Raw genomic sequence first — 288,358 nt, forward strand, 5'->3', positions numbered from 1 at the left:
GATGTCATGATTTATAATTGAATGACTCTTCCTCTCTGCTTCACCTTCTCACCTGTCCTCGCTCTCTCCCTCCCTCCCTTCATCTCTCTGACAGTGGGAGACATAATCAGGTTTTGTGAGATTTTGTGAGTAGATTAGCAGCCACCTTGTGTCAGATAAGAAGCTGCACTGATAAAGCCCTGTCCTCTGGGGCGCATGGCTGTGATGAAACACCATATCTGACGTGAGCAGATCTGTTAAGAACACAATTAAGACAGTGTCTGGCCATATCTACTCGTACTGCTCTTATTCCTGATAATCCCTCCGTTCTGTGTTGGGGGTGAGGTTGGAAGAAAAGACTTAAAAATCTATCCTCCATGTAAACCGTGTAACAAGACAAATGTTTTTTTTTGCCAAAGATAGCAGTAGTTTGTTCTACTTTTCCTGTGGATTAGTTTATGATCAACTGGCACACATTAGTTGAGAAATCACCTTTTCAACTGAAGGCACTTTAGGCAAGTGGCCTGACTTGGCCGTGTGATTCTATGATCCAGAAGCAAACACAATAGCCAGTAAATGAGTAAATATATCACTGAAGCTTTTATCAATGATCCAATTTATACAGGCTTAACCAAAAAGCAGTTTTTGTCTTGCTTTCACAATATGAATCTAAGTTTAACTTCAATATACAGAGGAACTCATATGTACTATGCTGTTTCCAAAAAGCTGCAACTGGTCTGTATAAATCCAGGAGCAGAGCAGCTTAAGGTGCCTGGATAAACTTGCCAGCCACAAAAATCCAAACCTCAAATTCCCCTTCACAGTGGATGAAGTGATAAAAGCTGCATGTACGTCCACGCTGCATCTGCATCACTGGCATTTATTTATGTTTTAAGCGAACGCTCTCCGTGTTGATGGATGCACGCTCCGATTACTTTCACGTCCTGCCTAGCTGGAGTGAGTCTGTACCAACCCCTATCTATCCAGGGAGGCCCGTAACTTCAGGTGCATCTTTCTGTGAATCTCAAACTTTTCTAAAAGTCATCATCGGGATGCTTTTGTTACGACACACACAAGACCGGGGATTGTTTTTCTGCACAATATGCATTTTGCACTTTGGCAATGTGCATATTACATCTTCCCCCTGCTGCAAACTAGGGAGGCACAGGGCTGCTGATAAGATCCACCACTTAGGGAACGATGGAGCAGGCGTCTGTGCAAAGAAGAGGGGGGGGGGGGAAGTAGCACCACTCACTCATTAGGTTTGATTTCCAGAACAGCAAGCTTCTTTTATCAGCAAGTTGAAATACCTCCCAGTCTGAGTAATGACATCAATGCCCAATAATATCTGTATCAAATCAATCATTCAAGCATTGAACTCAAAGTCTTTTTTCTGGCCTGTGTTGTAGCACACGTTCCCCAGCGATGCCCTTCAGAGAATCATTATCTCAGTAAAACGCCACGAGGGGCTCGAGTGCTTCCACACACAACCTCTTTAACCCGCATTCATTATTCAGGGGGAATCTAGTGGAGGCTGATCTACAGGGAGAGCGGGAGAAGCCACTGATGTCTTGCTCTTACAACTAAAGATGAACAGGGGATGTCTAAATGCTAAGAATTCCACTAGTATTAACATTTCATTTATTGTTTTGGAGTTTGCCTGCACGTATACAGTACAATACAAGTACAATAGACAATGATGTGATCTGCTCTGCTGTTTAAACGTTTTACTTGAAATGAAACTGAACTCTTTTAGCTTCTGTTATTCATCTGTATTTATAGTATTCTCTCCTCTTTGTATTTCATTTCTGTTGATATAGAATAGGGATGTTTTTGCAATATTTGAGTGTGGGTTTAAGCCATTATGGTTAACACCTCAAAACTTAACTTAACTTAACTTGTTTAAATCTATTAATACAGTTGTATATTGGATGCTTAGACTGAACAAAACGTTGTGTATTGCCATGTACAGTGAATATAAGAATGGCTGAGACACTATGTATTATTGTATAAACGGCTAACAATGGTTCAGTTATGTGTTTCCCTTGGTGATTGCCCCCGTGCTTGTCACATTATGCCCGAGTTGTTGTAATAACGGTAAGACAATCTGCCACATGCAACCGGATCCCAATTGAATGGCGAGAAATGAATGAAACATGTGACAAGGTGTGATTAGTTATCTTCCAATCATTGTTTGTTGACAGATGGGTCCTTTGTCGAGGTAATTTGTTCAACAGAATAACCAGGTAGATAATTACCTGTTTGCTTCTGTGGCTGTTAGGGGCCCATTGTTTTGTTAAAAACATCCTAACAGGGAATATTCATTGTTCAGTACAGGGGAAAACCAGAGGGGGTCATTGTATGTAGCTGTCCTGAGGCCACATGATTTTCTTTACTTGACGTTCCTTCCCTGCATTTGCATATGCATATTAAATCTCTGTCAATCCTGCAGCAATGATATTCCAGCAGCCACCAGATTCCACTTTTTTAAGTGGAATTAAATATCATCCAGTTTTAGCAGGCCTCACTTCCCCCCCCCCCCTCCAAACCGCAGCTGCGTCTATAGGTTCCACTGCATCAGATTAGACCACTATTCACCCGGGATGCAAATAAACAGGATAGGGTTTTAAGAGGCTGCAGCGGAAAGGGGTGTGACGAGGGTGTTGTATTTCACGTCAAACCACCTGGAGAGGAGACACTTAAGGCTCGCTGTTGCACGGTGCCAGCGGCAGTAGAGACTCCACTCACACACAGAGGGGCCACATCACTTGAATGACTTCACCTGAATAACTGTATTGGAAGGAAGACTGTGCTCCCTCAGGCAATGGAGAGCAGACTCAGACCGCTCGGCCTCGGTGGCATGCAGGTGCCTCCTTCCCTCCTGCGCCCTCCGCCTCTCTTCCTCCGGGCCTGCAACCCCATGATGGAGAGGGGATACCCGCGCACCCCGAAGTGTGCCAGATGCAGGAACCACGGCGTGGTGTCCGCGCTCAAGGGCCACAAGCGATTCTGCAGATGGAGAGACTGCGTGTGCGCAAAGTGCACGCTGATAGCGGAGAGGCAGCGGGTGATGGCTGCTCAGGTGGCTCTGAGGAGACAGCAGGCCCAGGAGGAGAGCGAGGCCCGGGAGATGAGGATCATGTACTCCGGGCCAGGGCTCGGAGGAGGGGAACCGGGGATCCCTCAGGGGTCACATGTGGGCCCCGGGGTGCCGGCAACCACCAGCCACACTCCAACAGCTCCCAGTTTTGATGCTTTTGGAAGAGAGAACCATAAGGATGGTGAGTTGAAATAAAAGTGTCTATTGTGAGTTCCGTCATGTTGTATTATCACAATTTGGATGCATATTCCCAATTATGTGTTACTACATTTGGTTTATTTGCACAACACCAATTAGGCGATTTTGATTATGGAAGGTTTCGCTTTGTGCGCATTTTACGCATTTACGCATTTTACGAGAGAACCATAAGGATGGTAAGTCGAAATAAAAAGTGTTTATTGTGAGTTCCATCATGTTGTTGTATCACAATTTGGATGTATATTCCCAATTATGTGTTACTACATTTGGTGTATATGCACAAGCGATTTTGATTATGGAAGGTTTCGCTTTGTGCGCATTTTACGCACGGTTTGGATGCAACCATAAACATGCAAACATGACTTTAAACTAAATGTTTCTCTCTCATGTGCATTTCAGATGACAAACTGAGCAAGTACCACTTTTACAACGGATTCATGGGTCGACACCTCTTTGCATCCCCCCACTCCACACAGCTGCACTCCCCAAGTGCCAAGAAGGAGTTGTCTCCCGGCAAAGACACCGAGGACAGTGCGAGTCCATCCCCGGTGTTCGATCAGGGCTCAGACCACACGGAGAGCCCCCCGAGGTCGATCTCCTCCTCGGACCCCGAGTCAGGGAGCGAGACGGACAAACCCCGGGACACATACCCGAGCCTGGAGCGCGACCCCACCGACATCATGGCTAAGATTTTCCCGCATCAGAAGCGGGACACGCTGGAGTCTATGGTGAGAACGTGCAAAGGTGACATTGTCAAATCCATCGAGCTGGTGTTGAGCTCCAAAGAGAACAAGATCGACTCAGACAGCTCGTCTGTGTCTAACCACCCAAACGGGCTCAGGCCTCCTGTGGCACTGCCCGGAGCTCTCGGTGCGCTGGGGAACAAATCCGCCTTCTCCCCGCTCCACATGGCACCGCCGGCCGCCGGGGGAGAGAGCCTGTACGGCCTCAGTCCTCGCCTCGGCCTCAGCCCTTTACGGCTGGCCTACTCCTCTGCAGGCTTCATGTCCCCGTACATGTCATCCGGACTGATGCCAATGTTCCCAATGCGTCCGCCCCTGGACTCGTATTCTTTCCCAGGCATGATCCGTGACCTTTCCTACCTGCAGAGCAAAGAGGCTCTGTGCAACACAGGCCTGTACGCACGACTGAACAGCGACAAATGACAGTAATAACTAAAGAGGAACACATGAAAATGGTCATATTTTTTTAGTTTATGATATTGTAAAGTGTCTTTCTGATTCTCTTCTTTTTACAAGAGCTTCGAACTACAGAAAACTATGCATCCTGACAATTCTGTTTTTATATTGTAAATGTTGTAAAAATGGTTTATTGTTAATAAATTGTTACAAAAATAAAAGGTGCACTTGTTTTATTCTATCTATCTATCTATCTATCTATCTATCTATCTATCTATCTATCTATCTATCTATCTATCTATCTATCTATCTATCTATCTATCTATCTATCTATCTATCTATCTATCTATCTATCTATCTATCTATCTATCTATCTATCTATCTATCTATCTATCTATCTATCTATCTATCTATCTATCTATCTATCTATCTATCTATCTATCTATCTATCTATCTATCTATCTTTCGATCTATCTATCTATCTTTTGAAAATGCATTCATAGCCATAAACAAGTGTAAGTATGGTGGGATCTTACTGCTTTGTCACTGTACTTATAAAGTCCATAAAATACTTTTACTTTCAATACTCTAACTTTATTAAAAAATCAAGTATTTACTTAATTTAACTCAAGTGGAAAAGTTAACGTGGTACTTTTACTTGAGTTTAATTAAGTTAAATGAATGAGTAACTCCTCCATGGTATAAGTACATGTTTTTCTCCTTCAAGCATATATTTACACAAGGGAGAAAGTCACAATACTCTTTGTAAACACAAAATAACCTTAATGTGCACAATCAAAGCTGAGATACAGTGGGAGCGATTGGCCCTTTAAGTTTTGGGAAGAAGCGTAAAGATTGATGCCCACGAATCAGGCATCAAACCTTTGAGTCACCCATTTACAGCCTGTATAACACAGAGTGGCATGTTCCGATGAGGTAAATGAGGATTTAACCTTGCTTCACAGTATTTGTTTCAGTTAGTGAAGGAATATGAGGTCGAATGTCAGAATTGAAGTGTCGCAATGAAGCAAATGAGCAGAATGTTACATAGTGAGTAAAGGTCAAAGAGCTGAAATGTTGCTTTATTGCGAAATAAACAGAACGTTGGAACGACATGTCACTGGTGATGACTGGTTGTAAGGGAAACTTTCTATCAAAATAAATCCTGTTGAGGTTGTCATGGGACAAGTCTGCTTTCTGTCCCCGGATTGACAACCAAACACGGAGGAGCAGCGCTTGCTTGTCATGCTCCACAAAATAGTTTCACATTTCTAAACATGGCACTGTTAATTTCATTATTTTATTTGTTATCTTTCTTTACTCTCTTTGTAACTCTTTCTTAGTTTCCTTTATTAGTCCCACAATGGGTAAATTTGCAATATTACAGCAGCTAGAGTCAACACATGGGCATCAGTTAGTAATGAGTAACATGCAATACTTAAGTGTAAGGATAATAATACTTAAGGAACTGTAAGGAATATAAAAAATATAGGGAAATACGAATGGAATAAAAACTAATATATACAGTGTATAAACAAGAAACATGTGCAGTGTGAGGATGTTGCACAGTTGAGAGAGTCAAAACAAGATTTGGTGACAGTGTGACTTAATAAACGCATTTCATACACTAGTAAATAAATAAATATATTTATTCTGCGACACAAATCATTAAAAAATAGTTTTAAAATCTTTATATATACTGTACTATTTTTATATAATGTCTAACAATAACATTACCATCATATTATCAGTACTATTACCATCATCTTGCCACTGCACCTTATCTACCTATTTATCTTGTGTTTCTGTTTTTATTCTTTCTACCTCAATATTTTGTATTTTATTCTATTGTATTGTATTTTATTGTATTCAAATATACCGGCTGCTATGGCGACTTAATTTCCCTTCGGGGATGAATAAAGTACTCTATCTATCTATCTATCTATCTATCTATCTATCTATCTATCTATCTATCTATCTATCTATCTATCTATCTATCTATCTATCTATCTATCTATCTATCTATCTATCTATCTATCTATCTATCTATCTATCTATCTATCTATCTATCTATCTATCTATCTATCTATCTATCTATCTATCTATCTATCTATCTATTTTTGATTCTTTTCTTTTGACAAGAGCTTCGAACTACAGAAAACTATGCATTCTGACAATTCGGTTTTTATATTGTAAATGTTGTAAAAATGGTTTAATTCTTAATAAATTGTTACAAAAATAAAAAGTGCACTTGTTTTATTCTATCTATCTATCTATCTATCTATCTATCTATCTATCTATCTATCTATCTATCTATCTATCTATCTATCTATCTATCTATCTATCTATCTATCTATCTATCTATCTATCTATCTATCTATCTATCTATCTATCTATCTATCTATCTATCTATCTATCTATCTATCTATCTATCTATCTATCTATCTATCTATCTATCTATCTATCTATCTATCTATCTATCTATCTTATTTGCCTCAGAAGCCTTTCTCACTCGTGATTGGTCGAGGGGGGACCTCGCCAGCAGCCAACCGAACGTCCCCCTGACGCCATGTGACCGCATGTTTCAGGAAGTCGTGGACTCGACCAGATTTAAATGTCTTAGCCGTCGCGCCTTGAGTTTTAAACCCGTTTCCAGCGGGTTGTGAGTCGAGGACGGAGGGAAGCCGTTCGCAGCTCTTGTCCCCGGACATGCGGGTCCACGTCGTGGTCGCTGCCATGCTGTGGTGTGTCCTCGCCGAGTCGCGGAAGATAAGAGGGATTTCCTCGTCCTGTGAGTCCCTCGTCCTCTGTGTGTGTGTTAGCTTCAAGCTAACGAGCTCCTCTCCTCTAATGTGTGGACAAGATGCTGCAGGGTCCTCCCACACGAGTGACAGCACAGACACCAAGATGCACAAGCCCACGAAGTCACTGTCAAGGCTTAATGAATACGAATTAGTAATAAAAGTTGTGCACAGGATAGAAAGTTTGTTCAGCACTTTCATCAAGCTAGCTCCAGGTGTCCCCCCAGACCCTCCTCCTGTACCTCTGAGCTTTTATATAAATGATAAAAAAACATCACATTTGTTTGGTTATTGTGTTGCCGCAGTGTGTAATGTTTTTCTCATTGTGTGGCAGATAAACGCTTCTACAGGGAGAGGAAGTCGTTTCTGTGCATCGACGGATCCAACGTCATCCCCTTCGAGCAGGTGAACGATGATTACTGCGACTGTGAAGATGGCTCCGATGAACCAGGTAATAACACAGACCTGTGGGGCCAGTCAGTGTCTGTTTACCACTGTTTAAAACTGTGTTAATAAAAAACTAAAGTGTTGTGTGTTGTGTTTGATTCCCGACTACATTTTGAAGCCTTTTAATACTTGTTACGCTAACCTACCTAAGAAATAAAGCCATAAACAAAACCTCTCTTTCATTTTCTGACCAAGAAAAGCTTAATCATGCCTCTTTATTCTCACACCAATAGGCTACAGCCATGTGACTGTTTCGGCTACTTGCACAGTACAGTGTTTTAGTTTGAAAATGGCATTCTCCAAAGTCTCCACAGTGAAGTGTGGATGCCACGTGTATCCACAGCAGAGTGGATGTGCTTTCAAATGAAAACATCATAGTGTGGATGGAGCCTTAGACCAGGGGTTTTCAACCGGGGGTCCGCGAAATTCGCTTTGATATTTCGACACATTTCCAGATTACTCTTTTATATCGTGAAAAATATATATAATAAGAAAAATATGTCTAAAATAATATAAAGGTGCTGGTGATCATGAGGTTAAACTTAAGTAGGCCTCAATTGTTTGTGTTATATTGTATGATTATCATTTGTGACATATTACTGCATTACTTTGTCATCTTCCCTCTTCAGTTGTAGCCCCAGTTTATGTTGATTGTTATTGATCACTGTTACTTTAACATTCTCTCAACATGTCAGCTACATGTCTGTACATTTAAGTCATGCACATTATATATTGATGTTCATATGGTTCTGAGATGCAGTACAATTACAAACTGCATTTTAATTTTGTTTCCGATTCTTAAGCTCTGAAAATCAACCGTTTTTGTTGTTTTTACACAGATTTTTCTAGATTTGTTTGAGGTTTTTAGGTAGATATAGATTTGTTTGAGGTTTTTAAATAAAACCAACATGGAAAACCAAATGTTAAAACTTCCTTCTATCCACATGCACAGACGCACACACACGTAGGCACGCGCGCTCCAAGGCACATCAGTGGGCTGCGGATTACTTTCTAGTCAGAATGGTGGTCCCTGGGACAAAACCAGTTGAAAACCCCTGCCTTAGACCACTGCAATGCACTGTTTATATGTACCTCAGTGTCTATGCTGCTGCTTACATTGTATCCAACACCAAGCATTGGGGCCCATATCTGTCCAAATCTTGTCTCCATTCATCGGTATGATTTTGAGATTCACTTAACTTTTAAAGCTCAGCACGGTCTGGCCCCCAGCTGCATAACACACCCATTAACTCCAAGCAGAAATCAAAGATCTTCCAACCAGCACTTGTTGGTATAGTTTCAGTCAAGGCTGGTAAGTGTGACTGAGCTCTTGCCATCCGGACCCCGAGGCTCTGGAACTCCTTCCCTGTAGAGAGTGGACTTGTCAGCAATTTTTTCCACAATTTCCAAGAATTTTGTAATGCACTTTGTTACCTTGTTTAGATAAGTGCGATAATAATACATTTTTATTATTGTTATTATCCTTATTTGACTTGATTTGATATTTCGCGATTACTTTTTAAATATATGCTGTATTTTTGAACTGATTTTCAATGTATTTAAAAATCTAACATAATAGACATGCAAGTTTCCTTATTACTGTACCGTGTACTTTATTTATAATTGTTTTTCAACACATGTTCAAGCTGAAATTCTATCGAGATGAATGTGCTTTATTGCCTGTTTCATAATCAAACACCTGTTTTAAAAGATCTGATTTGTCCATTAAACCTGACTTTTGAGCTCCATATTTAGCATAAGATGGTTTGCAAGCAAGTTGAGTTTATTAATAAAGCACTTTTCACATACAAGAGTCACAAAGTGCAGAACAGGGAAATAAAAATCATAGTTGTTCAAAACCAAAAACACACAGGAAAACAAAGTCCAGTAAAGAGCATTTTGTTTGTCAAATGGACAGTGCAAAAGAAGATAAACAATCCCTTGATCTCACCTTGATATAATTTGAAGTCTGATTTCCACAGAAAAAAATCACAAAATTCACTAAACATAACAAGAAAATCACAAAACAGTGGCCTTTTTAAAGAATCACTTGCTACACGTTGAAGAGAAGATTAGAATTAGGTCATAGTTGCAGTTAAGGGTAGCTCACTTGCAGTTCGACTCTTGCTGTGTTGGAAAAACTGTAGCTCCTATACCATGTATGATAAAAAGGTTTTTTATTTATACCATGCAATGCTGACCTCAGCTTCTGGTCCCATGTAGGAACGTCAGCTTGTCCTCGTGGCCGATTCTACTGCACCAATCTGGGTTTCCGCCCACACTACATCCCATCGTCAAGAGTCAATGATGGCATCTGTGGTAAGAACGTTTATATTGGTTTGTAGCAGATTAAATAATTATATGACGCACATGGTGGAGGCAATGACGGCTCATCGCCTCTTTCACTAACTGGCAACACCTGTTGCCATCTCAGCCACAATTTCCCCTTGTCTCCATTTAAGCAGCATTAAACATTGATTGGAGTTGAGTTCGAAGAGACTGAAGTAAGAGATGTAAACTTATAGAAAAGTAACGGCTGTAACATGATCACTGTTGCATTTTGTAGTATTTTTATTCTTCTTTTAAACCAAAATTATATGTAGGTTTTTTAAGTGAATCTGCTAAAAAGGTGATTGCCTCCTATTCCCATTACCAGTTGAGGAGTTTCAGTTTTTGACTCAACGCCACAAACAAACCTAAATGACTGTTGCCTTGCAACTTTGCGTGTTCACATCATGTCACGTTTCCATCTCTGCTGATAAAACCTTGTGTCTACTGCGGCGTCATTTAACCCAGCAGTGAATGCCGATTCTGTCTATTCCATTCAAGATGTTGCTGGGTTTTAATGTTTTGTTTTGACCAGTTGAAAAAGGGGCTTTACTAACCCTGTTGCCCAGCTTTTAAAGTTGTCTACTTGCAAAGGGAAAGGAGTAACCTGCAGATACACGATAATTGTAACACAAACGGGCATGTACACACTCATTTCCATCCCTTTCCTTTCCTTGAAAAACATCCTGTTCTATTCCTCAAGGCTTTTTGCTCTTGTAAAATCTGCCACATTCTGAGCCTAATCAGGTAGTTATTCAGCCCCTCTTCTCCTCCACTTTTGTTCTCCAGTCGCTTTCCACTTCGAATAAAATCAATACATCCCTTTGTCGACACGGCCTCTCTCTGTCACCAGCTTTCTCAGCAGCATTGAAGAGTGAAAGAACATGAAGGGGAATGTTCCACAAAGCCCTCTTCTTGCCTTCCCTCCCTCTTTTATTCAACTCCCACTTGTCTTCTCATACCTTGCCTGCCCTGAATGGAGCCACTTAATAGCTAACGTGTCGTTGCGTTTCCTCGTCAACTGGTCTGTTGAGAGGTTTTTCGCCGACCTCCTTTTCTGGGCTGTAAATGCTCTCGTTTCCCGCGGTCACCGACGGGGTTCTGGATAATTGAGAAGTTTCACACTGTGCCCACTCTCTTGGGTTAAAACATTTGAGATGAAGCCAGATCTGAGCACTTACAAAATACCATGCAGCTGATCTTATAAATGACTGATCTCAAGAGACCCTCTCTGAAGCGCAGAGAGAGATATCATGCAGAAACCAAGATCAAATCTCTGGCTTTGAGGATGAAAAGTGACTGGATAGATCATCATTATCTCACTGAAGAGAAAACAGATGTGTCAGTTTTATTAGTGGAAGGCAATTAATGCGATTCAGGAACATAGGCACTTTAATGACTCTGGAAGGCTCTTGCTGCCGATACAAACATTTAACTCAAATTCCACCACACGTTATTGTTTTATGCAATCATGTGATCTTTTTAGGGCTGTAACTATAATTTTCATATCAATTAAAGGAATTGTTTCATGTTTAAAGGGATAGTTAATTTCTATATTGCTGAGAGTTGAATGAGAAACACGTGTCCCATGTGTAGCTTAGCACAAATACTGGAAACAAGGGGAAACTGCTAGCCTGGCTCTTGCTGTTTTTTGTATGGATTAACAACATATAACATGTTGATTTGTGGAGGATTTCAAAGGGCAGACATGTTTCCAGACTTTGTGCTAGACTAACTTGCGCTCGGCTTCAGTAGCTTCATATTTACTGTACAAAGATGAGAGTGGAATAAAGAAAAACTTAAAAACCAAATTATCAGTGATATGCCTAAAAAATACCTGAAAATAATGATGAGCAACAAAAGACTATTCAACAAATCATTATTTATTCTTAGTTGTGTTTTATAGTGTATTGCTAAGCTATTAAATAAAGTGTTGTTTTCAACTTTATTTGCCAAATCATGCACAGATCGAATGTAGAATCATCTCCCAATGGGATCGCTCCATCTGCAACACCCGTCACCATGTTGACGTTCAGGCTCATGCGGATAGTATCGCGCCCATCCTCCAACAAGCCCTTTACTACACATCTGTCATATTTTGTGAAAGTCAACAGGTGTGTAGTTTTATAGTTGGTATCTTGCACAGTTATGATGCTAATGCAGGGATACAAATCTGTGCCCACACACACAAACACCTGCCAAGGTACTCAAAACCCGAAAGTCCTGTGGTAGCTCCTGCCACTAGGTGTCGCCAGGGCCACATTTTGCCATGATGACACACCCACATCTATACACGGACACACACAAGGTGAAAACACCAGCCATGCTGTCGCTGCTGCTAATAAAGACACATTGCTAAGTTCTCCTTGTCGATATGTTGAATTCTCTTCTATCGTCTTGTATGTGCGTTGAATTTGTTTCTCCCGTGTCTCTCACCAGATTGCTGCGACGCCTCAGATGAATACAACAGCCACGCTCGCTGCCAGAACACTTGCTGGTCAGTTGAAAACTAAGAATCAATACTTGATACATTTTCACAATAGAGGTCCATGCATGGCTGAAAGAATAAACCCTCATCCAATCCATTCACTGTAGGGATATGTAAAAGATGCCTCTAAGAGCAATTTCATATTTCCCTTTTTCCAATTTGACTTTAAACATAAGGCCGTTTATCACAGCATCAGCGTGACAGACTCTTCACTTGCTGTAGCCCATGTTTTATTCAGTGTGCCACCAGGGGGCATAGTGTCACTGTGATTTAAAAACTTCATGTGGTTCTGACAGTCTCTTGTAATGTCGAGTAAATGCATCACAGTATTGTTTTGAAGAGTTCATCCGTGATAAAGACTTTTTCCCCCGCCGTAAATCGTTCTCTCAACAACCCAGTCCAGAGGATCCGGGGGTGTTTTTCATGCAGAAAATTTAGTTTGAGGATTTAAATCATATACTACACAGATCGTTGGCTGTGAATAAAAGTACTTACAAGAACTCAAGACTCCTGCCAGCTCGTATTCATCATCTTCTCCGAGCGTCACAGCGAACATTGACCATACTGGGATACCGAAATGTAGCCCGCTGTGTAAATGTAACTTCTAATACAGTAACCCACATCTTTTGTTGACAGTCCTCCCATTATTTTATTTGCTGCCGTTTGCCTCACAACCACATATATAAGCAGGGTATATCTCATTATGTTTTCACGAGGTCCATACTCTTATTGTGTTTGCCAGACTTAAAAAACAATTTGGTTCAGCCACAGAGCATCAGCCCCCGTCTTATTTACTTTTCTATTTTCCCATTTGGATTCCTGCCGTATTGCAGGCCCTTAAAAATTGGATCGCGCCATCTCAATGGTCATAGCAGGGGTGGCCGACGTTTTTCTCAGTAATGATGGGTCTGTGCCTCCTCTCTCGCTCGCTCTCCTCCAGGAATCTGGGACAGAGAGAGAGAGCGTACGTGGAGGGCCAGATGAGGACCTTGGACGAGGGTCTGCTACTCAAGCAGCAGCTGATTGAGGAGGGAGTGCTGCTCTGGAGGGAGAAGCAGGTACACTGTATTCTACTGAAGTAACTACTACCATCCAGCATGCAGTAGAAGTAGTAGTAGTAGTAGTCGTAGTAGTAGTAGTAGAAGTAGAAGTAGTAGTAATAATAATAGTATTAGTAACAGGAAATTCATCAGGGCTTTCCATCAAAACCTTTAATCATGTTCCTACCAGTAACAATGTAGTTTAAGCACCATATACATATATTTTTATATATATGGATGTCTATATCAACTTATCTTTCATCAGGATAAAATTGGTAAACTTAAATTAATGGGAAAGTGGGAGTTGCCCGAAGTGGAGAGGTTTATTAGTAAAATACTCAAAATTACTATAAAAGTACTAATATGCAATTTCAAAAAATAATGATGGTAAACTTTACATAGCCTGAAAGTCATCGACAGGTGCTTTACATAAAAAAACTACTGAATGGATTTCCACGATTTGTTTCACTTCCTTTAACATTGCGAGATAGGACGTTTTCAAGATTTTCACAATTTACCCAAGTATTGTCATCCCCATGGTGGTGCTGGGTAAGAGTCAGAGTATCAAAAAAGTAATTTTGACACTTCTGTAAAAACGTTCTCAGAGAACTAGAAAGACTAAAAATGCTGTAATCTTTTGGTTACACGCACCTGTGGCCTGTGTGAAAGTGCTGAGCTGTAGTTGGAGCCCATTGGAGTGAAGTTGTTGAACCCTTGTGCTGTTAACTGTGACACAAAGTTCCACACAGTGTGTTGCCCTGAAATATAATTGTAAGTCTAGTATTTGCTTTTCAGCGTCTGTCCTTACCAGTGTCCTGGCTGTGAGTCTATTATTGTGGTTTGCAAACAAATTATGGAAGTCTGGCTCTAATGTTTTCATAAAAATGCTTCTGCCTCGTGGCTGTTTTGTGTAGATATTGTTTCAATAGATCCAATTAACTTTTCACCTTGGCTACGTGCGCTGCCAGTCAGTATCTGCTGCGTTATTACCTGGCCTGCAAGCTAACACACTTGATTGATAGGGACGTTGAGGTTAATTTGCTTTTATATGCGCCGCGCTCTGAGTATTCCTGGTCTAAATGAGCAGCTTGTGCTCTATGATATTGTTGTGACCAAACATGTTTATGGCACCTGCTGCTACAGGCATCTGCTCCCCAGTTTTTCAGCACCAACCTTAGCCTGCTGTGCCGTTAGTGTTTTGCCCTGTCGACGTGATAAGTTTAGTGGTTTTTCTCGCTCTTAACAACTGTAGAAAACATTTTCCTGCCATTATCGCTTTGTTTTAGTTGATCAATTTATGCCATTTAGAACCGGGCTTCCTCCCATCTTAGCATGAGACGTATGTATCTTATGAATGATTTAAGCTCCTATCCAATCTAGTTTGTACTGTCGTCTATAATCTAGAAAGGTCATCATATCCTTCTCTCAACATCAACTTTGCTTTTTGATTTGATTTTATATTCTTAAGGATGCAGGGGACTTCACTTTATTTACATACACTTGCAAGAAGTAAATGTTTGCAAAGTGAGCGATTTTGGATCGATGTGTTCCTTTAAGAAAAGTAGAAACGACTTCTCAGTTTTTTCCTCCGCTCTCCATTTGCACATTCGCTCCAACAAGCACGAGGCCAAATGAGAAACCGGAGCCCTGGAGTTCGGAGCAAATTAAATTGGTAAATTTGGCAGCCAAGGGTCTCTTAAGATGTTTGTAAGTTGTATTTACTGGTTCACTGGTCTCATTACTTAATGCATTATTGTGCTTTAGGAAATACAAGTTGCCTTCCCGGCCGCTGATGGATGGTCAGAGCTGGCTCACAAACTGCAATTTGCAAGCTAATTTACCTTTTTGTCGAACATTTAGTAATTGAAATCGGTAATTGATCAGACCAGACTATAATCCAATTAAAAATATTTGGCTGGGATTGTAAAGGACTCATTTATAGCTGGAAAATATTACAGACTCCTCTCAATCCTTGTTATTTTTGTGTTGCATGTTTGTGCACTTTAGAAATGATTTTATTTCAATACTGTGAAGCAATTCACAGAAATGTTACTGTCAAAAAGAAAGCGTCAAAAGTGTTTAAAACATGGATGATACAGTTAAAAAGATCCATACTTATTTGACAACAGAGATTTTGACTGAAGGCCATTTTTTTCAGCACACACACATCCACAATCTCTCACTCACTCGCGTCTGATTTACCAGCTGATGGTCTCTGAGTGTGTACCCTGCACTCTTCTCTTTTTTTCCTCCTCCATGTTCTTTTCTTTGGCGGCTGATTGACAGATCGAGGCTGAAGTGTCACCCGGCCCTCCGAGCCCCGCTGCACATTGTGATCCTCTTCCTCTCGCTGTGCCTCTGTTGATATGGCAGGGTTACCTCAGGGGCCTCGTCTCGAAAAACCTTACACAATGACTGGAAGGTGAACTCTTCCCACGGTTCAGGGGTTAAAGAAGGAATCTGCTGTTAAAGGAGCCGCACACTAGAAAACTTTTTAATCAAATTGGAAGTCAAAATGAGCGTAGCATGTCAGCACTGCATGCTCTGGAACCGGCAGAAATGGGAATGTTGCTGTTAATTATAAACAAATTGGTATTCAATACAATCCTCTTTGTGGAGGTTTGTGATTATCTTTCTCTTGATTGGCTCACTCAAAGGTGGATGAAAGGATCTTGTGATGCAATTGGTCTTCAAATGCAGAGTGTGAAGGATGCAGCCCCTGAATGGAGACACATCTAATGTGGAACAGTTGTTCATTAAAACGTCTAGCAACGACTGGATTGATGTTTTATATTTATAAACCAACATTATGCAAAATGTTTCAAACAATGTTCAAGGTAAAACCCAGAGAAATTTATTCAGTCTCAAAAATAAGTACATACAAATCTTTTAAAACAATTCCACACATTCCCTTTAAAATACTGATTATTCTTGAGAATAATTTGTGTTTAAATGCGGTTTTGTCTTTATGAACTTCAGATATTTCAACGCATTTTTCTGAAAATGTGTCCACACACACGTGCATATACTGCTTGTGCATTATTATCTGGTGCCGTGTACATGACTTTAACACACTTTTATATGTTAAGGTTTCTATTCACAGGTAAATATGTTATTGTGCTCTTAAAATGGAGCCCATAAATCACTGCAGCAAACTGAAGGTGGCAAAGCAAAGCAGCGTGCCCTAGAAAGGTAGTCATCCCTGTCCGAACCCGGCAGAATCCATCACTGCATTATGAGAGTCTCTGAGGAGAGATTGGGAGGCACAAACAAGGAGCCACGGCTCTTTCATATTAATTGGTCCATTACAGAGAGTGATGATAGGTTATGCTTGGCTGTCAAAAGCTGTCATTTCTGGTGTGACAACAACAGCTCCTGGCGCAAGTGATTTAAAAAGTGCATTGTGCAGGCCCCGGGTGCTGTCGTTCAGGTTTTTGTGAAAACATGTGCGTGTTCTGGTCTGCAGATAGATTTACATAAAGGTAGATATGCAAAGAAAACATTTTTAGAATATTTATTCGATATCTGAGTCAACAATTGCTTAGTTTCTTCGGGAAACGTCATAATTCTACCAATTATTTGTCTCATAACAGTAAATATCTCTTGTATTAGGAGGTATGTTAATGTGGCTGGAACCGAATATTGTGCCAACAAACTTGCATTGTCATTGTTTAGTTTGTGTGTGCTGTTATGTATATTATATTTTTTCACATTTTATTCCTCTGTTTTATCTCTCTATCTTTAATCAATCTTATTAAATGGATGTTTTCATAGAAGCCCTTCTCGGGACGGGACCTTCTCCATTCTTTCGAAAACAATAACACTCGTGCCATGACTTCAAGTGACCAAGACTGTTGTCTGCTTCCTCCAATTAGGCTTCATACTGAGATGATTCTGTTGTACTTTAAGCTATTTAGTTTGACCAAGAATCGTCTCTGAATACTGATCCTTGTTGTTATAAAGTCATGTTGCTTCTTGAGTAAATCATTTTATTTCCCATTGTGATCAAGAATTAGAAATTCTTCCATATTTCATCAAAGACCTCTGCAGTACGCTGATATGAATTTTTTGTTGTCTTGATCACTTTTTTTGGTCGTATCGTCCAGGCCTAAACAGGAATATTCCAGATTTTATCATGTGATATGGCTAATAAAATCACGATCAAAGTAAAATGAATGAATTTTACCCTCATCTATTACAAGATAATCATTTACTCACTTCTAGGTTAAAAACATGTGTAAATAATATGTGGTAATAGCAAAATAATGTTAAGGATGGGAATGTTTCATTTTTCAACAAGCTCAATTTGAACTTGGACGTTATCCCCTTCTTTGTCACAGTGGGACTCGATGACATGATGTTCAAGCTCTTTTTCACATTTATATAGGTATAGAATTATACAGATGGCGACTCTGTTCAGAACATTTGTAACTACACGGAGATTGAAGAACATGAGTCATAATGCATCAGAGCAGTGTTGGCATGGTTGTGGAGAGGGGGGCTCACTTATACATCTTCTGTGGCATTGGCCCACAAGTAAGAACATTATGTTGTTATTCAAGACAAGTTGTTCACTAGATTAAGTATAATGATTACACCATTTTAGCTGTACGTTTATGAAGTAATACAATTACCTTTATAGACTTCTAAGCTTTGACTCTGCTGTAGCTGTAATGCTGATTGTAGATGTTGTTTGTCTTTCCTCAGGCTCAGCTCAGGGAGCTCCAGCAGGTAGCAGAGGACTTACAGATCAAACTAGAGGAACATCGGAGGAGGAAAAACGAGGCCGACCGATTCAAAGAGCAAACGTTAAAGGCGCTGGGAGCAGGCGACAGCGGTAAGTGTCATGCCGCCTTTAACCTGCCATGATTTGTTTTGAGTCAATTCCAGGCACTTCGCCCAATCCGCAGAATTGCTTCGGTTTGCAGACATTAGGTCGTTGCCACGGAGCTGCCACGGGGCTGCTTCCATTTCATTTCAGCGAAGCCATACGTTTGAACAAAAGTAAATTGACCGCGGAACCTCAGGCCAGATGCACTGGATGGCAAATGTTAGACCTTGAGAAACAGCTGGAAGGTTAAACCCAGATGCCTGCGCCATTGAAATAAATGGGCGAGGAGAGGAGTGCTGAGCAGCAGCATATTACAGTCCCACAGCTCTGCTTTTTACGTTCCTCCAACCATCAGAGAGAAGTTGCTTATGACTCACAGGAAAATTCCCTTATCGCTCCGAGCACAAGCTGGCTCTGCATTTAAGTGGCGCTCAGACTCGCGCGTGTGAATGTGCGGGAAGTTGTGGGGCTGGATGGGGAAATGGACTCAATCATTTTCTGCACTGAGGTCTTTAAGGATTTAGAATCATTACATGTGTGTTGTGTGAGGAGGGGGGCTGGAAACCGGTGGAGTTAAATGAGCTCAAAGTTTTTAGAGTTTTGATTGCTATTGCTGTTCGTAATAAATCTATTAAGCACAAAATGGGAAAGTGAAGAATCAGTAAAGTGTAGTTCCTTTAGTTTCCTAAACTGACAGTTTTGCGTTTCAATATATCAGCTGCACATTTATTCAGAGTGACGGCAGTCGTCTGCTTTTTAATATGTTTGCTATTGGGTTTCACGCGTCCATCTCTGTTGTCATGAAATGTCGGCAATTATCTCGTGTCAAACTGTCCCTCAAGTAAAAGTTTTGATTGCAATAAAGGTCATTTAACTTTGGTGCTTCCTCTGAGCGTGCATCCATCACACCTCCCGCTGTGCGAGCTGACCTTTGTAAGACGTCAGTGGCCCCCCCACGCCTGTCAACCCTTTTCCTTCCATTACTGCTCATCTTCAGGGCTCCACAACCATCAATTTTCAATTCCGTGGTCACGTTGGCGTGTCTTTGTCCATGTTGGCGATCCATCCGGGCTTTTAGTCCGCACTTCTAATGACAGTTTGTATGTGTGTGTGTGGCTGCTCCAGTTGGACATACGGTTCAGAGGCTACTTATCCAACCTTTTTGTTCCCTGCCTGCAGCCTATGACATTACATTTGAATTAATATTAGAATTTTAGTAAATGATCACCATGAATCTGCCAGGTCCGTAACTCCAAAGCTCCTCGATGGGACTTGCTGTTTTTATTTGAGGGAGTAAGCTGACAATACTTTAATGAACATTTTGATTTCATTCCTCGAGTTAAAAAAAAGAGCAGAGATTATTGAGGTGAAATAATCAAGAAAGCATTTTCCCTACTTTTATATTAGAGCCTGAGCTTATTGACCTATAAGCAGTTGAGAATGAATACCTTTTTAATTGCTATTTTCTGGTAAAGTGAAAGGCAGCAGTTTGGGATTGCTTTCAGCACTTCATGAAATTATGGAGTTTCTTATGCTGCTTCTAGACATGCACTGAACTCCCTATATTTTCCTTACATGTTGTGGAGGCACCATATGTGAGAACGCAAATGTCCGAGTCAGTTGCTCCGGACATTTTTCCTTCCATCCCCCCCAAGTAGAATGTCTTGGACAATACACTGCTGTGATCTTCTTTTGTGAAAGGCAAAATTCTGGAAAATGTCTGGCACCACATTTTTTCAGACGTTTTGGCAAGTTAATGTGTGAAAAGTCTATATTCAAACCAACCTGTATTCCTTGCATTATAAGTTAAAAGGATTCCATGTTGTCATAACTCTTCAGAATCATGTGACCTGTTAACTCAGCGTCAGACTCGAGGATCAACAATAAAGAAACCCTTGCTTCCCTGAGACCATTTTTACCCCTGACTAATAGAGGTGCAAGTTGTATACAGTACACATCTCCCACACTATAAACCCTATGAGGCTATGAAGTGATGAGGCTCTAAAGGTTTCTTTAAAGGGGATTCAAACTACACAAGGCCCATGAGGACGAATGTAGAGTTGCTTCAATTAAATACAGGAACATCACAATAAAGAAACATGTTTTTTTTTTCACGGCCGTCATGTCTGTCGCTTTATGACCTGTCAATAGTCTGTGTCATAATAGGAATGAAAGGCCAGAAGACCAAGCAGCTGAGCCGGCAAAGTAGAACTCGACCGTCTTTGCCTTTACTGCGGCTGTCGCTCAAACGTGTCTCCAGGGCTTCACGCACACTTATTGAGAAGTCTTAAAGGACCAGGTTACTTGTGCACTAAAAAAAAATTTGTTTATATTGCAGTGTGTGTTCCACAGTAAAGAATATTGTAGGCAAATTGAGCTGTACCCTGTCCTTCTGTTAGCCATGTGGTGGACTTCATTCATTTACATCCCCTCCTTATGCCATCCTTGATAAGCTTTGGGTTCACCTAAAGGTTTCTTCCTTTTCTAACGATGTTTACTCGATATGATCCCTTCATCTGCACCGTATGTTACGTCTGGCACCCACTTTAATGGTACGTCCCAATATGCAAACCTGCATCGTCTCCGAGTTCATCCACAGTTTGAGGGGATTTCCGCAAGTTCACCGCTAATCCGGGGGTTGACCTGATTTCTCCAGCGGACCGCCTTTGCAAACCACTACTCGTGTTTTTCCAAAGGTGCATGAGTGCAGTTATAGGCAGCCCGCTGCACGAGTTAATGCTGCAGCTGTCAGACCAGCTTAGTTTGTCGTCAAGGATAAGGCTGCATAAATAGTATTTCATGTTTCCTAGTGCTTGTAAATATACATTTTTGTCAGCGTGGCATTTGCCAAATCTTTTCACAATACAGTTTTGTCAAATATGGAAATAATTCATGGTTCTGCAATTCAAGAGTTAAGTTAGTATATTTCAGCTTTAATTCCATCCAGTTTTGACATGACTCTATCACACGAGATAATTCACATTTCTTTTTCTTGATTAAATTGTTTGCTGACTTTATGTATTATAACTTCTGATGACTAAAATCCCAGGTTTTGTGGATAGTACTGATTTGACAAAAGCAGTACTGCAGTACTGCCGCTAGTGACTATTAAAGTACAGATGTGAATATTTATGTTAATATATACATTTATATCTATAAATATATTAATAGCACATATGTTTGCTGGAAAAAAAACAAACTATTTATCAGTTATTAAATGTATGATTGAACAACTGATAAATGAACAATCACTGGTGCTGTTGATTTTGCCTTCATGTTTTTTGATGACATTTTCCAAGGATACAACAAAACATTTTTCTTTGATTTATTGTGTTATTAACGATCCATAAAAACACTAAAACACCCACCTTGTCCTCGTCAAATAGTTTTATCACTATATATAGTTAATTCATAAATAAGAAAACCTTAACAATTTAGTGTGGGGGCGTGTGTAATCCTCAGAGAATAACAGAGGCTTCTGTTTCCCTCTAATAGTTAAACCCCAGTGAGATGATTTTAGTTTTTATAACGTTCTACAGAGTTATTTATTTGTCTGTCAGAAGATCTGCAGAAGTATGTCACAATAAAAGCACGAGTTACAAAAACACAACACATGTTGATGCCGACATCTGCCGCCTGTCTTTATTACTTTGGTAATAAAATATAAACACAATTCTTCACATTTACATTCTTTTGTATCACTAAAGAGTTTTGTGACTTAATTCTTCCAGCAATGTGGTCAGATCTCAATGTGCACGTTCTGTAGCTGGATGTGGTGAACTTACTGTGTCTTTGCTAAGTGTCTTCAGATGTCTTGGGCAGTTATAAAGTTGTGTCTTTATTTTAATATTTTCATCTGGGTCAATGGCACAATACATTATAAAGACAATAGAATGAAATGTTAAAGTCCCGCAGTCCCACAAGGGGTCTATAGGGCCAGCTACTGTAAATAGGGCAAAACTACAATTTAAAGCAGAACAGTAATTTTAGCATCTGTGTTAATTGTATTTCATCATTGAGGACATTTTTTGCACAAGGCTGTATAGATATCAAATACACATATAAAATGCAGTGGAGAAACACAATATTTTAGGATTGCACTCGAAATTACCCTGCAGGATTATCTGGATCCATGAAATTCATGTTGCTGCAGCCATAAGATATTTCTCTCACTAAAGCGTGATGTTGATGGTCATTGACTCTCAATCCTTGGTTTTGTCACTGCACATTAATTCTGTCATAACAGCTGTAGGTTGTTAAAAAAAAAATCACAAGTAGGGACCTTGAGACGAGAGCTGAGAATAAGGCGCTTTTGGCTCATTCCCCTTTAATCAAAACCCTGATGAATATATTCAAATTAATAAGTCATTGATCAAATGCACCAATTTAGGTTAAAATAAACCTTATTTGCACGATCCATCTTCTTTGTTCTTCACAGTGTCTCCTCGTCTCAGTGAAGTAAAAGTTGAATGCAACACCTGCAGCTCATGATCCATTTCCATCTCCAGGCATTTATTTCATTCCCACCCTCACAGAAGTAATTTCCTGCCTGGAAATATTGCTCGTAGTGTATGAAAGCAAGCAGAATGTGTGTTTTGTTAGCCTTGGAGTGCAGAGCCCACAATAACAAAGAAAGTTTCTTTTTTTTATGTGGATAACATGGTCTGCAGCCCAAGCAAAGATCTGCAATCTCCTGCTGATATGTTCCATTTTCTCTGTTCTCTTTGTGCCTGTCTTTATTTTATGAGTGTGCTGCGCTATCGCCAGGGCAACATGGGCGGATGAGCGATGGTGTCCATTAGTAAACATAGCCCCCTATATGTGCCATCGGCCTAAAGAGCCAATGTCTTGAACCTCCTTTCTCTCTCTCCTCTTTTCCTCCACACTCCCACTCTCTCCTCACTTATTTTCTTCCCCACTCCTCTTACCTCTCCCTCCCCCTCCACCACCACTCCATCTTTTCGTCCTCTGCCCTCCTCTCCTCCCTTCTCCATCCATCCTCCTTATGGTTGTTTTTCATAGCTACAGCTCTGCAGCGGAGGGAGGGATGAGACCATTTCTCTTCCTCCGCCATGTGCTGTTTTTTTTTTTGCGAGACGGCGACTAGAGGATGGGTTGAGAATGTCAAGCATTCGGTTGGGAATAGACCGCGGTTCAAACAAAAGAATAGGCCACTAATATGACAGATGTTGTGTGTATTGCAGGAGGATATTAGCAAACCTTTTTTTTCTTCTCTCGGTTGAGTCGCCAGCAACCGAGAGGAGTCTGACTTCTCTGTAGATCTTTGCTGCTTTCAGAAATGTCAAGGATGAATCTTTTTAAACCTAAATAAACAAAATTAATATTGATTTAAAGTTCATTTGGACTGATTTATACGAACTGGGGGTTATGTATTTTTTTTTTGTTTCTTCTTTACACCAGCGCAGCTCACACTCTACTGTACACTGGGGGGGAAAAAATGCTAAATTCACAATTAGCTTTTTCTGTAATTAGTACGGTAAGGTAATTGCGGCGGATGTGCAATTAGCATTATGTAAAGTGCTTTTCCCCAGACTTCGAGGCCAATCAGTTTGCCCCTTTACATTCAGCGTTCTCCTGATGATGTGGGAGACGCCTAGTGTCGAACATAAGAGAACTTCCTCTTCCCTCCCACTCAAATGAATGCAATTCACAAAAAGAATCAGCTGGGGTCACATGTGCGCTGTAAAAATAAGGGGAGGGGGGGGGGGTTGAGGAAGTTTGTGCGTCTCCCTTTTTTCATTTGCCTGCGAATATGAATGGAGAAGAGGGAAATCGCTGTCATAGCAGCCGTTACAGCACAAAGCCTCCTGATTGCATTCTGGACCCTGACATGCTTTTTTTTTTTCCTACAGGGAAACCAAATGTTCTTGCACAGCGTGACTGACTCATTGCCTGATTGCCCAAGAACCTCCACCCCCCCCCTCCCCCTCCCCCTCCCTGCTCCCCCATGTTTAAAATCCAACTCCAGCTCTGTTCTCCTCTCATACCCCAGCCTCTGAGTTTGCATTCATACGGATTGTTGTTTTTTTTTAAGGAAACATATTCCCTCTTTGTCATCAGGGTTCATGCTCTTATGGTCAATGTTGTTATTAATTATTAAGTTATTTTGTATTAACCCACATGTTTTTTTTGCCTTTAGGTCTTACAAATCAGAACGGCACAGTAACCAGCATGTTCCAGTTACTGGACACCAATAAAGACGGCAGGTAGATAACATGCTGATCATTTCATTTACCAGTTTTCAGATCAACATTTTGCTCTGTGCTTATGACTTTTTTTGTATAAATTTGTTCTCAAAATGTTCATGAAGAAATTTAAAATTCTGTTAATGACAGTAGTTAATTTTAAATAGAAACGTCACTGGCAACTTTTTTAGATGATAAGGATCTGCTGCTTTGTTTTGGGGCCACCACTGTTATTTTTATCCTGAAACATTTCTTCCCTCAGGATCTCACTCTTGCCAGGCTGTAAACGCTTCTGTCACAGGATTTAGATCACGATGAAATCCAATACGAAAGAAATTCTTAAAGCGCCCTTTGGGTGTTCACCTCCTTATGTGCAGTTTTAAACAGTGGGCATAACGACTGAGAAAAGAGTATCAAGGTCATAAGTTTCAAGTCTAACTTCACATTTCAGCGGTATCTCTTTTCCTCGACAAATGATCTTCCCAACATTGGTATTCAATTCATTCGACAACTGAGCAGCCTCCATTAACTGCTGAACGCTGAAGTCAGGCACATTTTGTGTTCAAATGTCACCACTATGGCTGAAATTGTTATCTTGAATCCTATCTGAGGATCAAATAAAATGTGATGAAATACAAGCTAACACAAAAACTAATCTTGTAGGATCTGAGACTCTAAACCAAGGCCACATCCTCAGTTTCTAATACTGAGATATTTGGTAGAACTGTTGGCCTTGTTTTATTTTGAAAACTTGTTGTGATTTAGTATGAATGGGCAAAAACAATTACTGTCAGTAACAGTTCCTCTTCATCATCGGTCCAAGAAAATCAATCCCCCCTCTAACTTTTTACCTTTGCTGTTCCACGGTTGTAGTATTTTCTGTAACCAAGCAACTAACTGCAGAGTCGTCAATTTGCTTCCTGTTCACACCAGCACGCACATGATATACGATTTTCCGGTGTGTTAGTATGGACGGGGATTATAAATGATGTGGAGCTAAAACACTTGAGGACAGAGATTATTTTTTCCAGCGCTGATGAAGCTTTAAATGGATGTAAAGGTTTTGAATAATTTTTCATTTACAAACTCCACTTATTATTTAAAAGATGCAAATCCTTAAAATCACACTTCCTATAGGAGAGGTATCTAGTTTTACAGACAACACTGTACACGAAAGCTCCGTGTAACACCCTAAGGAATCACTGTGCTGTCTGTCAGTGTGGATAAGTCGAGTTTCAGGGAATATTACTGTGTCAGGTGGGGCCACAGAGTCACAGACGTCATGTTCACTGACTCTCAAAGTCAAAAAAATACAGCTAATGCAGCAAAGTGGAACAAAAACACAACAGAGGGAGGACAGTAAGATAAAGAAGATCCTCACTGCTGGGTTAAAATCACCTTTTTGCTTTCACATTTCTTCTCTCTGTTCCTGCTATGTTATAAAGCGAGTACCTGATTCACATCAGTGTGTTTATGTACTACATCCGTTAGTTCCACCTTCTGAGTTCAGTGCACACGTTTCATTCCCTGAAACTCCTTCACCCTTTTTGTTCTTCAGCGAAATTCAAAAAGCCACTGCCATATTTGCTTTGTTTAATCTTCACATCCCAGCGGACCCACTTGTTGGAATTTTGGCCCCCCTGCCCGAACTCCCAGCTTCACCTCTGCCCCCCCCCGAGCTGACTATCTTGCTGTCGCGAGCATTGTTTAACCACTGCTACCTTTAAAAAAAATAAGAGATCGGCATCTGTTCTGCTTCTCCAGCAAAGGTGTGTCCATTTTCTGGTGACTTGCAGAAAAAAACGTTGCACATGATATTCAATGACTTTATGCCCCTTCATGCTTTTTCTCCTCCACCATCGCCACCCTCACATTCCTCAACTTCCTCACACCACGCCTGGAAAAAAAAAGAAAATCAATCCTGCTTAAGCTAACTGGGCGTATTCTCCTGGAAAGGAAGCAGGGCCGGGCATAGCAAACTGAAAGCGCTATAAAACATATGGCTGCATCGAGGACGAAGTGCTTGGGCAGCGATTTTTTTTCTTCCCAGAGAGCGCTATGTGCCCACTTATGCATTCCTGCGCCTGGATGTCTACCATTATTCAGCCCTTCTGCCCCCCCTCATCCAACCCCCCTTCCCCTACCCTGCCCAGCTCTGCCTCCATCCATCCTCTCGATCCCCCTCCATCCCATACGGTGTGTCTGCGCTTAAACAAACACATTACTAAGCTGAAATATCTGCAAGTGCCGCTTATTTCTGCCCGGCCATTGTTTCAGTCCCGTCAGTCAATAGGATGCGGTGAGCTGGCTATCTTGAGGCAGGACATGAATTGATGGCCTGTTGAATAAAGCAGGAGTCGGAGACTTTGTATATGTATGCTACATCACCATTTTTTCCTGTAAGGCTCTGCGGCTCACACGCCCAGGTGTCAAGCTTGATTTAGTCGCCGTTATGATAAATGCAAAGTCGAAAGTCGCCGGTATACCTGCTCGCTCGCACCATGCCCGGCGAATAGCTGACTTTGAAGTGGATTAGCATGCACAGTGCCGACTCTTTATCTTGTAAAAAAAAGACTCAAGGCTTTGTCCCTAATGACACTTAGCAAAACACTACCCCCCGTTCTTAATCCACTCGATTGGAATTGCTAATTATCTTTTATGCAGATTCACAGATAATTGTTCTCTCGTTTACAGTACACTGTGAGCCACACGCACTTTAGTGTCCACTTAGCCACCAATAATTTAGTTTTTTAATAATTTAATCGTATTTTTTTTTTTTTTAAGGAAGTTTAAATCAACACTACCACATTATTTTTATTTTAATAAAAACTTTTGTGGCGTGTCCGTTATAATCCTCCCTGTTTGGAATGGGCTGTTGTCTTGTCCTTTGGTAACGCTCCGGAGCTACTTCAGAATTATTCCTTGGCGTTAGTGAGTCTCCTTCAAACAGTTCCACAATATACTGTCACTTTTTTATTGTTTACAAGCTGAATGTTGTGTGCAGAGGTTTTTATAAACAGTCTATGGGGCAGAGTGAAGTTTGTGTTCATCCTACCTGGTTTATCTGCAATGAGGATTTCATTGTCAATGTTTTTCTTAATATAAAACTGAATTGCCCTGAATATCTGTGTCATCCGATATGGTGGAAAGAACTAAATCGAATTATCAAATCATCTGGCAGCGAATTTGACCTGCGGTTTGACCCAGTTTCCGACTGCTGTAGTTTATCTGAAGACGTAGAGGTGGACATGTTTTACTCGGCCAACAGACTGAAGTCACCCTGAGCTGGTTGCCTATATATTCAAATTGTATTATAATCAACATATCGCATGTATAAGGCAAACCAAAGTCAGCCCTTCACTTCCCTGGGCCGTTAACAATACACGTGCCAAGTGTGAAGTTGATAAGATCGACAGTTCGCAAACGGTTTTCATTCCACACACACAGACAGACGTTTGTGGAATTAGGTCGCACATCAACGCTGCTGTTGCCGTGATTTACGTGTTACACATGGGAAGTGAAGATGAAAGTTTCTTCCTGTATGAAAAACATCTCTCCCACACCTCGGTCATTAAGGTAGCTTGCGGACTTCCTCACCGTTATTTCATCCCGAGCCACACACAAGTGCGGCCCACTCTGCCAGCTGGCAGGCAGTTGGCAGCCCAGTGCAGGATTAACTGGTACCAGTGTGCTGGCCTATAAATAGAGTCTACCAACTGCTTCAGGAAATGAACCATGATGGAGCCTCCCAAAGGCCCATGAACAGGTTGTGCTTTTTATCCCCTCCCCTCTGTCCAGATTTATCAGTGCAGTGAGAATGAGCAATGTTCATATCTCTCTCTCTCCCTCTCCCTCTACCTCTCCCTCTACCCCCCCTCTCTCTGTGAAACCTACTGTAGGTGTTTATGCTAAGCACCTGCTCTCACGATTTATCCGTGTATAAATGCCCATTGTATTTGGGGCCCAAAGCCACTTTTCTTCGTACGAGTTTCTCAGCGCTGCTTCTCTCTGCCGACTCACAATGGAGAGAGGCATTGTTTTTTTCCCCCCCAGCACTTACCCTGCAGCATTGATCCTCTGTAGTGGAACAAGCTATTCGCTTTGTATGTTTGCCTGCACTTCCGCTTTTGATGGACTCCCGGGATTGATCTGGGCTATGCAGTCATTACCTCAGCTCAGTAGTGTGAGTTTAGGTGGAACCTCTGGAAGAAAGACACCAGCAGGGAAGAGTGGTGGAAGAAAAGATCTAAGTGTTATGGGATAAGAGGTGGAATGTGTGATTTAGATTGTGTAGCGTTGTGTTCGGTAGCACTCAATGAGATCGGCTAAAAGGACAGAGGACCAGAGTCAATGCTGAATAAACCCAATCTGGAGAATACGATGATACAAAAAGTGTTAAACTTACCATCAGGTGAAAAAAAACAAGTCCGATATCTCCAAACAGGATTTGCACCAAAATGTTATGTTTCATGAAACCAAAACATAATTAACTCACTGAATCAAAATTATTTAAGTGCCCCTGCAGAGAGACAGATTAAAATGTCTTGTGAGCCTTCAGGTGCCCTGGCACACACACACAGTACCTCGTGAATCCCTGTGAAGGCCTCAGTGTGAAACCCGTGACAGAAAATTATTTTAATGAAGGAGCAACAAAAAAAACACAACCTGACATTTTGTAGCATTGCACCAAATTACCTAAACACCTTTTAAGTAGAGATCCAGCTCTATTACTGTTAAGAGCCTCCATTGTGATGCACTAAACAGAACAAAGGCCAGCAGAATGCAGCTCCTGTCGTTTTGATAGCTGTGCGATGTGGAATCTGAGGCGTGACACAATAGCGTCAGCATCCTTTTACACAGACATTGATCCGGATATGTGACGACCTCAGCTACTGGCTTAAAGGCGGTTGTATTGTTTATCGAATAGCAGTGCTAATTTCGTGTTCATAGCTTTTGTGCAAAGAGGCAATAAAAGCACATTATTGCTGTCCTTGTTTGAACCAACTCACACTATTGTCATCTGCATCTGTGTTTTCTTTCTCTTTCACAACAGTATAACAGTGGATGAAGTCCAGGCTGGAGTGGCACTCATCCGTGACGAGGAGCGGATTCTCTCGGAGGATGAAGCAGAGGTAAGTTGTTTTAAACGGATGTTACTCAAACAGGAGTGAGCGGTTAATTTATTTGGGATTATTTTCAGCACCATTGCATTTGGTGCACTACAGAGTATATATGCTATCAGGACAAGGGGCTGCCTATTGCATGCCACCATTGCGATTCATCCACACCATACAGCACATCATATAAGTAGAATATCATAGGACTTCTACAGCTAATAAAATACACACTATTGCTGATATAAAACATGTATAAACACCCACTTCCCCTGCTTTGTGATTTCTGTATGGAGTATCTGTCTTTCTGGTTTTGCTGTTTTCGCCTCTCACACAACAGGGTCCCTTCCATATTCATTTGAATTCCAAGCAGTACGAGCACAACAGTTTCCCCAACAGTGATTTTTTTCCCTTCCCCTCAAGCGGCATTGTGGGAGAACGGCGCTGTCTGTTTCACTTTAAACTTGTTGAGCCTCGCTCTTACCAGGCAGTAGATATCAAGATCTCCGGCTGTAAACAAAATGGCTAGTGCTCAATTTTTGCGTCTCACTCTTCCTCCTCTTCTCCTCATTCCTTTATCTAGCGATTGGTATGAGCATTCATACCCTCACACAGCAAAGAATGAAAATAACAGCGGCTAGGTTAGAGCAGGAAATTTCAAAGATGTTTTAAATCAACTGAATCTATGGAGCAGGGACGAGTAGTAGAAACCACCTCCACTCTTGTATGTGTGTATTTTGCAAAGTCTTACAAATTTTTACCTGTGAAAAATGTCCGGTTAGAAATAGTTTTGGATGCTGTGGTTTTAGTAAAAAACTAGAAAACTTGAGCCGCACCAAAGCTGTAACCAACATGAAAGGGATGTGGGGGGGAAAGAAAATCAGCGCTCATTTGTTATTTCAAACGGGGAGGCATTCCTAATGAATTCAACTGCATCTGAGGAGGATGAATCGGCATTATGAATATTCATGAATATGAAAATATGCACTTAACTGCAACCACAACAAACGGTGATCAAGCTGGGCAAATTAAACAGGGTGCCAATGACAGTGGTTAACAGGCAACTTGCATTAGAACTGACAAGCGGCTGCGTGTGCAGCACTTTAATCAGGGTCCAGGGGCAGCCACAGTTGTACCACAGAAGAAGAAGTTAATTCCATGTGTTGGGAAGGATTAGTGGATTTTGTTTTGTAACAGTCGATTACCTTTTGTCATCGGCTCCTTAGCGTTTCTATCATGCAAGTACAGTGTCTGGCAACTTCAACATTGCAATGCTGTGGCTGTATAATGCCAGAGTATAAGGGCCACTTAAAGGGGAGAACAAAGGCTTCACGTTGCAAGAAGAGAGTCGTAGTATTGCGAGAATAAAGTTATATTGTAACATTACGACTTAATGCATTTAATATTATTACTACTCGATTAGTATTTTAGTCTCACTGAATTTCCTTTATGTCAATATGTCCATAATACTCCGTCACACTCTGTACAGACCCTAAATATGTGTAAATCCTTTCAATTCGAAAAGATTTAATAACAAAGCTGTTGAACATTACGGACACACTGGGTCTCGATGCTGTTTCCTTTGGTGGGCAGGAAAGAAAATAGTTCTTTCCTCATATGTGCTTATTTTTAATATCAAAAGATCTTGATTACTTTACTTCTGTCCCACTCGCGAGTAAATGTATTTTTTTGCACGCTTATTCAATTTGTGTCATTTTCGCACCTTTTTTATTAGTTTCCCTTCGTCTTTTTCCTTTCTCTTAAGAAGCTTTGGCCTCCACAGAAAATTCAGTTTCCACTTCAGCGGCCCAGATAATTCAAGAACAGAGAGGATTTTTTAGGAGAACAATTTGATGATCAAAGGAGGCACTCTACTCGGGAGGGAAAATGGATATTCTGAAGTGGCGCTCCCTCAGTATTCTATCATTATGTTATAGTCCTCCATTCCTGTAGAAACCACTGTAAATGTAGAGTCAAGTTCACTCACATTTAAAAGATAATAATCGGCATCCACGAAGAATGTCTCGTCACTGTCAACTAATACAAATAAATACTGCCATTCTTGTCAGGCTGTCTCGACCTTTTTCAGTATGTTAAACACAGACCTGAATACATATCATTTCAGTGCCCAAACCACAACAGTTGCACTAAATCAGCATCCTGCAAAGAGTAGCCTGTCCTCTCTCTTGATATTAACCATAGAACAAAACATCCCCAGAATCAGTGACGTGTGACCGAGCTCGGACTGCAGCGACGAACAGAGCTGCAGGAAATTGCCTTTTCTCAAGAAATAGGCATTTGTGCAGAGGTGAATTTCACTTATCCATCTACTACCCACCCGCCTCCCTTCCTTCAAAGCCCCTTACTCAGTCTACCAGAAAGGAAAAGAGAATATGTTTTTCTCTTCAACGAGAGAATGCAAGAAATCCCCTGATTAAAAAAAAAAAAAAGGCTACCTTATCAACACCGAGAGGTGCGAGAACATTGGTTGTTCCCGCAACTCTCGGCAAGAGAAGTTTGGGGGGAATTTCACTTTTATAAAAGTGTGCAGATGAACAACATTGCTGTAGGTGCATGAACGGTTGGGAATTCCCAATAACAGCTTGCTGGTGGGTATGAAATTATTGCTTGTTTCACAGTTTAATAATATTGTCTATACCCGAGGGGTTCCTATACACAGTAGAGGAGCTGACATTGGTTGGTAACAAGGCAGAAATGAAGACAGTGGAGCTGCTGTAGTGCAGTTGGGAGGTAGTGGTGCATGGACAAAGGGAAAAACAGAACCATGAAGATCTCATTATAATGAATTATTTTATCTTACAACTACCGTCATGAAATCCTGTTAATGTTATATCACCGGTATGACTCTTATATCAACCTAAATACTATTTTTCCATAATTTGATAGAAAAGGAAACTGTGTTGAAGTCACACTTCTTATTTGAATCTAGTTGTTGGATAACCCCGTGCTGTGAAACACATCCTGTTGTTTAGCTGTGTGGCCATTATTATTATTTTCAAATAATCCCCTGGGTTTGTAGATGCTTTTATTTTGAAAAGTGTGCCAGAATTTTTTTAACAGATCCCCTTCCATCATGATAATGCCCCAAAAGCAAACAGACCAGTTTTGACTTCACCTCTATAATTTGCGACTATAATTTCTGTCGTGATATATTCATTACATCCGTACACAGAATTCAAACATGCGGCTGCCTGTTGCTGCCCCCCCCACCCTGAGTCACTGCCAGGCAAGGTCAGCGACTCTGCCCGGCTCTTCACACCATCTGTTTGAGCTGGTTGACATTTGGCCCTTGCCAACGGTGAAATCTCACTTTCGAGGGTGGGGGGGCGGAGGTATCTGCGTTTTCTTTTTTGGATCACAAGAGGGTGGCTTTTTTTTTTTTTTATTTCAAAGGCAAAAAATAAGATGTTGACTTAAGGTGCAGGATATTAGTGAAGAGAGAGTTGGAGTGATTTAGATTTGAAAATTGTGTTGTGGCTTGTTTTTTTTTTTTTTTTACTCGCCAGCCTCCAGAAGGGGGCAGCAGTCCTCTAAGTTGAATGCGAGCTAATGGGGGGGAAAAAATGGAAAGTCACATTCACAGGTCATTTAATCTCTTTGTTTTGTCATGGGCAGGGCCTCTGGAGCTGAGAAAGAGAGAGACACAGAGAGAGAGAGAGAGAGAGAGAGCGAGAGAGATCCCTCCTCAGAAATGAACAATCCTCATGTGCTGCCAAGAATTTCCTTTTTCATGCATTTGTAGAGCGGCTTCGAAAGCTCGCAGTGACTCTAGGATTTAATGTGTGTGTTCCCAGGAGACTTCCGGGGTCTGCATGTGACTACCAGAACAGGTTCTTTCTTATTATTTAACTATCTGAAATTACTTCTTTTTTTTTTTTTTTTTTTTTTTGGAAGCACTCTTGCGTCACCAAGAGTAACCTAGAAGTTTCAAATCTGCAGACCTAAGCTTTACTTAGGATTCCAGTCTTATTAAACTGACTGTATGAAATGCATGTAGGCCATGATGTTTCTTTATAGCTTCTGCATAGGCTTGCACATTGCACGCTGTGTTTGTTTGCGGAGTTATGCTATGGTTAATGTAAACTGTACACAAGCTTACACTTCACTAACCAATGTTGGAGTGAGGCATGTGTGCAGGCGAGCAGAAACGTGGTATTGAACACTAGCAGTTATATATTCAAACAAGATTATAGTCTTGTGTTAAAAGCCTGCTGGGTATATAAGGGGTAGATGTTAAAAGAGGCGTTGTCTGTGCACCCCCCCCCAGCACCTCAACACCCATCACACGCGTCATGTTTTTGCTTCCCAGTGCTTTCAAGTTATATAATGTGAAATGACAGGCTGAAACCAGAGGTGGAGTGATATGCGGTTTTGTCGAGGCGGCGTACAGAAAAACTGACCTGCTAAAAAACGCTGTAATGTGTCATGTTCTTTTGAGACGGGAGGACAGTGAAGGGAGGCGGCGGAGGAGGATGGTGTGGGGGTGCAGCGAATGATATGGGTGGCAACTGTGAAAGACTTTTTTCTTCTTATTTGTTTCATGCTGCACACCTGACGCTCCTCAATCTCTTGCCTTGCTCTTCCTCCTTTCCTCCGCGCCTCTAATCTTCCCCGCACTCATCTCTTGTTACGTAACCGCCGAGATTGGATGCGCTCGAGGTCGTGCGGGTGGCACAGGTAATGGAACCAGTGGGAGGTCAAAGGCAAGTGGAGGGAAGGAGCCGAGCGAAGAGGCATTGTTTTCTGCTCCTCCAACAAGTCCTGACAGAGGTGTCTTCTTGATCTCTCTGTATGACTGTTGTTTATTTTATTTTCACACATAATTTAACTCGAAACAATGAAAAATACCAAAACAGAATATGTTTTACATCAACACACAGCGTCAGACCTTTTGTGAAGTTGAATCACATCGCTGTGTTTGCATCGCTTTGACTCAATCGCTGAAAAAAATTCTGTCTTACAAGCTGTACTAACAAAAAAGCCTTAAAGCAAGCTTAAGGCAATCGTTTGCCTTCTTATCAGTTTCAACCACTTGACAAATACTATTGATGTTGCACCCGTGTAAGTGCAGCTCCTGAGAACAGGGTACACACTGTGCAACGGGACAATCCATGCTTCTGCTTCCCAAGTGAACGCATTGATCAGCGATCTTACACCGCATCACCAGAACAGAAAGCATGTTTGAGCAGTGGGAGTCGTCGCTGAAAATCTCCGGAACATTTTAGACAGATTATTCTTTTCTTATGCTAATGACAGAGACAGATACGTTGCTTATTTTATCTACATGCATTTTCCACAGCTTTGTTGGGGTGGGTGATGATACAGTTACAGTCAGTACCACAATAGTAAATTCAAAATTCTTAAGATTTTGGTCCTTGCTTCTTTTGGCGACAGCTGTGGTTGCTTATGGTCACAACCAATGTGCTTTGATTCTGCAGCAAATGCTTGTCGACCAGTATCTGCTGTGTTTCCTGACAAGCCAACAGCAGCAGCCAAACAAACTCACTTTTTAAAATGTAAAGTCAGTCACATATAATTGCTATTTGCAATTTGATATAATCCTGCAGTCAGTGAAGCAAGTTTCCCACTCACAGAAAAGGTCAGCACCACGAGCAGGGGGTGAGTTTGTTTGCAAAGAAGTTGTAGGCTGTCGTCTTGTTTTGGTGACAAATGCATTTTTTCATTTCCTGTGACTGCTTCACAATAAGAGACCTCTGTTTCTTTAGGAGAGTGATGTGGATGTGACAGTAACTTGGATTATATGCAGACCTTTCGTTTGAATCCCTCATGGATAGGAAGGTCCTGTCAGTACAAGGCAGCAATGGCTGAGTCAAATAGTAAATATATTATATAAAATATGTAATTACAGTTTATAAATACATCTAATGTTGATTCATTTATTTTAGACAACATTTTTCTTTACAACAACAGCAAGCAATTGCTTTATTTTTGTAATAGCTTTTTGTCCAGACCTTCAGTATAGTTACATCTTAGTCATTTCTTTTTTTCCTTCAACATCACACTTCCATTATATCATAACTTTAATGGCATTTGTCTGCAGATAAACTGCAGAATTCAGGATTTTCTTTGAATATCAAGTCACATCGAATATCCTCTGACCCACTGTGGCTCCTGAAAGAACATCTTGTTGAAGACCCTGATGTCCTTTGTGGGGGAAACGCTTGATGTGTTTTGTGTTTCCATGGTGACCCCGCCGCACAGCACATAAGACAATAATGAAAGCTCTTAAAGGCCGCAGGGGCACCACAATAGTGCACGTCCTCGACGTTTCAGCTATTGTGGCACTTGGAGGAGTTACACAACGTGACGTTCACCCTGAGATTGTTTCTTCCCCCCATCATCTCTGGGCTTTTGAGACCGGCAAAGATTGGGCTTGCTAGCAAAGGGATGACACACGGAATGACAAAACTCCTGTGTCTGTCTGTCAGGCTTGGTCTTTATCCGACTGACATTTGCTGGCTCAGGCTCATCCAGGCTCTGGAGAAGCCAGGGATAAGAGTCAGACACAGATGGCTTTTGCCTTGCAATTCAGTCTAGCACAAAATTCAGAAGAGAGGGGGAAAACAGTTTTTTCCCAAGTCTTCATCCTGTTTTTACAGACTCTGAAATATAATTGCCTCTACAATACTCATACTGCGCCAGTGTGTTATTGTGTTTTGTTATATGCTGTCGTGCAGCGCTTTATATATTTTTTGTCTGTGCTGACCCAACCTATTGGCGTTTCAGGCTTGATAGGGCTGTTACTTCAGCAGAGAAATAGCTTGTCCTCTGAGTAAGTCAAAAGAACAATGCGACAAAATCTTGTGCCATTTAAAACTGATGAGCCAAAGCCAGCATGAAGGAGGAGAGGGAGGTGTAGGTGTTAAATTGATTGGCGAGAGAAAAAAGCATCTGCTTTCCAATAGCTTAACAGTTGCCTCAGAAGCCCGCCTGCTATTGTTTCCAAACAAGAATACCCACTTCTGTATGCCGAGGAGTGTCGCCTTCAGAAGAAATGTGAGAGAGGGATAGAAATTGTTGCATAAGAAACATTTAGAGACATCTTATTCAGTATTTTTTTTGCAGTTTTCCAGGACCTTGATCTAGTTTTTTTCTCATAGCCGCCTCAACTCCTCTTTCTCTTCTCCAGGCAGTTCAGAGTTAACACGTGGGCAGAGAACAAAAGACAAGAGATATAGGGCTGGAGTCAGCAGCTGATCCAATGACAGAAATGGCACCGAGGCGAGAGGGTCCCAGGTGTAGTCATGACTCAAGTAGCACTCGAAGATGTGGGGGGGAGGGGAGAAGAAGCATGGGGGCATCATGGGAGCTTGCGTCCTGTGTGACAAGCTGCCTGTCGTGTGCATACTCCCTGACAGCAGGAAAAGCAGAGAGACAGGACACCTGACCCCTCTGACCTCCACCAAAGAGACTCAGGCTTGTGCTATTCAACACAACAGTGGCATGAGTGTGCACCTCTCCAGTGCCTCCATTCATGTTAGTGAAGTCAGGTTGAACTGGGTACTTTTGTGTATGCAACATTTTTTAAACATACTGTTGAATCTTTTTAGATCGGCAATGGCCTCTCAAATCGTATTTTAGGTTTAGTCCAATCTTTGCGTAGAACGTTTGTAAATCTGAAGGCAAAGCTTCACGATTGCCCCCTAAATAAAGGTCATAAACCATGCCTCCTCCATGTTAGTGGATGGGACATTGGCCAAACCAAAGTCATAGTAGACGTCAGATATATTTCTCTCAAAGATGGTTTTGGTCATTGTCGTAATTCTTATAGTTTGTCGAACTGTTCATTTCCCACAGTTTTTATTTGTTATTCAATGCTATGAAAACAGTGTGAGACAGTATGATTGACAGCTTTGACGGACTCATGATTGGTTGGACACGTGTATCAGCAAGACGTAGCTGCCCCCCCGATGGCTACCGGGCAGACTCTGACTCCTTTTTGTTCAAATAAATTATCACTGTATACTTTTTTGTTTACCAAACCCAATTGGTTTTGACGCCACGCTGAACTGTGCGCTGGATGCAATTATTCATTTTTCATTATCAGCTGGAATTAGTTGCTTTCAATGATTTAAAAAAAGAGTTAAACGGCCAGGGTTCCACTATAATGTTCCGTCGCTATTACTACGCCATTCTTTCAAGTCTAACTCATTCTGTAATGAAGCTGTCAATCACACATCAAAGGCAACACTCAGGAGAGAGTAGAATTCCATAATTGGAAACTTTCCACAATTTTCTCCCATGAATTAATATGAAAGTATTAATGATAATAAAAGTATTTCAACCTGCTCCCCCTGAAATTACATTTATACAAGACTAATTTGTTTTCCCAATTATGCTCCGATGAGAAACTGTCGCCTGAATTATCCCGGCTGGGGATGTTTTCTTCCACAGTCGGAACTACATTCACCACACGCTAACTGTTAAGAGGTGGACAGGGAGAACTGAGCATCGTGAACACCAGGATACGAATCCTGACTTTCACTGCGGTTAGGTTTCGCCAACAAAAGCACAGGAAAAGGTTACAGTCAGTGATATTTATTAATAGATTAAACCCGTAAACCCGTCGTGTGTCTCTGTTCTCGACACTGTGGCCTTTTTAGACATTACACGTTCACCACAACCTTTTCCTTAACAGAACAAGGGCGGTGAGTTGCCTTAATGTCAGCCAGTATTACTTTGTGACTTTCCAGATGTTAACATCTCCTCATTATGTTGATTTAAAAATTTGATGCATGCAGCGTTACGTTTCACACATATATTCCAATTTAGCTACATATTGCCCTGTCAATATGTCTGTAGTCAAACAAATGTACAAGCCAAGAGGGTAGTCCACTAACCAGGAGGTTGTTGGTTCGATCCCCAGCTCCTCAATCTGCATTCCAAAGTCTCCTTGGTAAAGGTAGTGAATGGGTGACTGTGATGAAATCTAGAACTCATGAAGCACTGTATAAATCCAGTAAATTTATTTAAAAACACAAAAACAATTCAACCAAATATTCCCTGTTAACAGTTTTCAGTTTCTATCCTTGCAACTTCCATCATTGAGGTAAAGCTTTCAAGGAAGTGAAAGGACTTATTTCGGGTTATGATTGTGGTCATCAATACATATTAGAAGCCACTATTTCGTTAAAGTCTAACTAGGGCTGGGCAAGTTAACTCGTTTTAATCGAGTTAACTCAAGTGATGAGTTAACTCGATTGTTTATCCGCCAATTATTTTCTTTTTTCCTGTTCTGCAGCAGTCAGCAACAGACTTTCACAAAATAAAAGCCTGACTTTCACAATAAAACAATAAATAATCAAACCTGAGTTAATGCGAGATAAAATAATTAATCGAGTTAACGCATCACTTGAGTTAACTCGATTGAAACGACTTAACTTGCCCAGCCCTAAGTCTAACACAACATTTCCAGCCCAATGACACAGCGTCCTCACCCTTCATTTACTCTGTGTTATAAGAGCATCAGACACCGTTTGCTTGGAGCTAAATTGTTGTATTGTAATTTGAGACAGGATCATGTAATTGCTGTCATCCCTGTATCCCTAATGTTGAATGTTTTATGGAAAGAAGCAGTTAAACCAAGAACCTGATTGTACTCGTCTTCAGCTACTTGTGCAAGGTCGACCTCATGTGCTTGTGTGTATTTCTGCTTGTTCCGGATGTGGTTGTGTGCTATGTGTACTTAAGTCAGGATCAGTATTGTTGTCACTCTGACTCTCCCTCCTTCCCTCCCTGCTTCTTTCTCTTTTCTCACGCACTCTCCCTCACTCCCTCTACAGAGTGACATTTATTAATTAAATATGGTGTACTGCCGCAGGATGTGCTTCCCTTTCCACTATCTTCAGACACTAATAATTACATTGGCATTTAGCTCCGTGATAAGCCGACCCTATGGCCTTTATGAAATGTTCCCTGGGCCCGGATACTGAGCAAAATATAGACTGATGCGATGCTATATATCGATCCATGTGCCTGTTTTCTCTTTCTTTTATCTTAAGAGCCACTGTTCATTAACTCGGTTAAGAAATCTCACAATGACACCTGATGTTTACATCATTGAAGGCTGACACTGAGCTTTGCTTTAAACTTGCCTGCTGTATTTCTGCTCATAGGTGGATTGTACAACTGAACGTTCAGGTGATGATGAAGCTATTTCAGTTAAATGAATATCATAACCCACTGGGAAAATTTTGAGTTATGAAACATTCTACTTTTCACCACATAATTGTGATGATTCATTTTATGATAGACTTTTTGGAAGGTTATTTTTTATTAGAACCTAACAACATAAGTTCAGAGTCAAAAAGTTGTATTATAAAACTGTTGTGAGACAAAGATAGTATATATATATATATTGTCCTAATGTTGGTGCAGGGTATGTGTTGCTCCTCCAATGCATCTCATGGATTTTACTATTACAGAAGGATAAAACCAAACAATATTTATGTAAATCAACTATGTGTATACGTCCACATTATATTGATATATATTGGTCTTTTGTTATATTGCTATTGATAATGATTAATTATTGAAATATTGATTTGTTTCCCGGCCCAAAGGGAAACCTAAAATCTCTGAATCTACCAGGGAATATATGAATTTTAGCTTGACAGTTACATTAAGTAACTAATTGTTTTAGTACTGTTTGTTGGAAGCATAAACACTTGTACCCAAAAGAAACATAAAGATGTTTTGAAATATTTCCAAAAATGACAGCAATTTACTTTGAATCGATTAAATCCTTATTAGTTTGGTTCAGGGGACATTCACAGGAATTGCACAAGTCTAATTTCAGTGAATCACAGTGTGACTTCCACTGAGTTCACAGTGTTCATAACATTAAGACACAAGCAGCAGTTTAACTTGGTATTACGTTTGAGTTTGCTTTACTTAATTACTTTGCTTCAGGTGGTCTAATCAGCTCAGGACATTACAAGATTATTTTGTGGCTTATCAGCTTCAGGGATGCATCAGTTGATGCTTAAGTCACAATTACTCTAAACATACATTTAGTTTGTGAAACGCTCCCTCGTGCCAGTTACAGTTTAATAATAAGTTGTTGTACAAAAAGCCTGTCATCTCCTCCCTCAGTTATCTGGTATCATTCTCCCTTGGTTCCACTTCTACATTCACGGACATTCAGGGAACACAAAGAAGTGTCTCTATTTTCTTCTTTTAATGACAGAAATATACCTGCTGCACATTTTTCTTTTGTCTTTCACTTGACTACTACTCGTAAAAGACGGTTCAATCCCTGTCCTGGCAGAAGAATACAGTAATTTCACAGAGCTGTGTGAGGCAATCGTTTTAAATTTGCATGAATAATCTCTCATCACCAAATTAAACTTGTTCTCAGATGAAATTACCCGGCGAAGGTTTCAGTGAAAGCCATCTGTGCCTCGGATCGGACCTTTGGACCCGAGGGTGTATCGTACAGTGTGTACCATTCAGTAGCGGCTTAGATGACCAGTGTTCTTGCCATCATGGGAAATCTCCCCCTGACTTCTATTATTTTGGTCGATGTTCCCGTCCTTGTCTTTCAAAGGGCCTGAAAGAGGAGGATCACTCGCGAGCACTTTCCTCTCTGTACAACACGCTGTGCTGCTGTGTTTGTCTCTGGGTACTTGACTGAGCAAAGGATAAAGGAAAAACTGAATGCCATAGATGCTTAGATGAGGCAAACCGACATAAACGGCTGAACGCTTTATTACATATGTGACTCTCTGCTTATGTATATGTGCATTCAGTATGAGCACACATGCTCTGTGTGCTTAAATACTGCGTGGGAGTTGTAATATTTTCATTTGTGTGGGTTCGTGGTAATAGCTGTCTCATCTTTTTGTTTGTGCTGTTTCCATATATTTGCAAGGTGATACATTTCATAACTGTGACTAGAAACCTAATATTCTCTTGCCAGGTGCATATAAGTGGTATTTGTAGAACTGTGCTTCTGGAACAAGCCGGATCTATCAAATAACATAGCACAGTATGTAACCATGTTATTTGATCGCTCCCGCTCTCCCTCTGTAAGGCAATATCTTTGCATACTGTTCCATCAGCCCCTCGCGTAAGTTCGACTAAATCAAATGTAGAGCTTATTTGTCAGAACCGCTGGTGGATTTTTTTACATGGCAGGAGTCGGATCTCATAAATTGCAGTTCAGGCACAGTGTACAGACTTAGAGTTCTTCCACAGCGGAGTGTATAGAAATGCTTATACTTCTGTGACATTATTCTTTGGGGTTTAGGGTTTGAATCTTAAAACATGAATATATAAATGGCCAATGTAATCACTGGTCTCCTCTTAAAGTTGCATTTATTTTTTCTTTGTGATCTATATCGGATAAATACAGCAAACCCATATGAGAAGATTGATCCAGTAAATTATATATTTGCTCGTTAAATAACTTCAATCAATTGATAATTGAGTGATGATACAAATTGTGCAGATGAACCAACTAAATAATGGTAATAATTGTTTCAGCTCTACCACAGTATCTGTCTGACCAAACTTCTCCAACAAAGGTCAAAGCAACTTCGTCCTCAAACAAAACTCCCATTCAGCTCATTTCCCCCCGGTGCTCTTGGCATCTTTCTGAAAGATGTTTCAAACAAACACATTTCAGTTTGAAAAGACCAACTAAGCACAAAAGAGCTCGCTCACATCCAAGGTGATTCACGGCACCTGCCTTCCAGTCCAAGTGTCCAGGTCCGCAGTCGTGTTTATTAGCTTAGTTTAATTGTGCATGGTATCTAAAGGTCATCGCCTGCTGCGATACATTGCTGCCAAAATGGCTTCCAGGGGACACTGTTTCAGATGAATAAACACTGAAAGCTGCACCATCTTCCACCCCTCTGTCCTCATTCTGTACCTCCCAATGTGCAGCGGCATCACATTCGGCTTTTTCAGGCCTTGCACAAGGTCCTGTGACTGATGGGCATCCACTGGTGCACACCGCCTCACTGACTTCAATTTCAGCTGGCAAAGGGCTGCAGATTAATTTGGCCGTCCGTCCCTCCCTTCCTTTTTCCTCCAAGCAGGGGTCTATGTTTATTCAGATAGTAGGAATGATGTGTTTGTCCCTCAGTGAATTAAAACATGCAGTATATCTGTATAAGTACAGCCTTCTCCGTGATGAATGGCATTTGACTTCTATAAGCAGTAAACTTCTTCGCTTTGGCTGTAAAAGCTGATTTAATGAGCGAGTGACTGGAATAGATAAGGAGATATGGCGGCGAGGATTATTGCGAGGTGAGCTGAATGGGAGATGGATGTTCATTATCAGTTATGTAATGCACTTTTTCTAAGTCCATACCTGTGGGGCCAGCAGGCACTCAGCAATAGATGTGAGATTGTGAGCCTGTGTGCATCCTGTGATATCATGTGCTTCTGACCAGACTTGCACATTTGTGGTGCGGGTCATGTATAAGGCTGTAGGAAGTATGTTGAATGCCTGTGAAGATACAAAGCCTCTGGGCGGTAATTGGGCTCACGTTTAATTTATTCTCCATTTGCACATTGCTCATAATGGAGCATTAAAGCCACTTAAATGTAGAAGAAAACCCACAAGCTTTTCTTCTTCTTCTTTGTGCAGTTTATTGGGGGGTGGCAAGCAGCATCAAGGTGCATTATGGCCACCTAATGCGTCTTCCTCCTCTTCTTTGTAATATTACAAGAATAAAGTCATTATATCACAGGGCTAATATTGTAAAAAGTTAAGGGATAAGAAAGTAAAGGCGTAGTATGGCGAGAGTAAAGACCCTAATATTGTGTGAATTCATATTTATAATACTTATGTTTAGTTATGAACATTATAATATTTTGAGAATAAAGAAATATAGTTTTTAGACCTTTTTTTTTACATATCTTTATTTTTTACATAAGTTATAATATTGCAAAAATATAGTTCTAATATTAGGCTACGCATCATTATAGAAGGGAAATATCAGAAGATCAGCCTTATGCTGACTCTCAAGAGTCAATGGGACTGGTAATTAAGATTTAGGATCCATAAGGACTGGGAGTCTGTTGCACAACGTTCTCCTTGCTCATTATGTGTAAATTTTCTCAAAATATGACATTATTTCACATTAAATGACATCTTTCTTCTCATAAACCCAGATTTTTTTCCCTGCAATATGGCCCCTGATACTCTACTACATATGCTATTTGAAAAAGCGATTAATTAGTTTTCTGCTGCTCATTAACAATGTTAATTTTACTGTGATTTGAAAAAGTATTTTACTTTATTTCCTCAGGGTTTGTTGGGAGGAGACTTTCACATGGATCTCGCTGAGTTTCAACACACACTCTGGGACATCCTGACAAAAGGCGACAGTGTCAAGGTGAGATACATTATTCTTCATTTCCACCACCTGCTTCTTCTTTCTCTGCCTTCCCCCCATTTTTCTAGCCAGCTGTATTCTTCATTCACATACTTCATTCCCTTTATATCTCCCGGAGTTTGTCCCAGTTACCCCAGAAACTGGCAAAGTAAAATTCATTGCCTCCACGTTAAATATTCACTCGGTGCTGGAACCTTGGTGACACAGAGAAGTGACTATTTGTGGATCTTACGCATGTTGGAACTTGCTTCTCCAGCAATGAGCTCAGGTGTCATTTCTCACAGATTCTTTTATACTTGTACTGATGCGAACATATTCGTCGCTACACAATTCTAGTCCTTACTTATACTTTGGTTTATGACCATAAATCTACTAACTTCAGCTTTACTTTCTATTGGGCCATTCAGTCCCAATGTAACTATGACTTAGAGAGTGGTTAGCATGGCTGTAGGCTCTTTGCACCATTTGCCCCCTTTTCAGATGCTGGGACAGACTTAACCAATGCTGTATTCTCCTGTGTGTAATATCCTGCAGGAACAATGTAGGGACAACAAACAACGGAGATAAGAGCAAAATGCGGAACATTAGTTTTTCTTTAACTGAAATGTGCAAAGTTTGTTTACTCTGACGTTGTAAATGCAGCTGCAGTTGATTTTATACACTGATGTTCCTCTAGTCATCAGAATGTGGTTAGATTTATCTCATAGTTGCATCTCAGCATGACAGCCTCACCACAAATTACAGCATAATACCTTTCTTGAGCCCGAGTTAATTTAGAGTCCCTACAGTGTCGGCGTATTTCATTCGGAGAACAGATTTACAAACCCAATGTTTTTCATCAGACGGCTAAGGCCTAAAAGAAAATGTCCACGTCTCTCTCCATCTCCTGAACCGGGGACGTAGAGAGCGCGAGATAGCATCCTTTCATTTCCGCTCCTCCAGATAAAAAGATGAGAGAGGGAGAAGGACGAAAGTGAGGCCTATCGGCAGGCAGCAGTGATTGAGTCCCTTCGCTAAGCCACAGCAAGAATCTGCTCAAATAACCCACTCTGCCGATAAGACGCCAGCCATTTCCATAGACAAAAAACATTGGGGTTCAGATTAGATTTCACCGTTCGCCTGGCTTATCTCGGTGTTGCTCCATCATAGAATGTGAATTATAAGGAAAACTTGTGTCCCCTCGTCTTTTTATGAAAACACCATTGAAATTCACATGGATTTGAAATGGACTCATTTTATTTGTACCATTATTGCACCAGAGTTAATCACCAGACCTGTTTCAACAAAGCTACCTGGGTAATAACATTGGAAGAACCTCAAACAATACTGTTTTTACACATTATTTTGTAACTCCTAACATATTTGAACCTTTTTTCCCCCGTTTCAATACATAAGTGTCGCACGTTGCGCTTGTTTTAAAGATTTTGGGACTGAATAGGTGGAGGCTCCGAAAGATTATGTATAACCCCTCATACTACTGGATCTTCGATCAAATAATCTGATCAGATATGCCTCAGATTTGTAGCCCCCCTGCAATCATCGGGAGAGCCGTATTGGACCTGAAATTAGGCCAATAATCCTTCAGTGTATCAGTCATTATTCAGTGAACATTTGAATATAATGCTTTTTGACACTATGCTAATGACGTGCTACAATCTGATTTAATACTCAGCCATAGACTCCTCGTTCTCCAGGTCAATGCCTGCAATGTGGATTATGGTAGAGCAGGGTTTAATGTATACAGTAGGAATATTTCTTCATGATTTAGATCCCAATTAGTATCTACAAAGAAGTGGCTAGTATTCCTGAGGCACGCACAATATACGAATTCAAAACCACACTGTTTCAAAAACACAACTAAAAGCAAACCAACTTAACAAAGATAGGAAAATAAGTGAAATAACATATGAAAGATTGTCTTGCCCCTTTTTGAAGTTTCCAAAATAACCCTTGAGAGTACACAGATTTTCTGAGAACCTTCTATCTCTTTTTAGATGACAAGTATTTGATCTGTGTGACTGAACTCAAAGGGCTGTAAAGACACAGAGCTTTAGCCCTATACAGGGAATCATGTTGTTTATTCATGGCGTTCGCTATGGAGCTGAAATGCTTGTTTGACCATCTGTAACACACAAAACCTGTCTTATGTGTGACCACAGGCTTGTTGTTGTTGAGTGCACTCAAAGTTGTTATAGAATGTAAAGGTCTGAACGCAGCATGTCGTTAAATAACACTTTGCTTTAATACGGCTGAGTTGACATTTAATTATTTCCATCTGAAAAGCTTAGTTCGACTGGATTTGATGCCTTTTTGTTCCCGTTTTGAATAGTTTGTCAATGTATTCATCATTATATGCATTAGTACGAACCAGACTGTGAAACGTGTTCAGGGAGCCGTGAGTGCCTGTATGAAACCTAAACATCAGAATGACACTCAGTCACAAGGAGTCAATAGCCACTCATGTAAGCTTTTGAGTTTCCACACCTCTTGGTGTCTTGCTCTTCACGGCGTGATCAAGCATCTCTTTTAAATCTGTTACGCTCCGGCCGAATGTGCACTTCATTCAGCGTGACGCCCTTCTTTAATATGTTTTTCTTCAAAGCTGATCAGGGAAAGCAGTGTATTTTATGATGTATCACATTAAGACTCACAGATGCAAAAGCTCTCCATCTAATTTTGTCGTGTCAAGGCCTCGCACGGTAGCTACGGCGGCTAATGGCAGCTTTTGCATTCCCCACTCTGCACCATGGTTGCATCCCTTACATGTCACGCATCCTGGCAACACAGGCCATCACAAATACAATGACTGCTAATGAATCACCACATCTCTCATTAGCCTAATTAGGAGCAAATTATTCCGTCTTTTCTCTCCTTTTAATATGACTTTAACCTGTCCTCCCTCGCCTTGTCAGAGGGTTTACCGATCAATGCTGGCCTTGGTTTAAGTGAATAGTGTTTGGAGAGATGGGAATTTGCGTTGTCCACCTCAGCTGCACTTAAAAATATTCTGCATCAACACCTAAGATAGAAAACATGGTCTCAGTGTTCAAAATTGGTGTAGAGACCGTAGATAAAGATGGATGATACATCCATCTCCATCTTCTCCCTTTGTAAAATGAATCTTTTTATTTTCAAATTGCTTGGAGATAGAATTACTCAACTTGTCAACAGGACCCTAATCAAGCCTTAGGTATTTTAGAGAGTACAGCAGAATTAGTGGAGGGTTTTTGGGGTCTGGGGCTTTTGCTGTGGAGACTGACGCACTGTTCTGGGAACATTTAATGGACCCCCTGCTGGTCCCCCTGTCATGTACAGAAGCCTAAGCAAACCTGACATCAAGAGCATTTGGGGGACTCTCCCGCCCTCCCTCCATCGCAGCGTTTCTTCTCTCCCACCTCTGTCCAATCCTTTTTTTAAGCAAAGACAACTTTGGTGAATATTTCATTGAGCTACATTGCCTCTGTTTCGATGTGTGGCCCAACCCCCCCACTCGTCCTTGTTCCTACCCCACAGCAGGTGCAGAGGCCTAAGCAAACCAGACATGAGGAGCATTTGGGGGGGCTCACCGTCTGTCCATCTCAGCACTTTCCCCCTCCCACCTCTCTACAATCCGTCTTAAGCAAAGACAACTTTGGTGAATATTTCATGGGGTACATTACCTAAGTTTCACTGTATCAAGCAATGAGAGTGGTACCGGACGACAACTGACAGGACTATACGCCATCGGCCGCTAGGAGACAGACTTTTTTTTTTTTTTTTGTGGCTCTGTTGTCCTGACGCTCCCACTCCTTTTTCCCTCCTGTTTTCCTTCTGTCACAGACAACAGTCCCTTTCAGCCGAGTGTCTGGCCACCGCCGATTTAGCTGCTTCTTTTTAAATTTGAGCATAACTACAGAACTTCTGCCTATCCATCTGATCCTCTTAGTTAAAACGCCAACATATGGATACAAATGTGCTTCAGCACAGACTGCAACATTTACAGCACTTAGTGAAACGATTACAAGCTTTTAAGATCATACAGAAAACTTTAACCGCAGCTTCTGTTGCCAACTTTGATATTTACATAAATGAGATAAAAAATGATTTAATTCCCAAAAGGGAAGTGTTCTCTGTGTTTTTTCATTCCATTAATTTTCATTAGAGTGATTTTACCTTTTTAAGCCTACCTCAGCCTTCCCTTTCATTTAGCTGCACATTTACAGAAATGTGCTGCATCAACCATTAAATAGAAACACCACGTAATCACTTTTGTTGTTTCTTTTAGCGCTACCCAAACGCCAGCGCCAACCTTTCACTATCATATTTCTCAAATGCAAGCCCCAATGATTGCCTTTGCTGTTATTGAAGGGCACACTTCATTTCCTTCCCCAACATTCAATTTCATGGAGCGATGAGAAAAAAGCTGCATTCCCGTGCTACTTACAAAGATTTGACACCACTACTGGATGCTCGCTTTGCCGCCGCCGCCGCTCCCTCCCTTCTCTCTGCTCCCTTATTCAATAAACAAACGTGCTTGCTTGACTTACAGTAGGTTTCCGCCTTGCTTTGCTCAGTGTGACGAGCAGCTGCATGATGTCACAGTTAACAGGGGCGGCTCTGTTGCTCTGTTGTGACAACATTCGTTTGATGTGGAAGTGGTAGTCCTCGGCTGCCATGTTCTCCCCTTCTGCTCTTTCACTTTCTTGTTCCTGCTCTGTCTGGATCGCTCGGCTGTCACACGTTGGGGGAGCCAACTGGCACGACCTGAAAGTGTGACGGCAACACGCAAGCTGCCATTTTTCCCCCCCCTCCATCCAATACGGAGAGTTGCAAGATTAAACAACTTTAATTGGCTCTCACTCTTGTCTGAACCGGCGTCCCAGGTTGCAGTAGGGGGTGCCAGTGATGAGTGAAGGATGCTTTGTGTTTGTGCATGTGTTTCCTTCATTTCCATAAAGCTGTGGGTTTTCATCAAGCTAAGTCACATATAAATATGCCATATGTTCATGGCTTTACTGACTGTAGGTTTTAAGTGATGCCTGACAAACACCTAATTGAAGATACACAGCATTCATCTGCATATATGTTGTCTTAACATGGTTTTCTCGTACAGTCAAAGGTGCCATATGGGCAGCTGCATTAAATTTGTTACACCATCAATCATAATCTCAGCTCTTGCATGAAAGTTAACCGTCATAACATATAATAATAGACATGAGCATCTCAGAGAGTGGAAGCTTTTGGAAGGAAGTGCCATTAAAATTAATCAAAAGATTCGCTCGTTAAAAAAAACGCCATGACTCACGCCGTCACTCTTCTTCTCGCTGCGAGCTGGAGATACAGAAGAGGAAAGCGCCGGCAGCCATGTACGAGATCGGAAAGAGGAAAATCACTCAGGGCGTTTCTGTCCTCTGTTTGAACAGTGCCGCAGAGCGGGGTGGGGGTGGGGGGATGTGTGGAGAGGGGTGGCGGGATGAGAGAAGAAGTTTCTCACAGCTGCCCAGCCTGAGGCCCCGAAAATATGTGGCGCCTTTCCTCGTCCCCGCGTCACCAGCCATCCGTTCTTGTCTGTCATTATTTTACCTCTCGCAGATCACACACACGCGCCGTAGCTCGTGTGCACACCTGCACCCCCGCACACCGTCCTTGTGCTGCCTTCATCCGAACGCTTCCAGCATCACCTTCTCAAATACGGCTATATTTAAATAGGGGAAAATGCAGACTGTTACTACTACAGTTTGTTTTTTGTAAAGGAATACACCTGTAATGAACCTACTGCATATGATTAGTTCATTATGGAAGTGTTCTAGTTCTAGAAATCCAAAAATCAGTTCATTTCGATAATTGGTGTTTTTTTTCATCTTTAAGAATTTACCTGATAACCTTGGTTGAGTTGGCAAATTCAAAAATGCTTGTGAGTCCTTGGAATAGTCACAAGTCGTTGCTTTTAGAACAACCTGTTTTACCATTTTTCTATGAGGTCTCCGTGTGCTGAATGCTGAGCTCTTCTTAAAGTCTACTCAGGGATCGCATCGACCCTCCACTCTCGTCCCAAAGTTTTAAACTCTGCAAAGGTTCCCACAAATGTCACAGTCAAGTTCAGTTCGTATTAGCAGCAGTGTCACGAGGCAGACGAGATTCTGGAGTCTCGGCAAACAGTGTGCTCCTGCCACCTCTACCATTAAACTCCTGAGCCTGTGCAGAGGCAGCGGTCCTGCCGTGAACACTGAAGTCTCCACGTGAACCCTAAATGTGTCTTGAGTGCAGCTGTGGGTTCAGTTGCTGAACAAGCCTCTCTGAATTGACGGAGACCTGTTAGACTTCAATATACAAGGAGATGTGGGGCTCCACAGCCTGAGCCATCTGTTGTATAGAGCTTTGTGGCTCTCATCAAAACGTGGAATAAATTGAAACGTCTGACAATCACCAATCAATCTACAACAGCACCTGTTAGCCGCTGGCTGACATTTTCACATCTATTTATTTGTTATTGATCCGTCTGTTTATATTGGGCTCACATATCTTGAGAACTGTTTATCTTTTTCGGTTTCACACTTGAAATGTGTATTGTTAAGTTAAATGTGTGAATATGGGCTATAGAAATACAATTTGATTGATTGATTGAGGCTAAAGGCCAATTTATGCCTCTCCGTTTTTTCTTTTACGGACAGATAAGACCGCCCTATCCGTCCTGAAACGCCCTCTCCGAATGCTTCGGACAGCTTTTCGTACATGTCTGATTTTTCTAACTATCCGTCTTCATGTTGGAGACCCGACGGACCGCTCTTGGCTGTGATTGGTCCGCGAACGACATAATTTCCGTATGACGTCATTTCCGTACGACGTCATTTCTGTTCGACGTCATTTCCGGCCTCAAACGTCCTGCTTGACAGCTAACCCAAACACAACTATGATTCTATGATTAATGTGACGTGTGTGTTAATCCAGCGGAGTTGTCCGGCTGACGGTGGCTCGTTCGAGCACTGACGGCATGTGTGCACGGTCACAGACGGTTATAACGAGCTTTCAAAACGGCGCTAGCAGGCTAGGCTAGCCACCATGCTAACTGCGGTGGTAACAGTGCAAGAACCCGCCGTCACGACTTTACCGTTGTACCTATAATACCGTCAGGTTAGAAGCAAACACTGGATAGTAGTAGTTAGTGTCGGGAGTCCCTGCTGACTGTGTGTGGAAGCTGGGGGGGAGCTAGGTCCGTGTAGCTTCTAGCTACATGTAGCCTCAAGCAGATTCAAGCTGTGGAATCAGCAACACAGTTCGGAAACAAGACCGGGGAACCGCTGCGCTAAGAAACGATTACATCAGCATCTTGACACGCTGGGTGTCACTTTATTTAGTTCTGTTAGTTGCCATGGTTCAGTGTGTGGGACGCAAGCTAACATGTAAACAGAGACACGTGGACTTCTTCTTCCCAAATGGGGTAGGCTTCTCTGAGCTCGTCTTCTGTTGCGCCACCTATGGGTTTGGCGATGAATTTTTTTCCGACGAACTGTGTCGGAGAAGTAAAAATCAAAAAGACTCTTTGCCCCCCGCTGAGACCTCCGAGAAACGGACACGTGGTAGTATATAAGAGCCTTAAGTAAATAGCCCATTCCAAACAGGCGTGTTTAGAATGCGCACTGCACTGGTACATATTAAATCAAGCAAAAACTATATTCCAATATAATTGTATGGCAGCAGTCAGAAGTTTTGTTTAACACTATAGAAATATATAGGATATTAATTATAACAACTTTATGTTAGAGAGAAGCACACAGAAAACCCACTTTCACACAGGGAGACTAAAGTATAAGGCGGAGAATATGGAGCAGTTAACATATGTAGAATGATGTGCACAAATGCCGAGGACACACATGCATTCAAACAGACTTAAAGCATGTGACACATTAAATATTAAAAAAATATTCTGTTAAATATGACACGCTCACCAACCGAGCACTTAGCTGAGGGAATTCAACATAGCACACATAGAAGGAGGCCGTGTCTCTCCTACTTGGCTGTCATGAATATAGGTCTGCCAACCAAAGCAGCCGAAACCCCCCCCCCCCACCACCACTGAAAGTATTACATAAGTTAGGATTCTCTGTGGTTTGAACCTGAAGTCGGCTATTTAAATTGCATCAGTTCCTCTGATGTAAATGTGTATAGCCTTCAACTCCCTTGGAGCTTTTAGTCATTTATTTTGATTAGGGCTGTATTTATAAGATAAGTCTCTTAAGTTAGTCGCCTGGGAAGATGAGCTGGCGCGAATGGTGTTGGAGGAACAACATGAAGTCTGTTTGATGATTATAAATTCAGAAATATGTGCTTGTCAATTAATTAGGCGCTTCCTGGGCTGGTGTGTCCCGCTTTTCATTTGCTAGGCTCCGGCTCTCGGTGGACAAATACCTGATGCACCCATTGTATGCCTAAGTAGTTACACACATCCTCGGCAGCTGGGGGACGGAGAATAAAGATCCTTCAAAGGCAGACACTTTTTGAAGAGCGAGCCTCTGTTTCTTTTTTTTGCGCCGGCTGATTCCTGGGAGCAGCGTACAAGTCTGCTTGAAGGCTTTCCTCTGCCGGTGTCTCGTTCTCCGACACAAACAAGAACTGGAGAACGATGAGGATAGGTAGACTGTGAGGACTGAGCTTCAAGTGATTCCTCCATTATTTCTCCCTCTCGCAGTGCATCAATGCAGGAGACTTATCTTCTTGAGGCTAATGTGGCTGGGTGAGCATCGACTATTATCACAAGGATACTTCAGTTATTTGTACCTCCGCTGTTACGGTATTACCTAAATTTGTATGGGCCACGAAGACCAGAGTTAAACAAGAAAACAACTGTATATTTCACATATTCTGTGAGACTAGTCACGGTGTTAGGAGTACTTTTTCTAGGATCAGTGAAATAATCCATATAAACGTTTGCCTGCCGGAGTTTTCGACCCTCTCCCGTAGAAGCAATGTTTTACAGACAATTATGTGACAGGAGTCAATGGTACAAATATGCTTTTTGAATAAACTCTGTCGCATTAGCATCCAAACAAGTTAGCTTTCCACCAGTTGACAGCTTGTGAGCTTTATTCATCCACTTTATTTGATCGTGCAATGATATATCATGGTAAAGTTAACAGAACAGTATATCTATCTTCATCCTCGTCCTGCTCATCTGTCCCAGATTTAGTTTGAGAGGAGTAGTCGACCAGAAGAGTTTTTCATATATTGATAAACAGCTGTGAGCTCCCTCTCCAGACTTTGACCTTCTCTGATTGGTTAGAAGGACCAGATCTCTTCATATTTGGAGCTAATTTCATCTTGAAAAAGGAAAAAATAAAGTTACACACTAGAGCTTTAAGGTTTTCTTCATTTCTAAACGACATTCTTCACAGTTGTATTCAGTCCAGTCTCTCCAAATACTCCGAGTTGCGAACACTGCATGCGATGTCACACTGATCTTAAGCCGTTTTTTGTTTTCCTCTGAGGTGGTGAGTCACAACGCATTCGGCAACACCTCTTACTTGCACAGTGGAGTTTACAGTCTGGTTTCCATTGTTGGAAGAAAAGGACAGCATGTGACAAGTCATCAAATCAGACCCTTATTTCCTCTGCCCCATATGTGGCAATCTTGTCACATTTATTTCTCCTCAGTGTCATGAATGACACAGGAAGAAAGGATGTTCCTGCGCAATGTTTTCACTGTTCGCTATAAAAAAAAAGAAGAAAGCCTATAAGCATCAACAACAGGATATAGCACAAGTGTAATAACACACATTTGTCTAACCTCAGGTAGATTCCCAGCTACAGATAAATGTCAATATTATGATATTTCATATATCAATATTTTTTCACTGCAGCATAGCAATCAGCAATATTTACTCTTGGAGGGATTTAGTGATTTTTTTATTACTTCCACAAGGTGAGGATCCACGGTGTGATTTGGAGCTTTCTAAATGAACGTGGCACATTTTTTAAACAGAAAAATTAAAGACCTAAAATTGTTTTGGCAATTGCCGGTTTTTCCCTTGCGACCTAAAACAGAACACTAGCATCCAGGCATGTTGTCTTTCATCATTAAACTGTCTTTCAAAGGCTCCTGGGAGCCTCCTCCAGCACAGAAAAAAGGAGCCTTGTATTTTGCAACATCAAGCGCACAGCGTCTTCTGGGAGGTGCATATTAGAGTCATGGATTGAGCTGAAATGATCTTTTTAAAATCACTTTCTTGGTCTCACACACACACACATACACACACACACACACACACACACCTCTGTTGTCGCCGTGTACATTAATGCAGGCGATACCCAAGGTCTTATGAGTGTATAGATCTTTGACCTTGTTTTTCTCTCCCTCTCTGCTTTCATTATGTGCTTGTAGATCAAAAACACACACAGTGCACCAGATAGTATTGCGGGTGAGGATCCTCACGTAAAGGCTGCTGAAAGTGGTAAGTTATCAATCCCTGCAACCGTCATCTCTACCTACACTGAGTCTACCTAAACCCCCTCCTCTATTCTGCTTGTTTCTACTATGGATGTAAAGTCAAGTTACATTATTTGTAAAGCATGTGTGAAACTGCTCTGAGATTTTGAGAATAATTTCATAATATTGCCAGAATAAAGGAGTACTATTACCAGATATGACGTTATAATGGAAAAAGTAGTTATATTACGAGAAATATAAGAAAAATAATGTCTTGATATCATGATAATAAAGCCATAAAGGGAAATTGTAATAATATTACAAGGACTATTACGAGAATAAAGTTGTAATATACGTGAATACGGTCATACTCTAATGAGAAACAAGTTATATTAAAACTTATTTTAACACAGACAACATGCTAATCTTCTGAAATGACACCTCGCCTAAAATTATGGCTTTATTTTTGCAATAGTGTGACTTTATTCCCGTAATCTCCGATTTTCACGTGGCCCTAATACTCAGTAATAATTCCTACTCTGAAAACAGGAGCTTAGAATATCTCACCTAAGGATGATTGTAGGATTATAACTAATTAAATCAAATTACTTCTTCATTAATACGTCTGGACTCTGTGTAAACCGCTGGACAATAAAATGTAAGAATAAATTAATTCAAATTCTTCCAAAAATTGGCTTTGGGAATGATTTTAAGGAAGGAAGCGCATTCCTCACATTTATTAGACCTCAAGGACACACACATTGTGTTTTGCTGCAGGAGCACGGGTCTAAAAATAGCTCTGTTTACAAGTAAAATAGAGAAATCCGGACCTTACAGCGATATTTGATATACCCGGGATTGTTTTCTAAAATGTAATTTGTACCTCGGAAATGTTCATCTACGGGAGTTGAAAGGGAATTCTTCGGCAAATTTTGCCTTCCGAAAACATTCTATTGAATCCAGGTATCCCTGCGCACCTAGAAGCTCGGCTGTTGTGAGGAAAATAACAAACAGATTATCCAGGCAAATGCGAGAGCTTTGTTTACCATACTGCACCTCTTCCTTTGGCCGTAGCTCCGCACAAACACAAACAAGTGAGAATGCACTTAAGTGTAGATGTGTGGCTGATGCAGGAGGCTGTTTGTTTGTCTCACGTTTGGTTTTTCAAGGTGAAGCTTCTAGTTTATTCCCCTTTCACACCACCAGCATATTATCGTGCTCCAGCTGCTGCATAGAGACAGGCCCAGGTATTTATGGCTAGCATAAAAAAAAGTGTGTGCATTCCCTGTCACCTTACAGCTTGAGATTTACAGCACATTTGACAAACACACTAAATAATAAAAAAAAAAAGAAAAAAAAGAGGGAGTGTTCAATTTGTATAGGAGTTTAGAGCCTGTCTGTTGTGCATGCTCCCAGCGGATTCTGCTGTTGGTACATGTGTGTGCGCATGTGTCTGGCTGTGTACGTTCGCCTCCCGCTGTGCGTGAACGCGCCGACCTGTCTGCCTGCGCCTGTGTGCATGTGTGCGTCTCTCTGTGCCTGTGTGTATTTTCGCAGTGTTCGAGCGAGCGTGCGTGTGTGTGTGTGTGCGCACCGAGCCCGCCTGCTCTGAAACACCAGCAACAGATAACAGATGGTCCCCCTGCATTAGAAGTGTTTTATTTCCCTGCGGAAGCCAGATATGTCAAAAATAAGCATGTGCAACATTAGTCATTTGGAATATTCATGCCCCTGCCGTCCGATGGTTTCCTTTTCACAGCCAAAATATTACCAGCCCAATTCTCCGAAGGAAGTGAGGGGAATAAGAGGGGGGGGGGGAGTGGGAAAAAAAGCAGTCATCAGCTGATCTGACGGGGAAAAGGCTGAGGCCTACATGCGGCCTTAATGGAGGAGTTTTTTCTTCTCCTGGTGGCTTCTTTAGCACGCCAGGGCTGTAATTAAAACGGGGGCTAAAGTCTGTAGCTGTCGATGTGTTCATATTAAGAACCACATCCCCCAACTCCATTAGAGACACTGATGTGAATATGCACACTTGTCCATATGCCTGCCTGGCTGCACACATGTACACACTACACACATACACAAAATTGTAATTTGCACCCACGTTGAATAGCCTCATCCATGGGATCAAACAGCGTTTGCATTCCTACACGGACTCATTTTGTTGGTACTCTCTTCTCATTTCCTTTCCTCTCCTTTCCTTTCCTCTCCTCTCCTCCCCCACTTATCTACCCATTTCGCCTCTCCACCTCCATCTCTTTAGCCATCTTCTTGATTCTCTGTAGCTTCAGTCTCTTTAATCTCCACCTCCTCTCCTCCCAGGCTCTCTGCCCCACCCCCCCTCTCTCGCTGAGCGTGGCTGCCATCCTTGTCCTTGGTGGCGGACATACGCATGCATCATTATCAGGCCTGATTAACCATCCACGTAGTTGGCAGTCCGGGCCCCACCAGGGGCCAATGGCATGTTTTTTTTTTTTTATCTACCGCTGAAAATATGAATTTTGAGCAGCACTTTCTCTCTCGCCGTGGTCCCTCATGATCAGGGTTAATTCGTGGCAGCGTGTGTGAATGTTGTAGAAAAAGAAAGAGCGGAGGCAGAGAAGGATGGAGGAAAAGCTACCAAACAGTAGTCTACTGCTTATCGCAGAAATGCAATATAATTTATTCAGGAATATGCAAATCCAACAATCACTCTGCCTTGTTTACCGAAGGGACCTGCTGATTCAGAGTCTGAAAGAGAGAGGGAGGGAGAGAGAGAGAGAGACATCCCCAACCATAGACACCAACATACAGTGTATGCACAAAGGCACCAGCAACCAAATCAGGAAATGAAGGGTGTCGGGCAATTTCTTGGTTGTTTCACAGCTTCACATACCGTTAAATTTATTCTGGTGAGGGTAGATTGTTTACACAAAGTGGGACCGCTTATGCAGTACATGCCATATATGTACTTACTGTACAATACCTACAAATCATTACATTGAGTGTTAGGATAAAATCCATAGAGCTGTTGTACTTCTACTCGTCTAACAGTTTTAGATTAGAGAATGTAAGAATGTTAGTTTCTCCGAACATTTAGCGAAAATTAAACATCCAGAAAGCGTCAGCTTGAGGTCATGTGAGAATACAGAGGCAGATGTCTGGAAAATTCATAGGAAGTGATTGGGGGGGATTGATGTTGACGTTACTAACACGTGAAGCAAAACAAAAAACAATGCAAATATCACGTGATGAAAAATCTGTGTCAAACGTGTATCCAGTCCCCAATTTTCTGGATATAAGACACCCTAAGGTTTAAACGACACAAATACCTTAGTATTGTAATATGATATTGATAAATCTTAATTGTCTCTACCGATAGTTTTATATATGATTGATGTCTTTGATTTCATTGTTTTTCAAGGCAGTAAAATTACCTGAACCTGTGGATACCTGTATAACAAAGCACTCTAGGGCATGAAATGTAAATCCAATGTGTTGTAAGCTGATAAGAGTTTTTACTATATTATACAGGACGCAGGGATATATGCTGATTGTGTGACTGACATGTATGAATCAGTTGTTTTGATGTGGTTTTCTGCTCCAGAAGATAATCTCCGGAAAAAGAAAAGAGAGTAAATACTTTCCGTGACAACACGAGGCCTGAGATCCTGAGATCCTAAGACGCCTAGGTGGTTAAAAAATGTAAAAGGATGGTTATTAACTGTGAATGTGCTTCACTACACCTCATGCAACCATCCAGTGTTGTGAATTATTTGCTCAGGCCTGAAGTTGAGATGAGAAGCTGTGTTGTATCTGTAGAGCTGCCCTTTTCCTTCTGCTGGTTACTAAAAGATGCACACTCTTGCATGTCACATTCAATTTTTGCTTCTTGTTGTCTTTGGGTTGTAGACGTTGGTATGAGTTGCGAGCCCCATTAGCCCTGTAGTGTTGATTTCTCTGTACCGCATAGATTATGCTTTTCCAGGTGAGTCCCGGTGAATAGCACGAAAGAGGTGGTGCTGACTGATATATTGTTGTAAATCGTTGACACGGCGATATGAGCATGTGCAGTAAACGCAGAGCAAAAGACAGCCTGAAATAAAATTTTTGTCTTAAATCATGTTATATCTTTGAATTTGTAGTTTTTTATAAACGTGAAGTTAAAAGTTTAAACAGTGGAGACCTGAAGAGGTTAGAGGAGGTGAGGTGATCTTCACCTTCAAATGTGTTTATTTATATTATTTATATGTTTTCTTCCATTGTGATATTTTCAAGTTTTTACACTGTTGTGACTTTGCAGCTGTAAAGATTATTGTTGATGCTCTGTAAACATTTTATTTTTGAATCCACTTATAAATGGGATTCTTTAAAAAAAAAAAAAAAAAAAAAAAATAGAATCAAAAGGTGTTATGTGTGTTGTGGAGGCAGAATGGTCTGTGTGCATTCAGACCGTTCGGCCAATCAGAAGAAGCGCCAGCAAGCTGTCAGCTATCTTCTGGATAAGTGGTCTTTATTTGAAGGTGACTTTGAGGTCAGCTACTCTGTGGCTGAGGAAGAGAACAATCGACTATGCAGGCTCTATTTTTTATTTATCGCATTTCATAACGTCTTTACAATATGGAACAATGTTATTGCACATTGCAGATTTTCTCCAAACAGTGCCGGTTTTATTCGGAGCCCAGAAAAATTGGTCGGAAAGTGAACGCCAAGACACCAAAAGCTAAAGCGGCAAAATGTTTTTCAGGTTATTTTAACTGAAGAACACATTAAAGGGGCTTATTTTGTACCACATCAAACTGGGTCTTTGTAACCATGTGCGTATTAGTAGCAAATTGCCTGAAATTGGCTTTCTGGTTATATCTGGTGCTTTTCTAAGCAGGTACCATTTGCAGTGGTTGTGGTCCTGAACCAGCTTTCAAGGATAAAAGGTCACAGCGACACCAATAGCTGTAGAAAGAGAGCAGCAAAAATGGGGGAAAACATCCTGTAGTTAAGTCCAACTTCTCTTAAAGCTGTAGAGCAGAATGTGCAGAGATTTAGTTTCATGCACGTTTTAATACTCGTTAGGAAAATATTTGCAGGTTTTATTTTGTATCTGTTTCTTTAAAGCAGGAAATGCTGTTAAGATTTTTTAATATTCTTTACATATCTACGATTAAAGTTGTATCATATCCCCAAAGTATGCTTATTTACACTCTTTTCAAAAATGTACATTTGAGATGAGTGCTTATCTCATAACGAACATCAGAAAAAGGTTTAAATATTCTAAATGTTGTATTCAATTTGTCATGGCTGAAGCTTTATTACTTATTTTGTAGCTACACTTGTACATATTTACATGTGCAACAGATTCCCTCACTTTCAGATTTTATTAGTGTTTGTGTTGAGGGTCGGAAAACCATTGAAAAACAGTGGTCCGCTAATGACTGCACATCAGTCTGTGGTTTTAGCTGGATTTCCACTGAGGTTTGACAGAGAAACTGGTTGGGAGAAATCTAATCGGACAGGCTGCCCAATTTAATTCTGTATATGCGAATCACTGTAACATAATTCCCTGTGTGGAATGGTAAGCAGACAGGAATCATTATTGCTTCTAAAATGAATCACATTTACTGATTTTAGCCCCATGGCTTTTCAATACAAGCAATCTTTGGAGTTCTTGCCCTCGTTTGTCATTTGAAAAATCCACCTTTTTTTAAAAATTGTTTCCTCTTCTTCTTCTTATCCTGCCAGATAAATGGCTGAAAGATTCTCTCATTTCCTGGGAATGTATGTCATATCAACAATGTGATGCTGATCTGCTGGAGTCGCACACCCTCTATTAATGCTATTTTTGCCACACGCGTTGCCTGAGAGGTCAGCGGCACAGCAGGGTTCTTACTGGGTCAAACTGCTCGGAGGCAGGAGTTAATTTCCAACTCAGCAGAGATAAATAACTTTGCTTTGACCTCTGGTTCTCACTGACACAACAAAGACACTGTGCTATTTCTAGGAGACAGCCACCGTAAATATCTTTGATTTAAAACTGGTTGTTCATTTGTGGCACTGAGATGGATGGATGGATAGATGCATGAAGATACAGTAATCCTGGGAGAATGTTAGCAATCATCTGGGCTAATTGCAGCGTGTTTCTGTATATGGTTCTATTTGTAAACACTATAATTTCATTGTGTAATTAGTAATTTTAGCACCTTTATTTATTTTGTTGTCTGTATTTGCATATCCTTTATGTATTTGATTCTGTTGTTGATTTGTATCTGCACGTGTTGCATATTTTTTATTTTTCTGAACTGCAGTGAAGTTAGATCTCAGATCAGTTTTATAACTTGCTTAAATTTGTGCAAAAAAACAACCTCAATGACAAACCTGTGTACACCCAATTTGCTCCCTTCTCTTAAGATTGTTTATTCAAGAGTTCCTCCCTCCCTGCTTAGCTCAGCTCCTGGTGTGCAAGATGTCACTTATTAATAAGCCTGTTATATTGTTACATTGATTATTCAATCGAGATGAGTTTCCGTGGCCTTTGTATGAGTCTATATGACATTTTATCATCATTTGGTATTCACAAGTGTTTTCTCTCAGGGCAGCTGTCATCATTTCCACCGATACATGTTTAGATGCCTTGTGTAATGTTAATGTTTAAATATTAATTGACAGCAGGATTATTTATTTACCCTATTTCTTCCCTTCTCTGCTTGTGTATGCTCCCTGGCTGACCTTCCATTATAGTAAACACAGAGGACACATGGTGGCTTCATTATATTTTGTCAAGATCCCTGGAAACCAACCAATTTTCATAGAGTGTGATTTCACATTGTCCCAGTTTTGTGTCAGTTTTAACAATGTGATTGAAGACTATCTTTGTTAATAATGTGTATGATACAGAAACATATACATTATAAATGTAAGTTCTACAGCAGCAGATGTGGACACAAGGCAACTCTCAACATTAATGATATAGCACCTGCCTCCAGGCTCTTATTATTTGCTCTAGTGGTGCACATTCCTAAATATATATGACTAGTACGACACACTACAGCTTTTTTGAGCCATACATACAAATGCTTGAAAAAATTGGGATTGCACATTTTTCCGAGTTTTGCTGTTTACATTTAAAGAACGTAGCAGGATAGACATGTCAGACATGTTCAAAACAACAGCTTGTCTGAAAGCAGCTCTAGTTAACCAGAGGCTTTAGGCACCACTTGAAGTTCTGGTTGCAAGGACACTGAGTATGGGAACGATTGGAAAAAACTCTGGCAGGCACAGTTACCATACTTTTTCTGGTTAGTAATCCAGCCATTGAATGTAAGATTGTAATCCTACAAGATTTTTCCATCTTTCCCATCCTCAGTGGAACTTTCCCCCATTCAAACACAGCCCTGGCGGAGTGTTTTGCACTGTGGACTCCCAGGATGTGCCCGCCTATATTTAACACAAAGGGTGTAAGGGACCATTATGCTCTCAATTATCACTGAGTATTCTCCCCCAGTGCCCACCACGCTGCTTTAGCACTTATTAGGGAGACATACTCGAGGCTCACCCACACAGTTCCCCTTTAGCCCACTTCTGGCAGGTAATGAGCTTGATGGAGGAGACAGCAACACACACAGAGACACACACACATTTCCTGTCTGAGATTACTTGTGTCGATATATATCGATATGTGGCTCCAAAATGGAAGTAATGGTCAAAAAGTCTAATTTAATAGATAATTGCCAATAATTGTCAGTGCAAGGCCGCCTTCTTTCTCTTAGATCTGTGGAGCTGTGTTATCGTAAGTATTACAGCTTGAAAGCTGACAGACATCAAAGTGTCTATAATCGCTCAAATTCATTGCATGGTGCACCTTGTCAGATGGATGCTCCATGCTCCATGTTGTGTTCCGATTGGTAGTGTTGTTTGTTCCTACGCTCTCAAAGTGAACGCAGTCCCTCGTTGGTTTTCAAATCCCTTAATTGAATTTGCTCGACATGTTCCAATCAAATCTAAGAGCTACTGCTTTGGTTGATGACCAAAGATTTCATCATGTTTTTCTGTAATCGCAGTGTGAAGGACCTTTTGCACACATGTACAAACTGACTTCTGGGAAAAGCAGAAACGCATTAAGAATGTATTATAATCTAAAATAACAGCACAACGGTGCCATCTTTGTAAAACTTTAATCACAAATTTGTAACCGAGATTTTGAAGTGACACTTTTAGAGGAATGTATTTTCTGAGGCTTCTTAGTGGTAATTTTGTATTTGACTGAAGGAGTTTACTAATTTATTTCCCAAAGTAGCCATACCACTTTAATGCAGTCAATTAAAACACCTCTAACTATAGCCTTAACGGTATTTGAGTTGAATTCACACCTATCACCTATTCACAAGTCTTTTCTTGTTACCCCCATACTCAGCTCAGACATGTTGTTTATAATTGAAATGCCTTTATCAAGCTAAAACAGGTTCACCCATGATAAGTTTATTAATTACTGAATTACTATACAAATTATTTCCTTGTTTAATGAATCAGTTGTTAGTTAAATAAAATGCAAGCAACAACTTTTCATTAGATTGCTTCTTTTGTCTGACCTGTTTTTTCCCCTTGGAAACTGGAACCAGAGGGAAATTTGTCATAATTATTCTGTCAATCAATTTATAATCCCAATGCTAGTGCTATTGTTGCTACTGCACATTAATTCATTGGGATAACAGTGTTACTGATAGAACTAGTTCATTTTTTGCATGAAAATATACCAGAACTGATGATTTAAACAGGCTTCTTTACAGACCTTGATGAAATTGAAAGCCTCTGCTTGATAAAGCTTCTGTTTGCTCCGTGCATGAGCTTCTCTCTCTTGGCTTCCTTATTATATCTGCCACCGTGATATTCGGCTCCATCATCCGGCTCCATCATCCGAGGCAGGCGAGTTCTGTTAAAATCCATCCTGGCAGCAGACGACTGAAAGGTAGTTCAAGGAAACCTTTGGATGAAATTCTGCTTAAGTCCTGCATTGCTTTGAAAAACTGGGCTATTGGCAGATCCATTACTCATTAAATGTGCCCGTCACATTTTATTGGAAGAAGAACTCCTTGTAAAGATGCATTAAAAACATAAGTTCCCTCCCACATTTGATTAGTGTTAACTGCAGAGTAAATACAGAGAATGATGCTTTTCTAAGGGCCTGGCTGTGGATACATTGAGGGGACGCTCTCTATTTTGTCTTTGCCCAACCTTTGTTTGCCAAGATTGCATCCTCGGTTGTTTAAGTTGGATTCTATATTCTGCAAGAGCTGCAGTCTCCTGGTCTCCGGGGATGTGGTGGTCGCTCATACACAGAAAGACTTTCACAAGGAAGCGGGAGAGCAGCGGAAATACTCAGCCATGGGATTTACCTGTCAACTGCACTTAAGCATGTGGGATAACATACACTAGACACTGTGATGGTAAAATAAAGGCTGGCATGCTCTTCCCGTGATCTTCGGTCACTGACGGCTTCATGTATGTCAGCGCCTCAGAGCTAAGCAGAAAATAAACTTGCATTAAACCATGGTTCGCTGGGTGTCTGGCCCCAGAGTGTCTTTGGCTTTGGCTTATACCTCAGACAAATATTTGACATGTAGGCCAACGTTTTATGAAATGCTCCTCTGTTATTTGATTCGTTTCTTTGTTTAATTTGCTTTACAGAATGGTAGGAGAGCAGATTCAATTACTACGTGATATACCAAGGGCACGGCCATAATTGACATTGTCTTCACATTTCAGTCAAGGTCTGAGAGTCTCATTTATTTCAGGACAATTGAAAACTTGTCAAAATTTAATATAAAGATATTTGCTCAAATTAAAGCAAATGAGACAACGTGAGCGAGCCCCTGTAAAGTCTCTCCCAAGTGTTGAAAGATAAGTGAAAAATGAGCAATGCCATCCAAGCCAACAGGAAGCACATCGCAGCTCTACATTACCATTTGAAAACTGCAGGTCCTTGCTCAGTTTCACACTGCTGTGTCTGAAAGTACAGAGCCGTGTTTGGGGATTTAACTGCGCGCAAGAACTCGGCTCAATTCCCAAAGCATCCGCCAACCACCCAACTGCACAGCACTTTTGGAAAAATAGACTCACAGGTAACTGATTTCTCCACTGACAATGCAACAGAAGAAAAGCTTGCTATATCATTCCAACCATCTGGAAGTCTGGCTCAGACTTGAGGCTGATGTGTAACTTTTAATTGGGGAGACAGTGGTGGGAGGCAGAAGAGTAGGAAGGAATGATCCCAGTGGATAGACAGCTAGTGCCTGCTGCCAGATGGACAACCTGAGTTTGCTGGAGTGCACATCACTTCATTCTCAGGCCAATCTGATGTGTGTGTTCTATTTAACAGCCGCAGTTTGGCTCAAGACGTCTGAAGTACTGCAAAAATGGTGCAGTTTTCACAACACAGATTTAGACCGGGGCAGTGCTGAGACTTTCGATCGGATAGTTCAGGAAAAGACATTTTCTATTTGTGGAAAACCTTGTCAGTCATGCAACTCGTCATGAAGTGGGTCTCAGTATTGACAGTTAAATTACAGTTGAGTGTAATCATTATTGGCACTGGTTGACTTGGAAACCCAGCATAAACTGAAGTACTAAATCTACTGCGGCTAAGACGTCTCACCCAAGTTCTTTAAGGAAAAAGCAAAAGCCAAAACTACAGAAACACAACAGAAGCGACTTTATTTCCTCTCACAGACAGACTGATCAATCAATGTAGATGTGGCGATGTCTAGATAACGACTTGCTATAAATCAAAGTAAATGGGACAAATCACAGCAAAATTGCATGTTTCATCGTCGACACAAGTTGTCACTCTCTTCCGTTGTGGTTTTGTTTCTGTCGTCTGGCTTTTGGAGTTGTGTTGTGGCGTTTACAGTTGTGTTGTGGATTTTGCAGTGATGATTGCAATTGCCTTAATTATATTTTTATTATTTTAATTGCATTAATTATATAATTATTCATGTGATTTACAGATATTACATTCAACTGAAGTCAAATTTGACCCTGTTATATTAGCAAGCTAACTGTATATCAATACGCACTTAGGGGCTGCTGCACTAATTAATCACAGTGAGATTCCACAGACCGGTACCATCTTTCCTGTGCAGAGACCAATACCTGTTTCCTGGCAGCAGATGGAAACAAGAGCCATAGCCGGAGGCGCTGCCACAGACTACAAGATAAATTGATGTTTGTTGAGCAATTGCTCCAAAAGATACTATAACATGTAATATTGAATCTCAAATTGTGGCCCATATATTCATGTTCAGTTGCAGGTCAAACAAACAACCTGCATTGTTTAAACAAGACGGCTTTAGATATTTTGACAGACGTATTTCTAAGATATCTCCAAACAAGCAGTTTCCCTCCGCCCCTGTGTTTACGTTCAGCTCGGCTAAATATGTCACGGCTTTACTGCCACAGACCTGTTATTGATCATCTAATCTCACTCTCAGAAACAAAGTATATGAGCAGATTTTCTGAAACGCTGTACTTTGGTTTGGCTTTGTTGTCGTATAGATATTTTTCTGTAACCATACATTACTTTCCCATCCTGCAGTTCTCCTAATACTATGTAATACCATGTTGGGCCTGTTTCCTGTTTGCAGTCTCCATTGTGATGCACTGTAAGAGCTTACATGGGATATTTTTATGCACTGGCTGCATCAGCATTTGTCATTGTAAGACAATCTGGAAAACTAGAAAAGATGCCCATGGCTACATTAGCTCTATGCAGAGATGTTTGTATGTCTGCAGCTTGTAGCAGCAGTTGCTCTGCAATTTATGTTTGCGAGACAAACAGGGAGAGGAAGAGAATCGGGGACAGGTTTACCGTTGGTCTGTTGATACATTCCGTCGTAGATTTCTTCCACGAAGCTCCTCATTGTGAAACTGAATATAAACAAGCAGTTGTGTTCCTTTCTTCGGTTTTATTCACTTGCAACGTAAAAAAAATAAAATAAAAAAGAAGTGCTGTGTGTGAGCTCCCACAAAACTTGAAATGTTGAAATGACAAATTCTGTGTGGGGCCACTGCCGAGTTGTATTGTATCAACTTCCCCAGCAGTTTTTTCCCCTGGTATTTCAAAAACAATGTGTTTATAGCAGAGCAGAATTGGATCTTCTCAGACGGTGTGTAGTTTCCGTGCAGGCCAATCTGAACCAAGGACATCAAGGGATCCCTTCAGGGCTTTGTCACGAAGGGTCACTTGTTGTTTCAACACAGCTGACTTGTCTCTGTAGCTTATTTCACCTTTCACTCTGCTCTTCGTTGTGTGATGTGGTGATAGTTTTTGTGAAAACCTCTAATTTAACCAATCTCGATATTTGTTGAATGACCTTGTTGTTGTTGTTCAGATTTTGGGCTACTTGGGGAGCAGCATTTATGACCTGCACCATAGCCAGGCACCAGGGGGCGATCCATATGTTTTTACTTCAGGTTCGGAGGCTGTCATATCGTCTATCTTAATATACAGTTGTTGTTTGGGAACAATACACAACGTGGCTGATAGGAGGAATTCAAGCCAAAGAGGAATGTTTATCCAGCCGGCTACGTGCTTGTGTACAGACAAGAATACTCAGGCACAGCCATATACCTCACTTTATGTCCAGACGTATATTATTCCATGAATGAAAATAGCTAAGAAAAAGAATGTGTCGCTCTAACTCACTACCGGTATTGTGCTAATTTATAGTTTTTCACACATTATAACCAATACATTTTAATATCTTATCTTATTTGTGTGCTAAATTGACCAGATTCATGAAAGCTAGAGCTCCAAAGCTAAAAGAAAATGTAAAGGCTGTGTAGGTGAAACAATCGTAATGTAGATTGTGGTTAAGGCAGAATTAGGTCCAAGTTGAAATTGGACACGATTAAACCGATGCTTCCCTCGGGTGCACCTGCCTCCTTACACTCCTCCCTCTCTCCCTCTCTCCCTCTCTCCATTCACCAGCCTCTGTGTATGTTTTTCTTCATTTCACACCCCTGTCACTCTGCATATTCATTTCTCACTACTATTGCCTCTCCGCCAGCCCCCCCCTCCACCTTATCCGCCCAACCTCAAACCCCTTGACGTGGGAATTCAATTTGTACTGTATGTTTCATTTCTGCTCAGATTTAGATTTATTTCATGTTGGCTGCTTTTAATTAACTCTCTGGAAATGCGACGAGAGGAGGGTTGGGGGAGAAAGAGTGCGAGAGACAGCGAGATAGATAAAAACTCCTCACATCCGCCAATGAGTTACACCGGCAATCATTTACCACTTAGACAGTAGTGCAGAAGCCCCCTGTTCGTTGCCTTGGCAACCGGCGCCTTGGTGATTGATTCCTTGCCAGTGTGGCATCGCTGCGGGGAATAGAGCGCGTGAGCTTAGCGTGCTCACTACATCTTTCTAATTAAAATGGGATTACAGAGTCATCGGCGTTGTATGTTCAAACAAATGCAAGGCTGTGAAGGAAATCAATTTTGGTAAATGTCAGGGCTGTTAAATACAACTATGGATAAACAAATGTAAGTGAGCCCAATGTACCGATATGCACACACACTATACACAGAGATGTGCCCCGGTGCAATTTGCATGTCGAGGTTGTAGCGATTGACAGCGGCGGTGCATCCCAGCGTCCAGGAGTCAAGTTTGATTGACAGCGCATGAATCGTGTTATGCAGCACAAATCACCAGACACAACAATTAGTCAGTTTGCTGCTGTGTGCTAATCAAAAAATAGTCTTCAAATTGGAGCTTAATGTACATCTTAAATGAACAATGGTTTCTTAATGTAATTGGATTAGGCAAGTCAATCATATCTGTAGAGGGGCTAAATATTCTCCCATGAACAGAGCTGAAACTTGGTTACCTAACATTTTACACTGGCTGCCTGCACTTATGGGGAAACTGTAGCACACTGATATCTGATATGATATTTCAAAACATGTTCGTACATACATATGAATGAGAAATTAATGCAGGAGGCTGTAGATATAGGGAAGGTGGGGGAATAACAAATAATTGAACACAATGTAATAGCATTTTACAAATGGTGCTGCTGAACTGATGTGTTTAATTATGTATAATAAGTCTAGTATTTCTATACTTCCGGTGCTCCAGTAAATTTTTGCCTTTATTTGCTGCAACGTTTTTTTCTGCGGCGCTCTTACCACATCCTTGAAGGCCAGATATACAACTTTTTTTTTTTTTAACTGCCATTCTTAAAAAATAAAAAAAGTGTACTTGAGGGTCATATAATTCATCATATTTATCGGGCTCTCGAAGCCAACGACGAGTGTAAAAGAGCAAGAGATAGAGAGAGCGTGTGAAGGAGCAGAACCAGGAGGAGGTGAGCGTGGTGTAGAGAGCAAAAAGAAAAACGAGGTCTTACACTCGGTTTTCAGATTTCAATCACTACAATGCAGTTAGCGAAGTGTAACATAGTGCCTTGGGCCTGTTCCCAAGCGGAGCTGTTTGGCACTGGCTGTGTGGGATGTGTCATTACAAAGGTAATAATAGACCTGGGAATTTATAATGTGACGCTTTTTTACGTGCCTACGAAACACTGCCTGAAAGCCTGCTAGTGTTGGCAGGACCAAAAAAAAGGAAAACCGCGTGCAGTTGTAAACAACAGGAAGCCTATTATTGGCCGATATGTCATGCAGCTGAAACATATATTAAACCTCTTGCAAAGGACCTCTGGAATAGAACACACTTCAATTTCACCCGTATAGAAATAAGAAACTACCTGCGGACCGGGGGCGCATCACGAGTCCCACGTACCCTTACTATATCACTGCACGGAGTCGGGCAGGAGATCTTTTACAGGGCTCTCCGTGAGTAACAAACTACCCTGTGAAATGAAAGTGCAGCAGCAGCGTTATGAAACTGAGTGCTCAGATTAGACATAAATCACATTCCTTCATGTTGTGCCCTTTCAATCTTTCCTCAGATTAGCTGCCTGGTCAGCAAGCATGCTAACACGCTTTATTTTATTTTTCTGTGTGTCGAGGGAGAAATATGAGAACATGAAGCGTTGTGGCGTTTTTCATTGGCCCTATAAATTGTGTAAATTGGAAACATGTTTATTGTGTGAATATTATTCAGCGCGTCATCTGCTTGATTTACCGGAGTTCATGCATACACATGGCTGCATAAACAAACAACTTTCATTTGAATGAAAATCAGAAGGGATAAGGTAGGATTTAACTCTTCAGCTTCAAAGTTCCAGTTTGTAAGATTAAGTGTTGGTGAAAGGGTTCAATTGGCTGAAATTGAATAGAAAATGATGTTAGTGATGTTTTCACTAGTGTGTTTCATCTAAACTGTCAGAATTGTTGTTTTTCTATATATCGTAGAATGGGCCCTTTATATTTAAAAACGTTATATGTACATCCAGCAGCCCAGACTGGACAACTAGACACCTTTTGAGTTTCAGGTTATCTCTCCTGTTTGGAAGGGGAGGGTGCGGTGAGGGGTTGTCAGCTGGAACATGAACCTCACCACTAGATGTAGCTAAATCCTTCAAACTGAACATTTAAAGCTTAAGTTATTTTTGATTAGTGTCGTTCAAGAGACTAAGAGGCAAAACTTATTATTATTATTATTATTATTTATTCCACACAGGTTAAAAGACTGTTTCCACGTTCGTTGTGGCCTTGTCTGCTGTCTACACAACTCTTTGACAGGATCACTGTAATGGGAGGCTGAATTCTCCAAGTGGCTTAACTGGCTGAAGGAGGCATGACAGAGTACTGTTTTTTTTATTTATCCCTTTTGGGGTGTGTGTTAAAAATCACACATACGTGAGCTAGAACTGCGTTGGGTTCGCGCTCCACTTGAGCGGGGAAGAAAACCATCTGGGATTGTGTTTGTGTTAAGCAAAGTGCAACGGGTTTCCTCTCTCTCTTTCACACAGGCGCCTGGCATCATGTAGGGACTAATGTGGGATCTAAATCTGGGCCTTGTTAATAGAAAATGGCAGGTCAGACTGTTTGGCATGTGATTCTCACAAACCCCAGTGCAGGCGATGGTGCTAATAGATAATTGCCAGCTTAATAGGAGGTGACATGTTGTATGATGTTGCTCTCGTGACTCTGTTTTCAAATAGAGAATTTTATTGCAAATACAACCTCTGAGCCTTTTCTGTTTTACTCTGAAGCCCTGATTAATAATAATATATTTTATGTTGTGTTTCTACCCCTGTTTGTTTGTTGGCAAGATTACACAATCAATTAGAAAACAGATTTCCACAAAACTTGGTGGAGGGATGCGGGAAGAACCCTTTTCATTTTGTTGTAGATCCAGATCAGAGGGCAGATCGAGAACCTTTTTTCGCTGTCTTTAACGTTGCACAATTTTTCAACATTTTCACTATTCTCCTTGAGAATTATTCATGGATCTTGACGAAAAGAAGAACTGCTATCTATGTGTATTTGAAAATTGGTACAGCTTGGGCCTTGGCGGACATTGGTAAACTCTTCTCTGTGCCATTCTAGTTCATAGTTATTTCTTTACAATCGGCTGAAATTATACAGAGGTGCAATTTTATAAACATTAGTCTTAATACAAACACAGATTTTTAATAATATTTCAAAAAACTCGACCTGTTACTACAGCAACGACATTATGTCTTCATTAACACTGGACAGTTCTTGAACTTTTGTTCATGGATTGTAACAATTTGCGTGCAGCACTCTCTTGTCTCTCACTCTCTCTCACACACAGTCGCAAGACCTCTGACGAACACACACACACACACAAACACACACACATACCCTCATCATAACCGTTCACTGTGGACTCACACCCCCGCCCGTCGCCTCCCACTCATCCTGCTGATTGGAGTTGTCAGGAGTCAGAGGGTCACAGTGGAGGATGTCAATAGGCCTCATTCACAGACACAGAGAAGCGCACACACACTCACACACACACATTCACAGTACAGCAGTGAAGAAGCAGACAATATGACAGACAGACAGTAATACAGTCCTGTCTTAAGTGTGTATAAACACACCCCACAATCACCCCATCACATCAACAGCTTTGCATCAGCTCGCTCTCACCGCAGCCCCGCTCAGCAAACGCCAGCGAAGAGCATTCAATTTATATTCATTATTCACCAGTCAGCTGCCTTGATTTCCGTGATTGGATATACCCTCGACCACCTACTGGCTCCTCCCCCCACTTCCCTCAGTCCCATGGGAGGGCTCAATGTCTCCCCTCAGCTCCTAGTGGATAGCTGTAAGTGTGTGTGTGGTTTATGGATGGTAAATGCTGCTGCTTGTCGGGATATGAGTAGATGGCACACGTGATTGGATGGATTTGCTCAGGCTGTTGAAAAAAAGACAGCATTTGAGACGTTTGTGTACAATGTAGAGGTTAAAGTAGTTTTAGATTTTGCACATGGGAAATAAGTAAAACTGTATAATGTCTTTTATTGGTCCAAAAAGAAGCTGAGGACTACAGGTTTGAAAATTAAGCAAATTGTGGATGTGCATATTAGAAAGAAGTGAACTCTGTAGATTTCTGTAGTCCTGTATTCGGTCTGCGTAGTCCTCATCACACATTACAATTTTAAGATATAATATCAAATGAGGTAATAAAAATCAACATTCCTTCCAAAGTATTAATAAATCAATGTTTTAACTAAATTAAATACTTCCAGTTGACCCCATCCCTCCAACTCTGATTAAACATGATTTGTTGAAAGTAAATAAACACCAAACTCATCAGAATCCTCAAAACAGGGAAATTGAGCGCTCATTTAATCGTCTTTGTGGGGCGTGTGAATCTCCTTTTTATAATCTGCTTCTTACCTCTCGGGTCTGTTACAATTAGCTTCAGGTAACTGTTGAAACCACCAACTCGCAGCATCTCAGTAACAAGTCCCTCATCAGAAAGCATCAGGAGCAGCGGAGCCCAGCTGAGGAGTAAGAGAGACGTTTGTTTGATGAGACATTGGCTCGGCTATCTTTATCTCCAACCGTAAGCAGAGACAACCACACGCGGAAGCTCACAGGCAGTTTGCGCTCAAATTGTTTTGGGCACCTGTCATCCTCGATTATAATTAGCAAGTGGACGTCTAAATAATTGCCATCAGGCTGCGTCTGCTGTATCAGTGTTGGTAGCCAGAGCCCCTTCCCTCGCCTTTAGTTCCAGTATTATATAAAGGGGCCGGTGCGCCTTCGCAAAGCAGTGCCCTCAGCAAAGTCTTAAGCTGTGGCTTCAGTCCGCGACAGCATCTGGAGCGCAGGAAATAATTAACTGACACATGAGGGTTTTGGCGTTGGCTTCGCCCATTTGTTTTGTCCACACTTGTTTTCTCACGCCGACAAACATACACACACACGTGCGCACGTACAGGCGTACAGCTTTTGATCATAATTGTGACACCGCGAGGAGAGAAGGAGGTAACGTGCTCATCCCAGTGGGGATTAAGGACGGTTGTAAAAGTAAATGAGGCAGATGGGTCTGTCTAGAAATGTGGTGTGAAAAAAATAAAAGGCGCTCCTTTGAGGAATGAGGATGGAATAGTTAATTTGAAGCACTTGTGTAATTTGAAAACGACTGTACCGACACTTCTGCATTATGAATAACGTGAAGCTAAAGTACAGTAGGTATACAGCGCTACTTGATTGTACAAACCTGCAGTTTGGGATTTTCACTCAAAGGTACATGAATCAGTAAAGTATAGCCGAAAGTTATGCATCATTGATGTAGAAAGTAATAAGTAATGCAGAACAGAGCAGCATGTGCATCACACAAAAAAATATATATATGCAGTTTTGCATGGAATGTTTGGAGACTTGTCTTCTTGGTAACATGCAGGTGTAGAGCCATCATCCTCTCATTCTGTGTGTGTGTGTGTCAGAACCAAGCTTGCTGCTATAAAGAGCCACGCTCCAGGGCCAGTGAGATCTATCCCGGAGTGTATCTCCAGCCGTAGCGTGACTACTTGACTCACACTTGTCGTACTCCATTCTCCCCCTTTCCCCCCGATTAGACTGATGTAGGGTGGAGATGTATGTCAGGACCACACGCACAGGCATGCATATACTGTATGTAATATATATATTTATCTCTCTGACAAAGAGCTGCTGCCGTTAGGAAGACTGAAGGTCAACAGGCTCGTCTCCACCAACCCCCTCCTTCAGGGGCTGTGAAGCTGGTGGAGGTCAGTGCTGCTCAGCAGTGCCCTCACTCAACTGATGGTGGCGCTGCTGAGATTAGCCAGTCAGTGACATCCAATTTAGCCCAACAACAGCTGCTGCCTCACTACCCACTTTCCAGAAAAAACATCTCCCAGGCTCCTTATTGCCCCTCGGAACACACAAAAACACACACACCCATATCACCCTTCCCCCATACTTGGGGTTGTTCTACAGGCTACACCTCTGTCACACATGGGCTCGCTTTGTTGTTACCTCACTGCACAGTGGTGGGTATTTGTGTGTGTGTCAGCATGTCTGTATGTGTGAGAGCGCATGTTTGTCTTCCCCTCACGCCTTTTAGTTCTTTAATTTGTCTGACATGCCCTGAAAAGCCCCCATTTGGAGAAGCATTAGCATAGAGGCACTCAGAGTGCTGCGGTGTCAACAGAAGTCACTTCCTGTACGCAAACGGATATGTTTTTCTGTGGGGCTCTTGTTCTCGCAGTGTCCCCTGAAAGCGTTAAACGAACACTGTCACTTCCACTCACCACGGATTATAATCCTGGCACAAGTTTCGTCATCTCATGCAGCCTTAAAAATTGTAGGCCCTCTGGTCAGATGTGGTGCAAATCAAGACAGGCACAAGTGAAAAAACAAAAAAACAGCATGAAGGGAACTGCTTTGACTCTGTGTCTGTACTGGCATTATTGTGTTAGTGTAGCTCACGCAGCCTTTTTCCGTGTGGTCTAGTTTCTCTGGTGCGTGCTCAGCAAGCGCTCTCCATGGTGCTGACTTAGACGGGGCAAACTGGTGCTGTCCATGGTGCTATCATCACCGCTCCTATTTCAGTTGGTCCTTGCTGAGCTGCAGCCGGCTGCATTTGCCTGTGTCGGCTCCGTCCTTTGTGCTACCTCATCTGTTTTTCTCGCACAGCGCGTGCCATCCATAGTGCTAACGCTGCTGGTCCGGGCCACGATGCAGACTGAGCTGCCCAGTAACCACTTAGTGCGAGCAGAGCCAGTGTGTGCCACGGATTATAAACCGCTAACTGCCACTCCGGATCCATTCCCCCAAATCGTGCCTCATATCCTGCCAGTTAAATGTGTATCAGGAAGCAGATTTGTCATCACTCGAGATTAAGGGATCGAGCTTCGTGCAGTCGCTGTGGCATTTCCTGAGGTGCAGTGAGGATTTTCCCTGCTCAGTAATTTAGTGACTCAGTGTGGTTGCAAAAGGGGCGGTGTGTGTCACCGGCAGTCCAGCAGCGCAATGCAATTTTGGTTGACCACATTTTGCGCCATCTGCTGCCTGTCTGCTCTCAGCTGGATGGCACTGTGAACCCAACTGCTGTGCTTTTTATTCTCTGGAAGTGGTTGAGGTGCAGCCTTAAGTTGAACTTCTCTAAGTTTTGGCTGCCTCTACCCTGGAAATAAAAATTGCCTTTACACTGCAGTTCTTGGAGGTGGGGCTAGGACACTCCGACTCTCTCCTTCCTGCAGTGTCTGTGTCGACTGCTCATCATGGGGCTCTGAACTGGGAAACTCAGTCACACGACGAGAAACTCAATTTCTCGTAAAAGCCTCTCCACAGCTCTCACAATATGTGCCTGGAGATGCCCTGAATCACAGAGGAAGCTTTTATTTATTTTAGCAATTAATTTGCCACATTTCTATTGCAGTCTCTGATTCTGCTTTCAGACACGCACTGAACTTATTTGCACTTTGTCCGAAGGAGGTGCATGTGTGGACGCAAATATCAGAGTGAGAGCCTCTAGCTCATCTTCGGACTTTCTCTGCCTGGCCCCCTGGTGTAAAGTCAACATAAAGTCTGGAGAATCCGATGTGAGAACACAGCAGGGGATCCCCTGCTGCATTCACCATGAGCGAGTGGGGGGTTGATGATGCTTCTCACACGCGACAGACACAAATATGAAAAACACAAAAAGAAAAACATATCTTTGGCTGTGAAGGAAGCAGAGCCACAAAACACTATGTTAAGTTATCTGGCCCTGAATCAATCAACACCTGTGCATTGGTTTTCAGCTGAAGAAATGTTTTAAAAAACATATATAATGTATATGTCCACTCTCACTATCAATCTCATTTCTGATTTCTTATCTCACAGAAAAAAATATTTATTCCAGTAGCGGCAAAATGCCAGAAAGAGTATTAAGTCTTGCTCATAAATACCTCATGAAAGGTTGGGATGTATAAACCGGTAAACGTAGGTGGTACGCCCCCAAGGTCCTCCCACATCTCATGATGATCCTAATCAGTAGATGACAGAGAGAGAGTAAACGACATTTACTAAACAAACAAAGCACATCTGCTCTCCCTGAATATATATTGTATTTATTCATATCAATAGTTTATGTCAGTGGTTGTGGTACACCTCTGTTTCATATCACTGCAGGAAACACTAAGTGTGACCAAAACCAAAAGCTATTAGCTTAGCGCAGACTTTGCACAAGATGTGGTAAGGCCCTACCTTTGTGTAGAGCAGTGCTAGACCCTGTCAGCATTTGCCCACAACTGCATGATTCAAGCTCTAGCCTTCAGGTCATTTGTGTCATCCATGGGGCGAGCGTTGTTCCGGTTGTGCAGTCCCGGGTGTTATTTTTGTCATGCGACTTGTTTAGATGTTATAGACACTGTAAGTAGTATTTATAAACAAATTAGCTCTGTGCATAAGGGCACAGTGGAGCTGGGTTCACTTTGATCTGCTTGAGAGAGGTTTCAACTAAGGATGCGGGGGCAGCTCTAAAAATAGTAAACTTGCATGGACTTGATAGTCATGTAACCCCAGACAGGAAGCATTTTAAGCTGCAGACTTTTATTGTATTTATGCGCACATACACTTTTCTTAAACAGGAATAATTAATCTATGATAAAATAACTCTGGTATAATGCTTCATCTCAACATCCTGCTGCTAAAGTTAGATCAGCTGCTCATTTAACGAGCATCTTGTTTTAGCAAATGCTGGTGTGATGGCTCTCTACATAAATTTCACTCCTACACCTCTGACTCCCACATACAAATACTTCAGCGTGTCCCTCAGTTCACATTGGGATGACCAGGGAGCTTTTCAAAGCCAATGCATCTCAGCACTCAACAAATGAATTGGCTTGTGAGGCAGCGGGGCCTTGGCGTTTAAGAGAGCACGGGGATCGGTGCTCTGGCAGGTTGCAAACCTTGGCAAGGGCCGATGTTAATTAAAGGCTCTGTTCAGCACTTTCCAAATTAGATGTGAAATGTTAAGCAGGAGGGGTTTGCCATTAACGTGGTGCTTGGCGAGACCCCCTGACCCCGGCTGAGGGTAACGCATCCTTGAGACATAATTGTGCTCACCTTGAGTGCTGGTCTGACGGAGCCAGCAAAGGCAGAGTCAAGAGAGCGTGAAAAAGTGCACAGAGCTTCCTTTCGCTATAGAATGAGCTACTAGTGCATTTTCCCTTCTTCTTCCATTACGCTGTTGAGAGGTTGAAACGATTTGCTTCTCACCCTCTCTCAACCTTGTTTGTGTGTTTTGATAGCCACAGGAGGGATGTATTGGATTGCAACCATTGGAGGGATACACCAAATCAGCCCATTTTCACTTCATCAAATGTTGGAAGTCTGATGTGAGCAGCTGCCAGCTTTCTGTCTCTTACGCTGTCTGAAATAGATTTTTTTCTTTCCCAGCTCCTGAAGCTAACAGCGTTTGGCAACGCACCAAGATGATCCCAGATAAAGATATTTTATGAGATGGTGCAGACGAGTACTCTCCAGTGTGCAGCCCCAGTTATGTCGAGAGCTCACTTTTGTCTGTGCGTACTTGTCCATCATACATTTACTCTATTTCTTTTATTTCCTTGTATTCATGTCACATGACTGCCTGAGTACACATTCAAACGCTAGTTGTTTATTTTTTTAACACGACTCCCACTGAAAATCGACATGCTCGATTCTAACATCTACAGCAAAAACGATCCACTTGTCAAAACTCTTGCGTCGGTATTCATGCGGTGAATGAATAACCCGTCATTACTAGACCTGGACTGCTCCTGCAGCTGCACGGCTACCTACTGAGCGCCCTTCCTTGGCACACAGAGATCATCGGTAGCCAAACCGTCAAAAGGGAGCACGTTGATTTGTACATGAGAGTCGCATGCTTCCTGCTATTACAGCTTGTTGCAAAATGACAGAGTTACCCCGGAAGGGGACCAAGTCATGAGCAGAGGAGACGCAGAAGTAGGTCAGCTCCTAGGCATTTGTTACATCATCCATATTCATAAACAGCACCCAGTTGTTGCAGAGTGAACTCACACCACCACACAGACTGTTTATTCTGCTCATTGGGCCCCCCTTCTCCGTTTAAATGTTAAATCGTGATTAAGCATCGTCATGGTAATATGAGCAGTTGACTCTGAGTGCCACATTTACATGCATTTTACTCTGTTGCATGAACGGAATACAATTATCACATTAACACCTCGCCATCTCAGTTAGGCATGTATTTATTTGCATTTAAAACATTGAAAATACCACATTTAGTTGAAAGTTCGTTTAGTTCTTGATGCAAGGAAATATGAGATATTTTGAGAATTATGCTTATTTTCTTTCTTGTTTAGAAATAAACAAGTAGACTTCTGTATATAACATAAAGACGTGGAACAAAGGTCAGTGGGACAATGTGCAAGGTGAACTTAGTCGAGACCAGTGACATTAGAGAGTCAACAACCCAAACATTTACTGGTAGATCTAGTTTCAAATCACTTTAGATGTTACATTTATTTATTTCCTGGCAATTTATTAATTGGATAAGTGTTTTATTACTAATTCTAGCCCTCATGGATGATGATCAATAACATTTACCTGTGTCGTTCCTAATTTTCAGTTTCAATGTCCTCGCCCGACTGCCGCACTTGTCCTTCAACCACGGTGGATAAAAAAGAGAGTTGCAGGAGAGTGTGGGAGAATGAATACAAACTGAGTCAGTCACACAGCTATGAATTGCACTGATAGTTCAAAACATGATGCTATTTCTGCCAGCTACTGTTATTCACTCACCTCTAATACAATCAGACACTCCAACACAGCGATTATGCAGGGGGCGAGATTGACCTCTTCTCAACTCCCAGCAGCCTGTGCTGCAGACTCAGAGTCATTTGTGAGATCTGGATGGATCAAAAGAGAAACGGAAGGAGAAAGACATGTAGCCCTGTATTCCCGTTAAATTTTCCTGGTATAAAATGTCCTATTTAAGATTTAAATGCAAACACTCCCCCCTCATTGGCTCATGTTACATCTGTTTTATAACCTTTTATCAGTCTATTTTTGTTAATGGCTTCTTTTAAGGAAAAACAGCGTAATTTGCACCTCTGGGCGTTCGAGTTTGATGACAGCAGGTGGCTGTTAATGCTATCACCAACCCTGTTGACACTATCTGACAGTCCCCTTGTTCGTTGTTATAGGCTGCCATAAACATTTCATTACAGGAATCCTCAACCTATATTTTAGCCCTCCCCACTCCTCCCTCTGCAGTCGGAGCAAGTTCGTCATGTTGAGGAGAGAGAAACTGAGGGAAACGGAGGAAAAGGAGCCGGAGAGAGTGAGGTGAGGGTGACAGCAAGACTCGGAGGAACTCAGGCTGAAAAATGTTGAAGGCGAGGAGAATGTTAAAGTCAAAATAAAAAGGGAGAAGCGGTGTGATGTGTGGCGTGAATAAAAGAAGTTATGAAGGAGAGTGAATAGGAAGCATCATGGAAGCTCGAGCTCTCTGCCAGTCTTTATTTTAAAGAGCAGCCTTATGCAGGCAACCAAGGAAACTCCTACATGTGCCTGGTAGTTGACATAATCATGCTGAAGGTGTCTGCGCCTTGTCTGAGGTTCAAGGGTGGCCTCACTGCATTTCTGCCTTTGTTTTGTTGAGCATTGGCCGTGGCGCGTTGCATCAAAAAGCCAGGCTTCTTTTCTTAGAGCTGCAGAGAAATTACCTTTCCTATTGATCCACTCGCACGCAAACACAGCATCTCTGGTCTCCGACTCAATGCATCTATGCACAGGAGACTTCGGGCAGAAGATGACATACAGTATACATTGTATTCCTCCTCTTCTATTTTTGTACACGGCCTCTGTGATTTAACAACCCTCTTGGTAGCGCCTACTGCTAAAAGCGAAGTACAGTACACTTCCTGAGGAGGAATATGTCTTCCGCTGGTCAATTTTTCGCTCAATGTGAAATTATTTGTCCTACATTTCAATGGGAATACCCCAAAAATGTAGATAATAGCCATTTTTTCCTCTATGCATGACATTACAGAATTAAGATGTGCTTGGTAGCATTTAGAAAACAGGCTCACGCAGTCAATTTATGCTCGTTCTTATCGTGAAGCCATGACATCCATTGACCGTACGACCAATTATCGAATCCCTGCGTTCATTAGACCATAAGCACAAGGTCTTTTTTGTACACTTTACATCAGCCTCAGGTTATGTCGGCCTGACTGGTGCAGAGAGCATTCGGGAGGCTTTACTCGCCCTGTGTTCCCTGCTCTGGGTACTTCTGCACGCCTGGCTGCTCTCCCCGAGTCTATCTCCTCCCTCCTCAGCTCCCCACTCGCCAACACCACTCTCTCCATATATACGACTGGGCTGCTGCAAGGGGTCAAATGTCACCCACTTGGGATTCTGAGTCTCCTTTTGTCATTGCTGAGCCTGATGATTGCTCTGTGTGTGTGTGTGTGGGTCGGTGAGAGAGAGAGAAATAGGGCAAGAGAAGGAACCTGATTGTATGCAAGAGCTGTGCAGAACATTTTTGTGTGCACGACTGTGATTTTCTGAAAGAGTTTGAGGGGATCAGAGGTGAGTTGGGGACAGATCTTCCCTTCTTGGCACTATAAGAATAGCCATTACAGCATGGAAAATCACAGCTTGCCTCTTGGACACACTACATCTGTACTGGGTTCGGCAAGAAATAGGTGCTGGGGGAATTGTGCATGTGTGTGTGTGGGGAGGGTATCTTTATGGGCAACCAGCTGAGACCACATGCAAGGAACAGGCTAATTGGTATTCAGGCCAGGGCTGTGACAGCTTCCCACACAGTCCTCACCGCATACACATTCCTTTTCTGTTGCCACGGCGGCGGGCCCCGGCGAGAATTTCCTCGACGACAGAGACGAACCTGTTTCGCTTCCAGAGAACCCAGCGAATCCCCAGGTCCATCAGAGTCTCTTCAGCCTCGCCTCACTTTCTGTTCGCTGCCATCTTTTCCATCTTCAGGTTTTCTGACCCCTTTGTTCGCGTTTAATTCTGCAGCGAGAGACAGTGTTCACTTACAAAATCGCACTTTTATTGTGACATTTGAGAAATAGCAGATTATGTCGCTCTAAATGGGAATGGGCATCTACTCTGCATATTTGCATCTGTGTGTTTTATGATGTTCTATGTAAGGGCTATTTCAAACCATTTTGATGTGACATATTTCCTCACAGGATTGCATCATCATGCATTTAGATCAATTTGTGGCTTCTGATCAGTGTGCAGTCATCTTCTACTTCATTATGAATTCACTTTAGGGTAAATGCAGTGCAATGTGAAACGGGATCATATCACAAAAACTAAAGCTAGTAATGCCTTTTCCGGTTTTACAAAAATATATATATATATCTTTTCTATGTCATTTGATTATTTTTTATGATTGATTATTTTTCTAATGACCAAAATCACCCCTAAAAAATCCAATTCGGTTTACATTCATAGATCCATGTCTCATTCAGACTGCAAATCCTTAACCAGCAGAGTAGCATCTCAAGATTTAGTTTACAAAGACATATAACAGGAAAAAATGTCAAATCCTTTGTTTGGAAAAGTTTTGTTTAGGTCTAGTTTTGCTTCTATGGTTACAAAAGGCTTAAAGCTACTCAAATCAATCTTTCTTTTTAAATCAACAAGGATAAAATGACAAGAGTGGAATATTTCCCCCTCAGAGGTTGTTCAGAACCAAAGTAGAGCTAGAAGGAGAGTGAATATTAGGATGACATTCATCAAGTGGCTCAAAGCAGAACGTTGCTTGAGCAAAATGAAAGCTAATATTACTTTTTATCTGCTGTAAGCAAACACTCTACAAGGTAATGGTACGCCAATATTATATTTACGGCTACTCCAGCTGCCAAAGAAACATAATTACTGATGATGCGGCTGCAAACAACCCTAATCAAACATGGGAATTATTTTTAGATCATGTTCTTCAATATTATTATTATTTGAAGGTAACATTGTTTACAGTTTCTGTCAGAGCCTCAATGCAGTTTATGTGATGTTTGATTACTCAAGTACAATAACTTGTGTTTTTATGTAAAACACTAAATTACATTATTGTGAAGGAACTGTTTTGTTGACAGTATGTGTTGGTATAGTTCATATTTATAGTAAGCAGTGAAATAATTGTTTTGCTTCCTTCTGCTTTAAATATTTTCCTAAATAGGTTTAATTTTCGAGAATTTCGTAAAAAAAACGAAAACTCTTTAATTTGTATTGTTGCAGTACATTACTGTGATTGTGATAACTGAGGTGCTTTCATTGCTCGAAAATAAAAGGCCCTCGGGGGTTGTGGCAGTTTTTCGACCTCTCTAATACTTTCTCTAACTCGCTACCTCTTCTTCTTCTTTGATATATTTATCTACCAGATGTTTTTTAATGTGAAGTTAACACTCAAGCTTTGTCGAATGGTCCTGTGGATTTTTCAATGTAGATTATGAAGAAGGGTGCCTCCTGCTGAGGCTTCATTCATTGGAAACCCACAGTTTCTTTATAGTCACCTGTCACAGATACATGAAAGATGTCTGACTCTCTCTTGCTTTCCATTTGAGTCTGACAGCTTGTGACACTATGAACACACATACATGGAGCTGTGGTCACCCTCTGACTTCTTTTCTCTCAGCCTCTGTTAACACAGTGGTCAGTGTGAAGTCTAATAAGCCTGCGGCCCTTTTGATTGTTACCGCACCTGGAAATAGCACTTTTTCTGTTTCTGTGCATATTATGTGCTCCTCTCCCAGCTGTAGATCTAACTGCCTATATTTAGAGCCCACTGTTTGGCAACACGCAGCTGCCGAGAGGCAACGACTCCGCATTGTTAATTTTTCTGACCTTTTGTTTTGTCTAGCTGCAAAGTGGGAGGCTACCAATCTGAAGCAGGTAGAAGAAGCCTATGATACAGTCAACATGGAAATAAGGTATGTGAGAGATTACAGAGAAATAGCAGCAGAGGTTATAGCTTTCATTGTCATGTGTCTGCAGCTAAATCCTCACTTTCTGCGGAGGGCGTTTGCTTTGTACATTGCTATTGTGAGCAGGATGGCATGGTATGTAACCGGGCCTTAAAATAGACTCTATCCGTCTGTGCTAATGTAGAGAGGAAAGCTGCACAGTAATGAATTTGCACTGTGTGATACACAAGGCTAATTTTAACAGAGAAAAACAAATGCAATTGAGTGCCTACTGTGCTCTGGTGGGTAGGCCCCCTAATTCATAGTCTGCCTGCAAACCATTAAAGCTTCTCGGGCAAATTTAAAGACAGTTTTGGCAAAAAAATAACACTTATTATTTTACCTTCATCGCAAAAAAATGTGACCGGGTTTGGGTGAGAATTCCTGTGACATGCCTTAGCTCCCTCACGGATGTTTCCACAGAGGTGATAAGTAGCTACAGTGGCCCTTAGGCCTGCAAACTGTTCATTACAGTAGGGAGTAAGGAGAGCCGACCACAGAGATGGCAGTTACCGAAAGGTCAAGAATTTCCCCCCTGAACAAATGCCAGCATGGGGGGGAGGAGGAGAAAAAGATCTGGCATGACTTCAGATGCTCTATTTCTTCGTTGTCCACCTTGCTCAGATCGCTCCTGGTCAAATTACTCACTATCATTTATGCGTGTTGGAGCACTAGATATGTTTTTGTCTTCCCTCATGCTCTCCTCAGGCCAAGTCCTTTATCAGTGTGTAGATATAAGTGGGTTAGCATTTCTGTTTAAATACCTTGAGGATCTTATTCCTTCCGTTTTCCAGAAAAACTGACTCTCTGCACGAGTGTTACGACCCCTGCCCCGCTGAGGGTCACATGCACACAGTTATGCAACTTGCATTTCTTTTCTGACCCCAAATCCTCCCCTTGCGCTGCCCTACCTTATCAACCTCAAGCGAAACAATCACCCTCCCTAAACATTTGTTAACCCCATTAGCAGTTCGACGTTATGAATATGGAAATTAGGGCCTGCGCGCCGTTAAGAGATGGGGCTCGGTATCCTTATTTGCGATTAGCGAAGAAAAGCAGCCCTCGCCATCTCAGATAATTGGAGACGCTGAATAGCGATGAGCTTTAAAGGGCCACCTCATCAACACACTATCCAAGAAGTCAGTCGCTGAAAGTATTAAGGAAAATGAAGCTCCATCATCAGCACAGTTAGGAGTCATCCCGGGGTTATTAAAGCCGCTTGTCTGAGATTTACACTCACTGGCCCACATCCAGTTCATTTAAAAACAATTGTCTTTTTCACGTGAAAAAGAGCATTTGTGTTGTTGTGCTGCAGATTTTTTACCAAAAACCATTACATATGTTCAATTTAGGCTAATTTGTAAACGTTTGCATTATGGTAAATAATATAATTAGCTCAAAACTATTCTGTATACCACTGTCATGTGTTCTGCTGCAGCTGTTTATATCAAAATCAGAAAAAAACCTTCTTCCATAATTCAAAAAACTGTGATCTAATACATTTATTTTTGTTTCCACAGTGATCTCCGGAAGAAGCTGGCCATAGACTATGGAACAGATTGGGAGTTTCTGTTTTTGAACAGCCAGTGTTACAAGCTGAGAGTATATGAGTAAGTACTTACATCATTACCATTGTATATAGACGTATTTGCTGATTTATTTATTTGGAAAATACTTCTAACATTGCGTTTAAAAACACACTGTCGTGGTAATAATAAAAACCACTCACTGACAGAAAGATTCCTTTTCATGGTTTTGACGATTAATCATTGCAGCTATTGTATAGTTCTATGTACTAATGGAATTATGGAAATCGTGGGAAACAATTACTTGCACAATACCCTTGCTCATCAGGTGGCCCTAAAACTCACTGGATAGAAGAGGTAAAACCGTTTTAAAGATCAGAAACTCTTTTCTGTTAACTAGAGGCTGGAATCCATCTTATTTTGCGCATCTGTACTCAAACAAATTCTATCTGCAGCGACTGTGAACCATCTCAGTTAAGATCCGCCATTTAAAGTTGATAATTTGTGAGCTCCAAGTCGCCCTGGAGAAGCCAAGCAGCTAAATCAACTAAATTTAATCAACAGAATGAGCTTCTTTTACTCTCTCCCGTTGCATCCCTATGGCCCCTGCTGGGGAAGAATCTGTTCTCCTCAGGATTGCTTGCCAGCTGGAGCTTTAGAAGCCTGTGGGTGGTTGCAGTTTTGAAAGAAATTATCTGAGATCTGCTGTGAGATCTGCACTGCAAATACATTTTTCAGACATCGCTGTAATCAGTGGTTTTCCCATGCCCTTATTCACCAGCGTGATTTGTTTGCTTACTTTGCCATTTTGAAATCTGAAAAGGAGAGTTGCAGTGCTTGTACTTAAACCGGATTTTTTTTTTATCTGGACAGTATTAGATAAGAACACTGCACATTGGTTGCAAGACGCTTTAATGTGGTGATGTAGGCCTTTTATGATACTGGTACTGTTGCAGAGACAAGTCTTTTCGATTGTCACATTAAAAGAGAAACAATGTTGGAAAATGATGACACTAAAGCACAAAGCTTGATGTAGCCTTCAAATGTACATCTTTACCCCTATTTACAAAAATCACCCAGAGATCAACTCAAGTAACTTCAGCTTCATTAGTATTTCAGCCATAAATGGCTGTAGCAGAGGCTGAAATGTGAAACTAATATAGGTTTAATCTCGTTCTTATTCGCTGTATCAAGTTGGTTTATTTCTATCAATCTCACACTCTCAGCCTTTTGCACAGAAACCCATACTGCGCTCTGCTACCTTTCTTCCCCTGGCCTATTGGCATCATACACTCCTTGTTATTTTTCATCCTTCAAATCACTGAAGAGTACAATATCCAATAGTGTCAACTCAGTTGAAGGTCCTTTGACCTACCAGCACCCTCTCAGCTATGTACCAGTCCCCCTCCCTTCCCCCTTTATTCGTGCTGTTCGCCTTGAACCATGATCCTGAAAAGACTTGACATTGACAGACACATAAACCAGTGGCTTTCTATAGCACTCCCTCCCATGGCCTCGAGGAGCAAACTAGCAGAGCTACAGTTCCTCTCCAGTAACGGAACAGAAGCACACGCCGTTCTCTCCTGCTTCTTCATCCTCGTTTGAAACCATCGTACATCCGCCCTCCCCTGTTGAGATCTCTCACGTTTGATTAAATTGCCCCCTCTCTTTTTTTCCTCCGAGAGTGTCGGCCAATATTGGAAAAAATGCCGGGAGCGATAAAAGTTTCCTGGGCTGCCTATCTTTAATATAACTAATAGCTGTGCATTATTTAGATGACTGGAATTCAACTGGTGCTGGTGTGGGGCCTGGCAGCGAGAAGATTTCAAATTAAACCAGTTGAGGATCATTTGGTGAGACTGACACGTGTATAGCAGCTTGGTTTATTAGACAGCCTTAATGGAGCGAGGAAATAGAAGTAGCTGATTGCTTTTCAGGAGATGCACAGGAAGTCCTGTCCTGTTTAGTCTTATATACTTCGGGCCAAACTTGTTAATCTTGAAAATGCGTTTCATTCCTATCCAAGGGTGTCAGCTGAGATTTCCTCCCTTTGCGAAGGAGAATTCTCTTCTCTGCAGCCCTTTGTTGAGTTGTTTCCTTGCATGTGTCTTGCCTCATGATGGCGTGGATCCCTTCTGAGAGCTGGGGCTTGAAGCTGTCTCTTGTTTGTCCAAGGAAAAATATAATTACTTTGATTTCAAACAGGGGGGGGGAACAGCCTTTTGCTGCTGAACAGTTTCAAGTGGAAAGATTGACTTGAAGATTAGAACGTTAACGTACCGCCGTAGTAGCTCTCTCCACACTGCCCTCTCTAAAGACTATAAACAACATGAATAAAAGCTAAGAGTGCAGGGTTGTTTTCGGTGCACTATTATTTATTGACGTGCCTTTTTTGCTTTACATCTCACTGACGCTCACCTCAAAAATGCTCCCATCAAATATCCATGTATTTCCCCTGAAATGGTCTTTAGGGTGCTGGTGCATGCATGGGCTCTTATCACAAGTCGGGAATTTAAAAACGCAGGCTCCTGCCAGTGAATCAGAAATAAGCTTGGCAATTCAGTCAACACAGCCTGGCACAGCATGAAGGAAGACACCCTATAATGAGTTCTCAGAGGCGGAGTCCCTACCTACAGCAGAGGCTAATATTCCTCCTGTGGATTTGTTGACACTCCTCAAAGCAACTTAAATCGAAGGGCCGTGATTTATGCAAGACTGTCAGGTCAGATTGACTCAGCCTCCGCTCTCGTGTCATTAGAAAGTACAGCACTTCAGTGAGTCATGCCCGCCACTGTGGTTCAGCTCTGACAGAGAGGGGAGAAGGATAACGCAGCACAAGTGACACTTCCAACTGTCTGCGGAACATCACATGGCCTCAACAGTGCACTGGGTCTTCTAGGGAAGAAAGAGACTCCATCAGGATAGCCTAGAGGGAGCTGTTTCAAATTGGATACAAACCAAGGCGGGTGGTGTGGAGTCCTCGATGTGTCTGTTGACTGCCGTGAGAGCAACATGGAAATGAAGAGCCCTATAAGTGGTAGATCTCATAACAGCTGCGCCATAAATAATATCTTGTTGCAAATAAGGGGTGACAGTAGCTATTGGAATCTTAACATTAAGTCAGTTGCTGTGTGTGGATGGCAAGTGTTTGTCAGAAATGGAAACACTTCAGTGAACCTCTAAGAGCAAATGAAAAAACGTATTGAAAGAAGGAATGATAATATAGTTTAACAGTAATTTACTATACCCACCCTCAACATATAAAGAGGCCTTTTGCTATTGGAAAATTATGTAATGCCAAAGGGCAAAGGACACAAACGGCTAACAACGTACAAATGCACCCAAATGAAATAAAAACCTTGTTTGTCTTGGTTTATCAAAGGCACAGAAAGGCTGAAGGTCCGGTTGACCGTAATTGGACTGTTGCTAAAATAAGTGGTGGTGCTTTGGTAGCTGCTTATGCAGGTCCGTGCCTCAGAGCATGAGCACTTTGTCACAGCCAGTGGCTTTCAAATTATGATAGATGTGGCGCAGACACTGTTGTTAAATTAAAGCATGAAATTTAACATTGCTCTTAATGAGCTGCTCATGCAGTTAATTAACTTCAAAAGGTCACATTTGGTCATTCGTCAATAACAGAGGGGGCAGAGAGATGACACGAATCTGCTTTAAAACATTGTGCGTTGTGTCGTGTCAAGGAAAATCTGATCTTGTTCCTAAAGCAAAGCCAGCAATATTCTGTAATATAGTTATTAACATCCAATTCAATGTAAAGAACAAAACCAACATGTTCGTCCACCTCATTGTTCTCTGACAAGGAAATTCCCGTATTTCTTACAGCTGCTGGTCACGGAATTTTACATTTACATTTATAAATAAAGCATTTGTTGGAACAATTTTTTACTGAGGGATTTGGATCTGCGAGCAAATATTTACATTGGTAGGACTCAAAATAAACATGACAAGAATATCTATGGCACAGAGAAGGAAGCTATATCAGGCATTGAGTCCCCAGATAATACTTGCTAATAGAATCACTCATATATAAACAGTCCCCTTTAACATCCTTTTAAAGCTCACATTATGTTATCGTGAATACTTATTTAAGTTATTTATAGAAATTTCATGAATGTCACAAGACAGAAAAAGTATTTAACCATATGCCAATAACATTTTTCCCCTTATTGTCACGCTCCAAAAAAAGGCCTTCTCCTACAATTTCAATGATGCATCTTGTAACATTTCTGCCTTTAATATTGTCTACCTGATATACTCCAGAACCCAGTTTTGCTTTTCATAAAAAATGTATAAAAACTAGTGCAGCTCTTATTAGTCAAGCTTATTCTATTATGCATTTGGCCTGGAAAGGATTGGGTCCTCCTTATGTTTTTTTTTTAATCGCTGCCTCCCTCGTCTAATTGTGATTCAACAAAGCCATTGGCTGTCAAGATGTGGTTGCTTCCTGTAAGCAACTGAACTCTTGGGGACCGTGCCCAGATATCAGCAGGGGTGACCATCTGAAGTAGCAGGAGTTTTTCCGTTGGCCCGGTAGACCAGTGGGCTGGCAGTGAGCGCACGTTCTGCCTGGTGGGGTCATAAAATCATCATCTCTCATCCGTCTCTGTTATCCTGCCAACTTCACGGCAAGAGACATGGGCAGAGTATCTGTGTGTTGGTTGTGCTGAAACACAACTTTTCATATCTTGTTTAGAGCAGCTTGTCACAGCGCACCAGGACTTCCTGTGTCTTAGTCACAATGAGGTGATTTAGAGCCAAGTTCATCATCTTTATTTTTGTCGTTGGTGTCCTACTTTGTGAGTATTATGGCAGCTTAAGATAACATTTCAATTGCACGCTGTTGCACAGTCATTGGGCTTTAGTGGAAAAGTACATCACTTTCCAAAACACCGAACCAAGCCACCAAAGCATGTGCTGCAATCTTAATTTCCTCTGCGTGGAAGAAACCACGAACCAACAGTGGAAGTCTGCATGTGTCCAGCTGACAGGTACCTACAACAGTGACGACAAAAGTAGTTTTTATCTAGGCTTTTTGTTTGTGTGCAGTAAACTGTAAGGACTTGTCTTCCTGTCAGTTTACATAATCAAATACATAATATTCAATGAGCTCTCAGACTTGTAAATATCCTGCTGTCGCCATGTGTGGGGCTGCTGCGGCTGGCAAGCTGTCAGTGTGCAAAACACTCTGAAGACAGCAATATCTTTACCTGCAGAACCTAACTGCTCTTTCTCTAAATTTGAAGCGCTGCAGCCCTTCAAAATGATGAGTGTGATTTACATTAGATATATCATGAGAATATTTTATGATGCGTTGAAAAAAACAACGCAAAAAGGTTTGAATGTCAACATAAATTGTCCTGCGATGTTGGGTATTCTGACGGAAGACAAGTATATTGTCTGTCTCTTACTGGTTTGTTTAGGATTTTTGTATCTGTGACTAACTAAATGCACAAATCAGAAACAGCTGAATGCAACTGAGGGAAACATGTCGTTTTTATAATAATACACGCTGCTTAAAATACAGTACAATAGAGTTTACTCTCCACTCTGTCCATTTCCTATTTGTATTAACTGAAGGGTTTGTGGTTACATAAGCAAAGCTGTGGAAATGGGACCAAGACTTTTAGTGTGTTTGGCCCACTTTGTACTTCGAGGAGTGGCGATGTTAGGGTCTAAATTGGATCAAATTATTAAAATGATTCCCTCCCATTCATTTTTTTTTTTTAAGTACAACACTAAATGAGAGGGATATTTAACAGCCAGAGGATACGCATCTCAGCTCCTCGCACTGAGATAGAGAGGTATGTCTGTGGGTCTGTTTTCCATAACTTCAACTGATCATCTGACATTTGAAAGTGAGTGATTTTTGAATGGTTCATTGACATCCTGCTACTAAGTCACACTTAGGAATAAAAATAGACATTCTAATGGTTTTATCTCACCACCTTGAGACCAGAGGGAATGATGCACATATGAATTGATGAAATCCTGTATAAACACAGTCTTTTGCATCCTGACAGTGGTCTTATTAATTACATGAACGGTGATAGCTGCACCTGCGCCCTGTTGTTACTTTTAGCACATCTCTTGCCCTCGTTGTGCAAAGAGACTTTCTTTTTTAGAAACTGAGCTGTGGTCTCTTGTGAGCAGAGGTTTCACAGTGATTCTCAAATGTCTCTGAGCCTCTGATTGTTGGTTCAGCTTTCTCGTCTCACTTTGAATGTGGGAACTCTCATTATCACCTCAAGTTATGTTGTTGATTTCCTGACACTTTTCAGTGTTATGAGGTGTTTTCTTCCCCATCTTTGAGTAGGAAAAGAATAAAATATTATTTTCATGCAGCTTATCCACACCTACACTGCCTCCTTTACATTTTGTTATAAATTGTTGTTCATCACGTTGTAGGAAATGTCCCTTTAGAATAGAGTAAAGGGACCGATAATATCTGTTCCATCAAAGTGTAGATTGTCTGAAAAGTTTCTTTAGAGTCATGTAGCAGTGACTCAGAAAACTAATGTATAAGGTATTAACATAACAATATGATCTAATTTCACTCTATTGTTAATCTTTTTAGATATGGGGAATTAGTCTAACCCTACATAACAAATATAAAATACTTTAAATGATTCCACAATTCCCTTCAGTGCATTTCAGGAGATTTTAAAGACCCAATACCGAGCAGCTGCCGCCTTAGCTCCTATCAAATCTTCCTCATGCCTCAGCCTTCACCTATTTTGAGGAGAGAATAGCGGCAATAATAATGTAATATCTTGAGAGATGGCAGGGAGAATGTAGCTTTCAATGATCTGCCAGAGGCTCATTGCCCTTAGTGATGGCTCTAAAAGCTAAATTGGCTTCAAGTTTGCCTTGTTTTGTTTCCCGTCTTTTGCATATAAATGGAGGCATCTATTGAGGGAGAGAAGCTCTTTCTGTCTGCTTCTTTGTTGTTGTTGTTTTTTTCTATCCCTGGGTACTTTACGTGGGGAAGAAGTCTCTGCTCCACGAACCCCATCTCTCTTTCTGTTGTTTCACAGAAGCAAAGAATGATGAGATAAGAAATGAAAAAACAAAAAATATATATATATATATATATTTGTATCAACCCTGTGCATAGACTCTTAGCTTTGCATTAAGAATTTCAAGGGCAGAAATAAGATGAGCTGTCAAGAAAGCAAACTTGAATCAGACTCGTAGTAAAAACACTGTGCAGCATTCGGATCAGATTCTTGGGTTACCATGTGGAAAATGAGGGTAAACTGAGAATTTCTACTCTGAAACCGCCTCTGTGAGTGTGAACTGATACTGGATCTTTGGGCTGGAATTGCAGTGACCCAACCTCACAGGGATCGTGATGGAAATTTAAATAGCCCACTTAATATTAGTTCTAACACTGGAATCTGATTCCATAATTGCACTAGTGGCCTGATGAGCTGACTCAGATTTTACGACCACTAAAAAGTTAAGGTTTAATCACGGCTGAACTTTAATACTTTTACTGTTCGGAGGAAAGATCCCGACGCTGCAGAACTTTTTCACCATGAAGACATAAATACAAGTACCAGGCAGGCACCCACCTTCATCTCCTATAGTTTATCTTATATTGATGCACTCCTCTAAACGCACATTTATTCTTAGCACACATAGATGCTCCTCTAATTTTCTGCATTTATATTGATTCCCTGTACAAGAAGAAAATATTGTTGCAGCTTAACAATAAACTGGTGAGACAGTAGTGAACTCAGGAAGAGAAACAGCACCAAGCACAATGAAATACTGTGTTGTAACATTACCAGCTCTGCATTTTTGTAAGTGTGAAAAGTCACATCATCAGCACTTATCCAAGTTTAGTCCAGGGAATGTCCCTTCTTCCAGGTGCCACTTTCATTCTTATCCACCGTCTTAAAAGGAGGTACACACAGTGCAGGGCAGGTTTTACTGCAAGGGCTATAATCCAGAGTATAGGTGTTTGTTTTCTGTTTGGTGGTTCTGAATGCACTTTATTTAACACTATAGCAGTTTGCAGCCTTGAGAAAAAAGCCACAAAATTGTGTAAGGACATTGTATCGGAGTTTGCCCCTCACATACAGTATATGGACAAAAGTATTGGGACACATCTCGTCTGTACGTTGATGTGTAGGTGTCCAAATATATTGTTCATATGAGCACAGCAGGAGATTGTCAGGGTCAAACACATTCACAACAACAGAAATCGCTGTATTCTCACATGGTCTCACTCCGATATTGATGTGGATGTTTCTATTCTCACATACAGATGCTCTATACAATTTCAGGTGCTATTGGCTATAACAAGCATCTTTATTGAGATACACAGAAGAGATAGAGCTGTATGACGACCTGCTCTAACCCGTCTGCAGGGTGCAGTCGCAGCTGTAAACCACACTTAAGCAAGGTGTCGAGTTAAAGCTTAAATCTAGATCTGCTGATTACAGAGGCGCTAGACAACCCCGCTGCTTTTAACAAATCCGATGTTATAAAACACACACACAAACACACAGACAGTAGTTGTCTCCACTTATCAAGATGTGTGATTCTGTAATAACAGTCAATAATGATTATAAAAAAATATTTTTCACAACAACTCTTGATAGTCTTCTAGTTACTTTCGGGCTACTGGATGTTCACAGTGAATAAATATACCAGTGGCATGCTGTGACTTTTACAAACACACACACTCACACACTATCAAGTGCCTGCCCGAACGAATCACAATCTCAATGTGTGATTCAGCTGTTTAGTACACCAACTTCACTAAAACATCCTGTTTTGTGTTGTTGTTCTGCATCTTGCCTCCTGAACATCTTCACTTTTCTCCGATCCCTCCCCACTGAAGCATTAAAATTACTGCTTTAAACTGACAGTAGACATATCTAATTTGCAGCGTGGAGGAAAACATTGAAAGACTCGCTTCTATGGTAATCTTCAAAATGTTTACCAGTCACTGACAATGACGCACTGGAGTGACGATGCAAAACCCTTTAACTTCCTGCCACAACAGCCTCAAACTTTTGAAGCTTACTGCGGAGAGAAGCCTGCACCTTGATTATCAGACAGGAAAAGATCAATACGATAACAACAGAGCAGAACAGAATGAAAATACTGCAAATTCAAGAAGTATGAAACTTGCAGGTGGCGAAATTAGGTCCAGACTTGCCAAGATATCTTGTCAAGACCCCGACTTGTCTGTAAATGTTCAAAAATGAGAACTTCTCCTGACTTTCTGTGGACTGAATATAGATGGGGATTTAAAGGTGATATCACTGTCTAGCTAATAGTTGACAATATCATCGTAATGACAATACACCTGCGCTACCTTTTTCCTGTTGGTTGCCAGTAAGTTAAAAACAAAAGAGTCACATTTTCCTCCCCAAATGATCAACAGTTGAATTTAATTTTAAAGTCCATTTAATTAGGATCATATTTGTACATTTTTCTGCCTCTACTAAAACATCCTTTGTTTCTCTGTTTATGTGACTGTTATGAGCGTTTGGTTGTCAACACCTTGCGCGTTGCATGAGAAAGGTACTAATGCAATTACATTTTCTATTATTTTTATCTCACACAATTACTCGGCTCAAATGAACGAGAAGTTTTGTTTTCGTGACACTTTGTTTCTACGGTGTATTTCAGCCAGACCTTGTCTGCCCTGTGTATTTTCCAACCTAAATACAATATTATCTTGCTTCACATGATGATTAAATTCGGTAAAAATGTAGGTAAGGATTTTCCTTTCTTATTTAAAGACAGTCAAATAATGTAAATCTTGAAATATTGTGACCAACATGGAGACGATTATGAAACCTGTTATGCATTGTTGACTATCTTGTTGAATTGCTTCTGCTAGATGTTTGACTCAAGGTTGCGCCGCTACGCCGTCAACATAAAGTGTTGCTTTTCTATAAAGTTGTGAAAGTTATTATTAAAGTGCTACTTACAGTTAACCGCGTCACTGTATATTTCCGAGGCACCTTTGACCTCTGACATGCCAGCCGAGTGTACCCAGTATTACATGTAAACCAATTAGCTAGTGTTGACGTTGCTGGAGTTTGCAGTGTCACCCTCAGTGAACTCCACCCACGCCGTCACATAACAGTCTAGTGGGAGAAGAGCTTAATTGCTCTCTCTCTCTCCGTCTCCCTCTCTTGACTCGATCTCAGTGGACTTACGAATAAATATGCTTATCCTGCGTGAACACTAGTCTGGCGATTGTGTCAGAGCCGTAATTAACAACGAATCGTTAAAGGTTAGCTCTGCTCTACAACAATGTGGGTCTTATTTTCATATCGCAACCACCGAACCTAAATATGTCGCTAAAAATAAGTTATCCGTAATTATCATTTATAACTCTATAGTTTTTATAAGCAGGAGGTTTAAACTTAAATGTGTTTTGATAATAAGGGACAATGTGATTGTCCCTCTTTCTGGGAAACATCTGTGAGAGACTATATGAATAGTTCATGACAATTTAACAATGTATCGCATTTATAAATATATGTATGTAAGTGTTTATTATGGTCACTCATTATATTTACCGTAGGTACTTGTAAACGCCTCCTCTTCGTGCTCTATGACAAGGCAGCATGATTGAAAGGTTATTATGTTCTGACTAAGAAACGCTTCATTCGCATTTAAGAATAACTCTGATTAGAACTTTGCTGTGTTATTAGATATACAGTAACTTTGATGCACTTCTGATGTCACAAAATTAATATATGTTCTTACTTAGTTCAAGAAGTCCTTACATCGACTTTCAGTTCCATAGTGGGGGTCAACTGGAGTTGGTCTTTGATCTGGTCTTTGATCTAAGTGCTAAATTTGTATTTTTGTGTATCAAATTAAATTCCCTAAAGGTGTACTACCCTTAAATTCCGATTTGATATTAGTTTTGTTCCAGATACATCAGCAGTGAACTAAGCCTGCAGTCCGATCCAGTGAAGCAAGAAACCCTGCCTGAGGGGCTAAGTGGTTGCATCTAAGATATTTATTCTCTAACTGTGTACCTTCTGGCTCCAGAACACCTGCCAAAGATTGACACAGTGCTACCAACTTATTATGGGTGGTGTCAGAGCTGCATTGTCAGATGGGGGGGAGGGGAAGAGATGCAGTTTGGAGTTCACGAGACAAAATTTGAGAATCAGTCCTCGGTTTTTGAATTTCTGCTCCCCACAGTTTTCTAGTTATTCTCAAAGGCTTAATCAGTGACCCAGCAGGTTTTATCTCTTTATTTTCGTTCTTATCCGTTGTATCTGCCGTCCTCCGTCATATTTGCGGCCTGTTCACTCGGTGATTCATGTGCACAGCGTCACTATCAGTGCAATCTCATTCACTCCCACTCATTTGCGCACTTCTATTCTTTCTGTCGTCGCCTTTCTTCTGACTTCTTCTTTGTTTTCTTACCTTTATATTTACGCCCCTGTCAGTCCTTTCTCCTCTAAATCTTTGTCCTTGTCCTTCAGTGGATATTTCCCCCTTCTTGTCACACCGTGCTCATCTGCTAAGGATAGCCGAGGAGGATAACTTGTGTAAATGTACGTGTTTGCTCTTGCTGCCGTGTCCTAATTATGTAACCAAGGTGGCCGAATTGTAAGGGTCTGTATCAGAGAAAGAAAAGCGAATCATCCTGCAACTCGGCATTTCCAGTCACTCCTAACTTTTTTTTTTAACCCCTAGCGACATTTTCGGTTTGGCCTTGCCTGCTTTTGTTTCCTCACAAGCTGCCACATTGAGGCGAGCACCCAAGGTCAGATCGCAGTGCCCGAGCACACAAATAGCCCAGCTTTGTGTGTGTGTGTGTGTGTGTGTGTGCAGAGGGCTGGAGTGTCAGCAAAAGTGGGCAGGGATGGATTGTTGTGCCTTGAGGGTAAGAGGGTGATAGAGAGGGGGAGAGCGGTGCAGACATACAGGGGTACTCCCTTATGGGAGCCAGTTGATTGCTTTTTTACTGTGTTACCCCCTTTTACTTCCCCCCCTTCCTCTGCTCAGTATACCTCCGTCCTTCTGGTTCCATCTGTTTCTAGGCTCAGATGAGGATGATTGTTGTTGCTGCACCACCTTCAATCTTAATGAATCGAGTGTCTTATATAACTAACAATAACGGAAGTGTCCAAAGGGAATTTTGGCTCATATCACATTGTGTTGTCCATTGTGCTTTTAATGTTCAGACATTGTTATACATGTTTAAATTGAGGAACTAAAAACACCAGAGTTTCAGTTGCTGTTCCAAACACCATGCAGCAGTGGTAGGTTGTTTCAGGTCCTTCGTGTGTGGGTGTCCTGCTAACTTGTCATATAACTCTGTAGCTGAACGAGGGTGTCAAGGCCAGCTGTGAATAAACCTTTAACTAACTCTAAGCGCTTCTTCTTCAGAGGCGAAATGGACTCCACAGCCAAGCTAGCGGCCTTGTCAGGCTGTACTTAGGCACAGCGTTGGTTTGTTGATGGAGATGGATGAAAGGTCATGGGATCTCTAACATATTTTCAAATCATCCTGAGGGGAGCATGAGGGCCTGCATCTAAAATTCAAGGCGATCCATTTAATAGTTGGTGAGGTATTTGAGTCTTGATTAAGTGGTGGACTAACCCAATTGACAGAAATATTGCAGCCTGTTAGGAACCTTGCTGCACTGAGTCTTATTCCCTCTAGGGGGCAAAGGATTCTCATAGCAGACATATCACATTAGATAAAGCAGTTTTGAATAATAAAATGAATGATGGCTGAATTCCATTTAGCTGCTTTAGTTTCAGGGTCCTGTATAAACCAGTATTCCGATATTAACCCGATTAAGACTATAGTCTGAATAATACACTGCCATGTGAACAGCATTTTCTGAAGAGGACACGCGTATGTCTAAAGTTTTGACATACAGCAAAAAGACAACTGCTTGACATAGGGTTAAAAATGTAGTTGGGCATAATGTTGAGTCATCCAACTGTTCTCTGCACAATGTAAATATGAGTGGACTTTTCTATTAGCCACTTGTTTAAACATCACAATCAAAATGTCTTGTCCAGAATAATGTGAACAGTCGGGATATTGCTGTCTATGTAAACGCAGCCTCTGTCAAACTGTCATGTCTTATTTTGACCCTTGAATGGAACGGAGGCATCGCTATTGTTATCAGTAATACCAGTGCTTTTCCTACTATGACAAGTCAAACTGTCTGCTGAGAAGAAGGCCTGTAGGCTTAGTCATGGTTAGACACATTAAATTCAACTCCTGCTCCTCTACTGCTTACTCTGCAGTCAAAAGAGATTCTTCTGTTGTCCCTCCCGACCTCATATCTGGCAAATGGGGGAAGGGGCATCCTCGTTGAAAACATGCAGAGGGATGAATGGCTAAATGAAAGTCTTTGAGACGAGAGGCATTTTCATACAAACAAGGGCATGAGCAAACAAAGTCAGTCAGCCAGATCCTTAGTTCTCTCACCACTATCTTACCCGTTCTCAGATTTTCTTCATTTTTCTTTCATCTTGCTTTTCTCTGATACAGCTTTTGATCCCCCCCTCCAAATTCCCCAACCCACATTGATTCACACTACAGCCATTTCTTTCGCCCCACCCTGCACTTTCTCGCCCGTTCTCTTTCTCTCCCTCGTTGTGCTTGTCTGGGCATCGTCCGCTCTTTTATAGAAGTCAGTGTAATGTTGCGAATGTCAAGGCAAAAGCCCGGCTGCCTTTTCCACCTGTCGCCTCCACCACAAGAGGCCTTTGATCAGTTTGTTACCAGAGCTATTGATCCTGCCTCTACGCTCCAGCGCTATATCCCCAGCAAGTACATTAGTGACGGTCTCTGCTAATTGCTAACTCCTCTGTGCAACTCTTTGCCTGGGCTGAGGAGCTGTGGCTGGCAGTGGTGGTAACTGGTAGATCTTTGTCAATCTTCTGTCCCGATGAGCAGCTGCTGAGTCTGAAGTCTCACTGTTCGGTATTTCTGTAAAACACCGCTGTGGTACTTATGTATCCTCTCTACTCTGCTTGTCTGCAATGTAAGTTTTGTTTTTCAGGTAGTGCAACAGACAGTTGACCTTTAACTCAGATATTGATATTTTATAGTTCAATAAAGGCAAAATAAACATTTTTATAAATCTGTATTTAAGATTTTTGGCAGTTTTGAGGAGCAAACAAAACACACAGATTGTGAAGTTCCTCCAATATTTGTTCCTTAATACATTCACACTCATTTAATCTCTGATTGCGTCCCCACCAACTCCCGAGGGAAATATGTATATTTCCTTAATGCTAACTTTGTCTGTAGGTTGTTTGATGTTGGAACAGAAATCATATTTCAAGCTTAAATTGATCTTCAAAAGAGCAGTGAGAATTAACTTTAAAAAAATCAATAGCAGGCTGTAAAACCAAAACAAGAAGCTGCAAAACGCTGAAGTGTTTATTCTGTGACACAGTTCACATTGCAGCTGATCTATGTTTAATCGAAAAATATTGCTTAGAACAGCTTAAGCATTTCATTTTTGATAAGGATCCACTTAATGATGACATTAAAGAATTAAGGGTCAGATACTGAGTTTGACATTTCACAATTGAAAACTGACAGGTTCCCTAGTGGAATCGAAACTGTTTCTTAATTAGTTAAACGTCTTTGTCATTTAAAACTGTACGTATAATTTCCAGCACCCCCCAATTATGATAACTTAAACTTAAACTAAAAACAATCATTTTGGGCAGTTTGATGAAGTCCAGCTTTGTTTTGGGGGGTTGAAAGAGCAAGAAAACAATCCTGAGAAGTAAAAGCGTACAATCCAACACGTAAAATCTTTTTTTCATTGTTGGCATTTCTTCTGTTCTCCTCTGCAGGTACACTTACACTCTGTGCCCATTCAATCAAGTCACACAAGAGGACACTGCGGGAACAGAGGTCTCATTAGGGTAAGTACCTCAATCACCCTCTCCTTTGACTGCACAGATACAATCTCCAACAATGACCAGTCACTGCAGGTCAGGGACAGTGGAGATATACGAAAAGCATTAACCGGGACTGGATAACTGTTTGTCCCTCAAACAGTACAACGTTTGAGAGACATTTCTACCAAAGAGCTGAATGCAGTGTGTTCTGTGTTGCAGAATAATTTCCACTATTAATATAAAGCCAGAAAAACTATTTTCCTAAGGCAGCTTTATGGAACACAAAAAAACACTGTTCCTGTCCTTGGTCTCTCATCACCTAATAAAGCCAGAAAACCTTTTTCATTTCTTATTTACTCCACAAATAAATTTACAAAGAAACATTCTTCATTTAGTGAATGGCCATGAAACAATTCCCACCGCTGCCCTCCCGTGAAAGCTCTTTAATCATTGTTACAGTGCTCATGCGAAGTTACCCTAAAACCAATATTTGCGCTATTGATTTTTTTTATTGTTATTCAATCTGTGATAGGCTTCATATGACCTTTGATCAATTGCTAACAGATGTCTATTACAGTTTTATTACCTTTTGATCAATGACAAACAGGGGGCGAGTTTCATATACTTCTGGGGTTATATTTCCTCAGCCCCAGAGGGTTTCAATTTCATCTCACGGATTATGCCCTGGCCTTTTACCATCCCCGTGGGATTGACTGTGTCGGCTGACGGACAGCGGTGTGTATCAGAATGCCTGTGTGATAAGAGAAATGCCATTCAGTACCCAAAGCACCCTTAGATGTCTGAAGACGTGTTCATATTTTCCTCATCCCTCCCTTCCCAGGAGTGTCAGTATACTGATTGGATGTGATGTTGCTCGAAGGGAAACACAACCTTCATTGAAACAGTAACTTTCCTGTTCAAGCATGTCATCTTGATTCCTTTTTTTTCAGACTCGATTGAGTTTGAAACAGGGGTTGTCATTTAGTGGCTGAGCTTTACGTCTATACTCACGCCACAACACCTTTCCCCGCCCCCCCCGTCTCTTTGTAACATCTCTGTCAAACAGACGCAAGAAAGAAACGTATACATCACACTCGTTTTCCTTGTTTTTCACTTCTTTGAATTTTTGATTTGAGGTGATAATTACGGGATGTCGCCTCACTGTCCTGTTCCTCTCTCTCATTAGCCTTAACCGACACTTTTATAGGGTGCAATTATGGAAAACGTGATTCCATCGACATTGACACCCTCCAGGAAAAAGAAAAGCTTTTATCATCCGCCGCAGCTCCACCCAAAAGAGGACGACTCAATTGCGGAGCTGCTTCAGTTGTGGCGGGCAAATATAAGCTAATGACTTGTTTTGTGAACAGACAATATAAAAGCCCAGATGACCACAGAAAATGTCAAAACATTTTGAGTCCTTTAAGATGCCATAAGGCTTCCCTTTTCTATTGGCGGCTGTTGTGAGACGTTAAATGTGATTCATTTGCCGTTGTCCCTCCAAGCATTAATGTTTTTGTCCTTTCAGATGGCAAATTAATTGGAAATCTAAAGCAGGCCTGTGTTGTCTTATTTTGCACCGCCACCTCCCACACTACCCACTCGCTTTCGGAGCGGAAAGTGCGATGCTTCACCATGTTTTTAGCGCAGGAAAGGAGGCAGAACAGAATGCTAACTGTGAGTAATGTGACCCCGGAGCTTCTGTCTGCCTGTCACTCATGATGGTATGGAAGGGCAGAGGGACCAAACGCAACCAGTGGTCAAACACGTCTCTAACTCATGTGAGTCGCTTGCTCTGTTTGCAACAAAATCGCTGCCAAATGAGACTCGAGGGAAAAGATAATTTCAAATATGAATTTATATTTACAGCATTTAATGATGAACGTCAAGGAATATAAGAGACAGGCATCATCTCCCTCCCTCCCTCAGAAAGAATAGTTTGGTCAGAGTAATGCCAGTTCGATTCTTTACTTGTTTTATCACTCGCAAACACAAACACCTGATTGGTATTTTCTGGATGTAGTCAGGCAGTGCGGCACTATATGATGTACTATACTGTTTCCAGAGAGTATACGTGGAATGGTTTTGGGGAAGGAGGGGGAGGGGAGGTACATGAATCATAGCTCGCACGCTGGGAATAAAGTTCATTTTTTATCCAGACAGACCATCAGTCAGCCCTCGCAGGATATGGCTGGGCCTCCTGATATCAATCTGCATGGAGGCATCCTCCTTCTCCCCAGAGGGGGTGAGGGGGGAGTGCTTTGATTTAAACGGCAGCATTTATCACACCTGCTCCAGCTTCCTAAAGGACAACCATGTGAGAAAGAGGGGAAAAAAGGACGGGGTGGGGGAGGAGAGAAGGAGAAACAGCATTAACATGTGTGTCCCGTCAATGGAAGTGTGAAGCTGGAACTGTGACTATCAGGGCAATGACATCGCTAATGCTCCCTTGTACCATTTGCTTTAATTTGTATTAGTTATGTTACATTTCTGCTGTGTTAAATGGATGGTGTTGCTGCTGAATTCTGATTATGGCTCATGGCCACCACTCAGTTTGTGAAGTGCGTCAAGGCTCATAAAAGTTGAAATTGTTCCCTGAGCCCTAACCTTCCTTCATGCTTGGTTTTGCAGCATAGTTGGCACTAGACCATTAACTATACAAATGTTCTTAAGGAACAATAAATCAGCCTGGGAACATTCTTTAGTAGCCGCTTGCTCTTATAGTGTGGCCACACACAGAGCCATAAAGATTTCATAAGGCACGGCAGTCATGCTGTATGCTCCCAATTATCTGTAAATGTAGATATTATACAACTCATATTCACCCCTTGAATTCCAATGTCTCCGTTTTCCATTTCGCTTTTTCTGCCTTTCGGTCTCAGCAGCTCAACCGCTTCCTGAAATGGCCGTTGTAACAATAACATCAGCAACGATAATGATAACAGAGTAGGAGAAAATGCTTGCATTGCGACAAACACCATCCCGCTCTGACAGCGTCGTCCATCTTCATAATGTCCACACCCGCGCCAGACACGCTGGGTACAATGACAGGACAGCAAACACGAGCTTTTTAAAATGCGGACAATCTGAAAAGACAAACAAATACACACATGCATGAATCCGTAATGTGCAGTCGCAGTACAGGGCGGGTGCTGCTGTATCAGCTAGTGCTTATGTGAGCTTAAGAAGAACGAAACTATTGACTTTACGCCCTGATGGAGGAGGAAACAACACACACACACACACACACACACACTGCATACTGTACATACAAACATTGATCACCTTTTGTCACCAGTGTGCCACATTCATTTCCCCCAGCCTCCTGTGTTATTGACGTGTCGCTCGACAAATATCACGACTGAAGTGTGAGTTGCTATCAGTGACAGTAAATAATGACGTATCGAAGGATGTTCTGCGCTGGGTGTCACAGGTTTCGATTTCGACCTGATAGTCATTTCTGAGGCTGCAGTTTGTTGTGGCGTTGAGCGTGTGATCGTATTGATGACCGCCCCCCATTCCTAATTACACAATAATGTAATTTACAAGTAATGCATCAGCAGCTCAGGCAGCAGATTTCTAGTGTCTCTGTACGTTGCCTTAAACAACTCAGAAAGATAAGATAGACAATTTGGAAAACAATCTTGTTCTGAAACTAGATCCTTGAAGTTTTTTCTAAAAGTGTGATAAGAACTACCTTAAAATGAAAAACATCTTTAAGAAAAAACATTTGGACGTATCCTTTTTAGTTTAAACAAGGTCTCGTTCACCAATATGGAGGTGGCAGAATTTATGATCTATACTGCAGCCAGCCACCAGGGTGAGATTGAGACCTTTTGGTCTACAGTCTACAGTGCTCATTGATCAGAAGTCTAGGCAAAAGGAAATAAAGGCCTTAATCTAACGCAACATTGCATTTGGTCGTCCTGTGTGGGATCTGGAGGGGGACAGGGATTTAAAAAATGTAAATGAAACACACCGTAATGGAAAATCATAGAGTACTTATTGAATGCAGTGTCATTATACCGCTGTTGCAGAAGAGATAAGCACAGACTCCAAGTGTGGATCTGTCTTTTAACAAGAAAGTGTGATACAATCAAATGTATAACACCAAACACCAGCTCCTTCCAGTAAGCGGCGAGCCCCCAGTCTATAACCTCATTTTAATTTCTGTTATATGACTGTAAACGCATTCAACGGCACCGCTCACTATCAGTAACTATTTAAAACACGAGTCTCAGAAAGAACATCGTCAACATCCAGTAATTAGCTTAGTTTTCAAAACATTCCCTGCTAACGACTACAACTATAAAAAAAGAAAAACACTCCTCTTTAAAGTGAGCCCTCACAACAGCGCTTGGCCATAATAACCTTTCACCGTGAGCAGAAGTGCATTTGCAATATTTATGTTGCCGCTTTTAGAGTAAGCTCAGGATAAATACATGGAAATAGCTCCAGGCCGTAGGGATAAAGGACAGACAGAGAGGTTTGAACTTGGAAACCTTCATTCTGTATCCTGATGAAATAAGTATTTTCATTTGTAAAGACCGAACATGCAGAAATTGTCTGGATAAAGAGGGAAATCTTGATATGTTTCATCAAAAAAAAAAAAAAAAAATGATGTATTGTAGACATATTACTTTCTTAGGTGCATTTTCTTCCAGACAAAGGAGGGCGGGGTGATTCAAATGTAGCCGTGGAGGAGGAAGGGATCAGTTGAGGGGTCATCCAATGAGGTTTGTGTTTAGGGACTCCAGGGAAATCAGGTGGCCACGCAGTCAGGGTCGCAGGGTCGGCGTGTGTCGCCCGGCAAAGTTCAAGGAGCCCGGCCCTTCTTTTGTGCGGGGGTCAGACCGCTCTGCACTCGTCATCATCGAGGGCGCACAGGCGGAGAGGAGAAAAGGCGGTGCTGGAATAGTGCGGGGCCCGGCGAGCAGCTTGCTTGTTCACCCTTCAACCTTGGAAACACACTGTGTTTGATGGTCCAAGCTTGGAATACGTCCAAAGCTGAAAGCAGGACAGACAAAGCCGGAATAATAATAATATCTCCTAGACACTGCTGGACAGATCTGAATATACAAACCGTTAAAGACCTACAAAGGGAACAGTTTTCTCCACTCTGCTTATGACTCATATTGTACAAACAAAGGAAAACATAGCTGTGGAAGGTTAAAAATGTTCTGACGTATGGATATTATGAGTGAAAGAGATGCAGGGGCTGTAGAGGTAGGCACAAGTGGTGCTGATATTCTACTTATTCGAGGAGGGGAAAAAAAAGAAATGGGGGCATTGTGACACTTAAAAGAGAGACAAAAAAAAAGGCTATTAGTGTTGTCAGTCACTCCTGCAGGTTCATATCGCTCAGTATTCAAACCCACAGGTCTCGCTAGAACTGCTTTATTGAACAGTAGATTTTCAAACAGCAAACAGTGGAGCAGCGAGGTAGCCTAGCAACATTGAAACCACAGTGAATGACTGCGTGTGCCCACTGCGATGGAGCCAGGCAGTTGAAAAATGACAGCACAGAGCAACCCCAGAGAGAGTGGGATGTTCTGGCCACCGTGGAAAATACAAATAGGTTGGCTGTTTGTAGCGTTTTACTGGAGACATACGCAGGCTTTTTACAGTTCTGCCTTTTTTTTTTGACCCACGTACAGATTCAGCATAACAACACTTTCTCCCACCGACTGCCAGGCTGGTGACCCTATATTGTTTTTTTTTTTCTCCCACCGTGCTGTTCCTGTAGCGCTCTAAATAAAAGATCCCCCAGAATGTAAGAGAGAAAATCTCCAGGTGCTGAGAGAAAGAGGTGCAGCGATGTGGATGCCTCCAGGCTGCCAGGCTCCTTTTAAGGGCCTTAGCTGAGCAAATTTATTGGCTCTACTCTGTGGACACGGTAAAAGGGAAAGATGCTCATTTGATCAATAAGAGTCAATTTGGCATGAGGCAGCCTAAAAAAAGCCCAACGTCTCTTTTTTTTGAAGATCTAAAAAGGAATCAAATTGTGATGGAAATCATGTCCCTTCTCTGTCGAAGATTAATTACTGCTCACTCGTCGTTCTCGGGCATGTATAAACAGGAGAAAATTACTGCGGCTAATTATCTCGATTGGTGGCCATTTTATTGCACAGCAATCGCGAGGGAGCTGTACGATTATTACTGTGAAAACGGTCGACCACAAGCAGGTTACAAATGAGGACAAAGAAACTGAAAAGCTACCTGGGATCGAATCAGGGAAATGAGACAGTTCCACACCTCTCGACCAAAATAGTCGGACTCAGGGGCGGAAAATACAAAAAGGGTCATTTTGGTAATTTTGATATTTGAAGATATGAGTCAGCAAACAATGTTAGATATAAGAGCGAGGACAGGAACGTAGGAGCAACATAACCTGAAGGGGAGATGGTGAACCAGGGCAATGAGTATTAACTGCATACAATGTTATCAGGCTGAAATAACCGAAAGTCATTACAGTCACAGAATGACAGAACCATTGGGTATTTTTACTGCCTGAATCATCATAGTGGGCATTATCTTAATATTGCATTTTACATCTTTATTTCCTTTTAAATTAACCTGCACAGCATAACTTGAACTTGAGGCATCACAATTTGGTTTCTTGAATATCCTCCTGACGTGTTTATGTAGGCCTGAAAACCTCAAGGATTATACACGAATGAAAACATAACTATGAATCGTGTGATGAGTTATGAAGATTCCATTCCTGCCAATAGATCCTCAAATACTTCACCAGACCATTTACTGATAAACAGTTAAGTAAAGCTTTGATTTGCAATGTGTTGAATGAGATTTTCTTACTTCTGGAGCTGAATCCAGTTTATGTCCATACGCTATAAATCTGTATAAAGTATAAATGTGTAAAATCCAGATCGTTTCGTCAACAACCAACAGTCTTTTTCAGTTGATTCCCCTCATTGAAAGCGAATGGACATTTTTCTGGCTATTATGCCTTTGCAAAAACATTTAATTCCCTCAAAGTTACATTTTAAGGTTCATGGTGTAAAAACTACCCTGTATTATAGCTGGAATATATTTACGACTATCTTTCTCTAATCTACAGACACATATCCTAGATTTGAATATTTGTGCAAGTTTTCATTGTAAAAGCAGCCAGTAAGATTTAAACAAAGTGCTACTGTCCTTAATACATAGTGCAGATTAAAATGTACATCAAACTGTCACATTAAACACAAGCACAATCACATCACAGCCAAGTGAGGACTGGCTGTTTGTTGCTTCACTCTCCACCGCGTTGCTTTTATGAACGTGTTCACTTAATGAGTAAAGCGATGCTCCCTTTCATGTGTTCATATCAAAGCTCGTCCCATCCCTTCATTGTTTTGATAGGCTTCTTTTTTGTGTCAGTGCTGATGCATTGTATAATTAATTATTTTTCTCATCTTATCTAAGCCGTAATGATTTAACCTACAAAGTAGCGACGGTTCCACTGGAACAAGTGCATAATTATACATTTAAGTGTTCTACTTAATGCGCTCATTTTCAAGCTGTCAAGGTCATTCGCTGGAGTGCCATTAGCAAAGAGAGGGCCCCTCTCTACCTGGGAACATTGCAGCCGCTTAGTGCCCAGCACTCAAGAGGAGCAGGCCGGGTTGCACGAGTGCAGCCACAGAAACTCATACGACACACACACACTGATGTAGACCACGTTACGCCTGTGTGTGTATATTTGTGCGACTCGATGTGCCCACCCTTCATCAGACAATCAAGGTGAAGGGGTAATGACTCTCCTGTGTCTGAGGAGAGGGTTAAAATAGTAGGCAGTGGAGGATGGGGGGGGTTGACACTGTGAACCCCCGATGGCCTTTCCGCCGGGTCGCCATGGCAACATCTCGCCCGGTCATTAATGAGGCACAAGTGAGCTGTTAACAGAATACTGATTCGGGTTTGACATCATATCTGTCAGGAGCTGTTGATGAAATATGCACCCTGGGTTTGTTTTGTAACCGCACAAGAAGTGGCCGCGGTGTTTATGCAGCGAAAGCAACACCAAATGTGCCATGGATGTTACTCACTAATTTTATAGTTGGTGCAAAACACATAAATATAACAAAAATATATATAATTATAAATATTAAACAGAAACATCTAGCATGCTGCCTGCAGTTTCAACATTTGACCTGTTGAAGGTGTATTTATATCCCTGAATTCATTAGTATGTATAAAGTAATAATATATTAAAATACGTCTCTGCACTCCATTATTCGCAAGCAGAGAAATACACAGTATAAATGCAGTTTTTTTTTTCTTTTTGTGAAAGCAAAGCCCCGACTGAGCCTGTGCCCTTCACATGTTCCAATGCGTATGAATTATTTATGAAGGTGCCGGGCACAATGGGTGGTAGAAGCATCAGTGACTGGCACGGTAATGACGGTCGCCGGGCTCATCTCAGAACGCCGCTCGCTGATTGGTGACCTTACGCGAGTGGCAGAGGTCAGCGATGCTTGGCACTGCCTGGCTATGAGAATGGCGTTCCCTTCTTTTTTTTTTCCTAGTGAAGCGCCGAATCCAAATTAACCAGCAGCTCCCAAATTGCTCCGTCTACCTGCCAGTGCAGCGCCGCGTCTCATGCTGTAAATGATTAGCGCATTAACGGCATAGTGAGGGGACTAACTTGCTGCTCCAGACCCCTTGTTAAAGCAGTGGAAAGCATCGCCGTGAGGTATAATTCATTGCAGAGGCAGCTAATGAGTGGATGCTACAGTGGGGAGGTGACAGTAATAAGTAGAGACGTTACAGCGTCTTAACACAGGTACTGTTTGTCATTAGTAATGCACGAGGTGAGGATTCGGAATGAGGAGCCCCTGGTTAGAGAAGTATTTACATGGAATCTGTTGGAGTTGGAACCTCCCACCTCTGACAGTCAGTGAGACCTTGCTTGATGCGGATGCTCGGTGATAACACAAAGTAATGGGAGCTGCCTGTAGGGCTGCTGGGTATCATTCGAAATATTTCAATACTGGTGCCAGAAAAAGTATGTGAGCCCTGGCACCTCATGGTCTTTTTTTTGATAAGTCACATTGGAAATATTAAAATGTCTTTTATTTATTGTTTTCTTTCTCCACTTGCTTTTGAGTTGTTTCAAAGTAGCACTTCATGGTTAATACTAGTGGTATTCAGTAAACGCTTATTCATCTGCCCAGGCCCAAGAGTCACCTTATTATAAATGATAGATCCATGCATAACTTATTGAAAAAACATTAGAAATGTCAAAAAAGTGTAATGTTTTTGAGGATTTAATTGGTTGTTAATTTATATACCGTTTTTGTTTAGCAAATCTGGTTTAATGCCGACATTGCTTGTTTGAGAATTTGAAGTCGGTTCTGTAGTGATATATTTTGGAAAACGAAGACAGTGTGGATGGAGATTTCTTTCAAATTAAAAAAATATCAGCAGCCTTCACGTACTTTTAACTGTATGATTTCCTTTTTCTTTCCAAATTTCAAAAACTCATAGATACCAGCCCCTTTTTATCAAGATCCCTGAATTATTCCCTGGGATAAGAAATATGAAGGGATCGTTCTTGGCCCATCTTCCATCATTCCAAGTTTCATTGAAATCTGTTTTGTAGTTTTTATGTAATCCTGCTTACACAGAGACAGGGGTGAAAACAGAACATCCTGGGTGGAGTTAATTACTGAAGTTTAAACCTTGTGCCTAAGTGTACTAGGGGTGCAACGATTAGTCGACGTCGTCGACAAAAATGATGACCAAAATAGTCGCCGACGAATTTACCCGTCGATGATTCGTTGGTGACGTCATAGCGCGTGTTTCTCGTGCCGCGCAGCGGAACTAAACGGCGTTTTACCGGAGGTGCTGATGGAAGTACCTGAGGAGTGAGACATCTCGCTTCCTTCCTATCTCTGAAAGTCGCGCATGTGCAATAGCGACGAAACATGGACCAATGTCGGCGTCCGCTGCCGCGCGCAGTCGCGCACCAGGAAGTAAAAAGTTCGGGAGAACTTCACTCTTAACATGGCCCGAGAAAATCTACCTGCAGTATTTGTGCGGCGGACCTGCTCTCCATGGAAGCAGGACACGTGCATGTGAGGAGGAGGCACGTGTGACTTCGTAACGGAGACGATGCGGACTCGCCTCTGTCAGATGTTATATATACACGTATATATCTGCGCGCAGGATTCTAGCATCCATTACAAAAATATGGTTTAAACTTTTTATTAACGAGTTTAAAAGCGTTATGTTATCCTATTGCCTGACAAACGTCTTGTTTTAATCACAATTATTTAGTCAGAAGAAGACTGTAGTTTCGTTTGTTGATGTTTTTATTGCTGTTACTTTCCCTGTCATTTTTGTTAACAGGAAAAATGAATACTTGATTTTTAATTTATTTGTTTTATTAGCACTTTGCCTGTCCTTGCTTTTAAATGGACAAAAACTTGATTTGTCTTTGCTTTTGTGTCAACAGTACCCTTATATGAAACAAAGTTTATTAAAAGACATTTTTTTTTAATGAAGTATCAATATTTATTGCCTTTATTTTCAGTCATCACATGCCTCGAACAACCTCAAGCTAAATTTAAAAGCTGCTTGCTAAATAAGAGCAATTGAGAATTTGTGTCATTCATAATCCGATTAGTCGATTAATCGTTTCAATAATCGGTGACTAATCGACTATCAGAATAGTCGTTAGTTGCAGCCCTAAAGTGTACTCGTCTGTTTGTGTCTTTATCATCACAGTTTGTGATCATAAAATTCCTTTGCACGCAGTCAAGGTACGTAAACAAGTGTCGTACATATGCAGGCTGCTTTCTAATGTCACAAACACACAGAGAAAACACTGAAGGCAAATGAGCATATTTATATTCAGTTTACTTGAGGAAACCACAGACGTACCAAACAGGGCCACCATGATGTTCTTTTCTCCCTGTTGTTTTGTTCATCTAGTTTCTCTCCAGTGAAGGCCCAGGGTCTCAACACACAAACACACACAGACACACATTCCACGTGCACAAACACACCCTTTTGGCCCAGATCTCTCCCCGTCCTCAGTATCTGCGGGGTGTTTAAACACCAGAGTAGAGTTGTCTAAATGATAATTGCTTCTGAAAGGTTGCCTTGTGACTATATCAGAGGGGGTAACTCTCCACTCAGTGTTGAGCGAGATTAGCCGTGGATCTTCGGGATTTATCACTCGAGGCACGAGGATTAGCGCCGCGGTGAAGTTTAAAACAGAATCAGTGGCGACTGCATCATTTTAAAGAAATAAGAGGAGCTTATATCAGCTCAAGCCATTATCAGAAGAAGAAAAGGACGCTAATCAGCTTTTTTAATGCTAATTATTCCTAATGAGGATTGGATTATGGGGGAAAAAACTGTAAAACAATATTCACGGTCCAATTTTGTCAAAACAGTACTTTACATGTTCTTCCAAAGCTGTAAGTTTGGACGTTGGAATGATATTATATTGTTTTTATATTATTTATCTGCACTTTCTTCAGGAAACTGAAGGTATCAAGGAGCTCAAACTGCACTTGAATGCTTTTTTTGTGGGTCCTGGATGTAATGAAATCACACTTCCATCCGCATCACACCTTAGTGATTCAGAGAGGAAATTAAATGAAATTTACTTCTTAAGGTTCGCAGGTAGAGGCTGAGTTCTCCCAGGCCCACTATCTCAGAATAGAAGGTAAATGCAGGGATAATGGGTTTAGCCAGTGAGACATGCTGCTGTCACAGGTTTTTCTGTGATGGGAGGTGCATTAGATGGCATTAGAAGAGTGGGGGGGGCAAAGAATGAGACATAACCCAGATATCTGTAAATAAGATTCTTGACGTTTTAAGTCTTTAAAAGTAGCACATGTTCAATATGTTCCCTCATTAATCATTCAAAGGGAATCCACATTTGAAAGCCCCCCACGTCTCGTCTTTAAAACCCTGTCTCCATGTGGTCTGAAATGTATTTCCACAAAAACTGGTGGGAAAAAGTGATTTACTCTCCACTGCCAACGTTAATCTATTTCAATTTTTTAAATTATCTTCACTTCTGTGTATTTTGTTGGACTGGAAACAGAAAAGCGTCTGGAAACCCGCATTCAGAATAATAATGTTGAGCTGTTTTGTTGGGCGGACAAACAGGCTTTTACAGCCTGGCTGCAGTAAAACAGGTGCAGCGGAATCAGCCGACATGAAGAGAATACATACAGTAACCCAGATAATTTAAGGAGACTGGCCCCTGCTGCATCGTGTGCATCACCGCGGCTGCAGCTTAAAGCCAAACTGTGATAAATTGAATGAGAAAATGAAGTTGTCATTGAGCCAGGGGGGTCTATTTTTGCACATTTGGGTTGTGCTATATTGTCTGACACAGAGTCAGAGTAACATAGACTAATGTTAATGCCATGAAATTTAGCAATAAGGTGCAAGGTGCTGTGTTTTTCAGAGGTGTAAATAACTAGCCGGGCACTTTTCTGGTGATAAGCGTGGAATGACTGTAGAAAATGGACCGTCAATACCGAGTGCAAGTAATAATACTGGGAATCATCTGTCAATAAGATTCCTCCTTTGTGTCCAAATGACTGGAGTGTGTCGGCCACATCTCCGTGATAACTCAAGCCTAATTGACAGGGCCCCACGCTGCCTCCTGGGGCCACGGGAGGGCTGACAGAGCGAGAATGGAGATGAAGGGAGGAAGTGAGCGAAGGTGAGGTGTGGGAGTGAGGTGCGTTAGGGGACTGGGGGGTGGAGGGGGTGGAGCTTGCGACGGACGAGGAAGGCTCGGAGGTGATGCTCAAGGGGATCGCCGGTCAACTAGTGGCGAGAGCCGGAGCACTGTCGCACACTCTCCGCTCGCCGTGTCTGCCGGCCCTGACAGCAATCCATTTGAGGGCCTCCTGGTGCTAACAGAGTGCTAAAACCCAATCAAACGGGCTGGAAGGAGAAAGGCGAGACGCTCGGGCCCAGCCGGCTTCCACTTGTGTGAGCAATTCACCTCTGACTGACCTGTTCAGGCATCTTAAATAAGCCATGCACATCGCGGTCTGCAGACAAGCCACACTCAGGGACCCGGAGACAGCCACGTGTCTATAGGAGCTGTGTCTATAAAAGTGCTTTTGGAAATCAAAGAGACCTCCAAGTTTCCCCCAGTCAAGGTCAAATGAGAGTAAAATGGTGGATAAATTTAGTTTTTTGGACAACCAGACTAAAAAGTAATGTTTTTACAGCCCTTCAAATTTTGTAACCTCTCACGATTTGAGTCATTTTTGGAGATTTGCGATTACCTTTGCTTTATGTGGATAAATGTGTTTATTAACTTGAGCTGAGCTTGACACAAGGATTCAATGTCAGGCCACGAACATCAATTATCAGGACTGTTAAAGATATAATAATAGGTCGTGAAATGCAGCTCCTAAAATAAGAAAAGCAGGCGCAGATGAGATCCTGCTACTTTAATCTCCTGCGGAAAGGTCAGTGTGGGCACATTGATCAAGAGTTGTGCGCTTGTGACAGGGTTGGCACTGCAGAGGAAAGCACTTTGGCATATTAAAAGTAAAGTTGAATTTATAGCCTCTAGTCGCTCTTTATCCAGAATGATTAACAGATAATTGACAAGCCATTGATTAAATGAAGACTCCTGCAGGCCGTCAGGTTTTTCTTCCATTGACTGTTTTATGTTTCCCCCCGAAAATGAAAAGATTGATTTCATAGTTTATCCTCTGTCCTGAGTATTTTCGCATTGCAGGCAGGAAACAGTTGCTACCCGATGTGGGGCAGAGATCAGAGCGAGACGCGTTTCAGTCAAATCTTCAGCCCGTGCACCAAACGCAGAACCGATTTTCTTCCCCTCTAACAGGATTACAATGTTTTACAAAAAACCAACACTCACACCAGCAGCACGACTGCAGGCGCCGCCACCTCAAAGAGGCTCAAGGTCAACAAGAGATCAGAGGAAACGAGCCGCTGGAAGTTAATAAAATGGCATCTGTCGGTGCTGTGTTGGCCTCAGTCCACTGGCGTCCTGGTTTGCTTTGGTTTCCTAATTCCCTTTGAAATATTTGGTGAGAACGTAATTAGCTAGCACCGGGCAGCGGTTGCCCATTCGAGATGGGCTCCTCTTCACCGTCCCTGGTGTGTTATTGCATATTAACTCTGACAAAATTGTAATTAATACCCCCCCCACCCCCTCCCCACTCCATTGTTGAAGAGGAGAAGGGATACTGGAGCACTGGTGCCAGGAACCAAAGGAGGGAAGTGCCAGACTCGCCGTCTTGCCAGCTTTTTATTTTCACTGGGAGAGAGTGTCCTCCAGTAATAAGCCAGTGGTGTTTATAAAAATAACATGTTTCTCTGCTCGAATTGTCCCAACTGTTTGTAAAAGAAATTACAGATTTTTGTTCAGCTTGACTAATAGATTCCAACTCTGATTACGACAGACACTTTGTCAAAGTTTCAAAAGAAAGATAAAACGATAAAAAAGATTTTTTTTTCTTCTGTTTTTTGGATTTCAGGAAGTGGGGGATGTGGGCAGGAACACAGAAGAACCAGTACAGTCAGATGGTGTATGAAAACGGAGAGCCCTGTTGGCAAGGAGGTTCACGCAGCGCCACAGTGAGTACGACAAGTGTCTCACACAAAAACATACACGCCGACGGAGCATATGAATGACGGAGGCAGCGCAGAACAAACTGATAAATAGACAGATGAACAAATTGTAAGTGCACACTGGCTGTCAAATAAACAGATGATGCGGCGAAGAAAGAGGGAACAAAAAGAAGACAGAAGCCTAATGAGAGCTCTGTTTTTAGTGAATGAGGACATTTTTACACTTTAATAAAGTTGGTACGAAATTACCAAGTATGCTTTTAATCATGTGTAATTTACATAAACTATGATGTCGGGATTATAAGATATCTTCATGTATACCCAACCCACACATCCCTTTATGTACTGAGTGTTGAAGCTGCTATTTTTTCCTTTTTTCTTCTTTACCATGTACATATTCTATCAGTATACCATGGTCGTCTCATCTGTTGCCGAGGACGGATTGGGCGTCATTTCTTGTAGCATAGCATTATTATTATTATCACCTGAAATAGCGCTGTTGTTGCTCTGTTGGTGTAATGATGGAATTATAGCCACGGAAATGGATTTATCAAGAAACCAGGTTAACATGAAGTTAGAGCTGAAAGTCTCTGATATAATCCTGATCCAAAATGAAGGCTTTGTGTTCTCTGAGCTGAACAAAACTTGGCCCCCTCTGAGATTTTTCCGCCGCCACCTCAGAATAATAGAGAAGAGTGCAGCTTCATATGCGGTGCTCAGCCAGTATTAGATTCGATTTTTGTTTAGAGCTGATTTTAGAAGAAAAACCATTGAAAAATGACAAACAATGAAATACAGGAAACTTGCTGGACTTATTTTGAAGTCTCTACCTTAATGTTTAACAAAATTTGACATTGCAACGTTGACATGCAGAGAGTAATATGACTGCTGATGAGAAAACGCACATAGAAAATAACATGTACTACCAATACCGACACAAAATGAAACAATGTGGTCTACACTTTACTTTTGGACTCTCAGGTGATTTATACAGACTCGTACCCTTTTTCCACGTAAGACAGAGAAATCTCTTTTGTAACCCACTTTATAAAAACACTCTTCCCCCGACAACAACAAGCCAAAGATGCTGCAGAGCCACGACTTGAACTATCCACTTGACAAACTTGAGTAAACTGCAGAGAGACACACGGACTGAGAGAAAACAGCCAAACAAAGCTCTCCCCACACACTCTCTGACAATTTGAAGCATTCTCACGCTCCTCACACACACACACACACACACACGTCCTGTGCGTGTGCATCTCAGCTGTGGAGAGTCAGTCAATCAGTGGGAGATGTTCATGGCGCGTTCAGCAGCCTGGCAAAAACATGTTTTGTCCAAAGCGGAGTGATGGAAGCTGACTTGCTTCTCTCTCTGTCAGTCCACATTGATCTTTACGGCTAATGCTGCTTTCTCTTTTTTCTCTCCGCTTCCCCCTCGTCTGTTCTCCATCTTCCCAGGGTTCCCTCCCCCTTCAGTCACCCCTGTGACTTCCATTTATATATTTTCTTTTTCTGCGCGAGAATTACCTCAATTAAAAATGTAGCACATTTAATCATCTCATTTTCTTTGCCTGGCCCCCCTCTTCAAGTCGGAGTCCAATAAATGTCGTTTGCGAATGCATGTACTCGTACCATCCAGGGGCCCCCTTTGAAAAGACTAAACTGAATTCCTTTGATACGACCTCCTAGCCGTGTGCAGTCGGCATAAATGAAGTCTCGTCAGAAGTCGACGCTCATTATATTTGAAATGCTGAACCTCGTCTTTGGGTAGTGCTCTCCCTTTCTGCTCTGAAATACACTTCTCCCTTTATACTTGACTAGTGGGACCAGTGATGTATTGTTTCACTGGTGGATATAGAGGTAATCCAAATTCAAGCAGTGTGCAGTGTATCTGGAGTCTGTGGGGAAGGGTGAACTCAACTGTTTCAGTTATTAATTAAATTCAAAGTGCTGGTCTGTGGCTGCTACATGGGAGCAGCGGGTTGAGGTCGAGCTAGCACAACCGTAGCTGTGGCAGAGGAGGACATCTGAATGAAAGATGGTTGATTTTGTATCTATGCTCACTAAGGTCATTGCTAACAGGAAGGAGACTTGAAACAGAGGAATTCAAGTCCCAGAGTCAAAGCTCAGATTATTGACCAAGCTCACACAAAAGCAATAGAAAACAATATCAAATGTATTTGCTTGTAAAACTTAAAGAGTCTCCTTATTATTCTTATTCCCCCTGACACTTATCTATGGCTCTGGCCCCTGCAAGTCAAAACTGGACAACCAATAGTAGCCCACCTTGTCTCAGTGAGTGGCGCACGCCCCCTTGATATCTGCATGCAACAAGATACTAAGCGTCACAACAAAAGCCTCTATTTTTAATGCAAGTACGGGACATGACCAAATCACCAGTTGTGACGACTCAGCACAATAACACCTGTCAAGTTCCCGTCGCTCTCCCTCACTAGGTGCTTTTGTTCACCAGAGGGATTGTCTGATCAGGGTGCAGCGTGATGTGAGGGGTTGCTATGGAAACCCCCTAGAAGTAAAATAAGTTGTTTTTCCCTTTTCCTTTTTTTTTTTTCAATCTCTCGCAGAGGGTGTCAAAAGTTACCGATTAAATGACACGGCAGCGGTAATCACTTCCTCCCCTGTCCTCGTTCACACGTGGGGACGACAGACCGAGACGTCCCTTAATGCCACAGTGTCCCGCAGTCACAGCAACGCTTTGGTTCCCGTCTGCCGCAACGGCAGGGGAGGCAGCTGGGAAAGTCTCCGTGAACAGCACCATCACTTTGTCTTTGATGAGAGACCTGAATATGTGTGAAATGCCGGCTCCACCATCGAGCGTCTTTGCATAATCCCGTCATTTGCAGTGATTCCTACTTATTCACAAAAGTTTAGATAGGACGGAGAATAAGACAAGGTAGCAGAGCATCTTCCATCACCCACCCCCACCCCCTTTGTGAGATGAAGCCGGCGTGGCTCTTGACTCAGTCGAACAACAGCTCTTCTCCCCGCACCACCTCAACTTTCCTCTCTTTGTGCTTTTCTAGGTCACACTGACATGCGGAACAGAGACAGCCTTGCGATCGGTGAAGGAGCCCAGCAAATGCCAGTACATCATGGACTTTCAGACTCCTGTGGCCTGTCAGCCGGTGCTGAAGCAGCGGGGCATACACAGTGAACTGTGACCCCTTCCTCCACTGGCCTAGCCTAGATTCACCCGACTGGCCACCCCCCCCCCGCCCCTATCTCTCCCTCACATCCAAATGCCTAGCCTGCAGTGGCAGGCCGGGGTCCTGGGGGTCCCCCCTGACATCTGTTACCAGAACATAGACTTCCAAGAAAGTCTTGCTCAGGTCAGAGTGTTATTTTTCCTAACACTGATCCTAGACCACTTTAATCTCCATTGTTACAGTGCTACTTTCACTCTGCTATGTGTACCTATTGGAAGCAGCATTTATTAAATGAGTTAGTGAAACTGAGTATTCATTATGTTCCAGTAAATTTTACATAAGTGTTTTATATGTAAGGCTCAACCAGATTACTATGTAAATATTGGATGAATTAAATGCTACTGCAGTAGATCAGTGTATAATGACATAGATGCTAATGTTAATGCTGTGTCAAATTGCTGCTTATGAATATAAGCACAAATGAAAGGACTACGACCTTCTACTTTATTATAGTGGCTTCTTTAAAATACAGTCCGGTGATATTCACTTTTTTACAAATTGCCAATAAATCCATTAAACTGAAACCAACAATGTATCCTCCTCACTTTTATTTTATCAAATCTGCAAACGTTTTGCTGATGTGATGTTGCTGATGTGATATTTCAAATGATGTCCTTTCATTATGATGTATGATGACCAGCTTTACCAAATGTGTATGAATCTGCAGCTGAAAATAGTCCCCAGCAAAGCACCACTTACTCCTCTTTAAGTAACACAGCAGCTGTTTATTTGGCCCAGTTTAAAAATGTAACCCGTGTAATTTGTGGCCCGTTTTTTTAAGGTGTAGGTCTTCAGCTGGAACTAATAGGGCCCTGGACTCCAGGCAGTGCTACAGACAGAGTAAGTTGTAAATGATTGAGAGACAAACAGACACTTTGTTCATTGTCTGCGTTTTTATCAAATGTGTTGACAATAGAAACAACATAAAATGAGTTCAGCCTTTTCCTTAAGTATAATATTCCCCTTTGAGGGACTTATAAAGAATTAGCACAATTAGCCATTATGTATATAGTAATTGTGTTTCTGCACAGCTACATCAATTTATGTCGCACATTGTGTATTTACTCTTATTTATCTACCTTCAGCTATTATTAGTGACAGGTTGTTTACTGAGTATAACGTCTCATGATTTCACACAATTCTCCCAGCATAAGCAGTCGGCCCCGTACCGTGCTGTTGTTATGTAATAGACTGTGGGGTTTCTGCAGCTCAGTCCTCTGCTCATTAAGCAGCAGCTAAATCAGTTGTCAGGTATCCAATAGGCTGCCTGATATATTCCTACCCTGCTGGGGCAGCCGAGTGGCTGTTTGCCTGCTAGCAATGCGATAGCCTCGGGCCGTGTAGCCCAGGGACTTCTGCTTTTTATTTACCCGGCTTCAGCTCCCATACACACTCTATTTGATGGCAAATCTATTTGGTTTCACCTTCAGTTTTTTAAATAAAAGTGAGGTTTGCTGAAGGTGTCAGTCAAGTCAGACAAAAGGCATTTCGACTGAAACTTGTTGAAAACTAAACTCAAAATGCACAGTTTTTGCTAGTTATTCTTTTAGCTAAAATGTTGATTTTTGTCGAGATGTGTTTTTGCAGCTAAATTTGACAACTCACGGTTTAATTATCATGTTTATGTTGCTTCTGTGAAGAAAAACACTCGGATCGATCAGCTAAACAAGCAAAACAAAAACCGTTTTTCTAGGCATATAATCCATTCTGATGCACCGCCGTCTCAAGGAATCAACACAATATAACTCTACATTTTTAATCTCTTCTTCATTCCACGTTTTAAATACGCAACAGATGCCAAAGCTGATGTCAGCATAAAAAACACTAAGAATGCACAGCAGCAGCAGGAAAAGCTGCCAATCCCACAGACTCTCTGTCTAATATTGCAGAAGGCAACATTGGTATCTGGAAAAAAAAACGTAGAATTGCATCACTGCCATATGGACGGCATGTGATGGTGTCTCTTAAAGAACTTCTCCTCAGATAAAACCTGCGCCCACGATGAAAGAGTCTGCAGCTCCTCTGTCTACTCAACGATCATAATGTGTTAGATTACTGTGGGCTGCTCCACACACAGGGTGCTAACTACATCGGAAGACTGCAATTTGAATGGACAGTTATTTAAGGAGCAAACACCTACTTAGAGTTTTTATCCAGTGCTTTTGAACCGACTGACCACGTATGTGCTGCTACAGATCGGTAAAGGGAAGGAGGGAGTTGTGGGAGGGATTCAGGAGGGAAGCTGAGCACATGCTGAGCACACACAGACACACACACACTAGCACATACTTACACACCTCCATTCAGCACATTTGCACATGAAGGGGCAGGGATGGAAAGTCTTTCCAGTTGAGCGTGGGCGTATTTGTGTGTTGACTCCAAATTGCTTAAAGGGCCCAGAGGCTTTATATTGCGTTAAATCTCCGACTCAGCTTTGTAGAAACTAGTTCAGGCCACCTGTTCTATGGAGTGGGAGACAGCAGGGCCCTCGACAACTGACTGACTGACTGGTTGACTGACGCCCACCACATCCCAGTGCCGCTTTCACTCTTTTAGAGATTGTTTTTAAGCTTCCTCCTTTGAAGGGAGGCCAGTTATACCCTCAGGGCTGAGAGGGAAAAAGGGGGCGCTCGCGTTGAGTCGGCGTGCGACAGTCCCATCCGTCTCCCTCACGTCCTGCAATCTATTCAGTCACGATGCTGACGCTCCACTGTCAGCCGCCAGCATACAATCTTATTTTATTCACTGATTTATTTATTTATTCATTTATTTGGAGACAACACAATTAAAAAGCGCTTGGTTCCTGGGACTAAAGTACATCAAGCACTGCATTTATGTACAGTTTCAAAGTTATGATGATCACTTTCTCAAGAGTATGTTGTTATTTAATCCATTGTTGAGAATCTAAAGCTTTAATTGGGGTCACATTTTAATATTACATAATATAATGGTACACACCTAAAAAAAAAACTGTGATATGATGTACTACCATTCCCCAGTGTCTAAAAATAACTAGCAGATGTACTGTAGAGTAGCATTAACACAGTTTTCTCAGTAGGAGAGTTCCTTATTTCCTATATAGGAATAAAGAGGAGAGAGAGGATTAGAGTTGCAGATGAACAAAGACTAATATTGACAGGATGGGATAGAGAAGAGGGAGCGAGAGAATGATACACAGATAGAGAAATAAACAGCAACAGAAGTGACAGAGACCAGGACGATGCTGGAGGGAGAACTGAGCTTCGAGAGGAGGAGAGACACAAACCAACCGAGTAGAAAACAGCAGAGGGAGGAGCAGGGAGAGAGAGAGAGAGATGTGAAACTGGGAGAGGGAGGGTGGGAGGGTTTGTATAAGCAGCACTGCCTATGGTAGCGGAGGGTGAATGTTTCTGTGTTTGTGCTCTCACGTCGGCGAGCGAGGCTCAACACTTCCCCTGTGGAGTGGATGAGCGTCAGCGTGTCGCGGTTGGAGGCTTGAAGGCCGAGCTGTGATAGCATGTGCTTACCAGGGGCCTCCCGCAGTCGGCTGCTTCCACTTACAGTGCAGGAGGCTGAGCGAGAGGAGGGTCGGGGCCTGGGAAGCCAGTGCATACAATGGCATTTTTATATTCCCCGTAAATGACACAGAAAATCTAACATAATACACAGGATTATTCAATTTTAGGACAATTACCAACACTGTCACAGGAGTCATATCAGTTTTAATGTCAGCTTCTGGCTCGAAAGAGGCCAAATTAGCTCTGCTCAAAGTGCATGTGGATTGCTTTAAAAGTGTGAAATGGTTTCAAATGTCAGGGGGAACAAGCTGCGTTGTGACAGCGTACATCAAACAAAGACAAAGTGCACTGACAAAAGGGAACAGTGGTTGCAAATTGAAATTAACCAGCAGGGATATGACGCAGATCAACAGTGTAAGGAGCTGCTGCTAATTTGCATAAAACCTGATAATGTCATATCTTTGGAGAAGTGTTCGCAAGAGGGATTTAGTTTGTTCAGAGAGTAAAAATAATCAAAGTTGTTGACGTTCCTGCTCCAATTTAAAACTTTAGCAACGTAAACGGGTCACAAAATGACAAATGAGCTGCTAATTATGTCCATATAAATGTTTTACAAGGTCAGAAACCTTGTTTATGCAGGAAATGTTCTAATTATTGAATATTTCATCCGATGTTTAATCTTTTCCTTTTGCATGAACCCCATATATGAAAAAATAAATACAATTTTAATTTAAAAAAAACTAAAATAACGAGCCTAGTCTATATTGTGCAACAGATGGTGATATCAAGTGGTGACAGCAGACAGTGGCTGTATTTGTCTCTTTTCTTGACCTGTTCAGCAGCAACAAATATTATTATTTCATCCTCATGTCTCTATTTTTATCTACTTGCAGATTATTTACCATTTCGCAGACCCGTAGACTGTAAATAAAGATGGACGACGCGTCTCCACCAACTCCCTCTGTCCAGAAATGAAGCCGAAATATCCCGGATACAAACTGAGTCTGCGCAGTAGCGACCGGAGATGAAGCCACGATAGCGAGGTACCGCTGATACATACGCTCCACAAATTGCATCAAGTAACTAAGCCAACCACCAGGTGGCAATCAAGACACTTTGACTTTACTTTTTGGGTCATGTCGTCTATCTTTGTATGCAGTCTATGGTCAGACCACACTGAGAGAATGAGGCCTATGCAGCCAGGTATTGTGAAGGTGTTTCTAAGTCTACAGCTCGTGTGTGTGTTGTCGTTTACCTTTGCAGATGACAATTTCATCCGTTAATATAAGCTCTGGTCCTGGCGCACCGGCGCCGCGCAAATGCAGCCCGTGACAGACTGGAACTTGATCGACAGTGGCAATCCAAACACTTTCCATGCCCTTCTGTGACTGTTACTCCCTCTGCAAATTGTTGTTTTTTCCCTCATGTAGCCCCCATTAGGATGATAGATGAGAAGAGATGTAGAGGGGATGGTTAATCTTTCACGGAGAGAAAGACCCAGAGAGAGGAGGGGAGGCGGAGAGCAGCATGCCCTGTACATAAATAAACAGGATGTTTGGATTTAGCAGGAAAATGTGTGGAGGGGAGAAAGATTACGGTGATCACCGCTCACAGATAAGAGGACGGACGGCCGAGAAAAGGGAAAGAGAAGGGGACAAAGAAGAGTGAGTCTGAGTGAGGAGATAGAACGTGATTGAAACAGAACAACATGGATAACAGATGGAATGAAAAGCCGAGTCTGGATGAAGGGAGAGCAGAGAAAGTGGGATATAACGAGGGGGAGACAGAGAGCAGCGGGATCCTGGTGGGCGAGGGGAGGGGATTCTGGAGGGCTATATTGGGCTCAGTTTCTCCACAGGAGCAGCTTAATGAGCACAGAGTTTGTAAGTAATTATTGGTTATCAACCTGATAATAGTCATTGCTCCATTTTGTGTTGCAGTTTCCACATACTTATACAATTATGGCAATTATTAATGAAGCTGCGTGTTTGCATCGCTGCTTTGCATTTCAGAGATATTGCGTGGCCAGACTCGGCCATTCTTTTTGTATTACATAATACAGGTGGCTGGGGAGGAAAAATAAATAGTCCAAACAGTAGAGTCAACAACCAGGAGATGATTCAGTTTTCAAAACAAATACCAGGATATTTGCAATTCCCAAAATTTTGATCAAACAATTGGATCCTTGGGGAATTGAAACCTAAAAAGAGTGTTGGCATGCTGCAGGAAGTGTTAGGAAGGAAAATAAAAGACAGAGAGAGACGAGGGGGCAAAGGGGCAGAGGCTCCTCCGCTGTGTAGGGAAGTCATCCATTTTAAGGGCTGCAGCTCACTACCTGCTAGCTTTTCATTAGCAGGTGAGACACAATGATAGGATTTGAGGAAGCGGACGGACGGCCCAGCAGACAGACAGATGGCTCTCTGCTCCATTATCCAGGGACACAGCGCTGCAGTGGACGTATCATACTCTCCACTCCTCACACACACTCGCTGGATTGCAGGCATACAAAAGAAGAGAGCACTTGACGCTTTTAAGAGAATAAAAGAGGCAGAAAATCACGTAGCGATGCATCGGGGTGATCTACAAATCTGCGGAGAGCCGAACAAGAGATGTGAACACACTGACAGAGTAGTCTCAGGATTTGTAGCTTGAACAGTGCCCTGAGATTTTGTGAATGAAATCTGTCTCTTTAAATAATGGAGCACTCGCTTTTCTGGAAGAATCTGATTTAAATTTCAGATCAGCGCTGAGCTGGGGGGGGGGGGGGGAAGAGACACGATTGCTGCTCAGCTCACAAAAGCAAAGCAGTCAGCGGTTACTTTTTCCAAACTGTGTTGATTCGGTCGTCAATTGCAGCAGCGGCAGTCGCGATAAATAAAAGTCAACAACTGACTAACTGCGGCGCCCCGTCACTGGCTCTCATCCAGCAGCCGCCGCAACATATTGAGTTATAGACCTGGAGTGTACGCCTGCCTGTATACACACATCATTGATCTCTATAAGTTCTTCTTGAAAAGTCTACACGTTTGATCAAAGCTAGTTGAGGGTGGATGGCATTTTTTCGAAAGCGAGACGACCAGAGATGCACCTGAGGTAGAAAATGGGAGGGGGGGGGGGGGGGGGGGGGGCGGCGTCTCTTCTGCCGCGACAGATCTGGATCAAAAGTACCTATTGCAGAATCAAAGTCAGCGGCATCAATATTTCATCATAGGAGAAGCTGCTGGTCGTCACTCACCCACTCCTCCAACCTTTCGTTTCCACTTGCTTTTTTGTCCTTTCTTCGGCTATTTTCTGTGGACGAGATGCCTCCTGAAGATTAGTTGTGTTTCCCCACATTCTTGTGTTTACAGTGATTATAGACACCCTTTGTCTACATAATGACATCATGATTGCTGGCTGTCATGCCAACGTCATGTTGATATTTTTCTCTTTTTTTCATACCCTGTTTTCATTTTTAAGCATGAATAGGACATTTACGGGGAACTGTTCAATCACTGTCAACCTTCAATGGAAACTCCAGCATTTAGTTACTATTACTTAATTAGCACTTAACACTAATGACACCTGAGGCTTATGTGACTGTCATCGGTGAATTTACATCGTCAGATCACCCCCATTTAGGTTGACTTTCAAGATATTTCATAGAAGAACTAGAAACAATTCCTATGCAAGAGAAAAAGGCTTTGATTATCGAAGGTCAATGACAAATGTGTACAACTATTTCAGTCGAGACCAGCACTGATATGCTCTGCTAGTATGGCTAAAGAAAAGAAAATGGTCAAAGCAGCAGGATGAGTTTTCTAGTCCCCCGTGCAAATCCTTTATTTCCCATAGTGCAACTTGATAACATCTTTCACAGACCCCCTCCCCTTGCTCCACATCCCCATCTGTAACTCAGCCTTTCTCTTATAAATCTGTCATCTCCTGATGAAATCAATATGACCTCTCTAGAGTTATTTTCTGCATTGGATGCACATTATACAATGTGCAACATTTCATCCTGTTTGAGTGGTTCTCTCTGTGGCAAATACAATGATTTGTATGTGGAAAATAAGTGTAGTTCCCATTTAAAACATCGAGGAAATAACCCCCAAAAAACGAAATCGTAGGGAGGGTGGGATTGCCATTCTTTGACTTCTCTGTGTTGGCTCAGTTTAATTTCGTTCTGTTCCAGTCGACATTGACGTTTGCTAAAAATAGAGAAAGACCCACCTTTACTTGAACTACTTTAGAGAAATTGTACAGCTCTCCCTTGGCCTCAAACTTCAAAAATCTCCTAAACTCGAATACCCAAACCTCCATCATACAGCCAAGGAAACTGTCAGCAGTCACCAGGTTTAGTCTAATTAAGGCCAAGCGATGCCTACTGTTCAATATGGGAAACGGTGAGTGCCTAAATTGTGTCAGCACACAAAAGATTAAAACTTATGAGAAATCCATGCAAATAAAACTCCAACAAGTTAAAAGAACTTTAGCGAGACAGTGTGTCATATTCATGAACACAACCCCAATGTGTCAGAGTTTGGATTCTTCTCCCAAAACTGGGAGGCAGCAGAATTCACGCTGTGCAGAAACTAGGCTACACTGTGCTTAACATGGCACCACAGCGACTAATCCAGGAAGAGGTTAAGTTATGCATTCGGGAGAAAGAGAGGAAGTAGAGGAGAGTTTCCCCCCCACACAACAGTATTAAAGCAGGGGAGGGAAATGAAACTTTGCATTATTTTTAGTCGGAAATTATGTCTGTGCATCTCAGTAATTATAAAGCAATTCAGAACTGACTGATAGGCCTCCGGTGGACTTTTTTTCTCCCCTCCCTGCTCTCGCAGCCTTATCTTTTCCCACCACAACTGCACAGACTCCAACATGCATTTTAATATGGTAATTATCAAGTGAATTCCAAACACTAACCAAAAGAAAAAGCTGGCGAAAGCATTTAAAATGGGATTCAGCCACCAGCTTCCTATATCAACACAACTCGTGCTTCTCTCACTTCCTGATTAGGGGGATTTATTCAGGGTATTTATAGCCCCTATCTCCTTTGTGTCTACTGGCAGGCGTGCTATTTACTGTATTTTGCTGCCGTCATTTGGCTGATGTGCCGACGCGATAAACTTTGTCAATGAATGAGGGAGCTTATTATTGAAAAAAGAAAGATACAATTGTCAAGCGTGGAGGAGCAGTGGTCAGGCCGAGCTATTCTTTAGTACGTTCTTCCCTCTACATGCATTGAGTTATGTATAACAATGTCTTGGAAAGCTGAGTTTGCAGATTGTTTATCGCTTTTTTTCCCTCCACCTCAGCTGGGGAACAAAAAAAAAAAAGTGTTGTTTGACAACCTTGGTCCCAAAGTTGCTTTTTGCCAGCTAGAATAAATGGATACGGTAGGAGAGAGAAAGAGTGAGGAGGAGGAGGAGGCGAGGACCTCCCCACGGACTCCTCTTTCTCCAGGCAAGTTTTTCTCTTGTTTGATGAAGCTCAACAGAGTTTTCTCACCGAGGCAAAGTTAAGGGAGAAGCAGCAACTGCGGTGCTACGGGTGAAAACATCTTAAGTTAGTTTACCAAAAATCCGTTGCAGGGGATAGGAAACTTCAGTCGCTCCCGTTCTGCTTTGTTTAAGAGGTCGCAGAGGCCAATGGATCAATTTGTCTTGGGATTATGCCGGGGTGGGTCGAACATGATACTTTTTACAAAAGGTCTCTCTTACTGGAGCAATCATCTGCTTTGAATCTTCTCACTCCACCTTCAGTGTTTGTATCCAGCTGGCTTAAACTGGAGGATTGTAGTAAGGTGCAAATTTAATTGACTAAACCTAAAGTATTCTTCAAACTATCTTGTAGTTCAGATGAGTGAATGTCCTGTACCGGCTGAATTTAAGATTCTAGATGTGACTTTGCATAAAACATAGTTTGTTGCAACAGCAGTTTCGATGCCTCACGACATCCTGATAAAACCATCTCACCCTGACATTTTTCTTTGGACGAGCTTGGACCAGACAAAGGAATCGTAAAAATTCATCTGTGTTGGTTGTTAGCTCGAGTCGATCCTTGTCTCCAAGATGGACACCACGTCATATACGAATGCGGCCTTCTTGCGAATTTGAGTCGTGGTAGTGAGATGTAGTGTGCGGCGTCTTTTGGTCAGTTGTGGTGTCAGCGCGACCGAATGAATCATGTTATCCATCTGATTATTGGATTTGATCAAGATGGCTTCCATTATGTTTTTTTAGCAGGTGCTACAGCCTTATTATTCAGTTTTATCCTCACTGTGGATATAGCCTTAATTCCTTCTGTCCCTTTTCTCCGTGTTCCTCTCTCCATCTCTTCCTCCCTCCTGGGTTAGCTTTGCAGCCTAGCCTGTGGGCCCAGGGATGTTGTATTAATTAACTCGCCTCACTGCACTCTCATCAAGCTGCCAGTAAATGGCCCCGCTCCAAGTTTCCCTCCCGGAGCGCACCAAGATGGCAGCATCCGTAAACAACTTCAAATTTACGGTACTGCAGTCACAGCGGCGAGGCCCCTGCTACTCCTTCCACTGAGGGAAGTCAGGCTGGAGCATGCAATTCAAACACTGCCTCGCTCCACATGCTGCCGCGTGGTTTAATATGTAAATGCGTTTTTGTTAGACTCAAACTGCCATCGCAGCCATCTATTTTCCCTCTACCGCTCTGATGTCTGTGATTTGCAATCGCTGCTCGGAACAAAGTGCAATCTTTTTTAATGTGCACCGCAGTACGCTATGTGCCTATTGCTTCAGTGGTGGTGCAGTCATAAACAACTTTGTATACCTTTTGCGTGGCATGATTAAAACGGGTGCAAATCTTTGTCAATATTAACATGGCTTGACAAGCAGCCATGCAAATGACTCTGCTCCTCAGAGGGAGTACAGATTGTAATGAGGTAAATACTAGAGTGTGTTTCTGGAGCTGGGATGTCAGCAGCATTTGAGTGGATGGATACAGCCCACAATCCCTGAGGATTTCCGAAGCCTGACTATAGGTTTGAATAGATGAAACAACTTCCAATCAGAATGAATAGTTTTATTTGTGTTGTGTCAGAAAAGCTAGTTTTTAATACTTGTGTTTTTTGCCTTGTTTTTCATCTAAAAGCAATATTTGCCCCCGTATACATTATCACGAGTGATGTCTAATAATCACAATAACAATATTTTAAAAATACCAGTACACCCAAAACAGCTATAGAGAGATGCATTTTAAATGTCTGTGTCCATTGTTTTTTGCCATTTTTCAGAAACTCCTCCTTGGAGGTTTATCATCTTAAATGCAGGATCTCCCACACTGAATACAACCATAGCTAGTCAGGAGCATTAAAGTAAAGTGCAGCCCATCAGGTCTACATTGTGAAGGCCAAGCACAGAAGTACTCCCAGCGTAGCATCATCCATAAACAATGATCTAAGGCAAGTTTTTCCCTCTGTGGACGTCGCTTCTGTCTGTTTTCTCTCTCATTGGCAGCAGTGGGCGAAAATAGCCCTCACAGAGACACACCCAGAAGAGAGTCAAATCAAACATCATTATTCCCTGGGTAAATATTGTGAAGAGATCTCATCTCCACTGGCTGGAGGAAATGAGGGTTGTGGCTCTATTCTTGGTCTGCTCGGGTCAACTTTAAATCAGCCCATATTACACCAGAACAGACACGAGCAACGCAGCCAGCAGCTACTTTGTCTTCCGCCTAGCACACATGTAAACATGGCACATGCATAACTCACATCATGTAAATATGTGGATGATAAACACAACCACACATGGAAACTGGCTCTTTAGACTAGTAGGCACACTCAGCAGTCATACTGTAGTGTAGTGTTATAATCTCAAAAGAATGTTCCAAAGTCTTCTCTGGGATGATGCAGTCAGGCTAACGTGAGCTTATCTCTGATGAGAAATTGTTTGATTTAAATGTTGTGAAGTGCCTGTGTAGACGTGTGTGGCGGTTTGGTGTTTGGCCTGATATTGATTGTCTGCTTGTTGTGTTAGCCACATGTCTGGTGCACAGGCCGGAAGCCCTACCCAGCTCACGTGGAACTGTGATGAAGCAAATAGGCTAACCTAATTGTTTTAGATTATAATTGTTACCGGTAGTTTGTTTTGTGTTTTTGCATTAGCAAAATTACTGAAAATGTTGTTGTGAAATGCGGCATTGTTTGTGTTGTTTGTACGATCCTGCTCGTGAGAGTAGAGCTCAGTGGAGAGGGGAAGCGGGGTCTGGAAGCTGTATTTGTTCACATTCTCCATCTCCTCTAGTTTCGAAATCCTACCAACTGCAGCTCTAAAGATAAATAAATATTAACTCCCCCTGCTGTGAATATTTTTGACCAGCAGGGGGCCCTAGTGAAGATGGAGAGCTTTGACAAATTAACCAATTATCAAAATGTATTGGAAGGACAGCCTTGCTGACCTAAAAAAGCCTTATTTACCCATCTCCATAAGGCCTATAACCATCACTTAAAAGCAAAATGTGTCAATAGCAATCACTGACAGAACAGCGCCTGTCCCTGAGATGAGGTTGGAATCCTCTGTAGTTTCCTCCAAGCTCAAACTCATCTTTGACTTCCAAAGGCAACAGTCAGAGACATGGATTTCCTGTCTGTTCTCCTCAGACTATTGGCGGGAGCCGAGAAAAAGGAGAGAGAGAGAGACAGGGGAAGAAGCAATGTTTGTTGATTGCCATCCTTGTGCCGGCGGCTTGCCACAGCAGCTATTCTTGGGGCTTGATTTTGCGTGGGGGATTGCGAGAGAGGAGAGATTTTGCCATGGCACTGCAAAATGAGAAATGACACGGTTTCCCCGAACATGGCACCTCATCGGTCTGTTATGGATTAGTTAAGGCTGTTATTCTAATCTGCACCCCTTTTCTTCACTGCCTCATTATGGAAAGGAGGTGCCAAGGCCTCATAGGGAGAATAACATGGAGCCGTCGTTAGGGAAGATAGATGGTGTCTTGTTGACGGAAGCCAGTGCTGATCTGACGGGGCTGGAGGAAGCCAAGCTCCAACAATTTGTGATGTAAGAACTTAAATCCAATAACTGAGCATGTTTGACCGTGGACAGCGAGAAATAGAAAGACAGCAGAACAAGGTCCTTTGCTGAGCAGGATTCATTGATGTCTGACAAATAGATATGATGCAAAAGAGAAGCATTCAATACTGTATTTTACACTGTGTAAGCTACATCAGTCAGAGGAGGGCATTAAAAACGTGTCTTATTTCCCTTGATCTTCAATATTTAACAAATTTCAGGGCAGTTCAAAAAGCTACTTTGACTTCATGTCACTGTTTTTAGATTTGTAATTGTATTTGTGCACAATGGACTGCCTGTCACCACTTGCCCTCTTAAATAGGCTGATCCTCTCCAACCCTTCGCAACCGCTTATTAAAATTAATATTTCCAGGGGATGCTTAATGGAAGAGCCTCGCACAGAGAGAAGGCACTTGTGATTTACCTGTGAATTAACCATGACACGGACCATTAAAGGGACCTTATAAAACTCAAGTAGAAGGCCACTAATCATCCACTCCATCCCGATCAGTTTAAAGTCCTTTTCATCTGAAACGTATCATCGGCAGACCAACACTCAATTAACAAAGGTGAATAGAACAACATATTTTGACCTGCTTTACTATGGCACTTGTTTATGACAGAATATACTACTTTACATAATCTTTCCTTCTTTATGTACTTTATTCAGTAATATTAGGTCCCCAGGTCATAATTATATGTTATTTACTTTGAGTAATACTGTCTGTTATTTTGGACAGTCTGTTATGCTGGCATTTGTAGCACACAGATTTATACATGTAGGTATAAGTGGGATAAATTCCTCCAAACTACACCACAGATGTTTAAAGACATGTGACCATTTAGAAACGCCACCAAGTCTTTAGGTAAGTTTACATATAGATATAACACATTTTTGTTTGTTTGCATGGTTTATAGATACTTGTTACTTATGTGTTCTCTAGATCTTTAGATCCCTAGAAGACCGCATGAGATAAAAGTCATGGGTTTGTATGCCGTTGTGAAAAAGATAAAAAAGAGACTTTTCTTCCGTTATAAAGCGGCAGAAAAGTCATACATTTTTTATGCCGCTTTTTAACGGCAGAAAAGTCATAGGTTTGTTGCCGTTATCAAAAAGTCCATGCCATTATAAATCTGTTAAAAAAGTCATAGGTTTGTTTGTATGTCGTTCTAAATCACCTAAAGAAGTCATAGGTTTGTTTGTCGTTCTGAATCTGTTAAAAAAGTCATAGGTTTGTATGTCGTTCTAAATCTGTTAAAAAAGTCATAGGTTTGTATGTCGTTCTGAATCTGTTAAAAAGTCATAAGTTTGTATGTCGTTCTAAATCACCTAAAAAAGTCATAGGTTTGTATGTCGTTCTGAATCTGTTAAAAAAGTCATAGGTTTGTATGTCGTTCTAAATCTGTTAAAAAAGTCGTATGTCGTTCTGAATCTGTTAAAAAAGTCATAGGTTTGTATGTCGTTCTAAATCTGTTAAAAAAGTCATAGGTTTGTATGTCGTTCTGAATCTGTTAAAAAAGTCATAGGTTTTTGTTTGTATGTCATTCTAAATCTGTTAAAAAAGTCATAGGTTAGTATGTCGTTCTAAATCACCTAAAAAAGTCATAGGTTTGTATGTTGTCTGAATCTGTTAAAAAAGTCATAGGTTTGTATGTCGTTCTGAATCACCTAAAAAAGTCATAGGTTTGTATGTCGCTCTAAATCACCTAAAAAAGTCATAGGTTTGTATGTCGTTCTAAATCACCTAAAAAAGTCATAGGTTTGTATGTCGTTCTAAATCTGTTAAAAAAGTCATAGGTTTGTATAACGTTCTAAATCTGTTAAAAAAGTCATAGGTTTGTATGTCGTTATCAAAAAGTCCATGCCATTATAAATCTGTTAAAAAAGTCATAGGTTTGTTTGTATGTCGTTCTAAATCACCTAAAGAAGTCATAGGTTTGTTTGTCGTTCTGAATCTGTTAAAAAAGTCATAGGTTTGTATGTCGTTCTAAATCTGTTAAAAAAGTCATAGGTTTGTATGTCGTTCTGAATCTGTTAAAAAGTCATAAGTTTGTATGTCGTTCTAAATCACCTAAAAAAGTCATAGGTTTGTATGTCGTTCTGAATCTGTTAAAAAAGTCATAGGTTTGTATGTCGTTCTAAATCTGTTAAAAAAGTCGTATGTCGTTCTGAATCTGTTAAAAAAGTCATAGGTTTGTATGTCGTTCTAAATCTGTTAAAAAAGTCATAGGTTTGTATGTCGTTCTGAATCTGTTAAAAAAGTCATAGGTTTTTGTTTGTATGTCATTCTAAATCTGTTAAAAAAGTCATAGGTTAGTATGTCGTTCTAAATCACCTAAAAAAGTCATAGGTTTGTATGTTGTCTGAATCTGTTAAAAAAGTCATAGGTTTGTATGTCGCTCTAAATCACCTAAAAAAGTCATAGGTTTGTATGTCGTTCTAAATCACCTAAAAAAGTCATAGGTTTGTATGTCGTTCTAAATCACCTAAAAAAGTCATAGGTTTGTATGTCGTTCTAAATCTGTTAAAAAAGTCATAGGTTTGTATGTCGCTCTAAATCACCTAAAAAAATCATAGTTTTGTATGTCGTTCTAAATCACCTAAAAAAGTCATAGGTTTGTATGTCGTTCTAAATCTGTTAAAAAAGTCATAGGTTTGTATGTCGCTCTAAATCACCTAAAAAAAATCATAGTTTTGTATGTCGTTCTGAATCTGTTAAAAAAGTCATAGGTTTGTATGTCGTTCTAAATCACCTAAAAAAGTCATAGGTTTGTATGTCGTTCTAAATCTGTTAAAAAAGTCATAGGTTTGTATAACGTTCTGAATCTGTTAAAAAAGTCATAGGTTTGTATGTCGCTCTAAATCACCTAAAAAAATCATAGGTTTGTATGTCGTTATATATCTGTTGAAAAAGTCATAGTTTGTATGTCGTTCTAAATCACCTAAAAAAGTCATAGGTTAGTATGTCGTTCTAAATCTGTTAAAAAAGTCATAGGTTTGTACGTCGTTCTAAATCTGTTAAAAAAGTCATAGGTTTGTATGTAGTTCTAAATCTGTTGAAAAAGTCATAGTTTGTACGTCGTTCTAAATCTGTTAAAAAAGTCATAGGTTTGTATGTCGTTTTGAATCTGTTAAAAAAGTCATAGGTTTGTATGTCGTTCTAAATCACCTAAAAAAGTCATAGGTTTGTATGTTGTTCTAAATCACCTAAAAAAGTCATAGGTTAGTATGTCGTTCTAAATCACCTAAAAAAGTCATAGGTTTGTATGTTGTCTGAATCTGTTAAAAAAGTCATAGGTTTGTATGTCGTTCTGAATCACCTAAAAAAGTCATAGGTTTGAATGTAGTTCTAAATCTGTTGAAAAAGTCATAGTTTGTATGTCGTTCTAAATCTGTTAAAAAAGTCATAGTTTGTATGTCGTTCTAAATCACCTAAAAAAGTCATAGGTCTGTATGTTGTCTGAATCTGTTAAAAAAGTCATAGGTTTGTATGTCGTTCTGAATCACCTAAAAAAGTCATAGGTCTGTATGTCGCTCTAAATCACCTAAAAAAATCATAGGTTTGTGTGTTGTTCTAAATCACCTAAAAAAGTCATAGGTCTGTATGTCGCTCTAAATCACCTAAAAAAATCATAGGTTTGTCTGTCGTTCTAAATCTGTTAAAAAAGTCATAGGTTTTTGTATGTCGTTCTGAATCTGTTAAAAAAGTCATAGGTTTGTACGTCGTTCAATCAATTTTATTTATTTTATTTTATTTTATTTTTTATTTTTTTTTTTATTTATTTTATTTAATTAATTAATTAAATTTTATCTCATTTAATTTAATTTTATTCTTTTTTTTTTTTTTTTACTTTCGTGCCGCTTTTTTAGGTGGACCTGTTGAAGTTGGCTGCAGAGGCTTTAATGGAAAATCCACCTCCGTTATTCCTGAAGGCCCTCAGAATCACCAGGTGGAAGCAGACGATGCCTGTTGAGGAGGCGGAGCTAGAGCTACTTTTCAACATTTTTATGCTTTATTTTAATATTTTGGAGATGGACAGCAAATTTCATATCATTTCAAAAATTTCTATGCCATTTAGGACTTACCTAATATCTAATGTAAACTAAATCTTGTATTTGGTAATATAGTAAATAATGGATTTACAAGTAATATGAAAAATCTCTTGCACTGTTGCTACTATGTCGTTTGATATCTGTGACTGAAAATAAAGAGAAATGATAAATGTTTCATTGTTTCAAAGTGACTCCTTAGGAACATCACCAAAATTATCTGTGCACATTCTTGTTCTCCATGATGCATACAAACCTATGACTTTTCTGCTGTTAAAAAGCGGCATACAAATCAATGAGTTTTTTCATTCATAACAGCATATTAACCTATGACGTTTTTATCGGATTTATAACGATATTCAAACCTATGACTTTTTTAACAGATTTATAACGACATACAAACCTATGACTTTTTTAACAGATTTAGACCAACATACAAACCTATGACTTTTTTAGGTGATTCAGAACGACATACTAACCTATGACTTTTTTAGGTGATTTAGAACAACATACAAACCTATGACTTTTTTAACTGATTTAGAACGACATACTAACCTATGACTTTTTTAACAGATTCAGAACGACATACAAACCTATGACTTTTTTAACTGATATAGAACGACATACAAACCTATGACTTTTTTAACAGATTCAGAACGACATACAAACCTATGACTTTTTTAACAGATTTATAACGACATACTTACCTATGACTTTTTTAACAGATTTATAACGACATACAAACCTATGACTTTTTTAACAGATTCAGAACGACATACAAACCTATGACTTCCTCAGGTGATTTAGAACAACATACAAACCTATGACTTTTTTAACAGATTTAGAACGACATACAAACCTATGACTTTTTAACATATTCAGAACGACATACTAACCTATGACTTTTTTAACAGATTCAGAACGACATACAAACCTATGATTTTTTTAACTGATTTATAACGACATACAAACCTATGACTTTTTTAACAGATTCAAAACGACATACAAACCTATGACTTTTTTAGGTGATTTAGAACAACATACAAACCTATGACTTATTTAACTGAATTAGAACGACATACTAACCTATGACTTTTTTAACAGATTCAGAACGACATACAAACCTATGACTTTTTTAACTGATATAGAACGACATACAAACCTATGACTTTTTTAACAGATTCAGAACGACATACAAACCTATGACTTTTTTAGGTGATTTAGAACGACATACAAACCTATGACTTTTTTAACAGATTTATAACGACATACTTACCTATGACTTTTTTAACAGATTTATAACGACATACAAACCTATGACTTTTTTAACAGATTCAGAACGACATACAAACCTATGACTTTTTTAACTGATATAGAACGACATACAAACCTATGACTTTTTTAACAGATTCAGAACGACATACAAACCTATGACTTTTTTAGGTGATTTAGAACGACATACAAACCTATGACTTTTTTAACAGATTTATAACGACATACTTACCTATGACTTTTTTAACAGATTTATAACGACATACAAACCTATGACTTTTTTAACAGATTCAGAACGACATACAAACCTATGACTTCCTCAGGTGATTTAGAACAACATACAAACCTATGACTTTTTTAACAGATGTAGAACGACATACAAACCTATGACTTTTTAACATATTCAGAACGACATACAAACCTATGACTTTTTTAGGCGATTTAGAACGACATACAAACCTTTGACTTTTTAACAGATTCAGAACGACATACAAACCTATGACTTTTTAACAGATTTAGAATGACATACAAACCCAGGGTTTCCCCCAGAAAACTTGCTAAGCCTCGCGGGAGGTGGGGGGGGGGGTTTGAGTCGGATTTTGAGCTGGACACCATTGTTTCTTATACTCTAAACATGTTGCACTTTGTTTAATATGCACACCTAACTTTTTTATTTTGATAAGGGGTTAAATAGATACTTTGATATATTTTTGAGTTGCACTGCTGACTTAACTTATAAGCCCTCTTTTTTATTTATTTTTATCACGTTGGAGTTGCTAGTTTAAACCTACAGTTTTGCACTTTAATATTTGAGCCTTTGTTTACATTGTTTTGTGCTGCAATATATGGTGACATACAGTTTGTTGTTATCAAAATAAAATTAACTGAATTGAAATGGTCAATTTGATTTTTTTTGGAGGAAAATTAATCGTTTAGATTAATCGACTAATCGATAAAATAGTCGTCAGATTAATCGATAGAAAAATAGTCGTTAGTGGCAGCCCTACTTAATATTAAAAAAAATTCAAGTTTGCTGTGAACATAGCAGTCAGGCCTCTTATTTCAGAAACAATGAACCGTAACAGTTTGGTTACCAATAAAAGGTAAGCCTACTACTTCTTTGCTTTTAGCCAGCTACTCAAACAGACAAGCAACAAAATAACAAACAAACAAAATACACAGGCAAGTGTCGGCCTACTTTAAAATAAATTAAACACAGAACTTTGTAGGGCTATTTGAGTCCTCCTCATATTTGTGGAAAATGTATGAAATAAGAAGTACCCTATTTTTAGATAGATAAAACCAAATAGCTGCAGCCTAATTGTGTAATGGACTAGGTTTATGTTGATGTTTGGTTATGACTTATGTTCAGTAAAACACTGTGTTGAAGGAGCGTTCTGATGTCTGAGGGTCAGTGAAGGGGACGTATGTTCAGTAAAACACTGTGTTGAAGGAGCGTTCTGATGTCTGATGGTCGCTGAAGGGGTCTTGGTGGGACATGTGACTGTTTGGACCAATAGGATGGTTGCTTGGGGATCGGGGCTCAATGAGGAAGTGAAGTGTTGTTGATGTGCGCGAGTGACGGATTTTTTTTTTTTTTTTTAAATAAAAAAAACAAGCGACTCTTAGCCTGGCGGGGGGGAAGAAAAGCCTGGCGGCCGGCCAGGCCTATACAGCACTGGGGGAAACCCTGAAACCTATGACTTTTTTTTCAGATTCAGAACGACATACAAACCTATGACTTTTTTAGGTGATTTAGAACGACATATGACTTTTTTTCAGATTCAGAACGACATACAAACCTATGACTTTTTTAAGTGATTTAGAACGACATACAAACCTATGACTTTTTTAACTGATTCAGAACGACATACAAACCTATGACTTTTTTAGGTGATTCAGAACGACATACAAACCTATGACTTTTTTTCAGATTCAGAACGACATACAAACCTATGACTTTTTTAGGTGATTCAGAACGACATACAAACCTATGACTTTTTTAGGTGATTCAGAACGACATACAAACCTATGACTTTTTTAGGTGATTCAGAACGACATACAAACCTATGACTTTTTTAGGTGATTCAGAACGACATACAAACCTATGACTTTTTTAGGTGATTCAGAACGTATGACTTTTTTAGGTGATTCAGAACGACATACAAACCTATGACTTTTTAACAGATTCAGAACGACATACAAACCTATGACTTTTTTAGGTGATTCAGAACGACATACAAACCTATGACTTTTTTAGGTGATTCAGAACGACATACAAACCTATGACTTTTTTAGGTGATTCAGAACGACATACAAACCTATGACTTTTTTAGATGATTTGTGCCGCTTTTTAAGGTGGACCTGTTGAAGCTGGCTGCAGAGGCTTTAATGGAAAATCCACCTCCGTTATTCCTGAAGGCCCTCGGAATCACCAGGTGGAAGCAGACGATGCCTTTTGAGGAGGCGGAGCTAGTGCGCTTCTGGATCTTGCCCAGAGGGAACTACCCAAAGAGGGAAGGAGAAAGGATTTGAGGGTTAGCACTTGACACTGCAGCTGACCAGATGGCCCCATTAGAGTTGTGACAGACAGGAATGCCCAGCAGGTGAACACATACCTTTGCTGCAATAATTTGTTTGCCTTAGAATACTAATACGTGATTTGGTCTTATTATTATACTAAAACCTGTATGTGCCTAAGTATACCAGGATGTCTTTTCATCATTTTTATGCTTTATTTTAATATTTTGGAGATGCACAGCAAATTTCATACCATTTCAAAAATGTCGATGCCTTTTTAGGACTTACCTAATATTTAATGTAAACTAAATCTAGTATTTAGTAATATAGTAAATACTAGATATACAAATAATATGAAACATCTGTTGCTCCTATGTGGTTTGATATCTGTGACTGAAAATAAAGAGAAATGATAAATGTTTCATTGTTTCAAAGTGACTCCTTCTGAACATCACCAAAATTATCAGTGCACATTCTTGTTCTCCATGATGCATGAAATCTTTAAATGTTATTCTGACTGATGGTGAGCACTGCAAGGCCAGATCAAAATGACTCCTCAAGAACGGCATGAGGGGAGGGGGACTGTATCATTTCTAATGTGTTTACCTTGTTCTGGAAAACAAATGCTATTAGGCACATTTGTCTAGTTCAGGACATAACATATACTTCTGTTAAAAAAATCATCTTTAAATATGTTTCATATAAATGTTTCAAAACCAAATAAGCCCATAGTATGGCTGGTGTTCTCCAATGGCCCCTTAAACATGTACAGTTTATATAAACAAATAATTCTGGATTCAACTTGTAGATTAGACCTGTGAATCTGCCGATGTGGATGCAGAATGAAGCCACTTGACAAACTCCACAAAAACATGATTGGTGAAGTTTGTGAAACTTGGAATTGAAGGTAAACTTATCAAAGCTGGTCATTATACTGATTGATGGGCATGATGCTAAAGAAAGTTAAACCTCCCACCCGAAGCCACTGTTTGTAAAAATATTTGATACTTTAGGTCTAGAATAGTAAAAGTTATTTTACTTTATCTGCCTCACATAGCAATACGTTTATATTTGTAGAATTCGGTTGTTCCAACCATTGCTGCTTTTTTGTTTTTGTCTCAAAAGTACAAACATGCTGCCAACAACAAACTCCTATTATCGTATTAACCTGAGCTTGAATACAAGCTCTTAAAATCCACAATCGGAGAAAAGCCTAAGAATAAAAAGGCCTTTGTGTGTCTCAGTGACGCCGAAGCATCTGAACAGGAGGGAAGATGCAAACTATAAATGAGACTAACAGAAAACCTGGTGGGCAATAAATCACTTCGGCAGTATGCAAATGTGTTTACGTGCGCCCGCTGACATCAGCAGCTCTGGACAAAATGTACAAGCATGTTTTATTTATCTCCTGTCTCATTACATACCATGCTATGTCAGGTTCTACAGTAGCAAGGGGGCGGTTACGAGGGTCAGAGCAGCAAATGAATGGCATGATAATAGAGGGACCATCTGCGTGACCCCTTTCGTCATTATTAGGACTCAAATGTAGGGGGAGGGGGATAGGGCCACATTGTTGGAAATCACCACATACAGGCCATGTTGGGGCTGTGAGTACTGCATATTAATGACAGTTTTCTCAACCATGTTCTGCAAAAATTTAAATTATGATAATTTTAGAAATATCATGTGTGCCATTTAAATTAAGTTTGCGGACCGGCTGACATTGGGCAAAGTTGGTCTGATATGTTTTTTGATCGAATAAAACCCATATGAGAGCAGAATGAGTATTGTGTTCCTGATAAAGTGATCAGTAATGTGGTCAGTGCTGGTAAATTAAAGTTTAAAAAATAAAATGAATTTGCGACTTCTCTAGCCCTGTACAATTTTGAGATCTTACATTCATCTTGTATACCTATGAATCTAAATGGATAACATATAACACTAAACATCTGCATTATTATTTTTGCGTACGGTTTCTTCTGCTCAATTGCAATATCTACTTCTTCCACCACTGTAGTTTAAAGTTGCTCCATTTGAATTCATGTGACGGGGCTGTCTGACAGTTAAGGGTGAGATCAGATGGTGCCGCAGAACAGGAACCACTTCTCTCTTTATGGTGTTTTGATTGGGTTCCTTCAATTAAAACACAGAACTTAATAGTTTGGCCTTTGCCAAGACGTCACTCATCAAAACCCAAGTAACTGAGCAAAATGTGACGTACACCGACTCCAACAGCTAAACCCTTATCCCATGTTGAACCCTGTCACTTAACCAAAGCTGCTCACATCCATGTCTTTCCAGTAAATCCAGTAAAGCTCAACATATAGAGCAGTGCAGTCTTAATGTAAACATATGGGATGCATTGAACTGCAAAACCCACTGCTTCCATAATAAAAACTGCTGCCAAGGAAGATTAATGCTGTTCTAACTTGCAGGCTAATGGCACAGTAAATAGTAAATATTGGAGGGAGTCTGAAAGCTTCTCCAGCAGATTCCTTATCTGGAGAATGCAATAAATATTGTTTTCATTAAGTTGAGCAATGTGCCGGAACCTCTCCCCCCACCCCCGAGAGAGAGTACGTCAGAGCAGCTTGCTTTACTAAAAGGCGGTGTAGTATCTTCAACTCCATCTGCGTCCTTGCAATGCCCCTAAAATGACAGTCGTGCGGGCTGCAGGGTGGTTTCGCAGTGGGGGGGGCGCACTTCAAAGCAGGACGGTTCATCTTCAGCGAGGCCATCGACCTCAAGTGGAGCATGAGATTTAAAAAAAACAACCAAAGAAAAATAAATCAATAATCTACATCAGTCGCTTCCTTTAAGCTGTGCACCGCTCACTGACGACACATTCAAGCCAACACCTGAACTCTGACCAAATTATCTGATGAGCTCCTTCGAAAACAGACTAATTTATTTTTTAGATGCTCTGTTGCCATGCAAAATAAGAAACACATATTATTCTTAGGGCATTTTCTTATGCATTTGTTTCAAAGTTTGACTTTACAAACAAAATAAAGGGATTGTGTAAGAGTGGTTGTCATTTTGGAAATGATTCTTGTAAATTGACTGGATGCATTAATGTATTATGCCTGCGTGTTGAATATGAAGCTGCAGACAGGAGAGCTTCGCATAAGGACAAGAAAACATCAAGCCAAAGGTTTAAGATAAAGACGTCATTTGAACCAGGCTCCACGTTTCCTCATCATGTCTTTATCCTGATCTACAAGCCATCAGCTTCATATTTAAGAAATGTTAGTCTTAACTCTTAATGTGGTCATGTTACAGACCAGTTCAGGTTTAAACTAAACCATCCTATTTGAAGTTACTACATGAAGCAGTTTGCCTGTGGAATAAGGATTATTATCAATTCACCTATAAATTTACACAAAAGCGATTCAATTGTTAAAAAACTTTTCTGATCACCTCCCGGTTTGTTGCCTTGTAGCAATGTCATCTGACAATTATATCATTATAATAAAACTATTAATACAGACAGTAAAGGTATTAAATGCATATTTCCCAAAACCTGTAACCATTCCACCACATGAGTAGATTTATACCTTTGAACAAAACAGAGTTTTACTTAATGAAATTTGAGTGGTGAATGTGACATTTGAAATGTAAGGTGTACACAATCTTTTTTTGCAAACAAGAAGGAATGATGGGATGCATTGCCCTTCAACTTATTTATTGATGTACTGAACATGGAAAAAATCCAAAGTATCCAAACACAAAGTAAAGAACATGTACATCCTTTTAAATACTCAACAAAAAGATATTCTATTCCAAAATGCTGTGAACCGAGCCAGACTATACAACTTCAAATAAATAATCATTCTCATATTAAGAATTGAGATAGGAGGGGTGGGAGGCAACATTTTTTCATGTCAGACCATCGGCACAAATTTTCAGGACCAAATCCTCATGAAGAAATAACAAAAAGAAACTTTTTTTTTTTTTTTAAATCAATATTCGGTCAGGCATGAAAAATGTCTCAACCCCACAGCAGCAAGTATCACAACTCATCTAGACTTAAAGTTTAACTTTTACAAATAACACAAAGAAGGAATAGATAAACAAGAAAAAGCAGTTGCAAAGATAATTATATAATGCATAGCACACTGCTCATTTGAGGGGAAGCATGACTAGTAATTGGTTTAAATAACAAGCAGGATGCAGGTGCAGTATTTAGTGCATCTAAGGCTCGACCAGCCGCCGTTTGTTTGTTCAAGATGAGTTAGATGTTGTTTCGACAAACTCCTGCAACCAATTTTGCTTTTCGTTAATGGAACTGCTTCACTGACCTTCCCCCGAAGTGAATAAAGCAATATACACCTTTTTACGATTTTAAAGACAGGTTATATGCATTACGTATATTTATATATATATATGAGTATGAAAAGAAAAGAAAAAAGCAAATTGTTCAAAACCGTGGTTTATATCCATTCTTTACCACATAAATATATATCTATAATGTTTATATATAAAAAACAAAAACAAATGTCTATAGTTTCTTAATACCTTTTTTACGAAGCAAGACTATCTACAGACCAAACAACCAACAAATTTGACGCACTGTAATGCTAGTCCATGGGACAACGAAAAACTTTCTTCAAAAAAACAAAGAAAAGAAGCCCTGAAATTAAAAAAGGTAAATATCCTAAAATGAAAATACCTTACATACTCCATGAAAGAAAAAACGTTATATTAATATCACACTTTCCAATGAAGTCCAAACGAGAACAAAAAAAGTCTGCCAAATACTCAACATAAAAAAGGACTTATTTACATAGCTCAAGGCTCAGGAGTGATCCAATCTATTCTTCAGACTTTCTTAAGCTGCTGCCTTAATTGGCTTGTCCTCACCCTTTCATACAAAGTATGTAAAAACCCTTATTGGTCAATATTAAGACAAAATCAGTCCAATGATACATCGTAGGTACACCACAAACACCATGTGCTCCATCTGAAGGGAATCCTTTAGGAAGAACTGATTATTATCCCCCATTTACCTTGAAAGACATCTCCACTTTATAATTTTGCATGCACTTTTTGCGAATAAACCTTGGTATTTTTGTCCGTTTCCAAATCAAATCGGAAAGCGAGTTGCTAGTCGTAACAACCAGGATGACGGGGGACCCACAGATGATTTTACAGATGAAACCAGCACTGCCATTGATTCTATACTCTAAAGATAATACAAAGATCTCAAAATGTATCTTTTACATCATAAATCTCTCCAGAAATTTCAACCACTGCAAACTTTCTTGTAAAGTTCAAAAGCTCACAAGGTGTCATATGAAGATATTTCTCAAAGTATCCAAGTCAAAATATTTTGTTCCAGGTCCAGTAAAAAGTTTCTCCAAATTTTTCTTTTTATAAAAATAGATGCTTTTTAAACCCACATCAAAGAGGTTCTTAGCTCTTTGGCAAGGTACTGCTTAAGAATTTTTTTTTGTCTTTTATCCGTTAAGTTTACAATAAGCGACAATATGCAGCCAACCAATAACCAACTCATATTACAATAAACGGAATACTTGCAAAATCAACAAAACCGCAAATAGATCAAAATAAGCAATCGCTAACCACTGAAGGCATAACGCACCTAAGGCAAATCAGGACACAGAAAAATACAAAGAAAATCACTGCACATAACCTTACAAGACTGACTGTTTCAAAGCAGATGTGCAACAAAATGACAAAACCTATAGTAACGTTTTAGACAGTCCATCTTTAAGGACAGCAAGAGAAGTCAACATCACAGGCAGAAACCTGCAGTACTTTTTTCCTGTTTTTAAAGTATATTAAGATTCAAAGCGTAGCAATGAAAGAAAGAAAAATTGTCACATTGTTGGACGCTAAATATTGTTTTTCTTCGTAACACTCACTTACAAAGCTGTTTTTACTAATGTAGAAAGTTATGGTCGATACGCTCCCATTTTATTTTTCCATTTTCTGCTGAGTTTTCTAGAAACAATCTCAGTGGGTATTAGGCTTTGTGTGTTTTGTTGGTTTTAAATGAGACCTGCAGCACTCTGTCTCCGAGGCGATATCCATTCAAGCTGGCGATGGCCACGGCTGCCTCGTCGTAGTTTGTCATGGTGACAAAACCAAATCCTTTGCACTTGTTTGTGTTGAAGTCGCGAATAACTTTGACATTTGTGACGGCACCAAACGGCCCAAACATTTGCCACAGGATGCTCTCGTCTGCATCTGGAGCCAGGTTGTAGACGAAGATACACCAGCCAGTGCCTGCGTGCCCTGGGATGTTGATGCCAGCCAAGCTGGTCACCCCATCTATGGCCATCGGGGAGAACCGGCTGTAAAATACAAAAGAATAATATGGTTCAAGGCAAGAGCCACAATAAGAGCAAAACAACAGGCCTGACTGAATCTAACAACTCTCCAAATGGATCAGCACGAGCCATACTCTATTTTCTTACAGTGCTTACACTCATTTCAGACACTTTTTATCCATAAATCATGGGCGATAAGTTATAGCTGTCATTCTGAATGCAGCTAAAATGATAATACACAGACAAATCAACACACTTTTCTTTTTAAACCAGATTAAATCCAGCTTTCAACACATTTTAGAAAATAAAGCATTTTTTCTGTGACCAATTTATTTTCCACAAGGAACGCATGTATAGATCAATAAGTAATCTCTGTAAATAACATCAATATAATTTGGATCTCATTTGTCGACAAAGACAGGAGCTCAGAGTTATTAGTTTTAAAGTTGGAATCTGCGTCAGGACTGGAGGAAAACGGCACACAAAAGTCCTGGCCTTTGGTAAATGTGGTTTTACAGTTTGAAGAAAAAAAATTCAAAGTGCAAGGAAAGCCTATGAATTATTGCAGCAGGTGTCACGTAAGATTAGCTGCTCCAGTTGGCCTCTCAGGGAACATCGACCATGACAGGTGTGCTCCCAGCATCAAGGAACCAAGGAGAGCCAATGAGTGGGGCAGAAAAGAAATCACAAGTCTATTGTCGCCGGCGATGGGCCTTTGAGCTTTCAGGGGACTGGACTTTAATCATACCCGAGGAAGGCATTCTCATAAAACTCAACTTCGACAAACTGGTATCCTGGTGAATCCTGAAAGACGCCTGATGCAACAGAGTTTAAAACAGGACAGGCCTGTCCATAATAGATCAAGGTAAGAGTGGGGAGCTCCAAATACAAGTATGCAATTTTGTGCAATAACAAGAAAGAGATTGTAAAAGTGTGTCTTTTGTTATGTAGACAATGCTTTAATCCAGACATCTTGTGACATTGCATTGAGATTAAAGCACATCTCTGCATCACTGTCAATAACCTGATCTTAGAGAGGGACACATTAAATAATCACCAGTCAAATTTAGGGCATACAACAACTGGAAATTATGAGACTATACAAGTGTTTGGCTAATAGACACATAAGAGTCATCAAATATACAGCTACAGCATTAATACTGGTAGGTAGGAAAAACATAACCATGCTTGTGCTAATTTAGAAAATAGACAGTTTGTGTTGAGCAGCCCAGTCCAGACGCTACTGATTTTACAGCCTGTGAGAGAATTAATTATTGAAAGTCCAAATGTGAAATATGCTGTTTCAGTTACCAATACACACAGCATGGGAGCTCCGTGGTTACACTGCCCCCTCACATCCACAAGGTCCTAGATTTCAATGCCACCGGGGGCTTATGCAACATGTTCTCTTTACAATCAATGTGGGAGTGCGTCCATGTGGATTTGAAAATGCACAACTTGATAACTATGATAAACAGGCCAACAAGAGTTACACTTTCACTATGTCTATCAGCATTTATTTATTCCACAAATTGGTGTTGGCCGCAAGAATTGAGTTTTCATGAACTTATCTTCCCAGGTCAGGGGAGCAGATAATCTTAAGTGACACCCACTTGAGACATGGCTATAAACGTTGCACACACACTAAATATTTACATCAAAATGGTCTGATTCACTCAAATCAACTTTATTACGGATCCATTTCTTTGTAGTAAGCACTAATGTGTGTGGGGATGCCTCAGTCCAATCCTGATCTTGGTCCGATAAAGACATGGCCGAGTTTGTTAACGATAGCATCGATTAATTCCCATTTTTTCACAAAGTTTAGAAATCGATGTTTAAATCAAACTTGATGTTTGGAAATAAAAGACTGATTCCTCTCAACCCTTGTATCCAGAGTAGAAAGGTTGGATGGCTGCATCCTCACTAATGTGTGCACACAAAAGCATTTTTTGCTTGATCAACAACCTGATATTGAATAAGTGCAGTGCTCACTACCTACGCATATTGCTAAGAGCTCTTGCAGGAAAACAACACAAAGATGTTTCCCATCAGCTCCCTCATGTTAGCTTTGATTTTCACTCAGGATCAATTAAAGCAGCCGATAAAATCTACAAGGAAATCTATTTACCTTTTGACTCCATAGGCCATGTTCAGCAGATTGTCCAACCTTAAAGAAACAAAACACACCAGACATACATTAATTTCTACCTAAATAAAGAATTTTCTTTAATGAGTTGAATGATGCATTTTTACAGGATGACAGAGATGGGAAATAGTTCTGTTCCCATAATTGTTCCACTCAAATAATCTTAAGACTGTTGTGTCCTTATAGCCTTATTTAACTTTATCATTATTCAACCTACACAATACAACAGAGAGGAGCCATTCAGTTCCTATAGAAGGTGCAAGATAAACACAATTTTCACAGATATTTTTTTTTGCAGACCTCTGAGGTCAACCATTGGACCAAAGATGCATTAAAATAAGCCAACCGTAAAAAAGGTTCCCCACCACCCACTGAAATATCCACCAGAGTATTTCTCAACTCATTTCCATGTGCGTCAAAATCATTCTTGTGTCGTAGGCCTACATGTGCAAAAGGAGGAACACAGCAAAGTTGAAAATATGGATGAATAGTTCTGTTAAGTGTTGATTATTCTCCAACACAGAATATTTCATAATACTGCTGTGAGACAATTTAGATGCTTATTTCAAAAAAGGCTCAGAGGGTCAAACTTTACATCACTGGCAGTGCTAACAAGCTTGGCTCTAATTTTATTTTATTTTAATTTTTTGGTGTGCCCCCTTTACCTGAAGCGTTGTGCCTGCTGTGCGAGGGGTCCTGGGTACCTTCGATTGGGTGACTGATACAGCTGGGACAGCAGGGCCTGGCTCGTCTTCTGACTCGGGTTATTCGCAAACTTGACCGTTATGGGTTCAGTGGCACCGGGGGGCTTCTGACAGTTCAGACCCTTGATGGCCTCCTCGGCCTCAACTCGCCGGTCAAAACGGATGAAGCCAACCCCTCTGGAAACACCTGAGCAGAGTAAACAGTTGGAAGGTTTAGCTGTATGTTTTTGTATTTTGTATTTGTTAATCAGAAAGAATGTTACATTTAAAATCTGATTAATAACATTATCAAATAGAATTTTGGACCATAAAAAGAGGTAAATGAACAAACTTAAAAACTGTTTATTCAAGCAGCATTTTGTGAATTAGTCGGCCAATGCTTAACAGCCATAATTAACGTAAAATGACATTAAGACCATGTGATTCACGTCCAGGAAGTACCAGAACAACACAGAACTAAAATAAGGAAAGCTGTTAACACCAAGCTCACATTAGACATATTCAGCATAGAACAGGAGAGAACAGTTTTGAATGAGCAGCAACAGGAAGCGCTTGCATTACGGGACATTGGCCGGCAACAGGGAAAAGACAAGATGGTGAAATGCACAGACGTCCCAAGAAAGCAGAAAGAGGTGAAAAGAGAAGAAAACCCATCATTGTTAATTAAACAGCTAGATTACAAGCACCGACTGCTGCAAATATTTTGAGCAGTTTAGAAATAGACTTTATTAACATTACCACCTACCTCCATTTCTTTTTAATATTAGCTAGCTATTTTGGATAATAATGCAAAGTTCTTAAAATGATTAGCTCCCTTACAGAAATATTATTTCTTTAACTTATTTAACATTACTGCTCCCTTGGGACACCCATGCATACCTTTGTGCTCCTGTTCCCGTTTCTTGCTGCTGTCTGTCAATGAGCCTTGAGCTTCACAACCTTTTCCAGGTCAAAAAGAGGTCCATCACTCCAGTCGAGTTGCTTGTGGGACTACTTCTTGTTGCACATTTGTTGTTAAGTATCTGCTTTGTTTGTTAAAAACTGCAGTTTACGTGACGGAATATTTGATTTAAGGTGTGTTCCCATAGGGTTTAATACATATTTTGCTTTGTCAAACTGAAAAATTAATTATCTTGAAGGTATTGGCTTTATTTTTGAGAAATAAAGACAAACATTCCCATGACGGATGCCTGAAAAACCATGTTTCAGCGGCAGATATGAAAAACATCCCAGTGAAACATGGTTTATTAGTGTTTAATGAGGGTTCTGCTTCCACATTGAGACTGAGAATATAACTGCTCTGTGTGACAGCTGCCATCTTGTACTCACCAGTCACCTGGTCCACCAGAATGCGTGAGGTAATGATGCGTCCATACTGAGAGAAGAGCTGCTCCAGTTCTTTCTGAGTCATTGTCTTTGGCAAGCCACTGACGTACAAATTAGCATCTCTGATGGAGGCTGAACTTGGACGAGCATAGGAAACCTGCAGGCAGACACGACAAAACATGCAGTAATTAACTCAAGTACCACAAATACAATTACCAATTTAGCCTGGTAGCTTTAATAATCTAATTGTAACTGAATCTAAAGCATTTTATCCAAATTATTAGGACAAACATATGTTCACAATCAAAGCCACAGTCGTTTTTGCTCAAAGTTGATGGAGAAACCTAATGCAGAAAAATGATTTTGCAGTTTTTAGATTATGCGCCACGGGTGATTGAGCTGACTGCTGTTTGCAAAGTTCACACTCAACTTTTTGCTTCTTTTTAATAATCATGACTACAATAAACATCTTTTCATGCGATTGCTTATTCCAGCTCTTCACCATTTAGATTGGATTTCTTTATTATAATCATTTATGTCTGACAACAATAGGGTGCTGCACTGCAATAATTTGTTCGCTCCATGGTCTATTTGTCAGTTTTTCTCTCCACAAAACTTATCTGTTAAATGGACAGAGACAATCAGTGTGTCCTAAAAACTGGCACATTCTCTGTCCTTCAACACAGTGGGAACTCTGACAAAGATGGATGTAGCATCAGGCCTGTTTGGATAACTCCCATTTAAAAAACAAAAACAAATTTTCATCTCTTGAAAAATACTAGACAGCAACGAGTCTACCTCCTTAAACCAATCTCGGCCATTCCTGCGTCTTTAGACAGTAGATATTTGAAGAGCCCTCCCGGCACCAGACGACATAAACATGCAGCATAAATCAACATTTGTCCATAAATGCAACAAAGTAATAGAAAACCTGGGGGGACCAGAGATTTGTCAATGTCCCTCGGATCAATACATCGTTACACCCCACCGTTAGTCATAAATTCATTTTTCTCCCAGCACCTTACAGTTTTCGGACTCAGACATTTATACAATAACACACAGGACCCAATTCAGCCAAGATTTGAGAGTTAATGTGAAAATATGGATCGACGGTGGTTTTGTAAAGGCATAAATGAGAATGAAAGAAGAGTCTGCTGTATCTTGCTATTCTCTGCATGAAATGGCTGCAGGTTTGTGACCCGACTGCAAAATACCTGAATAGTGCCACAGCTATTTAATGACAGTCAGACACATTAAATGGTTTTACACAAATTACCTTTCTGCAATCTTATGCAATGGATTACATCTGAAAAATAAAAGCCCTCACTTGAATTAAACCTGTGCCGTCAGATCGATAACAACTCGACTTGGTCGCCACGTGTCAAAACTCGCCCTAAGGGGGACACTGACAAACTGAACGCAAACGCTCAAGCTCCCTGCCCGCAGCCAGGCAACTCACCCATTTCTCTTCCCCATCTCCCGCTCACTCTCACCTTCGCACTTCATTTGATGCTAATATTTGCAAAGTATATTCCTGTACCTCACTGAGGTTTATTTGCACTTCTGACAGAGCAGCCAGCGGATTTTGGATGTATGATATACAAAAACTGTTCCAATGTTTGAATTTGAGGGAGGACGACAGGTGGAGAGAAAGATATGTTCGATGAAAAAGAGATGGGGTTCCGAATTTGCCACATCTTCTATAATAACATGCTATATTTTCACATTTATATTGATTTTCTGTAACATGTGTTTTAACCCACAGATGTTTTCTCCACTATCCTTTTTCCATTGTAAAAAGGGATCTGGTCATCTCCTTGTAAGGCCACTGGCAAATAGTATCGCATCTAATAATCTGGTTCGACCATCCACAAATCCTGCTGCACTATATGAAGCAAATTAGTTTTTCCAGCAGCACAGTGAGTGCTACATTGCCTGATGAATGCTAATGGCAGCCACCTCCCTGTAAAGGCATACAGCAGTGCTACTGCACATGCAACCATAGAAACAGTTCTGCTCTACTTGAGGCCCAGGCAAAGCTGCTTGTGCCCAGATTAACAATAGGCTCCCTCTCCACCCGACAGTTCTCCAGCCCAATTATGCTTCGACTCCAAATACACACGAATGGTATTTTTGCAGCCAATCTTGAAGGGTAAGAGATTTCTGCAGGTTTAAAATTAATATGTTTGATGAGATCGCTCACTGGAGACTAAATTAAATTGAAAATGAAGTAAAAAAAAAAAATCAAGATGTCTTACCTTGATGGTTTTGGTCTGGAGTCTCAAGCCATTTAAAGTATTGATGGCTTTTTCTGCGTCCTTCGGGTCCACGTAATTCACAAATCCATAGCCTAGGCTCTGTCCTGCAATTAAAGAACCAGACAACATATCCAACGTCAGACATCACTGAGGTATCATAAAAAAATAAACTGCTTTTTTATGAATTGGTGAATGACGTCAATGCGGTTATACTAAAAAATTAAGTGTGCAAAATCAATACAGTGTCTGCAATACTAGAACACACACGCACAGTGGGTCTTTATTCCTTATACAGGTCAGACGTCTATTAGGCTTAAAACCTACAGTAAATTCTCGCACCAACTCTTTGACGAAAATGTCTTAAATTAAAAACAGGCAGTTTCTCCGCTTCCAATTCAACTCATCTGAGACAGTAGCCGAGGTGCAGCGTGTTCCCCTCTCTCTACAGTTTATCTCTAAAATGTACAAAAGATTGACACCCACTCTTTATGTGCACAGAGGCAATTCAATTTCCTCCACCCACACTGCTGGGTCTCTGCGCAATTCCACTGCCGGTCAAGTTCACCAGCTCAAGCAGCTTGAGAATATTAATACTGTGCATAAGAAATTTGATTGTGACAGTTAAAATTTGAGACATAAACCATTAAAAACCTGTGCATTGAAATAACACACATTTATATGATAATAGACACCATAACTGTCAACTGCAGCACACAGCGTTGTCATTAAATTAGCTTTACCATGCATGTGCCTTATACTGGATTTATCTGTCTTCCACCATGAGTCACTGCTCTCTTGGGTTGTTCAGCTGTGATTAAGTGAAGTTCATAAACTTAATTTCACCTTGCATCTGTGGGACTGATATAGCCCAGAGAAACACGCCAAGCCTTTGAAATGAGCTGGTGAAATGACACTTTACTTAAAGCCTTGAGGCCAAACAGCATGTTCTGCTGTATGTGGCATGCTACGCTCGTATAGTGATGTCTTCCTATGGAACGTCTAATATCTGCTACATCCGCTGTTATAACGGGGAGGGCCTGTAATATGTTGCCATAACAAACAACTTTCAGCTGTCAATGGGGAGTAGTGGCGACATCCTGGGATGCACTTACACACAACTGCACCGAGCTTCCAGTAAAAGACTAGGGCTGCCCGTGGTGGGAGGAAAACGACACAAAGAGTAAGCTGCCGCTGCTGCAGCAGCCAAGACGAGAACATTTAAAGCAAAGAGGAAGCATGCATCTCTCTGGTGATTATTTAGCATCTGATGTAGCACCAGTACACAGATTTAGGTTGGCTTAAATCCATTGCCACGGGGCCAAGGAAGAGACAAAAGCAACAAAGTCTGGAGGGGATAGGGTTTTATGTAGTGCTGATATTTAAATCACAGCATCATTCCTCAGAAATGACTCGGAGGCTTTGAATAATATTAAGGTTACTTCTCCCCCCAACTGAGTCTGAAGTCAGTTTTTCCTGCCCCACTTCAAGCTTTTATCAGTTAAAAAGGATTTCTTCTAAATATACTAGTTTTACAGCAGTCTTCATAATAGCAGGCTGGTGAGTTGCTGTTGTTGGACACGATCTGCAGCTAAAACAGAACCTGTCCTCTTTAATGACGCAGTCCTGGGATTAAAACAACTGGTTCTTGCAAATGAGACCAAACTCATTCAATAAATGTAGCCACATAATGGACAAACTATAAGCTTCAGATAAATAACAGCCAACAAACACCCGTTTAGTTATATAATAAAAATGAGAATCAATTAAGGACTGCAATTACCAGATAGACCTCAACAAGACATTTAGCAGAAGCTGGAGAGCTAAGAATCCACCCGTTACAGCTCAGTACATTTGTATTCCTAAAATAAAACAAAATTAGGTTTTATACGACTAATTATTTCAAATCAGATCACCGCTGATGCTTAGAGCCTTTAGAGCTGTGCCACAGTTTCTCTAAAGATGCTGGTGCGACTCATCATTAATCCAAGAGAAGAGACAGTGAAACTAATAATACACTCAACATTATGTCCTTTTTAAAAAGGTGAACGTTGGAAATTACCTATGTATACAAGACGAACATGACTGCAAGGATAAACATCGACATGGCGGTTTCTAAAAATAAGTTAGACTGCTGAAAGCACAAAAGATGTTTAAGCAAACTAAGATTTTAGTTACTAGTAATTTCAGGTTAATAACAAAATACTCAAATATATAAGAGATCAGGTCGAAGCTGGGAATGTAAATGGCTCTTCTAGCTAATAAAATGAGGGTTAAGGTTAAATAGAAATCTATTTACCATACTGGCTTTGTAGACACACAATTATTTAGTAAGGCACTGTTGCACCACTTTGCCATTCAGGTAAATAGTAAAGTATTTTTTTGTTGCACTTCTTGACCCCACAGAAGATGAAATTGAACTAACATGTTATCAGGGGTGAATTAAATCATGCAGGTATTTTTTTTAGTTTTTGGGGATTGAGAACATCTAAATTATACAGTCAGCTAAACAACTGTTAAAAAGGATGTACCATGTGTCTCTTGCCTAAAAAAAACAAACGCACACCAACAGCATATGAGAATAACATGTGTTATTTTGTATTCCTTCTTTGTACACCACCTCAAACATCAAACTTGAAGTGTCAGTCTAGAAATTTGAATCACCAGGGCACAAACAAACTGTTTTTCTTGCTCAAACCACAAAAATAAGTTTTGCGATGTTATTCACCAAATCAAAATCTACACCTGCACTGCCAGACTTTCAGCAGGGCAGAGAGCATGAAGTCCTTCTACGTCAATTGATATCAAACAACTCGTTTAGTGACATACAGTTTAATTACTTGGAGTTCCTTGTTCACACTCAACTAAATATCCAACATATCAACCATGTTTGTGTTTAATCACCCAAGCAGCTCGACACCGACTTTAAACAATAGTTACTCGACAATTCCGCTCATTTCACACATTATCAAATGCATGTCTTATATGCATGGCTACACAGTGGAGTTTATTCCATGCAAGACTAAACGCGTGACAATTTTCATGTCTGAATGCCAAAAATCTAAATAGAGTAAATACATAATGAGAGCCACTCGCCTTCCATACCTACAAATACACCACCCTTAACTTGTGGTCTACCTCTTGCTACCATTTGTTTCCAGTTACATAAAATATGAACGCTTTGATTTACATGGCACTTATACAGAGCTTCCCTACAAATGCACAGAGACACATGCTATAATGGAAATGCTTTTTAAAGAAAGTCTAAAAAAATAAAATAAAGACAGCAGAGTGTTATAGAAGCTTTATATATTTAGCGCGGCTGAAAACATTTTTAGCCTTCAGGCTGTTATTTCCTGTGGGGAAATTTAACAACCAAGGCAAAGACAGACATGTGAATACGAGCCAGCTAAGCACTGGTCAGATAAGCACTGAAATATTAAGCATTATTAATATTTCAAAGCAGATGTGGTTTGGCACACATTCTGAGTTAATTCTAGTGAAGGTGTCCACCTTTGAGTCTCAGAATACTGATCATCTATAATTAGTGTTTCTCAATAAAAGACCTCTCAGTCTGACATGCAAATGAAACAGATGTGTTTATACATTCTTAAAAAGGCCAGAGAGACTCGTGCGATTGACCATTGGACTGTGTTATAAGGAGCAGATGGAGGAAGGTCTCTGTAACCTTGACCAAAACAGCGAGCAGTAAAAATCCAGCAGCCTCAGCCATAATCCACCTGCACACGTCGGTGTGCGCCTCTGCTCGCTGCATTCCTCCCATCAAAACAACCTGAAATCCTGTACAAGTCTTGTCTAATATCTGTCCAAATATAAGAAATGTAATGGAAACCTTGGATAAAAAGAATGTCTCCTTGGTTATTTACTACAGACATTTAATGGGACACTCAAATTTAATTGCACCATTTCCCTTGAGCCTGGATTTTAGGAAATGTCCTTTTGCTGGTACAACTAGTGTCATCCTGTGTATTCAAGCAGCCTATACTGTACAGAAAATAAATTAGTCCTGTTGCTGCTTGGTAGGATTTATAATGGCGATGTTCTCCATAATGACATGCAGAATGATTGGCTGACTTTCAAATTAATGCCTTTGCATTTATTGGGGGCAAAAAGTTCCATTATTTATGATGCTGGATGTCACATATACGAGGAAATTGCATATCATGCATGCAAAAATATAAAAGCTTGGACACGGACAATGCTACTCATAGGGCCCCACTGATACATTATGTGGGTTTAGTGTTGATTTTACTAAGTACAGAAAATATGTTTGCATTCATTACTTTAATGTTTCATCAATTCAAATTTAAGTTGAATTTATGTCAATTTAGTGAAGTGAATGCACACACTGAGCACTTAGTATATGTTGGACCCTAAAACCAGACACAGCAAAGCAATCAGATGAGTTACCTGTTATTTTGTCCCGGACTAGTTTACAGGACTCAATTTCTCCGATGCTCCCAAACAAACTCTTCAACTCCTCCTGAGTCATGTTCTGAGGCAGATAGTTGACTATCAAGTTAGTTTTACTGTCCTCTATGCTTCCTGACTCTACAGGTGAGGAGCAGTTGTTTGAGATTGTAGAGGGACCGTTGCTTGTGTTGTTGCAAGTTGGCCCATTGGATAGCTGTGTTTCCATGGCAGCAATTACCTGCTAAAGAAACAGAAAAAAAAAAAGAGGAAAATCTTAGTCAAAAAAGACCAAATGCAAATCTGAGAAAAGCAGCCGAATCAAAAAGGATCTTCATGCATTCAAACATCGTTTTATTCGATTATTAACAAGGAGTAAATTATTATTTAATAACACAAAACACTAAGGAAAAACAAGTCCAAAGCACAGACTGACAAAAAGATGTTTCATGATGCGTTTAATTCACATTACCATAATTCTGAGTAGTACAGAAGAACTATGCACCATGTGCAGTGTCATCGCACGGCTACGCATGTTATTCTCAGGCAATCACATTAATATGGTTTAATAACAGGGGCCATGACGTGACAATTTTAAATGTCCATGAGATAAACATAGCACACAGGTTTAGACCATAACAATAGACTCAGACATTAACATCTTTGGAGCTTTTCATATGCTAAAACCAAAAGTTGTTGAATTTCAAATTTAATATGATTAATTTGGTTTGAAGGTGGAAATATGACTAAACTAACGTCATTGGTATGGCCTGAGCACTGAGACAAAGACAGCAGGCCTTGTTCTGGCCGAATGATTTCAAAATAAGTGCCAAATACCCCAGTCCAGGGCTCAGGCGCCCACGAACCACTTCTGAGGAGAGAGGCCACATCGCACAGTCTGACTGCCATGTTAGTTTGGAGTTTCCGTCTGAAAATGTGGACACAAAAAGTACGTCACGTTAGATCAACAGTAACAAAAGCAACAGTCAGAGGTGATCACATGTCATAGTTGTGGAGAAGAGAAGGAGGCTGTGTTATTTTGGGACCTAGCTGTCCATGCGGATGGGCTTAAACCAGGGAGAAGGCAAAAGGCAATGTTTCACTTAGTCACAATTCATCTGCAGTACGGAGAAAACAGCAGAACCAAGACGAGTAGAGTGTTCGGTAAAGAGAGAAAACCTTGCCACAACATCTGGGACAACAAGCATGAGGAAGGGCAATTAGTACAATGGATGGAGGAGCAGCACAAAGACTCGCACTGAAATCGGAAAGCACAAATCAATTTGTCTGCTCAGATTGCTCACATTCAGCAACAAGGCTAATGCTCAGGTTTCGCTGACACATCCTGCATTTGCTACAGCGATCTTTGGCAAACAACACACTGAAACCTCAAACACCGACAATAAAATGATCAGCAAGTTTCCCAGTTAGGATAAACGCACACTTTCTTCTAGAATAAACTACTGACAACAGGTTCAAATCACCAAGACAAGTGGAGCTTCAGCAATAAGTCACGTTGCAAATATACAGTGCAAGACAAGAAGAAAACAGACTAAAATAAACACACATCACATGAGGTAAAAGAGCAACAGCAATGAAATGACAATATACATAGATTATAAGGAAAAACACCATGTAGCCTCAAAATAGGATTACACTAAATGTATCAATCGATGATACAGCTACATTTGATTATTTTACTTTATTATTAAAGTTAGCTGTAACATAATTGGTTCATATTCAGCTTTTCATGCAAAAACAAAAGAATATGAAGCAGTATAAATAAGATCAGCACCTCTGTCCTATGCCACATTGATTTTATATTCTAAGATGGAAATATTTTTCTAAAGGTTGAAAATCTCGGCACAGACGACTGATCATTCACTGTCCCACTGATGAACTAGCTCCACTTTGCTGGTCACATCTAGTGAAAATGTCATCTTGCCATAACGCTGATGCAAATTGATTTTCACTCTTCAAGTGCTGAAAACAAAATTTCTGTTGTCAGGTATAACCCGATAAACCTGATCGATATTTCTTAGGGGAGAGCATCTCATGGAAAATGTCTTAAAACCACTCTCAGCCATAAGACATGGATAATGCATGATTCAGAAACATTACATTTTTTATATCTCCTAACCTAATTTTCAGGGTTTGCCAGAAGAAGATTCATATTTTATGACGTCTTGATTTCACTGCTTTCTGTTTAGACTTTTCTGCCATGTACAATATGCTGCTCTGTGCTCTCATACCGTGCTCCTCATGAGTATATGGTGCCAATAAACAGGAGCTATCAAACTATCTCCTTTTGCACATTCAGGAGAAGACTTTCTTGTCTGACTTGGTATTTCTTGTCTTAGCAGTATTTTGAATCTCAACAAAATAAAGTCTGTGTACATAAATAAATGTCAACTAGAAAACTGGAGAAAAATGTAAACAGCTGGAGATCAGAACATGAATAAGCATATTCCTCCACCAATGCAGATCTAAATTATCCGGATCAGCATTATGACAACTCAGATTTCAACAGCATGATTAAACTTTTTTCCTACAAGATCCATCAATTATTTCCTGAGAATGTCATCAATGATAATGTTAAGTAATAAATTCCTTGATTTGCTCAGTGAACTAGATCCACACCAAAACGTATTAAACTCTGGCCCCGCCCACGCCCCATCCCTCCACTAAGCTTCGTGCAAATCGGGTTCAGTAACTTTGACATAATACTGATGACAAATAAACAAACCAACAGAAAAACATAACCTCTGTGGCTAAGGTAATAATTACAACCTTAGCCTACCTAAGTGTGAAAAACTGGGGGCGTAATGAGTGTGTGGAGTCCACTTTGATGGCATGACTAAAAACAACAACGTACTTAACAGTGTTACTTATCTAGGTATGCATCTATTCAGAGAGTCTGTGTGAATGTTAGCGAACATAAAGATTTCCACTCTGGGAAATATAATCAGGATAACAAAGAACAACATTTCTAATAAGAAAAATGTAGACAAATTGTACAGCAATGGCAGATAAATAACAAAAACAAACCTAATACATATACAGACATATGCATTGTTAAAGGAATCCAACTACTTGGAATTCTAGTTAAAAACTGATGACCCACTACTAGGGATGGGGGGAAAAATATATATGGGGGGGGGGGGGGGGGAAGTTGACCAGCTCTTGTTTTTGCACAAGAATCTAAACCTTTATGGCAGTTACAGCATCAATAATTGGATAATAGTTAATTATATCCAGATCTGCGTAATCAAACCTTGAGTTTGTGATGTCTTTCTTTGTGTTTGCAAGCAAATATAAGTGTAAAATATGACTCAATGCAGCCGCTTTAGTGAAGGTCTGAGCTCCTGCAGAGGGGTTATAATAAAGAGCCAAACCACTCAAAAGAATCCTAGAAACGTCAGCAAGGCCAGAGACTGTGTGGTTATATGACGATTAAAATGTAGGTCTTTGAAACAAGTGTGCTTGTTGAGAAAATACAGTACTTTGGAAGGTGTTGGGTCTGTGGACAGATTTTGTCAACACAATTACATCACAGCCGCACAAGTTAAAGTCATAAAACCTACATCTTCTGTCAGTTTTTTTTGTGCGTCAAAACAAAGACATTGGTCACTTTTATTTACCATTTATTTTACACAGAATCCACTGTTGTGACAGGACTACAGTGAACTCCAGCCAATACTTTGGTTGAGTCAGCTTTGTTCGAGAAGCTGCGCTCAAGTCGGTGCAGGAGCATCCTCACAACAGTGCATTCTCCGCTGAATTGCACAATGTCCTGTGTCACACACAATATGCTCACCCCAGTGTTTGCAGATACGCAGCAGTTTAGAAGTCATGTGCAGAACAGTGTAATGCAGATTCCTCTGTGCGCATTAAACAAAGACTGTATTTAGTAGCAGCTTCTCTTTACAGCTTTCTGCTTCATAGCTACTGTGCTAACTGACAGACTACTTCTGTGTTAAAAGCAGTGATATATCAAATCCTGACAATAAGAATTGCTGCTCTTGTTTAAAAATATTAGCAGGATCATTTTTGTCTGACAAAAGAAGCAATTATGTCAACCTCCGATAGACGTCTGTCTAATTTTTTTTTAAACGTTTACATAACTGAGAAAAAGCTAAAGAACCTTTACAAATGAAAATAAAATGGCACAACACTGCTTGTGTAATTGTCCTGTCAATTTTAACTGTGAGGTAAATAGTCAGGGTACCATGCGTGTAGCTTGGGGGGAGAATTTTGCCCAGACTTGTTTATTTTACTTTTATTTTTAGGAAACACTCATCCTTACCCATCACTGTTTTGGGGTTTCTGAATATTCTGTGGAAAAACTAGAATACCAATGTTCCAGTGCACAACTGCAAACACATGAGTCATTTGATTCACTGTCACGTCCAAAAAAACAAGGTCAAAACCCACTGACTGCATCACCCAATACAAAAATACAAACTACAGCCACATAGCCAGCAGCTACAGCCCACATGACCCATTACCACAGATACATTTCATTCACTAGAAGAAACAATAACAGCTTCAGAGTGGATGTCGTCACAGTGAAAATCCCAAAGCTCTAACAGGGCTCTCCACTAGATAGGGGGTCTTGAGGAATGACCCCAATACACCGACAGTTGGCTCTGAAAGCCAAAATTTGACTTAACATGTAGTGAATTACTGTACAGGATAATTAGCAAATAGAAAATGAAGAATGAACTCTCACGCAAAGCAGGAGAAAATTATTCAACGACAGGATGAACAAAAAATGTAAACCATGGATTAAAATGTATAATGTGGAGAAATACTTGGATTATATACGTGTTACTGTAGGATACTACATTAAATCAAATAGTACTTTTAAAATGTGATTTGGAGCATCTGCATTTACAGCGTAATACTTTTTCTCAAAGAGAAACTCTTCGAAAGAGACACTAAACTCAATAATCTGTCACTGGAGACAATTTCAGTAAAATAAATATTATTCCTTAGTGAAGTTTCGAGAGAAAGAACAGACATGAGTCAGTATAAGTCCTGTGTCCTCCCTCTGCTGCAGCAATTCACTGTCTGTAGGTACCAATGGTAGGGAGAAAGGGTCGTGGTTCATCTCAGGCAGAAACTGAGTTTACAAGAATAAACTAATACAACCACCTAGCCTTTACATAAGAATTTGTGAATATTTCACAAATTGTTCAGTGTCCAACACAGCCTGCACACTGTTTGCTTTTGTGTGCATGTGTGTGAAGGAGCGTGCACTGTGTATCCAGCCCCGCCCAGAAAGGAGAGGGCAGAGTGTAAGGACAAACAGGAAAGGATCAAAAAAAGGCTTCATATTAAATTATACCTAATAATACTTCAGGGAATGGAGGGAATTAGAAATAAAGTATTTTCTCTAGTAAAATATGGTCCATGTCACTATATGATGAATATATCATAATGATTATATTGTTATAAGGTAGCCTCCTGTTTAACAGCCGTGGCTTATAGAGATAGTTGCTCAGATGGGATAGTTTGTCGACAAAAGCATAAGGGTGACTTGCCCATCTGGTCTATATAAAGTTCCTCTCATGACAGTTACTTGTGTCTTTTGTTTGGTTTACTCTAATACCTTAATACAAAATATTACTCACATATTGAAAAGCAAAGAATTAAAAACAGTAAGCAACAATAATTCAGGAATAGTCAGGAATGGCCAATTTCATACAAATATTATTTTTGCAAATATTCCAATTCCTGTCAACACAGATGGTTGTTTGCTAGCCACATCGTGTCGCCTGCCGGCCATGGAGAATAACCAGGAGGGTGAAACACATGAATGAGGTTCATGCTACTAAAAGTGACTCCCTCCATCTCCTGTGGGACATTAGGATTGAGTGTCTCTAAACAGTGAAGTAGTTCAAATTGATTCCACAGACAAGAACCCCACTGAATGTCCGACATATGAAGAAGCACCACGAGTTTACTGTGCTGTTCCTCTTGTCTTATTCTATATCAATATTCTGGACGAAAGTTAATGGATTAATTGATGCAAAAGTCAATACATTAATCAACAGAAAAATAGTTTGTGTCAGTCCTGATTATTAACTGTGACTTAGTAGAGGAATATATGTAAGACTTGCTCCATGCAGAGAACGTGTAGAGACTTGCATGTTATAGTTTCTAATGCATACTCTAACTACAGGTAATACCTATAGGCATCGGGATATGTCAATTTACAGCTAATCTAGAAATCATTAACAAAATAACTCTTATACAATTTTCACCCTTCTCCAAACAGCAACAATTCAATGTAAACATTTGATTATGGATTCACAGCTCAGAGGAAAAAATATGCAATGACTTGTTTTGAGGTGTAACACATTACATCTGGTTAAAAATGAACACACAAAATGATAATACAAAAATATATTCATAACCTAAAAACGACAAAGATTTGGATCAATGCACAAATAGAGGCCAACAATATCAATAATTCTCTATCAGAGCTTCCTCATCAGTTTCCAACTCAAAGCAACATTAACTGCTGCCAGTACAGTCAACATCTACATCAAATATACTGCAAGCACTCCACTCGCGCAAGGATAAGGTTTTGAACTTCACAGGGTTAAGCTGAACCCTCCTGCTGCTCCTTCCATCTGTCATTTGTTTCAAACTCAAACCAGTTAGTGACTCAAAAATACATCTCCGGCTTTCACATTAAAACTTTCCAGCTTCCTCTTCAAACGTGACAGAAAACGACCCAGACAGAAATTCGCTATTCAGCCAAAATCGTTCACATGCCAAAAATGACAAAAAAGCAGTTACCTATTCCACGAGCAGCCTCCCCCATGTGCACAGCAACAGAGAGGAAAACGAGCCAAAAGAGAACATATTGTTGAACAAAATTACTTGACTTCAATCTCCTTTTCATATGTTTCACCTTTTATTCTACGTACAAAGCACAAACATTGGCTATTGTCCCGCTTGAGATCATGCCACAAGGCAGAAATATTTTATTAGATAAACACTTGGAAAAGGAGGCTTGGCAAAACGCCTCTCCCCAAAATATTTCAGTCAAGGCTTTCAGCGTGTGCAGCCAGCCAGCAGCCTGCTCTTAGTGAAGGCATTTCACTGCACAGCATCTTGTTCCCCCAGAGGCCCTGCCTCATAGTTTGCATCACAAACCAACCCCAGATAAAGACCACATGCCTCTTTTTTTGTTTTCCCATCATGACTAAGATAAACCATCCACCTCAACAATTTTACCCCACTGAGCAGGAGGCCTTTTAGGACTCATTAAAGTGTAGCGTGTTTAGTTATTGGTACTCTCAGATCCCACAGCAGTCTCACAAGGGGAAGAGAAGCCTCCGCACTGAGTGTTACTATGAAGAGAATACAGTGATTCCCAGTTCAGATGTAGTGAACACGTCAGACTAAAACAAACACTCGCACGCAATGGTTATTTATATTGCAACTATGACAATAAGCACAAAGTATGAGGGGCAATGACACAGCTTAAAGGTTTCTTCCAATCAGACATCTAACGGACAGTACTTTTATCGTGTTATATCTTAGCCATGTACCATCCTTCAACCTTGGAAGCTGGTGGTACTGGCTCTGTTTTAGCGGCTCAGTAATTCTGCTGGTTAATTACATGGAAAAGTGACAGAGTGGGAGTTTGGAAGCAAGATTTCACAGCTCAACAAACTGTCAAATCAACCAATCACCTGGCAACATGTCATAACTGTCAGAGTGGAAACGATTAGAGTAGATCAATCAATTTCGATTAGTAGGGATAATTATTGTCTTAATGGAATAATTTGTATATTCCTAAGCAAAATCAAAATCCATCCCCTGGCTTCAGCTTCTGTTTTGAAATGTTGATCATTTAGATCAAGCGTGACGATTACTTACGTTGCTTCTGATGTTCTATAGACTTAACAATAAAAGTGATAAGTAGATTAATTTATAATATAAATGATAATAACTTATAACTGCTCTAATCCTGTTCACTTGTTTAACTCCACCATATGAAATGGAGCTTGAGCTCACAAGTTAATGACAAACGTAATCTACAATCAAGAAAAGCAAAGTTCCTTTTGCACAGAGTTTAATCCATCCACATGATGCAGTAAAGTCACCACAGACACTTGAACATAATTAGACGGCCATTTTCATTTCACTTAGCAGCTTGAGTACAAGCCATCAGGCAATCTACTTTTGTTGAGACATACCTGCCATACTTAAAAAATAGTTTCACCTTCACAGACTTATAACAAAAAGAAACTAAGTAAATCACATAAAACTCTGAAGAAATACACATAAATGTCAGCCCAACTGTTATTCCACAAACAAGTTAAACTGCAGAGGCCTCTGGCATGATTTCTTGTCAATTTCAGGCTTTGTATGAAAACTATTCTGAAAGGCTTTAAATACTGTATATACTGCAAGTACTGTCTAGATTGAGAAGAAATACAGTCAAATAAAAGCTGACATACATCAACAATCGAAGGGGACATTTGGTATCAATAGGTTAACTGTAAAACTTCCTTAACTTGAACCTGAAGCTGCATCAGCACGCATTTCTGTGACACTGAGCACTTAAAAGTGAGGAGGCACGAATTTCTGCTACGAGCTCCTCAGAGAATTAAATTGACCAAGTATGCGTGACAAACTGCCGAGCACAGAACTCCAGAGTGTACACGCTGACATGCACGGCCTGTCCTTGAAAACTAAAAGCCCACAAGTAACAGTTCAAAATATCCAAGCAGAAAAACATGGATGCGACTCGTCTACCCACACTAACACACACTGAAGTGAACAAAGGCAAAAGCTACATCATTCAATGCTCTAAGAAAAATAGTATATCTTACATAAAATGTCTATGACTGACATCTGGTTTATTGAATTATTTAAAATCATCTTAATGTCACTTATAATAGAAATCACAGTTGTCATAGTGTATGTTATGACATCACATGCTCGACGACTCCATATCGCTTTATTTTATCTTTTCTCCATTATTCTGACTAGAAAGCCAACTCTATTATTAATTTAACAACCAACTAAAAGAATCACAATATGTGTGCTGTTTGTTCTGAAGATGCCAGTCTACACCGGGTAGGGTTGAGAGTTGGGTACTGCCAGGCAGAGCATGTCAGAAAAATAGTGAAAAGTGATGCAAGTCAGAGCCATCATTGGCAGCTCGCCTCCCAAAAAGTGCACCAGCACTTTCAGAAAAAAATTATAATTCAAAAATCGTCAATACACAGTTCACCTTCAACAAAATCCTGTTGGATACTGTATATTTCTCAAGGGACTGCAACACATGTTCATCAATATTGACCAGAGGCTTTTTTTTATTTCTTCTGCTTTGATGCGCCTCGAAAAATAATTAAAAACTAAAGTCACTGCATGAAAAAAGGAACACTCTTTATATCTCCTGCTCTATTATCAAGACTTTCTTCTGTTTCATTAAAGATATATTTTATATAAAAAGATATATAGGCTATATAGAAAAGTCTGGCCGTGTTATGCTTACACTGGACCTGAAAACAGCTGAAATGCATGATAAATTGTTCATATACATATGACACACTCAGTGTGTCAGAGTATTTGATACAAATTAATAAAGTGAAACGTATCATTGTTAATTAATAATTCATACTCATAACATGCATTTATAATTCGTAATTAAAGATGTGACTTTTCAATCTTTGAAGCATCCACCCTTTGTTTCCAACTGCAGATCTTAATAAAGAAAAGGTTATGCAAAAACTAAATACTTTGATATTATTTTTATTTAGCAGTCAAGCTAAACAGTCAATTTGGCTTTTGATGTTACAATAAAGTATGTATTCATTGTGGAGGTTCAATCCAACAATTAACATTGCAATCAAGGTTTAGATATTACACAAAACATTTACACTTCCCCTGCCTCCCACTTCCTTAGACCTGCACAGTAATACTGCTTCTCCACATTAACTACACCAATCAACCCTGGCCACACCTACAGAGCATAGGAAGTGATCTATTACAGCCTGTGATGCAGTGGCAGGGTTCAGGGACACTGCAATGCTGGCCTCCTGTAATGACCCACACATGCAGAGGCAGGGCCACCCTGTGGCCAACAGACAATAAGGACCAAATGAAAACAGCCCTGTGCAGCATCCACAGAGTCCAGACTGCTGCAGAGAGGGGAGACGAGGGGGTAGGCCACACAGGAGAGAGGGAGATGGGGCATTTAAGGAGGACAAAGGGGACAAAATTGTGGAGTGGTTTCTTTTTTTTCCTCCCTTTTTTCTGCTAAAGCCTTCCACTGTACACTAACCCAGTTCTGACAGCAGCACACATTGCTGTACACAGTGATGTGGCCTTTGGAAGTTCACTCACTGTCCAGCATTTTAGTCACTCTGTCAGCAGCCTTTATTTAGAAAGGCAAACGTGGGGGCTCAATAATACATAAAGACAACCGCTCTTATCTCTTGTCCCTCTCAGGAGCACAGAGGCTGCTGCAACTGGGGATGTTGCCTGAACGCAGAGGAGGAAAAATGCCTGAAAGCAGCAGCTGTATTAATAGAAATAGGAGCCTGTTGGCTTCTATGTAAAGCTGGACTTGATTTGAATTGAGATATCATGTACTCTGAATATGACGGATATTAAAGAGAAAATCTATCACGATTCAAGTAAAAGCCCTATTTAAACAACTTAAATTATTCTGGCGTTCTTTTAAATTCTAAAAAATACTGGCCATATAGCAATACAAGTATATGTACTACGGTTTCAGGACCAAAAAATGAACATTTCTCATTCAGTGTTAATACTTGATTTAGTTTGAAGTCCTTAAGAAACTGCACAATAAATCAACTCTCATCTCCACTTGCATTACAGTAAAAACTGCAGCACACCTTATATCCTCACACAACCCTGTTCCGTTTAGCTGGGCTGTCCGTCTATACCCACAGGAGCAGATGTCCTCTTTTTTTGGGGCAACCTCCTGGTAAACAAGTCGGCCAGGCTTTTAGCTGCTGGCCGGCTGGATGATATGCAATCTTTCCACGAGTTACCGAGCGGAGATCGCTCCCTACAGACTGCCAGCTACAACTCAACACGTTCACCTGGTTAACAGCCACTGGCACGTTCTGTATCTGCACCCGCACACAAAATGCCAACTACAGAGAACGTGCCTTGGTTTACGAGCGATACTAGAACTGTCAGGAGAAAGCCTGCGGGCACAGAAACTACAATGGACGACGACATTAAGCCTTTTCAAATGTGTTCACCATACAGTGACTGTTAGTATCTGTAGACACACAAACACACACACACACAGGAAAATGCAGTTTCATTCACTGGATACAAAAACTGAGATGCACAGTAAAAATGTATGTTAAAGAATAATCACAGCTTGAAGACTGAGATTTAACTTTTAATGAAACAATGGAGATTTCTGCAAAGCATGCCACTGATCTGCCTGTATATATACACACACATGCATATACACCACAGATTTCCAGCAGGGTGAAATGGAGCCTGTGTAAAGGCAGCGTCAGAGTCCAGGTGTTTCCAATGATGATGATGACGCTGCTATTGTGATTGCTGTGATTGGTTAACGAGCTGCACCGGTGGTGCTCTGCGTCACCGGCACGTCGTCAACTGCTGCGGCTGAAAAAATGGCTCCGAGCTAAAAGTCCAAATTGAAGCCATTTTTTTAAAAACGGGTTAGCATTTTAAAAACACTGCCGGTTCGGGTGAATGAATGACCGGAAGCTTCGAGCCCAGAAAAAAACTGCATGGCGACTGCTGCGGTTTTTGCGGGGCTTAGCTCTGGCGGCGAGAGTTGCGTGGCAGCTGCGGCGCCGTGTTTCGTCCACACACGTGTCACAACAATAATTGTGTAGTTTGGGCAAGTTGATATTTTAAAAAACACGCGTTGTTTAAATACGCATGTCCTCCTCCCCATTAGTGGTTCTTCCCGCAGCCATGTCCGAAACGTCGCCTCGGTTTGGCCCTTGCTAGCTACCGTAACTCCTCTGGAGGCGTTCGGCAGCGTCCTCTCGGAGCTAAGTGTCTCCGGACAGTGTCCCTCGCCCCCCCTTTGTCCCTCAGAGGACCTTACCTGCAGCTGTCGGGTCGCACGTTGCGGGGTTTTAATGACGTAGGATCTGCGGGACATCAAACTTTTGCCCGGCGGTGTTTGAGCGGCGGAATAAAGGGGGCGGTGGCGGGAACGCAGCCGTTAAGATGACACCCAATCAGCGCGTCGGCCAATCGCCGGTGGCCACGTCACAACCCCGGAAGTGGGGTGTGAACGCACATGATTTGCTGCAGGTGCACTTTGGACTTCATGCACTACCGAGTCCCCGGGGGCCCCTGGGAGCCCCTGGGAGCCGCCGGTGGGAGCCTCGGGGACCCCTGCGGTGTCCAGAGGGAACCAGCACAATTAGAGATAGTGATCTGATCCACTGTGATTGCAACAGAGGTGGATGAGCACTGCTATTTCTTTTCTGAAGCAGAGACATATGCATCTGGCGAAAACACAAAAAAAGCCTAATAATGAAAGGGAAAACTGAAAGAAATAGGATCCAAATCCAGAGTGGATTTCAGTGCAAGGGCGTCTATACTGTACATGTCCATGCACCTGCATATCCATAAATAGCATAAAAACATGCACATGACAGCATAACTTAGAAAATACCATCCAGCAACTCCTAGTAGTGGAACACACAGGTTGCACTTAACCTATATAGCATAATTCCTTTGTTGCCTTATGGGCTTTTTTTTACATTTAAATCCAAACGCCTTTTTTTTTTTTTTTTTTACATCCCATCTGGATTTGGGCATATTGTCACATTTAAAATAAATCAATGACAAGTTTTATGAAAGAGCTCACAATAAGATATAATACATGTAGGTATAGTTTGCATCCTGCAGCCGTTCTTTCTGCTTGTAGTGTTAAATACTGCAGGTAAAACCGCCCGAGTTTGAGTTGTATTTCCAATATTCTGACGTTTTTAGTTGGGATGCATGTAGAATTACTATGCGGATCCCACGTTTCAGCACTGTCTCAAGGCCTGTATTTCTACACAGTGGAGCAATAAAAGCGTCCACGGCGGAGACCTTGGGAGATTTAGCACATGTGCGCAGCCTTCTCCTCCTATATGGCGTGATAAACCAAGACACCGCAATCCAGAGTCAATGGAAACATGAATGCACCACGTCGACTTTCCCCCCATCGCGTTCACATGCAATGAAACAGAGGCTGAGATTACACATGCACACACACACACAGTAAATGCATGATGTCCTCAAGAGCACTGACACAGGCTGGAAGAAAGAAATCGGTTTAGACAAATGTTTCAAGTGAATGAGCAAAGGTTGTAAAAGAGATCTTACCGTTTCTATAAATGAAAGTTAGGGACGTCCTTAGGCAAACAATCTCTGAATGAAACACCTGGCCAATAGCGTGTAAAATGAAGGATTCCGCTCTCTTAGTTCAAACTTGGAAACATAAAAGCCAACACAAACCAGAGAAAATGAGGAAATGATATATTTATTAAATCAAAAAACACAGAAATGACTATTCAGCAAATGCATGGAACATAAGGAGGAAAAAAAGAACAGAAGAAATAAAAGGAATCAAATAATTAAAAAAAGCCGGCTTCTGCCCGTCTCGCTCTTTACAGGTGCGCCACACAAATACGCGACATCACTGAGTGGAAACCGACGCGAGGAGGAGGTGGTCTTTAAAAGGAAGATAGTCCTGCCGGCGAATATATAGGGCCGTATCACAGCATGCCTATACCTCTCCGCTCCCTCCGTTTCATCCATTCAACCTACACACGAACACGCATTGGACGCGGAAGTATACCGAGAGTGGCTCCATCCCCTGCTGATGCACACACGGGCTCTCCAACGCCATTGGCTCCGAAGCGCAGGACGCCATTCGTCCACGCTGCAGTCACTCAACGCGATCAAGCATTTTTCCCTAAATATGGCATTTGAAGTCAAACATTGCCATCGCCGAGGTGCAGCGGGCGGGAATAACACCACGACTCATCGAGGGGATTTTTTTTATTTCTTTTTATTTTCCTCCCCTCTCTCTGTCTCTCTCACTCTCACACACAGACGCGTTTTAAACCACAGCACCACCTCTTCCACTGCCCTCCACAAAAGGAGCAGCTGACCCTATTAAAGCCATTTGAGCTTTGACTGCCGCTTTCTCGTGTCAGGAGGCGAACCTTTCTGCAAGATGAGGTGGTGCTCCACTAGAAAATAACTCGGAAAACATTCTCCCCCTCATGAACCACTCGTCAGCAGCCTTTTTTTTTTTTTTTTTTAATTTATTTCTGCAACATCATGCCCCCCCTTGCGCCATTTCACATCTCATATTCGTCACTTGTCAGAAATGAGACTGTGACTTTGCTGCAGACACGTCGGAGCAGGTTCCAGCACCATGGACAGCGCAGTGCTCCGGTACAGTAGCAGAGGAGAGGAGCAGCCTCCATGCGTCTCACTGTCTGCTTCACACCCTTAAAGTCAATGGTCAGCCCCCACAACTCCACCTCTACAGGCTGGAAACAAAGGTGGGCGGCAATTTGGATTCCCTCGATGCGTTTCTACACAATAGAAAACGCTGGATTTAATATTTACAGCAGCAGCAGCAGCACCACACACACAGTGGCAAGGCAAACCCTGTGCACCATGCAGGAGTGGCTGCAGACTCATCCCAAGCACATGTGTTGTCGACCTCTAGAGGGTGGAGCAACAGTTAGGGGGCTTGCATGGATCCAAGTGAGAGGAAGATCGATGGCTTTCAGCAGCAAAGTGTTTCAGTATGTAAGGCCACATACAGCAGCACTGACAAAATGGCCATGCACTCAAAAGCTCACTGCAGAAAACCATCAACACAATACAGGACCTGCAGACAATCCTCCCATAAACTCTACGTGTATGTTTAGGTGCTGGCTTTTCTCAAAACTGATAACAATTGAATAAATGGCAAGCTGTGAAATGGGTTTGCATGTAAATATCCTCAAACCATTTCACCTGCATCTCCACACAACTAATACCCCTAGAAAAGGGGATAAAACACATAAAATGAGTCCTTAAATAGATGCTGTAAAAACAAATGCCTGCAAAATCATATTCATCGTTAAATTCAATTATGTCTTAAGCAATGTAAAGATAAAATAAATACTCAACTGAAAATATTTTGCTAAGGGTTTTCTCAAATCATAGGATTCCACGGAACAACTTCCTCTTCACCCGTATCTAAGGATAAATAAACAGAAATCAAAACTTAAACCTTTATCATTCAAAACAAGTTATGATCCCTCATCTCATTTCGAGCTCAGAAGTAATTTCGCATTTTAACCTTTGACCAAACAACAGCAACAAGGAAGTAACGAGAGGCATAACTGAGCTTTCATTCAGGATCAACACCATTCTAATTATGCCAATTCATAGCCGGAGGAAATCTCAAGGGCTGTGTTGCAACGTACTCAAATAGAAATTGTTGAACATTGTGTATATTAATGCATTGATTTGAATAATTAACACGTTTCTTTGTAAGGTTGTAACCTCTATTAACCTCAAACTATTTACTGTATTGCTTGTGTTTGTGATGAATTCAAATGTTTGTACTTCCAGAGATCAGGAAGTCAAACAAACAAATAGCAGACAGCCGAATTCAATGAAGTTCCAGCTAGGAATTTTCTTGCATCTCGACAGGAAACTACCTCAGTGTATTTGTTTATTCTGTGAACAAATAGAGGTGTGACTTGTCCCATAAGACTCTCAGTCAAGCAGAAGAAAAACCTTCCTTAAAAAAACAAAAATCTCAGTTGGCAACAGTTGAGAAACTGAAAAAATGTCCTGTTAGTATAATTTCTTGAACTAGGATCGCTTCCGTATAATTATATAAATCCATAATCTTTCAGTAAGTGTCACAGAACATACACATGATCAGAAACAAAGTAGGTATGAAATGTTGAGATACAGAGTGACGGAAAATCAAGCAAGGTAATTTGGTGTGGGTCAAATTGTCTGGCTCAAAATTTGCATTACAAAAGTCAAACATATAAGGATAAGAAATTCACAATCAATCTCCTGAAAAAAGGTATTTCCAAGCTTTTCATCTTAACAGTAGACTCTAAAGTCTCCCTGCTCTGGTTTCTGGCTGAAGTTATTCATGCCCACAAATATCAATTAGATCATTAGCATTTAGATAGCATATGAGGATTCTTAAAAGGAAAGAACATGGACCTATTGCTCCCCGTTTTTAATTGTGATTTGTGAAAGTGTGTCTCAAAAGAATGTCAGAAAGGCTTAGTCGTCAGGTAGACTGTATTTAAAAGATCAGACACAAGGAGGGGTCAATAAATCAGGATAAATCAGGGAAATGTGAGGACACCGGTGCTTCTTTGTGACTTGTTTCCAGGAATAGAAGAGAACGGGGAAAATATGGTGGCAGCAAATTAACACCTAATAAAGAGGCGGCTGAGCTAATTTTTCTTGTCATCTCAACAATCCCCTTTTCACTTCACGTACAGCTGAGCCCCTTCGTAAAAAGACTGACTTACACTAAGTTAAACACCCAGAGACGCCATCACGGACCAGCAGTCGATACTTTAGGCTCAGGGTTTGCACCGGTGTATTAAATATTATGCTTCTCAGGAGATTTCACTGTGTGGCAGCCAAGGCAACAATCATTAGAAAATCTTACCGGGCTCCTGTAGCTTTGGTCCAGCACCATATTCCTGTCAGGCCCTCACAGCATGCTCCTGGCCAGCTACACCACACCCGGAGAGCGGCAAAAAATAACATTTTGAGACAAAGGAGCAGAGTGAAGACAGATTTTGGACATATTTGACTCTTTTTGAAGCTCCAGTCTGTCAAGTTAAATATCAATCGGTGAGGAGAGTAAATCATTCGAAGTTTCAATGTGTGATTCGAACACATTCGCACAATAGTCAAATAAGAAGTGATTTGGCAGCTCAGGAGGCTAAAGTCCTCTTTTTCTTGTCGATGGCGCAGCTAACAAACAACACTTCACTGCCTCCATCTTGTTCCTCTGCTGCTTGTTCGTCTTCCTCTTGAATCTAGATAAGCATGGTTAACAAATTGCAGCTTTTAGCCTTTACACAAGTGTCATGTTTAGAGCTGACTACCAAAATTTTGCTTTATAAGTGTTATTGTGTAATATTTGCAGGAGGGGAGGATGTTGCTCACTTCCTGCTCTGGTGTTCACCTGCAGCCAGATGGTGTGACAAACATCTTCCTGACCACACCCATGATGGGCTGTCCAAGAGGCGGGGCCTTAAAGAGAAAGAAGAGAAAACATACAGAAATTGTATACAGAGTAAAAAAAAATGTAAAAACCTTTAAGAATTTAGACAATGATTTTGTGTCAAAATGAAATAAAGAACTGGAAATATTACAAGCAATAATATACTTCTGAAGGAAAGATGTATATATAGTACAGAATATTTGATAAAACATATATGTGCATATGATCAATAACATTCCCACAGGATTTTGTTTCCTCAGAGATCTACAGAGATGAAACGCTGCACGGTGCTTAACTGACCAGGGGTCACACAGCCATCTATATTTCAGGGCCATAAATATGAACACGCGTGTGTAATACGTATGCAGGTCAGTGGCCGGGTCATTAACCAAATCCCTGTTTGTAATGAGGAGCACCGAGGTCTGAAAGTAGAGATCGAGATTCTTCTTCAACTCGCGCTAGATCAATAATGAAAGGGGGGGGGGTTGCTCTTATCTGCCTGAGTGACTCATAAATCACTAAATATCCCATGTTACAAACCACACGTGTGTATTGTAAGTCCATCTGACTTGGAAAGGGTGGAGTAATGGGGCATATTCAAAACCAAGTATTTTAAATACATTTACTCAAATACCGTGCAGTTATAGGCACTTGTACTTTGAGTTATATACTATATTTATATTTCTACGACTTAAATTGTTGTATGTCTTTCTTTCTTATAGTTTTTTTTCACATAAAGATTTTACTAAGAAAATACGTGATCATTTTATATAATTTAAACAGTTCATATATTACCTGTAATTCAGCCCAACTTTATATTAAGAATGAGTTTCAATATTTCTCCACCACACTCTCCAAGCTTTCAAAAATCAACTAATGTAATGAATGAATTAATAAAAAATTAATGAATTCGTTCTGTCTTAAATTGTTGCATTTGTTTTAACTACAGCACGAAATTATTTCTCCGCCGCAGCACAATTCAAAGGAAAATATTTTTAATTCATTTTGAGTTTCTGTCAGGTATGTTGGCAAATAATGTGAAATCCTAGTCGATGCTTTTTTCAATCAGATGAACACACTGATGAAGCCCAAAATAAACATCACCTCCAGTAGCAAGGTGCAAGTCATAAATATTCCCTCTTTAATCCCCCCTCTGCTCACTGATAATCTGTATGACTGATCCAGTGGGTCCCACCTCCTGCTATTAAATGTCAAGGGTGAGTGTTCTTGACCTCTGCCCCCCCCCCCTGACGATGACAGGCCTGCATTTCATCACACATAGGCGTTGTGTCTCTCCGATAGATCCCAGCAAGGAGACCAAGATGTCAATAGTTGTTCCTATGAGACATTAACGCTCCCTGCGCTGTAGCCACTTGGTCACAATGGTCACAGCGTTGCATGGAGGTGATTATTAATGCTCCCCGCTAGGACCGGGGAAAAAACATGTCGAGATGAGCTTCCTGAAAGGCTGCAATAGCAGGTTATGAGCAAAACTGCACTAAAGTATCTTTGAATGTGTCATTTCCTGCCTTTAGCCCAAAGATTACTGCGATCAGGAGAAAGTGGAGGGAGGATGTTGAAGAGGACAGAACAGATTGTTATGAACTGACGTGTTTACAAGTTGGTCAAGGCATCTCGAAAGGAGACGAACTACACATCGCTCTATTCGTTCTTTGCACAAAAACCTTTTCGGTAAAGCTTAAGAATTACTACTGTTCCAAACTCCAGCTCCACACCAGTCTCAGGTACAATTCACATATCATTATAGGAGTCCAAAGAATCCTTGAATTTGTGTTGTCAGTGAGATGTAACATTTTAGGTTCTGTTCTAAAAAGAGGCTAAAATACTTTTACTTAGCTGCTGTAAATATTAAAACAACAAATCTGTTTTGGTTTTACAAATAACAATGGTCCGACGATTGATTGTGATGTAAGGGAATCAGCTATTGAGATTGCATTCAATTGACATCACAGCTTTCAGAAAAATTCAGAGATTGACTGAAGTTACATGAGAAATTGTGATTTTTATAATTAAAATTTTTGTTTTTGAATGCTGCACTTTCACTTCCAACACACCTCAGAGAAAGCATTAGACATCCACTTTATTTGTCACTAAGATGTTGAAGCATTATATTAACCTCGACTGAACTTCAGATTACATTTCTGATACTGAACTTTTTCCTCCATCACTTTTGGAAGCAAATTATGACATTTTCAGATGAGAAATAACTGCAGCAAGAAAGAACAGTTAAATCTTTCAAACAATAGAAGCACTTGTCTTCTATGCACTAACAGTAACACTTAGATAGGTAATGTATGTTGTAATTTAAATACTTTATATTTACACGGGGAGCGGGTCCTCTCTACGTAGGCTGCCAGTTTTTTTGACAGTTGCCCAGACTGGACTAACTAAACCTTATGAAAACTCAAGGCCGCCACAGGTTGTCTTTCGTGTTTGGAAGGGGAGGGTGAGGAGAGGGGTATTCAGCTGCAACATGCAACTTCACCACTAGATGCCACTAAATCCCTCACACTGAACCTTTAAAACAACTCTTAATAACGTGCATGTTTTTAACACTGAGGAAGCGAAGCCTTTAACAGAAAGAGAAATCAAATCAACCATCAAAACCACAACAACTAAATCACTTAATGTGTTTATGATGTAACCTGTTTCACACAAGTAGAAAAGAACAAAAAAAGAGGCCGCTGGGATCACTCCCCCCTTTTTTGTATATTTCCCCATGGTATTTGAGCCTGATGCTCGAGCATGATGTCATTGATTGCAGACCATCCAATATGGGTCCTGCTGGGAAGCCTGTGCCCCCACTGTGACTGTTATGGCTGTGTAATGAGAAGACTGAGTGATGTCATTTCAGGAGCACGAAGACCAGATAGACAAAAATGGCAAAATAGCACTTACTGATGAGACAAAAAAAGTCATTATTTTCTCTGTTCGATTGTTTGACATATCCAAAACATATATGTCTAAAACAGGCTAGATCAGGGATTTATCCAGACTTCAGAGACATAGACAAGGAACTTAAAAAAATATATTAGGGGTCTTTAGATTAAATATTCAAAGTTTTCAAGGTCTTCAATATTCAAAGAGAGTGAAAGGAGAATAATACATTTTTAAACCCGGTGTCAAACATTTTGACTGACAGCTGAGAACAGCTGACGGCATCCTGTGATAAAAATGAACGAGAAGCCGAGCAGCTGCGAAAAGTCTTGTACCTTTTTTTTCTTTTTCTAAACATGACAAATCTATGCATGCAGTCAAATGAGTTATTGCGATGAAAGTTTATTGGGACTGCTGCTTTTTTTTATCACCTCTCAGACAAACCAAATAAACTGCAGTCACTTTGTCTACTGAACAAAAACAGGGCACTTTTAATGAAAAGCTGCGCAAGCGTGAAAAAAAAACAGCCAATGCCTTAAAGCAACAAAAAACAAATAAAACCTGAAAACTATTTCTTTCATCTGGATCCTCGGGGAAATACTGCTCGCAGCAGAACAGACTGAGTTTTTCAGATCCGTGAGAAAATAGGGCATGAAATCTCAATTAGATGTGTCAAGATCTCGGGAAATTTCAATGCTTTTTTTGCACACACTTGACTTGACCACCCGGTATCTCATTCCCCCACTGAAATAGCCTTGTCTAAGTAGTCTTATTGGACAGCGGGATGGACAGTCTGGGCCTATGTTGGGGGTGCAGGGGCGCGGAGGGGGAGCAGGTGCAGGGGAGACGACGATCGATTAGGTTGTCCACAGATAAAATAAGAAATCAAGGGTTTTTATGTGGCACCGCTCCCTGGCAAGCCTTTGCAGAGAGTCCAGGAGATTAGAAAGTGAATTTCCCAGAAAACAAACAAAAGGGCATCATTAAACAGCAGCTTGCAGACTGCTCACACTTTGTCTCGTAAGTGCAATTTGATCTTTGGCTCCCCCTTTTAAATCCAAACGTCTTAGAAGTGAAGGGAGTTTCCAAGCATGTGTCTGACTGGAAGCCAATTGTCATCAGACACTGACGCGAGTCTCAACACGGGAAAAAAAATCTGATTTCTGAGAAAATAAGCCCTTTTGTTCGCTGCAGTTTCTCCTCTGTGTCTCCTGTATTTAGTTGCCTGTACTGCTCATTATAGAGCCATTTGAGCATTTTAGCACATCGGGTCTTAATTGATGACACCGGCTTGCGTTGCTTCATCAAGAGCATCGCGGTGCACACAGCAAAGAGGACGCAAGGGTCTTACTTTGACCGGAGGAGACTCAGTCACCAACTCATTTATTTCACTTTATAAGCTCCCTAAACAACATTGTTTCCCGTGAATCGCACGATCCATTTAAAGGTTATTTATGTGCCGCTGCCAGACTGGCTAACAAAAAGCACAGGTCAGGTTACCAGCAGCGTACTGTACTGCAGGCGGTGCTTGTATCATTTCACCCACTGATCAATTCCAGGAGGAGAAATCAGTCCAGGGAAACCGGAGACCCATCAGAACACAGAGGGGGTTTCACCGTGATTTTCATTAGGGTTTTTTAAAAGCATGAAAAACCTCATTGTGCTGCCGGCACACGTGCAATTAGTTGCCATTATTGTCAGCCAGAATCTGCCTGCTATTGTTGGGGTGTTTGGACTGTTGGCATTTGAAAGCCTTGTGCTGGAGCTCCAAAATGTCAGCGCTTCAAAAACAAAGGCAAAACAGCATTTGGGCTTTCTGATATTATAACCATGAATTTATCCAATTTGCTCTAAAGGTACCTCAGTATTTCCATGCTGCTTCACAATTTTAATCCACTACATTTATTTGAGAGCCCTATTTATGAATTTAAAATAGAAAATATCTGATTGGCTTATAGAATATGATGCAATGTCTGAATCTGACCATTTGCAGAGGTCGCATTGGGCTCCGGGACATTTCTCAATATTTAGTTTACAGTTCAAAAAATAAATTGATTTATGGACAAAAATAACTAGCAGACGAATCTATAATGAAAATAATGATGAGCTGCAATTCTTAAATTAGTTCTGCAACTACAGTAAAATGCTGTTTACATATGAAAGTGTCAGTAAGAATAATAAAACTAGAAGGGCACTCTCACCATGTTAAAAACAAGGGAAAAAACAATCCCTGGACCTACCTGTTGTGTCTGGATCTGCTCCAACATGCAATGGGTTCCTCCTTGGGTCATTTCTCTCCCCTTCATGGAAATTGGTTCAGTCGTTTTTGCATAATCCCGCAGACAAACAGACCGACAAACATCAGCAATGAACAAATTACCGCCTATGTGGAGATAGCAATATAATACTAATCCTAGTACTTGTATTTTTTAAAACTTAAGCACTTATTTCTATTTGCTGTTCTCTTGAAATTAAACTACAAATGTTTAATGAGGGAAATTAAGTTCATGTTAAAGTCAAATATCCTCCACTTGAGCTGGAAACAGCCTGTCTTGGGCTGGACACCCAACCATCATCTATACTTCTAATACGTTAAGGGTCACTGGGGGGCTGGAGCGGATTCCAAGTGACATTGGATGAGATGTTGGACACACCGGGCACCGCTCACATTAAATTAACCTCACCCCAAAAATGCCGGAGTATCCAGAGTGTTCTCACTCTGACAAAGTGAGAACACTCAAACTCCATAAATAAAGGCCAAAGTCAGATTGGGATTTGAACCAAGTAGCCCCATGCTTGAGAGACACACACTGAGTTATAATCTGAACAACGTTACAGCGGCTAATCAAGACAACAAGATGTCCGGGTACCGTTTGACACGTAAGATGAAAAACTCACGATGAACTCTTATGAGGTCACGTCTGTGAAATCCAAAAGGCCTCCTGTTGCATCTCAAGGAGCGTCTGACCTTGTCATTTATTATGCATTAACCAAATCAAGAGTCACAGACGACTTTGCTGGACCAAACACGAAGAGCCAACATTTCACTGAAATGGAAGGAAGGTTTTCATTAGCAGGCCAAGAGCGAGGGATGAATGTTATACATTCAGGTCAAACAAACAAGTGATGGGATGATTAATTATTTAGTCATGGCAGTTTGCTGAGATAATGGCTTCTCCGCCCTAATGAATTTAACTAAAGACAAACACGTTGGATCCTATTTTGGTGTGATTCACCTCTGCAGTGTCAAATTAGTTCATCACTACAGTTAATTGCTTCTCTCCCAAAGAAATATTTGTACAAATTAGTCGGCCCGCTGTTACTCGGAAGATGAATTGAGCCTGTATCTCATTCATTATTGCAAAGGGATTTATTGGAATGTGATTGGAAGGGCACAGAGGACAAAGAGGACTTGCTCATTTATTTAGAACCACTGTGGTACTTTCATCACAGGTTAACTCGGTGGAACTGAAAAAGGAAAAGCTTTTCTCCACTGCAGATATTAGAAAAGTTATAAACACAAAGCAAAGTTTAGCGGTGCCATGATTGTGTCATGACCTTCTGGTTAGTCCAGTGATCCCCAAACTAGTGCTTAGGACCCATGGAGGGTCGCAAGGCAACAATGGGCCAACAATTGGTCGTGCAATGATTTTAAGGAGACAATTAGAAATAGGATTTTGTTCCATTATTGCATGATAATATTCTGAATTTCTTTGTCCTCACATGACACCTGAGGGGATTCTGACAAATTAGTGAAAGCAATACTTGCAGCGGCTTAATTTACAACACCACAGGAAACATCGTCACATGTGCAACTCCGTGATTTATTTATTTATCCATTTTCTTTTGTCACTGGCACGATTATTTTCAGTAGTTGTGAAAAGTTTCAGGACCCCTGGGATACCGACATCTAAGTCACCTCCCCCCCTTCAGCATGTAGAAAGGCTGCTGCCACACTTACCGAAGTTGTATCAGAAAGTTTCAGGCATTAATCACACGGCACATGTTTGTGAAGGGCTCGGTCTGATCTTCGGGTGCCGGTCCGAATGTGAAAGAAGAAAAAATCTATTTCGATTTCTGTCACCAAATGGAACATCCAGGTGAGAGGATAATCTTTTGCCGCCTTTTCCAGGTTCGGCAGACCCTGATCATACGGGTCTGTGTGTGATTATAGGGAGCTCAATTAACGTAGACCCGGGGGACAGTTCAATCACAGAGACAAACATTCCACCAACATAGATTACGTGACCTGCAACCAATGGTCCATCTTAGTGCCATTGATTGAGTTGAACGGGTTTTGGATGTTGGGCCTCGCAGACGTCCACTTGAAACTTACAGGTAGCTCAAGAGCCTGAGGAAAAAGAGGGACACTTCGACTGGTTGTCACTGCAGAGCTATATTCCAGCACTGAGATAAGGAAAAGGAGAGAATCGTGGAAGGAGGATAGAAAGGAGAGAAGATACTTGTGAGAGTATAACCACCTGGTGAGTGTCAGTCATGTTGAGCCCCGGTGCCGAGGCCTTTGCTCCGATTTTACACTTGCAGCAGCTTTATATTTGCAATTTTCCATCGACACAGTCTCGTATCTTCTCTTGTGCGATGTTAAACATACCTGCGGTTGCAATTGGGAGGGGATTGAAAGGATGAACATTCTACAGAGACTTGCATCACAAATCTGTTTGATACAACTCCCTTTTCTGGAGATCACACGCAGGTCTCGTGAATTACTCCCTTTCCATTTCAAAGCGCCGCAATCGGGGAATTTTCTACGGCAAAGATATCTCATTTAAAATGGAAGCATAATTGAATCTGAGATCGCGCGTTCCCAGATATGGCGCCTGTTCCCCCGACACGGGCGTATCAGAAAGCATCCTGACGTTTTCAAAGTGGCTTTCATGCGATTTCACGAGAATATGGCTAATACGGTGCGCTTAACCAGATCACAATGGGCATAATCCTGTGTATGGAAGACAACCTCCCAGTGGCGCACAAATAATAAAGAGCCCCCTGTTGAAACAGACGAAACGCTTCAGTCGCTCCTGTTTGTTGTGACTCGGGGCTGAGATTGAACAGGAGCCGCAAAAAGACAATTGTCTCCACGGTTCGTGGGCAGCAGGAGACGACATAAGCCGGAGCTCACGAGGGAGCAGACTTCTTGAAATAGAAACTAGACGGTATCGTCGTTTTAAAACGAGGAAGAGCCCCCTTGGTATCACGGAGGTGAGTAAGGCTACATTTAATCTCTTTGTGCCTGATTTGAATATAAATTCTCTAATGCAATGTATTACTTGATCATTTGTTGCCGTTGGTAACCTCTTTGGTAAAAGCACTTGCTACCCAATTAAGGGAACCTTAATTCACAAAGCCTATATTTAAGCTCGGCCTCACTCGATGTACTTCAGAGCCGGCTGGCTCACAGGTCGTGCTTCACACAGCCTCTGTCCCCCTGGGAAGACAAGACAGGCGTTTTTTGAGCAAATCAAAATCAATAGCCATCTAAAGGGGGCGACTCTCCCGACATTAATCTTCTGGATCCACCAGCGCATCACACTGTTATTAATCAATGCTTTAAACCGGGGAAATTTGGCAATTAATCTTTAATTCTCTAATGTAACATACACACGGGCAGAAAAACAGTGCGGCTAAGTTACGCCAGCTCGGAGCGTATTCGATACAAGTCTAATGAGGTATATTATGAGTCAGATGTGGTCTTTTCGAAGCAGCTGAGTGTGCAGGAAGGGGGGGGGGGTGTGAAGTGGAAGGTAGAGGTCATTATGCTGAACATTTCCCAAAATGTACGAGCGTGAAGATAGATGACTTCAATAAGAATGGCTCAGCTGGTCCCCATGGAGATTATCTGTCCCTTAAAAAAAAAAACCATCCAAGCTTAAAGATCATCATATGTCCCGTGGCACTCGATGAACTTTAGGTGAACTTCATTAGAGTGTTTAAAGTTTTGGGTATTTACAGTGATTTGGTTGTTTTTTGGCTTGTTCCGGCTAATGAATTATCTATTGCTTCGGCCAGAGGAAGCCCCAAGGGGAGGGGGGGGGGGGGGGACTTTGTTGCACAAGATCAGACATGCCGTTCACTCTGCATTTGTGTAAGCCTTATGACACAGGTGAATGCACAATGGCACCGACTCAGCGAGAGCCTGAGCAAGAACAGTACAGAGGAGGAATCAGTCAAGCCTGTCGCATTGACCTACTTGACAGTGGTGTGTGAGCCCAACAGTGAGAGCCTTAGAAGTTAGTGTCCGTCTTTTTCTTTCTCGCCGTCTCTCCCTCCTCTTGTCTCTCTCTCTCTCTCTCTCTCCTCCCTGTGTTTGGCTGCATTCTGTAAATCACAACAGAAAAGAGCAGAATAAATAAATAAATCCATTACGGTAAAGGACAAAGCGGCATTTCGCTGCGAATCAAAAAATCTATTTCCCTAGTCTAATTAAATATCAAAACTTGTTTTTTTTCCGCTTGGTTAGAAATCAAATTAGAAAAAATGTTGGTGGAATGGAAACAATTCAATGAGACAATATCTCAGTGGAGGAAGAGAAACAAGAGAGGTTACCAAGGGCAACACTAAAAGCAAGTTGGTCAAACATGATGCTCTGCGATTTTGCCACATTTTCACCTCTGCCATGTTATCCAAATGATTACAGTCAATACAATAGCATTCGCTAGTTGTGCTGCTGAAAGAGTCAAAGTAAATTGAATTAGTAGTATTAGTAGTATTAGTAGTAGTATCTCTGATGGGATCCTGGCCTGTAAATTTGTTGAGTACTTCATTTCTACATTAATACATGAGTAAAGAGTAAAGAGTAGTCATGGTTCAAACCCTACTGTTCCCTGCAGGGCTCTGATGCCATTGTGGAGATACAGACAAGCTCCTTTGTGGCACTTCTCTCTACAGTAGTCGAGACTTTGTGCCGCGATGACTCACAAGGTGAAAATAACCATAGGTTTATGATGTATAATGCAATAATAATAGCTGTCGTGGCTGGTAAAGATAATCTGACTTGACCTGAAGTGAGTCTACATTAAGAGCCAGACTGAAATAGAGCACCAGACCGGTGCCAGCTCGAAAGCTCTATCCGTCACTCACTGCACGGCTGCTATGGTAACTGCCGGTGAGGCCAAAGTGCCTTTTAAATAATATTAGAGTTGAACATGTGGAGAAAAAAGTAAGTTAGGCTTTCTGTCTGATGTTTGTTTTCTGTTATTAACAATGCGACTGGAATGTGTTTTTTTTATCCTGTCTGGTAGCAGACTAACAGATAAAGTTTTGGAAAGTATATAATAGTTTTTTTTTCTCAAAGAGAGATGAAAAGGTCAGTACCGGTCCAATGCCAGGGAATAAAGTACATGGCAACAACTCTCCAGCTCGGCAAAGTAATGGGGACAATTTGTGTGCTTGAGCTATTTTTGTGTCCATCTATGCAGTCAGCCCTGTGTGTGGCAACCTGTCCTGGACGGACAAATAAGCAGGTTGTCCGTCGGGACATTGCTTCAATAACAAACCAGTGATCCCTTTGCAAATCCGTCTTTCTAATAGATATACATAAAGGAATCGATTTTTGGGGGGGAAATAAAACAATGGGATACTGAAATTGAGTTTGTGCGGTATTAGGAGTCAAAATCCCAAACCAATCACAGTTCTTGTGGTCCTTCGTCGCCTCGACATGTACTTATATTTTTGGGGAGGTGCATGTCAGGGCTCTGCGTAGGGTACACATCTACATGTAGACTATTCAGGACACTCAGTGATGACCACTTGTGAAAGGATCCTGACGCACAGATGTTAAGATTAAGATTAAGATACATTTATTTGTCCCAAACACATGCACAGACATGCACAAGCACACTCATGCAAGGAGGGAAATTTAACCTCTGCTTTTAACCCATCTGGTGCAGGACACACAGAGCAGTGGGCAGCCATGTACGGCGCCCGGGGAGCAGATGTGCTCAGGCACTAGACAGGGTAGGGAGAATCCTCTTGGATTTTTGGACAGATCAATCCAGGTTCGTCTTTTTGTTGTTTCTCCGTGGAGTCGAACCAGAGACGAACCAGAGACCTTTTCTGCCCATAGTCCAAGTTTCTGCCACTAGTCCACCGCCTCTCCATATTCTGGTTCACGGACCATGGAGATGTAGAAAGAAAGAAGAAGACAGGTCTCTACATAAAAATTTACATTATGGAAAATAGAGACAAGGCTCAGACAGACAACATAAATCTGGACCTGACACTGACTTTCACTAAGCAATTTGAGGAAGAAAAGCAACACAAGAAGAAGAAGCAGAGAGAACTGACACGTTCAAAACTCCCCTTAGAGCCACAAATGGGCTTTTTTGATATGCATGTCTATGTTCTGCTTAAATAAACAAGATAGATCATGTAAATAAGACAGCAGTGGAGGTGTCAGAGACTATATTTTTTCGAAACATAGACATGCCGACTTTCCCTCTCGTGCTTTCATTCTTAATGCCTTGCTAGTAACGTGCCTGGATCCAGATCAGTGGTTAATGCACAGACACAAGACTGATATAAATCTTCTCAACGTTCTCGTAGCAGGAAAGCAAATAAGTGTATTTCACCCCAAAAATGTTGAACTACTTCTTTCACAGAAACTAAGACAATACAAAGAATCCCTCGTAGACTGACACACACACAAAAAAAGGAAGAGTCTGCCCTTCGACGCACCATGTAGAGAGGAAGCCGATCCTCACATTGTTCACTACAAACTCTACATTTCACTTGTTTTATTCTCCGTCATGGCAGCTACTCCCGACACGGGGGAACAGTTTAGCATCAAACTGCCAGTAGTCGACAGCTCTGGTGTTTAGGGAGGGAGGGAGAGAGAGGCAGGGAGCGTGTGAGGGAGGGGGGGAGGAGGACGGAGAGAGAGAGAGAGAGAGAGAGAGAGAGAGATAGAGAGAGAGAGAGAGAATGAGCGAGCTGTGGAGGAAGAAGCGTGGAGGCACAACAGGTAGCTCTGTCAAACTCCAGGGGTCTGCCTGGCTGATCCCTGCCTCTCATTAGAACAGAAGGATGACACACAGGCAGTGCAGGAAGAGAGGGAGGATTCTGGGGAATGAGGCTGAGGGGGAGGAAAGAAACAAGAGAGAGGCAGGACGAAGAGGCAAAGTGGGCTCCCGGCAGCCCCTCCACTGACAGGTTTGGTGTTGCTGAGATATGTTTCGGGGAAAATGGTGGTGGTAAAACAAATCTTCATGAGAGGGGAGGACCGAGCGGGTGAAAGCAAAGTAATTGGGAGCTGTGGCATGACAGGTTGCCGGGTGAATCCCCCTGACCCACTGGTCCTGGAGGTGACTGGGACTGAAGCTCCAGCACAGGGGGGGGGGGGGGAACTGCACCCACGGTTTGAAAAAGGTATTTCTGGGTGTGGAGAGAGCGAACACACAGGAATCCTCCTCCTCCAAATACATACAGGGGCACACAAAAAAAAAGAGTTTGCATGTCTCACCTTGCAAAACTCTTCACAATCTTTGCGTGTGTGTTAGTGTGTGTGTGTGAAAACACCCAATAAAACCAGCGACAACACCGAGACAGGGAGAGCGGCTGTCAAACACCAGGTACTTCACCAGAGTCCTGCTGCCTGGAACGACAGAATCTCATGCTCCGGCGAACACGCGGGGGAACCAGCATGTCACCATGTACACACAGAGGAAACTGTGAAGTGCAACAGAAATATATATAAAAAATAGACGATAACTTGACACCTACAGGGAGAAATAAAATGGCCTTCTGTCAAGACGGGTCAGCGGGAAGAGTGTGGCCTGGAGTTACACTTCAAAACAGCTTTAAAGAGAGGTAATCGGATAACACTGATTTCAGCAGCGAGTTGTTTTCACATTAAAAACGACAAAACCTGAGGATAACACATGTACACACAAAGACTTTTGGCGCTGCCCGTGTGCCAGCTTTGAAACTCAGCACCTAGGGAACATGAAAAAACAGCTATTAATTATTAAATGTCTGACCAGCCACCCGCCTCCTTAAAAAAACTCCCGTGTCTAGACACAACATTGAATTACTGTCGCATGACTCGCTGACGTGCAGGCTCTCAAGTATTTAAATGATTATTTCAGCCTGATGAACACATCCAAATAATGGAGCCGGTTCCTTTTGCTGTGGAAGCTGTCAAAGCTTTTCAGGATCAGCTCTATTTGCCATGTACCTGTACACATACTGGGAATTTGACTCCGGAGATAATCATACTTAGTGTACTTCCACAAATGGACATACAGTTAAAAAAAAACAACTACTATGTGCAAATAGAGGAGGACATTAGTGCAATGGTGCAGAGTGCAAAGATGCTCGATCATGTGACTTTTGTTAATGTTTGTGTGTTGCTTCCTCTTCTGCTCCTCCATTTTAATAACTGATTATATTGCTCTTGATTGCTTTAATTTACATTTTCATCTATTTCTGTTGTTAAGTAGCCTACTTTGTAACGTTAATAAGAAAGTGCTACATAAATAAAGCCTATTATCATATTATACCAAAATTATTTTCATGCCCTTGTCTTTCTGTGTGTGTACATATTTTAATATCATGCGGAAATTAGGATAGCGGGAGGGAGCGGAGACGTGTTGTCCATATTTATATAAAGTCTTGTAAGTGGCTTTTTTTTACAACAGGGTGTAACTTTTGGAAATGATTAGCATCATTGCAAGAACACATCAAATCTTGTCTTTTCACACATATACATTACGTGTTTACATTCATGTTACTTTGAACGATTGAGCGATACAGAGAGATAAATGTAGTTTTCAAGTATGTTTTTTCAGAAAACATACTTGAAAAAGATCTCTATGAAGAAAAAATACTTGTTCCCATCATCTTCTGGAAAAGTAAAGCTGTGTTTAACTCGTGGAGATATGGAGGAGATATTTAGCTCTGGAGAGACGTCTCCATATCGAAGCGCTTCCTGCTGGAGAGATACTACTATGAAGAAAAATAGATACCAGGAGGTGAGGTGCTGTGGTGGTGTTTGAGGGGGGGCATAATGACAACCCATTACATTTTAATGCCCCCACATCCCAGCCTTTTTAGGGAGACACTCAATTATTGATACATTTATGGTCTGTCCAAGAAGCTGCTGAGAGTTATAGGCCAGTGGGACAGCGCGGGGTTACCGGCTAAAAACAACAACCCCCCCCCCCTTCGCACCTGTCAAGTAGCCAAATGAACGAGGGAGTGTCAACACACAAATTTCTGGTTCCTGCAATTACATTTGAATGTCAGAAAATAATTCTGGTAGTAATGTTTCTCTAATATTAGAGCCACGGCAAAGGCCATGAATGGCCATGGGGGGAAAAGGAAATGACTTACTACCTCAGCCCATGACAGTTCATAATTCCAGTTCCAATATCTTTTCTTTTAAAAGTTTAAGGTCGCCGCTACATGTACATGGAATATCTCATATATGTCTTTTAAAACTTGCTTCTCCTCCTCTTTGCGTTTTCCTTTGTCATTCAGCGGTACGTCATGTGACAGCTCGACTGAAAGCTCCTTTATTATTTGCCAGCCATCGCCTTCCCCTGCATAATCGCCCAGAATGCCTTGTAATTACACCTCCCCTGAAAAAAAGGGTATCAGAGGCACGGCATCACGGAGAATGATGATTCGATGAAGGCTGACTTAAACAGCAGGCCTCGGCTGTGAGGCGGAGGGGGAAACCGATTTCACATTTTCCACGGATGGCGGCCCACGTTCGCAGGCAGCAGCAGGTTCCAGCGGACGTCGATACAAGTCCTTGTCGTACAACGTAAAACAACTTCCACTCATGCCCAGAGCAAACAAAGACGCTCCCACAGGAGTCGCCGTTGCTATATTAACAGGGCAGAAATCTCCTAAGTGGAATATCTTCAGCTGGGTGAGATTCACAGGATATCTAGCGATTGAATGGGTAAACAAAAAAAGAAAAATCCAGTTTTCCCCCCGAACATAGAGCGAAGTAATTACAAGCTATGTGGCCACCGCCGGATTCTAATTGGAAACAGAGTGGCTCTATTGTGGCTGCCTCCTGTCACTGGATATGTCACTTGTAATGTATGGCATGCCACCCACTTGCTTCGAGATCAAACCGGAGCTTAATGTTGAGCTTGTTTTCCAGTCGCCGGCCGCCCAATTTGCAGCCAAACATGTCCTCCTTCTCTTTGTTCTGCCTGCCTCTGGATTAATGCTTTTGCCAGGTTGTGATTGGACTTAAATAATTTGAAATGTTTTGATTATTTTTTGAGGGGCATTACAAAGTAAAACGATTGATTTAAAACACATGGCGTGCGGAATGAGACAGTGGGAATGTGCAGCAGCATAGAAATCCGCTGGCTGAACCGAGACTACGTGACTGGGCGGCTCAGACACACATGCCCTTAAGACGAGTGATCTTTAGCTGGATGCTGACACTTGCCAATTACAAACCACCCACATCCCACTTGTTTTTAAGAGTAATTAGTCAGGCCCAGTGTGCATTCCAGGGAGGTCTTGGGAGATGAGAGAAATCCGCCACAGGTCAGCCAGCTCAGTGGAGGGTGTAGTGCTCAGAGAGCCCCTCTCCATTCAACTCCGCGCTCAAAATGTGTGGGCTGCATTGAAGTGGAGTGAAAGGAGTGAAGGTTCGGCACGCTTAACGCCCCCGGGGTCGGCCGCGATCATCCTCAGACAAGAACCATAAAGGAAAAACACAAAACACACACGCCCATGATCACTGGGAAGTCTCTCCTCTGACGTGCTGCTGCTGCTGCTGCTGCTGCTGCTGCGTCGTAGATGTGAAAGATTCAATATGGCAGGCGAGGAGAAGATCTACATGTGGCGCACGGTCCAATTAGATCCTCTGGATAACTTTTTATTCTGCTTGTGTGGTAGATAGGAAATAATTCTGACACATTTTAATAAGTGGGAACATTCAGCTCTCAACCATATGGCTCTCTGTGCTGATGAGAGCAGAAGTAAAAGTGTGACTCGGGAGACGCTGTTATCACTCGTGAAAATGAACAATTGGGGCTGGAAATAGTTGTCTGAAGCCTCATACTGTTTCATTAAATGGGTCCTTTAATGATAACTTCCAATGGGAAAGGGATGTAATTATTACGTGTGTGCCCGCAGACAGGGTTTTTGTAATAGGAGACGATGTTCTTACCCGAAATGGATCTTAATCAGATCAACGGAGGAAGATCAAACATGGACTGAAACATCTTGGGTCTCCTTGTTATCTCTATTTAAAGATTTGACGTGTGAATACGTAGAATCTGGGCGGGGATTAGGATTTCGAGGCTTGAAGTTTACTGGTTTCCGTTTCTAGTTTGACCAATCGCGTGTGAGCAGGCTTTGGTCGCCCGCAGGTAAACAGGCTGTGTGGAGAGAAAAAGAAGAGTGATAGAGAGATGAGCCAAAATGTCGTTTTGACCAGAAACAAATACATAAAAGAATCACTGTTTGAGTTTTTGTGTGGGTATTCACTTTCTACAACTGAATAGATAAAAATGTGTAAATGTGTAATCGGAAGTGTTTTGAGATTTGCTAGATTTGAGATCTCATATAGTTTAGATTTTTTACCACAGGGTTTTTTGTACAGGCCATTGGATTAACTTAAAAGTTAAATATCGTTATGCGACATGTGCACGTTCCAATTCTGAAAGTCCTGAACATTTACCCTCTGGAGTCGGGAACATTTTCCGGCTTCAGAACTATTTGCTCTTTGTCTCTCGTTTTGTAGGATGAGAGGGCGCATTAATCAGAAACACCAGAGGAGAAAGCACCTCTGGCCTCGGCCCAGAAAGTTTGACAGAACATACAGAGGATAGTAACAGTAGTTGGGTGACTTGCCTGTGACCTTCTGTCATGGCATGATAAATACCTGGCGGTGGTTATGGTCGACTGGAACATCGTGGGACACTGACGGGAGCTTTGTTTCAGCCTCCCATTGCGGCGCTAACTCCTCCTATTTGTCCCAGTTGACCCCTACTTTAACATATTTACTGCTTTTAAACACAGCAGATGGCGAGGTTGCTCTCGCACTAAGCAGGTCACGAAAATAAAAAATCTCAAAGAGCTATAGACTGATTTAAAAATCCCCGAGGGTATTACTTAGAGGTGGGCAGGAGAAACGCTCAACCTCCATTAGTTCTCTTTTCTCCTGTTCAAACTCAGCTCTCGTCTCGTCGTCAAGGTTTCGTTTGAAACCCACCGTGCGTGGGAGAGGGAGCGAGACGCATAAGCAGTGTTCTGAGCAATTCCTAGTCGGCCACCAAAGTGCCGCCATGTCCTGTAATTGTTGTGTAATCGGCGGTGAAATGTTGTTTTCTGGTTTGACAGTTCGCGAAGGACGTCAGGAGGGAAACCCTGTCACTACACCTGCCTCTGATGCTGATGAACAACCGAGCGAGCTAATTGCTGAATACATATATTGGGCGTATTCATATGGCGTCTCCTGGACAGAACAAAGGATGCTCCTCACACGTCCACTGCAGACGGTGGAAGAGTCTCCCTCACATCCGCCTCTTCGCCACCCACAGAGACTGAGCGGGCAGCAAAAATCGGAAAACGGTCATCGCTCCCTATTCTTTCAGCCAATGCACTCCACCCTCTTTATCTCTCCCTCCATCACTCCCTTTCTCTCTCTGCTTTATCAAGGCACTGAGACCCCCTGGGAGGCTCTGATCTCCAGTGCACATCCTGAAGAATTAATGACTTCTAATGTACCAGTTAATGCAGAAAAGGCGGAACATCCATCATAACTGACAATTTAATGGCGCTTTCATAGATGGGCCACTCACATCTCTCCCATTCTCCTTCAGCCCCCCCCCACCCCCCCACCCCTTCTTCTCTGTCACTAACACACAAACACACGCATGTACGTGTAGGATTACAGCACATATACAACACATACATACAGCAGTAACATTATCCCCCTCATTGACTCCACGTCTCTACAAGGTTAGGGATTATTTCATATAGGAAGGATCCATTGCATCTAATCAGGTAACGCTTTATATTAAGATGTATGTAAAATGTTAAGTAGTTAGCGGTGCATGAATAAAATAAGTCAAGAACTAACTGCAGGGTAATGGATAGTAAGTAAGGCGTTCCATTAAGAATTTAAAAGTAGATCGCGAGTTACTTGAGAACAAACTGCTCCACACCACGCTATGTTAATGAGAAAATGTGTTATGATTAGTTCTGCATCTATAAAACCTGCACCCTTCACATTATCTTTCCTGATAAACAGTAAATCAGCAGATAAAACTTTACATAACCCCTGAGTGATCATTACTTGTCTACCCTCGAAGTTATGGTTGTTGTGTCCTATATTCGAAAGTAGAGCATTATACTGAGTCGTTATCAGGGACGCTTTGCTTCTTCACAATCACCTCACCGGTACTCACAACTTACGAGGAAGTAGCATGGAGTCATATCAGTAGATCATGAATTGCAAAATCTAGAAATAGTACAATCCTCATAAATAAATTAACTCCGAAACATGTCGTCTTTTGAGCACATGTAGTTGACGTGTACAGTAAAATGTTACATTTTTCATCAAGAATAAATGGATGTCCGTGATTTTGCTTCAAAAAAGGTTCAGCAGAGGATTTTTGCAAGTGCACTGGTCAATTGTGTTACTGGACATGTGAGAGATTATACAGTTCATCTGGCAAACACAGTTCATCTCTACGAGGGGGCTCCTCAGCAGGAGGGAGACGGTGGTCAGACGGTTCACCTTTAGCACCATAGTGACCCGGAGCGAGAAAAACACTCGATTACCCGACTGTCCTTGAGTGGCTGAGCCAAAACCCAGACTTAAACCCTACAGATTGTCTGTGCAGAGCCCTGACGATGGCACTTCACTGACGCCTCCCTTTTAATTTGATGGAGCTTGAGAGGCTCTGCCTGGACGAACCGGGATAAACTGGTCAAATCCATGTGCTGGTGCAAAACCTGTCGAGATGCACATAAGTAGAGTTGGAGCTGTAATTTCCAGTGAAGGATGTATTTTAATGTATGACATTAACAACAATTTTTTTGAGCCACTGATAAATATCGATTATTAATTCCGAGAGAGCCTAATATTAGATATTAAACAATGTAACACAAGTAGTGGTAAGAATACAAAACTATTCATCATCTGAGTTGCCTCTTATCTTGGTAATAGCTCTGGAGTGTGTGCGCCTTATTGTTAAGTTACATATGACACATCATTTCACTGACGATAAATGTCATCTAACGACGAGGCTTATTTGAAAGCACATGCAATTTACCCTCTTGATATGTCAATCGTACACATGTGTGCATCTTGTAAAAGGAAATTTATATCTTCCACTGGCATGTAGAAGTCAATCGGGCTGCGGCAACAAGGATTTCTGAACACATGTTTTTTATTTTTGACACGTCGTGTGGATATCTAAGTTATAAAAAGTCTATTTTTGACATGAAGGCTCTGAAAACTCAATTCTTTAGGAAGATAGAGACAAAATAAAACATGTCATGCTCGGCAGAGGATGGTGCTCGATTTCCACCATCCTCACACCTTGATGTGACACGCGTGGATGTGCAGTAAACAGACCAACCGTCATACATTAAGTTGCTGTAATACGGCTCACTGTCACTGAACAGACTGAGGGAGAGGTACCCTGCTGCCCAGGCCCTTTGAGTTGATGTAGAGGACCAATATTCCCGGGAACAGCTTGCACAGGCAGCTAATGTCCCTTTCAACACGTCTAAAATTATGTTCAAAAGACTGTCCAATCAATGGGATTGTCCAGAGATGGGAGACCGAGCCACCTTGTAGCCAAATGAGTCGGTGTTTCATAATGGCGAGCTAAATTTATTATTATTGTAGCGCCAGAAATGGCCTTTGCTGGGTTTAGCCTGAGAGGAGGAGGGAGAGGAGGAGGAGGAGGGAGCCGACAGTTTTCACTCTGCTATTTCCAGATACCACAAACATAACCGAAGAGACAAGAAAAGTGAGATTATAAAGACGAGAAGAGAGATAGGAGTGAAGACAAGGTCGTGAAAATGCTTTAGATCAGTGCCGTCAGGGTGAAGATGAGACGAAAATATGTGCAGGAATGAGACAGTATGGAAAGTGGATAATTCATTGGACAAATTAACGCTCATGTATATAAATGAGAAAAAACTATTCCATTAGTGACTTAAAAGGTAAAACATACACTGAATGTGCTCAGTATTAAATTATCCGTTTAAAGCATCAACATCTTAACTGAATCAAATATTACAATTCAACAAACAGCAGCATTAATTACCTGCTTATTTATGATATGTCAAATGTCAACATTTATTTACTGTTAGTTTCCAGTTTATAAAAATACACAGAGCAATTGTATACTGTTTTTGTTTCCACCCACTTCTGAGAAAAGTTGTGCTGGAAACAAGGCTAATGAGAAAAAGTGAGGGTGGGTTTATTATTGGCTTCTTGAAGCTATACAGAGCCATTTAAATCAATGTTAATTTAGCTTTAACTTAGCCTTATTATTCTCTCTCTTATCTATACTGTCCATATCTTGCCATCAAATAGGGTAATCAATAAAGCAAAGCATTTCTACCTGCACTGGATCTATATATTATATCCTGACAGATTTATCAATTTGCTGAGGATTCACAGCTGACAAGAGCCTTGCACAAACATATCGGGTTTGTGTTTGCTAATATGAGCTGATAGGAAAACTTATATTATAAAGTGTATGATCACATTTCTTTCTCCTAAGGTTTTGATAATGACTTTTAGGATCATTGCTATTTTTTAAAAATATATAACAGCCATTATATCTGTATCTGACATTTTTTACTGCCTAATCTTGGGATCGGCACCAGCCCGTGAAAATCCATGTCAGTTGTGATCTACTACATATTTTGTGAAAAAGAGTGAGCCTCAGACTATAATATCACATAGCCTGGAGACTCGCAGTAAAGGCAAATACAAGAATTTCCTAAAGCACACTTAGTTTTGATAAATATGTATTTGATCTACTGAGACTCCAGCCAACACATCCTCAGCTCCCAGGTCCCCTACATCATTTTCGGACGTCAGCTTAGATACTTCATGTCTTGATCTCTCAGAGGTGACGGTGGATTCAATACAAATTTGATCTGTCACACAAGATTGCTTTTGTGGTGACGTTACTTGTCACGAGGCTGGGCAGGTCAAAAAGTACAAAATCAGCATGTTAGTGAACAAGCAGAATTAAAATAATTGTCTTTGACCTGTGACAAACTCTCAGACTGACGGCCGGTAAACTATTCAGATGAGTTGCTACTGTATGTGCAATAACAGCACCTGCAGGAGATCCATACATCGACTGGGAAACTATCACTATTACAGATTCAGTTCATTATTTCAAGTTGGTGTCTTCTCTTGTCTTAAGGGTAAAATCATTCCTTCTGTTCCTTCTAAAGCACTTTGGGGTCTCCTGCATGTTTCTAGAAAAGAGTGTGGCAGAATAAAAGAAACAGCTGAAGCCCCCTGTGCCTTTTGTTCATGGGGTAAAAAGTGAGCTAGTGAGGAATAACAGCGAATAACGAGAGGAAGCGAATTCTGGCTTTTTCTTTGATTCCCCCGGCCAAGCAGCTGTTTGAACTCAAATAGCCGTCGGTAACCGGTGAATGATGTTTAGCGCCAGCTCATTTAATTCCTTTATTATTTCTCGGCGAGCTCTCTGCTTCAGAAATCACAGGAAATTGATTCCATTATCTGTATCACTTCTCCACTGTGCATAGCACCTGCATATGAAATGCACCACACCCGCCATCTTAACATCTCTGCCATTGAAGTGACATTACTATTGTCATGGCAACAAACCCCCTTCTCCAAAGAGGAACTGTAGAAGGCAGCATCTTGTTGTTGGAGTCAGGTGCATCAGAATTAAATTGAGCGCACACACAAAATAAAAATCATTATTTCGAAACACAAAAAGATGTCCTTTAGTGTGACAAGTGCTGGAAAACAACCTACAGCATTGCAGTGTAGGAACAGCATAGTATGGAAGTCAGCAGGTTTGTGTGCTAGTCTGTTCAGATCACCCTGTCCAAATAATCCAGACATTTGCCTGCAGCATCCATATGAGCTGAACTGAGCTCCAGGCATGACTACAGTACTGTACATCACATTTATAGCTTAAGTCAACATGTGCCTCCTACATCCATAGACCTTCTCTGACATTTACATCGTAATTTAATAATCATGCAGGCGGCACAAAGTGAGGAACATATTCAAACTCCTTCTCATGTTTCTACAGATTTGTAAATGGAAAGATGATTCATATTTTGGACAAATATGGTGCCTGTGGAGTTTGTGATGGCTTTATTGTTCCCTCTGCCGAAGAGGTTTAGTTTTCAACTGCGTTTGTTAGTTAGTTAGTCAGGTTTCGTAAAAACTACTCACGCAAAAAGGTAAAACAATTTAGGCATGTTAGAGGACTGATGTTAGTGAGTGTGTATAGTTTGGTGCACAACCAAATAAAAACTTAGTGAATTTGAATGTGGACCTTAGGCAGAGGTATATGGACTCTTTGGTGGCCACTGTGTGCACAGAATTAACTTTGCAAATGATATAACAACATTTTCTTTGTTATAAAAAGAAAACAAATATAGTTGGTAAGTTCTAATTAGAAATATCACCAAATAAACTCTCAAAGCCATGTTTGAAATAAACTTAGTTGGGATTACCAGCGCTGCGAATTTCCAGAGGAAGGCACAAATGAAGAGATCTACCGTATTTTCAGACTGAGAGAAATCATTACACGTGCGAATGTGGCAGTTAGATCCTCAAAACACCTCTTAGCTGTACAATTTGCTGCTCGTTGCAGATTTCTGTCAAAGAAAGGAGCGAAGGACCGAGTGAGAGGGGAACATAAAGGCTTTTGATGTGCCTATACTCAAGGACATCGACACAGCACCTTGCCAAATCTAATTTCCAAAGTGTGAAATTTCCCCATTCTCTCCCATGATAGCTTCATTTCATAGTGAAAGCTAATTATGGGCTCTATAATTTCTTTCAGCGCGCAAGTTACCAGCCGGACAAATACAGAGCGACCCATCAAATGACATCATATAATTGCTTTTGTAAAAACAAAATTATCTATAAAGGCACTATAGTCAATATATTCTAGTGTTATATAAACACATATATGAGATTGTCGTAAGCAATTAAGCAGCCAACTATTTTCTATATTTACTTAGTGCACGTGAGCAGAGAGCGAGTCACTCCTTCTCTTGTGTGCTGTTTTTCTTTTGTGTGTTTAGAACATGGACCAAACTGTCGAACTTCACATCAAAAACATTTTCCTCACAGATTTTCTAAATTTCCCTCGGGATTAATAAAGTATCCATCTATCTATCTATCTATCTATCTATCTATCTATCTATCTATCTATCTATCTATCTATCTATCTATCTATCTATCTATCTATCTATCTATCTATCTATCTATCTATCTATCTATCTATCTATCTATCTATCTATCTATCTATCTATCTATCTATCTATCTATCTATCTATCTATCTATCTATCTATCTATCTATCTATCTATCTATCTATCTATCTATCTATCTATCTATCTATCTATCTATCTATCTATCTATCTATCTATCTATCTATCTATCTAACTGTTGCTTGTTCTCATTTTTAATTTTCCCGGAAAGTTTGGTTTAAATTAGTTATTTGTTGTAATAAAACATCACGATTGACAACTGGGACAAACTTGCGATTGGTCGAGTGTGTGCATCGGCGGGACCTCAATACCGCGACTACCTCTGCCAATCACTAATGCACAGACTTTGGCAACAAGATGGCCGCCTTCGTACACAGGATATACATGTCGTCCATCATTTCAGTCTATGGTTTAGAGATCGGCTTTACAACATTCACTGAAGAGAAGGCCGACAACAGATTTATTTTACTCTGAGACACCGGTGCTCGTGAAACATCTAGTGGCAGCGAATATGACCTTTTAATAGAGAGAATAATAATGTTTTCTTTCTGTCTGGGTCGGTATGTATGTGTCACTTGAGGTTACGGGAGACGTTTTCACTTTCTGTCTGATTCCTCACATCCTCTCACACATCGCACTTTCTCACGCTGCGCCTCTTAACAGTTTTTTTTCTCCACTGGAGCAGCTGTCTCTTCTTAACCCAAGTATTCAAAAAAAAAAAGCCCAACAACAGTTTTACAAGCAAAACAAACAGTCAACCCACCTCACTGACATTGTCTTGTTAAAAAAAAAGAAAAAGAAAAGGCCCAGCTAGATTTAAGATTCACCAAGGTTGCAATCTGCATGCTAAGGCCCATCAATTTTTCATGGCTCTAACACTATGAGCACTCACAGCCAGAAGGGGGTAATGCAAAATTGATTTGTGTATTAAAACTGCTTAGCCAAGCAGGCATCACTGGGAAATGTAGTGATTACCCCCTAGGGACTGGGGCAGGCCGAGTTTAGACAAAGTGATGGAAAAGGGGGACTATCCACACACACACACCTGAAAATAACTGTTATTTACAATATTCTTAAGTAAATTGAATATAGTACTCATTAAATAAAGTATATGAATTAGGTTGCTGGTGGGGAACCTGAATTATTTACAGCATTTATACAGCAGTTGTTTTATTTTAAGAGGAGACAGGAAAGATGAGTCACACGAGTCTCTCACTGGAAGCCAGTGAAGCGATGACAAGACGACACAGGTGATGTCACAGGCAATAATGGACACCGGTATGATGTTGTTTGAATTGTGCAGTATATAAATAATTGTGTGTGACATTATCTCCACGACGATTACTCTAATTCTTATTGTCCATGAGTCCCTAACAAGTGGTTGGAAGCTCAAGATGAAGAGGAAACTAATTTACTGGTACGCCACCACTTCTGTCAAGAGATAAAACGTATCCACAAGCGAGAGTTTCAACCCAGTTTCAAGGACACCTTTTGTTGGTTGAGGAAACACAATCACTTTGGTTTACGATTTAGACCACTGACAGTAAATAAAGACGGGCAACACGTCTAGACTTTAATGTTGTATAAATAATAGCTAAATCATCTAGTACACATGCTGAGGTTTGATGGATTTTTATATTATTTTGTTGTCTGTTTTTCTTGTGCCCATTTTTTTGCATCAAATAATTAATTAAAACCAAACTTACCCAACAGTTGCTTACAGTTGCATCAGCTGTTTACAGTTGCATCAGGCACGACAGGCTCATTTTACCTGTAACCAAAACCAAAACTTCAATCACAACACTTTCTTTGCCCTAATCCAGAGCTTTATTTATTTAAAGAAATACCGTGACCCTGCAATGCTCTAGCCAGTTGCAGTTTAGTTGTATTTGCACAGATTTTCTAGGACACAGGATTGTGTTTGATTTTACGCTGCCTCATTCTGTGCACAACCCATCCACACCCTCAGACTGCCTTGGCTGTGACAAAGGACTTCAACCTCTCAGAAGTCACTTTATTCAGCATCAGTGGCGACAAACTATCGATGCAGGCAGCAGCTTCGCCCTGTGTCCATCCTGGATTTCGCAGATACTCAACTTTGTACAGTAACCTTGCCTGACTGCGCCAAACACCACTAACACATGCATATTTATCAAAGCACATTTGTAGGGGTCATCAAACGAGTTGGGTGGACCTTTTCGCCCCGGCTCTCCTGCCTGCTAATACCCAGTGTCCTTGAAGCGTCGGGGGATTCGACTCCACCTGCACTTCTGGAATATTTACCAGCCCTTGATTTGTCAGGTTCCACCATTATCAAAGGGATCCTTAATATGGCAAAACAAGCGTAGGTTACAAGCTCCGCAGGTTGAACAGACATGGATAAGATTTGTTCTAACATAACCCTGAATTGCTCAACAGAGGGAGTTAAAAAATGCAGCAGTTTGTGCTGGGCAAACAAATGTCTTCGCAAAGTTAAGAATTTCACAGACTTTCTTTTCCTGGCATCAATGTGAAAGCGAATTCACAGCGTCCCCCGTAAATTACATACCCATCAGTTCCCACTCCCACATTATGCTTTGACAACTCGTCAGCTCTGAAAAGCACTCAAAGGTCAATTCTATCGCACATCATGAAAGGCTCAGTCCAATAAAAGTCCTTTAATCGCTATTTGCAAAAGAGCTGGCACACATCACCGGAGCCGCCAAACAAGCGGTGAGTCATCGCCGGTTAATGGTCAGCGGTGGCAGTGCCGTTTCTTCATTATTGCTGGTGTCACACGAGCTTCATTTAGAGGCGACCTGCACGTCAAAACATGTCCTCAGATGAAGGGCTTCCACGGAGGCAGTGAGGGGTTCAGCAAGAATGGAGCTGATTAGGTGGGCTACTGTACACCAGCAAGAAGAAACCATGACCGGCAACATTCAAGCGCAAGCTAATTATGTGGGATGCAACAGGCACACACACACTGATTCCTGCAGCAAAACAAACTCCCCAAATTGCATCAAATTACCGCCAAGTACAAACAGATCTATACGCCGGCGGTAAGTTTGAGGTGGAAAACACGATGCAAACACCCCTGGCCTTCTGATGTTGTCTCGTCTCCGCTGTGGATGAGGAAGCTTGCTCCTGTCAAGGAGAGGCTGCAACCTGTGGTTGAGAATGAGACTGGAAATGGCAGCGAGTGCTTTTTATCCGTGTTTGAGGAGCAGCTACTGACCTTTCCCACCAAGAGCTCAAACATGTTGTCTGTTGCATCTGGGCTCGGGCCTGGCAATCACAGGCTTTTCTTGTGATTATGGAAATATTTGGAGATATCTCAACCTGGAGAAAGCCCCAGGGGAGCATTTACCGGGCTCCCCTACCATCAAGCCTGCCCTCCATCCCGCTCCCATCTCTGCGCTGGATTGCCCTTTGGTGGCTCTGTGGTTGTTCGTCAGCCTGTAATCTTCTCCCCCACAAAGCGATTTGAGTAAAACACAAGTATCATCATGGGGATGTTTCTGCTTTAAACAAAGCCTCTGTAGCACCAAACGCACGCTGTACCTGCACTAACAAACATTTTGTGCTACAGCAAACACCATCATAAACTGAACTCATCTAAAACTGTATAAATAAATGACTGAAGAAACAAAACAAAATCTGGCAACGCCAATTTAGTAGGAATAAAAAAATGTGTTTGTGATCACGCAGCTTCAATTTTGTATTACTCATTGTATTACTCATACAACCACACTGTGAGTTTTGCCTTACTTTTCCCTTTGTGGTGATTTATGATGTATTTTACTACCTCTTCTATGCAAATCAAAAATTAAAATAACAATTAAGTTAAAAAATCAGGTTAAATACAAATTTAAATAAATAAATAAATACAACAAAAAAAGAAAATTGAAACTTTTTACTAGTAATTTCTAGGTAAATATGTCAATATGTTTGGAATGATGGAATTATAACTGAATAAACTACAATAGGCAGTTTTATAATCAATTTGTTTGAGTTCATGTAAATGTGATTGAATGACTCACAGTATGCAGCACGTACAGTTTCACATATTGTGAATTCATTATTCTCATGAGTCATGCTCCAGTCGTCACTGGAGGTAAAGAGGGTTTATTCTCACAAGAACCACCTCTGTGCCTGGTTTCAACCCCCCCACCCCCCCACTCGAGCTCTGGAACATTTCATCTCCGCGTGTTCTTTTGGCTATAAAGGGTCACATTCAAAAAACCGGAGCCATTCAAATGTATTTTTCACCATTTGGCTGATAGTGCACTCTCTTGCAGTACATGGGAGGATCTTATCTAACCTTTCCTGCCTCATGAAAAATTCAGCATCCTGGCCACCAATCTCCGCCGTCTCAGGATGTTATGTCCGATACGGAGGCGGAGGTGCTGGGGAGAGAGTTGGAAATTACTTGGGACTCCAGCACTGTATGATCAGTCCTGTCGTCGCCATGGACCTCATACACCCACATGTTCTATAGCGCCCCTTTGCCGAGGACACTCACAGCAGTCAGATCTCATTCCAGCCCTGGTGCTGTGTGTGTTGTGTGTTTGTGTGTGTGTGTGTGTTGGGCCTTGGCTTTGTCATGGCTCTTTGTGATAGGGGTGGCAGCTTACGTAACCAGGGGGAGGCGGCGGGACACGGAGGAGCTGAGTGGCGGACCGCGGCGTGACAGCTCTCCGAACGCAGAAGGTCTAAAATGGGTGACTGACAGATTTCGAGATAAAGCTTCCCGTCACTCTCCAGCAAGTGTTGCCTGCCATCACCGCACACCCCTCCCCGCCCTCCCCCCCCCCCCCCCCCGAGGGGGCCCGGCAGACAGGACAGAGGAGTTCCCATACATCACACGTCTCCTCAGCATCAGACGAGCCAAACATCTGCTTTGTGAAGAGAACGCAGGTCGTTCTCCTCGGCTTCTCTGCCTGTTTCACTCTCTGCCTCAACCTCACTGCTGCATTCTCAAAAACCGGAAACGACAGAATTAGAAGGATTATAAGTCTTATTGTTCTTGTTTTGGTCTCCGCAGATCGGACAGAAACAGTAAAGTGACAAAAAAACGATCCCAGAAAGGTTCAACTTTGCCTTTTCACTCCTGTGACATGGACTTGACTGAGTGGTTGCAAGTATTTTCTTGGACATTAATTAAAAATAAGTCCATTAGCTGTTTTTCTGAGAGCCACGTGTCTGTTTCTGTAGAGCCTGAACACGAACAAGCCTATCACGTGCCAGGAGAGAACTCGGCCAAGGTGCATGGTGACTATTACAAAACCAACAAACCAGTCAATGTAGTTTCCAGGAAAAAAATGCCCGAACCTTGAAGAGATATGTTGTTTACGATTCAGTATCTTTCCAATAAAAGTCTATTTTTGGTTTTAATTGGTCAGGCACTGTCTGCTTTGCTTATCTTGACTGAACTACACTTGAACATCTTATGGCCCCGGCTCCATATTAAGGGAATAGCATGGCACTTTGGGATGCACTTTTTTCTTGTTAGAGTCAGTAGAATGGATTAATGTGGATTCTACGCGAACATTTGTCTCTAAATCTAAAACTACATCCAGGAGTCATAAAGCTATAGTGTGGCTCAGTTCATAGCCAAGGGAAAAACAGCCTGGTGCCTTTTAAATCTCACTAAGTAACATGTGTCTGTGCCATGAACTGTAAAGATAGACAGCGGATCTCCACTTCCTCCTGCTATCCAGATATGAAGCCAAAATATCCTGGATACTAAAGCTGCCATTTTGTGAGTTTGGAGCCAATTTTTTAAAGCACTAAATAACAAATCAAAATTAAACACTTATTTATTTGGGTGATATATATTGCTTAAAGAGGTTTTTTTCCATGATGGTTTTCTGTGGTTCCTCCTCCACTGCCGCAGCTGCAGCTCGAGGATTTTCTTCGGGAAAATTAAAATCAAATTTGCTTCTCTTTTAAGTGATTGCAAATTACAAATTCTGGTCTGGCAACTAGCTGCTTGAGAGCACTTGAGCTTCGCTTGACACTGTACTGATTTGGTTCAACAAAGAATCGTCAGCCGCATTAATGTAGGGCAGATGCAGGATAAAGGGGGACATTTACAATGGCAACTTCTTTACAGTGGGTTTAAATATAAACCTAAGGCATGAGCATCCCACGCAGCCCTTACAGCCACCAACTGTATGTTTGCCTGCCGCTGCACACGAGTATAAACACCCTCGGTTACGCAACCTCACAGTAGTGTCTCGGCCCATTAGACGAGAAGTCACACTGCTTTTATTTCCACCCTCCGCTGGGCCGAGGGACAATCCCCTGTCAGCGAGGAGCGACCGCAGCCCCCCCGCTGAGCCAGACGACAGGGAGCAGCCGAGCCAAGGCACACGACCGGGGGCATGCCGTCGAGGGCGCCCGGGCCGGGCTGTGCCGCGGCAGCCTCTCTCCGGCTGGGTGTCCACCTGGGCGATAAGCGCCGCGGACTCCACTCGCCCCTGAGGGCTCACAGCGGGAGGCGGCTGCTTGGCTCAGCCAAATCCCACAAGAAAGCAGAGAGGAAGAAAAGTACAAGTGCACGTCATCCGAGGTAAAGGGTGTCAGGAGGGAGAAATGCAACCAAACCCTCAGTGTGAGATGCTGCAGAATTGTCAAAGAAGATTAACGCACAATTTTTTTACATTTGAGTTACTAATATTTGTTGATCTTCTTCTTCTTTGTTCGGGTTATTTGCGGGTGGTGTAGTGTATTCACTAGAGTAAAATATTTTAGCATGTGTTTAAATATAATGACAGGCTGATATTTATGATGTCTATTTTGGTGACTCTCAGACATTCTCAGAGAGTCTTTCAGTTGTCTATTCAAGTAGGTCTTTCCTTGTTTGGAAGGACCTTTGACCTAGGGAATAACCTCTGTCTAGCAAATGGATGGAGGTGAAGGGAAGACCCTTGACCAGTGTATTCTCATCTTCATGTACTAAACACGTCCTTATTAGGAGGCCTTAGATGAGATGACATGTTACCCGAAGCCATGGGTGGAACTAACCTCTCTATATAATGTGTGTTTGACCATGGCCTGTCAGACTTCACCATTTGGCTGTGTGATTTCTCCGAGTTCTAGAGCTCGTCCTGACCTGTGAAACTTCTGTGTAATAAACATTATTATACTTGTTAGTACTGGGTCCGCGTTCCTTTCCTTCACCATCAACTTCTACAACCACATCAACCTCTCGGCTGACCAGAAATACACCTCAGTGGCAACCAACGTAAAAATGCCTTACCGCCATCTACTAAGCTACTTCATAAGCTCCTATTCACCTTAATGATGCATCTTTCTTTGGTTTTGGTTTGGTCTTTGATTCACCCCGGTGTGTGAGGGAGAGGTACCGCAGGTCCTTCCTTCCTGCTGCTGTCAGACTGTACAACCAGCTGTGATCCCATTGAACACACAACAAAATTTGTGCAATTTGTGCAATTTAATTTATTTAATTATTTAATTTAATTATTTAATTGTATTGTTTAGTTGTTCTACTACTTACTATTTATTTGCTTATTTACTTTTCTTTTTTTTGCTCATTGTTGTTTTTGTTTCTTACTATGTTGTTTTGCTCTTTCTTTTGCTCTTGTTGCGCTGGGCCTGCGCTGCTGCTGTAAAACCTTAAATTTCCCCACTGTGGGACTATTAAAGGATTCTGATGAGGATTCTGATTTATTGGCGAGTGGCAACTAATGTCAAGGTGGCACCCCCGCCCCTCCACTGTGTGGTCCAATAGAATTACCTGTTGTTGTCAGTTGAGGGCATCGAACTGTGAATTTCCTCTGATCTGCTTTGACGTCGAAGCCGCAGTCGGGTCCAGGCTCAGATCATCTTCCCTTTTTTTCAAAAAAACAATCTGTAGAAAGAAAGACAGAAAAAACAAGTTTAGTCTCTATTTATTTATTTGAGTCTGAGACCACTAGTGCACATCAGCGTGTGACATTTAGAGAGCGAGCTGTGAAACACTAGTTGCACGTAGCTGCGGTTATTATGCAAATGTGGAATGCGAAAAAATCTGTAATTATGTTATTTAAAAACACATTTTCAAATAGCAGCCTCTTCTTTGTATCTGTGTTAATGCAGCAAACTACTTATTAACTGCACATGTGTAATTCTGTGGCAATCAATGTATGTATGTATGTTGGTTGCCATGGTTTCCTCGTCCTGATGTGTGAGATCTACGTTTGAGAGTGGGCTTTGTAGATATGTGGGGGCACTGTCACAGAAGAAAAGACTGTGATGCACATCCAGAGGAGAGAGCTTCAGATTCTCTTTGCAGATTTTCATGATTTTAATTTTGTTTAAAGTCTGTTTACGCATTTTCATTTTTTGACAAAGTGCCCCTCGACCTTACAGTTGATTATTTAGCTGCATATATTGAGACGGTGATCAATGCCTGCCGAGCCAAAGTGGCCCGCACCATAAAGTGTCCTCACTGTGAAGCACAGACAGATAAATTATCTAAAGGAAATCAAGATAATGACTTTCATTTACTCAATAAGCAGACATTAATTATCTGTCCGACAGGATACGGGGCCGGACTTATTGAGAGCCTGGAGATAAATGGCTTTCTGATCAAGATATAATGAAAACCTTTTTATGTTCTCTAACCAAGCTCTCATGAATTTACATTTTAATTCGTGCCCTTGTTTTGGCAATTACTGGGGATTGTATCCCAGCGCCACACCCTAACAGCACCGCTGTGTGTTGTTTTCTTCTGGGATCTCGATGGTATCACCAACATGGTGTCTCCAGCAGCCCCCCCCGCCCCACCGCGGGAAAAGTAATGAAATGATGAATTTGTGAAACAACCGCAGGGTGACTATGATGAATTTTGTGGTATCTCTCAGACTAATAGCTCTGTCAACAAGAACAACTCTCTATAGACGAGCGCAAATAGGCAAAGCAATCATGGTATTTGTGGTTTAATGCAGAAAACATGAGCAGCCGTAGCTTAAACTGAGGCTGCAAATATCGCTCTGATGAGAGAGGTTAATGCAGCATTGATTACTCAGGCCACCGTGTGTTCTTTCACAAACACTGAAATGCAGAATCTATTACCGACCGGGACTACGCTCAGGCGCATATTTGCGAGAGGGTTGAGCTGATTCGTGGCGGGCCGTCGTGCATCTGGCTGCTCTCCAGTCATTTAACCTGCCAATAGCAGGATGATCTCGGAGATACTCATGGGAGCATATATTGCCCTGCAGCCGAGCTGAGCCCGTGGCAGGGAAGCAGTCTGGTTACCACCACGAGGCAAAGGAAACCTTATCTAATAACTGCCAAGGCTTTCCTCAAGTTGGCAAAGTGTCGGTGGGCGCTACATTCGCAAGCACTTCTCCTGGCTGCTAGGGGAGACTCGCAGGGGGATTTCCTCAGAAGCTACAAAAAACTCAGACAAACACAGGTCACGTGCGTTTTTATTAATATTTAAACTAGGGTGGTGGGTAAGGCTGCTCTCATCTACGATACAGATACACTGTGTGGGCGGGAGCAACCTCTGTAACGTCTGCCAGCAGTTACAGTACAACATTGCTGAGCGATTCCCAGATAAGCTCACGCAATAAAAATAACAGACTCATCCAACATCATGTTTAAAAACGAAAGACTTAGAGGGTGCACTGTCACCCAGCCAAAACTAATTAACATTTTGACCTCAAAATATAAAATCGATTATAGTACTGACAAACGGCAGCTATAGTGAACATATTTTGACTGTAGAAAAGAAAGGGGAGGAAGTTATTCCTGTGCATCTGAATCCCCGAGAAATTCAGCTCTACACTTAATCCTATACTTGCATTTATGTAAAGAAATATTTAGAGTAACAGACAAGCTTTATCAAAATTAATACCGAAAATGAATACTGCAGCATTTCTTTACATGCTGATGTAGCCTGTAAAATTCGACTGAGCTGTTTTGGAGGATTTTGTGTTTCTCTTCATCACACCCACAACCTCACACCATCATGTGAATTGACCTAAAGAAGTTATTCATATTGTGTTATTTAGAGTTTTTACATATTCACAAGGTTTTTTAACATCTTCAGAGGAATAAAACAAACTAAAATGGCAGTTACAGTGATGGCCCTAGGTGTTGTTACAGCCACCCAGATAATAAGCCTGAGTAAAGAAAATGGCAGGTCGGGCATCAACAGCTATAAACAAATTTAATCAACGATCCAATACCTTGTCTTTATATGTATATTAGATCAAACTGAAAGTTTTTCCTGTACTGCTACTGGCAAGTTCTGTTTTAGAGTGGTGAAGAAGAAGTGATTTTTGGTTGTGTTGCATTTGCCAGAGCTAAAATTTCAGCAGTTTGGCAATAAAAAGATCGATGGCCTTCATATTCTATATGCATTTCTGTTTTTAAAGAGTTTAACCTGAACAATGATAGCAAGCATCACTTCCATACAGGGGTTAGTAGCAAACAGCTGTTAAAATAAGTTCTACAAGTTGTTATTTGTTTCTAATAAGCTGGTATTGGCTTATACTAAAAGTCCAGGCAACAGGTAAAAAGAGGAAATAAAATCAAAAACATGTAAAGCAAACATCTGTTAAAAACTTATCAGGGATTCAATGATACATGCTGCTATTTCCCCAAAGCAGATACAGCTTAACTGCTCTCTGTTACTGGTTATTGGGATGATTTAAGATAACTCTTAGGCTGTTTTATGGTTATTCTTTGGAATAAATCTTTCACATGGCTGCAGTAGAAATCATATTCATGGTTCTATTGTCACATTTCTGCTTAATGCTGATATCTCGTCACAGTCTCCAAAAGATCAAGACATCTATAAGTGTCTTTTTTTGTCTGAGCAGCAGTTAAAGAACAAAGATATTTAACATTTAATGATCTAACAATACAAAACAGCAACTCCACACACTGGAGAAGCTGCAGGCAGTGAGAAGTTGGAGCTTTTCTTTAAGAAATGACTGAAACAATTAGTAACTTATCTAGGCATTTGCAAATTAATGTTCTGTCGATCAACGATTGTTTTAGCTTGAATTTTTACATTACAAAATAATATTACTTCCACAGCTTGGCAGCATTGAAAGCTATTATGATAGCAACACGTCTATTTGAATAGACAAAGGAGAAGTGTCAAAAATATGTGTCTTCATTACTATAAATAAGCCCATGACTCCTTGTACAATCAACACAATTATATAGATATAATACACACAGAGACACACACAAACACACACACACACGCACACACACATTTTTGGTCGTGAGAAACAACAAAACAAAGAAATACAAACGCTTTAAAGTGCTAATTGATCTGGCGACATCGGCATCATCACGCATTAAACATGCATTGTTTCTGTGTGTGTGTGTGTGTGTGTGTGTGTGTGTGTGTGTCTTTGTGTGTGTCTTCGAGGGAGTGTGTTTGCACGCATGAGGAAAGGGCAAGCTGCTTAACTTCTGTTTTGCTTTGTTTTCGTTCTTCCTTGTGATCGTGATGTGTGTGTGTGTGTGTGTGTGTGTCATAGCTTGCCCGGTAACCACGGCGCTGCCTCGTCAGGCGTCTGACCACATACCAATCAGTTGCCTGGATAATGAGTGTAATTGATTGGACCCTCATTCGGATTCTGTGGAACAGAGCATGCAAATTGTCCTTGCCGAGTCATAATGAGGGCCCTCTTTAATGGCACAATCAAAAATTCCACTTCTAATTTCGCAAAACTGAGGCGAGTGCTCTGTGTTGATTGCATGGTCTGGTGCCAGTGTCAACAGCACGTCAATAGATAGGTTGGTGGTTTATTTACTGAGAGAATATGCCAGATGCATATACACCCACGGATTGTGAGATGAAGGCGGAGAGCGCTCATAATCCATATTTTATTCACTGGATTTTTTCTAACTGCGCTATTGATTGGATCTGACACTGGCTGCAAGAGAAGTTATTGTTTGTGCCCCATTGAGGGCCACTAACTGCTGAGACCCTCCATCACCACCGTGCTTACTATGTCAATATCATGAGCACTTGATCCGGTATTATCCTCAAGGAAATATTCACAGTGGAACCTGGCGACGGAGAAAGAACCTCATTCAGCCACAGTGGGGCTACAAACGCTTTTGTTTTAGTCTTTGCATTTCGAAAAATGAAATCTATACAATATTGATAACTTCCTGCTGGCTGGACGGAGTAAACAGCCGCCGCCGAGTCACTGGAAGGATTTTGTCTGTGGACAAACTTTTGCAAACTGAGCATGGCCACCGCTTCTTAAGCAGTCCTGTCATTCCCAGACTGATGAATGAATTAACAAACGAAAGAGGATTTGCTCGTCTTGGCCGCCCCCCCTCAGAGGAAGGTTAATTTCGATTCAATATGCTAAACTGCTTAGAACCGGGGACTTTATCCAAGTACTAGCCTTCTCGCAGCAAAAACACTGGTCTGCCCTGCGACCCTTTGGCCCATCCGTAATCCTTCAGGATCCTGTGGTCAATATCTTAAGATTGATTCACCTCTCTGGTCAAATAAACTATTAAATCCATTAGCGAGATGGCTCAGGCTTACTTTACATTTTGATTACGATCAATTGCTATCTCCGGCCACAGATCTGGTTCAGTCCCAATGTTAAAATGCTCTTCTCTGCAGACTTGAAAGGTTTAGAGCGTTTATGCTTTTACTCAGCGACCCCCTATAGGCACTGATTATTATCTTATCGGCAATGGAAGTAAGAAATAAAGTCCAGAGTGGGTGTAGTACCATATTTATCATGGATTATTTACAGAGATGCTGTGTGATGAGCGCGGATGATGTGTGGGGAGTGGAGACGTGGCACATGAATCAGTCCGAGCCAGATGCAGCACATGGCTCTGCCGCCAAGGTGAGACGAGCATAATGACTAACCACAGGAAGGAGAGTCGAGCTGCAACTCGTAAGAAACCAACGTCTGATGATATGTCAGTGTGAATAGTGAATATAAAGCTTTAAATATCTCTATTTCAATATGTACAATAACAAAGGTTCAGATGAGTCCGTACAACGTGAGAGCCTTAGTGAGAACTTTTATGTGCCTGTAGACAAATGGAGGAGAATAAATGAAACAATGGTCAGGACCAAGTTAGAGCTAAAAGAAGATTAAATTGTGATGTGATTGAATGTGACAAGACCTCAAATTAATACTGACCTTGCTTTGGGTCGGCTGGATGTATTAACATGCAACTATTTTCTTGAGGTCAATTTCATATTTCTTAGTGATTGTGGTCTCAACTTTTCGTCCGATATGAGTTTTTTCAGGTATCAAGTGTGGCTTCCCGGCAGAGTAAAGGATTTGTATTCATATTGAAATCAATTAAATCGTGATTAAGTTCTATATATATACAGTACATGTATTATGTAATTAGATGAGATTCAAGACATGAAACGTGAAAAGATAAGAGATATTATAACAATCTGAATAATGTCTATGAAAGATGCTTTAAATACAAGATAAACTGTGTTTTCCCCCATTGCTGAGGTGAGCTCATCGAACACATAATACTGATGTGTTATGACATACACTTCTCTCTGTAGCAACAGGAGCAGGAGTTCAGGCTGCCGTCATCCTGATGTGAGGAAAGACGTGAATCACCATGACTAGACTAAAAAGGTGCTTTGTTCAACTAAAGTACTGAGAGCTGATCGCATGTTCGCGTTTGCTTTTAGGGATTCTGTGGTGTGTCGGAGCTAATGGTCTGAGGAATCAATAGGAAACACTTAAAGGACCTTGTATGCACACAGCATTGCCAGTAAGAGCAAACGTCGCACTGATGTAACACTCACTGGAGTGACTGGTCAAATCATGCAACTCTGTGGAGGGAACGAAATACAAGACTTATGGTTGTTAGGTGACAACATTGATTATTGTTTTTTTCTTTTAATTACAGACTGATCAACTGGAACAATATATTTCAACCGGGTTTGTATGTGAGCTCCTCTCTGAGCTCCCAGTAGCTACGAGCTGGTTTCAGATCAGCTGTTCACTACGCTGAGTTGCACCATTAAAACACGAGAAACTCCTCGGCTTGACTTTTACCAGACACATCTCAAGTTCCATCCAATCAAAAGCAACTATGTCACTTTGGGAAATGGCAATTTAGAAAATCGTAGTTGAAAAAAAGCATGTCAGATATGTCACACATATAAATAGCCTGTTACGTCTTAACACGTCATATATTCATTTTTTCCGTTATTCTTTCAGTCTCATTGTTTTTTGCCACCCGACTAGACCGCGAAGGCCGAACCGAAATGAGACGGCCTGGTTTACGAAGGATTTCCGTGGTCTGTGTTACCAACTCGCCCTGCCCTTATCGCTGTTGCCTAGCAACAGGGCAGCACTCGGACACGTCGGGAATGTTTTAATTCTCGTTGGTCTTTCAGCATGTGTACCGAAGCAAAACTGTTTGTCACCGAAACGCAATGAATCATGGGAAAGGTTGGCCTGAGAAGAACTCGCCTGTGGGAGCCTTTGTTGCTCTTGGATAAGAGGACGCAATTGGATGAGCCTTCGATATGGGAAAGCCTGAAGCCGCTGCTGTAACGCTATTGGTCCTTAAAGAGCAAGAAACCCTACATTGGGAAACAACTCCTGCATGCGTACAACAGGCAGTAGCTGTAAATGATAATAAAACAAAACAAGCATAATGGAGAAAAATGCTACAAACCAAATTCAGGGCCAGTGAGTGAATTAAGATTCTTCATAGTCTTCATCGGGTCCAGTTTTACACTTGTAGGACACTTGTTAAGGCCATCTTCGTCTCTCCTGTATGTTTGCTTCTTGACATGTTCCTGCATCTTAATCAGAGTTTTCTCTCAAAATAGCCCCATAAGCTTTCCCCAGTCACGCACTTTGTGTCTGTCTCCTGTGTATAACGGGCGATAGAATTTTTGGTAATCCTTTTGGATTAAAAAGACCTCCTCTAATACCTGGTGATGCAAGTCAACCGCACTTAGTAGGTAGTGCATGTAAGCCTGTGTTGCTGTGCGAAGAGGAGGGAGGAGACGGAGAGAGGGGGGAGAGAAGAAGGGAGTGAGGGAGGAAGATAGGGAGGCAGGGAGAGAAAGAGCTTTAATGCTGGTGTCCCTTTTAGACATGCTTTTAATTCCACTGCTGGAATATCAGCAATATTTAACTGGAAATGTCACAGAATGTCAAGTCAGAAAATGTCAGTGGGGAAGGACTGGAGGGTGACCTCAAACCTCCCCTTTAAGATGATATAAATATGCCTCTGTGGTACTGTAAAGACAGGTTTTTTCTTTTTCAGGGCAGCACTATTCATTTTCATAGCAACCGAGGGGAGAAAAGGCAGAGGACAGGGCGAGGGAGAGATAAATGAACTCATCAATCGTGGCCGGTGAGGACAGAGGAACGGCTGATGCCTACCCTGTCATTTCCACTGTCCGCTGGGTAATTGTTGTCTTGCAGCATCGAAATGCTGTTCGCTCTGGCCTCCTGTATGTGAATAGTCCAGCAAATGCTAAAAGGAGTGGTCGTATGAAAGTGTACGTTAAGAGGTGAGACACCTACTGAGGCATTCACTGTATCTCCAGCGCAAAAGTCAAGGCAGCTCCTCGAGGAGAATTAGTCCTGTACTTTAACCTTCACAGCGCAGCAAAGATGCTATAAACATAAAAATAAATAGTGATTTGTTTATGTCAAACCTTGTGGAGTATAAAAGCGGAAGATTATCACACTGTAGCTGGACACCACTGCCGGGCACCGGGGTGAAGTAACTCCTCTTCAAGCTCCACACAGAAAAAATACACTTTCATGTGAGCCATGCCAACGCAAAGAGGTGATGGATGTCCGTGTTCCTCTGAACTCCTGCACCAACCTGGACATGTATTTCACAATTTACAAAAAAAAACCCTACACACTGCAGAACAGTGCAGAGTTGAGGAATTTGTTTTGACATTTGAGGCAATGCAACGGAGGACTGTAAACAGCCGTCGGGCTGGATGAGCTGGAAAGCTACTCTCCAGTAGGCAGCACAGCGAGGTATTTCACTGTACCAGAGCACGGGATACAGGGAAACATAAAGCGACTGTAATCCGAAATCAATAAGGCTGGAGACAGAGAAAATATTACACAAATAGTCAGAGAACAGGGGGCACGGTTCAGTGAAAAAAACAGAGATTTCTCAGTCTCTTTCTTTTTAAGCTGCAGCAGAGAAAATTTTCTAAGGGCAGAAATGATCCACTTATGCCCTATCAAGACATTAGCCAGGAGTGCTGGGTGTCAGATTAGATACGCTTTCGCTTTGCTGTAGCGCATCAGAACATGTCTTTCCCCTTTGCCTCTCTGTCTCTCCGGCTACATCTCCCTTTAGATATCTACCTCAGTGCTTTTAACATTAAGGAAATTGATATTAACAAGATTGAGTCCATTCTCTGCTGGGTTTTATAGTTTCCAATAATGGAGCTAATGCAGATCATTACCAGTGGAGCCAATCAAATTATAATCTGTCCTGGGCAAACACATCCAGCCGACCCCGACGTGAATAGCGACGGCTTACACGTGTGGAGCTTGGACACAGCGAGCTAACGTTTCCTAAGAATTGATTTACGTTGCAGGATTCAGATGGGAGGAGTGTTTTTCTTTTTATATTAATTTCTACAGACTGTGAATAAGACCTAGGTGCTTCTGAACCGTCTCAAAACCGGGTTATTTTTCCAAAAATGATGAGTATTAAAATGTCAGGCCTGGTTGATTTGGGGACACGTGTCACTGCTGGTGGTAATGACAATGGTATTTTAATAACACAGGCAACATAGTTCCATTTGTAATGACACGTATTGTAAATTGAGGGGCAGAAATTCTATCTTAAACGATTACTGCTGTTGCACAGTTTGAACTCAAAGCAGTTACAGAAACCCAAGTATACTGGGTCGCTATTGGACTTTTTTTTGTTGCTCCAGTGATGTAGAAGTGTACAACCATCAGCAATACAGGGGATTAATAACACATAAAGAGCAAGATTCCAAGATACTCTATGTAAAAATTATGCAACGTGTACTTAAACTGATGAGCTTGATCCGTGTCCCATCCACTAACATGGAAGCTACAAATTCATAGAAAAATAATTCCACATTCTCCAAATGTAATTCAGATTTTTGAGGAGAGATATTGCTTTTTCCAAAATGAGGCAAAAAAAGAGATCTGTAGATACGATAAAGAATGGACACATGATCTCTCCACACAGTTAAACTAGCTACTTATTGACAATCATTAGAAACAAGTAACAGGAAAATGGCAACATGCCTGGGTAAGATGTGAGGTTAATGAACAATAAGCCTCAACTTGACAAGGAAAGAAATCATTATAGACGAGACAAGTGATGCTTGAAAATGAAATCCTTTCGAAATACAAATCTATAGCAAACATAGGCCCTGTTAAAAAAATCATAATGCATAAGGCCTTGATTTTTTTTCCTCTCCTACAGAGTTGAGGCTTTTCTGATCTTTATCTCTGATTTCCAGGCTTCACAGAAAAAGTTTGAATTGAAAAATAGAAGCTACATTATCAGTTCCCTCTAGTTAACCTTAATCAATATACCTTTAGAACCAATTTTACAGACCTTATCGAGAAAAAACTACTGATAAGGAAAAGACTTAATTAAACCGTCCGGGGCTCAGATTAAAAGCCTCTGTCATTCAATTCATACGCGAAAATCAAGTTTAGCGGGACAAAAGATTTTACGCCAGCAGAAATTCTAAGTGGTTCACCGAAGGTCAGGCCAGATATGAAGTGACACTCAAAAGACGTGTGTGTGTGTTTCTTCCCCCTCTTGCGCCACCGGCAGGTAATTATATTAAAGGTGCATTATTTCAAGGTCCCAGTCCTTTAAATGTGATAAAGTGTAATCTGCTGTCTGTGGCAGAGAGCTGTTTGTCCTTTCCCGGGGTCAGCCTGCTCCTCTGCAGCGACTCGTCCCTCCGAGTCCAGAGAACTCCAACAATCAAAGAGTATTATATATGACACGCTGAAGAAAGGGGAATAATATCCTGCACAAGTGTCTATTAGTCGCTCTTTTAAAAGTGGTTGTTGCCCCAAAGCGTTTGCTAATAAGTAGGTGGTCTGGAGCTGCCGTCGGGAAAGCGTGGGATGCATTTCTTTATGTAAACAAATACGCTGTGCAAAGCTCTTTTGATTAAGTTGACACAAAGGCGGGCAGCGACTGGGACCTTGAACCGAGGTGGATGAGTTAACACAGATACCTGATGCATTTTCGTTCGGTCGCCACAAACCATTCGAAACCCAACGGTGCTCATTCAGGGAATGTCTTATTACATCAACCTCCGGCAAACAAATATATACAAACACAGCAAAGCTTTGGGTTCAGGGGCAAGAAAAAGATTTATATTCCGTGACCCAGCGGGAACCTTCCATTATCTCAGTGCACTGCTTTCAGCTCTGAATAACAGCATGAAGAGTAAATGTGTTTCATAAATAAACTTTTAGACCATGCACTGCGACGCCATCGGAACCTCGCTTCACCCCCATTTATGGCATTTAAATCCTCGTTTTAATGTATTTTCATTAATCGGTCGTATCTCTCCCGACGCAAACTGTATCAACTTGACATATTCGATATGCCGGCAATATTTTGGCCTCAGAAAGCAGACATCGCAGAGTGGCCCGGGTTCTGTCTGCAACGGATTTATCTTCTCGCGGCCGAGTAATGTCAGGGCAACGTTGCATCACTTCCAGTGGAGGATGAAATGCCAGAGATGTTCCTGACCACGTGCACTCGATTCCAGTTCCCGTTTCCATCAGACCTCGTGTCCCCAGGCTCAAGTGCTCCTACTTGGGCAGAGAGAAGAAGCATTAACCTTTGAGATAGGGCTTTTTTTTTTCTTTTTTTTATAAATATATATATCTGTTTTCAAGACGAAGGGAAAATAGGGCATCTGCTTCTATTGATTTTTCCTGTCTGCTCTGAGTCAGTGGCCAAGTTTTGAGAGTTTCATAAATCCTGGCTCCCTCTCAAAACTACTCTGCAGATGTGTTTTCTCGACGCCTTGGGGTGTTATTAAGTGTTTTCACTTTTGAGAAATCACAGTATGTTCTTTAGGTTTGTCGTATACATCGAATCCCATCATTGTCTTCTTCTGCCCGGTCCTATAAAATCCGCTTTCTTCCCCATTTTCTGCTGATATTTTCTGAGCTGCATTTTCCATTTCACCAGAACCTACAAAGCTGTTATTATCCCCAGCGTTCAGTTGAGTGACACAGCAGTAATTTCCTATTTAATGATTGCATTGTCCTCCGTTCCCTTCCCCTCTCTTCATGGACATTAACTTTTATTATATAATAGCTTGGCTGTGACGCTACACTAAGTTTGCCTTTATGGTTGTTCATAAACACTGACCACAGTTGCACATTATGGCTGACATTTTCAAAGTGTTAAGTAAAACAAAGTCCTTGAAATTGTCCATGATGGGGGTGTGTGTGTGTGGGTGCACGAGCATCTCAGATGTGTGAAGCTAAATTCTTTGGGAGGGAAATGACTGTAATTATTAAGGGCAATGATAACAGTGCGGGAGTTTATAACCATGGCAATTAGCTGCAGAGAACTTGAGGTTGTATAAATTGCATTTTACTTGCACTGGATGTGAATCAGCACTTTTGAAAGTGCGATTTGAGCGGAAATGTATAAAAACGAGCAAACCACTAATGTTGACGTTGGAAAAACAACTTTGGCAAAACAAGCGTTGCCGTTTGACGCCGATAAACTGAGACAGAGGTTATTCTCCACCATTGTAAGACCACCTGTTATCACAAGGTAAAAGTGCATTGACTGGCGAAGACCACAAGCCAAGGGTGGAAAGGTCGTGAAAGTACCTCAGCTGGACTTTCACTTAAGATTATTTTGACTTCCACACTGTTTACACACTCTTCACCCGCAAGAAAACCTTTTACAACACTGACAACTCCTCCTGGACATCGAGGCAACAAGTGCATCTATGTCTGTGACAAATAAATGCAGTGAAAGTTCCAGCTCCTCAATTAAATCTTTGTCGTAATTATTTTTCAGCGAAACGATCCCCTTCCACTGGTTTGTCGTTCCAGCTTTGGTCGTGTGCCACTGCCCACATTGCAAAAAATTGTCCCCTCTACCTCCAATCTGCAATTCAAATGGAAAAAGAATATGCAGAATAGGCCAGATGGTGCATCGCAGCCTGCTATTCCCCAGCCCATCAGCGGGCCCTTTCTGTGCCTATTCTTCTGCACGCCCTTTAACAAATACTCTCAAAATATTTACAAATCTCAAGATGTCTCGGATGAACCCATTTGCGCAGGCGTTGAATTAATTCATAATTAAAAGATCGAGATGAACTTCATATTTTTTCATAAGGCAGATTTAGGACTGTACAGTGAATTTAAAACGTGCATGATATGACGCCGAGCCAATCAGGACCCTTCAAGATTTCAAACATGTTGACTCTGCCCTCGGGCGAGTTGTTTGCATGCAATGTGCCAGTTCAGTAGGAAAAAAATCTGCCAATCACGAGTCCATCAACCCGCCCGAGATGGACCCGACATGCTGTCCTACAACACCGAATGCTTAAGCAACCTTCGTCTGACAACCTTTGGCTTTAACGGAATCACACGCTCAAAATAAAAAGGAGAGAAAAGGAGCAGGAAATGATCATTTGCATCTCTGCCAACCTGTCAAGTCAAACCCAACCCCGACAAAATGAAGCCTGTCGAGCCCAGACGAGACGGGTGATTTTGAGCGTGCGTGCCAACGTGTGTCAGGAAGTCATCTCCGCACCTGTCCTTCAACGCCGCCACAGGGTGCCATCCGGCTTTTACTCGCGCTCGCTGGAGAGAGGTGGGGGGTGGGGGGCACGGTGTCGCTCCCCCTCCCAGTTTCCCCCTAAAATAGACCCCGGGTCCCGCGTCCCTTTTTGGCAGCAGCGAGTCTTTCCTTGTCATGACACATCGTCGGAAAGCGCTGTGCAAAGTAGCAATTTGTCCAGGTATCTGCAATCCAAATTTTTAAATACAAGCGAGACACGATCCCTCTAAATTTAGATCAAATCCCATTAAGCTTGCACACGTCGGTGACACACTGGTGGAGGGTGTGGACTCAGACTAAAAGTGAGATGTTTATGCAGTGAATTATTTTGGAGCGACTTCTCATGTTTGTGCGTTTCCACCTACACTTGTGGTTCATCATTGTCGCCTTATAGTCCAGGCAAAGTAGCGTTTTACGACCGATTAATTGTAAAAGAATTTTTTTCAGCATAGATAATTTCTATGAGGTGTCCAGAACAACATACTAAAAGTCCTAAGAAATCCTAGTTGAGGAAATATGTTTAATTCTCATCAATGTGTGCCAATAAGGCCTGGCAACAATACACCCCAAAAAGACTATTTTTTTGCCTTTACTCCAATCAAAATAAAACTTTACACAATGAAAGTAACCATGAAACGTAAAATTTTTTGTATTACAAGTTTCTTTTGAAATGAATTTGACAAGCACATGAGCTCCACACTTATTGAATATGTCCTAATTTGCATAGGCAAACACCATTCATATGTATTACAAATACATACATAAATTCATTTTCAAAGAAACTTGTAATACAAAAAATGTTACGTTTCATGGCTACTTTCATTGTGTAAAGTTTCATTTTGATAGGAGTAAAGGAAAAAAATAGTCTTTTTGGGGTGTATTGTTGCCGGGCCTTATTGGCACACATTGATGAGAATTAAACATATTTCCTCAACTACGATTTCTTAGGACTTTTAGTATGTTGTTCTGGACACCTCATAGAAATAATCTATGCTGAAAAAAATTCTTTTACAATTACTTCTATTTTTGGCTCCAAAATGGGTTACTTTGCCTGGACTATTATGGAAAACACAAGTATTAACTGTAATCTGAGGAAATACACCTGTGGCAGAGGCTGTTTTGCAAGAAAACTAGTGGAAGAAAGTGTCTCACTCTCATTCCCGGAGTCCCACGTGATGTGGAAGGATGCAAGTACTGCACTGGCTGAATGCTGACATCCTTCCAATTCCTGGCAGTGGCCACGCACACTGTGCTCTTTTCCCTGAATTAAAAAAAAAGACTGTGGAGAGTCCAGCACATCAGCCTGACACCGGCTTTATTTGACCTATAGGAAGCTTTTCACACCTGCTTGGAAATTTTCACAGTGCACCTTAACAGCTCTTGATAAAGGGTGTTATTGCCGTGCTGCTGGGGCACAGAAACAAGCTGTTAAAAAGCACTCAAAACACCAATATCAGTGCTATTCTGCAGAAATGAAAAAAAAAAAAAGAAACACGTCCATTACTGCGGCAGTAGAGAAGGAGATCGGGTGCTTTGTATTCTCCGTGTGTTGTGATGTCCTGTTTTTCCGCTGCGACATATTACACGCTAATGTAAAGCCCATGAAATGGAACCATAAATAGTCCCAGATTCTTGATTAAAAAGAGCAGATGAAGAGCAAGGCATGTGCTGCTGCTGCTGCTGCTGCTGTATGAGAGCACTCTGGGTAAATTTGCAGTCAGGTCTCCCCTCCCTTCTCCACAGATAACATGGAACTCGGGGGCCATCCCTGTACATATCATTGCCGCCCTCTGCAGTTCTACACCCATTTGTTCCTTAATGAAGATGACACAGCCGAAGGAGCTGATAAGGCTGCAATGGGCTGTGTGGTGATGCCGAGGCTCTAACATGAGCAGGCTTTTGCTGTACTACGAATGGGAGTTTTGGGGGAAAAGCATTATTAATTTATTCTTATAAATATAAAACAGCCATTTCTAATGATAAGATATCGACTCTGCCTAATCTCTGCATGTCTGACATTTTAATTCCTTCTCCGTCTAACAATTAAATCAGCGCAGAAAATTACTTTTGTCATCCGAGGAACATTCCGAGCTCAGTTCTTTACCTTTTCTAGGACGAGTCGGCCCGGCCTATTTTTTTGATCCACCAAAACACAGATCGGCAGTGACAGAAATGTTAAATCCACACCTGTGGTGCGATTTGACACGCAGCTCAACCCTGCAACCCCCCCCGGGCCTTCCCGCTCGCCGGCCTGCCTGCCGCCTAACAGGAGAACGCAATTAATGACAGATGGCCCCGGCGATGACCACGTCCTTGAGCTGCGAGCCTTATTGGCACCTAGCGCTAATTGTATCACATAAAACACAACTAAAAGCATAATAAATCTGGGACAGAGTGGAATGCTTTATGCAAGCGCTCTTCTCTTTTTCCAAGTGGTAAATTGCTCGGCTCTTGAAATATCTACAACCTTATGACACCCGTACTGCATTAGCTTAATTGCCTTTTTCTCTGCCCAGGTTCTCTGGCCCTGACAAACAGGAGGAGAGGCTGAAGAAAGAACCAGCTGCGGTGAAGAAATTGCAGGGATTTTTCTAATGATTAACAACAATCGCAGCCGATGACGTTTCATCAGCTGATTGGAGGCGGTGGACTAGTGGCAGAAACTAGGACTATGGGCAGAAAAGGTCTCTTGTTTGTCTCTGGGTCGACTCCACGGAGAAACAACAAAAAGACGAACCTGGATTGATCTGTCCAAAAATCCAAGAGGATTCTCCCTACCCTGTCTAGTGCCCCTGAGCAAGGCACCTTACTCCCCTAGCATCTGCTCCCTGGGCGCCGTACATGGTTTCCCACTGCTCTGTGTGTCCTGCACCAGATGGGTTAAAAGCAGAGGTTAAATTTCCCTCCTTGCATGAGTGTGCTTGTGTTTGGGACAAATAAATGTATCTTAAATGATGGCCAAATCATAAAATTCATAATATTTCTGTAGGTTTGTGACAATTGACAGTACAACAAGGATAGTGCCGGACGGGTGGACAGACAAATCAACTTTTTATGGACTTTATGAAACTCCATTTCTGTGGCTGTTTCACTGGCTCACCTGAGGAGTCTCGGAGAGCCTGGCAGTCGCACGTGTCCACACGGACAGCTTGTGTCACTGCAGGGTTTTCTCCCTCAACACCGAGCGGCACTCCACACCCCTGCTGCCTAACCTTCCCATCCCACCCCGGGCTCATTACGGGGAGAGTGATGACAATGTCTCGGAGCAGCTGCTGCAGGGACGGATCCGCCAAGAGACGGGAGGCGAGCTCGGCGCAGTCAGGGGCTCTCAGGTACATGAGCTGTGACATGCCCGTGTCACAAAATACACTCAGAAAAACCATTTACAAATAACCCCCAAATTGATAGAACAGCAGCTTACATACATTATGACAGCAGCTATCTACTAGACCCGCTCGACACAAAGCACTTAAGATGTTCATTACCTGTCGCACACGGAGGTTCCTGCACTCCACACATGTGCAATCAATGGCTGATATCGACTCCTACATGAACAAAGAAGCCCAGGCACGTGTGCACCAACACATCCAAGTGATGAGCGGATTGATTTGTTTACCTTGAGGTTTATTCAACACTACTGTGAATAAATAATATTATACGTAAAATAATGTTGACCAAAAGAAAACTGTGTCATCCCAAATAACAGGTCATGATAATCAAGTTATAATTTATTTCCACGAAATAGCCATCAATATATTGACAAAAAATTTAATGAAATCAAGTTGAGAGATGACTTCAATTGTCAAGTCTTCAGTAGATGTTCCACCTTGGTATAAATTGAGTCTGTGTATTGTGCAGTTCAGAGTTGGGGATGTAATTCATACGCTAACACCTGTTTGCCTTCAGTCTCTCAGCTCTTATCGGGTCTGTCCATGTCATCTGTGTCGAAGCTGAAGGGTTTTTCGTAGCCCATCAGGTGATTGTAGTTGTGTGGGATGGGGAACAGGTCTGGGTTTACCAGCATCCCCTTGTTATTGACGTAGAAGGTGGTGAACATCTTGCTGACGTCCGGGATCTTGACCTGGCTCTGGTGAAACGTGTACTTTTTTTCAGTGAGGAGGACACTGTATGTGATGATAGAAACTGTTGTTTCTACGGTAACTTTGGTTGCTATAATCCCTCTGGCCTGTTGAGGGGCTGTATTATCATGAGAGCCAATACTTGACTTGACTGTAAACATAAAATTATTAATGAGATTTGTCAAACATGCTTCCGCTTTCCTCTCATACTTAATTTCCCCCTGCTCACTCTATATCATCTGTATTTCTCTTTGGCTTATCTGCAATAAACTCTCGTCCCCTGCGATAGGTTTACCCTTAACCTGACGACCTAGCAAATTAGTCTTAGCCCTCCGTCCCATTGTAGATTATGCTGCAACACGTGCATGGTAATAAGATGTCAGACAAAGTAAATGCCCACGATGTAGGACACAAATCTTATTTGGCCGGCGCCAAAGTCCACAGAGAAAGCTGAGTCGGCAGCGGCGCTGCTTACTCTAGTGGAAAAGGGGGAATTTATTAACATATTTCTTTAAATGCATTGAACAAGCAGGGAGCATGAGGTTGGACCATTTGGATGCAGGAGATACGCTTCAGGGGGAATTGGATCAAAATAGTAGAAAATGAGGGCATATTTTTAACAATGGAAAACATTATTATCACTAAAAGCCAATTAGAGTCTGTCCCGTGTGACACACTGAATACAAAATAGGGAATTACAAAAAAAATGAAACCTCAGCAACTGAAACGCACATGCATGTATAATATTAGCATGTAAAAAATAACCTATATGGTATTTTCTGAATGGCTTTAAAGATCAAAGAGGTGAAAATGCCAGTGTCCATTGAAATTCATCCGATTTTCTCAAAGTGCATCCACCCTTTATTTACATATCCAACTTCCCCCTTCGCCAAATTATGCTTTTACGTTACTTTTCGATGTGCGACTAATGTAACAAACATACATAAGCCTCGGCTCCATATTCCAAGAACTAATAATTGTTTCTTTTTCAGAGAGAAAAATTTGTTGAATAGCAGAAGAAAAGACTAAGTGGACTGAAGCGACGGCTGCTCAGCTGAGTAAGCACAGCAGGAGACCCCCCCCCCCTCACCGCAGAGGGGTGGCGAAGCAGCCAAACTAACCTTTAAAAACCACAGAGAAAAAGAGAACGGGTGGAGCAGGACCCACCACCGCTGCGCCGCCTGCACTCACAACCACGTGTGCGGTCAAATGTGTTGCAGGGGAAAGAGGATTTCCACCCAACGCCCAGAATAAAAGGGGAGAGGATGGCGGCATTAGGAGTGTGGAGGGAAAGAGAGAAGAGGGAGAGAGAGAGAGAGAAAAAGGCACAGATGGGGAAATCAATAAGGGTGTGTGAGAAACTGTTTGAATGGCTTGCATTTCCTCACTGGTCATCAAAAGGTTATTTTACACCCAAAAGCATGTATTGATCGCGTGCGTTTCGGCACAGCCTCTCGGAGAAGGCAGAGGAATATCTGCTGGGGCAATTTACACGGTATTTATTTTTTGCATTAGGATTAGGGTGGGCGTTGGGGACGATCAATGCTTGTTTAATGTAGCTGCGGGGATCAAGACATGAATCATGGGCTCCGGGGCTATTACATTTTATTTGGCATTATCAGTGTTTGGCTTAAGGGCCCAGGCATCCTTCACTTCAGTCAACATATGGAAGTAAAGTTCCACAAACATATCAGGCACAAGTGTAAACATCCACAACCAGGCTAGAGGAGCAGATACAGCTGAAAGGTATTTAGTCCCACTTTATCATGAGTCTGTGAAGGGTTTCTAAGTCACTGTCTTCATTCATCTGTAATGAGCTATTTTTTATACGTTTATTAATCAGTTAAAAAGCCATTAATGAGAACCAGGTTTGGGCAGTGAAAAATAGACGGCAGTGTTGTTCTCATTATCATTGATCATAACGATGAAACGATTATTAATTGTTAGGTCCATGTTATTGTAAAAACATTTAAAAAATACCCATCACACTTTACCTGACATCTTCGAATAGCTTGTGTTGTTAAATTCAAAAGTAAAAACCCAATGATTATAATACAAATAACAATCCAAACATATTCACTATTAATATCATGGAAAGTCTAGCCTTTAAATTCTCATTTGATTGACTTAGCTACCTAAAAATATCGGGTTAAAAAAAGATCAATCAACAATTTACTTGTTAAAGTTTGACAGACGATCGTGGGAAAACTTCACTCGCTCACATTTATTCATGAATGCAGATTTGATCACCGTTTAAAATGTTAAGAGCTCATGACCCTCGAGTAATGACTTCACCATTAAAAACACTCAAAAGATATTTTTCTTTTTCACCGGCAGACAACTCAAACATTGGTCTTGTTAATGGCTCATGACTGATCTGTGCTAAATGACTTATTGACAAGCCATTAATTACAAGTGAAACAATTAATGTTGCCCTATGAGAAAAGTAGAACCAAAAAACTCTGACAACTAAAAGAGATTTCACCTTATCATCTCAATAGAGCTTATTAGCATATGGGCTGTCAGAGGAGGGGATGTATGAGAGAGAAACTAGTACAATCAAAGTTTCATCTCAGAGACAATGACAGCTTCACCTTGTCTGGAGCAGTTCTTGCAAAGAAGACCTTGAACATATGGCTCTGTCAAGCAGTTGGCATACCTTGCCTTATGGCCTCAGCGAATTGGGATGATCAATCCCATCAGAACAGGTCCGGAGTCGACACTTTACTGTGAAGCCGCCGCGGCAGAGATCAATTCATCAGCGGATATCGGAGAATGTGGACAATGTTTTATTGTGCAATATGGTTGTTGATGAAAAAAGCAACGCTGGATCAGGCTCAAGATCCATGGGGCTGGTAAAAAAAACAAAAAAACAAGAGTAGCATTTCTGCTGATGAAGAAGAGTTAGGGGAGGAGGGGGGGAGCATGGATCTCTCTGAGTCGTAGGCCCCAGACAGTCATTGACATGGAACGAGCAGAGCAGCAGTCCTGTGGTACGTATGAATAATTCAACCCCCCGACCAATAAGCCAGTGTTCAAAAGTGATAGCGTCCCCACTGGTGTCTGCTGAAATTATCGAGATTAATAAGAGCACACAAATGACAAACAGGAGCCGCCATGTTTGATTTGCATGGATTTGGGGGGAGGAATCTATTCATGATCTGCTTTGATGTGCAAAACCGGGGGTCAGCGAAATCTGACAGGAGGCGCCGTCAAAAAGTGGCTTCGGTTGATCTGATTCCACTAATTGAGAACGAATACAGTTTCCAATGGAAACGAGTTGAGTTTATGCACAAAGGGTAAAGGAGTAATGTCGTCAGTATTAAGACGGCTGCAGTCATTTCGATTATTTAAAATCACAAAGCAAATTAAATCTTCAAAATACATAAATACACACAAAGGAAGCAATTATAATTGACCATCAATTTACCAGCTTAGCTTGGCCTATTCTCCGCTGTTATTTGCTAATGAGTGTTAAAAACAAATTAAAGTTGAGGAGGTATTTGCTGCTAAACCAAAGTATTTTCAAATTAAAACTTTGCACTAATGATTGTGGTGTAAATGAAGAGTTAAATGATCCCGATGCACTTTGATCCATCTCCCATCCACTAACATAGAAGAGACGTCAATCTTTATACACAGTCCATGATTCAGTTGCAATCAATCCAGTAACATTTCAGTCTGAACCTGCTCTATCTCATGTGTGGAGACATTTGACCCTAAACAATGTAGAAGGAAAGGCTGTGTACATTTTCAAATACTGTGCAAAGACCTATGTTAAGAATGACACAACGAGGCAGAAGCATATAGTCAAGTGCCCAAAGTTTCCTCAGGGATCAAATCAGCCTATAACAAAACAAAATGTTTATATTTATGTCTGTATATGACAAGGTAAATACAGTTAGTATAAATTACCCACAACATTTCCAGTTTATTCCCGTTAATTCCCGTATATTCCCGTTTATTCCCGTTAATTCCCGTATATTCCCGTTAATTCCCGTATATTCCCGTTTATTCCCGTTAATTCCCGTATATTCCCGTTTATTCCCGTTAATTCCTGTATATTCCCGTTTATTCCCGTTAATTCCCGTTAATTCCCGTTAATTCCCGTATATTCCCGTATGTTCCCGTTAATTCCCATGGAAAGTTTCCAACTTTGAATATTCCCGGAATTTTGCAACCCTAGTCTGAACCAAAGCCATTACATGTGAGCCGTTGTATCTTTCTTTCAAAGATGTGTGAGAAACATGGGAATCTTTCACTACTTCCTGATATAATTCTTCCATTGATTGAAAAAAAAGAATGATATGCAAGTCATTTCATTTCTCGCCCTCCTTCAACTCTAACACATGTTCAGAAAACACTGAGGGAAATACGTGCACCGTCATTTGTGATGACACCACAGCCGCCCACTGGAGACTGTTACTACAGCCTCATTTAAATGTGCACTTGGCAGGTGGCACAGCGGCTCGTTGCCTCACAGTGTGCAGGTTGTGGGTTGAAACGTCGGGGGGGTCGGCTGGGGTCGCGCTCTGTGGAGGTCGCATGTTCCCCACGTGTCTGCGTGGGTGTTTCCTTCTGACCCTACGGACTTGCATGTTCGGTCTCTGCCCTTGACCAAGACGCTGGCCTCGGAGCTGGAGCTGCTCCCCTGGCGTTGCACTGTGGCTGCACACTGCTCCCACATAGTTAGAAAGGGTCATGTGCACAGAACAAATTTCCCCACGGGGGCTAATAACAGAACAAATTTCAACCTATAACTTAACTCTAGCATTAGCGATCATACAGGATGCCTGTTGAGCAATGCACAGGGAAATAACCAAAATAACTGCACATATAAGTGAAATAACCTGAGTGAGACATTGTTATGTTGTAAAGTTTCCTCAGGGGAAACTCTTACTTATTGAGTAATTGTGTTCATCTGAGAATTGAAGCACTTTAAAGTTCGGGGTTAGGTTGAATTCAGAGATAAGATGGACGCCTTAACTGTAATGGTAGCTGACAGTGTGATTAGACACTGACAGCACCATTAGCCAGGAAAGTCAACCACTTATACGTGGCACATCTGTAGCTCTCGGTTCCCAGCATTCAAACTTGATTTTTTTCCAAATCCATTTATCTTTCCATATTCTTCTCCAACTTCAAGACTAAAAAGTGGTGCCGACGTGCCGAAAGCTTTTTGCCGTTATTGACACAGGGAAGCCACATGCAAAACGACGAACAAGTGAAGTACTGTAGGCTGCGGTGCAACCAACACACTCACAACAGCCAAAACACTACCACTTCGGATCAATATTGCTTTTCTGCTTGACAAGGAATGATTGATCGCAGACCGACGTGAGATTTTAAGATGAAAACAGCAGGTGCCTTCTCTGGAGGAGGATGTCGAGTAACAGAGCGCCGCGCCCGCTGATGAAACCGACAGGCCGGCAGAGAGACACAGAAACCAGAGCCTTCACTCGCCCACGCACCTTACGTGACTAGAGAGACTCAATTGAAGAGGTTGAGACTGTGGATGAAGCAGCTCTCACCGCCGCTGCTGCTGCTGCTGCCTTGGAAGTCTGCTCCACTCGTCTCCTGCTGTCTTCAAATGATTTCCGATTGAGGGTTTTTTGGGGGTTTGTGTCAGTTGCAAAGCGACGCGCCCTGGCCAGTGTTACGTTGGCGTTCTTCTTCTTCGATTATGCAACTACAAAATGCCTACTTTGGTGATCTTTTGGTGGTTGTTTCAGTGTCAGCGAATTGTCTAAGTGACACAGATGTTTATGATAATGGGCAATGTGTCTCCACTTCCTTCCTCTATCCAGAAGGGAAGCCAATTCAGACAAAAACTCTGCCACGCTGCACATTTAAAGTCTGCACAATAGCAATCAGGGGATGGACTCTCGGGTCAATCTCAGCTGTCAATTATAACATTTAGTATATATAGCCTCAAATAACCAATCAAAGCTCTTACTGGAAAAAAAAATCAGTGATGAGAACTAAGCACAATGACAGGAATCATTTTGGAAAACAATGAATTGACGTGTTCTTTGATTTTTTGGGGGTTTGGTTTATTTCCCATCCACCAGGAATTTGTGTCCTCTGCTGCATTCAGCCACCAGGGGGCAATCAAGGTGCTTTGGCTTCACGTTCTGACACTTTGAACAACTACACAAACGTTTTCTTTTTTTTACCATAATCCAAAAGTATTCTTTTACAAGAGGCAACTGTTTTCTGCTTCCGTTCGCTCTTTTTCACACCCCTGGCTTACGAATTGCGCTCAGACAAAATTGAATACCTCCTCCTGCCCCTTTAAATCATGTTTCTTTCACATCAGTCAGAAAAAAGCTGCCTTTAAAAGTCCTTTAAGTGTTTGACCAATGGACTGATTGAACAAAGCCCCCCGTTATCCCAGCGCCCAGCACTGATATGGCAGACTCTTATCACAAAGCAGATCTTTGAAAAGGGACAAACTCATGTAACATTTCATATGCTGCACATGGTCTCCCCTGCCGCGCTGCTGTGTCACCCTGACTCCATACTGAATCTATAGAAATTACAATGCGAGCGGCGTTCCGAGCATGAGGCATCCATTTGGATTGATTACACGGATATCACATTTCTTCAGGGAATTCAGCGGGGTCCTGCCGGGCTCAAGTAATTCAGGCACATGTTCCACCGTGTTTGGGCCGGCTTTTGATACTTCAAAAAGGTTGAAATGTTTGTGATAACATCTCTCGACATCTATTCATGTGCTGGTCCGAGTCTTCGAATGCTTTCTAAAGGGCAGCAGTGACCTTGGAGAGACAGCGGCCTGTTTGAATCATGACATTTCCTGACAATTCACAACAAAGGAGACAAGAGGTTTTGCTTGTGTTGTCACTCTCCAGCCAATCTTTAAAGTCAAACTATATTGTGGAAGGAAAAACACTATGGTAAAATATGTGCATCATCCATCAACTGGCTGTGTGTGATAGATCTCACAGCTCATCGGAGTTGTGAACACATCTTACAAACCTACAATGGAAATCAAATGTTACCAAAGCCATTTTGAGACATGGACTCTGGAAATGTGCAGAAAATGGGTCGAGAGAACTTTCCAGGGTTAACTTTTCACCTATGAAGGGTCTTTTTCATCCTGAGATTATTTTATTCTTTTCTTTAATTCGGTTTTGCATCCGTCGTGTGCTCGATACATCAACAGACTCACTTCCTGAACTTTTTCCTGCTGTATTCTCACAAGGACTCCATCAGACTTATTCCAGACATTTCCCCACAGTGGCTAGTGGCTGGCAGGACAAGTTCCGAAAAAACGTCCAGAGTAACTGATTCGTATATTTGTTTTCTCCCCTCCAGCCCTTCTGGAAAATTTCAGGAAAACCTATAGAGCTCTATGCATTTCGAAAATTTCCTTAAATGTATTTCCTCTTGTTTTTTGGTTAAAGGGAAAGGAGGATAATTAGTTTGAAAATAATTTATTTTCTCCTGCAAATATATATATATATATATATATTTTAGTCTCACGATTAATTCATGACCTCTGTGATTCATCCTACAATTCCTTTGGTATTTGTTCCTTTGGTTTTAATTACAGTTTTTCTATTCATTTCAATTAAAAGCGCAAACGATACCACAGCCGACATGCAGAGCGGCTTAAGGCATCGATATATCCATATTATTTAAGCCATAAATAGCCTGCAAACAGTGACTACTATCAATGACTAATCCTTCTAATGATTAAAGGGTGTGGCTACTGTGTAATAATAATCCCTCTCTTTTCCACCATCCCTCATCTCAAACTAAGTCTGATCCTGGTTCGACATAAACATGGAGTCCGGTTCAAGTCATTTAGTGGGAGATGAGTTCCCACATTGAGATGGTCTCCTCCTCCTCAGACAGGGGTGGGGGGGATCAAGGTTGAGAGGTAATCCAATAAAGCTGAATCACTGTGCTTCTGTAATAAAGGGTCGTGACGTTCTCAGATGCTGGGAGAGGGAGGACTACTGGTAATTGTCCTTGAGAAACACCGCTGGCGGAGTAATGAGCATCAAGCCGGTCATGAGTTACACTGACGACGGTACACACTGGCAATTAAAGCCCGAAACTTTGCTGACTCGAATCTTTGGAGACTTTTAAGTCTTTTGGCCTGTTGACGATGTGACTTTCCAAACCGGTAAATTGAGAACAAACGTCAGGATGCATGGCAGCGTGTTCCCGAAAAGCTCTTCGACTGGCCTTGAGGGTGCCAATCGCTCTGTTATGGAAATTGCATTGGCTACTTGTCAATGGTGATGTCTTGGGAGGCAGGGCCACCTAATTGGTTTAAAAAGTATTGTGCCATCGGGGGAAAGGATATCAATGCTTGATATCCGAACCTTACCGGAGGATTTAAGGAGCAAGGGCCCCCGTGAGAAGAGAGAACTGTGATTATGGATGCAAATGATGCCTCTTTAACTCATTAGGACCTGAGGCAGCCTCTAAAACCCCGTTCCAAAACCTAAGCATTGTTTGAAAACAACCTCCTAAAACCTCAGGCTTTTCTGAAAAATGTAATGTTTGCTAAAACCTTAATTCCTCTGCCTCTGAAGCAGATAAAAAAATGAAAGAAAAACCACTTAGGAGCTTACATTTGCATTTGGTTAATTGCTTTTAGATTTTCTTTTTTAAATAATGAAACATATGGTCAATTTATGCCCTCATGTGGTTTGATTCCATATTTCTATCAAATTCAGAGGCTGAGAAATACAGATTGAAGAGATCCTGTAACAGTGTATCCTGCAGGGCTCAAAATGTCATTGATACTGGCTGAACTCTGATCTCTCCTCCTCAAACATGTCTCTCACTCTGAGTTTCGACAAGGACCTCAGAAAGCATATCAAAGTCTGTGTCGGCCAACTCCAAAAATCTTTTTGAAGACGAAAAAATACATTTCCCACAATGCATTTCAATTTCCCGATGACAAATGAGGGGAATCAAGACGCACTGGATCTGTCACATGTCTTAAATACGACTGCATCACAAGTACGTCTCATTCAGCTCAAAAGGGAGAAGACAGTAGATGTTACCTCCTCTCCTACGGGTCCTTTAGGTCAATACCTTCAGAGTATGTATCGGCACGAAACCAGGAAAAACAACACAAGAGCCTCAACCCTTATATGTGAAGATGCATAGAAATACATACTAAGTTTGCAAATGGCCCTACTCAGAGACTCTTGCAGATAATGATCACTCATATGTGCAGAGTTCTTAAAGGACCCCAACACTCATTTTTCAAACTAAAAAGGTCACGTCTCTCAATCCCGCCTTTTGCCCCCTGGTTCTGCTTTTACATCCAGGTAATTATTTTCTGCTCTGTCCCACTGCTTCTCCTCCACGAGGATACAGTCATATCTAAACTAAAAAAGAAATTGATTCCACTGCCCTTTCGCCGGATGATTTGCATGTCGGACTCGGCTAATTTTTGGTAAATTGTGGTCCTAACTTGGAAAAGGTCACGGGTGCCAGTACTTTGCGAGAGACGCACACATGTGAGAGACGCTGTCTGTCCTAGCTCATCAGAGTCGAGGGGGGCTGACACGCAGGAGGCGACAGGCAACGTGATAATCAATGTGCTGACGGCTAAGGTAAGTGGGGCTGAAAGGGCAAGTGTGTTTAAGTGAGCCACTGGGGGAAGCGTGGTTTCCATAACTGAAATGGAACGTCAACGTTGACATTAGCTAGCGATGTTACATTAAATATTAAACTATGTTAATCACAGTTTGACGCATGTTTTAAGTATTGATTATTGGAAAGAAATCGGTGATATGGCCTCTGCGTTCATTTAAATTAAAGTTGTAATTACCAGAATTGAATTGTGTAATGACTCTGCAGATTTCACATGAACAACTTTTAAAACAATTTGGGTTCCACTTTCTGAATCAAGAGTGAATTAAGTCCAAACTAAACAGCATGATGACGCCTCGCAAAAGTTGTAAAGGGACAACCTTAAGGTGCATAACCATCACTATCTATGTGTTTTTCCAAAAAAAAAGCAGGACACAACGTGTTGTATCACCATCGGGCGACTTCCTCCAGACGGTAGCGCTCCGCAGAAGCCGAGTCTGCGTCTCCTAGCAACACCAGCACTGAAATGTCAGTCAGCTGCTGCCACGGCCAATTCCTCCCAGAGGTTTGAGGCTTAAACACTGTTTCCACGAATGCGTCCGAAAAAAGATGTTTCTCTCTCATGCGCAATATTTGCAGTATCATTACAGTTTGTGTTTCAAGTGAAGACAAAGCAGAAAACCACCTATAGTTTGACTAGATCATTTCTGAGCCACTGAAAACCCAAAGCAGAACTATTTCCAAAAAGATGGAGAGTAAACGCTCTCCTCTCATCATCCTTCCACTTATGTTTGTCCACATTAGGGATTAGTGATGGACACAGTGTTGTATGATGACCCCCCCATGAGAGATCTATGTGTATCGACCATAGACTGGTGTCGACCACTGCATTGGAGAGGATGAGTCCACGACAAATTGCAAATTAATCAGCCAACTGAGGCAGCCCATTTTCCTACAGGAACACATACGATTTTTTAAATAGGTGGCCCTAATTGTATAGTGACTCAGGACAATTGATTCCAATTATTGATGTTGTGAGTGAAACCCGGAGTCAGGTCACATGGGGTGATGATAAAGCTTATGCATACTTAAATGAAAACAAATGACATACACAGAGGACTTGTAATTGGGAGGTGCAGTGGGGGGGTTCGGAAATACTGCGTTGAAGGTCTAAAGCGAATCAAGCAAAGTTAGAATTATCCCAAAGTTTTCCACAGATTTTTTGTCTACTTATTTGAGTTTTTGAGTCTGAAATGACAGAGAGGTAAACAGATTTGTATTTTACACATCTGGATCTCTAGATATTAGAGTCTGTTGTGCCTTCTCTTGTGCCCTTCCCTAATTTGTAAGAACCTGTATTTTTGTAGTATAATCTGTTTTCCCTAGTATTGTGAACAAATTGTCAAGTTTTTTCACGTAAATACTAGAATCTAGTTTGTCGGCCATGTTAAAACTGAAATTTTCATGCCATGATGACGACCTTTCCCTTGTACAGTTGTAGGACCTTCCCATAAACACATGCGTAGAATTTGTTGCCAACCAAAACACAATAAAACACACAAAGCAGAAATCCTCGATGGTCTTTCAAGAATTTTGTCCCACAAAATACACCCACTATTCTCTTTTTATCTCAGGGCTTTTTTATATTTTTGGACAGTAGTTGACCCAGATTATGTGACCTCATTTCAAAGATCTTAAGCTAATGGGATTTAGTAGGTCTGCGTTAGATCTGACAGAATAATTACAAGTGTCTCGCTGTCTTCTCTGCTTAATTTCATGGGATCTGACAGGAATAAATATCTGAAGCACATCTAGCAACGCCACACTCGAAATTACAGTCACATAATTCCCTGAAATGTCCCGACGTGCCATGTGTTCACCTCTTACCTCGGCTTGACCCTGGCTCTATTTATGGTAAATATGATCTGATCTGATGAGACTGAGTCACAGCAGTGGCAATCTAGCACTTAGTGGTGTCAGTTATTTCCAAAACACTGCGGACCTGGGCTGCCAGCTTTCACTTCAATCTTATAACCAGGCCGCCCCAAAGATCTGCAATTACAGCACATCATAATTAATGGCCTGCTTTCAGGAAATGATTCAACTTCTGTCCTTCCACAGGTTTTTTTGTGTGTGTGTATGTGTGTGTCTTGGTCTACAATTAAAGCTGCCACCTGAGGAAACGCGAACGCACAATTACAACAGACATAAAGGATTGGTCATCATGGGTCAGTGTAATTTCAATACTCATCGCCGGTGAAGGGTAATATTGTGAAGGCTGTCCAGTGGAGTTAGGCTGGCTGTCATATTGTGGGACCTCTTTGCCATCGTGGATGACATTGATATTACCGAACAATGCTATTGGGGAGGGGGGTTATAAATTTAACCTAATTAATTGTTTGGATTGTTTTAAACTGTCAGAGATCCGGCCTTCGATGCCTCAGCTGTAATGGATTCATTATGTTATGAAGAGTTTTTTATATTCAAGGATTAAATCAACCTCCTATTCACAAAAAAGATGTCAGGGAGTTGAGAGAACGGACAGATTCAGACGCAGATCGTGTCATATCTGTTGGGACACACGAGTAAACATCACATCGCAGGAGCTGTTTATGCAACGCAGGGAAGATGAAGCTCAGGCAGAATGAGGAGCTGGACATTAGGTAACAAACCATCACTGCAGCTTCCAGCTCGATACTACATTATGACCTCTTTGACAATTCTGCTCACAAACATCAACAACTCGAGCGTCGATGCCGCAAATTATAATACAGTGAAAAAAAAAATGAAAAAAAGCACCGGGCGCATCATTCCGTTTCATTTTGAACAGCCTTATTGATTTCTGCTCTAAAGCATCAATCACAGATTAGCATTAGTCAAGGACGCGAACCCATCCTCTCTCGGTCTCCTGCAACAAGGACAAAGTGGCAGCTGCTTAAGTGGCCGGATCACAGTGAGGTAAACACGGGCGCTGCTGCATCACCTTTGTCGCCACTGCTGGTAATTTAAGACATTAACGCCTGGTCATGCTGAGAAGTCAAATGATTTGACACGAGTATCACAGACGAGGAGAAAATCGTCTTCACAATGAGGAGGGTCCCTGTGTGTTTGTGTTTTCATTTGGTTTGTTCTGAGAAAGGAGGCTCAACAACTCATGAGCCTCCTTTCTCAGTTACACAGTAAATCCCCAGTGCTTCATTTAGCAAAACTCTGTGATTGCAAATAAAGAAAATGTACTGAAAACTCAGTTGGTTTGAGAGATCTTTGTGTTTTTTGTATCATATTTATGGATTCAGTTTCTTTGCCATCCGAGCTCAGGACGCCGTTAATCAACCAACCAACCACAGTGGGTGGAAAGAGAAAGTTAGAACTGCTCGTTCTGACCACGTGGCGTTATACCCACAAACATCTTTAAAAAACACACACAAACAAACAAATACACTTTGTTTGAGTGGTTTGTGCTTGTGCAGAACACACAACTACATTCCTGACACTCTTTAAAAGCATATGGGTGAAGCAGATTTACTCTGCAGCCTCACCCCTCGTGCCTCCATGAGATTTCACCATCTGGATGTGATGGTCCAGAGGGTGGAACATGCTGCCCTGTCAGCAAACACAGGTGTGACCTCCATCTCTGCCAAGCCCCAATTGGTGTTGCTTTACGTCCATAACGAATAGCTCTTTCCCAGACAACTTAATATAGCTCCAGTACAACACCAGTTGGCCTAGAATCAACTTGAGGGATGTTTAAATGATTTTAAAGCTGCGCTTCCCGAGTTGATGCACAAAGCACAATAGGTGTTGGTATAGATTTCACACCCGAGCTGTGATGTGCTCCCCTCCTACAGTGAATAAGTGTTACTTTCCTGAACCGACTGAAACAAGCTACTTTGTTCTCTTGAGCACAGAGAAATCCCGACACCACTTCATTTAAAGGCCTAATTAAAGTGCTGCGTCCGTGCTGAATATAACGAGTGTTCCTTTGCCTAACTGCATCATTTTGAAATACTTTAAAACCAGCACATATTCAGCGTGCAAATCTGTGCAAACAATTGATTCATTCTACTTTCTTTATCAGCCTGGACAATCTCTATTATACGAGGGCGTTACAAGCTTCAACCGGACCACCCGAGTTGTCTTTTCTACTCTGGCCACGGTCCATCCGGCCCAGATCAGCCATTCCATCGGATTATCATTGACAGGAAGTCTGGACCTGCTGAGAGAGGCACTTTCCCTCCTGATTCTCGATCTGACATTGGGACGGACAACAAACAACTCTTTTCCACAGGGAGCGCAGTGCTCCATAATCCATACTGACCTTCCCTGGCTGCAATTCAGCTTTATTTTTAGTCAGGCTGAAGAGGAGAAACCTTACCGCGTGTGGTTGGCACAGAGAGGCACTGCACAACTATTTTTTCCCGGCAGCACTCCACCTTATAATCACATTTATTTTGAAAAACGGCAAGAAATTACGGATTTTGGTGGTTTAAGCATGATCTTAAGCTCCATCTATTACTCAGTATTACTCCATATCTCCCTGATGACAGCACATGGATGTCCTGATACACATACTGGGGGCAGATAAGATTACAAAAGCAATAAAAATGGACACAAATGGTTTAAACTGCTACAAGTTAATTCATATCATGTTGTACTGTACTGTAGTTTAACGATATATTCCTGATGGGACTAGTTATGTGTTTGAGGTTGTGCAAACACTATTAAAACACTTCAATGAGCCACAGTGTTGCACTAGGTGACAAGTTCCTTCCATGAACTGAACTAGTATGAATCAAATGTCAGACACACTAAATACAAGCGTCACTAAATACGCAGTATTTTGAGCCACATTGTTGCTTTTGTTTTTAAAGACATGCATCGAGATAAAAGACTAAAATGTTTGTTGATTAAAGCATTTTTATTGGTTTGATCAATTAAATTAGTATAAGTAAGTACTACGGGTGATCCATGACATCAGGGCATCGCTATTACATCCCAAACAAATGAAGGTTCTTCATCACGTGAACGAGACAAATAAAGAAATTATCTTTCCACAACAACATACACTAATTTGCAACAATTCCCGTTAATGGCTAAAAAGAGAACAGACAACAAATGGTACAAAAAAAAAAGCAGAGCAGTAAAAAAAAAAATGAAGCCACACACTATAATACATTATAGTTGGAGTTATTGGTCTTTTATTGTTATTGCCCACATCTGTTATTCCTGCTGGATAAAGAATCATACAAATAAGAAATAATGCATCTCTTTCCCCTAATGTGGGGACCCATTAATCTGCATCTGTTTTTCCACGATAAAGTTAAATCTCCTCAGTTTACTTTGGATGACGACGTGCTAATGTATACAATGTTCTTAAATACTACAAAGACTACTTCACGATTTGCATATTTGGGTTGAGCATCAGGGATTGTCCAGAGTGCCCGCAGCAAATTGAATGCAATTACACGTCAAAGATAATTCGGTGATTAATATTTTTGCAACATTAATATTACAATAAGTAGCTGTGGAGACAAAAGGCGACTGTACCTTCATTTAATAACTGCTGCCAGTTGTGTGTTTATGTGTAAAGTGTGTCTGTGTGTGTTGTGTGCGTGTCTGTGGGTGTGCTCTCAAGCAGCTGCGGTGCTTTCAAGTCTCGGAGTCGAAAGTACAGAAGCAAGAAATGGAGAACAGGGGGAGTAAATGTTAAAATTACCATATTGATGAATGTTACAAAATAGGGGCTTCATCTTTTTCATCTGAATTTCAATGATGCATAATCATAATGGTCATTTGCGTTGCCCATTTGCATAGCTCCCAGAATTATTCAATTTTTGGGTCATTTTTACCAACAAAGAGAAAGGAAGACAGAAACTATGTTTTTATGTGGGTCGTGGTTACGTGTCACAAACTATCACTTGCTGCAGTACAACACCTGAAGCTGTGTACTACACCCGAAGCTGTGTACTACACCCGAAGCTATGTACTGCAGGTGCTTTTTTGAAAGGATAAACCTATGACATGGATCTGAAATCACATGTTTAATGGCTGACTTCTGCAGGTTGTGGAAATTGGCAAATGCCCTGCTCGGATTTCTGTCGCTAAATCGGTTAAAACTACAGATTTGGATTTTGAGGCAGACAAATCCGACGTGATTGGCACATTTGTGACTAATCTGCCTGAGATATGCAGAATCATAAACCTGCACAAACGTAGGAAAGACACAGAGATGTTCCAACAGTGACCACAATTTTGAAAATCCAAAAGCAAATGGTTTGTGGCCATTATTGTGGCTAACTATAACTTCATATATGCAACGATTCACAATCAAACGAATCCAATATCTTCTCTACTTCGCAGACATGATACTCTTAGTATAGTTGCAAGATACATTAGCTATATTTACAGTTGATTGGTTTTAATGTTGTGGCTGATTAGGGTTTACATATTCGCACTCAAACACTTCACCCTGGAGATGGAATAGAACAAACACTTGCAAATGCTTGCGCTTTCAACTCTTCTGTTCTCAAACCATACACATTTGGCCGAGTAATGTTTGAAAACTGTTTTGAATTCTCTCAAGTTCCACTCCACCACCGAAAAAGACCCGTCTGAAATTCCCCAGTCGCGGCACAATTAGAAACACACAACTGAGCGTGTTTTGCAAGTTGTACGCTGGTGAGAAAGGCTGCTCGTCCTCGCCTGTCATCATCACTAACACGGACACGCCATCATTTCCAGCTATCGATCATTCTGAGCCAGCAAGCAGAAGCAGGGCGGCAGTAACCATATTCAAAAGATGGATATCGGAGCAAAGCACGGCAAATGTAGACACCCAGCATAACTTCCAATACAAATACATCTGAATTGAAATATTACTCGGGTATGGAGACAATAACAAATCTTGGGAAATAAAACTGGACATCAATCGATGTAGAATATGTATTTCTAACCTTCACATTATCGGGAACTTGAAATGCACATAATATGCCTTTTGTGTTTGTCCTTTTTCTTAGTGTATCAAGGCATTTTTTTTGCAGGAAAAAAGGTTCAGCTTAGTTACCAAGGCCAGATGTCTTTGTTTTCAAAAATCTGTCACGGTCCCTGTTATTTACTTGAAGGTTTGACAGAGATCCGACCGATGGACTTGACACAAAGCCACATTTAGATTCTCAGATAGCGACAGTATAGACATTTTTTAATTCCATGTGGTCACATGTGAATTCTTTAGATTACTGCAGTATATAACTAATAAACAAGTTTTTGTCACATTGCTGCTTTGTCTTAATGAACATACCCAGTGTCTTTGAGACAGAGCTTAACCTGCCTCCTTTGATGTTTTCCACAAAAAGCAGCACTATAGATACACTCGTCTTTGTGTTTGCATAAAGTGTCCACGGATCGGCTGCTGCAGGTTCCCTCGCTAAGGTCTCCATAGCAACACCTTGTCATCTGTGTTTAAGTCAGTCTGTGTAGCGGCGGTGTCACAGGGAAATACAGCCTCAGCACCCATCACAAAGTGACAGTGCAATTTACTTTCCTCCCTAATCCTGTTTTCCCCTCAGAGAAGCATCAACACCTGCATTACTTAAAGGAAACTGAGAAAGCATTCTCGGTGGCTTAGAAAGCTTTTCCTGTGAAATCTGATATGTGTACATTTATGTCTGACGTACAGTCAGATGGACTGTATAGATTGAAATTCTTCTTTATAAGCCATTTATGCAAAATCACAACGTATTTGCAATAAGCCTATGGCCGCCCAGAAGCCTATTTTGAAATTCATAACAACAACTCAAGTCAGGTAAACAGATGAGATTGTTGTCGTGGTCTTATATCATGGCAGAGACAGCTCATCCCCAACGCCGCAAAAAAGAATCTACATAATCTATCAATATGCTTTGGGCCCTCAAGGAGCATCAGGAGATCAATACTTCACTGCAGGTATCGGCAGGACTTTAAATGTTGGCTTAACGCGATGTGCAAACTCTGGAAACATTTTTTCCTCCGTTATTCTGTTGCACATTTGTTTCCGAGACACAGTCAATTCATTCAGGAGACGGAGGTTCTCTGCAGAGGACCGGGGGGCATAAATGGAGTGAGATTTAAAGGGAAAGTTAATCTAAATCTGTTCATCATGTCGGGCGGTGATATAAACAACTTCCCTGAGCGCCGAGTGGCTGTAGCAACACACGCGTAAACAAACCCCCTGTTTGGGCAAACTGAACCTGGGCATATGTCCCAATTCCATATTAGATACTGATTTTAAACAGGATGTACATATACTAATTACTACAATACAGCGAGGAGACAAGAAATCAACATATTGTCACTTTAACATCTCAATATGGCCTTGTTTGCTTTGTTGGACATTAAGAGCAAACTAAAGATCCTATATCTATATGCATACTGTATAGTGCAAATGAAAATTCATGCTTGCCAGTCAATGAATCTTTCCCAGAACATCCTCAGACATTTTCTCTAGCGCCACCTGTAAGTCAAACTTTGCACTTAGTCCATAAAATACTGATACTGTCCAACTTCTTTTGGCCGTTTCTCCAAATTCCCAAACCTCGGACAATGACTATGTTATCGAAACTAGAGGTCAAAATGATGCAACTTGAGATAAATCAGACTTCTCTCGACACAGCCCTGCGACGGTTTCCCTCGGTGCTATTTTGGTAGCTCACTTTCATCTCATTACGGGCTCAGCGCCGTGATAATCACACAAAACAAGCTGCTTCTTCCACAGAACCGAGCTCAGGAAAGGGTCTGTCAGGCCATTTCTTTGTATTGTTACACAAAGACATCTGGGAAAGGGTCTCGAAAAACGTAGACATTTCAAATTCTTATTTTTGGGTATTTGATATCAATAACTTATACAATGTTCCTATAATAAAAGAAGCCCATTCATCATCAGCTCAATTAAAATTCTGACCATGGCGCCTGCTTGGAAACAAAGTGCTCTATTGGCAGCTGAGGATCTCCAGGCTTCTGATTGCTCCTTTGTGGGGGAAAGTCGACAACATCTAAGTGTTTGAAGAGATTACTCCGTCATCGAGGCTCCACAGTCAATATGCAACGAAACAAATGGTTTAATGGCAAAACCCTAAGACAAGCGGTTTTGTAGAGCCGTGATAAACTTCCATGCTTTTCGTAGACCCTCGAGTAGATTTCTTTTGACTTGTTCAAAAGTCACATTTCAGTTCCCTTATTAGCGCTGCAAAAAATACAATATACTATCTCTCGGAAACAGAGCCCTCCCCGGACAAAGTTCATCAGCGATATGGAAAGAGCAACTGACCTTCAGCCGCCTTTCATTTCAGTTGAAAGGGGTTTATATCTCCCCTGGAAATGTGCTGTCGCAGCGCCATGAAAAGAACCAGCTAATGTTTTCTTTAAATAATTTGTTGAGACTTCAATAATCTAATATTTTCTCAGTTACTAACTGCAGCCTTCTTTTTTTTTCTGTGTTTCTTCTTTTCCCCTCATATGTCAAATTAAAATGTTTCAAAACAACACGACGGCAAGTTGCTGAATTAATTAACAAGGAAAATGTTGACATGTTGAAATGCTACGCCCATTTTGCTGCTACATGTTGCTTAGCGCTTTATGTTTTTTTCTCTCTCTTGACAATAAATAAGTCTGTTAGTGTCTCATAAGGAGCAACACACATGTGACTGAGGTTCTATTGCCAGTGGACACGAGACACTCAGCGGTAAGGATCCCTCTGGGACAATGTCATCCTGATTACCGCCACTTAGGTATTATTTATCTACTGTCTAGTGATGCAAACCGAGATAATAGACAGAACCAAACGCTTTAGAACAGTGGAGTCCTGTGTTTGTTTACCCCAAAAGGTCTAATTATCTGCAGACTCGGTGCGCAGCCCCCCCCCTCCGCCCCATCCCCAAACCTTAGACATTTAAACTAAAGCTTTTGACACAGCTTTTTTTTTTGTTGTTGTGTTATTTTGACTTTTTGCCATCTGAAATGCTGTCTGCTCCGTCTCCGTGTGGAAACGCTGTCTCGCACGGTGAGAGCCTCAAGGTTTTCCGCGCCGCACTTGAAACGACCGAAAAACTGACGACTTCTCCCCTCTCGCTGCCTGTGATGTGCATCTCGCGAGCTTCTAAGCGCCGGCAGTTTAGGAGCCCAACGGATCCCTGTTGAACTAGTAACAGCAAAGGGCTGTGCCGAGGTGCTGGGGGAATATGGGCTAAGTGGGCTGTGAAGGGTTGGAACGCTTGGAAGTGGAGGCTGGCAGGGTGACACTGCTGTTTACATATTGGGATGGCTATAAATGTGTAAAGGATGGAGTCAGTCAGAGTTTTGCGATGAGTTATAGGGAACTAAATAGATTCTCAAAGATTTTTAGACCAAGAGTTGCCTCAGTTTTTAAATTTAGACTCAAAAAACAAATATACAGTCTAATGCCTCGTTTGAAGGCACATTTATTTAAATAGGTAAATTAAATAATAACTTTAAGAATTAAAAGTCCAGGTTTTAAACTGTCTAAAAAATAAGCAAACTAGTTTGGGACTGCAACAAACATTTATTTTCCTTATCCATTCATCTGTCGCTTAAATCTCTGATATGGCTGTTTTTGTCTGGAGAGCAACATGAAACCCCAAAGATTTTCATTTCCCATTAATATGAGAGAGTGAAGATAAGAAAATCCTCAGATTTTCAGATGCTTAATTAAGAAATATTAAGGCATTTCTGCTTGATTAATGACTTCAATGATTCAGTGATTCAAATCTGTAGTGATTAACTGCCAGTTTCTCGATTAGTCTCTTTTTTTGAACGTGGTAACCATCAACATACTGGGATGAAATCTAAATATCAAACTTCTACACTAAAGGCAAAAGAGAAAAAACACAGTGTCAAACAGAAATCCTTCTTTTGGCACAAGCCGGTAAAAGCTGAAAAGTTTCTTAAATCATACTGTACTGTTTACAGACGTGTATATTGGCTTGTGTTTATTAAGGAGGGTTAATAAGTGAGCTTGGGACTGTTTAGCTCTATAATCCATGCCAGACCACCGACACTCACATTTTCTCTCTGTTTTACCATTATTTGTCAAATTGGACAGTGTGGTTTTTTGTATAAACCATTACTGGTTTATGTCACAACCCGCTTGTACATTTCCTTTATGTATTTTATATTCATGTTGAGGGAAGTAAAGTTAAATAAAATTAGGTTCACCAATAATACATGTTGTTTCAGTGGATTCATTGTCACTTGGGACTATTTCAACATTTAACCACTAAAAAAAACAATAGTGCTCTATCGTTAAAATGATTAAGAGATAACAAAATGCCTTTGCTGTGTACAGTGGGAGTCTTGTGATTGACATTACCGCTCCCGCCTCAAACCGCCTGCAGCCACCGCTGGGATTACTGGCCTACACGGGGGTTACAGCGGAAGGGGGGCCTCCATTCCCCCTGTGCTAGAGTCATCAGAAAGTCTGGCCTTATTCTGCCATATCCATCTCCCACTTACTGCAAAGCCCTTAATTGATGGATGAGGACGTTATGGGAAATGGCAGGCGTCGTTATGCCGGTGATTTTCCTTCAAATGTGTCTGCCGCTTGCCTGGTGGAGGGAGGGATGCACGGCAACGTTCCTGGACCCCTAACAGGCAGAGAGACACGTGGTCGACGCCACATCGGCGGGGCATAAAAGAGTGAAGCGTGGATGATTGATAGAGACTGAGGGACGAGAGAGGGACACCCACCTTCTCTCTCATTGCATCTATAGCCCCCCGTGTTAGTAGTTTCCCAGTGGCTGGAATCAGGAAGGACTGTGCTCTTCTCCTCGTCTTCCTCCTTCTCCGCGTGGCTCTGTCCTTCCTCGTTACTCGCACCCGGCCGCTTTCTCCGCCGACGATTTCTCTATTGACAAAGTGTACTAATGAAATGTCACCTCCGACAGCTGGCCGAGAGGATCGATGTGCCGGAACCTTTTTCCAATTTATTTGAATTTTTTCCATTTCTGCACTTTCTCTTCCGAACATTTTCTACATTGAAGTGCACTGGTGTTTGCAGTCAGGAAGCTGGAAGCAGATCTCTGTGTGCAACTGGTCAGTGCAGAGATCAGAGAGGAGGATGGTGGGGTCCTTCACAATCACCCCCATCCGTTAAATGATGAGCTGTGGCAAAGGGGAGCCTCATTCAGCCACAGACTAATTCCACCATAGAGCAAAAGCTGTTTGGTGACCGATGACAGCCCAGGAATAGCAACCCCCTCCCCCCCGAACCGGCAGCATTCACACAATCATCTCCTCTCTTAGGTTTTAAAGTAGATAAATCAACCTGATGGAATGGCTGGGGTCTATTGCGGTAGACGACAGTGAGAAGTGACAATGTGGAATCTGTTCTGGCCTGAGAGTCTGTTTCGTGGAAACAACAGAGGAACCACACTCTGAAAAGATATATATTTTCTCTTCTTCTACCAAAAATTGCCCATATTTGCCATTTATGACGGCAATAAGAGCATTTTAGGTTTGTTTTGTATTTGTTATCCCTGATACAACACACAGAGCAACAACATGTGCTCATCTGTTTCACAGTCAACACAATTCATACTACTGTGGTTTTAGAAAAAAAACAGTAGGTGCATCACTTCAGCTGAAGCCTCATTGGTGATTTGGTAATCACTGTTTCCCTTGTAGGGTGACACGGGTGTGCAACCCCCTCCTACTCTTATCCAAAGATTAAATGGAAACTTTCTTTCCACACCAGGTCCCTAAACTCGCCAAACGGGGGGGAATCCATAATTCAAGATGCCTCCCTACACGAGCAGCCCACCAAAAATCTGGACACACCACTGCACAGGTCCACTCGCTCTCAATGAGCTCACAGCACACAGCGAGGAACCAGCACGACCGAGTGACACTTTAGAATTGCCTGGCGTTGCACGCTGTGCTGTATCTCAAGGTGAAGATGGAAGCAATGTTTTTTTTTCTTCCTGGGAACTCAATCCACATGAAGATAGCTGTAAATATACAACAGTTTTGTGATTATAAAATTTCCGTTCACATTGTTAAAGTGAACTAGATACAATAACCACACGTATATAAATATATCTCAGGATTTAAAATAGCTCGTGCAGCTCGTGGAGTCCGAAATTTGAATTGCAAATGGAGGCGGTTTTAAGAGGTGTAAAAAAAGTCGTGTTGAAATTTTAAGGGAATCAGCTGAGAGGCAAATTGGAATCTTCCTCAGTTAATAATCTCCCATTGTGGCCCAGCATCCCCAGTGATTCACGTACAGGGTGAGACCATACGTTTTCACTCAGCACGAGAAGTGGCTGTATCTTTTAATTGGAAATCTCAACTTGGCAGGGTGTTAACAAAAACACACGCATTGCAATGCAATGTGTCAAACTAGTAGCTTCAAATAGACGTACCTCTTTTCATACACAGAGGCAGCCTGAACTCTGCTTTATGTCACATTGTGCTAAAATAATAAATGACACTATCCACCCTGTTGCTCGCTACCAAAAGGAAGTCAATGGTGAGTAAACACTGAATTACATTTGGCAGAAAGATGCTGCTGCCCTGTTGGCATCCAAACTTTCCAGTATGTTGCACCTAGGGTTGCAAAATTCTGGGAATATTCAAAGTTGGAAACTTTCCATGGGAATTAACGGGAATTAACGGGAATTAACGGGAATTAACGGGAATATACGGGAATTAACAGGAATAAATTGGAAATGTTGTGGTTAATTTATACTAACTGTATTTACCTTGTCATATACAGACATAAATATAAATCAGCCTAATAACATAGGCTGATTTGAGCCCTGAGGAAACTTTGGGCACTTGACTATACGCCTCTGCATCTTTGTGTCATTCTTAACATAGGTCTTTGCACAGTATTTGCAAATGTACACAGCCTTTCCTTCTACATTGGATGGGGTGAAATGTCTCCACACATGAGATTTTCTGTAGAATAAGATGAGAAGAAAGTTTGTAAAAAAACACTAATGCAATGCCAGAGATATAAATAGTTAGCCAAACAATTGGAATCGTCTGTAAACATATTTTACAATTGATGGATAAATGAATGGAAATAGGCTAGATGAACAGATGAACAATCCTCAATCAGCATGCTTATATATTTTCCCCAGTAATATTATCGAAACTTACCTGACTAGTCCTGCACACTACAGCAGGCCTTAGTAGCCCTGCTGTAGTGTGCAGGATGCTGGGAGTTATCTGTGCATGTGATGGAAGAATGCACAGTGGAGGGTTGAAATTCAACGTGCAGTGTGTGCTGCATTCCATAAATCTTTAAAATAAAGTTTTGAATGATGTTTTTATTGCTCAGCGTTTAATTTACGTATTTTTTTTTTTTCAAAATTCCCAAAATTCCCGAGCTTAACTTCCCCTGGAAAGTTTCTGGAAATTAACTGGAAACTTTCCGCCCCTTTGCAACACTAGTTGCACCGCACCCCAGTCATGTCCCCAAGCAGGTGTTTTTGTCTCAGACAGCTGAAGGAAGACACCGGCCTACACTTACAGCCATGATTTACCCTTTAAAACCCGGGACAGGCGGCATCAGGGGATGCGCCTCAGGTTTTCCTCCAGCCACTGTGGAGCAATAGGTGAGTTTGTTGACACCAGGGTCAGATGATTTCTCTCCGCCCAGGGCTTAAATACTGCTATTTGTATTCTGTCACTTTTATTTAACCTTGAAGGGAAGACAAAAACTAACAAATACTGTTACATCCGTGACTTATCCCTTTAATTTGCTCTCTATACAGGCACTACCCTGAAAAAGGAAGATTCCCTGAAGGAATAATTCAAAAATGATTCATCCCAAATTTTTTACACCAGAAGTTTCTCAAGGCTCCGTCTCACTTTATTCCTTGTTGCTCTCCGACAGTGTATATGCAGCGATTCTCCGATTTATATTCATCAAGCACACGGATGAATGGAAGAAGGAATAAATCTCACTGTTGAGAAAGTGACTCATTCCTGGGTTTACTAGATCCCAGCTGCTGTTTGACCTTTCTGCTCAAACGACTCCTATTTTTCATGCACAATAATCCTGTTACAAAATGATTATTTAAGAAGACAGGCAATCCCTCTGCATAACCTAGATTCGCACGGAAAGGTAACTTCATTAATTGGAGGTGTGAGGCGCTGAGAGCCTGCAGTCATCTCCCTGTCAGATGGAGATGATGCTGTCAGACTGGATTGAGGCATTTGCAGAGCACCTAAGTTCAAGAGAGCATAAAGTGGAGAAGACTCTGCCAACAGACTGTGACCTTTCACACATGAACATGTTTACAATATGGAATAAACCAAATTAGAGATGTGTCCTCCGGCCAACCCTGTGTATGCAACTAAGCTATTACAATTCAAAGTTAAAATTAGGTTTTCTATTAATAAAGTATCTTTATGTCGTTTACCTCCACAAAGGAGGCTCTGTTTGCACCGCCGTTGGTTTATTTGATCGTCAACAACATTTCGCAAAAAACAACTCTAAGCATTTCCAAGACGCTTTTAAAAGTAGATTGTTTATTATCATAATGAAATAATGATTACAACTGTGGATCTAGATGTAAATGTGGTTTCATAGATTGGTCGGTTACGGTAGCTACTACCAAAGTTACTCAGGACATATTAGCAAAGAAACAAAACTAAATGTCTGTGAAAGTCTTTATCAGCCAGTAATTTAATAAAAGAAAATCATATTTTTGTCTAAGTGGGCTGTGAAAGGAGGGGTCTCCCTTCTAGAACGAACATGTGATAAGCGCCGTATGTACACAGCAAACAGAACTGTGTAATTCACAGCCCAAATAAAGAAATGTATGATTTTCTTTCCATAATTACCAACTTGAGCAAATATGTAAAACGACTAATATGACGTAGGTTAAACAATGGATTACTGTGATATATGTTCAAAAATAACTACGCACTTAGCAGCAGTGTTTGCTCGATGAAACGCTTTGGAATTCAAACGCTGCAGGTTGAACTTATCGTCGAATCGACACACTGCAGCGAGCCAGAGCTCTGCCCGTGTCAGTCAAGCAGGCGCTGCCTTCAGAGGCTGGGGACATGCTAATAAACCCCCCCCACTTCCCTCTCCAGAACAGAGAGGAAACACTCCCACGCCTTTCATCTCTGACTGTCGTATTTGTTTACAAACCGCTCCACCCCTCCCACTTAATTCACGTGATTTGCATTTAGTGGTGCAGGTTAGGACGACCCCGGTGATAATGACGTTTTCCATATTGCCAGGAGTCAAAGCACAGATCACAGGCTCATCCTGGGGCTGAAGGTGGATTACTCTGTGGTGAGACACTGCACCGAAGACATCACATTAAAACGCAGGCACCTCCGAGGATGTTATTTGCTTGATTTGGTTCTTAGATGGCAACTTACAAAAGGAGTGGTGCAATAAAAAAAAAAAAAAAAACTGGAATACAATTAAAGAATCCTCTTTGTCTGGGTTTGTATTTCCGGGGGGGGGGGGGAGAGGTGCGTGTGAGCCGCCCCGGAGTGACTTTTTGACAGCTGTTTGTTTTTTGAAGAGGCGCGGGGGTAATTTATTTATTTCTCTGACAGACTGTGGATATGTAAAGCGCTCTCTTTGCTCTCCGTACGGGAACATTCCTTGAGCCCTCTTTGTTATTCATTGTTTGAAGAACGCCAAGACGTGCCGTGCAATGTTAACCCACACTTCCTCCTCTTTAATGCATATGAAGAATAAATATGCCTCAGGTAGCGTTAAACACCCCCCCTCAAACACAATATCATGAAAGGTAATAAATTAGTTAATGTGACCGGTGTGTATACCACACCCTCTCTCATAACGCTGATTAAGAATGAACTGCTTCATTTGACTTTCAGGCCAATTTGCTGTGGTAATTGAAGGAGATGAAACTGTGAACACATTGGACTTCAGGCAGCATGTTGATTGAAATTTATGAGTGCATTTAGTGTCTGTACATTTTTTTGTGTGCAATGAAACAACTGCAGAGCAACAGGAGGACGGGGGGGAGCAAAGTGGAAATTCATCTGGTTTAAAGTTCAGTTTGAGTCCTCCGAGTAACTTTTGAGACAACAGCCATATCTTGCTTACGGTGATTTTTCGATTCAAGCTCATTAAAGGTTTTTCTAATTTCACAAGGCTGAAATATAAACTGTCCTACCCCAAGTTCTTACTTTTACCAAACAGTTAAGAGGTGATGGCGAATTTAAAGGTTCAGTGATAGGAATTTAGTGACATCTGGTGGTGAAGTGTATTGGTAAGGCCCAGGTAAGCACAGTGTTGAATTTGCGAAAAGTTAAATTAGATTAGATTAGATTAGATTTCTTTATTTATCCACACAACAGGGAAATTCACTTGTTACAGCAAATATAAGTTTAACGTGGCGACTGGGATCCATCAACACAAGTGACGTTGATCATGACAACAGCAAGTTCACGACAACAACCAACACAACTTGAGCTTCACATCACTTTGAACAAACAGGTCAGCAGCTCTTTGATTCTCTTATCTTATCTTAAAAAAGGAAGTCAGTGTCCGTTACCCTAGAAATATGGTTACAAGCTTTCCAGAGGAGATGGGCAGCTTTGTGTAAACCCCCCCAAAAAGTCTTGACTGTATGAATTACAGTATATTTTCTGTGATTCTCTCCCAGAAATCCTTTATCTGCCAAAGGCCTCGTCAATACGGCCATGACTGTTATTAATTCCACTGCTCCGCCGAGGCATTGATCACAGCTTCTCTCGTTCCTATGATCTCATTTCAGGCGGTAATGCGAAACGAAAAGGGTCAATAAAGACAACTTATTTAATCCCCATGTTCGGCCGGTCCAGTGGTTCAAGGAACTGAAACCCGACATCTCCCATGATAACCATCTACCGTTTCATTTAATAGCTGATAATGGCCGCTGCCGCAGATTGTGTTGCAGTGCGATGTTGATGAAGCTGTTTGTGTTTGGTGCACAAAGCCAAAAACAAACGCCTGGCCTGATATAGAAATAGCTTTGCGGTGACTTGAGGAGCATAACTTGGAAGATGTATAGCCGTTATCAAAAGGTCTTGTCGTAAAATATATATCTCAGAAGATTACTTTTTATACCGAGGTTTTGGTTCCAACATCATTCATCAAAGCCCTTCGCTTAAAGACATGCTCTGAAAAACTCCTCGCTGCCACAGACGCCTATAAACTTTAATTTCCTGCCTGAGAATATGATGTTTTTTTGTTTTTTTTAACAAAGCACTATGTTCTTATTTCGACATCAGCAAAGGTCGAAGCAAAAGGAGAAAAGGACTACAGCAGATAACAGTGATAATATGCTCTGTATGAACTCGAGGACGAAGCACTGATATGGCCACACCCCTTCGCCTTTCTCTTTGTTATCGACACAACGCGGTATCATATCGAGAAACAAACAAGCGCCGACTCTGGAGCAACAGTGTACGCTGCGATAACGCCGCGGTGAGGTGCCCTTTGGTTCGCAGATATAGTCCCTATAATGAGGTGAGAAGGGGGAAAACATCATATTAATAATACATGGGTCATTTGTAAATCAATGGAGGGGCATCAGGCCAGTGAATGGGCTCGAGGATTTATTCTGATTACAGAATGGCAATAAAGGGTCATTTACAACCTGAATGGGACAGCCAGTAATTAAGAAGCCTGCCTTAAAACAAAGGGAGAAGGAGTTCTGCGGGAGTGGGCCGTTAACTCCGAGCAGGAGCGCTGCATGTTAATGTGCACGCTGTATTTCACCTGCAGTTGGTGGACAACACCAAGAAAGCCGGTCCTCCAGGAAAAAAATGTGCAGGAGCCATCCATCTTATTATAATATTTGGACCGCACTGCAGCATAATGCCGTTGGACTGCAATGGATTTGCTGCACCGTGGAACACATTGGAAATTAAATGACTGGAGTCAAAGGGGACGGGGGAAGTTGGGTGTGACAAACTAACGTGGTTAAAAAATGTTCCCCTCGTTGCTCTGAGAGAATCCGAAATGACTTGTTGTCAAAGGTGCGGCCGTTTCCCCTCCCAATCAGGACTCGTTTCCTCGGGTTCCTATAATTAATTTCCACTTTATTGTACCGGATTGCAAATACACCAACATATCGACTACATTAGTGTCAGTCCGATTTTATCCCCCTGACAGCATGATGGATTAAGTGCTGGTGGCCGCAGTCAGCCACCTCTTTAATTGGTTTGTCTAAATGTTTTATGAAATCAAGATAAAATTCAATCAATCCCCCCCAAAACTGCTGATTCATTCTAAAAACAGTGGCGGACATTTTGATTTATATCGGTAGCCAAGGGGGCTGCAAAGGTGATATGTGCCCGGGTAGCAATGGCTCAAGGTTAAACGTCGCGAGCAGTGTGTTTTTTTTATGACAGGGGGGGGGGGGGACGCCAACGCCCACACGCGGCGAGGAGAAGCATGTGGGTTTTACTGCAGAACCTGCTGCTGCTGAAAGCCTGCGACCGCACAACGGAAGAAGCTTCACAGGCTGTGATGGGTGAGATGTTAGGAGAAGGTACAGTGTGCAATCCGATCAATTTCTGCAGTGAATGGACTGTGCTCACCAGATGAAGTATTAATTCATTACACTATCAGGCCTTCAGTGGAAATCAATGGTAATAAAGCTTTACCAATAACCACTTGCTTTCTTTATTTTCTGCTTGGTTTGGCATCTTTTTATGCAGTGTTGTCCTTACTGCTGGTCCTGATGTAAATCATTGTATATGTCAAGCTTATCACGGCATATAAATGAATACACAAGGCTACAACTAACAAATATTTCCAATACAGATTAATCTGCCAACCGCTTTCTCAATCCCTCATTTGTCAGATTAACATTCTAAAACCCCCAAATATTCAGTTTACTATCATTAGAAAACAACAACAGTTATTCATGTGAGACGCTGGACAAAAAGGAGACTTTAAATCCGTGCCTGCAGTGTTGGGATGCTGTAATCTGCTTTGGACTAAATGTGCACATCAGCATGCTAACATGATCGTAATGACAGTTCAAACATGCTCATTATACCATTTTCACTATCTTAATTACGCCCGTCAGCATTCGAAGATTTGGAAATAAGAACAGACCACAAAGAACTGCTGAGGCAGAGTGTCAATCACTTTTTTGCAGATATTTGGTCATTAACTAAAGTTTTGGATTAATTAAATATTTGACCTGATTGTGGCATAACGGAAAAAAAGTCAGCAGATAACCAATGTTTTGACGGGTCAAAAAACAAAAAGTGTAAATAAAGATGGTTGACATGAGTGCTCCCCAAAAGTGAACCGAAAGTATCTTGATCGCCCCCTAAAGGCTGTCTGCAATATAGATCATTAACACAGATGTTTGCATTTTTTATCATTTTATCATTTAAGGAAGATCGTCAGCACAAGATGGCAGCGCTCGTATCATATTTTATCTTCATATCTGGATAGTGAAGGGAAGTGGAGACACGTTGTCTATCTCATATATTCAGTCTTTGGAAAGTCTCTCACAATTTGCGGCAGTAACTGTCAAGATATATACAATTGCTTCCAATTAATAATCAGTTTCACTAATCAGTTCGAAATTCTGACATTTTACTATCAAGCTTCCTTGGGACAAGATGACAGAGCACGACACTGCACCGCAAACACACACTGAGAAACGCTCACTTTTGTCTTGATGCGATTTTCAGTGTGAAAGTGTAATTATGCTTTAATGGGTTTTGTAATTGCGGATAAATTGCTTATTTTTGAATGAGGATTGATATTTTTATTCAAATGAGATTGATTTCTAATTAAAAGCTAATTGAGCATAAATCAGGGGATCGTCTCGTATTGGAAGAAACCGAAAATAACCGTTCAGGTTTCTGCACAGTTTGCAGGTCGGGGCTGTAATGGGAGTTCGCCGACCGCCTACATCTGTGATTCACCATATCCGTGCATAGATATTTTTCCACGCTGTGACATATGCTATCTGGGATGTCAGCTGAAATGAGAGGACGGCTGAAATGCGAATCCATTTCCTGCTTATTCCATTGTGCAGCGGAGCCACGTTGCTCGCCCATTGTATGGCTCCTTCCAAGTTATCTGTCAGGCCTAGCAAGCACCCTATTATTTCCTGCCATTTGACTGTCCCCTCTGCCACATTGCAACACTTCGGCACTGCCTTGTGATCAATCTGATTCTTCTGACATCCACTGAGCGCTATCTAGTGATCTGTAATGGCGGTAATGTTTCCTGTCAGAAAATGGTCTCTGGAAAATAGGGTGTGGGAGAGGGAGAGAGAGCCAAAGTGAAAATAAGAGACTGAGTGAGAGGAAGAGGAGATAACGGAGAAAAGGCAGACAACCTTTATGGGAAATATCACAGGCCAGTCGTTAGCCACAGTCAGAGCCACAGCGGTGGTTTAGTTGTTCCTCTGCCTTCCCCCTTAAATACTCCAGTGCTGTCCCATTTTATTCCACAGCCGTGAATAAGACAGAAAGCCAATCCCAGCCTCGGAGCACATGTGCACACCACAGCAAAGCAGCATCATTTGAGGAGCTGTTCTTCCAAAACGGACCATTATTATTGATTCTTTGTGAACTTGGAGGAAAGACACAGAGGAAGCAAAGAGTAAGGCATTATAATTCCACTGCTACGTCTTTCAAGGAGACACTGTGGCTGTTGCTCTATACAAAACTTCCCCCGTCACTCCGAGCTGACAAAGCTGTAAAGTGCCTCCTCACCCTGTTGCTCTTTTCTTTCTCGATGTCACTGAGAAAGGTCGGCTTTGAATAAGGTCTCAGTCGCTTTCAGTTTACACAAACCCAATGTCATGGTAAACTTTCAGGACAGAAAGTGCTGCGAACAGGTTTCCCTAAAGTGTTCGCTTGGAAGTTTAGAGAAAGAAATCCAGAGCAGGATTACTTCTATCGGCACAAGATGGCAGCGTTCCTTTCCACTGTTTTGGCATCATTTCTGGAAAGTGGAAGGAAGTGGTGACACATTGTCCATCTTTATATACAGTCTATAAACATTATACAGTTGTTGGATTTCTAATAATTAAACTAACCAAAGTTTTATGCCTTTTATCATATCTCGTAGAAACATCAAATTCTCGATAAACGGAATCTAGAAATAATTTGGCCACAGAACAGGTTTTAAAAAAAATGATTGAATTTGTGTTTTCATTATATTTCATATATTTCACTATATTAAAAACAGTTTTGTCTAAAGGTTTTAACTGTTGCTGGATCTAAATATTCAAAAACTTCAAAATAGTTAAGGGAAAGGTTTTAAACTAATGTTTCATCAGAAGCACTTTTCTAAAACGAACCCATTGTCCATTATAATTTGTTGACAATAAGAAAAATGTGAAAGCACCAAGAAGAACACAGACAGTATCCTTAAAAAATTGCTTACAACCTTGGAAATTATGTTTGGTTCCTGGAGGGAACAGCAAAAAACGACTTTCATCATTTTGTTGACGAGATACAAAAAAAAGGACACGGACGTCTTCCCCATCAAGCCCAAGAGAATTCAATCTGAAGAAAGTCTGCAATCTAAAAAGCAAAGAGATGAGTGCTGCTGCAAGACAGGAGCTGTATTTTGGACCAAATTCAATTTATGGAAGCAGATAATGAAGCTGCAAGGAGACAGAACAGGCTGGTTCTTTTCCTGAGCAGGTTAAATCCTCTATCAGTCATTTCCCCGCGGGTGGCTGTTTACACCCACAGTCACTCAGACTTGGGAAATGCACTGAAAAGCACATATTTATAAATTATCAAATGTGTGCAAAATAAGAATCCAGAGATCTTAAAATGTTACCCAAAGTTTGTTTCATGTCAACAGATTCTCTCCCTCTCCTTTTCACAATGACGGACCTTAAACATTCCGTCCGAATTGGCTCGGGGGGGGGGGAGAGGCGAGCGCAGCCTCCATCTGCCCTGAGAGACGTGCACACTGCGGCGGATGATGATGTTTCGAGGAGGCACTGAAAATTGTGCTGTCATGGTGGAAAATGCAGAGAGATTAATATGGGTGCATTTTGCTGCCATCATCTCGCTTTCATTATCAAGTAACAAGCACTAGAGGAAAGAGAGAGAAAGAGAAAAAAGAACAGACGCCGCTCCGGCGCTCAACCTGAGACGCGAGTGTGACATTATGTTGACAATTCAGTGTGTGGCTAATGTTCAGACAGACACGGGCCATATCAGCGCCAACCATTACTGCCTATAGTAGATTGGCTTAGCTTTGTGCTGAGGTGTAATAGCGCAGCTGTCTGGCATTAGTCCTCCTAAACAAATTGGCCTGGGTAGGACTGCTCTCCAAATCTACCATGATGCACACAGCACATACACACAACCGCCTATTGCCTTTGCTTCTGAGATCTGAAGATCGGCAATGCCTTATCTTGCAAAGATTCTCAATTATTTGTGCGATCAACGCGCCAGGAAGTCCATCAAAATGCTAAATGATGGCTTAACATCCTAATACGAGTCCAGGTCTTACATGTGTTAACATCCGAGACGTGTGACAGTGTTAATCTATTACCGATCATGCCTCTGTCATGGGATCTCTTTGGGATTTCACACTCGGCGGCTTGATACGGGCGTGTGAGCCGTCATGTCAGACAAACCGCTCCGAGCCCAAGGTTACCCGATACAGAGATGTTCCTGGTAAGTGATCCGGCAGTGCTCCTACTGTGTGTTCTGTTGGGAATCAATGTCCTCAACTAATGCAGCTGAAAAGGGTGTTGAAAAAAGCCATTGCAGCTACATAAAGAAACCACTGGAAGCACTTCATTCGCTAATGCATGTGTTGTTTGCATTGTTGAGGGCACAATATACATAACAGCCTTTTGGTCTCTGTTCCTGAGCAGCTATTATCAAGGTAGAAACTAAGTTTGTATTTTGTGGTTCTGAGCTCATCTGCAGTCGTCGCGACTGTGCTTATTAGAAAACTGTTAATCGAAGAAAAAGAGGAAGATCAAATGGATTCCTATGACAACTTCAAGTCAGCAGTCCTTTAACAAATCAAAACATGATTAATCTCTCCCATAAAGTCTGTGGAATGGAGGCTGCGTCTTTATGAATGGATGTTCAAACTCCTCAAGAGATGATTAATCAATGTCTGCAGAAGACGGGGGGAGAAAAAAACTTTCATTTTCTGAGGGGGAAGAGGTGACTTTTGTCAGCTTTGATTCTAATGAGTTCTTCCCTGGAATTGCAGATGAAAATTAAGGTTTTTTTTCTCTTCATTTGTCTCTGCTTTTGTGTTCACCATCATTACTTGACACGCATATTGTCAAACGCTATCGTGAATTACGATATAAATTACACCGAGAGAAATTTTGAAGCTGCTTGAAAAATGTTTTGTTTAATTGACTGCAAAATGCAAATATAAAAAGATTAGAATAGAGAGTTTTTGTTTTGCAGAAAAAAAGATCTACAGTTTTAATAACCATATCATTAGCCATGTAGTGTGGACAGTTGTATCCAGTTTACTTGGAGTCTTATTTCATTTGAAAAGATCCTTTATTTCTGCTGTGAGTTTTCAGTCGAGCTCTCTCACCCACTGGACTGGACACTTTCACACCGGTTAGTGAAGCGAACATGAAATGCAAATTCGCTAAAATTTTACTTTCAAAGTAGCTTTGAGCATTAAGGAACGGCAAACCGCTCCTATGAAAGTTTTATTCCAAGTCGCTGGCTGTAATCCCCTTTCTCATCACTGCTTTGAACACTCTCGGTGCAGTTAAAAGAGGAACAATCGATAATGAACTGAATCCGGCCACATTAGAGCCCCCCCCCCCCCCCCATCTGGGACGAGAATGTTCTCTTCCCCCATAAATCCATAACATCATGGCTGAAACCTAGTGACAAGGCTAGAACAGAGAATATTATCTGCTTTCTTGTTTTTTTTTTATACAAACTGAAAAATACAGCAATACAAACCACTGGTATCTGTCATTATTCCTCTATCAATGCCATTCAGAGGCATCATGTCAATGTGAAACAGAATTGCACTCAGTAGAGCCGCACTTCAGCCAAAACCCAATGCTCCCCATAAAAGACTACATTTAAATTCAATACATCAAGATTTTCTCTTAGAGATCAATCACCTATATATGCCTGGTTATTTTCCATCAAGATCCATGAAGCATTAGCTTGGAAATTGGTAAAAATGCAATGCTAAAGAAAGTGTTGCATGACAAATAATCGTCTCTCTCTTGGCCCAGGTTCCATCCTTCCACCAAGTTTCAATCAAATCGGTTCAGTGGTTCTTGCGTAATCCTGCTAAAAGACAAACTGGAGTGAGTAGCTCAGAATGATAACTCCAAATTCTTAATGTCACCCTATTCTCCCTCGTCTCATCTGTAACTCCAGGTAATAATATGACATTAACACAAAAAGCATGTTGTTGTTTTTGCATTATGCTTGTCTGTTGCTTTCCTATTGTCTAATCCAGTCACGTGTGCCCTATTCCCTCACCTGTTTCAGACAGGGTCATATTGCACCTCAGTTAATTGAGTAATTAAATATTTTTATATCCCTGCTTGTGCGGGTGGGGACAGCCATATTAATACTGTAATAACAGGCAAGACTTTCTGCTTTGAAGGTCAAGCATGTCACGCAGACTTCTGTCTGCTCCTTAAATATTTTATCACTTCAAAATGAAAAATAGTACATCCAATTCAAACATACCTGCAAGTCATTCAGGATGGCTTTCAGATGTGGTGTTTTATGGTATAAGCGGGGCTGAATCTTTTCTCTTATTTTGATATCATGTTTGGATCATCGTCTGCATTTGTTCCCCTCTCTTGTCCTTGAAGTGGAAATGTGATTCATCATCGATGGTGTCTCAAATGGACGGGATCGCATGAAGGTGACTCTGGGAAAAAAGTTTGCAGGTTGTGTACTGAATCAGCCGGCTTTGATTAGTGAAAGATTACACGGGGAAGACATTCTGCATGCATTAACGGGCGGCAAATAACATTTGCATTCATTATTGATTCATCTGCAGATTATTTTCCAGACTGACTCATTGTCGGTAAGTGTTTGGTCTATGAAATGTCAGAAAATAGTGGAAAGCACCCGTCAGAGTTTCCCAGAACTCAAGCTGAAAAACTTGTTTTTACTTCCATCAACAGTCCAAAAACATTAATAAATAGTCAAGCAGTAATTGATAGGAGTTGAGATAGAACTGTAGAGCCACGTAGGCAGCTCTTGGGGGGAAGTTGTGCTCATAATGAATATTAACTGTAAACAGATTAAACAAAGTATTTGACATTTGGACCTGATTATGTCTGGAGATGAAAAGTCAAAGGATCAACAAAGTCACGAGGACCTCTGTGACAGGATGTGCGCCCGTCCCTCATGTAAACTCAAAAGGTGTTTCACTGACAAACAGGAAACCATCCAGCCATCCAGGTGGTGGGCTGGCAAATGAAAAGGTCAATCTTCCACCGCTAAAATCCAACAACAAAAAAGACATGGTGATGTTTGAGCCTCAGACAAGCACATGTGGCCCCTTCCCGCTCCTCTAAATGCCCCCTAGATCCAGGAAGCAATAAACAAACAAATTAAGAGACAATTAAATGCTCGGTCCGGTGTCAGACACCAATCCCTCCCTTGGCCTCGCCGTTCAGCCACTTACAAGCACACTAAGGTTAACCTGGGATAACATTAACATCGATCAGGCTCCAGCCTCGCTCTCCTCACAGGGTGCCAGGCCCCTGCAGTCCAATCTTCACCGTCACGCTCACCTCGGTGCCATTCGATCATCCACAGAGTGAAGAGCCCACTGTTAAACATTAATTATTCCACTGGCCGGGACTCATTTGACTAATCAGCAGTTATGGGACTCGGGGGCGCGGCTGCCTGAGTGGCAAATGCCAATATCCACTCTGTCGCAGGGGCAAAGGGGGGCGTGACTATGGATCAACAAGCCAATATGGAAGAACTGATCCATCATTTTGTCAGCCATAGTCCAGAGGGCAAAGCACAGAGTTTTGCCAATGAGAAGCATCAGCAGCAGTGATGGGGAGGGTCGACAAGCTACGCCCCCCCCTTGGTGAATGCGTGACCATGCTAACAAGTGCCACTTAGGGCTTTTAATTACAACAGAGGAGGAGGCAGAGGTGATGCATGCTGCTCTTAGCGTCAGTATTACCACGGTACAAAGCACTGTGGTGTCGGTAATGGTGCTCCAACCGCCGGCGAGAATTTTAATTAGTTTGAAAAAAACGAAGCAAAGGCCGCATGTGTGCCATCATCATATCATAATACTCTCCAAGCCCGGCTATCAAAACAGTCCAGACTCCTGTCAATGACTGTTATTAAAGACAATGGACCAAAGGGGTCTCTGAACCCATCTTCAATAAACACCGTCAACATGTTGAACCCTGTTGAATCAAAAGTGGCAAAGAAAAACCCAAAGTGGCCCGATTTCAATGCCGCATAAATTATAACCCTCTTTCCCTAAAAAACGTACTCAATCCCATTCCAGCCTCCCACGCTATACAAGCACGGCATTTACCGAGAGCTTTTAACCAGTTGCATTATTTAAAAAGCCACCCAATGCACAAAAGCAATTTGGTAGAATAGCGGCGGTAAAATATAGCTTTCAGTATTCAGCCGTGGGCACAAATGGTATGTCTTTCATCAGGCTTTTTTCCCTGTGACTGCTTCTGTCCCCTTGTCAGACATGGCAACCCACCTCCTCCACCCCGCTGCAAAGAGCACCCTAAGTGTTACTGCCGGCACTCCAATACAATTGATCTCACATCAGGTGCACTTGAACCTTCCAACTCCACCCAATTTAATGGAGCATTTTCTGAGGGGGCCATTTGAATTCCCTTGTTTGATTTTTGTCGATGCCACCGTGGTGAGCAGTGGACGCACGGAGACAGCCGCAGATGTCCAAACTCTCAAAAGGTCAGGTAAAAAGGAATGTATTGTGTTTTGAAAGCACACAAGCATTTTTATCTACAGACAGATAAGAGAAGAAAGGGAAAATCCGTTGGCTGTAACTCATCCAGTTCTAAGACGTGAAAAGAAGGGGAACAGTGCAGCTAATTAAAATGCTGAAATGGTGTAACCTTCAGTGTTTCTGTATTTCCAGCATGGCTTCTTGCTCCGGCAGGAAAGTGGCAAATTAAATCAGGTCTGAGCAGTGACATGCCGTGAGAGACAAGTTCAATATGTATGATTTATCTACTTAGACAAATGAAATCACTGTCAGCTTATTCTGGCGAAAAGGTTTCGATGTCTCCTCCTTGGGAGCAAATGCAATTTGTATCAAATTTGATTTTGTCAAAACTTGCTTACTTTCTCTCGCTCCCCCAGGGGCCCACGGGGAAACGGCTCTAAAGGGTGAACGTGTGGTTTGTTTTCATACCGGACGACAGGAAGTGGGCCATCCCCTGTCAGTTTGATAACACAGTAAAAAAGCAATTATTGAACTATAATCACCCTCATCTACACCAGTGTAAACATTAAAGTACGCTTAATTGAATAGATTAATTCCAATAAAAAATGTATTATCGAAAGCTTTGCATGTGGTTTAATTTTAGCAAGGTGTTGATTAAGAAAATCATATTATTTCCATTATTCCTGGGGAAACAGAAGAGACGATTTACACTGAAGTCAAAGGCTTTGAAATGTGATGATCTTTCTATCAGATTCCTTCATACACAAGGAATCAGCGTCAGTTGAGACTGGTTGAATATCAGGCACTATGAAGCGAGCTGGTTTTGCTTTTTCCAAACATTAAATCTGAACTTTAACTTTTTAAGCTAACATGCCCACGAGAGGTCACCTCGCAATAAAACTGAACTATGGCTCATAAAAAACTAATTTTGCCTCTAGCACCAACGCAAATGTGACATTTGCAGTTTGGATAAAATGTCAACTATTGGATTGATTGCAGTGAAATTTGATACACACATTAATGTCCACCTCAGGATCAACGACTCACTTTAGAAGTCACCTAATGCACAATTAACTACAGTCAAAGTGCTCATTTGTCCGGTTGTTTGATTTGTGACCAAATACCAAAGAAAAGTAATGAAAATCCACAGCCCTCAATCATAATAAGCGTTTTGTGCTTAGTCAAAACATAATTATTGTATTCTATTGTAGCAACTGAAGTACGATTAAACTTTCTATGATTAGAGGATGTTCAGGAAACACAGAGGCCTTTGTTAATGCTAGAGAAGGATTGGGATGTGGGTTAAATATGGAAAAGTCCAGAAGCAGGGAATTACAAACATGTTAGTATATAACCTCATCTGTGTGAGACAGGCTTGTTCCATGGCAGCCGAGCTTACTCAATTCGCTGCTGATGATTATGTGTGACCGAAACCTCCGGAGCGGCGTCACTGAAGTGATATTATTTTGTCAACGTATGAGAAACTGATTAGAATGACAGACGTCTTCTACGCCTGCTGATGCAGCATTCAGATGTTTACCAGTTTACTGCAGAGACCTGTTGTGCCTCGTCTTCACGGCTGACGGAGCCGAATCAATCTGATTTACCACGAATGACGGAGAGCACGGTAAACTTTGCGTTATCGCGTCTCGCCCACGAGCAACAGAAGAGACAGCGGTTGTGTTTTAAGCAGCCAATTCTCTCTAGTGTTCAGATGATGCAACTGTCAGATGCATTGGTTCCGACCGGCCTCTTTCAAGAAGGGAACTTGAAAGCTTCTTGGATCCAGTTCCGCGACGCGATGGGTGATAAAAGTGTGACTGAAGCGAACACTCATTGAAACGATATTTACCTTTTCTCCTCGTGTTCCATTATATAATCATTCATCCGGCCGCACTGAGGCTGCCTCAAAAGAAGAGCTAACGGGTGTAATGATTGAGTTTAAGTGCATTTCCCATTTATCCTGAGCTCATCCAGTCTATTTACGTCCGCTGGCCTCATCATTTCCCGAATAGCATCCTCAGTGGCCAACACCGGTCTGAATGATAACAATGACAAATGTGCTTACTTTCTTTCTGCAATCACCATCGCCTCCAAATCCATAGTCATTTTCTCCAAAAAGGGATATCCACATTAGCTAAGTGAGTGATTTATGAACTTGTCCAACAGCTTTAAATACAGAAACCGCAAAGGGGGAAGTTGGATAATCCCCATTATATCTTTCGGTGGAACTCTTGACTTATGTGTCAAAGCAATAATACACTGGATAATGGCCATTGGGTAAAAATACAAAGCATCCGAGCAGTAAACAAGTCTTTGAAATATATATTGTGCATTGAAGACAAAGTACAAACTGATAAGGCAAAGCAGCATTCTTTGACTGTTGCTCTGATTAATGAGTGCAGCCTCGTATCAAGAGATATTTGGTTAAAAGATGAGAAACCACAAAAAGAACATCAACAGTCTCGCTATTTTTCATCTACGGCATCTGAATCCAAACAGGAGCAATCGCAGAGGAAGAAATATGCTTTTAAGACGAATGAGGGAAGGACATTTATATTGGAGCAAGTGATAAACACAGGGTTTTTTTGGATGCCAAGCCGAGTGTATTGCAATACATTCTGGTCAGGATTCAGTTATCAGTTCCAAGCTCGTCTTGTTTGTGGTTTTATCAAAGCTGGCTGATATCTGTATCTTTGAGAAAGAACAACAACACACGGAGACTTTACAAACTCTGCATGCCATCACAATATTTCTCTGAAATAGTTTTAAAGCACAACAGAAGTATAGGGTTTAAGTATTTATTTATGTATATGTTGTATATTTAACACCTAATACATAAGGGGTATTGTTCCAAGGATCCAATCAGAGCGAACAGTAAGTTCTGTTACTCTTATAAAATGTACTTCCTGTCAAGATGTTACGTTGGGGTTTCAATGGTCAATATGTTTTGAAAAAAGGAATTAAACGCTGTGTAATAACAATGTTGATGTAAACACAGAAATAATTTTACACTTAGCAGAAAAACTGTCTTTTTCCATAGATGAGACCAAATCAGGAAGTGCTTACTGCTGAAGCACAAGAGAGATGTTGAGTTTAAAAGTGTTCCTAGAAAGATGCAAAGAACAGAAATCAATGCCAGGGAAACTCTGGCAAAATACCAAACGGAGAAATTTCAAATATGAAACATAAATAAAACAGAATAACATCTGAGGCTCAGCGGTGAGGCTGAGGAGCCAGGGACAGCCCCGTGGAAGAGAGTGCCAGGAAAACGCAGCAGCCTCATCCACCACCTGTTCATGCAGGGAGCCGCAGACATCCCAGAGTCACAGATTACATTTAGTCACAAAAGGGTAAATTCCAAAGTAGCTGAAAGAAGAAACCAGTACGGCTGAAAGGAGAAGATCTTATCCAGGAGTCAGAAGCAGAAGTAAGTCTCATGAGAAGCACAGAAATGTATTAATACCTATGGCAGCTGAAGTGGGGAGCTGCATTACCTTTCTCCCATTTACTGTAATTGCCTCACATCCAAGCCCGGTCTCTAGCCTATAGATATGGGTGAACAATATATAACCCACATGACAATTACATGAAATTACAGAGTCAATGGCCAAAGTCATTCTGCTGACAAATTGACTGTTACAGTGCTGAAAGAGCTCATTTGGGGCCACAGTCAAACCTGAGGAGTTTAAACAGCAACCATCAACCACAATGGGGACCTTTGTCTCCTCCTCCCTCGTTTCTTGTCATCTCTACTGCCGCTATCTGATATCGGTTTCGGACAAAAATAAGAAGAATCTGGTATTACATATTGTACCCACGAATTATGTAGTTAAATATATAATGTTACCAAATTCTACTAAGTAGGGATCCCTATGAAATATGTACAGTGTTTATGTAAAAATTACTAAAGGAACATTGGGTAGATGCTGTACATCGTAACCTCACTGATACAAGAAAACGTATGGAAAGATGATCCAGATGCCAGATATAGAAAAAAACAACACTTGCAGTAATATCTTGCAAAAATAAATTAAATACTTTAATTTCACTTGATGCTGTTTCAATGACCCAGCACATACGAAGCTGTGGAACCCAGACTAATGCATTTTTATTTGTTTAATGATGCCTATTAGAATGCACAGTCAAAGAGCCCTGAAGCATTCCTGTATCCTGACACAGCAAGAATTGATGATGGCGCCTGCAAACAAGGCCCAAGTGAAAAGGCAACGCTGAAGTTCACTTTGTTTACTGGGAATCCTAATTTTGCCTCGAGCCTTGAAGCCATTTCCCTTTTTCAAAAAATGTGGCTCAACTGTTTTTTTAAATTTTGTTTAGCTGTGCCAAAGTGATAACATGGGGATTTTGGATTTACACTAGTTTCCTCAGCATGTCCAGTTTTGTTGATGTCTATTCTATTATGAGACGGCTCAGGATAAGAGGTATGGAGTAGGGGGATATCGAATGCCAATCTAGCTGTCAGAGGCAGTAAGGTCCAGATCTCATCTGTAAGTACCAGCTGGCTGAAGGAGGGACTCGCCTCCACAGATAAGGCATATTGCGAACTTAATCCCCCAAATGGAGCTTCCCGTGGCCTCAGGAAGTCGCAGGAGAAGTCCGGCCATGCCCACGACTCTCCGCCCAAGAGTATCACTCTTCTTCATGAGGCATCATGTCAGTAAAAGCCCGATAAGAAGTGACGTAAACAAGCGGCTCGGAGTAAAGCCCCAAGTCTAATCACAATTAAAAATATAATTGCTTACTTGGTGACTATTTTCAAAAAACAGACCCAGTAATGATTTTCCAATGTGTCCTGAAGCAGCACGGTTAAAAAAGCAACAGAAGCTGAGCCGGGTATCAGTGTGGAGGGGATCCTTGAAATATGCTCTCAGTTTATCACTGTTCTTCACTGCCAACAACATTAATTTCAAGGAATCTATTTGCAGCACATGAAATAGATTTTTACTTCCAGTGATATTTCACAATGCAGTATTTCAGTGATGAATGTTTGGTGTAGACAGACAGAATGTGGTCTTTAGAATACAAACGGCATTCAGCATGTGTTTCTTCTCTTGGATTAAGAGGTTCCACTAATGACATAAAATCATAGTCGTCCCTTAAGGCTTATAGACGAAATTAAAAAGGTAAATGAAGCTCAAATAGTTCTGGAGTTTTCCTCTTGATTTATTTGAACAGATGTAAGAGGACTCAAGAGATGTATCTCACATCCCCTTGTGTTTGAGAACAGTTGCTTTAAACAATGGAAATGCTTTAAATATATATATTTTTAAGTTGGACCAACAGATATACGCATCATTATGTGCCTGTTAATGTACGTCTTCGAGTTAACTAACTTTATAAAGTTTCCAACTCTGCAGTCGCCTGCTGTGTGCAATGGGTTATTTGTAGATAATTAAAGTAACTTGACGATGATTATGAACAATTAAATCTGTAATGAAAAGGTAATGGATAATCTGCCTGTTGTGGTACTATGAAGAGTCGGCTCGATTCCCAGTCCATAATTACGATTCACATTGGATTAATAATTGCAGTTCACCTCATTATCTAGTCATTACTCGTCATTAAGCGTTATAGTCTCACTTAAATCCACCTTTTGTGCCTGTTAGGCAGCACTACGAGCAAATATTGAACCAGTTCAACATTCCACATGGGTTTGGCTCCTCGGATTCAGCAAACAGCCAAACACTTGGGGACTTGTGACATTTTCACCCTGAGGGACTGCTTCCATTAAATATTAGCACTGACAGGTGTAGGTTTCTCATGCCAATGTATCACCTTGGGAAGCCCTCTAACACACACTGATGCAGGGCTGCAACTAGGAAGTCTTCTTTAGTCGGGTGCAAGTCACTATAGACCAGGTCTGCAGGGAATTGGGTCTCAGACAAGAATGAGACCAGAGGAACCACACGCAAGGAAAAATCATGTCCAGGCCATTAATTGCACAAATATTTTAACCGAGTTCTTTAAAGACTATGCAAAAAAATATATATACCGATCATTTTCCAATGAAATTGAATAGAAAGACATTTAATAGTGGATACGTGTTAAAAATGCAAATCGTGTGTATTGTAAGGTATTGTTTTTAAATATCTCCTGTGTGTTGTCAGTTGTGAATTATATGTGTTGAGCCCTGTCTAAAGGATAATTGCCATCACTTGGGACAGACAATATCTATCTCTCTATCTTACCTTAGCTGCACCCGGAGGCATGCAAGTATAATTTACATTTCCTTATGCTTCACTTAATACATTGTGTGAATTGTTTACAAAGAGAAAACTGATTGTCGATGCATGGGCAGGAAAAGGTTGAGATTATCAAGTAGTAGAATATCCCAAATTAAATGATGGGTAAGTCAAAACAGCCAAAACAAAATGACTTAGGCATGATGTGTCTATAACAACAGATAACCAGCATCTCCAAATGCTCAATTGCCATTTTTGATCCTTTAAATATAGTAGGCAATATATATATAAGCTGAATGGACTGCAATTCTATTCCTAACCACCACTCAATGTGTTGAGTCTCTTTCAACCAATCATATAGCACTTCTATCTAAATATTAATACGTAGTACTTCTCTATTCATACATCCCATTCACATGGAACAGGAAATGTGTGGTTCAATGTCTCAACACGCAGACTAGAGGAGCCAGGGTTCAAACCAGCAACCTTCCATGGGCGACCCACTCTACCTCTTGACTCACGGCTTTCACATGAATTAGTTTTTCCTTAAAAATGCGAACCCTGCTAAAAAACACCTTTTCCATAGATTACATTACATAGATGAATTAAAAGTATGGTATTTGAACAACAGGTACCTGTAACAGCTTATGACTAACAGAAATACACAAAAAGGACTGAAATGTGGAGCAGGCGAACAGAAAGAGGCAGAGAGATTATCAGTGTTTGAAAAGTTTTTTAGAGACATCACTGATACATGTAAGTCGATGCCTGCTCGCTCCTTTGTGTCTCTGACAGGACAGACAGGCTGCCTCTGGAATGAAAGAGCTGGCATCATTGTGAACTCCTGCACTGCCCCCTGTTGGTTTGACACAGCAGTGCACAATGAAGGCCCAAATCCATCCAATTTATGCAGGAATATTTTTTTCTTCCATGACACATATTAACTACATAAGGCCTTTGTCAGAATAACCTTGAACCGGTTAAGTGCTTAGAGAAAGTGGCTGGATGGCGGAAGGATTATAGGGTTATTAAAAAAAAAAGGGGTAAATATATACAGACCACATGTGTCAATGAAAATGCCAGAGCTTCATATTCAAGCTCACCTTTAAATCTAATATCTGGTGACAGGTCAATAAAATTGCACTTAAAAGCAGAAAGGTGGTTTTGTTTGTCATGCAGAGAGTAATACAAGCGATCGCTCAGCGGCTTGTTCAAAGTGTAACTCTCATGGAGACATTGTGTAACGCTGGCAGGCTTAAGAAGCAAAGCATATCTTGAGAGGTTGGGGAATTTTCATTTTGTGTGATCTATTGTTGCCCGCCGCCTTCACAGAGTGGATAAATCAAAGCAATGGCCTGGGAACCCTCCTGGTCAGTCTCACTGGGGGAGAGCGAGCAGGGGATGCTTGGAGTGAAAGCCCACACGTTGGAAAATGAACTGCTGTCTTTCAAAACCAAAATCCCACATGATGGGAAGGCAGCGAAGTGGCACTGCACTGTGACAGCGCCTTGTTAGTGACTTTAGCTTAAGAACTGCAGTGCCACTGCACCGGGTTCCTTGTGAGAGGGAAGAAGAGCTGGGAAAAAATGAGTAGAGAGAGAAATAGGGTGTGGGAGCCAAGAGAGAGGAGTTATAATCAAGGCGAGAGAAAGGAGGAGAGAAGAGGGATATGGCCATGGATCACTGCTCCTCTCTAGTTCAAGGAAAGTTCATTGGAACTCTTGGTCGGATTCATGTCATCTGTTTAGCCGCTCATTGGTCCCTGGGGTACATCGCTCTGCCTTTACGGTCTGTTCAACTTGACAAAAGGGCAGGAGGCTTATCAAATCTCCAGCAACCAGGAGCAGCTTCTCAGCCAAGATACATATTTCAAAAGTGAAAAATTCACAATATCAATTTTGGATCTCCCCCTCCCCAGTATGGACAAAGTGGTTTCGGTTTCTCCCTGGCGAATGTGAGCATATGAGAGTTTGTAGCGCGCCGGAGGGAAAAACAACCAGTAATTTGGCAGACAGTAATAGTCGTCTAATTACAAACAGCGCCTGTGTCAGTGAGTAAGTGGGCATATAGAGTGGTATGAAAAATGGCTCCTTCTGTCTTTGTCCAGATGACTGAAAAGAAAAAGGGAATGAAAAGTCACAGTCGTACGTAATTGCTGCGACAAATGCCAAAGTGGCAAACGGCTGTTGTCAAAGGGAGACGGCTTTAAAAAGTATAAACTAGGGAATTAGGCAGAGGGCTGCGCGTGGACTCAACCCTCCTGAGAAAAGTGTCTGCGAGCCGCATGTGTCAAATAACTTTTATAGACAAAAATCATTATGAATGATGCATTAGCTTTCAAAGAGCACTGAGAAGCACAGCGGTTTCTAAGGGACTTTTGGTGTAAATTAATCGATTAGTGTTAATGTGAGCTGAAATATGTTGCACACAAACACGGCAGTTATCTAAAGCGGCCGTGTTGTGAGTCATATTAACAACAGCTCCAAACACGGGACGTGAAGTCAATTATCAACCGACAGCTGCAGTTACAACTTCTCATTTTAGCATCTTTCGGCTCATTGTTTTGATTTCCCCGACAGTAACTGAGCAACTGTTTCAGCAAAAAGAAGCTCTTATATCCCAGTTTGATATTTCCCACAGGAGTCGGTGGAGACAGAGGAGCAAATGAATATTGGACGTTGAATCGTTGGAAGGACAACTCACAAAGAAAATGTTGCAAAATTGTGTAACTTCTTCCAGTTGGCAGGTCCCTCACAGGTTAATTAACAGACCTTGTGTTATTCTCAGTTTGGACTTTTGTCTTATTTAAAGTTTTTCTACTGATTCACACACTTTTACTTCACTTTGGTACAGTCATTTCTTTCACAGGCATTTCTGTATTCCTCCTGTAAATAAAGCAAAAATTCTAAAAGTCCAAGACAGCCCATACACACACTTCTTTAGCCTCTGCCATCAGGGACAAATAGAGCAGTCTCCGAACCCGGAGTGAAGGTCAGACTGACTTCGAAACATCAGCTTGAACAAGAGAAACTCAAATCACTGCCAGAGAAAATGTGCACTATGAAATGCTACCACTGTCTCCTCTGCTGGTTGTTCACCCATGATGCTTCAGTACTTTACAAGCTTTGTCCCACTTTGTCTTCTGGAGTACAGTGGTTAAGGGATTAGGGGAACGAGGGTGGAGATGTGTGGATTGTCTTCTAGTCTCCGTATCATATATGGGATCCCCTCTAGCAGTTACAATAAATTAGTGCATACGTGATGCAGTTGTGGATTGAGATTGTGTGTGAGATTAGATAAGAGACTCTGTGTGTTTGCAATGTAAACAATGCGCCGCTCTCTCAAAGATGGAGGAAGTAGCATTAGAGTGAGGAACACACACCCGTTCACTCCTGGCATATAAAAGGTCAAAAGTACAGCGTATCCATCTACTTATTCATCAAACTATCAATTAGAGAGAATTCCAATGTCGGTCCATAGACTATTCCAGAAATTAAGCCAAAATATCTCCACTGCTATCTTGGACATAAGAGCCTGCACAGTTGTGATTGGACGATGGAGCCGTGGTGGTGAGATGCTGCCGATACCTGTTCTCGACTGAGTCAGACTCAGCTGTCAATCACCTTGTTTCAACCCGTTTTTATAGCATTGTTCAAGCGCTAAGTTTAACCCATGTCCCATCCACTAACATAGAGGAGGTGAGGTGTATGACCGATACTGCAGCTATTGCGATGCTTTGACTTTTAGGAAGCTGTCATGTCATCTTCATACACAGTCTATGGTTTGGTGGCCTTACCTGTGAAGTCACACACTGAAGAACACAATTTGAGCTGAGATTAAAAAAAAAACAGTTTCTCATTCAATTCAACTTTTTACACAATCGGATATTCATGTTTACAAAATTTTGGTTTATTTTTCAATTTGCCTCATGTCGGTCGAATTAAATTGAAACCGTGGTTCACAAACTAGATTTTACAGTAAATATCAACTCTTCTCTAAATAAAGGAAAGGTAATATACGAAAAATGAAAATGAAATGGAGTGATGTAAAAACCACAGCAGGATGACAGGAAATAAGCCAACGCTCCAATCACACAGGAATAATCCTTTGTGGGAATTTCTGGAAGGAGCGGAGTGCTGATTTCCGCCTCCTTCATTACTCAAAGAACTGGAGGTTTTCTCTCCTGAAGGATCCTTCAAAGTGCCCGACAACACAATTAAGAAGGAGGAGGCTCTGAAGGCGATAGCTGGCCTGATTTGTTACTATGTCAATAACATTCAAACAACATGCAACATGCTTCTTCTTTCCATTATCTTTTTTCACTGGTACTGTAGCCTCAGTATCTCATTACGATCTCCTCAGGTATAGAACCTGTGGCTGCGTAAAATCACTAAGTCAAATGGAGCTGATGTGTTCCCGGACTGAAATACTGAAGATTACATTCTATTTCCATCACGTTGATAGTATGGCACCGTCAGCCCTCAGCGCAGACACCAGACACAAATTGCATCTTAAAAATAACATGAAATAGTCGGTAAATATACCTCCAGGTTGAGCCCAACACAAAACAGAAGCTTTTATTATTCTGCGTTAACCATGCTTCGATGTGATTAAAATAACACCCGGCCGCTGTAAAGGCTGGGATAATAAACCGAGAGGTTGTGTGCATGTATCATAATGCCTCATTTAGGCACTAATTCAAATCGAACAACAATATAGGCTCATAACGGTGACATGATTTGCTCAGGCTTGTTTTCAGAAATGGCTTCGCTTCAGAGCCGGGAACCTCTTAATTTGGAGGAGCCGAGACACTTTGCATATTTCAAACAAAAACTAAAGGATATCGCTCACAAAAAAGACCTAAATACGCATCCGACAGGTTTTGAAATGCTTTTTCTTTCTGCAGACACCGATTCATCAAGCGCCTTTTTTCTGCACTGCAGAGGAAGGCGAGAGGAAATTGTATTTAAATTGCATTAGTGTTCTCTTCTGTTGTGAAATGAGGAGAGAATCACGTTAATCCTAATATCCGAGTGCTTTTGTTTTTTTTCTGTCTAATTTCAATGGAAGTTTATTATTTCTGCAATCAACACTTACTAATTCGGGCACAGAAGTCATTCTTGACTTTGTAAATGGGAGCCAGACAAAATGATTCTAACTTTTATAATCATACATGACACCTGCTTTTAGTTAATTAACAAAGTTTCCTAAGTAAGTCTTGAGGTTACTGATCAGATTTTGCATTAAATCTGCAGAATCGTGGGCGAAAGACAAGATTTTGGTTCCAGAAACAGTCTGGTTTTCGGTTTCTTGCATTTACCAGAAGTCATAGCACTTAAGCAGAAAGCCGTTAATAGAGCTTTGCTAAAAAAAAGTCGCCTGGACCTAAAACACATCTCACCTCTGCTGTGTCAATCACTGAAGCCTCTGCTTTTTAAATCAGATTGTTGTCGTTGTGTTGTTCGCTATAATTTCTTCACATTTTAGCTACTGGGCTCCGACAAGCAAAGTCAAAATCCAAACTATGATAAGTCTCTGTTGGTGCATAGACCCGAAGCAAATTTTCTTCATTTGCACATCATTAACTCGGGCGAAATGTGGGACGTATGACGGAGAAAAGATGGAGCACCGCCGCATTAGACAATGTCAGCACAGTTAATCAAACCTGCGACCTTTCAAATGCGACGCAGACCCTCTTTAGCACAGTTCCCGTGGTTGCTTACTATTCGGTTCGGGTTGCCTCCACGCCTCTCTTTATTGCACAATTCATGGAAGCCCATAAAGGCCATTACGGAGCAGTTTAAAGTGACAAAGCATGTGATGTGAACAAGAAGCAGCGAGCCCATTATCACTGTCTAGGGCCAAGCTGTGGTGCCAAGTCCAGCTGGTACCCGTAACTCCTCAGCCGCCCCCCCGGCAGTGCCCCCCCCGGCGGCTGAGCGTCTGCAGAGTAACACATGGGTCTCGCAACTGTCCAGAGATACAGTGAACATCATCAGGATTTAATGAGGTGACAGTGCATTGTATCAAAAGCTGGTGGGGGGTCCACGGCTGCCTTCCACTCTGCCTTCATTAAAAGCCTTTTAATGGGCTCTGAGGGGGACAGCCCTCGTCTCACTGGCTTAACGCTTGCACAGGTTGTCGAAGAAAATTATTTTTGTTTAACGACGAACTTGCCATTCAGCACTGAAATATTGATTGGAGTAAACTTCGTGGGGAGTTGCGAGCAGGCACCGGTTTAATGGCACAATGGAGCCGATGGAGCTCACCGACTCTGAGACGCTAGAAACAAGACAAACACGGATTTTAAATTTAGAAAGTTAGCTGGGATGTAGTGATAATTACCTACTGACGCCCTTTCCCTACTTTTCTGCAGCCATGTGTTAGTTCAGCATGTGGTCAAGTCGAAGGAAAAATAGAAAAGGTTACGCCGCTAGAATAATCGCCGACAGTCGTTTTGGAGATTGTCTGACATTTACAGGTGGAGCTTTGCTGGGAAGCTGACGGCGATTTCTCTCACACTAACAGCACCGTATGTTTGCGAGCTGATGAGATCAATCAAAAATATAATCTATATTAAACAGCCGTGTGCTGAAAGAGAAGCCTCCTCTATTGAGGTCAGGCCTCACAAGCAGGCTTCAAGCCCGTCAAGAGCAGAGCTTCCCTTCAACGTGACGGTTTCTGGAAATGAAACAGTCACAGGCATTAGCGAGCCGAATGAAGGGGGGGTTTTCAATAACAATTAACCGCATTAAAATGACTTTGCATTCCAGAAAAGGCCAAACAACATGTATGGTATGAAACAATTTGTGTTGCGGTAACATTGAAATGAGGTTTGAAAATTAAGGGCGAGGCCAAATTGCATATTAATTACTGTGACAGTAATTGTGTATTTACTCATTTAATGAGTGCAGATGCTTAAAGTAGATAATAGGCCAATATGTCCTCAGGGTGCTGTGATTAACATAAAGTGAGCTGTTTTCAATACAGACATGGTCACACGCCTTATCAAGGTTTAAGACACAGCCGGGAGGTGGATGTGAACTACAGAAGGAATTAGAAAGGAAAATGTATTTCTGTTGAGCAATGGAAACCTGTCGTCCCAGCGTTTAGTCTCACACAAAATAAAAGTAAACTGTTCAAAGGGTACAGATGGATTCAGTTAACACTACGTCTACAGTATTACTCTCTTTAAAAAGCAATATTTGTATTAGTTAATTGTAAATGATCTTATCAGGAGATCCTGCACTGCACAATCAGATGTTCTACAGAAAGGCAAATACATCAACTGTGATCAACATTTTACTCCTATGTTCAGCACCAGCATAATTGCAACTTTCCAAATACATAAATTAAATGAATTAGCATGTCCTCATTGCGTTAATTGAAAACGTAATCCAGTCGCAATTAATTTTCCTTCAAAACCCTTTTGCTGTTGCAAATTACTTGTACTTAGACATTATTTCCAATTTCTAATTCTCTGGAACACATTTCCCAATCAGCCAAATGCAATGCGCTGTTGTCACAGAGGGATGAGCGGTGCAGGAAATGGAGTCCGGGCTATCAGATGACCTCTGGGCAGTTCGTACAGGTAATGCTGAGAATGCAAAGACTTTGATGGGATTTATGCTGCAATTACAATTTCTGTCAGTCTAGAATAAAACCGTCTGAGGGCTTGACCTCTGTACTGGGGCTTCTGGTGACAGTGAAGGACACCTCCACCACTGCAGCTCATCTTAAAAAGAACACACGACACACGGACGGACGGACAGACACTGACATTCAAAATGCCTGGTCCAAAAACTCTGGAAACAAAGTTTAGGCTTTGTGTTTTGTCTTTAAACAAATGCACATCTATCATGTTCTGTGCTCAGTGAAATTGAGAGACAAACCTGAAATCCCTGAATGATTTTCGCACAGAAGCACTTTCTGTGATGTGAGGGGAAGCCATAACTCTTCAAAACAGCGGTTATCCCCGGCAATCTATAAACATACATCATCCGGTAACAACACATTCATCACAGACTGGCAAGAAAAGAGCTGAGGAAGGGAAGGTTTGCGTAATACCTCTGATTAAATCTCGGGAAAGCGGCGCAAAAGTTACATTCTCAAGCAAAATCATTTGTTCTTGGCAAATGAGTGTGGGCAGGTGCTATTATTCTCGCATGAACTCTTTGGCTTTGAGAGGGGAATTCATCTTTTCAGAAATAGGGGAGAGCAAATCACTGTGAATTTATTCAATCGCTACCTAGTGATTCAAGTAAAATTACCTTTTTGCTTTGTATGCAACTACTGGGCTTCGGTGTGGATGGCATTTAGAACAAATGATAGCGACTGTCAAAAGGAAGTCATCCTGGTTCACAGCACACAGGGACGGCAGAAAGAAGAAACTCACCAGACGCGACGCTGCTGCACATTTTCACTTTAAAGCTTCATTTAGCCCTGGGATGGATAACCTATTGCTCCCTGTGCGATGGCAAAATGCCACTGCCCAAGCCTCTTCCTTTTAAACGTGTCAAATTTCCACATACAACACCTCCACGTGTTTAACTGACCCTTTCTTGCAAAAGCCGCTGCTGAATGCAGCTGCAATATGAATAAATAAGCAAACATACGCTCATCTTGTGCCCCCTCACACAGCGTACAGTTCTGAACTCAATTTCACACTCCACTGCCTTCTCAGACAATTTAGACAGGCTGATGCCAACAGCAGAAAGTGAAGAGACAATGCATTTATTTATCGACTTTTTGGCAGAAGGGGGGATTTGTCAGACTGTGTGTGTGTCTGTGTGTGTCTGTGTGTGAGTGTGTGGTGGTATGCCTGCCCATGCACCTATACATGACAGAGACACATTGGAGGGAAGCAAGAGAAATGTGATTCAGCCCCGGAGACGCACAGAGCGAGCACGAGCGGGAGGAAGAGCGAGACAACATGCATATCCTGGGGAATTGTTTTCTTAGTCACTCATCCGGTTGTTTGTCCCAGAGCTGCGGCAACGTGTGTGAGGAGGACATGAAACGCTCGGCGTCCACAGAGAGACAAACTCCACAGTGAGAACGCCGACACATGGAAGTGACAGCGATGGAGTCCAAATACAAGTTGGACGCTTGAAGCAACAACTCAAAGCAAACAACGTGCAACAATGTCCACGTATGTTCCTCGTATGTTTTACAGAGGATGTAATCTTTAGCCATTGTGTTAGTGAATCTGTCTGAACACTGCACAACAGCACTTTACTGTCCATTATATCAACCAACACAAGAGTGAATGTTATTGAGAAGTGTTACGCATTTACAGATCAAAATAATTTCATGAATACTACTCAGCATGCGAAACAGTGATGACAAAACAAAACCGACAGACGGAAAGAGCGTTTGTGAAAGATGCTTTCCAGTTGCATTATGGGAAATATAGGAAGTTTGGACTTAAGATCATGATACTCAAGCTTCAGCTCAGGGGTGGATGATTGTGTGTTTAATAAATTGTTTCTCGAGGCCATCAAAACTCTAATCTCTACCAATTCAACAAAATGTTAAGTGCATTATCTCTTCTGTGCAATAACAAGCAAATCACACTCATATCTTAAATTATTCATAGTCTCGTATATATTGGTTTATGCCTTATGTCGAATTTAAAGCTTTTTCAGTTTTGTTTTTCCAATAAAATATTTCTTTACTTTTCTATTCTTTTCTATATTGATATATAGGAAATCCTTATTCCTAGTCTGGATAATGAATAGAGGAACCTGATGGTGATGGCATTAAGGGTCCTCATGATCTGCTGTTCCCCCTTGCACCTGGCTCTGTGGAACAAACCACTGGGAGCCATATGAGAGGGGGGTACAACCTTTCAAAACGTCAAAAACACTATTTTGCACCTATAATCATTATACCCAATGTATATTTTTATGAATTACTGTGATTAGACAATAAAAGTGCTTCCAATGCATATTATTATAGTATTTACAACTATATAGATGGAATTAATGTCCCCAAGTAATATCCACAACTCTACCTTTTGGTCTGTTTGAAAGTCATTGGTCTATAACTCAACGGCACGTTTGGCTCCTCCTCCTGTCGGCCTGTTTGTGTGCAGGTTCTAGAAAAAAGAAGCCCAGGCTCCTCTTAAAACTGATCTTTAAATCTTAACTTCGAATCAGTTGCACCCACTTTGCAAAGAGACGTCAAGGACAAAACCTTTAAACTGGCTGGGGGGGGGGGGAAATAAAGTGCGCTGCCAAGAAAGAATCTCTGCCTGGAAATTATTCAAAGCACAGCCGTGTAGAAAATATCCAAGTGCTCCCAGAGTAGAACCGGGGTTCAGGTCGGCTGAGCAGTTCCTTATCACAAAGACTTTGGGTAATTGACTCAGACATATCAAATAAACTTTCCACAAAAACTCACAAGTAAGCAGGTATGACATCCTAATGGGCTTCTTCATTAAGACTTCAGGCAGGGGGGTAATGTGTTGGAAATTAATGTGACGTTTTCGACTCCAAAGAGCTTCAGTCTTCAGTTATTTCTCCGCGCCGTGGATGTAATTTATGCACAGTTGTGATCTAATACAACGCTGTGTTTTATCCCCACAACTCGGGACCACGTGTGCACACATGGGCGGCGGGGGGGGAGAGCAACAGAGAGCAGCTGGGGTGTAAACAGGGATCTGATTGGAGCGGAGGTTTCGCACTGTGAGAGGAGTCACCGGGTCAAACAGACTCGAAGGCTGAGGCGGCTGCTTCCTAAGAGCTCTGTGCCAGCAGGTACCAACAGAAAAATAATAATAATAATTACCAGAATAACTTTGTGCAGAAGGTCACGCTACACATCGAGAAAACAAGGAAGGTGATAAACAAAAATAAAATATGAGACAAGTCTATGAAGCTCAAGCATTCCCAATTAAATAGGCGTTTTTGTACATTTGAATAGGTGAAGCCCTGAAAGGGCTTGAGCTCTACGGCTGGGTTTGTATAGGACATGATCGGTGAAGTACTTACAAGTATACCAATGTTTATTACACAAAGTAGTACAGGTCAAGACAAGCTCTAGAACTCGGAGAAATCACACAGCCAAATGGTGAAGTCTGACAGGCCATGGTCAAACACACATTATATAGAGAGGTTAGTTCCACCCACGACTTTGGGTAACATGTCATCTCACCCAAGGCCTCCTAATAAGGACGTGTTTAGTACATGAAGATGAGAACACACTGGTCAACGATCTTCCCTTCACCTCTATCCATTTGCTGGACAGAGGTTATTCCCTAGGTCAAAGGTCCTTCCAAAGAAGGAAATACCTACTTAAATAAACAACTGAAGGCCTCGCTGAGAGTGTCTGAGAGTCTCGAAAATAAGCATCATATATATCCGCCTGTCATTCTATTTAAACACATGCTAAAGTCGTTTACTCTAGTGAGTACACGACATCGGCAACGGCATCTTTCTTCCTTAACGACGTACAATACGTCCAATAAAAATGAAAATGAGACAAACGGTATGAGACGGTAACTAGGGAAACTGGTCCCAAAAAAAGCCAGCAAAGGACGATGGATGTGGTCTCCTTCCTCTGCAATATGAAGGGGCGAGTCTTCCCCCATTTGAGTTTTATCCAACACTCTGTGCTATTATCATCATTTCCCACTAAGCAGAAGCTTCCCAGATACTCCCCAGAGAGCGGCATTGAGCTGTACTCGCGCCTTCGCCACGTTACCATGGAAACGCTCCCGTGGCGTAGCCCATTACAGAAACAGACACTTACACATCACTTTGGTGAAGCTTTTGGGGGAAGATTTCCGCCCCAGAGCGAAAACACTGCAATCTGGCCAAACTTTAACCTTGAATCTGACATCAGCAGTGCCCGGGATGTGTGGAGCTCTTTGTTTAACTTGGACGTGCATCACTTCCAGATGTCGAATTTAAAGCTTTTTCAGTTTTGTTTTTCAAATAAAATATTTCTTTACTTTTCTATTCTTTTCTATATTGATATATAGGAAATCCTTATTCCTAGTCTGGATAATGAATAGAGGAACCTGCTGGTGATGGCATCAAGGGTCCTCATGATCCGCTGTGCCCCTGTCACCTGGCTCTGTGGAACAAACCACTGTGAGCCATATGAGAGGGGGGTACAACCTTTCAAAACGTCCAAAACACTATTTTGCAACTATAATCATTATATCCAATGTATATTTATATGAATTATTGTGATTAGACAATAAAAGTGCGTCCAATGCATATTATTATAGTATTTACAACTAAATAGATGGAATTACTGTCCCCCGGTAATATCCACAACATCACCGTCCAGATCACTCTTAATCAATAATTCAAGTCTGGGCAGGGGGGGGGGGAAGGCGTTTTAGGAAATAGCGGATACTCGCGGCCAACAAAACAAAGTCCTAACCTGTAAAACAAAACAACTCCGGCGCATAATTACCTAAAAACCAACTGCTGCAATTATCTCCGCTGAACTCAAACTGCTGCTTCTTTCCGTCAAGCGTAAATTGAAAATAACAAACAGCCCCCCGAGCAGCCCCTCCCCCCCCCCCCCTCACCTCAGCACCCGTGTCCTCCATCACCTGAACGAGGAGCGGTGATGAGGTTAAGTACAAACAGTAGCCTCCGCCTGATTGTTTCACATATTCAGCTGTTGGGAGCCATTTATTCTGGAAGGCCTGCTCGCCTCTGATTACCGTGTCATCCCTGCTCCCGTTGTAAAGGCCTCTGGATTAAGGATGATAAAGCTTTTGATGAAACGTCCTACATGGCTGGTGTGACTTCCCCCCGCTATTTAAAATGCATTTTTTAAAGGGCTCGGAGGTAAACTCTCGGTGACAGGACGTGGTTTGTTTACCTCCGGGGAGCAGAGACAACAGAGACGGGGGGGGTGGAGGACTCTGAACGGACACGCGCTGCATCACAGTCTAAAAACCGCAGTCATCACTTTCATCAAGAACACCGGTTCCTCTCTTTATGACATATCATTACCGCGATGACTAATGAGTCACCTCGGAGCAGGTTGAGGTGGGTGATATCAATATTGAAGAGCACCATGATAGGTGGACCTTTGCAGTGAATACAGGATGACTCATGATGGATCTGGGTTTCAGGATGTTGATTTTTGAAGCGACTCATCACTTCCACGCGACCTTTAATCGCAGAAAAAGAAAAAAAAAGTGACAGTCGGTTCATTTCGGGGAAGAAAAATGGCGCCGACGCTCGGTTGTGAAGTCGTGCCGCGGCTGCGTCGCCTGCTCCTGATTAGTTCGGGGACGGAACCAGATTAAACCGAGTGGCGAGGGAATGTTAATTTATGTTCCAGTCACTTCCAGCTCACCTTGATTAATTCCTGAGAAACCGTTATTAGTGTGCTGAACTATTTAGCCACTGACAAACAAACAGTTTGTTTCCAAAGCCGTGGGACACAGTGCGAATCCATTCCACGCTGACATTCTTTTTTTGCTCAAGTATGGTTGTGTTCTCTGGTTGTAGTGAAGACACGTTTCAACATCATTTCCCGCTGAATTATTAGCAGGGGGCATCAACAAACATCACTTTGTCTGCAGACTTACCGCCGCAGGCAGGATGTGCAGGTCCTGGGGAGTTGGAGCAGGTCCACAGGTTCCAGCCACTGGAAACAAGGAGTTACACGACCACCTCGTGTCCCGGCACGGCGCCGACTCCATCGAACAGCAGGTCCGGCAACACCTGTTCCTGCTGAGGTACAAGAGAGGGGTGACATTTTAACATCTGTCCCACGTTGAATGTGTGCCCGCTTTAACATCGGTGATATGAGGACCTCAGTCCCAAAAGGATCTGGAGAGGTGCATTAATAAACTGAGCAAAATAAGCATTATATATAGGACACAGGAATCATCATGCCCAGTTCACAGCTCCTACTTTACTCCTCTATGTGGAATGTGGGTCTTAACGTGGAGGAAGATGTGGACAGTTTCTCATTCCAACCTTAAGTACTTTACTTTTTCTTCAAAATGCACTTTTTAAACTAACAGCAGTTATTGGATTGTGTGGAAAACACAGTTTTACAAAGAAACGTACATATCCATATCTCAAAAGGGCATTATTCATATTCACAGAGAAACTCCACTAAGACTAGTGAGCTAATTAGGATAAACCAAATCTGTGTGACGGTGACCAAATGCTGAAATTAAAAATGGTTCAGATCTTTATACTGCATGTAATTTACTCAATTTTACCACTCAGGAGAATAGATGGTATTTCCGACTATATTAGAATGTAATTTAATACAATATAACATAACATTATACAAGTTTTCTCAATATGCCCAATACAGGCACAGCAAAGCAATCAGTTTAATTTAGTTTAATATCTTTTGTTTTACTGGAAACCACAACGCTTTGTTTAGGGAGATATGAAAACAGAAAATTAAGGATAATACATCCAGATATATATAGAAAATGGCGTTAACCTTTAAAAGACTGTTACTCAGTAATCTCAGGAGATGTAAAAACAAACAAACAGAACTTTTTATTATGGTGTACAATTTAAAAATGTGCTGTTGTTTTATATAGATTTACATATAATGGTTTAATGGATTGTTTTCCTTTGGGTCTTGTAAGTGCGTATAGGTTGGAATACATTTTTGATACTGTTTAGTAAACATAGCTGATAGTATTAATCTTTGTTCCAGGCTTCAACCTCATATACTGAGCGTGAAGCGACTGGAGGAAGCAGATATTCTGCTGAGATCACATTAAACACCTTCCCCTGATTCAAGATATATTTATGTATTTAAAAAACTACAGCCAGCAACACTTGGAATCACTCGATTCCCTCCGTCACGGCCGTTTCTCCTGATTATTTTCACATCAAAATGCCATTTAAGTTGCAAAAGTGCTGTTTCTGTACAGCCCCTCACAATCAGAGCGAGGGATCGGCAATCAGATCGGGGGGGGGGGGGAGCGGGCGGCAGACAGTGGCTGCTTAATTGGCTGTCAAGAAGTGGAGCTGAAATAGCGCAGCCGTTCACATGATGTGATGAAGAAGAGGAGATTATGGATGTTGGGACTTGAAGTGGCGAGCGCGGGGGCACAGCTTTGTTGGTCGTGTGACTCATGCTCGTCGTGGAAGAGCTGCGGCGACGGCTCCATATGTCTGACTTATTACCTTTCATAACGGCAGAGCTTAAGGGAACCTGACGGGCTTGCTGAGATCAGCTCTCAATGAAAAGTGATAAATTACACTCGGCCTACGTGTTGTTTCTGAACCAGAGAGAGGAGGAGGGGAGGACAGAGAGCGGTGCCACCGGACACAAAACCCAACAGATTCTGTCAGAAACAACAAAAGACCAACAAAAAAACTCACTTTGTCTCTATCCGTGCTAGGGTTGCAAAATTCCGGGAATATTCAAAGTTGGAAACTTTCCATGGGAATTAACGGGAATAACGGGAATATACGGGAATATACGGGAATTAAAGGGAATTAATGGGAATTAACTGGAATAAACTGGAAATGTTGTTGGTAATTTATACTAACTGTATTTACCTTGTCATATACAGACATAAATATAAACATTTTGTTGTGTCATAGGCTGATTTTAGCCCTGAGGAAACTTTGGGCACTTGACTATATGCTTCTGCATCGTTGTGTCATTCTTAACATAGGTCTTTGCACAGTATTTGCAAATGTACACAGCCTTTCCTTCTACATTGGATGGGGTGAAATGTCAATTGATGGATAAATTCATTGAAATAGGCTGGATGAAAAGATGAACAATCCTCAATAAGCATGCTAATATTTTTTCCCCGAGTAATATCATCGAAACTTATACCTGACTAGTCCTGCACACTACAGCAGGCCTCAATAGCCCTGCTGTAGATTGAAGGATGCTGGGAGTTATCTGTGCATGTGATGGAATAATGCACAGTGGAGGGTTGAAATTCAAAGTGCAGTGTGTGCTGCATTCCATACATCTTCCAAATAGAGTTTTGAATGATGTTTTTATTGCTCAGCGTTTAATTTGCATAGTTTTCTTTTTTTTTCAAAATTCCCAAAATTCCCGAGCTTAATATTCCCATGGAAAGTTTCCAGAAATTTACCGGAAACTTTCCGCCCCTTTGCAACCCTAATCTGTGCTGCTGTTTGGTTTTTCCCTAAAGAGCAACACGCTGCAATGTAGTTAAAACACACAACAAGCCCATTAAAGGAAGGCAAGGAATGTTAAACCCTGATGGGAAGACGAGCAGAAACCCACCAAGCAATATCCCCCTCTCTTGACATTGCTTTTGACAATTACTTATGTCATACAATTGCTTGCCAGCTGGTGGTGGGGAGCAATTTGACAGTTTTATCACAAGTTTGACAAAAGTAATTTACTCGGCTCAGTCCTGTTCGTGCTTTTGTGGGAAATAAATCATCCAAATGAAAATAAATAAATGGCGCCCCGCAGGGATCTTGACAGTTCAATGTCTTCCAGCCCGAGCGCAAATGGTGTCGTCTTCACCGAGCGTCGTAAAAAAAGTTTGAGTTACCAGGGCTGCGTGGCGTGATGCATCATGTGTCTGGGGGACGCTTTGCTGGTCCAGAGCTGCTCATGGGACAGCTGGGACTGGGACTGTGCAGCTGGTTAAAGCTGAGCATCACAATAAGTGTGGTTTGGTTTAAAGAAATTGGAAATAGAGTGTTTTTTTACTGTAATTTATGCTTTTTTTGATTTATTGTTTATAAGTGTTCAATGTCAAACTAACATAAAAAAGGTTACTTTATGAATGCATCTAAATACACGCAAGTACGCACACATGTTTTAAACAAAACATTGTCAACCAACTAAAATAATATATCATGTTAATTTGAAATGATAAATTAATTAGTATGTTACCAACTGAAGTAATTTTGAAGCTGGTCCAACATTTTCTCAGTGGAGAAGCAGTGATATCTCCTGCGACAGATTGATTTACTAGTTTTCAAACTGCTGCAGTCTACAAAAGAAAATATACTGTCACTTTGGCCAGTGTATATTTGAGCGTTGTTACAGTTAGACTCTCTTAGAGGATAATCAATTCCCTTTTAACTGCCGTCAGCACAACATTTATTACATATTTATCCCTTTTCAGCTCCCTTTTTTTCTCGAGGTACATTCCCCCAAAATATAAGGCCATACTCTCATGAGGGGAATGCCAAATTGAAAAATGTCGACTAGGTTTTTCTGATATACTGAGGTTTGACTCACATATAATAACGTGCATATTTAAGAGATGCTAGTTGCTCTGTTATAGTGCATTTTGACATTTAAACCCAGTAGGACTGCACATACAAAGGATCAATGCATCACAGGGACGATGCTGGCTAACGCCCCCAAGATGTGACAGAAGGAAACAGGAAATAAGAGGAAGCTGGCTGAGCAATGTTTTTCTTATTTTTTCAGTGGTATTTCTTTGAGGTTTATGTCGACTTTTAAATAATACTCCATTTAAAAGACATGAAAGCTTCTCTTTTGCAGAGTTTTTGTATTAATTATGGCTTCAGGGTGCTATCGCCCTAAATTCTCAAAGGGCTGCTGTGTACTATCATAGATGTGGTTGCAGTGTGCATACTCATTTCAGTGGGAATCACTCATGTTTACTGATTGAAGATAAACCATGGATTCCATGAACATTTAAAACCAACACCACATTACACATGCACTGAACCGTCTCCATTAGATGTCAAATATATTTATTTCTGGCCCATCTATCCCGGGATCTGGGGGAGAAAGCACCGAGACCCCGAGGATGGAGCTTGTTGATCATGTCGCTGCAGCACTGGAGTTGGCTTTGATGTAATATTGGGATATTTCATTTGATTATGCTGATTTGATTGTGCGAGGTCATCCGTCCTGCCCGCCGTCTCTCGGTATCCTTCAAAAGCATTTGGCTTTTATTGGCTTGCTGGTCTACTCGCCAGAATTTCAATGGTTGTTTGATGGTATTAATGCACCATTTGAATGCAGGCCCCGAAGTTGCAGGGGGAGAGACCCATGTGGGGAGAGCATGCATGGAATCTGAAAGTCAGATGTCAGAGGAGTCAGTGGAGGGGAGGAATTCTGTTCCGAGTGCAGATACTACACTGGAGTGGAATATCAAATGTTCAAATCTCTCACACAGATTTTTGGAGTGAGACTGACAAAACAAAAAGGGAGCTCTTCTCTCTCCAAAGAGCAGCAAACTTGCAACATCCCACTTCACATTTTTCAAAAAGAGGTTCTGCCAAGCTCGTGGCACTTTGAGAAGAAGCCAATCATTTACGCACGCAACAGGAAGCGAGCGGGGGAACAGATGTGCCGCACACCTGCCACCGGGCTCCAACAATCGCCCATTCGTCTGCATTCAGTGACAGCGGATTCAACAGGGCACAGAAGGATCCATTATGCCTGCACTGAGAACACCATTCAAATTATACACCACATCCAGTCCAGAAAGTCTGAAGCATCAGGGCCGGTGCTGAACACAGATCCACGAAGGAGTTATTATTAGCCACTATTCCTGGAGTCATCTCTATATTTAAATAAACAGCACATTTAAATGCTTCTGCAGCCGTTGAGATGGCAATCAGGATTATTGCCGGTGGAACCGTAATTAGCATTAACACAGAATTGGACATTTAATCAAAACAGAGCACATCCAACATTAAACATCTCTTCTACTTTGTTGGGGAAAAAATGGTGTCTGAAATGTGTCCAATGAGTCATTGCTGGAGGAAATCAATTCATTTAGCCTTACAGAGGTGCTGAGTTATTTATTGCCTGTCAGCACGAGCTGTTAGTTCAATTTAATTTCACGCTGCATAGAGAACACAGGCTAGTCAGAGGGAATTTGAATGGGATTACTTTATTTATGCAAACATGTGTTCTTAAAAAATGCATGACTTTAAATTCCTGTTCCTCACCCGATAGTTTTCCCTGTGGTCACTAGGTCACATCTAGAGTTTCAAATTGCAGTGACAGGTTCCAATAGTAGTAACCAAATATCTGACAAGCCGAGTAAAAACCTCACCTGTACTACAGCAGCTGTGCTTAACACTAACATCAATGTGTCAGGACACTACAGTTACTATGGCATAAGTACATGTGGTACTGTGGTACCTGTGAGAATCAAGGGGTTTGTATGTCTCAGTGATGCTTCTGAGCTGCCTTGTTTGGGACACAGGCATAAAACTTACAGCCAGCTCCTTGTGGGTCCTTCATCTGTAGGGACGGACATCAGGTTGGAATGAGGTCGAAGCGGGATGGGCGGCAAGGTCCAAGGACTCGATACCTTCCATTGGTGGTCTTCTGGGCACCTCCAACTGCTAGGAGGCCCTGGAGCAGACCCAGAACTCGCAGGAGATCACATCTGGCATGGGAACATCTCGGGGTCTCCCTGGAGGAGCTGGAGAATGGTGTTGGGAAGAAGGACGTGGGGAATTCTCCTCTTGACTTGCTGCCGTCACGACCACACCCAAGATAAGCAGCAGGGAATTGACTGTGACTAAGCTTGACCAAAGCTTACACATAAATCTGTATTATGCAATACTACTCAATAAAATAACAGCGTAGTAAGCAGTGGGCTTTGGCTCAATCTAAAATCTGCACATTTCTTTTGAGGTTTGACATTTGCAGCCTTGTGCATTCAGAGTTTAATGTTTGTGAATTTGTATTTGCTCTCCAATGTTTATTTGTTGACTTTCTGAGACAGTTACACAGTAAAAGTTGAACATAAAACCCACTCTAAAACAAAAGCGTGGGTTTCAACCCCTGATGAGCATCACTGCCGCAGCACTGAGGGAAAGTGTGGCTATTAAACAGATTCAATCTGTGGGCACATGAACTTTTTTGCACGACCCCGTCTTTGACTTTGATAATAGCATCATTCATGGAAGCGGCGTGCCTCGATATTTTTAAAACAGCCAGAGTTCATTTGAATTCACAAAAGTGCTCCCTCAAGTTTCACCAAGTTCCATCAATCCATTTGTCAGCCTAATCATTCTGAGCTCTGCTTTAAAAAGCCATTTATCTGCTCATGCTTAATAATAATTGGCATTCTTATATCGGTAAAATGACACTGATAAATACTCTGCAATCACAGTCAGCACAGGCACTTAAGAAGAGTTTGTATCCCTTTTTACCAAAGTGGACGTTTTTCCTTTTGAATTCATCAAGGAGCAGAAAGATAACTGCACATAAATGCATAAAGAAAGATGCGTTTAACCCTCCGCACCCTCACTTCTCCCATGAAATAACCCTTTTAAATGCAAATATCCAGGAGGCTTCTTATCATACATTTCATTGTCTCCTTTGGGGTAGAGGGGGAGAGCTAGTTTGCTTTGCATCTGCATGTAATTACACACACACACACTCATTCACTACATTATTAGGTAAGGAGAAGCTATTGGTACTAGTTGCTGTATGGAGGTATGAAAGAAAACCATAATCATTTGAAAGTTCAAGTGACGTGGCAGATCCAAAAGTGAGTGATCCAGTTTAGTTTTGGGGCGATCTGCAAGGCCACAGATACTGTTAAAAAAGTTGAGCTATAACCGAGACGTTCACCATTGCAAATAAAGTGATGGCAGTGCAGGCACGCTCCAGCCCGACAAGACAAACAGGTGTTCGATGAAGAAATACCGTCTCAACAACACTGCTGCCACCTGTTCTGGCTTCCAGGACTCAGCCTGCAGCCACAACATTAAAACCAGCTACTGCCTTTAATAATAAATAAAACCAACATGTTATCATATAAAATAACATAAATCTTATGCTCACTTCCTCTAAAAACTCACTGAGAACTTTTGCCATAGCAGAGTAAATCTTTGCTGAATTAATGAATTAATATATAATATCAATAGCTGGTTACTTGACTTTAATGCTCCCCATGACTATTTTTACTATAATGAAAGTTAATAAATAATATCTCGTGCTCTCCCATAGATTTACTGCAGCAGGGTAATACTGCCATCTAGTGACCTGGGGGGAAAAAGCATTCGATATTGTTAACACGTTCAGCAACCTGACCAGGGTAAAAACCACCTGAATATAATATAGAAGCACTATAGATGATGGATGAATGGATTTCAAGTCATTGACAGTAGAGCAGGAATAAAACGGCTTTTTGTTTTTAATTAGGTAATAACCAGTTTGACACACCATTCCAATATGGAGTAATAATGCAAACATGGCATCGATCTTACATTAAGAACACCAATAAAAAAAAAAAAAAATCTAGTTTACAAAAACTAAACTAAATTCAGCATCGGTAAAGTTTGTGTTTCAAAGTGCAAAGAAACCATTAAATCAAACAAAACACAAGTATAAACCATGTTAGACATTTTTCACAGAAGAAACCTTCTTCCCATCGCCGGCTTTCATCAGAGCCTTGATGGCTCTCGCCCTCATTTCCAGCTCCAGAAGCTCCAGCTGTTGAATGGACGGCTGACTAGCAGCAGGTGCACCACTTGAAACCGGTCGGACTTGAACTGGTAGGCTGACGTCTGCAGTCTGCGGTGGTGAGCTCTCCTCTTTAGCTGTCTCTTTACTTGAAGTAGAGGAAATCGCTAAAATCTCACTGACGCTTTTATCTATGTCGATTTGAATGTCTTTCTTTGCTTCGGCTGGTTTGGAGTCGGCGGGAGGAGGCTCGGGAGGATCAGCTGGCTCGGGGTTTACAGGAGGATCAGCTGCGTCCCGACGGCTGCCCTGTAACTTCAAAGCTTTAACACCCTGCTCTTCTTTGGGTCCCTCAATGTCACTATCATAAGTGTCTGCATTTATGCTTAAGACATCGCTCTCCTCACCTGAGCCACCAACCTCTGTGAAGAAAATACACCGAGACATTTCAGATATATAATATTATACAATGGTCCATTTGAATCATTGTCTGTCTTTGAATTCTCTGATTGAGTGTCTGAGGAATGTTCTTTCTGTGGATTGAATAGCAATTACCTTGCTTCGGGTCCTCGGTTTTGATGCAAGATGTGGAGTCTACATTACTGTCCTGCCTCGATGGGAAAAATAAAATAAACACATCAGGAATCACAGTAGAGAACAAGTTGGAATTTTACTCCGAAATTAAAATGGTTCCTTTAGTAACAGAAAACTGTAACTCACTGGCTCTCCATGGTTTCCTCTGTGTTTTCATCCCCATTTCCAGATGTCAGTTCTTCCCCTAGACACAATAAACAACTTCAGGTGAATGGAAATGCTTTGCTTGCAGAACTGTATTGTTTTAAGCTAAGACATTCGAGAACAAGAATGTGCCAGTTAGTTGTTACTTACCTGCTAAGATTTGAAAAATATTTCTTTCTGGGATCGGCTCCAGTTGCTCCCAACAGAGGTTTTTGATTTCCTCTAAACTAAAATCCTGTGAACAATAACTTGTTTAAGCAGTGCTGTTGGATTTCAGTGCAAAACTATGACCACGCTTGTCACATGTCTGCCAACATATTAGTTTGAAAGAAAGCACCTGCCAATGCAGGAAAGCGGGTTCGTGAGCCACAAACCAAAATGTCTGAAAATACAGCAAAACATGTTGGAAAGTTTCCGTTGAAATGACGATGATCCATTTTTCAGGCTGGTTATGATACATCTCTGAGCTTTAGTTGACAAATGCTGCTTGATCATTGGACGTTGCCTTAATTATTTATCACTTAAAATATATATGTTGGAGACAAGTAAGAATAAATTGACAACAAAATAATTTTTATTTAACAGTGATGTTTTTATTTTCTCTTCATACTAATATTCTGAGATCCCTTCCTCACCTTGAGCTCATCAGGCAGCATCTTGCGCAGCTTCTTCTCCCCCAGCACGAGGAGACACTGCCGCAGCATCTCCTTCCTGTCGGCCACGTAGGCAGTGATGGGTTGAAATGGGAGGTTGAGGTCCAGCCCCCCCTCCTCAATGTCACTGCCAATCCTGTCCAGCTCTCGGTCAGCACATTCATCTTTGGAGGTCACCTTTAAAAAAACAGTACAATACGTTAAAAGACATTGTCTGTAGGTCTGTAAACCTTAATATCAAATGCTTTAACTGATCATTTGTTTTATTCAAACTGCTTTTAAGAAGTCCTAATACAGGGCACGCCCCTTAATGAATGTATTTCAGTATTATCACCCGTTTAAGTTTAATGGGAAACAGATTAACAAGTTCCTAAAGTTGACAAGATATATGCTAATCTTGTGTTATACTGAGAGGAGTTTGTGATATCTAGCTTTTTCTTACTGATACAAATGGTGGATGAAGTGCGGAACTTGGTCCAATTTTGGAACACAAGAAACTCAAGCCTAAAAAATGACAATGATTTGAAATCAATACGTCCGTAAATGTGTTAACACCATACACAGAAGGGTTAATATTTTAATTCCACGTCAGTGAATCTTATGATCTTGTTGTAAGATTGCTTTTTGATGGACTGTCCGGACATCACCTGATTCTCCTCTTTAATAGAAATCTGAAAACACATCTTTACTCAATAGCCTTTCTTTGTGCCTAAATTGTTATTACAGTAATTAGTGGTGGTGGGGATCTTAATAAAGATAATATCTGTGAAATGTTTATACATTCACTGTTATGTTTGTGTTGTATAGAACTTTGGATCAACAAGGTAGGTTTTATTGGACTACATAAATGAAGTTGTAGAACTCGTATAAACACTCAGATAGTAAAAGAGACGTGACTGAGGATTTGTGTGTTTTCTCTTCTGACAACTCAATAGAAATGAAAACGCATGGACATAGCACGTTGTTCTTCTTGGTAGTTACAGCCACACGAATAGAGTCACACCACACACACACACACACACACACACACACACACACACACACACACACACACACACACACACACACACACACACACACACACACACACACACACACGATGATGTCACGGTCCACCAGCTAGGAGGTTTTTTTACAAAGCTGTTACACATTAAAGGCAAATGTTAGCTTCTGCTAGGGCAGAATTATCCCTTCCACTGAGCTTAAATACAAATAAATTAATATATATATACATACATAAAGAGCCTAATGTTGTAATTTAAACAAACATATGTGAAAAAGTCCCGTAGTTTCATAAATGACTGTATTCACTGTACATGTGATTAGCATGATTAGCATGATGCTAGCTTGGTTCTCCCACCTCCACATTCGCTCCCGTACTCCTGCGGCCGCTGTTGTCGTGTCGCTCTTCAGACTGCGAGTGTTTCCTCTTCTTCTCGCCACCGCTCGATTTCTTCTTCAGCATTTTGTATCTTTTAAACCGAACGACGCAATTCGTTCTTATCAACGAGGTGATTTGCTCTCTTGATGTAGCCACTTGCTAGGATTGAACGTCGCGCAAGTGTTGCGTCACAGGCGAGCGACGGCTACTTCCTCTTGGGGACGGAAGTGAAACAAGCTTTCACTTTCTCCATCACCACCACCAACAGCACCACCTGCTGGTCAGGATGATTCTGACTGAATTTCATAAACCACACAAGATAAAGGCATCAGATATATTTTGTAGGCAGATACTTGTAGTGTATAAT

The 288,358-nt window shown here is 41.3% G+C and overlaps 4 protein-coding genes across 11 annotated transcripts; 2 read left to right on the plus strand and 2 right to left on the minus strand.

The window, feature by feature from the left end:
* Positions 1-2,803: 2,803 nt before the first annotated feature.
* On the plus strand, positions 2,804-4,443 carry LOC132996081 (doublesex- and mab-3-related transcription factor A1-like). Its single transcript, XM_061066398.1, has 2 exons — positions 2,804-3,260; positions 3,677-4,443. The coding sequence occupies exons 1-2, from the start codon at positions 2,804-2,806 to the stop codon at positions 4,441-4,443; spliced, it is 1,224 nt and encodes a 407-aa protein (XP_060922381.1).
* Positions 4,444-7,008: 2,565 nt separating this feature from the next.
* LOC132995801 (glucosidase 2 subunit beta-like) lies at positions 7,009-117,622 on the plus strand. Of its 2 annotated transcripts, XM_061065999.1 has the most exons (15): positions 7,009-7,207; positions 7,552-7,668; positions 9,888-9,983; positions 12,432-12,489; positions 13,421-13,538; positions 18,228-18,357; positions 24,512-24,578; positions 29,611-29,689; positions 43,975-44,061; positions 54,416-54,485; positions 82,747-82,816; positions 84,370-84,459; positions 99,223-99,294; positions 113,775-113,874; positions 116,916-117,622. In XM_061065999.1, the coding sequence occupies exons 1-15, from the start codon at positions 7,126-7,128 to the stop codon at positions 117,051-117,053; spliced, it is 1,374 nt and encodes a 457-aa protein (XP_060921982.1). In that variant the 5' UTR covers positions 7,009-7,125; the 3' UTR covers positions 117,054-117,622. The 2 variants fall into 2 exon arrangements, with proteins under 2 accessions (XP_060921982.1, XP_060921983.1); XM_061066000.1 differs by lacking the exon at positions 113,775-113,874 and having other exon boundaries at positions 116,916-116,985.
* Positions 117,623-143,461: 25,839 nt separating this feature from the next.
* elavl2 (ELAV like neuron-specific RNA binding protein 2) lies at positions 143,462-155,554 on the minus strand. 7 transcript variants are annotated; one of them, XM_061066234.1, is made up of 8 exons: positions 154,634-154,877; positions 150,206-150,309; positions 147,951-148,104; positions 146,583-146,808; positions 145,900-145,938; positions 144,501-144,504; positions 144,039-144,052; positions 143,462-143,792 (listed from the first exon to the last, which is right to left on the minus strand). In XM_061066234.1, exons 1-8 carry the CDS (start codon positions 154,860-154,862, stop codon positions 143,462-143,464), a joined length of 1,101 nt encoding a protein of 366 aa, XP_060922217.1. In that variant the 5' UTR covers positions 154,863-154,877. The 7 variants fall into 7 exon arrangements, with proteins under 7 accessions (XP_060922217.1, XP_060922213.1, XP_060922211.1 ...); XM_061066230.1 differs by lacking the exons at positions 144,039-144,052; positions 144,501-144,504 and adding an exon at positions 155,471-155,554; XM_061066228.1 differs by lacking the exons at positions 144,039-144,052; positions 144,501-144,504 and adding an exon at positions 155,471-155,542 and having other exon boundaries at positions 154,634-154,874.
* Positions 155,555-284,932: 129,378 nt separating this feature from the next.
* On the minus strand, positions 284,933-288,156 carry LOC132996006 (caspase activity and apoptosis inhibitor 1). Its single transcript, XM_061066297.1, has 6 exons — positions 287,971-288,156; positions 286,593-286,787; positions 286,108-286,192; positions 285,940-285,997; positions 285,775-285,830; positions 284,933-285,641 (listed from the first exon to the last, which is right to left on the minus strand). The coding sequence occupies exons 1-6, from the start codon at positions 288,073-288,075 to the stop codon at positions 285,154-285,156; spliced, it is 987 nt and encodes a 328-aa protein (XP_060922280.1). The 5' UTR covers positions 288,076-288,156; the 3' UTR covers positions 284,933-285,153.
* Positions 288,157-288,358: the final 202 nt, after the last annotated feature.

This window comes from Limanda limanda, chromosome 22, assembly GCF_963576545.1.
Source record: "Limanda limanda chromosome 22, fLimLim1.1, whole genome shotgun sequence".
NCBI classification, from domain to species: Eukaryota; Metazoa; Chordata; class Actinopteri; order Pleuronectiformes; family Pleuronectidae; genus Limanda; species Limanda limanda.

Bases quoted from the DNA above. Each gene is read 5' to 3' on its own strand.
- LOC132996081 (XM_061066398.1), top strand. From the start codon at position 2,804: ATGGAGAGCAGACTCAGACCGCTCGGCCTCGGTGGCATGCAGGTGCCT. The intron at 3,261-3,676 runs GTGAGTTGAAAT...TGTGCATTTCAG, and splicing joins AAGAGAGAACCATAAGGATG to ATGACAAACTGAGCAAGTAC.
- LOC132995801 (XM_061065999.1), top strand. From the start codon at position 7,126: ATGCGGGTCCACGTCGTGGTCGCTGCCATGCTGTGGTGTGTCCTCGCC. The intron at 9,984-12,431 runs GTAAGAACGTTT...GTCTCTCACCAG, and splicing joins AGTCAATGATGGCATCTGTG to ATTGCTGCGACGCCTCAGAT. The intron at 24,579-29,610 runs GTAGATAACATG...CTTTCACAACAG, and splicing joins GACACCAATAAAGACGGCAG to TATAACAGTGGATGAAGTCC.
- elavl2 (XM_061066230.1), bottom strand. From the start codon at position 155,542: ATGGCAGTCAGACTGTGCGATGTGGCCTCTCTCCTCAGAAGTGGTTCG. The intron at 148,105-150,205 runs GTAAGACATCTT...GTCTGCCTGCAG, and splicing joins TCCAGACCAAAACCATCAAG to GTTTCCTATGCTCGTCCAAG. The intron at 143,793-145,899 runs GTAAATAGATTT...TGTATTTTACAG, and splicing joins ATGGCCTATGGAGTCAAAAG to CCGGTTCTCCCCGATGGCCA.
- LOC132996006 (XM_061066297.1), bottom strand. From the start codon at position 288,075: ATGCTGAAGAAGAAATCGAGCGGTGGCGAGAAGAAGAGGAAACACTCG. The intron at 286,788-287,970 runs GTGGGAGAACCA...GTTTTTTTAAAG, and splicing joins GTACGGGAGCGAATGTGGAG to GTGACCTCCAAAGATGAATG. The intron at 286,193-286,592 runs GTGAGGAAGGGA...TATTGTTCACAG, and splicing joins TGCTGCCTGATGAGCTCAAG to GATTTTAGTTTAGAGGAAAT.